Source organism: Muscardinus avellanarius, assembly GCF_963383645.1.
Source record: "Muscardinus avellanarius genome assembly, chromosome: 10".
In the NCBI taxonomy this organism is placed as follows: Eukaryota; Metazoa; Chordata; class Mammalia; order Rodentia; family Gliridae; genus Muscardinus; species Muscardinus avellanarius.
Genome location: NC_137796.1, coordinates 76,207,889 through 76,496,246, shown reverse-complemented (window position 1 = coordinate 76,496,246; position 288,358 = coordinate 76,207,889). Strand labels below are relative to the sequence as shown.

Below are 288,358 nucleotides of genomic sequence, written 5' to 3'. Positions count from 1 at the left end.
TGTGTGTTTGAGTGAATGTGTGTGTGTGTGTGTGTGTGTGTGTGTGTGTGTGTATGTATACTTTATCTCCCTGTTCTATGTGCTGAGAGAAGTGCTAATATCCCACTAGCTCCAGCATGGTGGCGCACGCTTGTAATCCCCACGTTTGGGAGGCTGAGACAGGAGGATCGCACAGGTTGGAAGCCAGCCTCAGCTACTTAGTGAGGCTCTCAGCAATTTAGTGACACCCTGTTTCCAAATAAAATATAAAAAATAGGTCTGGGAGTATAGCTCAGAGGTAGAAAGCCTCTGGGTTCCACCCTCAGTACCCCCCCACACACACACACACACATACACACACACATCCCACTAGCAATACACATATCTATTGCCCAGAACTTGGCTTTTAAACACTCTTCTCCACCAAAAGAAACCAGAGTTCTTTGGAGAAATGTCTGGCTCCAGAATGAGACAAGGAAAATACAAGATAAGCCTGGACTATCATGTACCAAAAGGTAAAGAAAAACAATAGTAAAGAAATGTTTAAAGAATCATGAGAACATGTTAAAAGGACACAGTAGCCAGCATGAAGATATTACTATTGGCAAAATGTGGGACAGTTTGAGCATCAAGTAATAATAGTAAAGGATTATAACCTATCGCATTATAACCTATGCATGGATGTGATCATAAATCTACATTGATATGCTTAGAGAAGTAAAAATGGGAAGAGAAAGTTCTTCCTCTTTGTATATTTGATTTCTTTTTCTTTTCTATTTTCTATCTTGTACCAGGGATTGAACCCAGGGGCATTGTACCTCCAGGCTGCATCCCTGACTTTTTTTTTTTTTAAATTTGGAAATAGAGTCTTGCTAAGTTGCTGACAGCTTCACTAAGTTGTTGAGGCTAGCCACAATCCTGCGATCCTCCCGTCTCAGCTTCCCAAGTACTGGGATTACAGGTGTGTACCACCACACCTAGCTCTGTATATTTGATTTCTTGGCCTTTCTTTCTTCTTTCTTTCTTTCTTTCTTTCTTTCTTTCTTTCTTTCTTTTTTTTTTTTTTGTGGTACTGGGGGTGGAACCTCTGGGCTATACTCCCAGACCTATTTTATACTTTATTTGGAAACAGGGTCTCACTAAGTTGCTGAGAGCCTTACTAAGTAGCTGAGGCTGATTTCAAACCTGTGCAATCCTCCTGTCTCAGCCTCCCAAGAGTGGGGATTACGAGCATGCGCCACCACGCCCAGCTGGCATTTGTTTCTTCTTAAGCAACTTCATTAAGATATAATTCATATGCCACATAATTAACCCATTTTAAGTGCTCAATTCAATAGTTTTAGTATACTTAGAGATTTGTGTATTAATCGTATCTAATTTTTGAACATTTTTATCACCCAGAAAGAAATGCTATACCATTAATAATCCTTCCCGAATTCCTTCAAAACTTAGGCAGCCACTAATATATTTTCTCACTCTATAGATTCATCTACCTTGAACATACCATGTCAGTGGATTCATACAATTTGTGTCATTTGGCATTGGCTTCTCTCATTTAGTGTTTTCAAAGTTCATCTGTGTTGTCACATGTATCACAACTTCATACCTTATTATTGACAAATCATATTCCACTGTATGGATATACCACACATTCAGTTATCCATTCATTGGTTGACGGATATATGAATTGTTTTCCACTAACTATATAGCTATTATGAATAATGCTGCTATGAACATACATGTATGCATTTTATATGTATATGTGTTTTAATTCCTCTTGGGTGGATTTCTCTAGGTTTGGAGTTTAGGGTCATATGAAAAACAATAATAGTTTGAGAATTTTTATTTATTTATTTATTTATTTTTGTGAGTCTGGGGATGGAACCCAGGGACATTTGACCTTTGAGCTACACCCCCTGCCCTATTTTTTATTCTTTAATTTGAAACAGGGTCTCACTGAGTTGCAAAGTGCTTCACTAAGTAGCTGAGGCTGTCCGCAAACCGCCATCCTTTGGTCTCAGCCTCCGAATGCTGAGATTACAAGCGTGCACCACCACGCCCAACTGAGAAATTTTATTTTATTGAAAAATTGCTAAACTGTTTCTCTTAGCCACTTTACCATTTTTACATTTTGCATTTTACATTCCTATCAGCAATATATTACTGTTTCAGTTTCTTCTCATCTTGTTCTTCTCTGTCTTATGGAGTGTGAAATGGTATCTCATTGTGATATTGATTTGCATGTCACTAATACTAATGACATTGAGCATTTTTTCATTACTTTGTTGGCAATTTCTATGTCTTCTTTACAAAAAAATTGTTTGCCATATATTCTTTCCCTGTTTTTATTGAGTTATTTATCTTTTTACTATTGAGTTATAGGCATTCTTTATGTATTCTGGATACAAACCCCCCTTATCAGATATTAGATATATGATTTGCAAATAATTTTCCCAATTCTGCAGGTTGCCCTCCCCCTCTTGTGATGGCATAATTTGAAGCACAAAATACTTTAATATTGATAAAGTCCAATTATGAATAACTTCTTTTTTACTTGTGCTTTTGGTATTTACATCTAAGAAACCATTGCCTAACCCAAGGACATGGAGATTTACCTTTTTTTTCTTAATATCTTTATAGTTTTAGTTTTGATTAACTTTGTTTTATATGTGGTATGATATAGGGATCCAGCTTCATTCTTGTGCATATGAATATCCAGTTGTTCTAGCACCATTTATTGAAAATATTGTCTTTTCCTCCATTGAACTGTCTTTATAAATTGACCAAAATCAAGTGTCAATAAATGTAATAATGATGATGGTGATGATGATGATGATGATGATGAAGAATTTGTTTTGGGGCTCTTAATTCTCTTCCATTGATCCATACTTTTGTTCTTATGCCAGAACCACACTATACTGATTGATGTAGCTTCTAAGTAAGTTTTAAGTAAAAAAGTATGAGTTATTCAACTTTGTTCTTTTTCAAGATTGTGTTTGGCTTCTCTGTGTCCCTTGCATTTCCATATCAATTTTAGAGTCATCTTAATTTCTGCAAAAGAGTCAGTTTGGGAATCTGATAGAGAAAACACTGAATCTGTAGCTAGATTTGGAGAGTATTATCAATAGTATTAAGGCTTATGGTGCATAAACATTATTATCTTTTCATTTTTTAGATTTTCTTTAGTTCCATAAAGCTAGCTAGCTTTTATCCTTCCTTCTTTCCTTCCTTTTCACTTACACCAAAATCCTTTAATAGAAAGACTATTGTTAGCTCCATTTATTAAATGAGGTAATTGTGGCTTATAGGGACAAAATGATTTGCACAAGTTTACACATGATAGAAAACTGATGGGTTTTTCTGACTGAAGCCTGTGTTCCTAAGCAATGTTATACAGAACATTTTATTCCTGACAAGTCTATTGAGTCAATAATTTATTTAAGAGGGGAGATGTCAGCATTCTGAATAAAAATCTCTTGGATCAATAGAAGTCGCATATAACGGCTCTTTATGCAGATGTCCTCCTTGGATTCTTTGCCAGGAAAGAACATCTCAAGAAGTTTGTCTACATTGTTTTATTAGACAATGGGAATTATCCAAATTTTGCCCTTTTTTTCCTTCCAGGAACTTTAATCCAAAATAAATGCTCAAATGAACTAACACATTGGGGTGCCAGGCAAAGTCTATTTTTACTTGGGAGAGCTGTATTGTTTTTATTAGTTGTTCTGTCTACTTTGGTAAGCAATCTCAAATACTACTCAGAAGTCAGGAAGACATAGGGCCGGGCGTGGTGGCACACTCTTGTAATTCCTGCACTTGGGAGGCGGAGACAGGAGGATCACGCAGGTTCGAAGCCAGCCACGCTGGCTTAGGAGACCCTGTTTCCAAATCAAAAGTATAAAATAGGTCTGGGAGTGTAGCCTGGAGGTAGAAGGGTTTCCAGGAACCCTAGTACCACCAAAAAAAAAAAAAAGTCAGGAAGACATAAAGAATAAATGTCCTAAACATCCACTGAATGGAACATCACATTCAGTGGGTAAATTGTATGGTCCATAGATCTTAACAAAGCTATCTTTTAAAAGAGTAAATTGTTTGTGAAGTTTAAAGCAACAGAGGAAGGGAATGAGTGGGTTGTGGAGCTGTTGAAGAAGCTCTTCTGCATGGGTGGAGCAGGCTGCAGCCCTTGAAAATCAGGGCAGGTTGAGTGATTAGAGGTGATGCGTAGGTCGTAGCACGCAGGGGATCTGTCACTGGGTATGAAGACTGAACACTGTGCATCATTGCCTAGAAGGACACTTATCTGGTCTGCAGGCTTGAGAAAAAAAAGCGGGATGTTGTTATGAATTGTGCCTCACCTATTAGTCTGGGAGGTAGGAGGAACTGATCCTCCAAACCAAGGTATGCAAACTTTCAGCTGTCATGACACATCCAGATTGTTTTCTTTGGTCCACATAGTGGGTTGACAAATTTCCTAATTAGTTCCCATTAGACACTGGGAGATATATGCAAAAATTCATCTTCACCAGTTTACTTGGAGAAAAAAATTTGGAAAACCGTCTTCATGGTCCATCTTCTCTCTTGAGAAAGAAGATACTTGAGAAGTGTCACCTGGAGTTGAGAAGCAATTGCTTATGATAAACAAGCATATATAAACTCACAGATAATCTGTTTCTCACACCTACCTGTTCATGTAGTGCTGCTTCTGACTAAGAGTTTGTGACTATAGCCTAGGCAGGGGATAGCTGTTACATTTTGTGAGGAATTGAGGGATAGATAGGTCCTTTATGCCTTATGATGCTGATACTTTGGAGAGTTTGAAGAGGAGAGATGGATTGGAAACACAGAGACAAGTAGGAGTCCAAACGAGGAGTTAAAATGAGGTGGGAAGAAAGCATTTGGGGGGAATGGTTAGGCAGAATTCCAGATGATTGAAATCTGGTGATGGAAATTTTCCCATGCAGGAAGCAGCCTCAGAGTTGCTGGGAGAAAACATTTTGGTTCTTTTGCTGGACACTTAGAGAAGGGACCATATGCCAGCTGCCTTCCATTGTGCAAAAGTCAACACTTGCCGACCCCCTTCCTTCTGGAGCCAGGGGACCAGGCTCCTGCCATTCCTCACCTCCGATGGACTACACCTGTGTGGCTGAGATACAGGCTTAGCCCCAGTGCATCATTCTGCCTTTGTCTTAATGATTGCAGCATCCATTAACTGCCAGTTGATTCAAGCCTTTCTGTGTCTAGTGCTTTAGCAAACACTTGTCATTTTTGTCCTAGAATGCCATATCCTGTGTCTGCTGAAGAATGGAGCCCTTGGGTACATCCTGTTTCTCTTTTCCTCGTCTGAATTCACGGTAGGTCCTTCTCTATTTCCCTCGATTCTTTCTTTTCAATCTAGACAGACAAGAGGTCTGTTTTTGCCTGGAATGTAGAAAGCAGAAAGTTTACTCCTACCCTAACAACAAGAAAATCCTAACTTTTCTTGAGCACATCAGAAAGCTGAAGTTACACATAGACTTGGAGGAGGGGAGGGGCTGCAGGTATAGGAGAGACACACAATTTACTGACACTCTCATCCTCTTTGGAAGAAAGGCCTTAAACTGCTGCTGGAAGGACAGACAACTTGATTACACCCAGGACACAGACAAAGACTTATTGTCAGTTATGGTGGTGGTGGCGGCGGGGGGGAGGGGGGTGTAACAGACTACAAATATAACCCAAAAGAAGAGCACAAAAATCATCCTGGGCTGAGAATCTTATTCTAATCCTATTATATGTTTCCTTATGTTGGTGGAAATACAGGAAAATTTCTTCCTCACCAGACCCACCAGAGATGCAAGACAGAGTTTAGCTGCCATAGGAAAGAAGGCAGGTTCACTTGTTAAGTCTCATGGCCAAGACTTAGGAACACAGGACCTAAGACTGAGGCTGACCTAGGAAAACAGAACATCTTTATCTACCACTATCTTAGTCTGTTCTCCATTGCTATAACAAAGTACCTGATGCTGGATAATGTATAAAGAAAATAGATTAATTTAGCTCACAGTTTTGAAAGTACAAAGGCATAGCACCAACATCTTCCTGACCCTGGTGAGGAACCATTTGGCTATATTACATGGTGGCAGGATCACATGTGAAGGGAGAAATCAGGATCAAGGGAGAGAAGCAAGACAGGAAACTAAGAACAAGGAGGGGTGAATCTTGCCCTTTTATAACAACCTTTCTTGCAGGAACTAGCTGGGATTCCAGAAGCTATGTTAATCCTTCTGAGGGAACACCCCAGTGACCTAACAAGCTCCCACTAGCCTCATCTCTTCAGAGTTCCACTACCTCTTAATATTGCCATATTAGGGACCAAGCTTCTAACACTTGAACCCTTGAGGTATACGTTTAAGCCACATCTAAACCATTGCAACCATTACAAGGTTAGCAAGCACCAAGTGACAGCCATAGTAGTCTACTGCAGCAAGAAGGGCAAGAACATAGTCTCTTGCACCCCAGCCACCACCTAAGCACATAATACCTCTAGAAAAAAATTGTTATAATAAATATAACAGAAACAAAATCTTAACCCAATTTCATTTCTGAGTAGATTGACTCCAACCTCACAGTCACGGCTTAGCAAAAGACTTGTCATTTGCAAACATAAATATTTATTTATGCTTCTATTATTCTATATATAACACCTGGCACTCAGTCAAAATTTACAATACATGTCAAAAAAACAAGTGAAAACACCACCAAGAGGTAAGTCAATCAAAAGAACTAGACTCAGAAATGACTCAGTTGTTAGAATTATGAGATAGGTATTTCAAAGAAACTATGATTAATATGTTAAACGCTCTAGTGAACAACATTTATGGACAGATTAGAAACTTTAGATGAGAGGCAGAAACTGTAAGAGTCAACTATAAATTTTAGGAATTATAAAAAATAATATACAGAGATAAAGAATGTCTTCAAAGGAATTATCAGAATACTCAACCCTTCTGAAAAAAAAAAAACAAGTGAATTTTAAGGGAGATCTATGGGAATTATCCAAATTAAATACAAAGAAAAAAAGATTTAAAAAATCAGGATACAGTCTCCAATAGCTGTGAGACAGACAATAACCAGTAGTTTAATATAAGTAATTATACTCCCAGAAGGTGAAGAGAAAAACAATGAGGCAGAATAAATAGGTGTGGCGATAATAAGCAATAATTTTCTAAAAGTAAAATAATGTTAAATTATAGATCCAAAAAGATCAGAGGTCCACAGTAGAATAAATTTCCATCAACATAAGAACAAAATAAAATTCAGAAAACTCAGACACATCCTATTCAAACTACTAAAGACCAGTTGTAAACAGAATATTCTAAAGGCATCAAGAGGATTAGACACATTATATACAGAGGCACAAACATAAGAGTAGAAGGCTAATCACCAGAAAGCATGTAGGCCACAAGATTCTGAAGTGACATCTTCCAAGTATTGAAAGAAGAAAACTGTCACCCCAGAATTCTATCTCACAAAATATCCATGAAATAAAGCTTCCAGACCCCACCAAAAAAAGCCATGAGAATTCATGATCTGCAGCTATTATACAAGAAATGCTAAGGAAATTTTTCAGTCAGAAGAACATGATACTAGACAAAAATTTGAATCTACACACAAAAAATTAAGGTTTCCAAAATAGTTTAAAAGAAGATAAATATCTTTAAATGATTTTTAAAATTTCAAATTAGTCTAAAATTATCGATTGTATAAAGCAAAAATAGTTGCAGCATGTTGTGATTAAGGACCTGTATGTAGAAGATATGAAGAACTCTAAAACAGTCAAGAAAACAAACATCAAATTTTTTGAAGTGGGCGAAAGATCTAAACAAACATCCTGCCAAGGAAAATATACACATGGCTGATAAGTACATTAAAAGATGGTCAACCTTATTAGTCATTAGGGAAATGCAAGTTTAAGTTATAATGAGATCCATTACATACCTGTTAAATGGCGTAAAACAAACACTAACCCAACAACACCAAATATCTGTGAAGATGGGAACTAAAACTCTTATGCATTGTTGATGGGAATGCCAAATGGCACAGCCACTTTGGGAAACAGTTTAGCAGTTTCTTATAAAGTTAAACATACACTTACCATATAACCAGCAAATTCAACTCCTAAATATTTTCCTGAAACTTAAATGTGGATATTTATGTCTGCTTAATTCATAATTGCACACAAAGAAATTGTAATCACCCAATGTCCCTTGCGTGAGGAAGGGCTAAACAAACTGTGGTATGTGCATATTATGGGATACTACTAGGCCATAACAAGGAGTGAATTATTGAGATACAAAAAAACTGATCCATCTCAAGTGCACTACTAATTGAAAGAAGTCAGCTGGATATGTTGGCCCACACCAGTAATCCCCATACTTGGGAGGCTGAGACAGGAGAATTGCAAGTTTTTTCAAGGCCAGCCTCAGAAATTTGCCCAGGTCTTCAGCAACTTAGCTTGAACCTGTTTCAAAATAAAAAATAAAATAGGGCTGAGGGTGTAGCTCAGAGGTAGAATAAGTTCAATCTGAGTATGAGAGAGAGAGAGAAGGAAGGAAGGAAGGAAGGAAGGAAGGAAGGAAGGAAGGAAGGAAGGAAGGAAGGAGTCATCAGATTCCAGACTTAAAAGCTCTATAATTCCTATAATATTATGAAATTATAGAGACACAAAATGGACCCAGGATGCCAGAGGCAGAATATAGGTAGGAGAGTTGACTATTTGGGTGTCACAAGGGAACTTTGAGGGTGAAGATATGGTTATACAGCTCCATGCCCTTATTGAAAATGCACAGAGCCATATATGGCTTTTATTCCATATAAATCAGATCTTGGTTAGAAAAAGACAAATTTGGCACCCTTCTCTTTTTGTCTGGCTCTCCCACTGGATAGACATGGGTGACACTAGAGTGACAATACATATCTTTCCCCCCTACTTTTATCATGCAGAATGTCTTGTTGACAAAAACAAAAACAAAAAAACACCAAGCTTCATTGTTTAGTGGGATCCAGCCTCTCCTTAGCCATAGCTGAGGACAGGCAAAGAGGCTCCGTTGCCCAGCTTACAGCCTGACCCACCAAGGAGCACGGCAAAGGGACCCCAGACTTCTTTCCTCATTGTGTGGTCACAGATAGGCCTTGTTAACGTGTCAGCCCTGGGGACAGGCCCTGGTTTAGTGTGTCTGTCACCTCTTGCCCAGGACCCTCCCAGCCAGAGGAGGTGATCAGGAAATGCCCATTTTCTCACAACAGACTTACCTCTAGATCAGCTGGACATCCTGAGGCCAGGCAAGGGCCTTGGTACTCAGAGGAATCCGACTTCTCTTTTACATACCACCGTGAGGCCAACCTTGCTCAGAAATTAAAAGATGTATGTTTAAAGATGTATGCTCAAGTCACATGCACCAGCACACTGTTGGCTAAAGCAAGCCGAGCCAAGGCAAAGGCAGGGAAGGAAGAATTGTGTACAAACAATGCAACTTGCCCTCCACGGTCAGCCTAGCAAGTGCTCTGTGCCATGGGGATGTCCCTGACATCCGGATGGAAGCTGAGTGCTAGGTCTTCCAGGCAGGGCTGGGGCAGGTGAAGGAGGGGTCCTACCGATGACTTTCTCTCCCCTCCACAGAATCTTTCTTTATATAAGGTACACATTAAATCCAATTATAGTCCTGCTAACTGGAGGCCTCTCTTTAAGGTGACTTTGCCTACTCTGCTCCAGTGCAGGAGGTCTAGAGTCTATTATTTAACTCTCCAAGGTGAGCCTCCTCCCCTTATTTCCTTGTTTTTTCTCAGATGCCTCATGACAGCTACCCCTCCTGGTAGTTCTCCATGAGCAAGCCACTCCTCAGGGACAAGGCCATGTATTATTCATCTTGGAATTTTTCCAGCTATCTAACACATCTGTATAACATTGAGTATCGGCTCCCAAGTACTTCAGATAAACTGATGTGACAGCACAAATTTTCACTGTGTCCTCGCTAAGCATAAGCTTCACGAGAAGGATGGTGACTTGATTGTACAGAGCAATGCTTGTCACAGAGATTAGTTCCATGAGGAAGAAGGGAAGGAAGGAAGGAATGAATTAATTCTTGGTCCTCTCTTCCAAGTGTCAGCTGCCAGTAATTCTTTTTTGCCACTTAGCTAGACAGGCTGAGGGTTTTCAAGGACATCCCCTATATGTTGTTCCTGCCACAACTCTGCCAAACAGGTGCTTCTCAGCTGAGGACAGAACAGAGCGTTCCTTTCCCCACACCTTTTCCCATTGGCTTTCTTGTCTGCCTCTCTCAGCCCTCACAATAGCTGATTCAAGGCCGTGAGTCACTCTGGCTCTGAGGATGAATTAATGGGGTTGTTGGGCAGATGACACAACACATCCACTAACAAGATGCTGCTCGCTTAGGGGCCAGAATCCGGGCCATCCCTTACCCTGACCACATGCACCAGGGCTCCTGCTTGTGCGTGGTGTGCAGCTCAGATCAAGCACTCTAAATGAAGCTACTGTGTTCCATATCTCAGAGAGCTGTGTCTGCAAGCAGGCTCTGTGCCTGCCACCCAGGCGCCATGCAGAAGCAAGCCCTTGAGTCGCCACTGGCTGCTAGGTTCAGCTGCTACTCATTTTTTGCTACACATTCAACATGCAAGAAACAGCCCCCTCCCCATCCTCCAAAGCACTAATGAGCAGGGCAGCAGGACCATCCAGCCTGCTGCTGTGGGGATCCTTCTCTTTGTCTTGCTCCTAAGATTCACTGGTGCATGTTAATAGTATTTTAGCAAGTTGCTGGAATTTATTGATTATTAGAAATCAGGTAGAAACGAGGGGGAAATTTTTCTCTTTGGGTGTATTGATGGCCCAGCCACTCCTCCAGCCAGATGACTAAAGGGACCTTACTATGGCCACTCATCAGTTGAGTGGTTGAGGGCAGTGACCCTGGTTCCTGCCATGGAGTTAGTTGTTCATGGTCATTGGTTGCAAGCAGGATAAGGATGTTTACACAATTACACAATTACTGCCCCTGAGTAGTAAGCATGATGAGGGAGCCCCAGAGGGAGCAAGGAGGTACTTTTGCATTTTAGCCTTGCTTTCTCAGAAAGGTAGAAGAGCCCTAATTCAGGTAAAAAAAAAAAAAAAAAAACGGCTGGCAAAGCACCTCAGGGCCACTAGTGATTGAGATGGGAGAGAGTATGGTGTTGGGTATATCAGAAAGTAGCATTCCCCTTGGACTTTCCCCATTCCTTTCCCTTTTCCAAAAGTGCCAAGAACAATATTGAGGCTATGAAGAACATATTACAGCTTTTGTTTTCTTTCTTTCTTTTCTTTTCTTTTTTTTTTTTTTTTTTTTTTTGGTGGTACTGGGGTTCCTGGAAGCCCTTCTACCTCCGGGCTACACTCCCAGACCTATTTTTACATTTTTATTTGGAAACAGGGTCTCCTAAGCCAGCACGCATGGCTGGCTTCGAACCTGCGCGATCCTCCTGTCTCTGTTTCCCAAGCGCAGGGATTACAAGCGTGCGCCACCAGCCCGGCACAGCTTTTGTTTTCACATGCATTATCTTATTTAAGATTCACTGACTTTTTACTTGTGTGTCATCATTGTGCCCATTTTATAGATGAGAACCCCAAAGCTGATTGAGGCTAAAGGATTTGGGAAGGCTGACCAGCCAGCGAGCAGAGAAGCTGAGACCCAGTTTTGGCCTGACTCGGCCCATCTGATGTGGATCGTTTCAATTGTGCCCTCTATGGAAGAAGATGCGGTGATCCTGGAACTGTGCCCCATCCATGGTCACAAGGAGTGACAGGGGCTTTGAACAGAGAGGTGCACACACTACCAGTGCAGCCATCATCTGGAAGGAGTAAACCATGATAAAGGCCACTTGGGAGACAGGAGGCAGCTTCTCAGGCCCTGCCAAGGGCCCCTGCTAGGACTCTACTCTGGCAGCTAATTAAGGTACCTGTGCTACCTGGGAACCATGCTCCTAGCCTCTCACCAGAGATATTCTTTCCACCTCACTTCAAGTTTTTTCCTCATTTCCAAATTAATCCACCTCCTGTCTACCACTGCCATAATTAGGAGCAAAGACTTCAAAACCTCATGTTGCATGAAGATGGAACTTTTTCTAAAAAGATTGTTTCCTGCATCAACATGGAATTCTCTCCCTCCTCCTTCTAGATGTGGCTTCCAGACACGGCTTAGCTTCCTTTGTCCAAGAGGAGGTTTATTCCTATTGAGAGTGAGTCGGCTCTAACACCTAGCCCACTTTTGGGGGTGGAGAGAGGAAGTTGGAGAGAAATAAAGACATCTAGGTCCCTTTTGTTCTGCATAGACAGTTGCCTGAGAATCTTCCAGTGCCAATAAAAGAAGAGTCTCTATGGTCACAAGACTCATCTGCTCATTCATGGAAACCTACAAAGCAAGTTCTTTATGCAATTGTTTGTTAGGATAATTGCTTCACTGTCTGGGTTAGACAGAAAGGGACAACAGCTCAGCATCCAATGTCATAATGACACAGGGACAGCAGCCTTCATGGAGCAAAAGACAAATGTCAATTAGAGCAGGATTTTGAAGACAAGCTGGAAATGTCTTTAAGCAAAGGTCAGTTGCTGTGGATCCAAGTTTTCCCACAATGCACACATATTTTTCTTTCTCTCAAATTAACTAATCTTAAAATAAGTTTACATTTAAATAGAAACCAAGACACCTCTATCTCCATCAATTAGTGGTTCCTTTGGAACACAGGAACCAAAAACCGTAACATTCTTGAAGCAAGCATAACCTCCAAACATCACAAAGTTGGTACATGATACCTAGATGAGATTAGCCAGACCTCCAGTTTCCAGTTCCTGCCCTGAACTGCCCAGAATGTATAGGGATTATACATGAGCAGGCATGCCACAGTGGGTTCCCCTGCAAATTTCCTGGCCTCAGTTTTCCAATATTCAGAATCATGGTGGAAGGAGTGCTTTTGAACACCACTCTATTAAAGTACCTCAGTAATCCTAGCCTGACTGCAGAAGCTACTGCCCTCAATTTCCCTTCCTGACACCCTGCCTCTTCTCTCTCCCCCCAGGCCACATGTAGAGATGCTTCTTTGCCTGGGGCAGATGGGACTCACCCTACTGGTTGTCATGGAAACGAAGGTTAATTATCCTACCTAGATTTCAACTCTGATGTTGGTGGCATATCTCAGTAGGTACCCTTGGCAATAGCTGTCCCTGGATACATGATTTCCTCATATGAAAACTGCTGATAGTATGGACCATGCTGCCAAGAACTTCCTTCCTCGTGCACTGTCTTGGGGCTTTCTCTTGGTACAAATCTTCTAGGAGTAAGGAATAGCTCCCTCTCCCTATAAGGCTCAATTTAATACACCCAGTGAAATGGAAGTTTCTGCTATTATCTGTGACAGAAAGTCTATTTGGGGGGCCAAAATTTCCCCCAAACACTGTGGCAGTGTTTCTGCCAAGGGAACTGGACTGAAATACAGAAACGCAAAGTTGTTCATAAGGAAACTAGGAAACCCTGAGGCCTCACCCTAGTATCAATGTAAGGACAGACAGAAACTCACAATATGTAATTGACTCCACCACTTTTGATGAAGACCAGACGAAATGAATACGAATGCTTTGTTCATTACATCACAGCAAGGAGGCATGAAGACTCTCCCTGATGATTTGAGAACATAACATTTACCCATCTACTCCTCCATCCACCCATCCACCCACTTACTCACCCACCCACCCAACCACCTATCTAGCCATCCATCTGCCCATCTGTCTGTCCATTCATCCATCTACCTACCCATCTGTTCATCTATACACACACATACAAGGAACATGTATTGGGTACCTGTCTTGTCTAGATCCTTTCTTAATCTGTTTCCACTATCCTAGAATATAATACCTGAGACTGGGTAATTTATAATAAATAAAAATTTTGGTTCATAGTTCTGGAGGCTCAGAATCCAAGATCAAAGTACAGCACATGGCGAGGGCCTTCTTGCTGTCATCCCATGGCAGAAGGGCAAGAAAAGGGTGAGGAAAAGAGCAAAAGAGAACGTACAGCCCTAAGTTACCTTTTGATAGTCATTGATCCATTCATGAGGGTGCATCCTCAAGACCTAAGACCTCCTGTTAGGCCCCATCTCTCAACATTGTTGCAAAAGGGAGTCAGTTTCCACACTTATTTCTTGGGGGACACATTCAAGCCATAGTAGCCCCTAATGAAATAAGCTTACTGTTGACTACACAACAGGAGGTTAATTTTACTGCTAAATGAGGAAATTGCCAAGTATTCTGTGGACTTCCTGATTGCTGGGGTCTCTTATATCCTCAAATGCATTTCTCTTCTTCGGTTGGCATTATTAAAATTATACAACTAAGCCTCCTCTTTAGTATTCTTCTGATGAGATATCAGAGAAACTATATGAAATAGAACTGATAGGAACAAACCAGATGTAACTGAATCTTTCATTGGAATAATTCCTCTTATTCTACCCACTGATCCCAAATTCATCCCTTGAATTTTGGATCATCTTCTGGGAACAGTCCTTGAAGGCTGACTGAGGCTGGAGGTAAACAGATGACAGATTCTTGCTCTTTGGACACACAGAGGCCATGAAGTAGGAACCTCAGAACCTGAAGAACCTCGGCCTGAGTTCCATTGCCCTGTGGGAAGGGCAGGGCCTTCATTATTCATCTGTGTTCATTATTTCCACTGAAACCACAGTCTTCAGAGTAAATTTGGATCAGCTGTTCTCCTGGGCCCCACATATGCATTTCATTGTCTAAAACCAAAACACAGTGCAGAAAAATAGGAAACCATCTGAATGTCTAAGCAGGGCTTGTCATCCACGAGAGTCAGGCAGCTGCTCCCTGCATTTGAAGCACTAAGGCATTGGGGTGTTGGTATCCTGAGTGTTTCATCTACTCTGCTATTGCTGCCTCCAAACTCTCTTTCAGAAACAATCCTCTGAAAACCAGTGCTATTGTATGAATTAATTACATTATGTAAACCACCTGACCCTGTGTCCAGTGGTGCTGCCCCTACAGCAAAAAAAAAAAAAAAAAAAAAAAAAAAAAAAAAAGGAAGGGAAGGGAAGGGAAGGAGATGGTCACATGAGGTGATATTATTTTCTGTGTGCTTTGGGGATGAAGCAGCTTGGCCATGTCTCTCAGAGAGATAACAATGACATGGTAAAAATGGATTCCCCCCAAAGCAGCATTGTACCCTCAGAGGACAGCAAAAGCATTGCTTCTCTACGTTTCTACAGAGGCAGTCTTCTGGGACCATTACTGGTCTGGAGGTTTGGGAGGAGGGATGGTGTAGGAAGGATTGTACTTGAGGTCATGGCCATTCTAAACATGTACATTTCATAACAATGGCTGCTATTGTGTCCAGCTCCTGTATCGTGTGCCTGGCATGAAGCTGAGCTCATCCTCTCAGTCAGTGTTCAAGACAGCCCTACAGGGGAAGTAATGTTGCACCTGTATCACAAAAGGAAACAAAGGGGCTTAGTAAGGTGATTCATCATGTCGCTGGTGAGGGTTGAGCTGTCCATGCCTAGGGTGGTATGGCTGCCCCTCACAAGAACAGAGACTGGAAGGAAATGTGCAAAATAAAATAGTGGTGGTGCCAACTCCTGCACCCATCTCTGTTAGCATCTGTGCTCCAGCCTTTGGTCCAGGTGCTCTGTGGACACTCTCTGGACATCCCATTGGCATCTCAACACTGAATCTCTGTCCCCTCCATCTAAGCCCATCCCCTCACCTGTGTCCTCTATCTGAATCTTCTAACTCAGGTGCACATACCTTGAGGAGAACCTTGGTTCTTGCCACTACCACATCCAGGGAGTTAGACCTCTCCTGGGCCTTCTCTTGGGCCCAGCTTTGACTCTTTACCTGCCACTCCTCACCTGTCACCTGTACTGCCTTTTCGATATATCACCCTCCACAACTTGATAGATGCATTTAGTCTCAGAAACCCATCAGCCTCCTAGCTTGGCATGGCTCTTCACTTCCCGTACTGTTAAGAAGTATCTACTGTTCAGCTTCAGTTTACCCCCTGCTATAGTTTGGGTTTGGGATGTTCCCTCAAAAGCTCATGTGTTGAAAACATGATCCTGGATGCAGGAAGGTTGAGAGGTGGGGCATGACTGGAGGAGGTGTTTCACTCGTGCATGGCCTTAGGACTAGTAGTCCCTGGTCTTTTCCTCTTCTCTCTCTGCGTCTAGCCACCATGAATGGAGAACAGTTTTCTTCTACCATGCTGTCGCTGTATTTCTGCCTTGGAGCCAGCCAACTATAGACTGAACCTCTAAAATCTCTGAAACTGTGAGCTCTAAAGAACTTTTCCTTCTCCAAGTTGTTCTTGTCAGGTATTTCAGTCACAGTAATAAGAAAATCTAGCACACCTTTATAGACTCACTTTCTACCATCTCTACCCTGCAAAAACCTTGTCCCTGTAACCACCCCAACTGGACACCCACTTCCAAAACATGCCAAGACCCTTCACAGCCCAGTACCTACCCACACAGTCAGTGTTTCTGAAGCTCGAGCTCCTCCCCACAGCAGGCGGCCAGTTGTGCAGCAGCCCACCCTCACTTCCCCATTCGACCTTCCACACTCCTGCACAGGGCCAGGCACCTGGGCCCAGCTTAGAGAATGACTGCTGGATAAATAAATGAACACTGCAATCAAGAGGAACCTGTGGTCCCCGAGCCGGGACCTTGGTGAACTTGATCCAGTTCCAGACAGTAACCAAGAAAACGTACAGAACAGCCTGCGGCTCAGAATTAACTAACAGACTCCTCTTTGTGTGCAACTGATGAAAGTGGAATTGATGTGCCCTCTGGGCTGGGGGAGGCTGAGTGCCAAGTTAAGCACCTCGTCAAAGAATTCTGGCTAAATTCTCAGCCCTCCGATGCCCACCTGGTCAAGCCATTCTGCACCCTTGCCCACCGGGCTTGGCGCTGTGGGCAAGAGCACTCAGAGCAGCCCACCTTCCTGTCCTCCCACCAGCCAGAGGCCCCTTGTGGCTGAATTAATTAGGCAATTACAGACCCTGATGTGGGCTCCATTTCCCGACTGTGCACAGGTCTCTGCTGGGATTGTGAAGAATATCCTCCAGGAACTAGTGAGCACACTGGGTCCTTTGAGAGCCTCTTCATCTGGTTCTTTCTCTTCTTGAAAGGCCAGAAATTCATCTATGCATCCAATCAGAGCCTCTGCTACTTCAATGAATACACAAAACTGATTGTTCAGTCCTTCAAACATGGAGTATAGGGCGAGTTCTGTTGGCTGCCTGCCAGCACCCTTCGCTCAGGCACACCACAGCATCCACACTCCCAGAAAGCAACTGGTTTCAGAAAGCTGCTCACCTGCTCACACAGTGGTCTCTGGCCACCTGGACAGTTAGAGCAGTAATTGTTCCAGGCGACCCAAGGCTCAGAGTATTCCTGATACTGTATTAGGTATAGACATGTTCAGTGACACCTAAGAAAAATGTTCTGGGAGCTTCCTGGAAAAAAATATTCCCTTGTTTGTCTGAAAGAGTCTCAGGAGGAGCTATGGCAGCAGTTACAAGGGATGGAACTCTGGAGGCCTTTATGTCACCATGAGGAAAACTGTTTAAGGACAAAACTGTCATTCTGGAAGGAAGAGGTTGAAGGAAAACAGGTACTTTGTTGAGCTGCAAACCAACCCCATTGAATAAAACTGAGCTGAAAATCCATCTTACCTGGGAACCTTCCTGCTATCTGAGCCAGTCGATCTCCTTTAGTGATAGAACCAGTCTGAGCCAGAATTCCTTTTCTGACAACCCTGATTCAAATCCACTTTGGAAAATGGCTTCCTGCAGAGATGAGAGCTCTGCACCAGGAAGCAAAAATCTGTGTCCTCTTGAGGCTCAGTCTTCCTATCAATAAAAGGGGTAATTTATGGACACTGAAGTAGGGTCAAGAAAGTAAAACATGGTAATTGGACACAATGTCATAAGGACACAAACTCCATGTATTACTGAGGGCAGAGGCTGATCCTGGGGAACTGATTCTGAGAATATCAAGACCACTGCCACCCCCTCTGGCACCTTTGGGCAAATATTGGTCAGTGGGAGTGTGGTCCTTGGCTGAACTGTCAAGGTCACTTTGGCTCTTTTGCCATATCCCATGGGTATTTTTTCATTATGCTCTGTTGACCAGTCATTCCTTTTTAATATCCCTCACCACATCTTAGTTCCTCCCAAACTTCTCTCCTGTTCCCCCTCACCTCTCCACATCCCCACCCATCTAAAATGCTACAGTCTGGGGAGCCCACCTGGGGGCTTGAATCCTGCCCAGACTCCCCTCCCTGCTCTCACTCCTGCATTCTCCATGCATCAGCTTCTGCCTGTCCCAGTGCTGGTTAATTTTTTCCCTTGGAATAGAAACCATTCAGCCAGGAATAGCTCTAAAGTCCTGTTCTCAAGGCTTAGCAGCCCAAAGATGCTCCAGTCAAACCATTTTCAAAATTCCAGGGAATCACTCTGATTGGCCTGGCTTACGTGCCCACCTCCTGGGCCAATCCCTGAGCTATGTTGCTGTGATTGACAGTCCCACTAGAATGGCCTCATGGGCGTGATTTAGTCAGCCAGGAAAGTGGGGAGGGCTCTGAACAGATAATCAAGTTTATCGCACAGCAGAAGCAGGAGCTCAGCTTCACTCCTTTCACATATCAGGATATAGAGCCTGAAAAGGCATCTTTCTCTCTAGGTGTCTCCTTCCTTCACTTCATGCATGGCACACAGTGGACCTCCACAGACAAGATGGCACCTCTTCACCTGGGACCATATCATGGCCCAGCCCTCCCCTTGTGGTATAGTTTGCCCTCTGCCCAGCCATTCTGAATCCTTCCAGCCCAGCCTTTGGGGATATGGAGAGGCTGTACAGCCCCTCTCTGCCTTCAAGAAACTCCTCTCTTAACCTCCAAAGAACAAGCTACATGCAGAGAGATGGGAACAGAAAATTGAAGGCAGAGGGAGAGCTAATCGAGACACAGGAAAGCCTGAAGGCCTAAGGGCCTCAGTAAATTACACTTCTTCTTCCTGTGGCCAGGTTCCTGACAACCAGGCTACGGGGAACTGTTGCAAAAATTCTACCCAGAACATCTCCTCCAGTGTCCACTGTGGTACCCCAGTTACTACTCTTCATCAGTAGTAAAAATCCATATACAAATGTATGCAGATCATCCTTACTTTCAAGGGCCCAATTTATGCTTTTTCTACCTTATACTGGTATGAAAGCAATAGACATTCAGTACTTTGAATTTTGGTCTTTCCTGGGCTAACTTATACTACAGGGTGCTCTCTTGTGTTGCCAGGCAGCAGCATGGAGCTGCAGCTCCAAACCAACCACATGATCAGGATGGGAAGCAACCAACATTCGACGGCATACTGTCTTGCTAGGCCATGGTGTTCCATAAGCTAGGCATATTGTATGCATTTGCAATTTGGGACACTTTCAATTTATCATGGGTTTATCAAGATGTAATCTCATCCTAAATCAAGAAGCATCTGTATTTCCTAGGGAGGTCAAAGCACTGCACCAATTATCAGTGGCTAAAAACTTAGCATGAAGTAATTCCCAGATTAGATGGTAGGAGAGCACAGCCCCAGAGGCACACAATTCAGGACACTGTTGGGTGTAAAGAAAAAAGGCTCCTGACAAAGAGTTTGCCATTCACAGCAGAGGATTCGGAGTGGCCTGGAAGCACCACGAGGACCCCAGGAGCTGTGCAGAAAAAGATGCCAGGGAGAAATTTCAGGTTACTTCTATATGCTCTAAAGGAAAAGATGACTTTGCTTTAAAAAAAAAAAAAAAAAGAAGAAGAAGAAGAAGAAAAAGAAGAAGAAAGTGAAAAGCACCAGGCGCAGTGGTGCATACCTGCAATCCCAGTAACTGAGAAGGCTGAGCTGAGAGTATCCCAAATTCAAGACAACCTGGGAAGCTTACTGAGATTCTATCTCAAAACAAAAAGGGCTAGGGATATAGCTCAGTGGTAGAGCACCCTGGGTTAAATCCTCAGTACCAAAAAATAAGTCAATACAAAGGTGGAAAGCGACCTGTGTCTGTGTGTTCGGGTCAGAGGCTGACTTTGCACTTTTCCAGGAAGTTTGCATAATGAAGGTACTAAAGCAATCCCATGTCTCTCTATTTGCTACTACTTGCTACAGTCTTGCTAGACCATGGTGTATGCTAGGCCATGGTGTTCCAGGCTTCTGATGATGGGTCCTGGAGCCATATAAATGGGACCCTTCCTGCTAGGAAAGGTCTCTGTGTCACCAATGCTCCAAGAGCCAAAGTGGCTGGGAATCAAGGCCATCATGGGCTACAGATGGCAAGAAACTATTCATGGTCAGTTCCTGCTGAGATAGGAAGTGGGGAACGAATGCAAGTAAGATAACACAGAGCAGCAGCTAGACAGCAGCTTGATTTCTTAAGCCCAAGGTCATGCCCAAATGGTTACTCTTCTCTAAATTTTCCTGACCATGTTGCTCCTTTGGATGTATTGTGCTAATATTAGCAACCAGTGATTATCATTATCATTCTCGTTAAGGTGATGAAAAGCCATATTTCCTGCAAAATAGGTACAAATGGCTGGAATCCAAGGTTAATCAATGCTTTTAGCCAGAAAGCCAAACCACATGTGCTTAGCCTACAGATGACCAGTTGCCTGGAAAGAGACACTTAAGTAGGGAGAAAATTCTCTGAAAGGTGAGGGTGGGTTTTTTGTTAGTTTTGTTGTTGTTGTTGTTGTTGTTGTTGTTGTTTTGTTTTGTTTTGTTTTGTTTTTACCTTCTGCAGCCAAGGAATCACCCTCATCTTCCAGGGGCAGGTAAATTCAGCCAGATAGTTGATTTTCCTCCTTGGAATATTCTACCCCCACCAAAAAAAAAAAAAAAAAAAAAAAAGAGTGAAAGAGAAAAAAAAAAGAAGGAAGGAAGCAAGGCAGGTAGGCCTGAGACTGGCAAGGTGTGTTCTAGAACACTTCCCTGAGCTGGCACTAAATATTTTCCTCTGGTTCATCATCTGTCCTGCTGCTACCATTAGGTACAATCACCAGGTTCCTTGCCATTTGCAGTCATGACCTAAGGACCACACTTCCAAGAAGCCAGAGAAGGCTCTGCGCCCCACCCCCACCTCCACCTGGAATTTCATTTGACTCCAGCGCCAAGTCCATCTAGCTGGGGAAAGATGGCATGTCTGGGCGCTTAAGCCATTTGTGGTAAAAGGATCCAGATGAGCAAATGGCTGAGTTCCCTGTTATCAGATAGTTCTTCCACTCAATGAAAAACATTTTTTTTTTCCAACTGGCTGCAGCTCCATTCAAATAATAACAAAAAGAGCTTGTTGTGGTACATTATATACATGGGGAGCCTTTAAAAGAGAAAGGCTTGCTTTCTGTGAGACCAGAGTGTTGGGTAAGGGGTGGAGGACATTTTTCCAGTAGTTCCTGAGCCCCTTTTTGTGTGTAGCACTGTGGAGGCAACAAGATAGGAAATGCAGGCAGATGGAAGACTGCAGGGCAAGGCGGGGTCTGGGCATGCAGGCTGAGGACCTGATTCTTGCCTCTGATATCCTTGCCCAGGGATCTGAAAGGGAGTCTGGTTGGTTAGGGCAGGTGCAAAATCCACTGATCAGGATGAGGGGCTCCTTTGTGGGGGGTGGAGGCACTCAAAGTAGAGACCAAAGTAAACATCCTTTACCTTCACTGGTCACCAGAGGGATACTCTCTATCATGATTCAAGTAAGCAGGTAAAAGAATGAGGACAAAGCCAGGCATGGTGGCCCACACCTGTAATCCCAGTTGGGAGGCTAAGATGAGGAATCACAGGTTCAAGGCCAGCCTCGGCAACTTAGCAAAGATCTCAGCAACTTACTGAGACTCTGCTTCAAAATAAACATTAGCTGGGCAGGGTGGCACACACTTCTAATCCCCGTTCTTGAGAGGCTGAAACAGGAGGATTGCAGGTTTGTGGCCAGTTTCAGCTACTTAGTGAGACCCTGTTTCAAAATAAAGAATAAAAATAGGACTGTGGTGTGACCCACTGGGTTCAATCCCCAGTTCCATAAATAAATAAATTAATAGAGAAAGAGATGAATAAAGTTGGTGTATATCAGAGGTAGAATGTCTTAGGTTCAATCCTCAGTACCACAAAGGAAAGAAATGAAGGGAGGGAGAAAAGAATGAAAGAAAGGAGAGAGAGAGAGAGAGAGAGAGAGAGAGAGAGAGAGAGAGAGAGAGAGAGAGAGAGAGAGAAAGACAGGAACAGGGAGCCAGTTAAAAGATTTTCTTGTACATTAAGCAAAAATTGATCACACTCCTGTGGTGTACCGGCTGGGTCTGAGATAATAGAAACCAGCTCCCTACCTACCCAGAGCTTCCATTCTTGGATGACACTCAGGCACACAGATGCCATGATACATCACAAAGAAAATAAACAAAGAGGGGAAGAAGCAGGAGCTGGGCCAGCAAACAAGCATGGGGCAAGCGGGTTTTATTTCAGTGAGCCATGAAATCAGAGCGTGATGAAGACATTCAAATGGATTTAGAGGGAAGAGTTAAACCATGCTGTCCCCTCCCAGAGTGCGCACAGGCTCTCGGAGTACAGAACACTCCAGAAACACTCCTCACCCTCTCCTCTCTTGCTTCCCACCACTCTGTGCCTTGCTAATGAAAAGGAAGAAGAAAAGGAAGAACAAATTCACTTTTTCTTCCAATGAACTTCCTGTGCTGCAGAGCCCATTTGAGCCTTTGTTGCTCTTCTTATTGTGTTTTGGGCTTTTTCTTTCTTCTGCTTTTTTGGATGATCACACCCCTCATAGGAAACCTGGTGCACAGGAACGCCCCACGAGGGCAGAGGTGTTTTAAATGCTGTGTAGACAGAGTACCACTGAGCCATGTCTGGATGCTGTATTTATTTCTAGCCCCATAAAAAGAGCAGGTCTTTGTTGGTGCTGTGGGTGATTAAGTCTCAAATCTCTGTGAGAGATGAGATCTCAGCAGCTGCCAAAGCAAATCACACAGCTAAATGGCAACTCTACAAATGTCTCCTGCCAGGAACTCCGCCTGCCAGTGCGGCTGCACTAGGACTTCAGCTACATGGGTGGAGCCTCATTCCCCTACAGCCTGTGCATGAGGGGTACATCGCATCATCACCCCAAGACACCATGGAGAGCCAGGAAGCTCCCTCAGTGCTCCTCTGTCTTGTTGGAAAAGGAATTTTGGCATGTGCCTGGAGGCACCATTTTTATGTTGACTTATGCTTTGGGTTTCTGGTTGGCTTTGTGGTTTTGGAGTTCCTATCTCAGGACACAAGAGGAGGAGGATGAATCTTTTCCAGTTATACAGAAGAGTTCCCACCAAAGGCCACTTGTCCCTAGTGTGAGAGTTGACTGCACAAAGGAAACTCTTCTGGCTGTATCGGCTTCCAACAGCAGAGAGAGGGATCCAGAAACATTAATTCCTTTTAGAAATGTGTCCAGAAATATTTTCTCTGGGGAATGGAAAGTGGACACCAACAGTTTAATCCTGGCCCAGCCTTCTCAGAGCACAGACCTTACAAGTGAAGAACTCTCCAAGTTCAAGTCTGATGTGGTGTCCCCACATCAGACACCAGCCACACTTTGGGGGTCCCCAGCCCACTTGTACTTTTGGCTGATGGGCTACAAATTCAGGGTTCCTACAACCTTTTCTGTTTGATAGTTCACTGAAGTAACTTACAGAGCTCAGGAAAATGCTGTACTGACAACTATAGTTTTATTATAAAAGTTAAATACCAGAACAAGTTTGAAAAAAGACCTCATAGCACAAGGTCTGGGTGGATGCCAAACATGGAGCTTCTGTGCCCTGTCTCCACGGGCTCAGGAATGTCAGGCTCCCAGCACATGCGCATCTTCAACAACCGTCTTCAAGCTTGCCTGGCCTTGGTGTCCAGAGTTTTCGTTGGTATTTTATTACGTAGATATGATTGGTTGCCTCAGCCATATGATGGAATGTGATCTCTGGCCCCTCCACTCCCTGGAAGTCAGGCTGATATCTAGTGGCCCAAAGCCCCAACCCTCTTCTCCATTGTTGGTCTTTCTAGGGTGGCCTGAGCCATCTTTTTGCATAAACTCAGGTGGGAACCGTGGAACTCCTGAGTGACAAAGACACTACTGCTTCTTGAGAAATCCCAAGGGCTTTAGAAGCTCCTTACCAAGAACCAGGGACAAAACGATATTATATAACAATGTCCATTATGGCCCAGGGTCACAGTGAAGCACTCAGCTCACAAAACTCTGCAGTGTTTTGGCAGAAGAGCTCTAATTTTATAGCCTGTTATGGTTAGATAAAGACTGGCCCCATGAAGAGCTCATATAGTGGTGTTTGGAGTTCATGTAATTGAGTCATGAGGGTTGTCATCTCATCAGTAGATAAAGTCGATTGTAATGGATTTATCTGGGTGGGAACCTAAGCAGGTAAAGTGTAGCTGGAGAAGGTGAGTCCCTGAGGTGTGGCCTTGGGGATTATATATGATATCTGATCCCCTTGCTTGCTTTTTCCTTCCGGCCTCTATGATGTGAGAACAAAGCCTCTCTCTCTCTCCCTCTCTCTGCTTCCCATCACCATGCCTTGAGCTTCAGACCCTGGCCTCACATGGACTGAACCCAAAAATCTACAAAAACTGTGAGCAAACAGATCTTCCTTCCTCTAAGTTGTGTGGTCAGGTTTCCTGGGATACAACACTGAGAATGCTGACTGAGACACAAAGGAACAAACCAGGGCAGAAGACAGTATTCCCGCTACTCATTAATTCACACAGTCATATGATGATTTCCAGAGCCCTCCTCTGTAGGAAACACCATGGAGTTTGCAGTCCTCCACATCTGTTATTTTATGAGAGCCAGATCCTGAGCCACAGATGGAATTAAGTCCAAACTCTTGTGAACCCTGCTCTGCTCTCTGGGCCAGCTGGCTAATGCTTTTTTTGGAGTTGAGTTTAATCACAGGTTTCAGGGAGTCCTTCCATGAGGGAGGACTGACCAGAATGTGTGGCCTCTCTCAAGAACGTTGATGGAGTGACTCAGGACCATTTTCTCCCTTGAGTTTCGCATCAAGTTGAGAAACTGGCCTGAGAGAACAAATTAGAAGAAAGCTAAGGAGAACAACATAATAATCTAGCATTTATGAAGACCCTTCTTGTGACCCCCCTTCTGAGGGATGGAAAAATATGGCATTCATTCCTGAATACTTAGCATCATGCTAGAAAAATAAGGATGAAGGAGACCGACCCCTCTCCAGCAGTGAAGGTCAGAGAGCTGTGCTTTGAGACCTGGGTTGAGGTGTCAGCTTTGCCCAGCTTCTGCTTGGAAGTGGGAAAGGTGTTGGCAGCAATAATACTATATAAATTATTATAATAATGTGATACATAGTAATGGGCCTTGTCTTGCCCTGTTCTAATACTACCTCTTCCGTAGGCTTCTGTAGATCCCCCACCCCCAAGGAGAGCCTTTCTCCTCCTCCTGGTCCCTGTGGGATGCCCAGCAAGTAATCCTTTATGGTGTCAACAACATCAGTCACCTTGTATTGAGGACCATTGACTGATTACCTGTTCTGAGTGTCTTATCTACCCAGCTGAACTGCACGTTGTCCAAAGCCCTGAGCAGCTTCTGAGCATTATTGCATGGTCCCTCTACTGAAACCACAGCAAAGAGGTGTTGTGACTGTTCCCATGTTACACAGAGAAATTACGCTATAGAAACAAGATCGTGTGTAGAAAATATTTAGTCAAAAGTCTAACACATTGTGTGCATGTGTGTATACATATATGTACTCTGTGCATGTGTGTGTGTATGTGTGTGTGTGTGTGTGTACCTGTTTTTAGGAAATAACTTTCCTGAGGTCACAAAGCTATGAAGAGGTAGAACTAGGGTTTAAATACAAATACACAGAATTCCAAAGTCTGTGTGTTCTCTTAAAGATTCATTAATACCTGCTAGGTATAAGGTTTATCCATGTACTTGCCTCAAGAATTTTAAACCTGAGCTGCACATGGTGGTGTACACCTATAATCCCAACAACTGGGAGGCTGAATCAGGAGTATCACAAGTTCAAGGCCAGCAAGACTTAGTAAGACCCTGACTAAAAATAAAATGAAAAGGACTAGGGATGTAGCTCAATGGTAGAATGCTTGCCTAGCATGCACAAGCCCCTAGGCTCTATCATCAGTACTTAAGACAGAGAGAAGGAAGAAGAAGAAGGAGAAGGAAAAGGAGAAGGAGAAGGAGAAGGAGGAGGAGAAGAAGAAGAAGAAGAAGAAGAAGAAGAAGAAGAAGAAGAAAAGAAGGAGGAGGAGGAGGAGGAGGAGGAGGAGGAGGAGGAGGAGGAGGAGGAGGAGGAGGAGGAAGAAAAAGAAGGAGGAGGAGAAGGAGGAGGAGAAGGAGGAGGAGGAAGGGAGGGAGGGAGGGAGGGAGGGAGGGAGAGAAAGAAGGAATTCTAAACCAAGCACTAAGCACTAAATGCTCGGCACAGGCATAGGTTAAATGTGAAGCAGACTATGTTAGGAGGCAGGAGGTATACAGATACACAGAAATGGAGAGCACAGAGAGGGGAGCAATTGGGGGACTATGAGATGGCAGGAGAGGTGGCCTTGAAGAATGGATAGGATTTTGACAGAGATCATGGGACAGGACACTGGAGCATCCAAAACAGCCTATGCAAAGACACTGAGACTGGGAGACACAACCTGTGAACCAGGGCATGTGATGCATCCATTGCAGTAGGTATAAGGCCAGTGGTGCTACAGAGACAAGCCACAGGGCAGGTGCATCTGGATCATCAGGACTTTGACTACAGGTAGAGGCATCTGTACTCCATCTTGGGTGCTCTTGAGAAGCAGCTCCTCTTCCCCAAACACAGCACATTTTTGATCAGGCTATTGATGCACTCAGAATTTTATCATTAAGAAAACCCCAGCCTAAAGCACAGTGGGCATCAGGGCCTGCTATGGGGAGCCAAGGCCCACCAGCTCCAGTACTAACGGGGCCGTTCTGGTGGACCTGTGCCAAGACAGGCAAGTGTAATTTGAGCAAGAAGACTGGGATTTCATGGTAGAGGACTGGAAACAGCATTCGGCCCCTGCAGAGCCACTCTGTCATTGAAGGATGGCAAGGACCTTCTCTCCACCTCCTTGGCCCCTGGCCTTACCTCAGTTCTTATGCTTGCTCTCTAAATAAAAACCACAAGCACAGAAAATCTAGTTATTGAACAAAAAACGTAGGTAGGTTGGTCATCAGCAGGACTGTGGGTATGAGTCCACATTCAGCAATATTATTGGACAACTCATCTGAAAGAACGAGAAAAGAATCTTTAACATTCACGGAGGAGGCATGGTCAAGGGGAAATCTGTGCTCACTCCTCAGGGATCGGAGCTTTTTACTCTGTGATTGTATGTACCTGGCTCCTGTAGCTACAGCATAAACATGCTCTTCGGCTTGTCCAAAAAATGGCTTCTCTCTCCTGATGAGACCAGGACTCATGCGTGCCTTGAGATTCTGAAGCATCTGCATTCTGCCCAGAGTCTCGAGCACTTGTAGGATTTGATGCAGAGATTTCCCCACATTTTATACGATCAAGGAAAAAGATGGTCCCCAGGCTTGCATTTAATTCTGCTACCCTGGGTCTTGCGCTATTAAAACTTTATAGAATTCTTTCGCAGCCTCCTCCTGGGAACTTCCCGCACTGGCGGGTGCCACGCTTCGGAATTTATGCTCTTTCCTTTCCCAAATTGAAGATTTCATGTCTTTCCTTGCTGCATCTCACTTGGGCCAGAGCAGAACAAATTACCTTGGCAGAATAAGTTCTTACCGACTGGTAACACTGCAGGAAAGAAAGTAAATCCACACTTGAGATAAATCGGAGCTGCATATTTTGAAGATCAGCCAGAAATAACGGTCCACTGGCTAAATCCACTGTACAGAGGCATCTGTGTGAATGCACCCTCTTCCTTCAGCAGACAGTCACCTTGGGGTAAAGACTCACCTTACAGAGTTCCTGGGAACTGGCCGGGGAAACTGAGGCTGCGTGAGGAGACTACCAAAAGCACCAGAGAGATAGAATGGAAGATGGAGGGCTTGCCTGTCCAGAGGGGAAAGGACTGGATCGCTTCACTCCTACTACTGGTCATTCAGCACAATAAATTGGAATTAACGTAAACCACTGGTCACTGACTCTAAAATTTGCCCACCCATAAGCCAAGAAATTTTTTCTGTTTTTTCTTTTCAGATGGATTTTGTCAATAGATGCAACCTCAGACTTTGAAATCAATCTCTTTTATGCAGAGGCAGAATAGAAAGCAGAAAGAGGGACCCAGAAGAAGCCACTGGCAGATAGGTATCCTGGCTACCCCTGTCTCATAGGGCAGTCACCTCTAGTGACATTAATGTTAAGAGTGTCTTTTCCTCTGCTTACGCTGAAATCCCAATCAGAGAGGCTAAGAGGTATATTAGAAAGATGAGGAAACCAGGGCCAGGCAATGTAAGAAGCTTCTCAAAGTTCCAGAGTCTCCCTTAACTTTGAGCTCTGTCTTCTGGAAGCTCCAGGGTAGCTAGAGGCACCTGTCCTTACTGCCAGGCCCGTCTCAGAGCCCCTACAACCTCTTCCTCCCCCAGTCCAAGATCCAAAGCCTTGCCTTCCAGAACGGGCATCTTGACTGCATCTCCTTGCCTCCTGCTATCACAGGAACTTGGAATGCTATCCTGCCTTCAGAATAGTGCAGAAGGTGCATGTGGCTTTCAAATATTTGAAAGTCTTCAAATATTTCCTGGGCATCTCTCTCCAGTACTTCCTATAAGCCCATTTGTCCTGGCTGAACTTTTTTCAATCCACTCCTGGAAATGAAATGGCAGAATAATGAAAGAAACTTACTGGAGCTTGGGGGATAATGAATCTGCTGCACAGAAGGGAAAGCGCGCAAGCCCAGGCTCTCCCTGAACCCTGGCCTTCTCTTGGGTATCCTGAGGACACAGTACCGTGACTTAGTCATTTGGAGCAAAGATGTGCTTGGCAGAAAGAGGCAACAACTCTCAATTTTCTCCCTCCAAAAGCACACCTTCAACTCTTGAAAATACTGAAATAAGAAGAGCCATAATCCTTGCTTAGAACTAGAAGAGGAAAAAAATTTTTGGTGGGTGTAACAGCTCTATCACGAATCATACTAATTCTACTCTAAAATTACACTTGACCCCACAAAATTGATCCAATTGAATGCCCCAGGAGCATGATTCAGCCCTTCTCAATGCTAAAAGTGTCATTTTTCTCCCCAACAACCTAAAACAAATTGATATATTTATATCCTTCCCAATCTGTAAATTCTCAGGGTGTGAATGGGTTGTTTACTTTAAAGACCAGACAGAAGTAAGAACCATAATCATGGTTGTTCGTCTCCAGGGATTGAACACTAAGAGCAGATGGAACCTTCTGTGTCCATGTTTGGTAGCCTACTTTTGAGCATCTCACAAGAGAAGAAGGCTGCCCTACTGGGGGGATGATTCAAGGAGGGTAAAGGTCCACCCCCTACCACTGATAATTTCATACTAGTTCACTTCTCTGTGTATTTATCCAAGGGTGAACAATAGTGGCTGACATTCAGTTAGTGTTCATACTGTGTTTGGGAAGTGTCCCCCAAACACTCATGTGTTGGAACCTTGATTCCCAGCACAGCAGCATTGGTAGGTGGGGCCTGAGGTAAGTTGTTTAGGGCGTGAAGGCTTCAACCTGAGTGGATGAATGTCTTCCCAGGAGGGAGTTAGTTCTCCAGGGATTGGATGTGTTCTCTTGAGAATGTGTCATTCATTATGAAAGTAACTTTTGGCCTCCTGGGCTCTCTCTTGCTGTGTGACCACTTCCGCATTTCCACCACATTATCTGACATAGATGCCGGTGCCATGCTCTTGGACTTCCCAGCCTCCTGAACCAAGTCAGGTTCTATTCTTTATAAATAACTTAATCTCAGGTACAGTTCTTCTTTGATTAATAATGGAGATATTTTCTGAGAAATGTGTCATTAGGCAATTTCATCACTGTGCAAACATTATAGAGTATACTTACACAAAACCAGATGGTGCAGGCCAGTTGCTCCACGTGGCCTACCAATGCGATCAAGACATGTAGTAAACACAATGTGTATGAAACTGCTAGGATAATGCAGCATACAGGTTTACATTAAACACTTAAGGATTTTTTGTGTGTGATACTGGGGATTGAACCGAAGGGCATTCTACCTCCAAGCTATACCCCCAGCCTGATTTTTTATTCTTTATTTTTGAAATAGGGTCTCACTAAGTTGCAGAGGGCCTCACTAAGTGGCTGAGGCTGGCCTCTAACCCGGATCCTCCTGTCTCAGCCTCCCAAGTACTGGGATTACAAGCGTGTGCCACCATGCCTCGCTTACAGTAAACTTTTTAAATAAGTAGTAGTATACTGTAAAATAATTATCTGAATACAGAAGCCAGGTGTGGTGGTGTATGTAATTATATGTGCTATGCTTTTATATAACTGTAAGCACAGTAGGTTTGATTTTTCATTGCCCACAAACATGTGGGTAATGCACTGAGCTGTGATGTTACTAAGAAAGGGGAATTTTTCAGGTCCATGATACTATTATGGGACCACTATTGTACAAGTGGTCCATCACTGACCAAAAACATCTTCATGTGGCATGTGACTATATTTTTGTAGCAACAAAAAATGGGCTCCATGGCATCTGGCCGGTGGTATCAAAATGCACAGCCTGCAGGGACAAGAAAGCTCACCGAAGAGCAGAGAAACAGCCCTTGGGAGCAACCAGTCCTTTAATCAACAGCAGCAACTAACCAACCATGTGGCCTGGAGTGAGCTCAGCATGGATTAGTGAATGCAGCCAGATTCCATGTCATATGTGCCCCATTCTACTATGACCATTTAGCCTCAGGAAAGCGGCTGGCTGGGCTAGGCTGGGCTGGGATCCCTGCGCACCTCTTAGAACACAGCTCCTCCAGGGACACCCACAGCATCTCCCAGGTGTGCAGGCTCCAGATCTGCCATCACAACCAGAGGGTACGGTGGGGCAAAGTGGGAATGATTCCCCAGTGAGAGGCCCAAGCACGGTGGTGGGGAAGGCAAACCGATGGATTACAGGTGCCAACAACCAGCACCTGCCCTACACCTGGGGTCATCTCCAAAATGGTAGCAGAAAAGTGTGCCCTGCCACATCCTGTGATGAGCCTGGCCATGGCCTACTCGCTCCAAGCACCTCTGTGTCTGCAGCCTCCTCTGCCACCACACACTTCTGAAGATGGTGTTACTTCAGGGCATCTAGTTCCTGGGAGATGCAGTGTCATTAGAAGGACAGAGCTTGCTGACCTCATGCCTGGTTTGGCCCTGTTTGGGCCCAGCTGCTTCATGAAATAGGTCAGGAAGGGACCGCAGGACAAAGTCTTGGCTAAGGGTCAGTGATAGCGACCATTTGAACAGACTCCAACAAGCCCACACCCATCATCTCAGAGCACCTGAGAGATGGGAGGTCGCTGAGGGGAACAGGGAGACTGAGAAGGGCAGTGTGAGGGCTTGCCCAGTTCTGTATCCCCCAGACCCCCAGCCAGATCAGCCAGGGTATTCTGACGGTTTAATACCAACTCCCAAAGCTCCCTACAGCTGCTACCATGGGCTGAAGAGTGTTGTTAAAATGTAATTCAGCAAGAGCACAGGACATACTTAAATTCAAGAAGGCTGATAAGAAGGGCTCACAGCATCTATTTATTTACCAAACACCTGCTACCTGGTGGCATATGCTATGCTCAGTGCTGGGAATGTAAAGGAACTGTCTGCCCAAGGCTGCAGGTGCAACAAAGGTGGAGAACTGGATGCATTCCCACCCACGTGCAAGGCCTAGCACAGGCTCTGAGCAGAGTACATGCTCAATAAACCTTCCTCAAATGAATGGAATGAATGAACAAGTGAGTCTAAGAGAGGAAAAGATGTAAATTCTCAAAGTAATCAGGATGGAAAGAGAAGAAAGCAGTCAATTTAATCTTAGAACCACTCAGTAGGGCCACCTAGAGGAGGTAACGAATGGTCCAAGCCTAAAAGATTGAAGAGAGCTTTGAGAACTGGAGGAGGCCACAAATCAAAGAAATGTATACATTTTCCCAGAAGCAGGCACAGTATTTCTGAGGAACCTGCACAAGGCCACAAATAATCATATTTTAGAACACTGGGGTATTTTTATAAACAGCAGAAAGGGTCAAAATAAGACCTCCCAAGGAAAACAAGAAGACCTAGAGTTTGGCTACAACATCCAAGGGGAAGGTCAGGTTTCCTTCTTTTCTGATGGGAAGTGGGACAGAGCTCACAGTGGCCCCTAAGGAAGAAGCCCATTCCAGGGCCAGCTCTGGGTCAGCAGGGAAGAGAGCTTGAGTCTGTGGATCTGAGAAAGAATAAGGGGTGGGACAGAGAGACAAGCAGTGGCACTACTAGACACTGTCCTGAGCCTACCACTTAGTTTTCATGATTTCTAATCCACAAAGCACTCAGAGAGGCAGGCTTCTTCCTTGCTTGTTTTTCAAAAAAGAAATGTGAGTCTTAGAGACATTATATATATAAAAGTGTGAACTTTTCCTTCCAAGGTTCAGTATTTGATTTTTTATTTATTTTTTGCAATACTGGGGATGGAATTCAGGGGCATTCTACCTCTGAGCTACACCCCCAACCCTATTTTTTATTCTTTATTTTGAAACAGGGTCTTACTGAGTTGCAAAGGGCCTCACTAAGTAGCTGAGGCTGGTTGTGAACCTGGATCCTCCTGTTTCAGCCTCCCAAATGCTGGGATTACAAGCGTGCACCACCACACCTGGCCCAACGTTCAGTATTTGCGTCTGCTACAATAAACTGGCAATAGACAAACTGACAGGAGAAAACTTGGAACAAATGCATTGTAACATAGTTCTACTTGACACGGAAGCTGCTGTAGTTTAGCTGTGGTGTGTGTGGCCCCCAAAGACCCATGTACTGGAAGCCTGGTCCCCAACATAGTAAGAGGTGGAGCCCAGTGGAGGTCACTGGGTATGCTAAGATTGAGCTGTTCAGCAATCATGGTTAGTTCTCCTAAGTGGGTTGTTATAAAAGAGTAAACCGGCTCTGGCTACCTCTCTCACAGTGTGATCTCTTCCTCTCACATGTACTCCCACCATGATGCCATCTGCTATGACATGACCCAGCCAAAGGGTCCTCCCCAGGGACTGAACTGATAAAGCCACCCAAGTCTTGAACTTTCAGCTTCCAAAGCTGTGAGCTAAGTAAAACCTCTTTTCTTTTTTTCCATACTAGGGATTGAACCCAGGAACATTCTACTCCTGGACTATTTTATTTTTTATTTTGAAGCAGGTTCTCACTAAGTTACTAAGGCTGGCCTCGAACCTGCAATCCTCCTCTTTCAAACTCCCAAGTACTGGGATTTATAGATGTGTGCCACTGTACCTAGCTAACCTTTTTCATAAAGTGTCCAGCCTTGGGTATTTGGTTATAGTAACAGAATATGGATTAATACAGGAACCTTCAGATAGAAGGCCCAAAGACCCAAAGTAAACTATTGATTTTTATACTTAGGTTCAATGAAGTGTGGGTAGGTGTGTAGAAATATGATTGGACAAAAAGGATACGAGCTAACAGAAAAACTGGATGGGGAAACCAATAAGGTCTATCTGCTAAGATTTGTCTTGGCCTCTCTGTGCAGCATTACTTCCTACTGGGCTTGGGACAGGACCCCTTCTGCAACAGTGATCTTATTACTTACAATCAAAGTAGGTCAGGGGATTTCTTTGTGTGTGTGTGTGTGTGTGTGTGTGTGTGTGTGTGTGTTACTAGGGATTCGACCCAGGGGCATTCTACTTCTAAACTATAAACACGGCCCTTTCTATTTTTTTATTTTGACATAGGGTCTTCCTAAGTTGCTGAGGCTTGTCTATGGCTCCTGCCTCAGCCTCTGGGATTAAAAGTGTGTGTAACCACATCTAGCCAGGTAACTTTTTATGGCCAGCTCCAGAAAGGCAGGGAAAAGTTAGTTATATTTTTAGGTTGTGGTTGGCTTTGGGCATGGGGAATATAGTGTCTAGGACTCTTCTCAGAGAAGAGGAATTCTGGTGTCTCTGTTGATTCAGTGAGAGACAGGAGGGCAGGGGAAGGCGGGAGGGAGACTTTGCATTTGAGGCTGCTTACAAGGCCTTCACTTTGGGGCACTATTTTCTGAACCCAACAACAGAAAACCACTCTGCCAAGAAAACCACTCTGCCACCCAGTAGAGGAATGGAGGTTAGACCATCATTATGACATCTTGAACTTTCCACAACTGGGAAGTTGATGGGGGTTACCCATAGAAAGTGGAGGGATGTGGCCTAGGGCACAGTGTCCAGTGGCCCACCCTTGGGAAGAAGCTGTTACTGGTATCCTAGGCCGTGACTCTGGGGGTCACAACTAATCAGATCTGACCAGTTGCCCCCAAACCAAGCAGAAAAGTATTGGTGGAAAGCAAGCAAGAAAACCTTAAGCAATATGGCCACATGGGAGGCAAAGTGAGATCCAGCATCTCAGCCCTGTCTTTGAGGCATTGACAGGAGCTTTGGGCTTAAAGAGAGGATGGATTGGGGATTGGGGCGGGGGACAGCATAATTAAGCAGTCCTGGTCAAGCTGTGGTCTGGTTGATCATTATTTCAGTTCTGAAAAGTTTTTCTGTTCCTGAGAAGTTCTTATCACCTGTAGGGGCAAAGTGCATTTGCTGCCCAGGATGTTTATCTGTGAGACCTGTGATCCTGGAAGGGGGCAGTTCAGTTCCCTTGAGATAATGCTCCTCCTTTGCGGGGAGGTCTCATCATCCAGTGATTTCTTGGAAGGTTTAGATCAACACTGGAGACTTCTAGGCATTGCTGCAGGGGTCTGTCCAAGACAGAATGTTGAAGATTTTGCCTCTGTCTTCAAGGTGGATGAGATAGGTTTAAGTAAAATTAGGATGAGTAAACCTTGTATTACTCATTTTTAGATGAACACTCCTTAAATGATTAACATGCTTCCATGAAGAGCTGAGCAGTGTCATAAAACTGACGGTAATAAAGGAGACAGATACAAAATGAAGGCAGAGATGCCAAGCTTTATCCTGCTTTTAATTACTCATGGGACATCTGCAGCCCCAAGTAAAGAGGCACAGCTTTTGGCAAAGGCAGCTTCTCTAAGTTCTCACTGTAGAGCAAGTGCGGTGGGTTAGATCCTGCCCTTGCCTCCCCCTCCATGGCTCTCCTTCCAGATGTAGAGGCAGATGTGGGTACCAGGCTATCTTGGGTGTGCACAGGCACAGAAAGAGGGTCCCACCCAGGATGGAGCTGAAGTCTTGGGAAGGAAGCAGGTTTGGGGGCCAAATTTAGCTGCTTTTTTGTCTTTGAGCAGTCTAGGCCCCTCAAGTCTCTCCTCTCAGAACCAAACCGGGAGAGTTGGTTTCACCTTAAGGCAGGTGGTTCTGTTACCAGAAACCTGACTGCGGGAGGTCCCAACAAATCAGGTCCGGTCACTTTCCACACACACACACACAAAAGAAAAGTAATGAAACTTTCTCCAATATGACTATTTTGGGAAGACACAGGGGACCAACATTTCTAATCCTGTCTTGTGAGTTACTGACATGAACTTCTGGACTATATAGTCAGGGAGACCAGAATATGCATAGTCAAGCAGTCTTGGTCAAACTACAGTCTGTCACTTAGGGATGGGGGTGTTTCTAGAATCCATAATGACTCAGAGCAAAGGAAACAGATGAAAATGGAGGCAAAGATGCCACTTTTTACTTGCACAAGCCCAAGTAAAGAGTTCATATTTTTTAGCCAAAGCAGACTCTTAAGTTCTTTGACCCCTCATTCACCTACTGGGATGGGCCACCCTACAGTCAATAAATCAACCTGGGCATTTCTGGCTTTCATGGGGGCAAAGAAAAAACACACCAGTAGGACTTGAGGGTGAAAATGGCAATAAGACTACAACGTGGCTAGAGTATGAAGGGAACCCCCAACCCACACAAGCCCAAGGGGGCTTCATACCTGGGAAGGCTTGGCCAGCACTTGGCCAGGATTCAGCTCACAGTACCCCTGCATCATGCCTTTCGGTGGCCTTGTCTCCCTTCCTGAAGGCAGCACTTCCCAGAAGGACCTGCTTCTGCTCAGATCCCCAGTATCAAGGGAAATTGCATCCATCAGGAGAGAACATCCAGGAAGCTCGCAGACTCAGGACAGTGTGCAATGACTTAACAAGACTCTGTTTCAAAATAAAAAAAGAAAAGGGCTTGGGGTGTAGTTCAGAAGTAGAGCAACTCTGGGTTCAATTCCTGGAAATGTACACACAAAAATAAAAAAAATAAGCTGGGCGTGGTGGCGCACGCTTTAATCCCCGTGCTTGGGAGGCTGAGACAGGAGGATCGCGCAGGTTCGAAGCCAGCCACGCTGACTTAAGAGACCCTGCTTCCAAATTTTAAAAAGTATAAAAATAGGTCTGAGAGTGTAGCCCAGAGGTAGAAGGGTTTCCGGGAACCCCAGTTCCACCATAAATAAATAAATAAATAAATAAATAAATAAATGGAAAGAGAGAATATGTAAAGATGCTGACCATCTACCAGCATCTCATTAAGAATCTTTTTTTTTAAAGAAGTGAAATAATGATTCTCATACAAATATAAAAGGAACATGTGTTAAAGATCTTATTTAGCTCCTTCATTAAAAGAGGTAACCAACACCAGGCATGGTGGTGCAAGCTTGTAATCCCAGTATTTGGGAGGCTGAGACAGGAGAATCGCAATTCACGGACAGCCTCAGCTACTTAGTGAGGCCCTTTGCAACTCAGTGAGAACCTGTTTCAAAATAAAGAACAAAAAGTAGGGCTGGGGCTGTAGCTTGGAGATAGAATACCCCTGGGTTCCTTCCCCAATACTGCAAAAATAAATAAATAAATAAACAAAAAAAAAAAACAAACAAACCAGCAAGGTGTTACAAGTGGTTTAAAGGAGAATGAAAAACTGGGCGTGGCGTGGTGTGGCACCTGCCTGTAATCCCAGTACTTGGGAGGCTGAGTCAGGAGGATTGCAGATTCTAGGACAGAGGACAGCAGGTTCAAGGACAGCTTCAGCAACATAGCAAGACTCTAAGCAACCTACAGAGAAACAATTTCGAAACAAAAAATAAAAAGAACTGGGGGTTTAGCTTGGAGGTAGAATGTCTCTGGGTTCAATCCCAGTACCCCCTCCCATCCCCACCCCTACCACACACACAGGAGAAAGAAAAGCATCACAGGAAAGGATACGGGAACAAACCTGCAAATAGATGCAGAACTGGGCTAGGTGCGGACTTAATAAATTGCTTTCCGGGTAGACACACTTCATTTGCATTTCCATGACCGAGAATCATTTGCATCATTATCAGTTTTCCACAACTTACAAAGTTGTAAAAGAGCTCAAAGACAATGAAAAGCAGAGGTAACAGACAGCCCGCACCAGACAGGAGATGGTAGTCTTCCTGCCTGGCAGACAGCACCCACACACCCTCCCTTCCGCCCTCCCCTCCCAGGGACCCTGCCTAGATCCTCAGGACACCAGACCCCTCCCTTCCCACCAGCACTCTGCCCAGCCCAACAGCCAGCCATTCTCCTGCATCATCATTACTTGATGAGTCCTTCTGGATCATTCCTGGCAGCATGGAAAAAAAAAAACAAAAAAAAAACCCTGTTATTTCTCCATGTACAAAGAGAAAAAATATATTTTAAAGAAAAGAAAAGCAAAAATCCCTTGATCCCCTTTCCTCTGCCAGCTACTCCTTGTGTCTTTGCTCTTCTTTGTAGTGAATCTCTCTGGAGAGTGTTCCGTATTCTCCTGTCCCCCTTCCCCTCTTCCCGCGTGCTCTCAAGCCCATCGATTTGCCCGCCACCCTCCAAAGGTGTCTGTAGCAGTTTGCTCACACTGCCGTAACAAGGCTCCACAGAATGGGGAGCTTAAAAGACAGAAATGTATTTTCTGTCAATTCCAGAGACTGGAAGTCTGAGATCAGGGCATCATCGGGTTGGTTCCTTCTGAGACCTCTCTCCTCAGCCTGCAGATGGCCATCTTCTCCTTGTGTCCTCATATGGTTTTACCCTGTGCACATTTGCATCCTAATCCCTTTATACCAGGTCCCTATCCTGTGGGATTAGGGACCACCCAATCACCTCGTTTTACTGTTGACGGGTCCAGCCCATCAGCGGTGGGGCTGAGAAGGAAAATGAGTGCTGAAGGCCGGAACAGAAACACACCAGCCCAGAGTCGAGTCAAGCAGGATCTCATTTATTTTTCTCAGGCAACCCAATTTAAAGCAAAAAACCACAAGGGGGATTTCCAACAGGAAACTATTTTAACCTATCAAGCTAAAGGTCACTCTTGCATGTGCAAAGCACATAACTTGCAGCCAATCATTATCCAATGCATGAGGGGTTCACGAGCACGGAAGCATTATATGAGCCAATAAGGCTCAACATTACCAAATTGGGCTAGCGGGGGCAAGGGGAGTAGTTACGCCCTCCATATCCGCTCGGCGCTACATGTTGCCGATTCATCAGAAGTTCTGTCAGGCAGTTGTGCAGACCCCAACATACTGTAATCACTACCGAGACCCTGACTCCCAATAGAGTTACATTCTGGGGTACTGAGAGTTAAGACTTCAACATGCGAGTTCAGTGTTCCCAGTTTCTCCAGTCCCCCCCCCAAAAAAAACCCCTATAAACCAGACAGAATAAGACAAGGCAATGGAGAGAAGTATATGAATTTAAGGCAGGCTTACTTATTTTTGCTTTTATTAATGCATTGCAATTATATATTATAATGAGGTTCGGTGTGGTACAAGCACACATGCACACAGCTCTTGATGTTCCTCCCTCCTCATCCCACCCGCTGCTCCCATCTCCTACCTCCCCGAACACATTAGCAAAATTGGTAGTAATGCCTGCATATATTGCCATAGTACTCTCTGGACTGTCTCCTTCCTCAACTCAGGAAACTCTAAACGGAACCACCGTATGACCCAGATATACCACTCTTCAGTATTTTTCCAGAAGAATTAAAGTTCGAATATTATAATACTACATGCATAGCCATATTTACAGCAGCACAATTCCCAATAGCTGAATTATGAAACCAACCCAGGTGTCCTGTCAACAGATGAATGGATAAAGAAAATGTATATAGATACAAAAGATTCTACTAAGGCAGGTTTATTGTAAGGTGAGGGAAAGGCAAAGAGAGTGGATTACACCCAGGAGAGAGACGGGAGGGCAATTAATTGGCAAGGGGCCCAAATGCCCTGATGTGTTCGAGCTTGTTCCTTTTGTTAGGATCAGAAGAGGTGGGAGTCAGTGACGGGAATCTGCAAGTGGCAGATGGCTGAGCCTGTTTGGGCCCAGTGCTTTGTGTAGCTGGTGCCTGTTTGGGGACTGTCCTGTGCCTGAGCTGTGTTAAACTTGAAGGCATGCCCCTGTGTACTTGGGTCATTTTGCCCTTTCTGGCCTTGCACACTGGAAGAAGGTCATATAACTGCTAACTGACCCTTGAAGCAGCTTGTGGGCACAGGTGTGACCTTGGGAACATGACGCATGCCCAGAAAGCTACGGGAGAGAATGTTGAGCCTCTTTATGAAATGTGGAAAGAGACTGGTACCTCTGGGTCAATTTCTGACTAGGAGCCTTTTATAGTTGCTCTTTTCTCCCGCCCCCTTTCTCCCATTCCTGTTCATCTCTAGCTAAACTACCTACGATATCAGCACCATGTGACCCATGAGACAGGGGACTACAGACATTGCCTAGCCTGGAGAGGAAGGGTTTGCTGGCGATGGCCAGGGACCCCAACATTTTACCCATACCCCAGACTTGGCTGACATTTCCTAACGGAGTGAAGAGAAAAGGGAAAGGGGGTGAGGCAAACTCATTACAACTGGCTTAATCCATCTCAACTCAGCAGCAACCCAGCACAGTTTGTCATGGTGTGGCTTTAACCCTGAACAGCGGGAATTTGGGCCTCATGGGAGCTGAGAGACCCGTGTAGCTTGAGCACTGAGCATGTGCTGGGTGCTCTGAACACCTACTCTGATTCCATCTGCACCTGGGCCCCAGCTCCTGAAAGGGATCCTTCAAGCTCCCGCAGGTGACACAAAGCACCCACAGTCACCCAGCCAAGCAGGGCAAGAAGCAACGATTCCAAGCCAGGACTTTCTCACCCAAGCTCTGAGTCTTTCCCCCAAGAGAGGACAGGCCCAAGGAGCAGTGTGTGTGCCACTTTACCGTCCTTATCCCAGCAGGCTCAACAGCAGAGATCTGACGAGCCCATGGGATCTGAGGGCAGCGACTCTGACAGAGCTCATATTTTACCAGGAAAGACAGGGCCCTGTCTCCATGGGAGAATTTAATCTCAAAGCAGCGTGCCCTTGTCTAAGATGCCATCCGAGCAGCTTGCAACCCAATAAGGCTTTGATTGAATTAGACTTTCAGGGCTGTAGTCCTGGCATGAGGCTTCGAGTTGGGCTGGCAACAGCAGCATGATCCCAGCCAGAAAAAGGAAAAAACAAGAAAGAACAAACAGCCTACTACAGCCAATTCCCATAGAAGCATAGAAGGGCCTCCAGTGGTGGTGGTAGGGGTGTGTCGACTCATTTTCAGGGTTCCGTGTCACTAGGTGACAAAAAAAAAAAAAGCCATCCAGGGACACACCAGGAGAAGCTAGTTAAAAAAAACTTTCACACTACCTGGGTGACAATGTTTGTCCCCTGAGACCCAGAAGACATGTGTTGGAAAGTGGCTCTCAGATGCGGCTGGACAGAGTGGCCCTGCGCACCCTTGAATCTCTGTCCAAGCCAACCACAGGCTCTTAGCATCCCCTGCCAAGTCCCTGCCCCAGGTAAAGGACCAAGGGTATTTGGAGGAAAACTCTCTCAAGCTTATTTCTAGTTATTCTGGGGATCGGTGGTGAGGCCAGCGAACTGTATGGAGCTGGAGAGAGAGGGATGGCAGAGGAGGGGATGTGGGTGAGTCTGACCTTGACTTCACCCAGCCCTACTGAACTCTGCTCCCACTCGTGACTTTGATGCACGATGCTTCCCCCTGGTGGCCACTGGGAGCAAATACTCCCCAGGGTGTGGCAGAGAACCCTGGTTTCTTTTAGTCAACCCAAGAAGGCTCCCCATATCATAAGACTTTACCAGGTGAGACAGAAAAGCTGGGAAGAAGTAGGTCAGACCATAAACAGCTGCACTTGTGAGCCAAGCTAAGGGCCCTGCAATGACTGCAGCCAGCCCCTCATAGCCAACTCTACCTTCTGGCACTTGCCTGACCCTGGCCAGGAGGCCCCCACTGCCCTCTTGCTCCTGGGCTCAAGGCTCCACCTGGTGGTCCATGGCTGGAGCCAGGAACCGCAGGGCCTCAGGGGCTGGCTGGGAGATGACTTGGGGGCACGTGGGCATGGTCTGCATCTCAGGCAGAGGCTGCAGGCCTCAAACGGTGACTCCAGTGAAACGTGAGAGATGCTGGCGGCAAAACCAGCCACAATCCAGGATACGATGAGCAAAACCCAGCAGTGGGGACTGCAGGACAGATGGCCTAGTTTCTTCTATAAATTAAAAGTTAAAAACATATGAGACCTTGTCAATTAAAAGAAAGTTAAGAGATTTCCTAAGACCAGGTTTCTGGAAGCAAAGCCTGAATTTGGGGACTAGGATACACGGGATTTATCAGGGGAGAAGCACAGGGCAGGGGAGTGAGCTCAGCAAAGATAGAACCCGGGTTGCTCCCAGCCTTGGGCTGATTGAGAGGTGTCTCTAGTGAGTAAATTTATGTCTTTTTTTTTTATAGAAAAGATATATGTGTATAGCTATAAGATATATATCTTTTATATAAAGTATGTCTTTTCTATAACAAATATAGTTTTATATATATATAAAGATATACCTTATATCTCTGGTAAGATATATATTTTATTATATATTTTATATATCATTTTTTTTATTATGGAAAATCAGCAATTACGAACTTGAGGAAACCACAGGACTCTCACCTCCAGAGCAGATAGGTGAGGCCCCAGCATGGTCAGCTGAAGACATGATTGGCCCCCAAGGGTCTGTGCTGGTACTGGGCATTGATGGCCTCTACTTGAGGTCTCTAGAGCTTTGGTTCCCTTGAGAAGTCCCCCAAACTTCAGACAGCATCCCACCCAGCCCTCAGGTCCCCTGAATCCTCCTGTCCACATCCCCTCAGTCACAGGACCACCGTGGAAATGAGTTGTCTATGTTCTTTGCAGCCACAGTTTGCTGGGACGTGAGGTTCAGGGCTGGGAGCGTGTCTGTTGCTCTGATCACAGCTGGGCCTCCTCCCGTCTGAGGAGATAATTTCCTCCCTTTCAAAGCCACCCTTGTTTCTAGCCCACTCAGAGAACATTAAGAATCCTTCCCTGGGGCTCATCTCAGACCCCACGCTCTAGGTGACATCACTAGCATCCAGTGGGCAGGATGGGATGGATGCCTTTGGCCCCAGCCCCAGAGCTTACCAGGTATCAGACAACACAGGATCTCTGAGGGAGGTCAGTGATGGGAGAGGCCCCGACACAAACTTAAAGGACCTGAGAGCAGGGTTAGACCCATAACCTGGGGGCCCCAGGACAAGATGAAAACCACAGGCCCTTGGTCAAACGCCAGGTGTTTCAGGAAAACCCAATCCTAGTGTAGGAGAATGAGTAGCCAGAGGTGGAAGGTTCTGTGAGACCAAAGAAAGGAGCAGACAGACCCAGGATTGCACAAAGTGCGATTTACTGGGGACTTATGGACAGAAGCTTCTCTTGGGTGGCAGCAAGGCAGGAGGGTTCCTGCACCCCTAGGCAGGAGGAAGGGGCTGATATGCTATGACAAAGGCAGGCTGTGGCCAACCAGAAAGTACCTGGCCTTTATCAACATCAATTAACACATCCAATGTTGGTTATGAAACTGCCAGGTGTCAGTGGCCGGCACAGCATGCTCAGATGACATCTTAATGCCTTTGTTTGTCCTTTAGGGCCTGGGATGCTTGCCAGGGTCAATTGATGGGCGAAATGCTGGTCATGACCAAGATGTCAGTAGTCATGTCAAGCTAGATTCCTATAGCAGGAAAAGATTTTGCCTTTTTCCCTTTCTCCCTTTCCTTTCTCCACATTACTTTCTTAATTTGTCACCTGTTTTTTTTTTTTTTTTTTACTTGCTATTTGATGTTGAAAACCTCCATCATAGCCAGATACACCTGTAATCTCAGTACTTAAGGAGGCTGAGACAGGACAATCAAAGGTTAGAGGCCAGATGCAGAAATGAAGTGAGACCCTCAGCAAAACCTTGCTTCAGAAAGATTTTTTTAAAAAAGGAAAAAGATGCCGGGCGTGGTGGCGCACGCTTGTAATCCCCGCGCTTGGGAGGCTGAGACAGGAGGATCGCGCAGGTTCGAAGCCAGCCGCGCGCGCTGGCTTAGGAGACTCTGTTTCCAAATAAAAATGTAAAAATAGGTCTGGGAGTGTAGCCCGGAGGTAGAAGGGCTTCCAGGAACCCCAGTACCACCAAACCAAAAAAAAAAAAAAAAGGAAAAAGAAAGAAAGGAAAGAAAGAAAGGGGGTCTGCAGGTGTAGCTCAGAGGTAGAATGCCACTGAGTTCAAAACCCAGTACCAAAAAAAAATCCACAAAAAAACAAAGGAAAACCTCCCGCCTCGTGGGAGGCTGGTGGGAGGAGCCTGGTGGGACAGGTACATACCCTCATACGCTCAGGAGGCACAGACACCCAGCCCTGGCCCCTGTGCCCAGGCCCTCACCAGGAGCAGAGGGCAGCAACGCATGCCAGACGTGGCCAGGGAGTGTGCAGCCCTGTCCCGGGGACACTGGGCAGCAGCAGGAGGCAGGACACCAGGCCCCAGCACATGTCCCGTAGTCACATAAGACTTTAATTACAAAACACAAATTCAAAAATTGTGGAGGATTTCATGACAGTGACCACAGAACGTTAAATCCCAAAGTGGGGCAGTTCCAAGTACAGGGCCTATAAAGCTATGCTGTTCACACACCCAACTGAGCCCAGAAAAGAGACTTGGGACCATCTATACAAATGTAAAGGATGGTCTGGTTCCGGCACACTCTGGTCACTTCAGAGGAAAGGACCAGGGCCAGGGTGGGACAAGATCATGGTGGGAGGGGCAGTCTTTGAAGACAGTCAGCTGCTATAGGTTCAGAGACCTTGTCCCTCTGGAGAGACCCTGTTTCCTGAGCCCATCATCCCCTTGCCTGCCCTGACAGCAGGCCCCCAAGCCACGCCGCAGAGTACTGGCAAAGTCCCCATACAGGCAGATGGCCCTCAAGAACTCTTCCCAGATCCTGCGGCGAGGGGGGGGGGAGGGGCTAGCCCCTCCCCACCAAGAGGCACACCTCCTCCCCTGCCCTCCAAGGCCTTCCTCTCTTCCTGGGATACCCAGCACCTTCTCCTCCATGACAACAGACTTGCCTCCCCCTCCCCCCCAGGCTCGTCACTTGGTGACCATCTTCTCTGATCTTCTCAGTCTCTTCACATTGTCTTTTCAATATTGCATGTCTCTGTGTCCTGTCCAGATTTCCTTTTTATAAGCAGACCAGTTATACTGAATGAGGACCCACCCTCATAACCTCACTTTAACTCATCACCTCTGTAAAAACCCTATCTTCAAATAAGGTCACATTCTGAGGAACTAGAGGTTAAGGCTTTAACATATGAATCTGGGGGGTGGGTGTCACAACTAAGTTCTTAACAGAGAGGTGGGTATGGTGAGTGCAGGCCTATACTCTCAGTTCTTCAGAGGCTAAGACAAGAGGATTGCAGGTTCAAGGCCAGCCTCAGCAACTTAGCAAGACCTTGTTTCAAAATAAAAATAAAATAGGTCTGGGGGTATAGCTCAAATATAGAATGCCTTAGGTTTAATCCCCAATAACACATTAACACACACACACACACACACACACACACACACACACACACACACACACACACATTCTCTCTCTTAACAGAACCCAAAGGAAAGAAAAAACACAGGGTGAAATGCACCTACAAATTAGTATTCCAATAAGTGATCTACTGTCATTGAGACCCTCACCCCCAATTTAGACAAGGACAAAGACATGCTGGTGGTTCTACCTGCTCAGAGGGTAACCCTCACAAGAATGGAGACCTGTCCTCCAAGTCAATATTGCAGAGAACAGGGAAGAAACAATACTCGTGGATTACCACCCGTTTTGCCCCTAATGAGATAATTTGCATGGTTAATTTGCTCATTAGACTCCAGGTGTAAACCGTAGGCATTAGTGACCTCAGATATCCTGAGATGCCAGAACTTGACTTAGGTAATTCTGCTACCTCTCTGGAGAAGTAACAGAAAACGATTGAGCTGGTTATACAAGGAGATAAAATATCCCTTTCAGTTTGTTCCTTATATTACCTAATAATTGTGTTCCTGGAAAAGTTGTGTGCCCATTGATTTTTAAAAAGGGAATCATTTAAGATGCGCCAGGGGAGTCTGTGACTTAAAGGGAACCACGTTGGGTTATTTGGGAAACTGGGGTGTTAGCCTCTCTTTTGTCTTGGCGTAAATCTAGGCTTCTACTAACCGGTTTTGCTTTGTGACAAAAGCATACAGGGGTGGACGTGTTCAGAGTGTGTGAGGCATGGAAAAGACAATCCACCCCCAGCCCCAAAGGTAGCTGGAGCTGCTCTGTGAACTCTGAGCACAGTGCCTCACCCACAGGATGTGCCCAGAGATGGTCAACAGTCACCGCTGTAATAGGTCTTCCTTTTCTGGCTACCTAACAGCTCTCCATCCCTCTCTATGGAGTGAATATTTGTGTCCTCCAAAACTGATGCAGTGAAGCCCTTCGCTCCCCTGTGGTAGTACTTGGAGATGAGGCCTTTGAGAGGTGACTGGGCTTAGAGGAAACCATGAGGGTGGGTCTGTGGTGGGATTAGCATCCTTTGGAGAAGAGATACCAGGAAGCTCACTTTCCTGGCTCTGTGAGGGCCCAGTGAGAAGATGGCCATTTGCAGGAAGAGGCCTCATCAGAACCAGCTGTGCTGCACCCTCATCTCAGATTTCCAGCCTCCAGAGAGATCAGTGCCTATTGTTCAAGCCACACAGACTATGGTGATTGGTTGCGGCAGCCTCAGCTGCACCCCTGCCCCACTGGGTGACCTTCAGCTTTCTAGACAGAGTTGACTGCCTGAAAAGGGAGAGTTTGGGACTATAGAAGGAATTTCATCTTTCATTAAAAAGCAAAAGGATCATTCTTGTGTGTTGGGAGCCATTAAGGCCTTCCCCTAGATTGGTGTCTCTGACTCAGCTGACTGTCCTTCGCCCAGAATCAACAAGGTTTGGGGTTATGGAAAGTTCAAAGAGGTCTGAGAGAGGATCAGGTGGTGATGACACGAGGGTACTGATAGGCCCATCTGTAATATGTGTTTTGTATTGGTCTGTATTGTATTCTGGTGGTGGTAGCACGAGAATGTTGATTGACCTGTAGCTGTGTATAAATACCTCTGGAAAAACAAACCCGGGGTCGGCGTCGGCACAATAAAGACGAGATTGACCCAGAAGCTGCGTTGGCCAGGAGTGTCCGCGCGATAGAGAATACTGACCCAGGCATAGTCGTCGACCCATAGGAAATATTGACCCACAAACTGGGGCCGACCAGTAGAGATAGTAGGCTGGCGGCTCCCCCACGTTAGGGTTAAAAACTCTTCATCCTCACGCCTCACTTCAGAACCCCTACTCTTGCCGGCTGGCTCCGGTAGGTGGTGGCCCGTACGGGGACAAATTCTGAAACTGAGGATCCCATGAAGGACACCGCTGAATAAAAAAGGAGTGCACTCAAAAGATTTTTGGTAGCGGTGAAATATGGGAATTTTGTAATATATAATCGGTCACTAAAGTAAAGCTCTGAGCAAAAAGAAACTAAGCCGGCAAATGAAGAAAGAAACTAAGATAGAAAATGAAGAAAGAAACTAAAATAGAAAGTGAAGAAACTAAGATAGAAAATGAAGGTGCCTAATGTGTAAATAGTAATAGACAAAAGGTCAGAAGATTAGTTCCTAACTTAAGAGTTGTAAAAATTCAATGGGTCAAAAAATATACAATGGGTCAAAAAAAAGTTTGTTTTTTGCATATAGGTTAGAAGATATGCTTTGTGTTAAGCTTCCTAAGGAAGAATCTGTTGTTCAGTACCATAGAGATGAGTTGTTTTCTTTAATTTCACCACTTCAAGCAGCGATAAATTGGGCTGCAAAAAACGGAGAAGATACTAGGAGATTTAGAGTTTTCCCAGATACTGAAGACCCTGATGGTTAAGGAAGCATTATTAGATTTCTTAGATGCCGACAAACTGGGTCAAGGAGGTGTTATTACAGGACATAGACCCTTTCTTTTCAAACAATCCAGTTACTGAAAATCCTGATGGTCAAGGAGGTGTTATTAGAGGACATAGGCCTTTTCCTTTCAAACAATCAAAAGAATTAAAAACGGCTTATGCTCAATATGGACCAACAGCACCTTTTACTCAAGCCATGTTAGAATCTCTCTCTATGGAAGCTTTGTGTCCTTCTGATTGGAAACAGCCCAAGCTTGTTTATTAGGGGGTGATTTTTTATTGTGGAAGTCTGAATTTGCGGAACAATGCCAATCCACAGCAGAGTTAAACATAGCTCAGGGAATACCCATAAATTTTGATATGTTAGCAGGAGAAGGACAATTTAGGGAGACTGCTCAGCAATTAGAATTTAGTCTAGCTTCTTATGCTCAGACCAATGCTGCTGCACGTCGAGCAAGGAACAAGTTGCCTTCTTCAGGAAAACAAACAGAAGATCTTTCAAAAATAAGACAAGGACCAGATGAGCCATATCAGGAGTTTGTAGCCAGGTTATTACAAACTGCTAGTCGATTGATTGGTGACAGTGAAGCAGGGCTGTTGCTCGTAAAGCAATTAGCCTTTGAGGATGCTAATACTGTTTGTCAAGCTGCCTTACGCCCTTTTAGAAAGAAAGGAGACCTGTCTGATTATATTCGACTATGTTCCGAAATAGGACCTGCATATACACAGGGACTAGCTATGGCTGCAGCATTACAAGGGAAAACTGTACAAGAAATCCTTTTCCAACAACATAAATTGGGAACTAAGAATAATATGGTTAAAAGCTATGGGTACAGACAAAATGGTCATTTAGTTAACTGTCCACAAAGGCAGAATGCTAGTAATAGATGAGAGCCAGGCTTATGCCCTCGATGTAAAAGAGGGAAGCATTGGGCTAAGGAATGTAAATCAAGGACTGATGAGCAAGGGAATCAGTTCCTGTCGGGAAACGGAAGGAGGGGCCCGCCTCAGACCCGGCAGCAACAATGTTATGGGGCACTTCAGACAGCTGTACCTCAGCAGGACAACTCTCAACAAAACAAACCATTCAGGACTTATTCAGAGCAACCCCAGGCAGCGCAGGATTGGACCTCTGTGCCTCCACCTATACAGTATTAACTCCCGAAATGGGAATGCAAGCCCTTCCTACTGGTGTTTATGGTCCGTTACCTAAAGGGACAGTAGGATTGTTGTTAGGACGGAGTAGCGTCACCATGAAGGGAATTGTAGTGTACGTTTCAGATCATCCCATACTTCATCCAGCTATTTAGGAGCAGCGGGAGATCGCTGTCTTCAGTAACAACTCACGATTGCTGGGACTTCTTGCTTTGAATTTTGTGCCCGTTGCAGAAACTTTTGTTTATGCTGGACAAAGAACTGTTAAAAATGTCGGGAAGATGGGATGTCTACAGTTGACACCTGTAGATACTGCAGAACAAGTACAGAGACTGATATTTGGGACAGAGAATTGATAGTACAAAGACTGATAGTATTATTTTGGACAAAGAATTGGTACTTTTGATTATTTTGGACAAAGACTGATAAGTAATTGTGCTATTGAAGATTTGGTCTTGTGGGGCCCTGGTTACCCAGGGAAAGGAGATAAAAATGTTAGCCCACTAATAACTTGTTTACTCTGTAACTCTGATTCAACATGTAAAAAGCATTGTGTTAACTGGAAAAAATGTCTTGCTGAAATACGTATGTTACATGATACTCCCAATACCTTGTTTATTAGAGACTCGGGACAAAGTGTGGCCTCAGCACAAAGTGAGAACAGTTTTTCAGCAGAAGTGCATAATTTACCTTTGAAGGGTACCCCCATTTAAGAGGCTGGTAGTCACTGATGGGTACGATTTCCTTGGGACAAGGAAACCTAAGACGATATACAGCTTAGCTCTGTATTATCCAAAGACGGGTAATTCTTGATACAAAAAGGAAACAACCTAAGACAGACACAGTCTTCTTAGAATATAGTAAAAAAGGGGGAATTGTTGGGAGCCATTAAGGCCTTCCCCTAGATTGGTGTCTCTGACTCAGCTGACTGTCCTTCACCCAGAGTCAACAAGGTTTGGGGTTATGGAAAGTTCAAAGAGGTCTGAGAGAAGATCAGGTGGTGATGACACAAGGGTACTGATTGACCTCTCTGTAATATGTGTTTTGTATTGGTCTTTATTGTATAAATACTTCTGGAAAAACAAACTCAAGGTCGGCGTCGGCACAATAAAGATGAGATTGACCCAGAAGCTGTGTTAGCCAGGAGTGTCCACGCGATAGAGAATATTGACCCAGGCATAGTCGTCGACCCGTAGGAAATATTGACCCACGAACAGGGGCTGACCAGTAGAGATAGTAGGCCGGCAGCTCCCCCACATTGGGGTTAAAAATTCTTCATCCTCATGCCTCACTTCAGAACCCCTACTCTTGCCAGCTGGCTCCAGCACTTGTGAGCCTGTGCAGGTCAAGGGCCATCTTAGAATGCACACTGAAGTCATCACCTTGGACTGGCTCAGTATGAATACATGGTATTTGGCTGGGTGCGATTTGTCCACAAGGGAACACAATCCAGAGAACCTGGTGTAGTCTCTGAGGTGCGGTCTTTGATGTCATCTCCACCCAGTAACATCCAATCCCTCCTGCATGGGGCCTCCCAAGAGGGCAGACTGATACCCTCTTGGGAGGCCCCATGCAGGACCCTCAGGGTGTCTTGCAGGACCTGGCTGGCTCCTCGCTCTTTCCTCTTTGAAAAAGACTCTCCTCCCTGCACATCCCCACCCCGGTACTGGGGATAGAGCCCAGCGGCATTCTATCTCTGAACCACACCTCCAGCCCTATTTTTTATTCTTTATTTTGAAGTAGGATCTCACTGAGTTGCAAAGTACCTCACTACGTAGCTGAGGCTGTCTGCAAATTGCCATCCTCCTGTCTCAGCCTCCCAAATGCTGGGATTACAAGCATGCACCACTGCACCCGGCTTGGAAAAGACTCTCCTTTACAGTTGCATGAATGTGACATCAGTGTCCCCTCCCATAAGCAGACATAAGCACCATGCCACCTGGTGCCTCTTTCTTCCCGCTGTCTCCCACACCCCTGAGAAGAACGGCATGGTAGCATCTGTGTCTCTGTGGGGTTTTGTTCCCAGGTTCTCTAAGGACCCATCAGAGTCTTTCCAGAAGCCTCACAAACCAGGAGAGTGGACACATGAAACTGAGTGGAGCGGAAGGGCAAGGATGGCCGGCAGCATCCACGGAGGACTTACAAACGTTGCTCCCTTTTGGAACCAAAGGCAAAGGCAAACGCTGTACGTATGGCGGGCTCTAGCGGACGCTGCCTGTTCCGTGGTTCCACCGTAGCAGGTCGCTGCCTCGTGCAGTTCCCTCATAATTGTTCCTTGGTTCCTGCCATGGAAAGTCGCTGCTCCCTGCAGCTTCCTGGAAGTCATTCTGCAGTTCCTACCACGGAATTCGCTGCTCTAGGGCGACTCCCTGACACGAGTCTGTCTCGAATGACAACGACATGAAGTCTGATAGAATCATTTTGAGAGAACTAAAAAATGGGAGGGGGGAATCAGGGAGGAGATAGAGGACAATTTCCTGGTCTTCTGTAGTCAGGGCCTTATTTTTATAGAAACTTTAGACGAGGCATCATAAAAGTTAATCAAACGCAGAAGCTAACAATTGTGAGGCAGGCATGTGATGAGCTTGGAGGAAGGAGGGATTAGACGTTACTGGGTGGAGATGACATCAAAGACTGCACCTCAGAGACCACACCAGGATCCCTGGAATGTGTCCCCTTGCAGACAAATTGCACCCAGCCAAATACCATGTGTTCAAACTGAGCCGGTCCAAGGTGATGATTTCAGTGTGCATTCTAAGACGGCCCTTGACGTGCACAGGCTCACAAGAGTGATCCTTTTGCTTTTTAATGAAAGACAAAATCCCTTCTATAGTCCCAAACTCTCCCTTTTCAGGTACTCAACTCTGTCTAGAAAGCTGAAGGTCACCCAGTGGGACAGGGGTGCAGCTGAGGCCAGAATGGTCTCATAATGTCTGTGGCATCAAATTCCCCAAATCTGCCAGTATGGTTTAGTGTTCCTACTGAGGCAGGAGAGAAGAGGGCCCTCCCTGGGGTCACAGTGAGCCACTCCCATGCACAAATTGACTATGACTACCAGGAACCGAGGAATCACAGGACAAGGAACTTGTCCACCTCACGCAGCCAGAGAGCTACAGAGCTGGGTTTTACTCCCAAGGTGTCAGAAGGACCACACCTTCTCCCAGAGCCCCACTTTGTTCTTCAGCCATCCAACCACTGCAGACAGGTCCAGAACTGCCCTGCCCATCCCCAGCAGCCTGGCCATCCCTCCTCCCAAAGCTTGGCCTGTCTCCTTCAGAACACAGCCCATCCACAGCTCAGGCCCAGCCTTTTTTTTTTTTTTTTTTTTTTTTTTTCCTAGCACTGGGGACTGAACTCAGGAATATTCTACCACCGAGCTACACCCCCAGCCCTCTTTATTTTGAAACAGGATCTCACTAAGTTACTGAGGGTCTTGCTATGAACCTGCAATCCTCCTGTCTCAGCCTCCTTAGTACGGAGATTGCAGGCATGTGCCACCACGCCCAGCTCATCCCACTTTGCTCTTGAGATATCTCAGCCCTCCCAGCCCACATTTTCAGTTTGGATACAGTTCCTTTTTGTTGTTTCCAATTCTGTCCCAGGATATACTTTGTCCTTTTATTTGTGTGTGTGTGTGTGTGTGTGTGTGTGTGTGTGTGTGTGTGTTAAAGTCGTAATTGAAACTCCAGAAAAAAAAATATAACAATAGGCCCATGCCAGTGAGGCTTCGCAGTTTTGTTGGTGCATTATCCAAGAATCCAGCTTGTTGCAGAGGCACCAACACCTTCGAATAGCTGGCAGCAGCCTGCCCGGGGGCAGCTGGGCTCCTGTGAGCTGTCAATCACGAGAGCTGCTGAGGCCTGGCAGCATTCTGAGTAATAGATTTAGTCCACAAAGACTGACAATGGGAAATGAGTGATGTTGTCAGGGGACCCATGAATTGGTGTGGGGCCCACTGGGGACAGCTTGGAGGTTTTTCCCAATGGCAGAGCCAGACCTGGCCAGAAACCCAATTCCAACACTGAGGTGGGTCCCCCCTGCACCCACACTGGTCTGCTTTGGGAAGTGAATTAACACCAACCTCATGGGACGTCTCAGGTTCCTGTATGGAGAGTGCTCACAGAGATTTTCTGAACTGTTTACAACTTTCACTTGACTTCAAAAGATCTGGTTTCCCCTAAGTGACCAGACTGGTAGAAATCAGTCCTCTTCTGGGCAAAGAGACCATCAACACCGAAGAAGATGTGAAAGGTGGATTTGAGCCAATAGCCGCCTCCTCTGCACCATTTTAAAGATGACTCAATACTCCCCGAATTGCCCCAGGTTGAGTAATTGTTTTAAACCTGTGAGGAAGTTCAGGATGGAACGAGTCATTTGGAACATCTATAAAGGGAACCCAGAAAGGCCCAGGCAGCCCATCAGTGGACCAGCATGCCCGGGCAGTCTTTGCACACTGACTGCCCAGGGCAGCTCTGGCCGCCAGGCACAAGCCTCTGTTTTGTATCTGGAGACCTGTTTAAAAAAAGGCCAATATAGTTTTTCCCTCAAAGTTGCAGACCACAGAAAGGATAGAAGTAAAGATAAAACATATATACCATATACCCAAAAGGAAGGGTGACCAGTGAGTAAGGAGCTTCAGCTGGTCTCTAGGAGACGAGAAAGGGATGGAGCACGCCAACAGTGAAGCCATGACTCCAGTGCAGTGGAGTGGGGCATCTGTGGGAGGACCCTGGGCACCTGCCAGGTGGGCTGAGGAGGGTAAAGAGTGGGCTGATTACAAGAAGACGGCTCCCATTCCTACTTCACTAGATCCCTCCTCCACCCCTGTGCTGACAGCTCAGGGAGCCAAAGGTTCAACCGCAGACAGACCACTGGGCCACCATGACACAGGAAATCAGTACCCAGAATGGACTTCCACCACCCGGGGCTGGGGACAGCAGGGAAACCTATTCACCCACCCTCAGACCCTACTCAGGGAACTCATGCAGAAAAGGAAAAGAATATACAGTTACACTTGGGGAGAGGAGCAAAGAGGGGGAAGAGATTGGGGTAAATCCGTTCAATCCTCACTCTCTCAGCAGGCACCAGTAGTTGTTTTAGCATTCTACCTCTGAGCTATATCCCCAGCCCTTTTTAGCTTTTATTTTGAAACAAGGTCTCACTAAGTTGCCGAGGGTCTTGCTAAATTGCTGAGGTCGATCTCAAACCTGCAATTCTCCTTTCCCAACCTCTCAAGCACTGGGATTACAGGTGTGTGCCTCCATGCCTGGCTGCTCCAATAGTTACTTTTAACTTGACAGTTGAAGAAACAGAAGAAGAGGCCTGTTTTCCAAGGTTCTAGCAGCTAACACCCAAGAGCCACTGACGGAGACTTCAGCGAGGTTGTCCAGCAGGAGCAGGGTGTGGGTGGGAGGGATGGTCGGGAACTGCCAATTTCCCTCTTAAGCTCTTCCACTTGGTTTGATCGGTAGCTGAGCCCTTATGTTTTTGGAGATCGTTTTTTTAAAAAAATTAAGATATTTTAACTAGAACATTTTCATAAGATTCGTGGGGCTCAGGCTCTGATCACAGTGGAGAACCCTACTGGTTCCCCACTTCAGAGCTCTGCTTTGTGCAAACATCTGTTCAAAAGACTTTGGGCATGATGGTGTGTGCCTATAATCCCAGTACTCAGAAGGCTAAGACAGGAGGTTCACAGGTTCAAGTGCTATGTGCAGTAATTTAGTGAGACCGTCTCAAGATAAATAAAAAGAACTGGGGGTGTAGCTCAGAGGTAGAATGCCCCTAGGTTCAACCTCATATACATACATATGTGTGTGCATATATTATATGTATGTACACTGTGTACACACACACACATACACACACAAACACAATACACACACCTTAGCTTTCTGCTCTCTAGTTATCTGATGCAAGCCAGTTATTTTACCAATTTAAATAGAAAAGAGGGAGAAAAGGGATAACTAAGGGAAGGCTGGAAGGAAATTTCTAAGAGCTCAGAATAACCACCTAACAGTAGGTCAGTACTAGCTAGGGAAACAAGAAAGGAAGGACAGTGGCAAATTCACAAGTCAAAAATCTGCTCTCTGATTCTATTCTAAAGGGGAAATTTTTTTTTAACTAGGGATTGAACTTAGGGGCATTCTACCTCTGAGCTAGATCCCCAGCCCTATTTGATTTTTTTATTTTGAATCAGGGTCATACTAAGTTGCTGAGGCTGGTCCCAAATCCACAATCCTCCTGTCTGAGCCTCCCAAGTACTAGGTTACAGATGTGTACCACCACAGATGTTGTTGTTGTTGTTGTTGTTGATCTGAATTAAGAATTTTGGTTGCTAATACAAGTGGGAGAAGCATCCAAGGTCTTGTCTGGCAGCTGAGCCAATACCATGTCTGTGTGTGGCTGTCTGTACTGTAGGCAGAGAGTCTGATTTAATTAGATAATGATTAGATAAGTGAGATCTGAAGGTGGAAGAAATATCAGTGCTAATTGCCTTTCCTGCTCAGGCCTGTATTCTGCCACCTGACATTCACACTGGTCACAAGATAACCCCAGCTTCAGGAATGTGAGACCGCAGAGGCATGACAGGTTGCTTTTCTTATCATCTGACCTGCATTCATGGGGTAGAGTTCCCTCCCAGCAGAGGAAGCCTGTCCAACCCAGCCCTGTTTAAATGCAGTGTGTCCAGAAGGCTACTCTGACCATGCTCCTAGCTTCACCAAGCTTTTGAAAATACTTCTCTGCATCCCAGTCCAAAGCCTACCCCAGCCCCCTTCCCGCTGTGTCCCTCTTCATGTCTCTCTCCAACCACCCCTGCCCACACCACCTTCCTCCTCTCTCTCTCTCTCAGCCCAACAAGCAAAGCCTTGGTTCTGATCACCCCCTGAAAACAAGTGAGTTATAATTGGGCAGAGGGGCTGGGCACATTTGCACCACATCTCACTCTTCCAAACAAGGAAATGTTGAAAATGTATCAAACCGTCCCAGGTGCACAAAGCCAGTAAATTTTGGTTCACGTAAGTTATGATGGGGTGTGCTTTGTGACGAGGTATAAATTGCTGTTTTCATCAAGATAGAAATGACCAAGGAGTGTGATTACAAGCAGTGTGTGCATTCCCCATTCTCCATAGTCAAGCCCAGGAACCATGAACTTGCCGCAGGGCTCATGCAGGAAAACAGAAGCGCCACGCGGACCCAGGGATGACACGCGTGTTACAAACAGGAGTGTGTCACGGGGACCCAGGAATGACACGCATGTTACAAACAGCAGTGCTCCAAGTTACAGAAACAGCCCACAGGATCAGACTCGTTTCTGATGCCAGCTACAGTTTCAGGGAATCGCCAAGTCCACGTTCAGCTTGTATAATTCACTAGGAGCACAGAACTCAGGAAGCCGTTGCACAGTTCACAGTTTATTACAGTGAAAGGACACATATTAAAATCAGTCTAGGGGATGGGCATGATGGCACACGCTTGGAATCCCAGCATTCAGGAGGCTGAGACAGGAGGATCATGGTTCATGGCCAGCCTCAGCTACTTAGTAAGGTCCTTTGCAACTTAGTGAGACCCTGTTTCAAAATAAAGAATAAAAAATAGGGTTGGGGGTATAGCTCAGAGGTAGAATGCCCCTGGTTTCATCCTCAGTACTGGAAAAAAAATCAGTCTAGGGGCCAGGTCTAGGGGTGGTAGTGCATGCCTGTAATCCCAGTACTTGGGAGGCTAAGACAGGAGGATCACAAGTTTGAGTCCAATCTCAACAACTTAAGCAAGACCCTCAGGAACTTAGCAAGACTCTGATTCAAAATACATAATAAAACAGGGCTGGGTGTGTAACTCAGAGGTAGAATGTCCCTGGATTAAAAAAAAAAATCAGCCTAGGGAAGAGTCACATGGACCCAGGAGGGTCCCACACACGGAGTTTCCCGTTGTTTCTCCCAGTGTAGTCATGGTCATCGTAAACACTGCTCCCCAACAATGCATGACAACACACCATGAGTATTGCCAACCAGAGAAACCCACCCAAGCCTTGGTGTCCAGAATTTTGTCATTTTGTTTTGGTTTGGTTTGGTGCTGGGAATTGAACCCAGGGGCATTCTACCATTGTGCCATGTTTTTAGCCCTTTTTATTTTTTTCTATTTTGAGAAAGGGTCTTGCCCAGGCTTGGCAAGGGTCTTGGCAAGAGTCTTGCCTGGGGTCTTGCCTCAAATTTGCTATCCTCCTGCCTCAGCCTCCCTAGTAGCTGAAATTACTGGTGTATGCCACCACGTCTGACATTTCTGGAGCTTTTATTTGGGGCTCCAAGGTTGACTGCCCCTGTGACTGACTTTCACCTGTAGGCCCTGGGAAGATAGAGCAGATACCCCATGGCCCAAAGTCCTCATCATAAATAAGATTGTGCTGGGCACGGTAGCACATGTCTGTAATCCAGGATTTGAGAGGCTGAAACAGAAAGATTAGAGGTTTAAGGCCAGCTTGCAGAAACTTAGCAAGACCCTGTTTCAAAATAAAAGATAAAATAAGGCTGAGGATGTGACTCAGCGCTGGAATGCCCATGGGTTCAATCTTTAGTACTACCAAAATAATAATATTATTAATTAAGAATTATAATTATTGCTCATTATAATAATTAGTAAATATTATAATTATTATTATTAATGAATAATTACAATTATTAGACTGTCCAGTAGCCAAGGCTCCTAAGTAAATACTCTTTTGTCAGGCAGGACATTCCAAAGGCCAGAGAGCAGCTCTCACAGCAGGTCCAATAGTCAGACATCTCTTTGGATATAGTTAACTTTACTACAGGAAGAGGAGACGGAGAAATGAGGGTCTAGACTGGGATGCCCGAACTTCAGAGGGACAATAACTATTCCCCTGAAGCACAGGGGTGGGTGGAGAAGTCGGAGCTTGTGGTGGACCCTGCAGCCAGGGATCTGGCAGGGGCTCTGGGGCCATGGCAGGTCAGCAGAGCCAGCAGCAGGAGGATGAGGCAGACACAGAGCTGGTACCCACAGTCAGTATCTGTCATGTCAGGCTGCAGCAAGCTTCTGAGAGCCATGGCTGCTGTTTGACTTCTGCTTCCAAACCTTATGAAGTTCCTCTTTCAACCAGCTTTCACCTGCCACCACTCAGGAAAGGAGATTCTAGCAAATGGGTTGTCTGAGCTGGGGCTGCTTTACTAAAGCACCAGAGACTTGGTGGCTTATGAACACCAGAAATTTACTGCTCACAGTTTTAGAGGCTAAGTCCAGGATGAAGGCTTTAGTAGATTTAGTATCTGGTTCAGAGATAGAGCCTTCACACTGTGTCCGTCCATGACAGAAGGGGCGAGCTAGCTCTCTGGGGTCCCTTCTATAAAAGTGTTCATCTCAGCTGGGTGCGGTGGCACACGTTTGTAACCCCAGTAGTAATTGAGAGGCTGAAACAGGAAGATTGCAGGTCCACGACCAGCCTCGGCAACTTAGTGAGGCCCTCTGCAACTTAGTGAGATCCTGTTTCAAATTAAAATTTTAAAAATATGGCTGGGGGTGCGTGTGACTCAGAGGTAGAATTACCCATTGTTCAATCCCCACTACCACATACACACACACAAAAGCATTAATCTGAATGAAACCTAAGGGCTCTGCTCTCATGACCTAATCACCCCCCCCCAAAGGCTTCTCCTCCTAACACCATCATGTTGGGAGATAGTATTGCAACATATGAATTTGGGGCAGGGGTGCAAACATCCAGTCCATAGCATAGGGTCCCCAGCCTCAGCCAAGCTGACAGCACAGTCCAGCGTGCCGGCATAGTCTACTCTGTGGGAGCTAGTTCTGGGCCCCAGTATGAATCCCCCTGATGCCCTACACAGGGGCCGCCGTCCTGGCCCCTCTGCACGTCCTGCTCCTGCAGGCGGGTGTGGTATGAGGAGCAGAGGTCTGCCAAGCCTCTTCATCAGCTTCCAGAAGGGGAATGAGTCCCACGGAATCCAGCACAACTCAAGGACTTTGTCTCATTGGCTCTGGGCTGCAGGAACCTCACACCAGCCAGGCGACTTCCCACCCTCTCCATTGAGACACCAGGGGTATGTGGTGGTGGCAAGAAGGGCCGCCCACGGGCTGAGTTCTGCTTGCCTGCTCTGACCTCGGTTCCTTTCTCCAGCAGACAGCCAACCACATGCTGCTCTCGCCACCCCAGAGGCCTCCTGAGCTTGCTTCTCCTGAGCTCTGTGCATCCTCCTTAGGCCGCCTCGCCTCTACTGTGCCATCCAGATGTGGCACTAGGAAAAGCTCGTGTGGGTGGGGTTGGCACCTGAGCACATGGCAGCCAGGCCCAAGAGAGGAGCAGGTGCCCCAGGTACAGGTGGCTCTGCACCCGCACAAAGCACACGGGGGCTTCAAGGAAAAGCCAGGAGCCACTGATGTCTCCTTTACCTGTCATCCAGGTCTCCCCACAGCCTCCAGAAATAATATTGTCTTCCTCCAACCACATTCTCTAGTTCCCTTTAAAAACAACATTTAAACTTTGTTTTTCAAAGAAAATTCAGATAGTCCCTAATGTATCTAGTATTCAAAATAGTATTCAAAATAGTCCCTAATGTATCTAGTCCCTAGATAATTCTGGACTTTTTAAATTTTTTCTTTTGTTTTTGTCTTGTTTTTTTGGTACTGGGGATGGAACCCAGGGACATTCTACCTCTGAGCCACATCCCCAGCCCTATTTTATTTTTATTTGGAAACGGGGTCTAAGTTGTGGAGGGCCTCACTAAGTATCTGAGGCTGGCCATGAACCTGTGATCCTCCTGTCTCAGCCTCCCAAGTACTGGAATTATAAGCATATGCCACCATCCCTGGCTAGTTCTGGACATTTTTAAATAATAAAAGTAAAAATATATAAATATATACGGGTGTAGATACACACACACATACAATATATATATTTAGAAAAAGACCTAAAATGTTTGGAGAGATGCTGTATTAGTCACCTGACATGGCAATAATGCTTTGTAACAAGTGATTCCCAAATTTTAGTGGGTTACGGTAAAAACATATGTTTATTTTAGGCTGCACGTTGGCTGGAACATCTCTGCTTCCATCTGTGGGTCTCTGCCTCTTATCCCAACCCAGATCAGAGATGACTCAGAGCATGTTCTTCTGAAGCCAATAGGAGAAGGACAAGAGGCCAGGTTAAAACACAAAAGTACATTTAAAGTTCCTGCGCAGAGCTCACTCACATTCTATTGCTTAAAGCAAATCATATGACTGAACCCAAGCAGAGATGTCTACTCCTCCCACAAGGAGAACAGGAAGGAGAGTAAATATTTGCAATAGTTCAGTCTACCACAGGTAAAAAGTTAATAAATTAAGTAAAAGCTTCCCTCCTCACTCCCATACAGAAATATACACGTATACACAGGTTTAGTGAAATGAATATACATATTAGTAAATAAAAATTAGTCCTATGGTATGTATACTGTTCCTCTGGGGGTGGGGAGCTTTGCACAAATAATTTCCCTATTGATTTATTTAGTAAACACTTACATAGGACTTGTTATGTACCAAGAACTTTATAAATATAACTAAGAGCTTTACAAATATGACTCACTTATTGGTGCAAAAAAAAAAATCCTGGGGCATGTATCTTGAGAAACTCTTGAGAGTATATTTTTAGGATAACTTTATAGCAAAGAAGTAGCTGGGAATGTTTTTAATTTTCATAATTATTTCTAATTGCCTTCCGGGGAAAGTGCACTGATTTACACTCCACCAACATTGTAGGAAAGTATTTACTCTCCCCTCCTTACCAGCCCTGGGCATCACATTTTCCATTTTTGTTAATACAATAAATGAACAAAAAAAATCACTGTTATTTGTTTTCACATTTCTTTCACTAAGGCATCTATCCCATATTTATTGAACACTATTTATTTTGCTATAAGTTTCCCATTCATACCATTAGCCCATATTTTGAGTGGGTTATTATTATTATTATTATTAGTAGTAGTAGTAGTAGTAGTAGTTTATATGAACTCTTTGTAGAACAAGGAAATTGGTCCATCACATTTGTCTGCCAAAGATGTTACATATATGTTTTTCATCTTTTTCTTGGCTTTAGGTTATAGTCTACTCTACAAGACAGAAATTTTAGATTTTTATGTAGTCAAACTTATACCTTTTCTCCCTTTTTGAGTTGGGGGCATTGTGTTTTATTTCATTTATACTCTCTTCTGGAAGTTTTGTGCCTTTATATTTTTAACTTATTTAAAACAATTATAGAGCCGGATGTGATGGCGCACACTTGTAATCCCCGTGCTTAGCAGGCAGAGACAGGAGGATCACACAGGCACAGGTTCGAAGCCAGCTGCACTGCTTAAGAGACCCTGTTTCCAAAATAAAAAGTATAAAAATAGCTTTGGGAGTGTAGCCCGGAGGTAAAAGAGTTTCCAGGAACCCCAGTACCACCAAATAATAATAATAATAATAATAATAATAATAATAATAATAATAAAAATAAAAATAAACAAATAAAACAATTATAGACACAGAAAGTGGCAAAGACAGTACATGGAGTCTTGTTCACCCCTCATTTGGGTTTTCCCAATAGTTACCACTTACATAGCTGATGTTGACACTATGTATCTGTCATTTTATCAGACTAATGGTATGTGGATCTGTGTAACAATCACCACAGCCAAGACACAGGTCTATTGCATCACCACAAGAAACCCTCATATCTATAGAATAAACACCCAAGAGAGCAATTACTGAATCATATGTTAAGTATATGTTTAATTTTTTAAGAAAATAAAATATTATATTCCAGAGTGGTTGCTTTCTAATTCTCTTTGCCAGTCTCTGTCTTTTAATTGACATGTCTAGGCCACTTTCATTTAGTGTGGTTTATGCACTTTTGCTAGGGTTTAAGTCTGCCATTTTATTTTTAAGCAGGGCAAAGGAAGGATTCCACTCTGTTACTCTCAGATAGGGATGGAAATTCAGACTTCTGTCTAGATCTCTGCTGATACCAACCTGGCCTGAAGAGGCAGGGGATCCTCATTACAGCTCCCCACATAGTCTCCCCTTCACTACAAGGGAGAGGGTGGGACCAGAAGAAGCCTAATGGAAAGTCAGGATTTTCACTATTGCCCAACAAAGAGGAGAATGGGGTGCCTTGTTAGCCCTGGGTGGAGGAGAAATAAGTGTAGGCTCTACACCCGGTCTCCATCACCCTGCAGAGCAGAGAGGAGGAGCTCACTGCCACCCAGCAGGGGTGAAAGTCCCATCCCATACAAGCAAAGGGAGTGGATTCAGATGCCTTCTTCCAACTAACAAGCATGAGAGTCTAGAATCCTCATTCAACCATAGGGCAGGGGCAGCACAGCATTCTCAGCAGTGTTTGGCAAAAATACAGCAGTGCAGCCGGGTATGGTAGCACACGCTTGTGATCCCCATGCTTGGGAGGCTGAGACAGGAGGATCGCGCAGATTCGAAGCCAGCCTCAGCTGACTTAAGAGACCCTGTTTCTAAAAATATATATATTAAAAAAATAGGTCTGGGAGTGTAGCCCAGAGGTAGAAGGCCCTTGGGTTCCATCCCAGTACCACCACCACAAAAAATAAAAATAAAAAAAATACAGCAGCGCTATGGACTGAATGTTTTTCTCTCCCCAGATTCAAACATCTGATGCCCAGTGTGATGGCATTAGAAGATGGGGCCTTTGGGAGGTGATGGGGTCATGGGGTGGGGCTCTCACAAATAGGATTAGCATCCTAATAAGGTAGAGAAGAGGCCAGAGTTCTCCCCTTCCATCAGGTGAGGACACAGCTAGCCAGGAAGCGGGGCCTCACCAGGTCAGGCACCCTTCCAGCCTCCAGAGTGTGAGAAAAGAGTTTCTACTGCTTAAAACCCCCCACATCTATGGCAATGTGTCACAGCGGCCCAAGTGGACAATGGTAAGTGGTTCGTGGCAGAATCCTCTGCTCTGTGAGCTGCTCCTGGCCCTTCCCTCTCATCCTTTGGATAGCGAGAGCAGGCTTTTCTCACAGCTTTTTCTTTTACCTACTCCTATTGGCATTTCTAGCTTGCCAGCTTCTCTCACATCCAGTCTGGAATCTATGAAGCAGAAGGAAACCCAGGGAACTCACCACCAGCTGGTCCTGTCTGGCTTCTTACCACCTTCAGTCTTCTGTGTGTGCTTGACATGTAAGGCCCAAGAGTGTTAGCTGCACTTAGCAGGAGGAACAGGGCAGAGTATGTCTACTCCACCATTCTGGAAGCAACAGCTTTATTGTTTCATAATATGCTTAAATCTCCGGTCCATCTAGAATTTATTTTCATCTAAGGAATGGGGGTAGGGACTCCAGCTTCAGTCCCCCCCCAGGGAAGTTACCTCAGTAGCACATGTTGGGATAGCCCATCTTCCCCCACTGATTTGACACGTCATCCATATTTCCATGCACGCGTGCAACTGCTTCTCAGTGTTTTCTGCTCACCCGCCTGTGTACTTCTCAGTGTCATTTCATTTTTTATTGTGGCGCCAACTGTATGCACTGTTTGCTAGAGCTCTCCCCCTCCTTGCTCTTCTGCCTGAGGAGCAGAAGATAGCTGTGGGGAGCTCTCTTCAAAGGTTGGGGAAGAGATAGAGCTCTTCCCTACACCTCTGAAGGTCCCCATCACTCTTTCCTGTGGCTGCCATAACAAACTACCACTAACTAGGTGGCTTAGGACAACCGAAATTTATTCTCACTGGGTGTGGTGACAGTAACCCCAGTACTTGGGAGACTAAAACAGGAGGATCCCAGGTTTGAGGCCAGCTCAGCAACTTAGCAAAACCTACAGTATCTTAGTGGGTTCTGGTTTCAAAATAAAAATAGTGCCAGGCATGGTGGCGCATGCTTGTAATCCCAGCATTTGGTAGGCTGAGACTGGAGGATTGTGGTTCACAGACAATCTCAGCTACTTAGCGAGGCCCTTTGCAACTCAGTGAGACCCTGTTTCAGAAACGAAAAGACTAAAAAAATAGGGCTGGGGGTGTAGATCAGAGGTAGAATGCCCCTGGGTTCCATCCCTGGTACCACAATAAATAAATAAATAAATAAATAAATAAATAAATAAGATAGCTTTTAAAAAGGAGATCGGGGTATAGCTCAGAGAAAGAATGCCCCTGGGTTCAATTCCCAGCATATAAATAAATGAAAGGAAGGAAAGAAAGAAGGAGTAAACATATTCTTTCTGATTACCAGAAGCCAGAAATCCAAAATCGAGGTGTGGCAAGGCTGCTTTCTTCTTGGGGCTCTGAGTGGGAATCTGCTCCAGACCTCTCTCCTAGCATTGGCTTATGGACACATCAGTCCGTTTCTGCCCCGTCATCCAGAACCATCTCTCTCTCTGCATCTCCGTCTCTTCTCATGATAAGAACAGCAGTCATTATTGGATTAAGCTAGTGCACTGACATCTTTTTGCTTTAACTTAATACATCCACCATCACTCTACTTCCAAACAAATTCCCATCGTAAGTTTTCAGAAAGGACATGAATTTTGAAAGACACTATTCAACCCTGTACAGCCCTCAATAGGCTGCATCTGTCAAGACCATCCTCCCAGCCAGGTGTGGTGGCACACGCCTGTAATCCCAATACTTGAGAATCTGAAACAGGAGGCTCACAAATTTGTGGCTAGCCTCAGCAACTTAAGTGATAGCCTCAGCAGCTTAGCAAGATCCTGTTTCAAAATAAAAATTGAAAAGGGCTGGGGGAAATCGGGCGTGGTGGTGCACGCTTGTAATCCCCACGCTTGGGAGGCGGAGACAGGAGGATTGCGCAGGTTCGTAGCCAGCCTCGTTGGCTTAAGAGACCCTGTTTCTAAATAAAAATACAAAAATGGGTCTGGGAGTATAGCCCAGAGGTAGAAGGGTTTCCAGGAACCCCAGTACCACCAAAAGGGGGGGGGGGCTGGGGTTTAGCTGGGAGGTAGAAAGCCCCTGGTGTTCAATCCCCAGTACCAACAAACAAAAACAAAAGACCCCCTTCAACAAAAGACCCCCTTCATCCATGCCCCTGACTTCCACTCTGCTTCCCCAGCTCTTCAGTGTGTAAGCTCCAGTGCTGAGCTGGACCCAGGACCTCCCTTCCCCACCAGGCAGTGATCACTCTGCTTCCCACCAACCCAGCACGCTACACCATCTCCCTTTAGTGAGGCCCTCTTAGATATGCAAGAGATGTAGCCCCCTGGGAGGTCACTTCTGGTGGGAATTCCCTGGTCTGTGCACAGGGCACACCCCCTAGGAGAGCAGGATGCTAAACAACTAGATACCAGCAGGGGGAGCAATCAGGCCTGCTCTGCCAGGGCAGAGGGCTCCAGGAATGTCAGAGGTTCTGCATTGGAAGGAGCTTTCATGAGAATATTTTTCCACTTGACCCTTTGTTCAAAACTCAGAGAATCTTAATAGAGTCACTTATCTGTTGGAAGCCAGTTCAGCGTCAGACACAGGAGAAATAGATTTCACGAGGAATCTATTCCTCATGAAAACCCTGCATGGGATACCTTGCAGATATCTCATTGTACAGATAAGAAAACAGAGGCTCAGAGGGGGCAAAGTGGCCTTCCCTGGTCACGCGTGAGGACGCTGAAGATAGAGACCCGCTCTGAATAGCTCCTCCATCCTCCCTCACAATGCCCCTAGGCCCTCCGAGGCTGGAGGCTGGCTGTGCCACTGGGCCCTCCTTGTATTGTTTCTTGCACACAAGGCCACCTGGCTCAGCCTCAATAAAGAAATTCCTGGCAACGATTCTTCAGCCGGCGGGGCCCAAAAGTATTTAATGCAATTTGTCCCATCAGCCTCAGGGAGAAAGAGACTCTTACACAGTGATATTTGATTATTTAATGTTCCCTCCTGAATTGAAAGAGTCCGTATTTCACCTACTCTCTGCCCCTGTGTGGCTGCAGTATCATTAGCACTAGACGAAGGCCCTCCTGGGAACTTTCCAGCCACCAGCCATGGATAACAGTGACTTGTGTCTTCACTCTCAGATGAGGAGTTCTTCCCAACACTGTATGGAGGAGATTCCCTGGACTAGGGTTCTGCCCCTCCTCTGTGGCTAACTCACACCAGCCCCATCCTGACCTCCACATTCCCCACCATTGGTGCATTAAGAGGAACCGCGCTCAGCTGGGCCGCCATTTGTAAATTTTAGGAGCAGATTCCCATCAACTCCACTCTTCAGCAAGGCTAGCGGGCGAGGCCCTCCGTTTCGATCAGAACCCTGGCTAATGGAGCATTCATCCGCACCTCACACAGGTCTCCAGTGCTCAGAGAATGATAAAGCAAGAAAATGTACCTGGTACTAAAACCTTAGCCCCCATAACTTAATCTGGCTCTAATAATCACAAAGGCTCGCCAGGACTTTTTGTTCCTGGAGGGTCATAATTTTGAGGATCAGTTGCTATTTGCACCCTGGATATGCAGATCTGCCAGGGGATGAAGATTTCTGGTGGAGAAAATGCTGTATTGACCATCTATTATGATTTACACTCTTTGCCCATCTTGAGAAGCAGCCCCTAAGGATGGAGACAGTTTATCAGGCCCCACAAATATCTGTCTTAATGAAGACATACCTTGCCCTATTTACTTGCCGTCATTCTCTCCAACGCTTGCCACTACATTTTCTTTTCTTTTTTCTTTTTTGGTACTGGTAATTGAACCTAAGAGTGCTCTACCTCTGAGCTACACCCCCAAACCCATTTTATTTTTGTCATGAAACAGGGTCTCACTGGGTTGCTGAGAGGCTCCCTATATTGTTGAGGCTGTCATTGAACCTGCAATCCTCCTGTCTCAGCCTCCAAGTACTGGAATTATAGGTGTGCCCCCACGGTTCCTGGTCCTACGTTTTCAATGTACAGCTGGCCTCTGCAGTACTTCCAAATGTCTTTACCCTCAGCTCAAGCAAGATCTTTAAGCACACATTCTTCCTCCAGGAAGCCGTGTGATGCCCCAGGAAGGCAGCGCTAGGCTCCCAAACCAATTCTGCTCTTGCCAATCAATCAAGTAACCCAAATCTCCTCCCTCCGGCCCTTGCCATTGGACCATTGGGCTGATACTTCAGATGAGTATAAAAAGTTTGAAATAAGCCCGAATTAATCTCACAGAGAAAAGAACATGATGCGATCCAAGACGATTTTAATGTCAGGAAGATACAGTAAATTTTATTTTTATTATTCCATGCAGATTTATGTTCTCATTACCTACCATACTCGCACAGGGTAAAAAAGCAAGTTTAAGGGCCCCTGTTTTCCATACAAGGAATCTCATAAACTGGATTAAGGATGTGATCATTATACTTACACATTTTATAGTAATGTTTTCTTAACAGCCAAAAGCACTTTCATTTAATATTAATAAAACAGATGTTTGGCTGAAAGTGTCTGGAAACCACGTGGCTTTTATGTGTGCGTGAATGATGGCGCCTCCTGCTGCAATGTTCTCTAAGTGGCCAGCATCTCCCCAGCCCAGGGGGCAGCCTGTGGCAGAAACCGAGGCGGGCCGCGCTATCCTAGTCCTGCTCATGTCTCCTCACAATGTTAAATGAGGGGAACCGGGCACGGTGGCACACGCTTGGAATCCCAGGATTTGGGAGGCTGGGCCTGGAGGATTGCAGTTTGCAGACAGCCTCAGCTACTTAGTGAGGCCCTCTGCAACTCAGTGAGACCCTGTTTCAAAATCAAGACTAAAAAATAGGGCTGGGAGTGCAGCTTGGAGGTAGAATGCCCCTGGGTTCCATCCCCAATACCACAAAACACACACACACACACACACACACACACACACACACAAATGAGGGTAAATCAGGGAGGGTAGAAATCCTAATCCATAGAGAGCAGTTAATGCGTGAGTTCTGGAGTGTTACTGCACAGTAGGGTGACTCTAGAGAACAGTTATGTACTGGAGTGCTTGCCTGACATACACAAAGCCCTGGGTTCAATCACCAGCACTACTATATACATAGAATTTCTTTTAATATTATAGACATATAATGCCATATATATAGTATGGTTTAATATATGATTCTATAATATACAGTATTATATATCATATATTATGTAAAAATATACTATAAATCTCAAAAAGTTGGAAGAAAGCATTACTATAAATGTTCAAAATGGCCGGGCGTGGTGGTGCACGCTTGTAATCCCTGCACTTGGGAGGCTGAGACAGGAGGATAACACAGGTTTGAAGCCAGCCTCAGCTACTGAGTGAGGCTCTCAGCAACTTAGTGAGACCCTGTTTCCAAATAAAATATAAAATAGGTCTGGGAGTATAGCCCGGAGGTAGGAAGCCTATGGGTTCCACCCCCAGTACCACCAAAAAATAAAATAAAAATAAATAAATAAATAAATGCTCAAAATGATAGATCTGCTTAATGTGATTTAAACATTATGCAATGTATAAATTTATCAGAACATCACATGGTACCCTGAGAATATGTATATTTTTATGTTTTTATGTATAAGTAAAAAATTGAATTTAAATTCACAATGAAAAAATATTAAAATTCTTTTTTTTTTTTTTGCCTTACTGGGGATGGATCCCAGGGGCATTCTACCTCCAAGCTATACCCCCAGCCCTATTTTCTTATTCTTTATTTTTGAAAAAGGGTCTCACTGAGTTTCAAAGAGCCTCACTAAGTAGCGAAGACTGTCCACAAACCGTGATCCTCCTGTCTCAACCTACCAAATGCTGGGATTACAAGCGTGTGCCACCATGCCCGGCCATTAAAATTCTTAAGGTATAAGGCATGGTATATTACATGATTACACTTTTTAAAGATGGGAATGAGCCAGGCATGGAGACACACATCTGTAATCCCAGTACTTGGGAAGCTGAGACAGAGGACCAGAGGTTCAAGGCCAGCCTCTGCAATGTAGTGAGACCCTCAACAACTTAGCAAGAACCTCTATCCCGCTGGGCATGGTGGCGCACGCTGGTAATCCCCACACTTGGGAGGCGGAGACAGGAGGATCACACAGGTTTAAAGCCAGCCATGCTGGCTTAAGAGACCCTGTTTCCAAATAAAAAGTATAAAATAGGTCTGGGAGTGTAGCCCCGAGGCAGATGGGCTTCCAGGAACCCCAGTACCACCAAAAAAAAAAAAAGAAAGAAAGAAAGAAAGAAAAGAAAAAGGAACCTCTATCCAAATAAAAAATAAAATATGGCTGGGAACATAGCTCAGAGAGAGAAGGTCCCTGAATTCAATCTCCAGTATACGTGTGTGTGTGTGTGTGTGTGTGTGTGTGTGTGTGTATTTAAAGATGAGAATGGTAATTCTTTTCAATTATATTTAATCACAATTACTGATGCAACAATATTAGTAAAAATATATGTCTTTAAAAAAAAAAAACAATTCTAATTAGCCAAGGCCCTAAAGATAAGGAAGTGTGGGAAGGACACATTTCTCTCTTAATGGCCCTGCCACTGGAACCAACTTTAATTATGAGATGGGATTTAGAAATAGCCTTGGAGCATATGACTTTACCTCACAAGGAGGTCATAGTAAAATCTGTAGGGTGGTGGGGAGGGATGGAGGTGCTCCACTGGGCCAGCACTAGGAACAATTTGTTTTACAAACTCTATTTCTGTGGCCACGAGTCAGCATTCCAATCCAACAATCAGCCAGGGCACTTTCTCTCTCATCACAATATATATTTTAAAAAAGCAGCTGCTTGGCTAAATTTCCCCTCAGCAACCTCTTGTTCAGACAGATAGAAGGCTTTTGAAATGTGTGAGCATATTTGTTCCATAATACCCCCAGAAGATTCAATACTTGGCTTGTCCCAGATAGACACTATAAATAAAAATGAAAACCCATACAGGCAATGCAGAGGTGGGGCTGGCTTCCTGGCCTTCCAGGCCGGTGAACGTCTTATCAGGAATGCGTCTCGGTGCTGGTCAGGAAGGGGGCGGGAGAGCGGAGCCGGGAAGGTCAGGACGTGGAACCTGATGACTGTATTTGTTGGCAGGGCAGCCTTGCTGGCAACATAAAAACCCGGGGAGCGAGGTGAGGTTAAAGGGTTGGACTCAGTCTGGCTTTGAGGATTAGACGCTGGTAGCACTGATCAAAAGGAGGTCCCCGGGCACCCGTCTTTTTGCCTCAGCCGAGGAAATATTCTGAAGACCTGGAGGCCCCCCTCCGGAAGCGATTCAGGGGGTGTGCGGAATTGATGGATGGTGTACCGTGTTCACAAGAAGCTGTGCTGAAAGCTCATTTTAGCCAGCCACCAACCCATCCAAATATGTCACTCTGCAGAAGGCCCTCTAAGCCACAGGCGTTCAAAAGCCTCCAGTCAATTACCCTGATGAGCTGGCGTTGGGTGGACAAATGACTGGGGGGGTTGATCGTTTTATGTGGCACTCAGCAGCGTGCCAGGTGTTCCGTGGGCGTCAGCCATGCTCTTAATGAATGGCAGGATGAGCAAGTGACCCAACCCCAGGACACCTCCGCTTCTTCGGGGGTGGTAAGTCCATGTTCGAAGCAAAGCATGTGTGTCATCAAGCTGCCTTGGAGAAACTCTAAGGTGAGGCAGGACAGATGTCCTGGGCCAGAGGGAACCCGGACAAATGTCGCCCTGGCAGGAGTCTCCCGCAGCCACGTTTGGAAGCAAGCCTTGTCCACAGGCTTTGAGTCACGGCTTAAAAGGGGTGTTTCACAGATTCAGATTTAGCTGCTATAACAAAATGTGGTGAACCAGGTGGTTTTAACATCAGAAATCTATTTTCTACCTGTCTGGAGGCTGCAAGTTCACGATCCAGTTGTCAGCATGGTTGGGTTCTGGTGGGGGCTCTCCACCTGGCCTGCAGACAGCCACCTTCCTAACTGTGTCCTCCTACGGCCTAGAGACAGCTCTCCCTAGTGTCTCTTCAGGGCACTAATCCCATTCCTGAGGGCTCCTTCATCATGACCTGGTCGCAAGGCCCCACCTCTTAATACCATGGCTCTGGACATTAAAGCTCTAACACCTGAATTTTGAGAGGACACAAACATTCAGTTCCGAGCAAGCCAGCTTACCACCCACAGTAGGACAGCCCAGTTTCTCTGTACCCAGACAGATGGAGTAATGGGTTGGCTCACATTCGCAACCCGGCTGCACCAAGCAATCAGCTTAAACGCTGAATCCACTCTGCTTCGCCAAGGGCACAGACGCTCCCCACCTCCAGCTGGACCTGAGGCCATGTGTGTTCACATTAACATCTTCCTATCTCCCTACTCACCCTCTCCTTGTTTTTATGCCACGCTTTGATTAAATTCCCCGAGTTTAAACTATATTATGAGAAGATTGCAAGATAGAGCTATTTGAAATCCGACAGCTCTAAGTTTCCTTAACCCCAGGAACACATTGCTACTCCAGGCCCAGGGCACTGGGCACCGGTCCACACTGGCCACAGAGCCTGCCGAGCGCAGAATGCCTCTCCCAGCTCCTAGAGAAGAGGCCAACAGGTAGTGCCAGAAGCCCAGAACATTTCAGGGGAATGATGGGAAATTAAGCTTGCTTTCAAAAGGTAAAAATGTCCCACCAGATGAATAATGGAATGGTCTTCAATAATCCATTGGCTTATGTTAAAATTTTCAAAAATGATATAAAATATGAGAGTGCAGAAAATACTTATGCCATGTTTTGGGGAAATAGAAACAGGCCAAAGGAATCCTCTCACCCTGCAGACCACACCACCTCAGCCACACACACTAGCAGCTTCTCCCACAATACCCAAACCCCAGCTTGACCCCACTTCCTTCCCCGGCCACCACTCCATTTCTTTGCTCCAGTTCTTTCCTTAAACTAGTCAGGCTCAAACCTTCACTACAGTCTTATCTACAGAAAATATGTTCCAAGACCACCAAAGGAAACCTGAAACTGTGGGTAAGCCTATATATATATGGAAGCCTATATGTACTGTTTTTCCCCCATAAATATCTGCCTATGATAAAGCTTAATATATAATTTATGCACAGTATTGGCAATAACTAAAAATAAAGTAGAACAATTGCTGGGCACAGTAATATCAGTACTTAGGAGGCCGAGACAGGAGAAAAACAGGTTCAAGGCTAGCCTCGGCAACTTAGCAAGATCTTTTTTTCTTCTCTTCCTCCACCTCCTTCTTGTGTTATGTTTTTTTGTCTTGTTACAGAGGATTGAACCTGGGGTGGGGGCGGGCATTTTACCTCTGAGCTGTACTCCCAGGTCTATTTTTTTCATCCTTTATTTTGAAACAGGGTCTCACTAAGTTGTGAAGGACTACGCAGCCGAGGCTGGCTGTGAACCTGTGATCTCCCTGTCTCGGCCTCCCAAGTACTGGGATTACAAGCCTGAGCCACCATGCCCAGCTCTTTTTATTTTAAACTTTTAAAAAGTCTTGCTAAATTGCTGAGGCTGGGCTCAAATCTGTGCTCCTTCTGTCTCAGTCTCCCTGAGATTATAGGCCTGAGCCGTCAAGCTTGCCTGAGAGTCTATTTCAAAATTTAAAATTTTCCAAAAAGGGCTGGGGTCTGTCCCTTAGAGGTGAAATGTCCCTGGGCTCAATCCCTGGTACCAAAAATAAAAATAAAATGGAGCAATTATAACTATATCATATTAAAAAGTTATATTTCTCATTCACAATATCTTAGTGTACTGTACCCACCCTTGTTGTGATGATGTAAGACAACACAATGCCAGTGTGATGAGATGACATGCAGTGATTGACACGTAGGCATTGTGACACCTCAACAGTCAGCCTGACAACCAGCCAGTGACTAACGGGAGGGTAGTGTATACAATATGGATACACTGGACAAGGAGATGGTTCTCACCTCCGGAGGCATGAAGTGGGACATCAACTTTAAACTAATAATATGGTTTATTTCTAGAATTTTTCCATTTAATATTTTCAGACCATGGTGGGATGCTATGGTAGTTCTCCAGATATATCTCGTCCAGCCCATAAGCAGCAACCCTCTTCTTGGTCCCTTTCTCTTCTCTTCTTGGTCCCTTTCTCGTCTCTTCTTGGTCCCTTTCTCTCAGCCTCTGGGACCCTACTCTCCAGAGTAGGACTTGGTACTCTCTAAAATAGGGTTTGAATGTTTGTTGAATAAACAAAGTGAGAAATAAGTGCCAGGAAAAAAAACAAAGTGGTTTCATAGTAATATATATAGTATACCAAAAGGTATATATGACCCTTACAGCCAGTTTACAGAATAATATACACTCAAGCACCCACTACTGAGCTGAAAATAAGAACGTGGCCTGTTCATTTAACATCTTCTCTGTGGCCCCCTCCCTTATCACAGGACTCACTTCCCCCCAAAGTTAACCACTGTCCTTAGTTTGTGTTAACCATTTTTCTGCTTTTAACATTTTCCACATCTGAATGTATCCCAAAATATATACATTATACGCATAAATAATGCACATGCATACCCATGCATAATGCATATGATAAATGTTTCTTCATTCACATCCTTTAAAAATATATTTATGTACATAGAAGTACTGACAGTAGTCAGCCCCAAATTATGGGTGACTTTTGACCTCCTCTTCATTTTTTTCCATGTTTTCCAAAGCTTTCCTGGTGAGCATGCATCACTTTTGCGATAGGAAATAATGAAAAACACACCCAGAGATATTGGAACAGCCTCACGACGAAGCAGGAGGCACGCTCGTTCACGAGGCAAATAAATATCGCTTCTGCCCTCGTGTCCCTCTGTGACTTATTCTCAAAAGAAGGTTCAGATTTGTTTAACGTGGCAGAGAAGCACATATTGCCTAAATGAATCTCAAAAACGATGAGCCTGGAGGGGCTGGCCGGGGGAGCAGCGATAGAGCTGTCAAAATCCTGCTCCCCGTGCCAAGGCCCCCCAGGGTGCCGCTGCTGTCCCCACCATGATTTGTAAAACTCATCTAAGTGCTGGGTGGTCTCTGGTCTTATTGAGGGGATTTATCTCTTCTATTATTAAAGACAGTGACAGCCTATTTTTCACCTTTTACTACTGTCAGGGACACTGGCCTGCGCAGGCTGGGGGTGTGGGGGCAGGTAGCGTGGAGGCCGCACAGGACTCTGTCCCCATGCACCCTACATGCCCCTGTGCTGTCCAAGCCCCTTCTCTTTGTCACACACCTTTTCTCTACTTCTTTCTTCTTTTTGCCTAATGGATGACAATAATCTGGGAATCATCACCAACCCAGACTGCCTGGACCCCATCCTGGCTCTGTGTGCCAAGCTGGTGATTCAAGGCAGGCTCCCTTACCTCCTGGCCTCCTCTGTGCATTGGAGAAAAATAAGCTGGGCTGGGGTGTGGCCGAGAGCTAGAGTGCTTGCCTAGCAAGCATGAGAGCCCCCAGTTCAATCCCTAGCATCACAAGAATTATTTATTCATAATAATAATAATAATAATAATAATAAGCCAGGCATGATGCACTTGCAAGGCTAAAACAGGAGAATCACAGGTTTGAGGCTGAAAAAGGGCTGGGGCATAGCTCAGAGTTAGCATGCCCCTCTGGGTTCAATCCTCAGTACCACAAAAAATAAAAGTAAAATTATAACATAATAATAATCACCATCACCATCTACCTAACAGAAGAACATTGGAACACTGCTGGTGCACAAGGAACTCTAGCCTTTGTTCCTTCTTCTCCAAGGCTGCCATTTTGGAGTTAATACATCCTATTTCTAGTATTTTAGTGGTTAGTCATGTGTGTGCATGTGTGTGCACGCGCGTGTGTGTGTGTGTTTGTGTGTGTTAGTTACTGGGGACTGAACCCAGAGGCATTCTGCCTCTGAGCTACACTCCCAACCCTTTTTAAAAATTATTCTTTGTTTTGAGCCGGGCGTGGTGACGCACACTTGTAATCCCCACGCTTGGGAAGCAGAGACATGAGGATCACGCAGGTTCAAAGCCAGCCTCGCTGACTTAAGAGACCCTGTTTCCAAATAAAATATAAAATAGGTCTGGGAGTATATTCCAGAGGTAGAAGGGTTCCATCCCCAGTACCACCAAAAAAAAATATATATTTTTTGTTTTGAAACAGAGTCTGGCTAGGTTGCTGAGAGCTTAGCTACATTGCTGAGGCTGTCTTCAAACCCGCAACCCTCCTGCTCAGCCTCCCAAGTACTAGTTTTACAGATGTGCAGACATGTACCACCATGGCTAGCTGCCCTTATATTTCATCATGGATACTTAACAAACCTGGAGTTTATGTCTCCAGTGTCATGAAAGGGAATCTTGAACACTCAGGATTCGGGATGCTCCAGTCCCATCTTACAGCCCCTGTGTGCCTCTTCTGCTTATCCCAGTATTTGACAGGTCCTATATACTTGTGTACTTATATAATATATATAAATATGGCTGCATGGTGTTTTTGTGTTACATTGTGTTTTTTTTTATTGGTGCATTGTAGTCATACATCTTAATGGGATGCAAGATGGTGGAGACATACATGCACAATCACCCAATTAGCCCTTACCCAGTTCCTACCCCTTTCCCTCCCCTACCTCCTTCTCATGTTTGGCTTAGTGATTAATATTTTTTTTTTTGGTGGTACTGGGGTTCCTGGAAGCCCTTCTACCTCCGGGATACACTCCCACGGGCTACACTCCCAGACCTATTTTTTAACTTTAACATGTACTTACTAATGCTCATATGAACAGAGATCTACATATGTGGCATGCCTACAATCACATACCCACAGCTACACATGTGTGCAACAGATATATATGTCTGCACACATGTGCCCGCATATGTACACGGATACACTTGCATGTATCCACAAATATGCACACACATGTACAAAGATATGCACATACAGCTACACACACACTCACGTACACCATGGAGGCTGGCTCCTCATCTCGCCTGAATCTTCTCTTTCTCTCTCTCCTCATCAGCACTTACCCATCCCAGGTCCCCGTTTCTTGGCATCTTGCCATCTCCCAGAATAAATAAGGACCAGTGTCTCTCAGGGTAAAGTCTTTGATCCTCTGTATCAGAATCACCTAGGGATTTCAGACTGCACAAGAAACAAAGATAAATGCGGTGTGCCCTGGATAGGATCCTGGAGCAGAAAAAGGACATTAGTCCAGATCATGGAGTCCCACGGTACCGTCTGTGGCATAGCTCATGCTGTTGCAACCCCGTTCATTTCCCGAGCTTGGTCATTGCACCGCGGTGGCACAAGATGTCTACTGGAGGGGAAGCTAGCTGAGGAGCATACGGGAAGTCTGTACTGTTTTTGCAGCTTTTCTTTAAACTTCCAGTGAAGAACTCAAAAAGGTTTTTTAAATAACAGTGGGAATTTTAAAAAATATATGTATCCCTGGGCCCGTTGCAGGCTTTTGGAATGGGCTTTGGGTTGTAACTTTGGGGTGGGCTCTGGGTTGCTCCATTTTTTTAAGACCCTGTCTCTAAATTCAGATATCTTCTGAGGTGCTGGGGGTCAGGACAACAATAAGTAAATTTAGAGAGAGCTCAATTCAGCCAGTCACACTCAAATACACAGACTCCGTGGCCATCTCCTGAGGCACGTCCCAGGGCTACATCACCTGGATCTGCAGAGGGGAGACCATGTGTAACCCCACCACGCCTCCCTGCCCCCATCTCCTTGGATGGGGCTGAAGAGTGGCTGGCAGATTCATCCTGGGGCTCACCTAAGCTTGGGAGCCCAGGAAGGGCCAGCCTGGGGCTGCGACAGAGCAGAGGAGGTCGAGTGGCTGCTCTGCCTAGGTCACTGCATCTTTCTATGCATCCAGACACTCTCCCATTTCTTTCAGATGCTCACTCTCCAGGGTCCATCAGGGACCCATGCACAAGCACAGCACTGTAGAAGGCAGACAGAACCTTCTACAGTGCTGAGAGCATGCTCTCACACGCCGTACGGTAGCCGCCAGTTACCCATGGCTGCTGAGCCCTTGAAACATGGCCAGCGTGACTGAGGGGCTGCGTTTTTAATTTTATCTCATTTTAGCCAGGCGTGGTGGGGCACACCTGTAATCCCAGTACCTGAGAGGCTGAGACCGGTGCATCACAGCTTCATGGCCAACCTCCGCAATTTAGTGAGGCTCTCAGCAACTTAGTGAGACCCTGTTTCAAAGTAAAAAATAACAAAAGGCTGGGGGTATAGCTCGGAGATAGAACACCCCTGTGTTCAATCCCTAGCACCATAAAAACGAGAATAAAAATTTTCATTTCATTTTAATTTAAATAGTCACACATGGCCCAATGGCTGGCAGATGGACAGGACCATCAGGCTGCACGCTTTTCTATCCCTTCTGTGTGCTGTGCACAAACAGCAGGCTAGCACTTTTCCTTCAAAACAAACTATGTGTGTCCAGGCAGGTGACAGGGCTGGGGTGTGGGTGATGGAGGGAGAGGCGCTGCAGGCATCTGGAGACATGGGTATCCCCCACAACCCTAGGTTTCCCTGGATGGCAACAAGGAATCCTCTCCTAGGAGTGAATCTAAGTAAAAGAGGGCACAGATACATTGTAAGGTGTGTGTGTGTGTGTGTGTGTGTGTGTGTGTGTGTTACTAGGAATGGAACCCAGGGCCATTCTACCTCCAAGCTATACTCTCAGACCTATTTATTCTTTATTTTGAAACAGGGTCTCACTAAGTTGCAGAGGGCCTCACAAGTTGCTGAGGCTGGCCTTGAACCTGCAATCCTCCTGTCTCAGCCTCCCAAGTACTAGGATTATAAGCCACCACACCATGCTAGATACATAGTAATTTGAAGCTCCGGAATCCAAAAATTCATTCCCTTTTGGGTCAGGTAGGAGGGTACTGCTCCCCCCCAGTTCAGCCTCACTCCAGGCATCCACAGCTCACGTGGGCGTGCGTGTCCTTGCTGCTCCGAAACCAGATTGGAATTTACATACAGAGCAGATCTGCTCAAAAGAAAGCCGCCAAGGGCTGCATCAATAATAAATAAGCAGCTGCTCCTGCTCAAAGAGGCTTCTTGCCCTTCTAAGCAAATATGGTGTCCAGGATCCTAGAGAGAGATGCACACCCTCTTTTCTCAGCAAGGCCAAGTCGGGACTGACAGGGGCCACCAGGGCAGGCTTTGTCCCAGCCTCAGCATGAACCAATGGGCAGGCAGCAGTATGGCCTCCCTCGCTCCCCATTGGCTGCAGCTGGCCCCAGAAGCAAGGTCCAGATAGCAAAATCCCAGGGCTGGCCCCTGGCTGGCTTCCCACCCACCAGGGGTCGCAGGCCACCTGGAACTGTCTCACCTCTCTGCGGAGGAAACCAAGAGTTTGGAAATGCTGCTGGGGAGCCCCAGGCTGTGACCCCTCGGCGGGAGCCGGGACACACCCCATCAGCCTGTCCCCTGCACCAGGAGCATTTTGGGGAGGACACTTGTGCCATCTTTTGCTAGACAGCCTGCAGTCTAGACGAGACGATCTGAAAAGCACCAGGAACTTTCTTAGAGCAGACCTGACATCAGAGCTCAGGGACTGGAAGTCATTTCCTGGGAGGGATCCCAAGAAGTATGTCAGGGACTGGAGACATGAGATAGGGGATGTGTTTGGGACTAAATTGAGCCCTGCCCCCCAAATTCATACGTTGAAGCCCTAACCCTCAGCATGACTGTATCTGGAGACAGGATCCTTATGGCGGTGACTAAAGGTAAATGAAGCTGTGTGGGTAGAACTCTAATCCCATAGGACTGGCATTTTTATAAGAGACATCACAGCTATCTTCCCCTCTGCTCCCCACTCTCTCCATGCGCATGTACAAAGGACGGGCCACATGAGAACCCAGCACAAAGGTGGCCTTCTTCACACTGGGAAGGGAGCCCTCACCAAGAACCAACCCTGGCTGCACCTGACCCACACTTCCAACCTCTAAAACAGTGAGACAGTAGAATTATGTTGCTTAAGCCTCACAGTCTGTGGTACTGTGCTGTAGAAGCATTAGCAAAGCTATACAGGAAGAAACAGCTGGGAGTTACTGTTCCAGAATGTGGGACCTACCTGAGGGGCCAGGGGAAGCTCAGCCATTTATCCATCAATTCCTGGTTGGCTGGCGCTGACTCTCAGGAAGCAAGAAGGCCCTAGCTGTAGAACAGCTTTGAGAAAGCCCTGGGGCAAGGAGCGGCAGCGGCTGGCAGCTGGATATCAGGCCGGTGTGTAGGGAGAAGGTAAGTTCTGAGCAGGCACCAGCAACATCTGCAACGTGGGACCCTGGTGAGAGCCACGCTGCACACTCCAAGGGCCCAGCCAAAGAGAACTTAGTGAGGGAGCCACGTGCAGCCCGCACAAGCAGAGTTAACGGTGGCGAAGCACCCAGGGTCTACAGTAGTTAAAAAAAAACACTGCCATCAGGCCAGGCCATAGGACTGAGCTGCCAGTCAAGAGGAGAACGGCAGACCATGGCCAGGCTAGGGGAGGCTGAGACGGAGGGATCGCGGTTTGCGGACAGCCTCAGCTACTTAGTGAGACCCTGTTTCAAAATAAAGAATAAAAAATAAGGCAGGGGATATAGCTCAGAGGCAGAGTGCCCCTGGGTTCCATCCCCAGACCCAAGAGAGAGAGAGACAGAGACAGAGACAGAGACAGAGAGCGCGAGCGAGCGAGCGAGCGCGAAAGAGAGATATATCTAAGGAAGCAGAAGAGAAGCCAAAGGGTGGAAAAATGCTGTTGTGTGCTCTCTGAGATTGTGTCTGGCACCCATTCATCATAGGCCTGAATCAACAGTCAAAGCCACTTTCATCTCCCCAGCCATTCAGTTTTTTTTTCTTTCTTTCTTTCTTTTTTTTTTTTTTTTGGTGGTGGTACTGGGGGTGGAACCCAGAGGCTTTCTATCTCCAAGCTATACTCCCAGACCTACTTTATATTTTATTTGGAAACAGAGTCTAAGTTGCTGAGAGCCTCACTCAGTAGCTGAGGCTGGCTTCGAACCTGCGCGATCCTCCTGTCTCAGCCTCCCAAGTGCTGGGATTACAAGCGTGCGCCACCACGCCCGGCAGCCATTCAGCTTTTGCCTGCACATGAAAAGCAGGATACAGACTGATATTGTGAAAAGAAGAAGAAATGATATTGGGTCTTTGCCCCTGGTGCCTGGCACAGAGTTCCTAAACCGCTTGTGATTTCCCGAGTAATAAGCGTGAAATCGTCTTTTGTTCTCATGGCGGTCTTTGACTCCTGATCCCTTGAAACTCCCTGGGTGACTGGAGTGCCTTTTTTCCTGGTGACACTGTTCTTGGAAGCCAAGAGAGGCTAGAGATGGAGCTGATACCCAACAGGCCTATGTGATGAGGCCCCTGTGGAATCCCCCTACGGATTGATTGTATGGACTGAAAAGCACGTGGCCCTGCCTGGGTGTGATCCTCTCGCTTCCAGGGCAACTGTGAGTGACATTACGCTTTCTTTCACCAGCATCACCTGCTCTGTGCCATCACTGCATCACCTTTATAAATAAAGACCCTGGCACAGATTCCAAACCCAGGGGAAGACAAGGTCACAGACCGAGAAAGAACAGGAGCCCTGGCCCGTGGTGCATGTCTATAATCCCAGTACTTGGGAGGGCAAGTTAGGAAGATCACAGGTTCGAGACCACTCAGCAACTTAGTGGGACCCTCAGCAACTTACCTATTTTTTATTTTTTGTTTCAAAACAAAAAAATAAAAAGGGCTAGGGGTACAACTTAAAATTGGGCTCATTTCCCACTACCAAATAAAATAACGAGGTACTAGCCAAAGATCCTGGGTGTTACCAAGAGCCACATGACTTTTCCAGAAGTGCCTATTGGATCTGGCAGCCCAACGCTCAGTGGTGACTTCGCGGGGAGCAGTTTGTCGGGACCGGGGATGGGGTATAGGAGCCAGTGAGTATGGAGAGGACCTGAGTGCACAGGAGCAGGCAGCTGATTGAGAAACTGCTGGAAGGAGAGCCCAGCAGGGAGGAGAACAGAGGTCAAGGTCCAGGTATTTGAAACAGGAGATGCTGGCACTCATTTGCAGGCTGCAGAGAAGGACAGGGAGGGAGGGAGGGAGGTTGTAAGATGCCCCCTTTGGCCCCTTCTCAGACAGGCTGTGCCAGTGCTTCCCAGAAGACCATGAATTAATTATAGGTTGGCATCAACCCACAGGCCTGAGGCCTCTTTTATTTCTGATTCATGTCTTTTCCAGAGGTTGCTCAAATGGAAGTAGAGGAAGCAACCCCTAGACCCCAAAATAAGAGCAGCTCCCTCTGCTTGCGGAGCTCATTAGACCAATTTCCAGCACGCTTGTCCAGCCCTGAGCGCCACTCGCCCTTGAAATGGGATCATGGGCTCCGCTCTGGTTGGTAGGGAAGGGAGTTAGAAAATCCCCTTTCCAGAGGGTGGGCAATAGCCCTTCCTACAGCTGCCCTGATCCTGGCTGGCAGAGCTTGATGGAGCTGGCTGGAGAAAAGTGTAGGTTACAGCCACAAATCCTTTGTCTTGCAGAAGCAGACACTCTTTTCTTTTCTTTCTTTTCTCTTTTTCTTTCTTTCTTTCCTTTTTTTTTTTTTTGTACTGGGGATTAAACCAAGGATACTCTACCTCCAAGGTCTCGCTAAGTTGCTGAGGCCAGCCTCAAACCCGTGATCCTCTTGTCTCAGCAGCCTCCCAAGTCCTGCCCCTCCACACCCAGCCTGGACACTCTTTTTTTAAAAAATTTATTTATATTGGTGCATTGTAATCACACATCACATTGGAATACAAGATGTGAGAGGATATACAAGCCCACATCATCCAATTAGCCCGCATCCAGCCCCCATCCTATTCCCTCCCCCTCCCTCGATCCCATGCTTGTTTGGTGATTAACTTTGACACATTTATTTATGTACCTCCTGCTCTTTAAAGAGGCTCCATCCTCCCCTTTTCCATACCCTCTGATTGGTCACCTTAAGACACTCTTTTTGACTAGAGACTCTTCCAAAGAGCGTCTCTCTGAGCAAGTTTCTCTTCAAAAGATCACAGCACACCTGAGACACTTTCCCCAGGCACTCCAAGGCCATAAATTTTCCAGTCCTCTTTCCCGCTCCGTGAGTTCCGACAGTGTCCCAGTCATTTATTATTCATCATTATTACAGTGACATATCCAGCCATCTAATTCATTGTCTCCAAGTGCTGACTTCATCGTGCTCCTTAAATGCTCACCCGGCTGGAATTTCTTGTGACAAACTCCTGGCCCCCACTCCGACACTATCTCTCCCCAAACAGGCATGATCCATTTAGAACTTTATTGGAGTTCTCGTAAAAGAGCCCTTCAGAAACAATCAGGGCCTCAATGTATCACTGATCATTTACACTCAGGGAGAACAAATGAGCACTAAATGGAGCTGCCTGTTCTCACCACGGAGAAGATTCAAGGCGCCAACCCCGCCGTCTCCCTGCATCCCTGAAGACTCCAGACACATCCCCGACTCGTAGGCAATGCCCTTAGCCCAGGTGTCTTCAGGAAGCCTGGGGAAAGGTGGAGGGGGACATCCTAGATGGCCACGGGCAAGCCGGGGAGGTACAGCCAGCTAGGAAGGGGCTGAGTGCTCTCAGACCCTCTGCCTCCCCATTTCTCCTGCCTCGCCCACTGCCAGGGCTCCCGCGGGACGCCTCCTACTCAGTGCTCAGAGTCACCCCTGCCCTGGACTTTGACCCTCATCTCATCAAAACCACCTTCGCCATTGATCCGAGCAGACACTTAGAGAAGAGAGACAAAGGGCCAGCAAGCACAAGAAAATACACCCCACATCACTCAGCATTGGGGAAATGGAAATTAAAAATTACAGTGAAGCTAGGTGTGGTGACACCTATAATCCCAGCCCTTGGGAGGCTGAGATAGGATCATGGGTTCAAGGTCGGCCTCAACAATATAGTGATATCCTCAGCAATTTAGTGAGAACCTGTTTCAAAATAAAAATTAAAATGGCCTGGGGGTGTGGCACAGAGGTAGAACACCCCTGGGTGTTTCAATCCCCAGTAAGACACACACACACACACACACACACACACACACACACACACACACACACTGAGAAAGCAACTCACCCCAGTTAGAACTGTTATTATAAAAAAAAAAAAAGACAAAATATTAACCAGGCATGGTGGCGCATGCCTATAAGCCCAGCTACTTGGGAGGCTGAGGCAGGAGGATCGCAGGTTAGAGGCTTGCCTGGGCAACTTCACAGGAACCTGTCTCACAATAAAAAAGAGAGGGTATAGCTCAATGAAAGAGCACCCCTAGTTCCACCCCTGGTACCTAAAAAAGATTAAAAAATAACAAATGCTCATGAGGATGCAAGGAAAGGGGAACTTTCATATGCCGTTGGTGGGGATGTCAGGACGGTCATTGTGGGGGAAAGTGTGGAAGTTCCTCCAAAGACTAGAAATATAACTACCTCTCTGACTGGTGCCAGCTACATGTAGTTATTTACATTTAAATTTATTAAAATTAAATAAGATTAAACATGCACCAGTTGTACCAGCTACACGTGGCTGTCAGCCAGCATACTGGATGACAGAGAGAAAATTTCCATCTTTGCAGAATGTTCTATTATCGGGCACAAGCAGGTCCCTAAGAAACAGAGCAGGCAGGTTTTCTTTTTTCATTCTGAGATATTTTCTATTTTAACCGACACATCATAATTGTATGTATTTATGAGGTACAGTGTGATATTTCAACCTATGCATACAATTATAATGATCAGATTAGAGTCATTGGCAGATCAGCGACTTCAAGCACTTATTCTTTTGTGTTGGGAACATTGAAATGTTCTGTACTTGCTATTTTTAAAAATACAATTGAGCTTGTCATCCCCACGCTTGGGAGGCTGAGACAGGAGGATCGCACAGGTTCGAAGCCAGCCTCAGCTACTTAGTGAGGCTCTCAGCAACCTAGTGAGACCCTGTTTCCAAATTTAAAAAAATATATAAAATAGGTCTGGGAGTATAGCCCGGAGGTAGAAAGCCTCTGGGTTCCACCCCCAGTACCACCACCACCCCCCAAAAAATTATATATATATATATATTTTTTTGAATGTTGTGAACCATAGTTACCCTCCCGGGCTATAGAACATTAGAACTTTTTCCTCCTGTTCAGCTGCACCCATTTACCATCCTCTCTACCCTGCCCTCCCACATTCCCTAGCCTCATCAGCTATAATCACAATTTCTATCCTCTACCACTGTAAGATCATATGAGCTTCCACATATAAGTGAAAACATGATGTTTGTCTCTCTGTGCCTGCTATCCCAGCCAACGCCTCCCAGTCACATTTAGGTTGCTGCAGGTGGCAGGATTTCACTTGATTCGTGGCTGAGTAATATGCCATCATGTACATGTGCCACATACTCTGTCATTCTTCTGTGGGCCGTTTAGTTTGCCTCCGTATCTGGGCTATTATGATTAGTGCTGCAAGGAACCTGAGCGGGCCAATGTGCCTCTGACATGCTGACTTCTTTCTCCTCTGATATGTGCCCAGTCGTAGAACTGCTGGATCCTCTTGTTCTTCCATTTCTAGTCTTTTGAGGAACTTCCACACTTTCCCCCACAATGACCGTCCTAACAGACATCCCCACCAACGGCGTATGAAAGTTCTCCTTTCCTTGCATCCTCATGAGCATTTGTTATTTTTTTAATCTTTTTTAGGTACCGGGGTGGAACTAGGGGTGCTCTTTCATTGAGCTATACCCTCTCTTTTTTATTGTGAGACAGGTTCCTGCGAAGTTGCCCAGGCAAGCCTCTAACCTGTGATCCTCCTGCCTCAGCCTCCCAAGTAACTGGGCTTATAGGCATGTGCCACCATGCCTGGTTAATATTTTGTCTTTTTTTATAATAGCAGTTCTAACTGGGGTGAGATACTCTAAAATGTTACCTCTCCAAGAAAATAGTAACAGTTAATGTTTACCAAATTTGGGGAACAAGCAAGGCACTGTGCTAAGGGGGCTCTATGCATTATCTCACTTAATTTTTATAACAACCAGGTGAGGAGGCAAGGGCCATTTTTATCCCATTTTACATATGACAAGAGCAAAGCTCGAGGAAGGTCTAGTTACTAAGGAGGAATCCATATCCTCATAGGCCAGAAGAGAACAGCCAGGCTTTCTCCTTCCCGCCCCGGTCAGCACGATGGGGGAGCTCCACCAGGTCATATATCACTGGTTTGTTGAGAAGGATGTCCCACAGCTGTCCCCTGTGTGTGCTCTTAAGAGGAGCAATGCCCTTCCTCCATGCCTGCGTGGCCAGGAATATTACTATCCTTTCTCTGGTTAGCCAAAGTTTGATGCTGCCCCCAAGACAGGATGGCCACCCCCGGTTGGGAGTCCAAATTTTTCCTCTCTTCCTCCTCCTCCTCTTCCTCTTCCTCCTCCTCCAACTCCTCTTCCTTCCTCCTCCTCCTATTCCTCCTCCTCCTCCTCCTTCTTTTCCTTCTTTTCCTCTCTCTTTCTCTTTCTCCCACTCCCTCTCCCTCTCCCTCTCCATCTCCCTCTCCCTCTCCCCCTTCCTCTCCCTCTCTCTGATTTCTGGACAAACACAAGAAAATGTTGCAGTCAGAATTTAAGTTAGACACACAGAGGACCTTCCAGAGCACAAGAATAATCTTCAGGGGAGACTGTGGGATCTGCACCTTTGATGAACCTTAAACGCAGCATAGATTTCTGCCTGGGATCATCATGAGGTGGCTCTGGGAAGGGTTGGGTGATCTCCAGTGATCCCATGGAGCCTGTTGCTTTTTCTATTTAAAACTGCTATTCTAGAGACTTCCGGGAAGATGGCGACGGAGCAAAGCGGGGCTTATAAGCCCCGCTAACAACCAATCTCTATTACCACAAAATCAGCGTCTTTCATAGCCAGAAACACCATCAGCAGAGAAACCAAAAATGTAATTTTAAGGGACAGAGAAAACAGGGCTGGAAAAATGAGACACCAAAAACCAGACCGCAGTGCTGCAGCCGGAGACGCGGCGTGAAGCGGCAGGTGCCATTTTGCCTTGCAGCACCAGGCTCCAGAGAGGAAGGGAACTCATAATGGAGCCCAGAAACCAGAGAGGAGATATGCCGGCCTCACACCCGAGAACACGGCAGCAGCGCCTTACTGCTGGCGGCAGCAGCAAGTTCACCAGACGGCACCAGACCAACGCACTCAACAGCCTACCAAGCTCCAGAGAGGAGCGGCAGACAGCGAGCCGAGGTGAGCCGCTGCAGAACAGATTTCTTGGCGCAGGGAGCAGCTAAAGCTCGCAGGGGCTGGGCTCAGCGCACCCTGCAGGGACTCAGAGTGGAGTTCAAAAACAGAAAAGAAATATGCCAGCCTCACGGAAGAGGGCGTGGCAGCGGCGCCATATTGCTACCGGCGGCAGCAGCAGCGAATTCACCGAGTCCACAACAGCTCCATCTGCGCACTCAACAGTGAGTCAAATTGTGGCCCCTAGAGGAGAAATCCCAGTACTGTACTCCCAGGGACTTGACCCAGTGGGGGAGTGGTGGTGGCAGAGATATTACACCATAGGAGAACGCCCAACCTGGCACCCCCCATGGTCTAAAGCAGCCTTGATTGACTCCCTGGGTCTGAGACTCTGCAATACAACCCAGTAAAGGAGTAGTGGGGTCTGAGATACTACTGACTCGAGATCCAGAACACCTTAAGTGAAGTCATAGTGACCCAAGGGAAGAACCCAGAGAAGGCACAAACATCGGAAATCATGGGAAAGAGGAATAATACTGGAGCAATAAATGCCCACAACCCCACAACATCAGAACCCGATAAAACAGAAAATCAGAGATTTCTAGAAGATCAAATCAGGAAAATAACTGTAGAAATAATAGAGGTGCTTCGAAAAGAACTCAGAGAGAGCCAAAAAGAGATAAAGGATGCAATTAATGAAGTAAAGGCCTCAATTCAAAGCACAAACAACCGATTAGAACACATGGAGAACAGAATCTCGCTCTTAGAAGATGAGCAATCCAAAAATGAACTCATAGTTTCTAATCTAGAAAAAAATATCCGACAACAGGAATCTGATATTGAAGAAATATGGGCCCATTTTAAGAGAGCTAACCTAAGAATAATTGTAATAGAGGAGGGAAAAGAAAGTGAAACCAAAGGGATCAACAATCTCTTCAAAGAAGTAATAGCAGAAAATTTTCCAAACATAGAGCAAGAGGTTGATACAAAGGTCCAGGAAACTTATAGAACTAACTATAGACAGGATCGGAGAAGAGGATCCCCACGCCACATAATTGTCAAAATGACCAATGTGGAAGCCAAGCAGAGAATCTTAAAGGCAACAAAAGCAAAGGGCCAACTGACATTCAGGGGCAAACCAATTAGAATCACTCCAGACTTCCCAAACCAAGTCATGTAAGCCAGAAGGGCTTGGAGTAACATATTCCAAACTCTGAAAGAAAACAACTTCCAGCCAAAAATTTCCTACCCAGCAAAACTTTCTATCAAATTAGATGGAGAAATAAGAAGCTTCCATGACAAACAGAAACTGAAGGAATTTATGTCTTCAAAACCAGCACTAGAGAAAATACTCAAAGAGATTAACTACAAAGAAGAAATAGGTAACACACACCAGAACCAGAGAAACAAGAGTTTCCATCCAACAGACAATTAAGATTGGTTATAAAATGGCGACCAAGAAAAGCGGGGCTTAAGAGCCCCGCTAACAACAAATCTCCATTACCACAAAATCAGCGCCTTTCATAGCCAGAAAACACCATCATCAGTGAAACAAAAAATCACCAGGCTCCAGAGAGAAAGCGAACTGAGAACAGAGCCACAGAGGAGATAACCGGCCTCACGCCCGAGGACGCCGCAGACGCGGCAGCAGCGCCATACTGCCGGCGGCACCAGCGAATTCATGGGACGGCTACAGCAAGCCGAGGTGAGCCACTGCGGAACAGCCAGGCAGGATTTCTCCGCGCAGAGAGCATCTAAAGCTCCCAGTGGCCGAGCTCAGCACACGCTGCAGGGATTCAGAGTGAAAATCAAAACCAAGAAGAAAAACACCAGCCCCACAGCCGAGGGCATAGCAGTGGCGCCATATTGCCACCGGCGGCAGCAGCACCGAATTCAGCGAGGCCAGTACAGCTACATCTGCGTACTCAAGAACAGTGAGTCAAATTGCGGGCCACAGAGGAGAAATCCCAGTACTGTACTCCCTGGGACTTGACCCAGTGGGGGAGGGGCGGTGGCAGAGATATCACACCATAGGAGAACGTGCAACCTGGCACCCCCCATGGTCTAAAGCAGCCTCTATCGACTCTCTGGGTCGGAGACTCTGTGATAAAACCCAGTAAAGGAGTAGTGGGGTCTGAGATACTACTGACTCGAGATCCAGAACACCTTAAGTGAAGTCATAGTGACCCAAGGGAAGAACCCAGAGAAGGCACAAACATCGGAAATCATGGGAAAGAGGAATAATACTGGAGCAATAAATGCCCACAACCCCACAACATCAGAACCCGATAAAACAGAAAATCAGAGATTTCTAGAAGATCAAATCAGGAAAATAACTGTAGAAATAATAGAGGTGCTTCGAAAAGAACTCAGAGAGAGCCAAAAAGAGATAAAGGATGCAATTAATGAAGTAAAGGCCTCAATTCAAAGCACAAACAACCGATTAGAACACATGGAGAACAGAATCTCGCTCTTAGAAGATGAGCAATCCAAAAATGAACTCATAGTTTCTAATCTAGAAAAAAATATCCGACAGCAGGAATCTGATATTGAAGAAATAGGGGCCCATTTTAAGAGAGCTAACCTAAGAATAATTGTAATAGAGGAGGGAAAAGAAAGTGAAACCAAAGGGATCCACAATCTCTTCAAGGAAGTAATAGCAGAAAATTTCCAGACATAGAGCAAGAGGTCGATACACAGGTCCAGGAGACGTATAGAACTCCCTTTAGACAGGATCGGAGAAGAGGATCCCCACGCCACATAATTGTCAAAATGACCAATGTGGAAGCCAAGCAGAGAATCTTAAAGGCAACAAAAGCAAAGGGCCAACTGACATTCAGAGGCAAACCAATTAGAATCACTCCAGATTTCCCAAACCAAGTTATGAGAGCCAGGAGGGCTTGGAGTAACATATTCCCAATTTCGAAAGAAAACAACTTCCAGCCAAAAAATTCCTACCCAGCAAAACTTTCTATCAAATTAGATGGAGAAATAAGAAGCTTCCATGACAAACAGAAACTGAATGAATTTATGTCTTCAAAACCAGCACTAGAGAAAATACTCAAAGAGATTAACTACAAAGAAGAAATAGGTAACACACTCCAGAACTAGAGAAACAAGATTTTCCATCCAACAGACAACTAAGATTGGTTATCTGTGGAGATTCATTATTTATGTTAGTCTTTTACCTATCTCTAAAGGGTATTGTTTGCCTTTATTGTTGTTAATTTCTAGAATTTCTAGTTGGAATATTAATATACCTTCAGATATAGCATTTGGAAATATTTTATCCAATTCTATTAGTAACTGTTAACTCTGTTTACATTGTCTTTGGATATACAATTTTTTTTTTTATTTTTTAGGGAGTCCTCCGTTGCCTGTGCCATTGAAATCATAACCAAGAAATCACTGCCAATTTCAATGTTGTGAGGTTTTATGACCCAGATTTTCTCCTAAAAGTTTATAGTCTTAAGATTTATATTTAGGTCTATTATCTATTTTGAGTTAATATTTGTATATGGGATTAGGTAAGGGTCCAATTTTATTCTTTTCCATGTAATTATTATTTTTTAACAATATTTAGTTAAAAGATTAATATTTCCACCACCAAATGTTTGTGGAAACCTTGTCAAAAATAACTTGACAATATATGGAAGAATTTAGCTCTAGGCTTTTATTTAACTCCAATGGTTTATATATCTGCCTTTAGAATAGTACTACACTGTTTCAATTATTGTAGCTTTATATGGTTTGAAATCAGAAAATATTTATCTTCTAGCTTTGTTCTTTTTCAAGATCGTTTTGGGTACCTAGAGTCCATATTCCATATTAGGATAGATTTTTTTCTGAAAAATAAATATATAAATATATGATAGTTTCACCTAAAAAATAGAAAAAAAATATTCTCTGGTAAGAAAGAAAGCAAAAAGAAATATTAAAATGTTATCTTTAAGTCATCAAAAGCTTGGTATCAGACAAATGAAACTGTTATGTGAGATTATCATTTTTAATTTTAGATAAATTGCCATAATACTAGATGTCAACTACTAAGCCAAGCATGGGAGGGAGGGATAGGGAGAGAATGGGGTGGGGATTGGGTGGGGGCTGACTGGGAAAAGTGTGCATGTATGTCTACAAAAGTATGTATCCTACTATGATGTATGAATACAGTGCACCAATAAAAAAATAAATAATAATAATAATAAAAGAAAAGAAAAGCTATGAAAAATTTCATAATCCATAAAATACAAATGGCTAATATCTATAATTTTCAAGGAGTTATTGTGCATTAAAACATCATAGAGGTGTCAACAATTAAAATAACAAGTATGTAAATAAAAATTTTCACCTAAAGAAAATAAAAAAAAAAGATTGGTTATCTGTGGAGATTCATTATTTATGTTAGTCTTTTACCTATCTCTAAATGGTATTGTTTGCCTTTATTGTTGTTAATTTTTAGGATTTCTAGTTGGAATATTAATATACCTTCAGATATAGCAATTGGAAATATTTTATCCCATTCTATTAGTAACTGTTAACTCTGTTTACATTGTCTTTGGATATACAATTTTTTTTTTATTTTTTAGGGAGTCCTCCGTTGCCTGTGCCATTGAAATCATAACCAAGAAAACACTGCCAATTTCAATGTTGTGAGGTTTTATGACCCAGATTTTCTCCTAAAAGTTTATAGTCTTAAGATTTATATTTAAGTCTATTATCTATTTTGAGTTAATATTTGTATATGGGATTAGGTAAGGGTCCAATTTTATTCTTTTCCATGTAATTATTATTTTTTAACAATATTTAGTTAAAAGATTAATATTTCCACCACCAAATGTTTGTGGAAACCTTGTCAAAAATAACTTGACAATATAGGGAAGAATTTAGCTCTAGGCTTTTATTTAACTCCAATGGTTTATATATCTGCCTTTAGAATAGTACTACACTGTTTCAATTATTGTAGCTTTATATGGTTTGAAATCAGAAAATATATATCTTCTAGCTTTGTTCTTTTTCAAGATCGTTTTGGGTACCTAGACTCCATATTCTATATTAGGATAGATTTTTTTCTGAAAAATAAATATATAAATATATGATAGTTTCACCTAAAAAATAGAAAAAAATATTCTCTGGTAAGAAAGAAAGCAAAAAGAAATATTAAAATGTTATCTTTAAGTCATCAAAAGCTTGGTATCAGACAAATGAAACTGTTATGTGAGATTATCATTTTTAATTTTAGATAAATTGCCATAATACTAGATGTCAACTACTAAGCCAAGCATGGGAGGGAGGGAAAGGGAGAGAATGGGGTGGGGATTGGGTGGGGGCTGACTGGGAAAAGTGTGCATGTATGTCTACAAAAGTATGTATCCTACTATGATGTATGAATACAGTGCACCAATAAAAAAAAAAAGAAAAAAAAAAGCTTGGTATCAGACAAATGAAACTGTTTTGTGAGATTATCATCGTTAATATTGGATAAATTGCTATAAAACTAGATGTCAACCACTAAGCCAAGCATGGGAAGGAGGGATAGGGAGGGAACGGGGTGGGGATCGGGTAGGGGCTAACTGGGCGATGTGTGCATGTATGTCTACAAAAGTATTATCTTTATACCATTATGATGTATGAATACATTGCACCAATAAAAAAAAATAAAAATAAAAAACTGCTATTCTTCCCTGAGGTGACGTCTAACTTACTTAAGGAAAGGAAATATAACATGCAGCGAGACTTAAGGAAATAGGCACCTGGGGCCAACGGGCGGCTTCTCGCTGGGTCTGTCCTCCAGGCTGTTGGCTCTTTGCTAAGCCGGCTTGCCCGTCCTCCTCCCCTGAAGGTCGCTCCTTTCTCACACCGCAGCTGCTGCGGGCTCTCAGGCTTAGACCAGAAGCCTTTCCAACAGCGGGAACTTTCCTGTCACTGGCTGAAACTTTCTCCAGTCCTTCATCCTGGACTAACCTCTGAGGGGTTTCACGGGGCTCGCTTTCTCCATCGGGTAGGTGCTCCACTCCCCAAACAATACAACTATGGAGATCAGTATGGAGGCTCCTCAAAAGACTAGGAATAGAGCCACCATATGACCCAGCCATACCTCTCCTCGGTACCTCTCCCAAAGAATTAAAGATAGAACGCTCTAGGGATGCAGGCGTGCGCATGTTTAGAGCAGCACAACTCTCAATAGCCAAATTATGGAGCCAATTTAGCCGTCAGTCGACAGATGGATAAAGAAGATCTGGTGTGTGCCCACAGCAGAATTCTACTCAGCCACAAAGAAGAACAAAAGTGTATCACGTGCAGAAAAGAAATGGAGGGAGCTAGAGATTATACTAAGGCCAGCTAGAAAGCCAAGGGCCACATGTTTTGGCTCCTATGTAGAAGCCGGAGAGAAAATAGGAAACTAAAGGGACTTCAGATAAATGAGAAGAGCGGTCAGTAAAGCAGAGGGAGGGGATCGGGAGATGGAGACGGGAGAGGCGAGAGGGGAGCTCATGAGAAACACAGGACGTGTCAAATAGTGCATCCAGATATGAAGATAGCACCGCCAGTCTCACCCACAGGAGCAGGGAGGAGGAACAGGGCGGGCCAGGAGGAAAGCGCACCAAGGGCTGTGTGTGAGCCTGTTTCTCTCACTCTGAGCCTCAGTCGGATGTATAAGAAAAGTGTCGATACTTCCAAAGGACTTTAAAGTCACCTTCATCCTGTATTCCAACTTACAAGGTTAGGAGTGTCACTAGACAACCAACTGGCATCCCGCTCTCCTTTGCCCAGGCCACCAGCGCTTAACTCAGAAGCATCTTTACTTTTTGAATTTACCTTATTTTGCCTTTTTTTTTTTTTTCTGTACTAAGGATGGAACCCAGGGGCATTCTACCTCCGAGCTACACTCCCAGCCCTATTTTTTATTCTTTATTTTGAAACAGGGTCTTACTGAGCTGCAAAGGGCCTCACTAAATAGCTAAGGGTGGCCTCGAACCATGATATTCCTTGTCTCAGACTCCCAAATGCTGGGATTACAAGTGTGCGCCACCACGCCCAGCCTTTGCTTTTATTTTTAACCACTGCTACTTTTCTCTATGATGGGGCTTTCACTGCTTTTTCTTCAATCCTTTTTTTTTTTTAAGCGCTGGGGGGTAGAACCTAGCGCTTTGCACATGCTAAGCAAGCGCCCTGCCAGCCCCAGCCCTTCAACTGAAGATTTTCTTCTATCTTGCTAACTGGATAAAAAGCAGAGAAATATATGCGCTCGTTTGTAGCAGGATCACATGGATTCATTCACAATGCATATAAATGTGCAAAGTGTAACTTCTTTACTCCTCTATAAATAATGTCTTGAAATAATATGGTCTTCCTCCAAGGTCCCCATCCCCTTAGTAGCTAGAGGAGGAGCAGGCAGACAAAATTTAGTCCAGTCCAGTAACACAAGATATAAACGGTCTCTTCAGACAAGCAAGTGGTCTCTTCAGGGTTCCTCGGTCCTCGGCTCTGGGTCAGTCCCTCAGCCCCACCGGGATGCTGCCTGAACCTATGTGAACGGTGGTTGTTTTATGGTCTCGTGGCACTAGGGCAGAGGGGCCAGGCTTCTGTCTCATCCTTGATGAACACGTGGCTGGTGTCTCCGAGCAGCACCAGCTACAAATTTTGTGGGAAGATGCAACTTCTTCAAATAGCACTTAAGGAAGCCAGGTACTTGTTGTCCCAGTACTTGGGAGACTGAACAGGAGAATCACAGGTTCAAGGACAGCCTCAGCAACTTGAGACCTTCAGAAACTTAGTGAGACTCTGTTTCAAAAAAAGGGGGGGGGCGGGCATGGTGGCACAAGCTTATAATCTCCACGCTTGGGAAGTGGAGGCAGGAGGATCGCGCAGGTGTGTGCGGAGGCAGGAGGATCGCGCAGGTTTGAAGCCAGCCAAGTTGGCTTAAGAGACCCTGTTTTGCAGGGCATGGTGGCACACACTTGTAATCCCCGTGCTTGGGAGGCTGAGACAGGAGGATCATGCAGGTTCGAAGCCAGCCTCAGCTGGTTTAAGAGACCCTGTATTTTGTTTGTTTGTTTGTTTGTTTTAATTTTTTTATTGGTGCATTATATTCATACAACTTATCAGGGTAAAAAACTTGTGTGTACAAACATGTACTCATCGCTGATTTAACCCCTACCCAATTCCCACCCCATTCCCTCCCCGTCCCTCCCTCCCTTGCTTGGCTTAGTGATTGACCTCGATATGTTTAAATACATTGTGTGTTTTAGAGATTTTCCTCTTCTCCCCTCCTTTCTCCTCCTTTAGGTTGTCTTGTTTGCTCCTCTATAAGATTTTCTCTTTCAAGAGTTCCTCCTATGACCCATTTCTCCCTAACTCTCACATATTAGGGAAAGCATCTGATTTCTTATTTTTTGTGACTGACTAATCTCACTTAGCGAAATGTCCTCCAGATCCATCCATTTCCCTGAAAATGATGTAATTGAGTTTTTTTATGGCTGAGTAAAATTCTATTGTGTACATATCCCACAGTTTTGTAATCCATTCATCTGTTGATGGACATCTTGGCTGGTTCCATAGTTTGGCTATGGTGAATTGTGCATCTATGAACATAGATACACATGCATTAGTTTGGTAGTTTGGTTTCCTATCTTTTGGGTAGATACCCAGAAGTGGTACTGCTGGATCAAATAGTAGATTTGTTCCCATTCTTCTGAGGATTCTCCATACTGTTTTCCAAAGTGGTTGCACTAATTTGCAATCCCACCAACAATGTCTTAGAGTTCCCACTTCTCCACATCCTCGCCAGCATCTGTTGTTTGTGTTTTGAATGATTGCCATTCAAGTTGGAGTTAGGTGAAATCTCAGGGTAGTTTTGATTTGCATCTCTCTGATTGCCAATGATGTTGAGCATTTTTTCATGCATTTATTGGCCATTTGAATTTCTTCTTTTGTGAAGTGTCTATTTAGTTCATTTGCCCATTTTGTTATTGGATGCTTTGTTTTCTTAGTGTTGAGTTTCTTGAGTTCTCTGTATATTCTAGATATTAGTCCTCTATCGGTGGTGTAGGTGGCAAAAATCTTCTCCCATTCTGTTGGTTCTCAATTGAGGTTCTTGATAGTTTCCTTTGCTGAACAGAAGCTCTTCAGTTTCATGCAATCCCATGTATTGATTCTCCTTTTAATTTGTTGTGCCTTTGGGGTCTTGTTGAGGAAATGTTTGTCTGTGCTTATGTGTTGTAGAGTTGGACCTATGCCCTCAAGAGACCCTGTTTTTAAATATATAAAAAATAGGTCTGGGAGTGTAGCCTGGAGGTATAAGGCCCCTGGGTTCCATTCCCAGTACCACCAAAAAAAAAAAAAAAAAAAAGAGAGAGAGAGAGAGAGAGTGTCGAAGGCCAGCTAGTCCAATGGGGCGCGAGTCCACTCGCGATCCAGAACCTCAGTAAAGATGGGGAAGGATAAAGTGAAATACTGCAGCCTCTTATCTGCAGTGATTCTTTCCCTTTTAGGGACTGAATTTCTTTAGGTCCCTAAATGACAGCGCTTTTTGGGAAGAATCTGATATGGATAAGAGCCTTTTGAGCTAATGACACTTTATTACAAGAACCCCGAAAAATTTATACCCTTCACCAGTAAAGTTAATAGTAAGAGAAAAGGAAGTGAATGCAATCACTGTGAAACAATAGTGAATGACATGTAAACAAAGGTAAAAAAAACTAGTCCGGCTTTCAGCTGGCTTTTGGCTTTCAAGAGATTAACTCCGGATCCTCTCCCAGATCTTGCAGACAAGCAGTTCCAAAGGGCAATCTTCCAGAAGAAACGGGTACGCCCAAGGCTTGGAGGCTTCTCGGGGAATCTCTTTGACTTTCTTGGAACTTTCCATCTTTTGGGCTCAGTCCATATGGCAGGCATGGGGGGATGTGGCGATTCAGGTGGATGTGATAAAAGGTTCTTCCAGGTATTGCCGCCTTGCCCTCTAAAATCTGAAATCTTAAGCAAACTCACAACACAGTTTGGCAGACAAACACCAGAAATACCATGTAGTATTTAGATTTAGTTGTCAGATATACTTCCTTAGCTGTGAAACACTTTTCCCCAAATGATAGTCTTACTAGAAACCTATTCATCCTATAAATAATCCATATTTCTGTCCCAGACCCTTTGCAATATCCTTTCCTGGGCCACGTGGCGCCCCTCCCATTTCGGGCAGGGCTCATACTGGGTGTAAAGGTCAAGAATCTTCCTAGCCTTCAGCTCCATTGTATTGGGCAGTATTAGTTGCTCATAAACTGGGTTGCTTTGATGTTACACCCAACATTTGTCTTCCCGTATCTGGGCAGGATCACAAAGAGAGGTAAATGGAGGCCTCTAGGTTAGTTATTGATTAGGTTGAAGGTCAGAGATTGAGAGGAAATCTGCATTTGTCATTACTGACATGCTACTATTACATCTAATCTTTAACTAAGTTCTTTTCTGAACAAAGCCAAAGGCATTTAGAGGTTTGGACAAGTTACTAGAAATTTTATTCTCCACGGACTCAGTTTCTCTCACAGTCCTGATCTTACACCACCGGAGCAATTCATGTGGGGAGTTAAAAGAATACTAGAAGAATAATAGTTATGAAAGAATATCTAAAAGTGGAGAGTACTTTTGGCCAGCGATCACACCTTCTCTCGGGGCTGTTTCTCACTTTGAGATTCTGCCTATGGACTGCATGAATAATAATAATGCAGATGCCGAGAGGGCGTGGCTGTTGCTGGTATCTGCAAGAGAGACCCTGTTTCCAAATAAAAAAAGTATAAAATAGGTGTCTGGGAGTGTAGCCCAGACGTAGAAGGACTTCCAGGAACCCCAGCACCACAAATAAATAAATAAAATAAAATAAAAATAAATAAAAAGGGTTGGAGCTGTAGCTTAGTGGTAGTATGCTGCTAGGTTCAATCCTTGGTGCCACCAAAAAAATAAAAAAAAGTACTAAAGATTTCAAGAGAGTGACGGTGGAGGACGCAGGGCCCCCCCTCAAAAGTGGAATGTAAAAACCACAAGCCCATGAAGTCCTTCCTGCTCCCAGAATGTGCACGCAGACTGCCCTCAAGGTCTGTCACCAGGCAAAGGCTGCCGTGGTCTGTCCTTCTGGGCCTGGGTCAGAACCACCTGGGGCCTTTCTTGCCTTTGGAAGGGGAACTGTACCCACCCCCACCAGGACACAGGATCTGTCCTGCCCTCGGCGGCAGAGCCCCCACACTCCTGCATCCTGGCCCAGATGGATGCCAGACCCTCTACCCCACCCCACGGAGCCATTGAACAGCCAACCTCCTTGTCCCCCATCCAGGAACATAGGTGCCCTCCTCCCATATCACATGTGAGCGCGGGCACTTACAGGGCTTGTCCAGCCCGGGAGGCTACCCAGAGTCCTAAAACCCAATGCCCACCTCCAGCCTAGAGAGAGGCATTTATCTCACAGGCTCGGCATCCTGTCCCCGGGTCTCTTCTTCCTGCATAAACCTCTGGGCTCCAGGGGGCCAGTCCCCTCTCATTCAGCCCATCAGGCTCGATTGACTAGAGGAGGAGCTGAAAGTCATTTCAAGAATTCTTTACTCTCTTGACCACACCTGGCTCCCTACTCTATAATCTTGCTGCAGTTTTAAAAACTCTATTTTGTGTGTCAAAAGCTGATATTTACTCGTTCTTTGCCTTGGCAGGGCTGCTGTAACCACCTTCACCCCCAACCCTGCCTCCCAGGAAACTAGGCTGAGTATCCACACGCCTTGGGAGGGCAACGTGCGCGCCACAGTGTCAAGCCTGGCAGAGACAGAGGACGCAGCCCAGACCCGCGTGTGCAGGATCCCGGTGCTGGAGGGGGGAGTGTGGGAGGTTCCGAGGTGGTCCCCTTTTCAGGTTTCCTTGGAAAGAGATAAACTTAGCAAAAATGGGTGGAGATGGGGAGCAGACACATGAAAACAGAAGGAAAGGAGTGGAGGAGGGGCAGGGATAAAGAGACAGGGCAAGCACCACCCTCTCTTTGGTTTTTGGTACTGGGGATGGAATCCAGGGCATTTGACCTCTGAACTATACTACCCACTCCCTTTTGGTTTTTTATTTGTTCAAAAAACTTTTTTGTGGTATGACAGAAAGAACTCAGGGATGTTCTACCACTGAGCAACACTCCAGACCTATTTTATTTCATTTTATTTATTTATTTATTTATTTATTTATTTATTTATTTTGCGGTACTGGGAATGAAACCCAGGGGCATTCTACCTCCAAGCTACAGCTACAGCCCTATTTTTTGTCTTTTTATTTTTGAAACAGGGTCTCACTGAGTTGCAAAGGACCTCACTAAGTAGCTGAGGCTATCAGCAAACCACGATCCTCTGGTCTCAGCCACCCAAATGCTGGGATTACAAGCATGTGCCACCATGCCCGGCCCCTATTTTATTTGTTTTGTTCAAACAAAGTCTCACTAAATTGCTGAGGGTCCAAGCTTCTGAGGCTGGTCTTGAATCAGCGAACCTCCTATCTCAGCCTCCTCATACTGTGATTACAGGTGTGCACCATCCCACCTGGCATTTGTTCAAGTTTGGGTTTTTGTTTGTTTGTTTGTTTGTTTGTTTGTGGTACTGGAGTTCCTGGAAACCCTTCTACCTCCAGCCTACACTCCCAGACCTATTTTTTTATACTTTTTTTAATTTGGAAACAGGGTCTCTTAAGCCAGCGCAGCTGGCTTCAAACCTGCGCGATCCTCCTGTCTCCGCCTCCCAAGTGCGGGGATTACAAGTGTGCGCCACCACACCCGGCTCAAGTTTTTAAAAAATAATAACACAGCATGGTGTCATACCCTAGAAGAACTAAGCCAAGCATGTTTTCTGGCTGAATCCAGTCCCTGAAAGAACAGGAGACGGTCATGGGGCCAGACACTGGGAGCTGGGAGAGGAGCCGAGGCCAGCAGGGGCAGATCTTGCATGGTTATCACTGTATTATGAAAGAAGTGGACTCCTGTGACTGGGACGCCATGACATGCGACCTGGGCACAAAGCAAAGGCACAGATCCGTGTCCCCACGAGTCCCCACTGGCTGGTGCTCAGCACACACCTGGGTTGAAGGAGAGGAAGGAGGCACCAGAACACAGTGAGGACGCAAGAGCTGGTGGCGGGGTTGGTGGCGATAAGGAGAGACATTGCGAGGTGACCTGCACGACTGGAGACCGGCGATCACTAAAGAGGCCCAAGCTGCACGGGACAATGGACTCAGGAACTGATGAGGACGTGCGGCAACGGCGGCTCCTATCCACCATTGGAGGTAGCAGGAAATAGTGCACCCCCTTAGAAAACAGCCTGGCAGTTTGGGGTGTTTGGTTTGGGGGGTGTTCTTTTGTTTGCCTGTTTGTCTTGACATTGGGGGTTGCACCCGGGGGCAGTCTATCTCTGAGCTATACTTCCAGCCCTTCTGATTTTTTTGTTTTGAAACAGGGTCTTCCTAGGTTGCTGAGAATCTCATTCTGTGTGTGTGTGTGTGTGTGTGTGTGTGAGTGTGTGTGTATAACTATACATATTTATAACATTCAGTATGTATATATACTATATATTAACTTGTTGAGGCTGTCCTTGAGCCTAAGATCCTCCTGTCTCAGCCTCCCATGTACTAGGATTATAGGCATGTGCCACCATACTCCGCTCTGACAATTTCCTTAACAAGTTGAACAGGGGGGTGGGAGTGCATCTATCTCAGCCGTAAAGCATCTGCCTAGCATGTGCGAGGCCCTGGGTTCATCCTTAGCACTCCAGTGGGGGAGGGGAAGGTGGCTATATACCTCTCATAAGACCCAGTCTTTTCACTCCTAAGCTTTTACCCAAAAGAAATGAAAGCACATGTTCATAATTCATACACGTGTTTCCAGAGCAGCTTTATCCATGATATCCCAAAAACTGGAGACGACAACTAAATGTCCATCGGTGGGTGAGTGAATAAGGAAATTGTGATCTGTCCAGACAGTGGAATACTATTCAGCCACAAAAAGGAACCAATTCTTGATTAATAACAATGTGAATGAATCTCAGAAATCACTAGGGCGGAGCCAGGCGGGGTGGCACACCCTGGTAATCGCAACACTTGGGAGGCTGAGACAGAAGAATCACAGGTTCGTGGCCAGCCTCATCTACTTAGTGAGGCCCTCTACAGCTTAATAAAATTCTGTTTTGAAATAAAAAAAAAAAAAAAACAGTGCTGGGAGTGTAGCTCAGAGGTAGAATGTCCCTGGGTTCCATCTCTGGTACCGGGAAAAAAAAAAAATCACTAAGGCTGGAGGTGTGAAGCATGCATGGGGCCCTGGGTTCAATCTCCAGGACCACAAAAGGAAAAATATCCTTATACTGACTGAAAGAGGCGAAGCAAAGAAGAATCTTCTATGACTGTATGTATATACGATTCCAGGAGATGCAAACTAGCCCAAAAGTGGATCAGTGCTTGCCTGCCAAGGGGAGGTAGAGAGAAGAGCAAATTATAAAGACACTTGGGGGGCGATGAAAATCTTGTCTTCAGTGTAGTTTGAATGTGGCAATGATGTCATATAACATTTAGTATGTAGATTTATATATTAAAACTACTTATAGTATCAACATATACAGTTTTGGGATGAAACCCACGATTGTATTTTTCATTTTGAAACAGGGTCTCACTAAGTTGCAGGGACCTTACTAAGTTGCTGGGGCTGGCCTCAAACTTGTGATCCTCCTGTCTCAGCCTCCCAAGTACTACGAGGTATTACAGGCATGTGCCACCCATGCCCAGCTAGCATATACAGTCTAACATACTAATTACATTTCCATAAAATTACAAAAATAAAAAATAGAAAAATCAACTCAAGGAACTAGAGTAAAACATTTTACAAAGATTCCTGCATTCCCATATCTTTTAACCCAACTTCTAATTCTAGATAGAAAAGAAAAAGATACCAAGGGAGGCATCACTTTAGAAAGGTGTTGAAAATACATTAAACACTAAAATGCTACTGTAATAAACTAAATGTATAATTTTAGATCTGTCTTGTTAAATATTAAAAATATTTAAAATTAACAAGTACAGAGAAAATTAACACAGAGTAAATAATTTTAATAAATATCCTATAAGGATCTCATGAAGGACTTTTTTTAAAATTTGATTTGATTTTTTACAGCAGAAGCTTTTATTTCCAAGTCTCCTTAAAAGGACTTTTCTATTACATATGTTGAAAGCACAATTTGAAAAGAACAAATCAGTTTTAAACAGTTATATAAGGCCGGGCGTGGTGGCGCACGCTTGTAATCCCCGCGCTTGGGAGGCAGAGACAGGAGGATCGCGCAGGTTCGAAGCCAGCCGCGCTGGCGTAAGAGACCCTGTTTCAAAAATATAAAATAGGTCTGGGAGTGTAGCCCGGAGGTAGAAGGGCTTCCAGGAACCCCAGTACCACCTAAATAAATAAATAAATAAATTTAAAAAAAAACAATTATATAACTAGGTTCCAATGGAACACAAACTTGGCGGCTAGCCAGGTCTTACCTCAATCCCAAATTCTGGGTGGAGGGGGTATTGGAATTTTGTTTGTTTGTTTGTTTGTATTTTGTTGTGTTTTAGCCCTTGAACAAGTTACAGTTCTTCTCAGAGCTTCAGTTTCTCCATTTATAATAGAGAAATAAACCAGGCATGGCGACGTATACCTGTGATCCCAGTACTTAGGAAGTTGAGACAGGAAGATTCCAGGTTCGAGGACAGCCTCAGCAATGCAGCAAGCCGCTCAGCAACCTAGTGAGACCCTGTTTCAAAAACAAATAAATAAAGAGGGCTGGAGGTGTAGCTTGGAGGTAGAATGCCCCTGGGTTTAATCCCTAGTACCACAAAATACTAGTAGTAGTAGCAGTAATAATAATGAGGTAATGATGCCTGGCTCCCCAGTAGCTGGATGCATAGTATATCCTGTAGAGTGAACATGGATTTCCTTCCTGTCCCCGAGTAGCTGGTAATTGTTAGATGTGACCATCAGCTACAAAACTCTTTGTGGTCTCTGGAAAGGATTTCTGAAGGAAAAAAACACTGTAACGTTCATTTCCTTCATTCAAGTCTAAATGTTGTTTATCCAATAAACCTGATCCTTCTGAAGCGCCATAAAACGTTCTTGAAATAATCCCACTTTCCGTTCTTCACCTGCCAGGCAGCTGATCCGCCGCTTTATGAAATATGAAGCCAGTGCTCTTTTATAGCCGGGCATTCATCTTCAGACTTCTTGGCATACGAGTCCCTCCGAGTTATTTTATTATTTCCAAGAAACTGTAACTGAGCCTTTTTATATACCTTCTGTTGTCATAAGAGTGATCACACATAAAGCATGTCAACCAAATGTGAGAAAGGCATCCTTCATCGAGTTTACTGTTTCCTGGAGACAGCCGCTCTCTGGGCCTGGCCGGCTGGCAGCTTTGATTGGGTTATTGAACATGGCTCTTCAAATAAAGGAACCCTGGAGAGAGGGTCCTCTCTCTCGCTCGGTTCAGCCAGCACTGGGGTGCCCAGGAAGCGCCTCTCAGCAGACAGAGTCTTGAGGGTCCCACCCCAACTCAGCAGCTGCTCCTGGGCACAGACAAGGCGCAGGGCCTGGTCCAGCCACTGAGAGAGCGGCAAGGACCTCAGCCACCCTGCTCTGTGTCCACACCTGCTACGGTTCCGATGTCAAATGGCTCCCAATGGTGGCACTTTGGCGAGGTGTAGTGGGTCTACAGGAGGGGAGGCCTGGTGGAAGGCGTGTCCTCTGCAGGGTTCGGGGATCCCCGGTCTCTTCCTCTTCCTGTTTCTTTTCTCTGCTTCTTTGTTCATAAGGTGAGCACTTGGGGCCACCTTGCCCCCCACCCCAATGTGCAATGGGGACACCTGATCTTAGACTAGACCCTCCAAAAGCATGGGCCAAAATAAACCTTTTCTCTTTACAAGTTAATTGCCTTAGGCATTTGGTTATAGTGACAGCAAGCTGATTAACAGACCCCCCTTTCTAAGGTTCTAGTCCAGGCCCCTAACTCCTCAGTCGACATCAAGGCTACCTGGCCCCTGTCCTTTCTCATCTTCTCCCAGTGAGGCAGGTTTGTTTCCAGCCTTCCTAGCTGCGCCTCCGTTTCTCAGTCTTTAAAATGGGGACATAAAAAAAAAAATGCCAGGGAGCATTTTTTGTTTTGTTTTGTTTCAGAAAGGATCAAATCAGATGGTAGGGATGAACACGTTTTGTAAACAGCCCCACTGTGAGCTGTCACTGTCATTTTTAAACCCCCTTTGCAGGGGGCAGCTGAAGACACACTCTCCTTCCTCCCAGGCTTCAAAGCCCCAGGCTTGCAGATAAAATGAATGAGTGTCCAGTGCCATTCCCTGCAGAGGCCTCCTCCAACCAGCCCGATAGCTCTAAAGAGCTTCCTGAGGCGCCTCCTGCTTTCTAAAGGGATGGCTCTAGGTACGCCCAAAGTTCTCAAAAATAATTTCAGTCTCATTAATTTTGGAAACAAATGCATAAGGAGAAGGAAGATGAAGACCTGAATCAAAGGAGGAGGCAGAGGAGGATGCCAGGTCCCCAACGGCAGGGCGGGGGGGGATGCTGGGGGTGCGGGCTGAGGGGTAGGAAAAGAGGCCACGGGTGGGAAACTGGAGAGAGAAAGGAGCCACTGGTCAGGCTGGGCTGCTCCTCCAGTTATGGGGAAGAAAGGCGGGCGAGGCTTCGTGGGCAGGGCCAGCCGGGCAGGTGGCAGCCGCGGGTTTCTGGCTCTGCAGGCTTGGGGTGCGGGAAAAGGAGCCAGGGTGGGCGCCTGGGCCATGAGGAGCAGCGAGCTCTGTCCTCCTGTGGGTTGTGCTGAGGTGGACACAAAGGCCTTCAGGAAGTCCATGGGCTTCTGTCCTTCACTTTGGCAAAGGGAGGCTGGGATTCTACCTCGGAGCTACACCCCAGCCCTTCTTTTCTTTTGTGTGTGTGTGTGTGTGTGTGTGTGTGTGTGTGTGTGTGTGTGTTTTATTTTGAAACAGGGTATTATTAGGTTGCTGAATCTTGTTATGTTGCTGAGGCTGGCCTCAAAACTGCCATCCTTTCTCTTATGTTCATGATTACATTAACAAACATATCAAAGTCAATCACTAAGCCAAACCTGAGAAGGAGGGAGGGAGGAGAGAATGGGGTGGAAATTGGGAACAGGCTAATTGGGTGATGTGTGCATGTGTGCCTCCACCATCTTGTACTCCATTAAGATGTATGACTACAGTGCACCAATAAAAATTTTTTAAAATAATAATAACACACAGTGAGCTGTGTGCATTGTATATTTGTATCACATTGCACCTCACTATAATGTATAATTGCAAAATCCTAATAATAAACCAGATCCTTTTTCTTTCTAAAAACAAACAAACAAAAAACCTACCATCCTCCTGTCTCAGTCTCCCAAGTGCTGGGTTTACAGGCATGCGCCACCACACCTGGCTCTTGGCCTCTTAAGATCGTGTTCCCTCCTACAATGTAGACTTGTGTTGCCCAACCAGGGAGGACAACTCCCAACCTCCCCATGGGTGGGTGGGTGTGGCTTTGCCGGCATCATGAGTTCTAGCCAATGGAATGAGAGCACCTGGCCTCTGCCAGCCTCACCCTCCAGCTTCCCCTCTCCCTCTGTCCCCTGATAGGCTGCGTGTCTGCCATGCCCATGGTGACCTTGGAGCCACCAAGTGGACTTGGCCTGAACTACCTACCTACCCACATTCTGATTTCAACTTGATGCTATGTAAGAAGGAAACTTCTATCGTGTTTGGCCACAGAGACTTAGAGATTCATCTGTCAGAGTGGCTAGTGTTAACCTAACTCGCTCTCAGTGGCTTGGCCCAGGGCTGAGCTCCTGTCCTCCCCTCAAGAGGGTTGCTGGTCTAGCAAGAATGGAGCCTGTTCCTTCCAGAAGTTATCTGGCCAGTGGGAGGGGGAGGGAGGAAAGGGGGGGGAGAGTCAGGCATGGTGGTGCACGCCTGGAATCCCAGTACTTGAGAGGCTGAAACCAGAGGATCACAGGTTTGAGGACAGCCTCAGAAATTTAGCAAGGCTTCAGGGACTTAGCAAGACTCTGTTTAAAAATAAAAATAAAGCCGGGTGTGGTGGCGCATGCTTGTAATCCCCGCGCTTGGGAGGCAGAGACAGGAGGATCGCGCAGGTTCGAAGCCAGCTGCGCGCGCTGGCTTAGGAGACCCTGTTTCCAAATTTAAAAAATGTAAAAAATAGGTCTGGGAGTGTAGCCCAGAGGTAGAAGGGCTTCCAGGAACCCCAGTACCGCAAAAAATAAATAAATAAATAAATAAATAAATAAAAATAAAAAAAATAGGCATGGTGGCGCATGCTTGTAATCCCAGCACTTGGGAGGTGGAGACAGGAGGATAGCACAGGCCCAAAGCCAGCTGCCCTGGCTTAAGAGACCCTGTTTCCAAATAAAAAAAAATAAAATAGGTCTGGGAGTGTATCCCAGAGGTAGAAGGGCTTCCAGGAACCCCAGTGCCACCAAAAAATAATAAATAAATAAATAAATAAAAATTAAAAGGTCTAGGGGTATAGTTCAGAGATAAAATGCTCCCTTAGTCCAATCCCCAGCACCAGAAGAAGAAGAAGAAGAAGAAGAAGAAGAAGAAGAAGAAGAAGGAGGAGGAGGAGGAGGAGGAGGAGGAGGAGGAGGAGCATGCCAGATGAAGGGAACAGCACGAAGCACACACCAAATATTGCAGGTTAAATTGTGTCTCTGTAAATTTCATATATTGAAGTCTTAACCTTCAGTACCTCAAAATAAGACCTTATATGGAAATTGGCTACTGCTGGTGTCGTTAGTTGAGATGAGGTCATGATAGGGGGGAGTAGTGCATCCTTATAAAAGGGGAAATTCGGACACAGAGAAAGGCACACAGCAGACAGCTCGGTGAAGGGAGAAGCCGGCCACCCATGAGCAAGGAGAGGGGCCCGGAGTGGAGTCCTTGGCCCTCAAGAGGAAGCATTCTGCGGATGCCTTGCTCCTGGCAGGTCCCCCAGCTCCCTGGCTTCCTTCTGTGTCCTGACTGAGAATCACAGAGAGCTTTGCACGCTCTGTGACCCGGCCAGCTGCGGGCTTGAGCCCAGCTCAATGAGCTAAACATCCCCAGGTGCTGATAAGGCTGCTGCCCACAACACTCAAACAAACTGACCCGAGCCCTGAGCCAAGAGTCCATAAAACCCTGGTATAAGCTCCGCCCCAGTGCCCTCGGGGCATACCTGTGGACATACCTAGGTAAAACATCTTTCTCTCAAGGTTCATTATTAAAAAAAAAAAAAAAAAAAAAACCTGCAAACCTCTATAAGCCTCCCCCAACTCATGTTTTGGATGGATTGCCCCGGCATTTGGCACTCTTTTCTGGAAACTCCCCTGATGCCACTTTCGAGTGATTCCAGCCATGGGTTCAACAGGAAGAAACACTCTTGGACTTTTGGTCTCTTGAAGTGGGAGAGAATCCATTTCTGTTGTTTGAACTACCTCACTGTTGATCCACCCTATTTGTTAGGGCAGCAATAGCAAACTAATACACTATGACATAGAGATCTGTCCTGGGGCTGATGGCGGAAGGAGGGTACTGAAAATGTGTAGCAATGTAGGAGAGGAGTGTGGTGGCAAATGAATTGGTGTTTGGTCAAGGGGAAGCAGGGAGGCCTTCCAGCTGGACAGGAAGGCTTAGTTTGAGCTTTAGAAAACCCACTGGGCTGCAGAGCAGAGGGGACTGCTATGGCCATCTGGGTGAGAGATGGCCTTCAAGGGTGAGGGATAAAGAGAAGAAGGCAGCTCCTGGGTGTTTAGGCAGTCACCCCCAGGGGGCTCCAGTGCAGTCAGCAGAGAGCGCAAGAGGATGCCCACCCATGCCTTTGTGGCAGTTCACACTCCAAGCCGTGGCTCACCATGATACATTGGAGAAAATGCAGGTCAGGCCAGTCACTCCCCCAGCCTGGCCCAAACAAGGTAACCATTTCCTTGGAATTTGCAACTGCCTGGACTGTTACAGTTTGGATCTGGAATATTCCCCCAAAGCTTAAGCTGGGCATGGTGGCACATGCTTATAATTCCAGTACTTGGGAGGCTGAGACAGAATTGCAGGTTCTAGGACAGCCTCAGCAACATAACAAGACTCTCAGCAACCTAGTAAGACCCTGTTTTAAAACCAAAATAGGGCTGGGGGTGTAGCTCAGAGGTAGAGTGCCCCTGGGCTTAATCCCTAGTACCAAAATTGTGTGTGTATGTGTGTGTGTGTGTGTGTGTGTGTGTGAGCACGTGTGCATGTGTGTATGTTGGACAATGCAGCAATTTTTAGAGATAAAAAAGATTAGATCATGAAGGTTCTGACTTCATCAGTGGATTATCCATTTGATGGATTAGTGAGTTGAACGAACTACTAGGAGGCATTGAAAACTATGGATGGGTGGGACGTGGCTGGAGGTCACTGGAGGCGTAGCCTTGGGGACTATATCTGTCCCCGGCCCCTTCCTTTCTCTCTCCCTCTCTGCATCCTGGGTACCGTGAGCTGAGCGACTTTCCTCCACCACGATGCTCTGCCTCACCTCAGGCCCAGAGCCCTGGAGCCGGCCCATGGTGGGCTCCAACCCCTGAAAACGTGACCCCCAACAAATCTCTCCTCCTCCAGGGTGTTCTTGTCAGGTATTTAGGTCACGACAGTGAAAAGCTGACAAATACACCCTCCCCACCACACTCAGAAATCTAATTTTCATTCATCCAGGTGGTATTTATCAAGCACTGGCCCTGTACCAGATGTTGATTTTCTGGGCACAGAGAACCGGTTCCATCTCTCTTGGAGGTGACCTGGCACCAACAGAGTTCAAAGAAACTGATGAGTAAAAGCCACAATGCTAATTTGCCGACTTTGCCCTGAGAGATCCAGCCATCGGGGTGCAAGGTGACGGGCCTCTCTTCCTGAGGCAGGGTCCAGGAGAGCTAGATGGCCATCAGCTGGCCACTGTGGGTGGACGGATCTTCTTGCAGGCTGACTGCACTTTCTGGCCTGGCAGGCAGGCCTGAAGAATGACCTCCATAGCCCAACGCTCCCCCTTTTAGCCTGAAATCAGAACAAGGAAAACAGACAGACTTGGACAGAGGCTCTGGGCTCAGGCTGACCGAGGAACTCCCTCTTGTGCCAAAGATCAGCTCTGGCAAAACACTTGTATGCCTCTTCCAAGATGCCTCTTGCTGAGCTCCGGCTGTCTCCGGGCCCCGGGCTTACCAGCCTGTTTCTCACAAACATGGGCTTTCTCCAAACGGGATGATCCAGTTGGCCAGATTTCTATTAACTGAAATTACAAACCAGGCCAAGCTGCCTCCCAGAGACCGCCCCCAGGTCCCTGAGCAAGGGCTTTCTGAGTTGTTTCCAAATCCTCCAACTTCTCACTGGCAGACCTGGATCCCACTGAAGGTAGACCACAGCCAGGACAGAGATATGCCCATTCTGGGGAGCCTCGTATCCAGGGTCAGATTTTTTTGGTAAAGCTAAAAGCACCCAACACCAGGACTTCTCACTTGCTTGGGCCCATGAAAAAGCAAAGATAGTGGGAATCCTGGAGCATTCTTTGTTGGAAGAGAAGCCAGGATGGAATCAGTAAACTGTCTAATAAACTGCTTAAAGGGATCACAGAAGAAGGGACCTCAATGTCCAAGGCTTTTATACTTTGTGAAGATTTCTTGCCTCGTTTTAAATAATCATTCACTTTCAGACCTATATTTATGTTGTATTTATATCTCCTTTTCCTCAAAGGGGATCGCTCAGGCCTGGAGATCCCTGATCCACGCCAGCTTACCTCTGAATCTTCTTTCAAGTAGGGGGCTAGGAGTAAGGGGCTCAGCCTTGGAAGAGAGTTTGCACAGTGGGCTGGAGAGATAGCTTGGGGCTTTCAGCATCTGAGACTTCAGCCTGTAAGAAAATTCTGGATCTGAGCTCCCCTCCTGCAGTGAAGACCCCCCACTGTTCCTCTGGCCCTCCCCAAGGAGACCACCACTATCGGGGACATCCACTCGGCTGAGGTAGTCATGTCTTTCCTTCACTCCATTGAAGACAGAGGCTTTCATCTTTTAATAACACATGTCTTCATGTTCTTTTTCAGGGACATTTTTAAACTTAAAAAAAAAATCCAACTTTGAAAATTGCTTTAAAAGTTGAATCACGAATTTTTGTGCCTCCCCCTCAAAATCAAAATACTGGTTTTTTTTCCCCAAGCGACAGAAATATCGGATGTCTTCCCTCCGTCATCTGTCCATCTGACTGACACATTTTAGGGACAGACAGTCATAGCACTTAATTTATGCCTTTGTGTTTTTTAATGAGCTTCGTGCAATCATTGTGATCTGGGAGTTGCCTTTAGCCATGAAGGCATCTCTCATGAGACTGGGTGTTGGTGGGATCCTTACCTGTGAAGGTCCCCTCTCGTCCTGTGTGTTGTTTTTTGTCTGTTGGTTTCCTTCCCACCCCACCCCCGTGTAAGCCGGGCTCCATATGGGACTGCTTCAGGTGCCAAGTCTATCATTCAAGATAAAGTCCACCATGTATGGACATGCATGGTGGGGGCTATAGCCAGGGCCTCGTTGCCATGTGAATGGGTGGCAGGGCTCTGGACAATGCAAGCGTCATTTCCAGGAGCCCACCTGCAACTCTGTCTCCTAGGGCCTGCTGCTTCTGCCCGCTCCCCGGGGGAGTCCCTGACCCTTTCCCTCCTGCAGTATGCAGTGCCTCCTCTTCCCTTTCAGGAGCTGCTGCCTCTGTGAGCAGAGATCGCAGGAACTAATGCATGATTCATAGGATGCTCTTGGCCTGGGAGTGGGCGCCGAGGGAGCGGATCATGAGGCCCACAGAAGCACTTTGGTTCAGGGAACGTTCTTTCACTGATGCACATCTGTGCTGCCTGGAAGTGCATTAAAGAGAATCTGATGGGCTGCTACTTCTAAAATAGCTTTTGAACGTGTAAAGTGCCCAAGGAAGGTGGAGAATGGAGTTTGTGCTGATGAGGCTCTGGGCTGTGAGGGCTCAATTCCAGCTTTGTCCTTGGAGCACAAGGCACCATGTGCCCTCCAGCAGCCCTTCCAGGTGCTTGGGGAGGCGATAAGTCTGTCTCAGCTGAGGCAGGGCCACTGAGGCTTCTGAGCCCCAGCACTCCATCCATCACCAAGCAAGAAGATTCTTCCAGCTCCGTGGCGGGTTCAGGAACAAGAACAGCCCTGTCATCATCCTGACCCAATAGGGACATCCCTCCAATCTCCACTAGACATCCATGTGCCCACAGAGCAGCCACATGGATTCGTGTCCTGGCTCTGTCTCAACTCTGCCCCCTCTTAGGCCTGAGGGTCTTGGGCAAGTCCCAAAGGCTGGAGACTGGGAAAGTGTGTCCCACTGATTCCAAAACTCCAAGATGGTATCCCACCAACTCTGATCTGTGTGTCTTTGCAAATTCAGTACTGTGGGGTTAGTCAGAAGGATTGGTCATCTGGAAGGCTGGATCTATCCAGCTGCCACCCAGAAACACTGAATGGAGAGGCATACAAAGGCCAGGAATTAAACCCAAGTTATATGCCTCAGTTTTCACTCTAAGTGGTAAGTGACAGAAATCCCAGCACAATTTGGCTTTGCAAAAAGAAGGAACTTGCCAGGCATGTTGACACATACCTGCAATCCTTGGGAGGCTGAAACAGGAGAATCACAGATCCAAGGCCAGCCTCAGCAACTTAGTAACCCCTCAGGAACTTAAAGAGACCTTGTTTCAAAATACAAAATAGAAAGGGCCTAAGGGTATAACCTAGCGGTAGAATGCCTCTGGGTTCAACCCCTAGCACCCTGGGTGTGGGGGTGGGGAGACTTACTAACATTCATAGACACGGCTATGTTTAGGAGTAGAAATGATGTCATCAAGACTGTCAGCTTCTGCAGCCCTTGACCCTGCCTGTTGACTTCATTCAACAGTGTTGGTGAAGATGTGGAGAAATCAGGACCCTTATACATCCTTGCTGGAAATTTAACATGATACAACTCCTATGGAAAACATTATGTGGTTCCTCAAAAAAATTACAGAGTCACCGCTTGATCCACTTTCCAGTTCTGGGCACTTAGCAAAAAGAATCGAAAGCAAAGTCTCAAAGAGACATTTGTACACGTACAGCAGATAAAGCAAAACACAGTCTATCCATACAGTAGAACATTTTTCAGCCTCGCATGGCCCACCTGTAATCCCAGCTACTCAACTACTCAGCCACTCAGGAGTTTGAGGTCAGTGGGGGTAAATCAGCAAGACCTTTTTTTTTCTTCTTTTTTTTTGTGGTAAACCCAGGGGCATTCTACCTCCGAGCTACACCCCCAGCCCTATTTTTTCTTCTTTATTTTGAAACAGGGTCTAACTGAGTTGTGAAAGCCCTCATTAAGTAACTGAGGCTGTCTGCGAACTGCCATCCTCTGGTCTCCACTTCCCAGATACAACAAGCATGTGCCACTACGCCCCGTCTACTAGACCTTTTCTTTCTTTCTTTCTTTCTTTCTTTATTTATTTATTTATTTTTTATTTATTTTTTTTTTTTTTTTTTTTTTTTGGCACTGGGGTTCCTGGAAGCCCTTCTACCTCCGGCTACACTCCCAGACCTATTTTTACATTTTTTAAATTTGGAAACAGGGTCTCCTAAGCCAGCGCGCGCGGCTGGCTTCGAACCTGCGCGATCCTCCTGTCTCTGCCTCCCAAGCACAGGGATTACAAGTGTGCGCCACCACGCCCGGCAAGACCTTTTCTTTAAAAAAAAAAAAAAATGGCTGAGGGTATAGCTCTGCTGTAGAGCACCCCTGAGTTTAACCTTGAGGATAGGCTGGGGTGCAGCTCAGTAGTACTGCCCTTGCCTAACATATACAAGGCCTTTGTTCAATTCCCAGGTCCTGGGAGAAGGGAGGAAAGCCATTCTGACACATGGTACAGCATGGACAAGCCTAAAACATTGTGCTAAGTGACATACGCCAGTTATAAGAAGATAGATACCAGCCAGGTGCAGTGGTTCATGCCTGTAATCCCAGCTTCCATAGGGGCTGAGGCAAGAGGCTCTCAAGCCCAAGGCCAGTTTTGACAGCTTAGAGAAACCCGTCTCAAAATAAAAGAAATAAAGAGGGCTGCGGATGTAGCTCACTGGGAATTAAACCCAGGGGCATTCTACCTCCAAGCTACACTCTCAGCCCTATTTTTTATTCTTTATTTTGAAACAAGATCTCACTAAGTTGTGGAGGGCCTCACTAAGTAGCTGAGGCTGTCTGCGAACCATGAGCCTCCTGTCTCAGCTTCCCCAAGCACTGGGATTACAAGTGTGCTCCATCATGGCCAGCTATTTTGTAACTTTTGAAACAGGGTCTTGCTAAGTTGCTAAGGGTCTCACTGTCTCACTAAGTTTCCAAGGCTGGCTTCAAACCTGTGATCCTCCTGTCTCAGCCTCCCAAGTAACTGGGATTACAGGTGTACACCACTGTGCCCAGCAAAAACAGTTTGTGTTATATTTAACCATAGCTTTTCATATGTGTAAGTGTGGAGTACCAGATATTGAAACCAGGGGTGTCCTACCTCTGAGCTACACCCCCAGATCTATTTTATTTTGAAATAGGGCCTCACTAAATTGCTGAGGCCAACCACAAACCTGTAATCTTCCTGTCTCAGCCTCTCAAGTACTGGGATTACAGGCATGCATTACAACGCCCAGCTAACCATGAAATTTTTTTTAAATATTAAAGAATGATATGAAAGCAGAAACCAGACTATGCCCTGCTCCATCCTGGGCAGAATCTCCAGCCGTGGCTCCTCCGTGGCCCCCATCCCTATGCACAGTCCTCCTGACAGTCAAACCTGGCAAGGGCTCCACCTTCTACCAAATGGCTCAAATCTTTGACTCTATTAAAACCACTTCCTCCTACCCAAGCACAAGGAATGGGCCTATAATCCCAGTACTTGGGAAACTGAGATAGAAGTATCCCAAGTTTGAGGCCAGCCTCAATAACTTAGCAAAAGCAGGGTCTCAAAGAGATATTTGTACAGTCTCTAATAAAAAGGACTGAGATATAGCTCAGAGGTAGAATACCCCTGAGTTCAATCCCCAGTAACACACACACACACGCACACGCACACACACACGCGCGCGCACACGCGTGCACACACACGCGCACGCCCTTCTCCCTCGTTCTTGCAAACCCCAAGGCTAGCTGCAGCTCCCAGCATTGTAAATCTCCAGGGAGCTTCATTTCACCCTTTTGGCTTCTCCCCTCTCTACCTAGGAACCCCCAAATCCACTCTGTTCTAAATACCCACAGCGCTCTCTGTGCCCAATGGGGCCTCGTTGGTGACGCACCTTCACACGTGGCTCTCCTGCCCTAGGCCCCCTGGCTGGTGTAGGCAAGGGCTTCCCCACAGCAACCCCCAGCATTCCCACTGTGGCCAAGGAGCACAGGGGGCCAAGCAGAAGCCTGGATGTGTGGCTGCTTAAACAAGAAGCAAGCCGTCATCCCGACCCCCACTGAAAACAGCCCCCTCGGCAGCTCAGCTTACCCCCAGGTGGGAAGGCACACAGCAACCCACCACAGGTGCAAAGGAGAAATCAAAGAGAATGCACAAACACCCGCCAACGGTGCGGTTCTATAAGTAGCTGCAGCGTTCATTATTTATACGTGCCCGCAGTAGCCGCTCCCCAAGCTGGGCTGTGCCCTGGGCTGGCCTTGGGGACTCCCTGGGAGGCTGTCCCTTCTTGGCTCCTCACATCCTACTTTTCCATGGGTGGCCCCTGGTTGAAGATCCGCCATTCTGAGCTCATCTCCCTCCTGCCTTCAGAATCCCTGGAAAGTAGGGGGGAAAAATGAGGACACACACCCCCACTCCCCAAGGGGGCCAAGGCCTGGTCTGCATCCTGACGCTCTCTGTGCACAGCCTCCAGCTGGCCTGCGGACACGGGCAGCCAGCATGGAGAGCCAGCGGGTCGTGGTACCAAACTCAGACACAGAGGCAAAGGCGACGGGGCCTCGCAGGTCACCACAGCAGCTGCTGTGCCCAAGAGAAAGGAGGCACAGAGAGGGGGCGATAGTCTGCAGACGCCTAGGCAGTGGAGGGCAGGGCAGGAAGGGTGATCCTTGAGGGGCCGGCCTGGAGAGCCCGCTGCCCCCTACCCTCAGGCGCTCACCACCCAGGCCCAGGCCCAGGGCACAACCGCCCCCCTCCCCCGGCCCTGGCGGTCCTTTCCTGGAGCGCCTGGCCTGCTCCCTGACCCCATCCACTCCCCAGGCCCAGGGCACAAACCCCCCCCCCACCCTGGCTGTCCTTTCCTGGAGCGCCTGGCCTGCTCCCTGACCCCATCCACTCCCCAGCAGCCTGAGTCTGGCCATGCTCCATTCCTTCTCAGAGCAGCCAGCTTCTGAGCCACAAGCCACAGAAATCAATAGCCGCTGGTTAATTCAGAGGAGGGAATGGGTTGGAAGGGCGTTGGGACGTTCCTGCACTTGTGTCTGGGGAGACAGGGCTACCTCTGAAGTGAGGCAGTCCGGGCAGCCGCTGCCACCGCCTACCACCCCTAGGGGAGCCTCCCCAACCCCACCTAGAGCCACAACTCCGATTGGCTGAGTTTGGGTCACGCCCTCAGGCCGCTGGAAAAAGAGGCCCTGGTGGTTTCAGGTGTTGGAGTGGGAGGTGGCCCTGCTGCCCGCCAAGACACGTAAGGAGGGGCTCTTATTTGGGAGGTGGGAGGGACTGGGTATTGAAACCAGGGATATTCTACCTCTGAGCTACACACCCAGCCATTTTTAATTTTTATTTTGGAACAAAGTCTCACAAAGTTGCTGAGGTTGGCCTCAAACCTGTGATCCCCCTGCATGGTCTCTCAAGTGCTGGGATTACTTGTCCCACCAAGCCCTGCTAGGAGAGGCTTATGAATACATTGGACAGGGCTTGAGAGGGCTCTCCTTTCAGTTTCCAGACGCTGAGTCTCACCTGGAGAATTCAGGGGCCACTCCATTGTGTAATGTTCCGCAGTTCTTGGCTGTAGGGTGTTCTTAGACGCCCCCGGTCAGTGACCCCCAGTGGGTGGCCCTGTGAAGCCCCCGGTCAGTGACCCCCAGTGGGTGGCCCTGTGAAGCATTCCCCTCTATTGAAATACTTTTTAACAAATGAAGCCCAGTTTCCTCTCAGCCCCTGAGAGGCTATCTAGCTCAGACACAGAGCAGGCAAGGAGCCCCAGTGTAGGATCTTGCAGACTCGCCATGGGCCTGTCCATTTTCCCAGGACTCAGGACCACCTCCAGCCTTCCTCCCGCTCTCGGTAGACTATGCCCTTTGTCCCTTTTCAAGTTCACAGTAGTCTAGAAGCTTCCTCTATGTGAATTCACCACACTGCCACTTCCCAAAGAGGCTTAAAGACTGAAAGAAGCCGGGTGTGATGGAACATACCTGTAATCCCATACTTGGAGGTTGAGACAGGAGGCTCACAGGTCCAAGAACAGCCTCAGCAAGTATCAAAACAAAAACAAAACTTTAAAAAAGGGAGGGGGCTGGGAGTGTAACTCTGAGATAGAATGACCCTGGGCTCAATCCCTAGTAGTAACACACACACACACACACACACACACACACACACACATACACACACACACACACACACACACACACACACAGAGGACAGGGTGGCAGTGTCTGCCACGAGCATCCTCTCTCCATCCAGGAATGTCTCCAAGTTTTTAAGAAACAAGGCACCTCTCAAGCTAATGCTAAAAAATCACTTCCCAGCCATTAGCTTCATGAAGCTTGTAGACTTCCTTGAAGTTACCTGAAAATCTGGTTCTCCAAATCTGTGTATCCTCCGCCAAAATACTGCTTCCAATCTCAGTGTGTCTCTCACAACGTATCCCGTTGACACAGGTGGTATTCTAAGCTCGTGGATTCTTTTAGTAACATGACATTCAACAGTTAGTTGTGACACCCACCCCAAGCTTGGCAAGAAACAAGCAATGGAGAGATATTTCTTAGTTGAAAAATGAAATAAGACACGGTGTCCTCTTGGTTCTGAAACTGCCACGATGAAACTCTGACACTAACCACCTGCCATTAGCATCAGACTCCACAGGTGTAAGGTACCGTTCCCAGCAAGACTGTCCCCACCTCAGATGCCAGTGGCAAGTTCAAGGGTCTATGGCCTCCTGTGCTGCTCACCAGATGGCCGCAAATTTGGCCCAAAAATTTGCCAGAGTGACTTACAGAAGTCCAGTACATGAAAATTCTATACCTACCATTGTTTTTATGATGGATACAAACCAAGACCAGCCAAACCAAGAAAGACATCGGGCAAGGCCGGGGAATGGTTCAAATGCAGGCCTTCCGTGCTCCCCCATGGAAACTGTTACACCTCAGTATTCGCCAACCAGGAAGCCCTGCTGGACCTCAGTGTCCAGAGTTTTCATCACAGGCATGATTAATAGAATCACTGGCCACATGATTAAACTCAATCTCCAGGCCACCCTGCCCCACCCCTCCAGTTGGGCCAATCTCAGTGACTCAAGGTGCCCACCCTCTAGTCTGGTCTAGCATGGCCAGTCTCCATTCTGAGTCATCTCATTAGCATAACTCAGGTGTGGTCCTAGGATCACACTCCCATCACTCAGAAATACTAAGGGTTTCTAGGTGTGGCAACATGCACTTGTATCCCAGTACTTAGGAGGCAGAGACAGGAAGATCACAGGTTCAAGACCAGCCTCAGCAACCTAGTGAGATTCTGTTTCAAAACCAAAATTAGCCAGGCGTGGTGGCGCACGCTTGTAATCCCCGCGCTTGGGAGGCTGAGACAGGAGGATCGCACAGGTTCAAAGCCAGCCTCAGCTGGTTTAAGAGACCCTGTTTCCAAATAAAATATAAAATAGGTCTGGGAGTATAGCCCGGAGATAGAAGGGCTCTGGGTTCCATCCCCAGTACCACCAAAAAAAAAAAAAAAAAAAAAAATTAAATTAAAAAGGGCTGGGAAAGCCGGGCATGGTGGTGCACACTTGTAATCCCAGCATTCGGGAGGCTGAGACTGGAGGATAGTGGTTCATGGACAGTCTCAGCTACTTAGTGAGGCCCTCTGCAGCTCAGTGAGACCTGGTTTCAAAATAAAGAATAAAATATAGGGCAGGGGCTATATAGTGCAGAAAGAAATACAAAGGGTTTAGAAGCTCATTTCCAAGAACCAGGAAAATAATTATACAACAAATTCTTATCTAACATCTCAGATCTTGGGCAATTTGGTGCCACTAAACACAAACCCTGAGTCTCAAAACCCTAATGATTCCTCCTAAATGCAACCAAATTAACCTCGGGGCACCATGAGGCCCACTCCCAATGTAGCATCATCTTCCAAGGAGCATACCCACTTGGTAAAAACTATCAAATGATGCAATTGGTGCCATGGCCCTCAGATATATTAATGCCTCCTAGTACATCTTTCCCCATCCTTGGATTTAAAATCCCTCATTCCTGACAGCTGCCCTGACTCCTCTCTTTACCACCTTCCTCCTAAGTCTACCAAGAACTCTTCCCTAGCCAGGCATAGTGGTGCACACTTGTAATCCCAGCATTTGGAGGCTAAGACAGGAGGATTGTGGTTCGTGGCCAGCCTCAGCTACTTGGTGAAGCCCTTCGCAACTCAGTGAGACCCTGTTTCAAAGTAAAAGAATAAAAAAAAAAATAGGGCTGGGGATGTAGCTCAGAGGTAGAATGCCTCAAGGAAAATATGTGTGTGTGTGTGTGTGTGTGTGTGTGTGTGTGTGTGTGTGTGTGTGTGTGAACTCTTCCCTACTGGGGCCTCTGTAGCTCTCTATTCTTCCTCCTGTTTCACCAAGAAACCAAAGTTGCTACTTCCAAGTCACGAATGAAAAGAAGAATTTTCCACCTGGATTTTTTTATTTTTAAGACAGGGGTCTCACTATGTTGCCCAAGGTGGCATTTTACTTCTGGGTTAAAGGAATCCTCCTAGCTCAGCCTTCCAAGGAGCTAAGGCTACAGGTATACACTACCGTGTCCAGCTTCTACCCTGGATTTAAAAAGACATTTGATCCTGTCTCCTCCAACACACAACCTTCTGGCTGATTACAGCAATTCATGTCAAAGTGAGAAGACAGATTATCTCATTTAACATGAGCTTCACGACACTTCTGAATGACCCATTCGGCGAATGCTCCTCTCTCCCCCATCACAGAGGAAGGAATTGTCCTTGGTTCATAGCGACTTGCCTGCAGTCACCAGCCAGCCGCCTAACGGCAGCCTGGATCCCATGACCCTGAGACCAGAGCATTTCCCGAAGACTGTGTTGAGAGTTCACAGGTAAAACCCGGGTTCAGAAAGGCTCCTCAATTATTCAAGTAAAGATTCAAGCACACTTATTCTACTCCACTGACCAAAGATGGACATTTGGGATCTTTTTTCAGCATGAATCTGTAAGGCTGAACCAAAGGAGCTTCAGCTGAGTGCTTAGCAAATGAGAACCAGACACTCCCTATCCTCCTATCCATTTCTCGGACCCTCTGGAATTGAGGAGTAATGAGTTTGAATTTCAGTTTCAAACCTATTGTGTTTTCTGAATTTCTAACCATTCCAGGCACCTACGGTTTGGAACAAAGTCTAGCTTCCTAGCGTATGTGCCCACTTGGCTGATCACAAAGTGCAGGCCTCGGTCAGAAGCTCTTTATAGACAATCTGTGCTATTCTCCTCTGCAACTGAACCCATAAGCAAATGTTTTCCTACCTAGGGGCCCCTCACAGACGCTCCAATACACATTTTTATAACTTTAACCCCCTTGCTTCTGGAAGGAATTAACATACCAGGCATGGTGGTCCAGGCCGGTAATCCCTGGACTTGGGAAGCTGAGACAGGATAATCACAGGTTCAAGGTCAGTCTCAGCAATTTAGCAAGATCCTGTTTCTAAATAAATAAATAAATAGTGCTGGGGGCATAGCTTGGAGGTAGAATGTTCCTGGGTTCAGTCTTCAGTACCCCCCCCCCAAAAAAAAGAGGGGGAAAGAAAAGAAAGAGGCCAACATACAGCTGTCTGAGAAGCCCTGGTGTAGGAAAAGAATAGCAAGTTCAAATCCAATCTCCACCAATCACGGAATATAGTCATCGATGCATTATTCTATTTGTTGAGCTGCTTCTCTGTCCCCAGATTTGGGTCAAAGAGAACTCCCATCCTCCAGGCTGCATTCAAAATCCAGTGCAGCAGCCGAGACCCCTGTGGCACATCTGTAATCCCAGTACCTGGGGGGGCCGAAACAAAAAGATCACGGTTTCAAAGCCAGCCTCAGCAATTTAATCAGACCCTGTTCCAAAATAAAAATTGAAAAGGGCTATGGATGTGACTCTGAGGTAGAACACGCCTGGATTCAATCCCCAGGACCAAAAAAAAAAAAAAGAAAAAGAATCCCTTGCAGTGAAACATAGATATTAGGCCACTGTGCTACAAGGGCCGCACTTCTGGGTCCCCTTCCCTCCTGCTACATTTTCTCCAGCGGTCTCCTTTGGGGAAGACTTCAAGGCCACCAAGATGGCTGCTTGTAATGGCCCTGAGAGCCTGGGAAGCCCTTTCTGGAGAGGGCAAGGCTGAGCCACACCTACCAGCCACAGAGCTGGCAGCCCTCGCCCCTACCGCCAGCTAGGGCAGAGAAAAAAGCCCCCACCCGGACTCCCCCTTCTGTGGTGGTGACGTGTGAAAGATCCCCCATCGACACTCCATCTCCCACGAGGGGATGAGGAATAGCGGTGTGCAGCCTCATTCTCGGCTCCCCCGCCCCGGGCTGGGGATTCTGGGCGCAGGCCGGCCCCTTCGATGCCCAGCTGGGATCAATTTGGCAGAGTCACGCAGAGTGTGAGAAATTACTAAGACCCATTGGACTGGAAAGCTCATGGTACACGATTGTGTCCATTTCTTCCCTCAAGAAATTTCACACCTTGACACGAATCAAGAGATTGTAGCAAAGAGGAATTTAATGTTAATTAGCCTTTCCAGCCGTGAAGGAGTTTGTGAAAATGTCCCTTCTTCTCCATGGCTCGGATAGGACAGGGGCGCTGAGAGAGACACGAAAGGAAGTCTCCCCAGAAAGGCGTCCCCCTCAAAATGGCAGAACAAAAATGGCGCATCTCAGGGGGAGCTCGCAGGCGGGTCAACGAGGACGCCACCTCCAGCTATAATTTAGCTGGCGTCACCTGGGGTGCAGAGGGTGCTCCGTCAACGTGTGATGGATGGGCAGAGGAATACGTAAGCAAGCCATTCAGTGGTCCCATCCCCAATGACACCCCTTAAAGTCATTCTAGGGGAGAAGCGTTGTTGATGGAAAACACGAGAACCCAATCCACTAACCCCCCTGTCGGCTTCCCAATAATTCATGCTCATCTGCGTCTAATAAAATATGGAAGCAATTTTACAGGAAGATTTTGTGCTTTAGTGATTCATTTAACTATTTCCTCCAGGGGGCAAGGCATATATTCTCATCCAGATGTGTAGGGATTTCCATGAATAAATCTGCAAATATCAAGATGAGATTCCCCACCCCCAGCCACACTCTGGCTCATGAAAGTGGAGATCAGCGGAAATCAGCCCGGCCTCCTGGCCTCGTCATTTGGAGGCCCAGCGCACCCTTGTGTCTATCTACCCTGCTGCTGAGGTGACCAGAGGAGGTGAATGCTACGTCACTTTTCTCAGAGAATTTTCCAGAACCACCCAGTTCACGCCCTCGCTTGTCAAAGCCCCAGATTGACGAGCAGTTCTCCACCTCATCATCCCTCATGAGAGCCTCAAGGAAGGACAGTCAGCGCCACCGCTTCTGCCCCCTGCCCCTCAGACACCACACACAGCCCCTTCTCTGGGCTGCGGCGCCAGTGTGAGCTGCCCTGAAACTCCTCGCACATTTAACTAATGAATACAAATGAAGACCGCCTGCCCCGAGCGGCCTCTGTCCCATGCACATCCTGATTTTCTGGGTCACCAATTTTTTTAATTAAACTTTTCATTTTGAGATGATTGCAGATTCACCCGCAGTTGAGAGAAATAACTCAGAGATATCTCATGGACCTGGTTCCCCACAATGGCAGAACTATAGTACAATATTGAGTCACTGATTTTCTTTTCCTGCGGTACTGGGAATTGAACCCAGAGGCCTTATACCTCTGAGCCGTACCCCTCACCCCAACCAAGCCCTATTTTTTGTTGTTTTGGTTTTTGAAGCAAGGTCTTGCTAGATTGCTGACAGCCTCGCTAAGTTGCTGAGGCTGGCCTTGAGCCTACAATCCTTCTCTCTCAGCCTCCTGAGTACTAGGATTACCAGTACACACCACCACACCTGGCTCCAAATTTTAAAAATGTAACATTCCATATCTATCATGATGTTTGATAGAAAGAATGTTTTCTTTTTTTTTTCTTTCTTTTTTTTTTTTTTCTTTTTGTTTTGTTTTGTTTTGTGGTACTGGGGATGGAACCCTTCTACGTCCGGGCTACACTCCCAGACTTATTTTATATTTGTACTTGGAAACAGCGTCTCTTAAGCCAGCGAGGCTGACTTCGAACCTGCGCGATCCTCCTGTCTCCGCCTCCCAAGTGCGGGGATTACAAGCGTGCGCCACACGCCCGGCAGAAAGAATATTTTCACCAGCTGAGACTGTGGGAGGAGGAAATGCTGGGTATTGAACCTCTGAGCTACACGCCCCAAACCCTTTTACTTTTTCATTTCTTATTATTTTTGGTACTGGAGATTGATCCCAGGGGCACACTACCTGCAAGGTATACCCCAAGCCCTTTTCATTTTTTTTTAAACAAGGTTTAGCTAAGTTGCTGAGTCTCCTCTCAGACCTGCCATCCTCCTGCCATCCAACTGGGATTACAGGCTTGTGCCACTCAGCCCAGCCCTTTTTATTTTATTTTTATTTATTTGTGTGGGAGGGGAATTGGGGATTGAACCCAGGGGTGTTTTACCTCTGAACTACATCACCAGACTTTTTTTGTTTTGTTTTGAAACAATGTCTCCACTTAGTTGCGGAGAGTCTTGCTACATTGCTGAGGCTGGCCTTAGGCCTGCAATCCTCCTATCTCTGCCTCCTGAGTACTGGGTTTTCAGGTATGCACCACCATGCCTAGCTCCTTTTAATAATAATAATAATAATAATAATAATAATAATAATAATAATTTTAACAATAATAACAATTATTATTATTGTCATTTATTTTGAAATGGGGTCTTTATATGTTACCGTACGCTGGCCCCATGATCTTCCTGTCTTGGCCTTCTCAAACTAAGACTCTTGACTCCTACACACCCACTCCAAAATTTGCTCGATGCCTCCTGCCCAGTGTTTCCCATCTTGATACAGGGCACTCCCCACTCCAGTACACAGCCCCATTTTCAGAAGAGATCCTTCTCTTCCCTGCCTTCTCCCACACACTCCGCAGATCTCAACCCCAAAGTCCTGAACGTGCTGCTTTTTCCTTCTTTCACGATGCCTCTAGCATTGGTCACTGTAATGTCTTCAGCAAATCAGACTCGGAAAAAATGAACATAGGAGCCCTGGCTCAAACATGATTAAGAACTTGAATGTGGCAACAGCAGAACCTACACCAAGTGCGGGGCACACTAAACCTAGGACTCGGCGACCACAGGGATCCCACCCCGGCAAAGATGGCAATACCCGGCAAGGCCACCAGGGGCGCTCTTGTAGTTGAACAAAGTTATTAATTTGATGCATTAAGAATAAACTCAGGCTGGGTGTGTTGACGCACGCAAGTAATCCCAGTACTTGAGAGGCTGAGACAGGAGGATTGCAGGTTCAAGGCCAGCCTCAGCAACATATTAAGCCCCTGTTTTAAAATAAAAATAAGCAAATAAAATAGGACTTGGGGTGTAGCTCGGAAGTAGAATGCCCCAGAGTTCAATCCTCAGTCCCCCCACAAACACACACACAAGGGTGAACTCAGGTCACGGGGAGCACTAGGGTATTTCAGTACTTATTTAGGATTCAGGCTTGATCACACGTGTTGGGAGAAGAGTCAAGGAAGCAAGACGCGGCTGTGGACTGGTTGCTGGAAAGGAGCGGGTAATTCTGTACTTAGGTATCTTCATCACGCTGGTCTAGAAGACAAACAGAGTAAGGTTAGAACCACTGCTGATTGTTTGGTTTTCCTTTTCATTCAAAGGAGCGCTTGCGCGTGTCAGCAGGGCAGAAGACGTTTGGTCAATGCTGAGGTTTGGGTGATGTCCACATTTTGTCTGTGTTCACATTTTACTCTTATGCTGTCTTGATCCATCACGGTCACCAAGTAGCCTTGGAAACTAGTGGTCTGTGAAATTGTTCCCGTCCAACAGGAGGACGCCCGGGCCCAGCTGCTGCGAGTGTCCATGATGGCTCTCCTATTTCTCACTGGCGTCTCTGGCCCAGCTTCCTGCCTCCCCCCCAACTTGCCTCCCCCTCCCAGTCTGCTCAGCATATGGCGGCCAGCACGGCCCCCTAAATCACACTCAACTAGTTCTCTGCTCAAACTGCAGTGTCCCGTGTTGTAGGTTAGTGTGTATCCTCAAAATATTTCCGAGTTCTAACCTCTGGTATCTGTAAATGTACCCTTATTTGCAAAAAGGAACTGGGCTTAGTCATGCATGCCTATAACCCCCGTACTTGGGAGGCTGAGGCAGGAGAATCGCAGCAACTTAGAAAGACCCTATTTCAAAAAATAAATAAACAAACTGGGCGTTGTGGTGCACACTTGCAATCCCAGTACTTGGGAGACTGAAATAAGAGGATCATAGGTTCATGGCTAGCCTCAGCAACTTAGCGAGGCTGTCTACAACTTAGTGAGACCCTGTTTCAAAATAAAAGTAGTGCTGGGGGGGTGGAGCTCAGAGTTAGAATGCTCCTAGGTTCAAATCCTAGTACCACAAAATTAATTAAATTAGTTAAAAATAGAAAATAAAAGGGAGCCGGGCATGGTGGTGCATGATTGTAATCTCAGCGTTTGGGAGGCTGAGACAGGAGGATCGCGGTTGGAGACCAGCATCAGCTACTTAGTGAGGCCCTGTTTCAAAATAAAGAATAAAAAAGAGGGCTGGGGGTATAGCTCAGAGGTAGAATACCCTTGGGTTCCATCCCCAGTACTGCCAAAAAAAAGAAAGAAGGAAAGAAAGAAAAGAAAAGAAAAGAAAAGAAAAGAAAAGAAAAGAAAAGGGGCTGGGGATATAGCTCAGAGGTAGAGGCCCCTGGGTTCAATCCCCAGGAACAACAACAAAAAAATAGGATCTTTGCAGCCATCATTAAATCAAGGCTCCCCAGATGGTATCATATTGGGTTTAGAAACTAAATCTGATGACTAGTGTCTTTTTTAAAAAAATGAAAGAGAGACAGGCGTGGTGGCACAAGCTTGTAATTCCAGCTTTCGGGAGGTGGAGACTGGAGGGTGGCGGTTCACGGACAGCCTCAGCTACTTAGGCCCTTCACAACTCGGTGAGACCCTGTTTCAAACAATTTTAAAAGACTAGAAAATAGGGCTGGGATGTAGTTCAGAGATACAATGCCCCTGAGTTCCATTCCCAGTACTGCAAAAAAAAAAAGAAGAAAAAGAAAGAAAGAAAGAGAAGCCGGTCGTGGTGGTGCACACTTGTAATCCCGGCATTTGGAAGGCTGAGACAGGAGGATCGCAGTTCACAGACAGCCTTAGCTACTTAGTGAGGCCCTTCGGAACTCAGTGAGACCCTGTTTCGAAAGGAATAAAATATAGGGCTGGGGTATAGCTCGGAGGTAGAATGCCCCTGGGTTCCATCCCCAGTAACGAAAAAAAAAAAAAAAAAAAAGGAAAAGAAAAGAAAGAGAAGACACAGGTATTAGAGTGGTGTAGCTACGAGCCAAGGAATGCCTAGAGCCACTAGAAACTGGAAGAGAAGCATACAGAGCCCCCACCCCCACCCCCAGGGCCTTCACAAGGCCACAGCCCTGCCAACATCATTTCTAACTGCCAGTCTCCAGAACAATGAGAGAACTCGTTTCTGTTGCTTTAAACCACTGAGTTTGGGGTTGGTCATTGTAGCCCCAAGAAACTAACACAGTCTTCTACTGTAATGAAAAAAGAATTCCAATTTTTTTATACTTTGGAGGGTTGAACCCCAGGGCATTCTACCTTCAAGCTATAGCCCTAGCTATTTTTATTTTTTATTTTGAAACAAGGTCTCACTAGCAGGTCTCACTAACCTGTGATCTTCCTGCCTCAGCCTCCGGAGTACTGGGGTTACGGGTGTGCGCCAAATTACACCTGGCCAAATTATTTATTATTTATCTTATTTTTTTATTCTTTTTTTTTTTTTTTTTTTTTGGTGGTACTGGGGTTCCTGGAAGCCCTTCTACCTCCGGGCTACACTCCCAGACCTATTTTTATATTTTTTTTATTTGGAAACAGGGTCTCGTAAGCCAGCGAAGCTGGCTTCGAACCTGCGCGATCCTCCTGTCTCCGTCTCCCAAGCGTGGGGATTACAAGCGTGCGCCACCACGCCCGGCTTATTCTTTATTTTTGAAGCAGAGTTTCACTGAGTTGCAAAGGGCATTACTAAGTAGCTGATGCTGGCCTCAAACCGCGATCCTCCTGTCTTTGCCCCCCAAATGCTGGGATTACAAGTGTGCACCACCACGCCCGACTCCCTTTTATTTTCTATTTTTAACTAACTTAATTACACCTGGACAAATCGAATATTTCTATGACTATCCTGAGCCATACAGGAAAGCAAGGCAGAGTTTGGGTAACTTGCCCCAAGACATACAGCTTGGAAGTGGATTTGAATCCGGGCAGTTCAGCAGCGGATTCAATACTGCCTGGCACACACAAGCGGGACAAAAAAATGCCTGCTGAGCAAGTAGGCGTCCCTGGAATGTAAGCACTAGCCCTCCAGGAATCCTGTCAGTGGGAGGGAAAGGGCGCCTTACCCACTGAGCCACCCCACCGCATCCCAAGGGTTGGGGGATGAGTGAGGGGGGAGAAAGATGGAGGACTGAAGGCTGAGCTGTGGACGGTTCTAGAATAGCTCCAAGGGCCCTGGTATGGGTCGCCTACAAGGTTCCACCCCCCCAGGTCCCACGCCCCTGTCACATTCCTCCCTGCAAAGGACAACCAACCACTTCTGCCCCCCTGTCTCCTGCCAAGGTCCTCCCTGAGCTCCCGGGAGGGGCTGATGTCCCTGGAGGCCGGTTCTCTGATTCCTGCTGTGTGGACCGTTTTTTGCCTTCCACCCAGACAGCCCACCACGGCCTGAGCCTCCTGGACTGTACCCACCTCCCTCCAGCCACAGGTCCTGGGCTGCCCAGCTTGGGGGCGAGAGGGCTTCTTCTCCGTTTCCTGGCACTCTCTGGCACATTGGATAATTGGTTTGCAGTGGTGGAGAGTCCCAGGAAGCAGAAATGGAGTAGATCAAGAGACTCATTTATTAGCCGGGCGTGGTGGCGTACGCTTGTAATCCCAGCATTTGGGAGGCTGAGACCGGAGGATCGCGCGGTTTGCGGACAGCCTCAGCTACTTAGTGGAGCCCTCTGCAACTTAGTGAGACCCTGTTTCAATATAAAGAATAAAAAATAGGAGCCGGGCGTGGTGGCGCACGCTTGTCATCCCCGCGCTTGGGAGGCTGAGACAGGAGGATCACACAGGTTCGAAGCCAGCCGCAGCTACTTAGTGAGGCTCTCGGCAACTTAGTGAGACCCTGTTTCCAAATAAAATATTAAAAAAATAGGTCTGGGAGTATAGCCCAGAGGTAGAAAAGACCCTGGGTTCAACCCCAGTACCACCAAAAAAAAAAAAAGAATAAAAAATAGGACAGGTTGTATAACTCGGAGGTCGAATGCCCCCGGGTTCCATCTCCAGACCCCCCCCCCAAAAAAAAGAGAGAGATAATTCATTTATTAAAAAGAAAAGGGAGAGCCAGGTGTGGTGACGCACATCTGTAGCTTCAGTTCTTGGGAGGCTGAGACAGGAAGATCGCAGGTTTAAGACCAGCCTCAGCAATTTAGCAAGACCCTTTTTCAAAGCAAAAAAAAAAAATTATAAAGGTCTAGGGGTTGGAACTCAGGGGTAGAATGTCCCTGGGTTCAATCCCCCAGCACCATACACAGATGAAGAAGAAAAAGGAGACTAAGGAGGAGGAGGAGGAGGAGGAGGGAGGGAGGGAGGGAGGGAGGGAGGGAGGGGGGAAGAAGAAAGGAAAACAGAAGGGCCAGGCACGGTGTCATGCATCTATAATTCCAGGACTTTGGGAGGCTGATACAGGATCTCAGATTTGAGGCCAGCCTTGGCAACTTAGCAAGACCCTGTTTCAAAATAAAAGTAAAAGGGCTTAGAGTGTAGCTCAGAGGTAGAATGCTCCTGGGTTCAATCCGAAGGAAGGAAGGAAGGTAGAGAGGAGGGAGGGGAGCCTCATAGAGAACCTCCACTAGAAATGAGAATGTGAGTGATGATGCCCAGAAAGAAATTAGAAGTGAATAAGGTTGGAAAATGAGTGAGAAAAGGAAACTTGAGAGAAGAAAATAAAGTCTCATGCACAGTGAGCCGGAGTCGAAGCTGGAAGAGAATCTGCTCTTGAGGGCCTGGCCGGCTACCTCCTGCCTCTCAGCTCTCCTTCCGAACCAAAGCCCCCACCATGCATACATCGACGCTGATTTTTTATTTTCAGGTTAAAAAAAAAAAACAAACAGAATAACTCTTGGTTTCTTTGGCAACCTCCTTTTCCCCGGCGCTTCTCTCGGCCCCTAGAATGCTGTAAACAGAGTTTATGGCTGCAGCTGGGCTTCCGTGAGAAGTCTTAGGAGACTGCGATTCCTGCTTGTTGCTAGGTAGCGTCGGAGGTGAGCTCTTGAGCCACAAGCCCAGCTCCCTCTCCAGAGGCATTGGATAGAGCCGATTCCATGCTAATGGCAGGAACTTTTAGATAAACGATTTCATCTGCCAGGCTGCAGAAATAACGTCCTGGAAAAAAAATCTCCCAGCTCATTTCAGATGCGAACAGAGGGCTCCCCCATATTTCATAATTAGCACCTCCCTGAGAAATCAGTATCCGGGAAAGAAAGTTCTGATTGAAGAAGCCTCCCCAGTGTTAGAATTAGTTTTCCTCCTGTCTTTTTTAAAACTATATTTATTAGCTGGGCATGGAGGCTGGGGTACATCTGTGTAATCCCCATACTTGGGAGGCTGAGAAAGGAGGCTCCCAGATTTGCATCTGGTCTCAGCAACTCAGTGAGGCCCTCTGAAACTTAGTGAGACCCTGTTTCAAAATAAAATAGGAGCCCGGTGTGGTGGCACACTCTTTTAATCCCAGCATTCGGGTGAGACAGGAGGATCGTGGTTAGTCCACAGCCTCATCTACTTAGTGAGGCCCTTTGCAACTCAGTGAGACCTTGTTTCAAAAATAAAGAATAAAAATAAGGCTGGGGGTGTAGCTCAAAGGTAGAATGTCCTTGGGTTCCACCCCTAGTACCACACACACACACACACACACACACACACACACACACAAAATAGGCTAGGGGTGTAGTTCAGAGGTAGCATGCCCGAGTTCAACCCCCAGTAGTACACACACATACACACACACACACACACACACACACACACACACAACCATATCCATCAGCCAGGTGTGATAGTGATGGTTCATACTTATAATCCCAGGACTTGGGAGGCTGAATCAGGAGCATCACAGATTTAAGGGCAGCCTTAGCAATGTAGCAAGATTCTCAGAAGCCTAGTGAGATCCTATTTTAAAACAAAAAGGGGGACTGGGGGCTTAGTTTGGAGGTAGAATCTGCTCCTGAGGTCCTGGCCAGCTTGGAGGTAAAATACCCCTGGGCATGTGTGCCCCCCCACACACACACACATTTTTTTTAAACCCTATACCTATCATGTGTGTTAAGCTTTATGATTTGGGAAGCAGAGCTGCAAATGTGACTTTGCTCAGCTTCTACTGAAGCCTTTGAGGGTAAAAACTTGAGGAGCTTCCCTAACGTGTCCCCCCATCCGTGCTCCAGGGACAAGGCTTGGCCAGAGCACGTTTGGAACCGTTTGGCTAGTGGGTTGGACACTGCACCTATCTCTCCATTGACATAAATTCCTACTGAACTTAAGCAGTAGACGGGGCAACCTAGGGAACGGTAAATCGCAGGCCTGGCCAACCCTCCACATGGGCCTGTCCCTTCATGCTGCTACAACAGGGAGATGCTAGGTCAACCCTCCTTGCTGCTCTTCCTTTTCACCAGGGACAGTTGACCTGCAGCCCAGTGGGGTCGCAGGCACTGGAGGCCAGACGCTCTGCCCCTGGGCCTGAGGAAAGATGGGGCTCTGCGGGTTCCAGCCCAGGTCATGAAGTGTCAGCACTATGGTTTGAGATCCAAGTCCAGAGACACTTTCTCACTTAGGGACTATATCAGGCAGATGACAAGGCCAGATGAGGATATTGCTAGGTTTTCTGACATAGCCGTTGGGAAAGATTAGGTTATGCTACAGTAACAAATAAACCAAAAAATCTTAGTGGAAAAGGAAAGAGGAGGAAAGGAGGGAGAGAAGAAGAGAGAGAGAGGAACAGAAGTTGGCTTCTTGTTTCCTTTGTTGTCAACTAAAGGCTGGCAGTGGTTTTTCCTCCCTGTCTTCTTCATCTAGGAACAAGGCAAAAAGCTGCTAGTCTCATAGCAGAGGGAAAAGGGTCATGTCAGAAAGAGAGAAAATCTCTCTTTTGAGAAAAATCAATCTCTCTCTCTCTCTCTGTCTCTCTCTGTCTCTGTCTGTCTGTCTGTCTGTCTGTCTCTCTCTCTCTCATAATGGGGATTGAACCCAGTTACACCTCCAGCCGTGTGTGTGTGTGTGTGTGTGTGTGTGTGTGTGTGTGTGTGTGTGTTTGAAACAGAGTCTTGCAAAGTTGCTGAGACTCTCACTAAGTTGCTAAGGCTGGCCTGGAACCTGCGATCCTCCTGTCTCAGCCTCCTAAGTACTGGAATTACAGGCACACCACTGTGCCTGGCAAGAAAATAGCTCTAACACAGCATGAGTCACCTCTGCTCGATTTCAGTCTCCTGGCCAAGCCCCAGGTCAGTGGGCAAAAAGTATAATACTCCCTCAGGGCTTAGGACACTGGGAGGGGCCGCCAACACTGTGACAATCCAATAGCCTGCCACACCACCACAATACCAGCCCATGCCTGTGCCCAGCACTGAAGGCCTCCATCTTCTGGGCACATGTGATGCTGAGATGAAGTCCTCGATGTGGCCTCCCATGTGGGATGTCCCTGGGATGTGGGGCATCTCTGTGCACTAGGCCCTCTGAAGGTGTCATCTCAGGGACTCTTCAATGGACATGGGACGGTCCTTTCCCTCCCCTACCAGGAGGGCGAGGCTTGCATCAGAAGATGTCGACTGGGATGGGGCCACGAGAGCTTCGAGGTGCTGTTATGTGTAAGAGATCATGAACTCCAGGGTGGTACCCAGATGGGCCCATGACAAGGGTTCACCTGAAAGGCCCTCTACCAACAGTAGGGACCCCGGGCTCCAACCCTAGCCAAGTTCACTGCTAGATAAAACTTCCTCCTATAGAAAACTGGATGACACTTGTGTTCTGAACTAAAGAAGCGACATCTGCCCTGGAGTGAGACGTTCCAGGGACAGCGGAAGCTGGAGCGCGCAGGGAGGACCAAGAACCTGCGCTCGGGTGGGCAGCTGGCTCCTCAGAGCTCTGCCGCCGGCTTGGGAATGGATTAAGACACAGATGGTGGTACCTGACGAGAGGGCTTGCCATGGCGGCTTCTAGTGGCGTCTGTGAAGCTAAGAGACTTCAGCTGAGCAGAGGGATGATGGGAAAGAAGCACAGAAGGCTGCGGGAAGGGGTCGTTACTGCAGAGAGCAGGGAGCCGGCCCCCAGGGAGAAGTAGCAGGGTGCCAGCAGCACTGGGCGTTCAGTTGAGGTCTCTGTTCATGAATTAAAGGGAAAGTTAGGGTGATTGTGCTCTTTTTAAGATGACTGTGCACTTTTTCTGGTGATTTTTGGCTGCCCCGGTGTAGGCACAAAAGAGCTAACCAGTTTCTGTCAACTATGCCGGGGGGACAGTGTCACGGGAGAGAGAGGCAAGGGACTTGATTTCTTTTTCTTTCTTTCTTTTTTTTTTTTTTTCGGTACTGGAGATGGAACCCAGCAGCATTCTACCTCCGAGCTACACTCCCAGCCCTATTTCTTATTCTTTTTTTTTCTTTTCTTTTCTTTTTTTTTGGGGGGGGAGGGGTGGTACTGGGGATGGAACTCTTCTACCTCCAGGCTACACTCCCAGACCTAATTTTTATATTTTATTTGGAAACAAGGTCTCTTAAGCCAGAGAGGCTGGCTTCGAACCTGCGCCATCCTCCTGTCTCTGCCTTCCAAGCGCGGTGATTACAAGCGTGCGCCACCATGCCCGGCCTTATTCTTTATTTTGAAACAAGGTCTCACTGAGTTGCAAAGGGCCTCACTGAGTAGGCAAGGCCATCTGCAAACGGGGAATCTCCTGTCTCAGCCTCCCAAATGCTGGGATTACAAGCATGCACGACCATGCCCAGCTGGGGCTTGATTTTAATAATGAACCATGAGCCAGGTGTGGTGGTACACACCTGTAATCCCAGTCTGTCTTCCCATTTTGACTGTCACTCCTTCCTTACTCATGACTCATTATTCTTATTTTATCATTATTGTTATTATTATTGTTATCATTATTTTGAAACAGGGTCTCACTAAATTGCTGAGAGTCTAAGTTTCAGGGGCTGCCTATGAGCCTTGCAATCCTCCTGTCTCAGCCTCCCAAGTACTGGGGTTACAGGCACGCATCACCTTGCCCCAGCTATGGCTGGGTCTTGAATAGGAAACAAACAAAAATGAGCAACCAGGTTCTCTTAGAAGATACTCAGCTCCACTGCACATCCTGCAGAATTTGGGTATAGACAAAAAAAGCAAGGTGAAAGTAGGGGGAACCTCCCCAAAAGAAGCTGAATTCACTGGCTTCAGAGCCAATGATGCCGTCCCACGAGTTTGAGAAGGATGGAGGGTCAGATGGGAGGCAACCCGAGGGCCGTGGTGCGCACCTGTAATCCCATTACTGGGGAGGCTGAGACAGGAGCACCGCAGGTTTGAAACCAGCACACAGTAATTTAGCAAGGCCTTTTTCCAAATAAAAAATAAAATGGGACTGAGAGTATAGCTCAAAGGTAGAATGCCCCTGGGTTCAATTCTAAGTAACACAACACACACACACACACACACACACACACACACACACCCTGTTTCAAAATTTTATATATATATAATATATAAATATGTAAAAATATAAATATAGGTACATATATACATATAAGACTTGGAGTGTATCTCAGAGATAAAATGCCCTTGGGTTGAATCCCCAAAACCAAAAAAAGGAAGGAAGGAAGGAAGGGAGGGAGGGAGGGAAAGAGGAAGGAAGGAAGGAAAAAAGAAATAGAAAAGAATAGAATAAAAAGAAAAAGTTTGGAGACAAACTACACTTTGAGGCTGACTACATTGTAGAACTGCATGCTGAGTCATACTGGGAATGGAAGGAAGGCCTGTTACAGAGATGTGATCCTTTGGGGGTGCCTGGACTAACAAGGGGAAGCGAAGCATGCTAGGAATAGCCAAAGATGACCCTCCGGGGGACGCAGATGACCATCATTGTAAGCTGTGGGTTTGCACAGCGCGGGAGCCGTGGGTAACTGTGGGGTGGCTGCACCACCTGGTGGCCCAGATGTGTCATGGCAAGTGGAAGTTCTGCCCAGGTGATCCCGGGAACCACCGCTGGGGGCAGCCCCAGCAGGTGCAGCCCAGGTGCCGCCTGGCTGTGGCTCAACCGCAATGACCCCACCAGCAAAGCCCAGATGCACAGCCCAGGCCGTCCCCACGAGTGTGACCTGTAGAGACTGTCCAACCCAATACATCTTTGGTGTTTGTTTCTTTGTTTGTTTGTTTGTTTTCTGGTGGTACCGGGGTTCCTGAAAACCCTTCTACCTCCGGGCTACACTCCCAGACCTATCTTATATTTTTTATTTGGAAACAGGGTCTCTTAAGCCAGCGCGGCTGGCTTCGAACCAACACGGTCCTCTTGTCTCCGCCTCCCAAGCGCTGGGATTACAAGCGTGCGCCACCACGCCCGGCTTCAATACATCTTTGATCAAGATTTAAAAAAAACAATCCTGCAACTGTCACTTGTTTCCAGAATACTTGTATGTGAATGGCTTAAAATTTTTACCCCTGGCCGGGCGTGGTGGCGCAGGTTTGTAATCCCCGCGCTTGGGAGGCGGAGACAGGAGGATCGCGCAGGTTAGAAGCCAGCCTCGCTGGCTTAACAGACCCTGTTTCCAAATAAAAATATAAAATAGGTCTGGGAGCGTATCCTGGAGGTAGAAGGGTTTCCAGGAACACCAATACCACCAAAAAAAAAAAAAAAAAAAAAAAAAAAAAAAAAAAAAATTACCCCTAGCCGGTCCTGGTGGCGCACACTTGTAATCTCAGCACTTGGGAGGCTGAGACAGGAGGATCCCATAGGTTCAAAGCCAGCCTCAGCTACTTAGTGAGGCTCTTAGCAACTTAGTGAGACCCTGTTCCCAAATAAAATGTAAAATAGGTCTGGGAGTATAGCCCGGAGATCGAAAAGCCCCTGGGTTCTACCCCCAGTACCACCAAAAAAAAATTACCCCTGACAAAGAAATATATCTCTCTTCACTGGTAAATTAATTCAGGAAAGACTCCATTAATAGAGGTGGGTCATCATCAGAATTCCCCTTTGATATTTTCTTATTAAAAGGTTCAAATTTGTCAGGCATGGTGGCGCACCCCTGTAATCCCAGTATTTGAGAAACTGGAACAAAAGGATCAGGGGTTCTAGGCCAGCCTCAGCTACTTAGTGAGGCCCTCTGCAACTTAATGAGACCTTGTTTCAAAATAAGAATAAAAAATAGGGCTGGTGATGTAGCTCAGAGGTAGAATGCCCCTGGGTTCAATCCCTAGTAGTGAAAAAAAAAGGTTCAAATTTGCCAGACACGGTGGCACACACCTGTAATCCCAGCTAGTTATGAGATCAAAGCAGAAGGACAGCTAGTTTGAGGCCAGCCTCTACAGTGTAGTCAGACCTGTCTCAAAATAAAAAATAAAAATGACTGGGGATGTAACTCAGTGGTAGAGCACCCTTGGGTCCAAAAAAAAAAAAAAGAAGTTCAACGCCGGGCGTGGTGGCGCACGCTTGTAATCCCTGTGCTTGGGAGGCGGAGACAGGAGGATCGCGCAGGTTCAAAGCCAGCTGCGCTGGCTTAAGAGACCCTGTTTCCAAATAAAAAATATAAAATGGGTCTGGGAGTGTAGCCCAGAGGTAGAAGGGCTTCCAGGAACCCCAGTACCACCAAAAAAAAAAAAGTTCAATCTTAATGAAAGTTAAAGTTTTGCATTGAACAACTACACACGACTTAGATTCCACAATTAGCATTTGATTTTACCATTTGTCACATAGCTGTATATACACTCCTCTATCCAAACCAGACTATTTTTCTTTTCTTTTTCTATCTTTCTTCCATGTGTGTGTGTGTGTGTGTGTGTGTGTGTGTGTGTGTGTGTGTTTTGGAGGAGGGTGCACTGAGGATTAAACCCAAGAACATTCTACCTCTGAGCTACACCCACCGGCCCTATTTATTTATTTATTTATTTATTTTGTTTTTGTTTTTGAAACGGTCTCACTAGGTTTCTGAGAGCCTTGTTATATTGCTGAAGCTGGTCTCGAGCCTGTGATCCTCCTATTCAGCCTCCCAAGCGCTGCGTTTACAGGCGTGCACCACCATACCCGGCAAAGCCAGCCAACCTATTTTTTGATGCATTTCAAAATGAGTTGTGACATTAGTATGTTTCCCTCCTACACTCTTATTATGAATTAGACTGCAACATTCATTTATGGTCCCTTTTTCTTTTAAGAAAATATATGCATGGCATAAAATACCCAAATCTCACATGCCTCATCCAATAAATCCCAAGAAATGCATTTACGCATATAACCTATATTCAAGATAGAACATTTTTCCAGAAATTTCCCTCACCCCCTTCCAGGCACCACCCGCCCTGCCCATCAGGCAACTAATTTTCTGATCATTCCCATCATTGGCTGCTTGGGGCCCATGCTAGGGCTTAATATAGATGGAGTCATAGAGTACAAGTACGCTCTGCCCTCATGCAGCAGCGTCGGAAACGCTGTCCAAGCAATCCCAGTGCTCCAGCCGGGCTGTGCGTCTCCACTCTGACCCAGGCCTTGGCTTCCAGATGAAGAAGCTGAGCGTCAGGGTAATTTAGACTTTGCTTGAGATCCCAGCCGTTAGGCTACAGATCCACACCCAGAACTCAAGAAGTCTCCGCACCGTCGGCCCTCCGTAGAGCAGGCAGCATCTCTTCTAGAAGAGCAGTTCTCAAACCTTAGCATCTGGCAGAATCTCTTGAGGGCCGGGATTCGGTCGGTCTGGGCTTTGGCCCAAGAACTTGCATTTCTACCAAATACTGATGCTGCAGGACCGGGGCCTGCAGCTGAGAACCACCCAGTGGAGACGAGCTAGACACTAACGGGGACCGCACCGCAGCGATGTGCTTCCACCCGAGCTGGCTAGGTTGGTTTATTGTTTTGTTTTGTCGATTTTTCCTAAGATGCTGGGCCTGGTGGTACACACCTGTAATCCCAGTGCCTGGGAGGCTGAGACAGGAGGATCTCAAGTTCAAGGCCAACCTCAGCAATTTAGCAAGGCCCTGTTTCAAAATAAATTGAAAAATGAAATAGGAGGCAGGTGTGGTGGCGCACGCTTATAAGCCCAGCATTTGGGAGGCTGAGACAGGAGGCCAGCCTCAGCTATTTAATGAGGCTCTTTTCAATTCAGTGAGACTTTGTTTCAAAACAAAGAATGAAAAATAGGGCTGGGGGTATAGCTTGGAGGTAGAATGACCCTGGCATTCCATCCCAAGTACTGCAGAAAGAAAGAGAAAAAGAAAGAAAGAAAGAAAGAAAGAAAGAAAGAAAGAAAGAAAGAAAGAAAGAAAGAAAGAAAGAAAGAAAGAAAGAAGAAAAAAGACATAGGACTGCAGGTGTAGCTCAGAGGTAGAATGCCCCTTGGTTCAATCTTCAGTACCCCAAGTAATTTTTTTTCCTTTAAGACCCTCCCATTCAGCAATCATTTGTCAGGACTTCCTTTTGTGTGTCTCAGCAAAAGCACCCCACTTGGCCTCATTTGTGTGTGTGTGTGTGTGTGTGTGTGTGTGTGTGTGTGTGTGTGTGTCTGTGTCTGTGTGTGTATGTGGTACTGGGGGCTGAACCCAGGAGCATTCTACCTCTGAGGTACATACACTCCCAGCCCCTTTATATTTTTTATATTGAAACAGGGTCTCACCAAGTTGCTGAGACTGGCTGGCCTCAAACCTGTGATCCTCCCGTCTCAGCCTCCCAAGGACTGGAATACAGGCCTACACCAGCAGGTTGGGGAGGGGTCCTCCTCCCCTGGTGACTCACTCTCATGAGCACCACGCTGCTTGATACCTGGACCCTTCTCCCTGCAGCCCAGTTACTCTAGATGGTCTTTAAGACCCACCAGCTGCCTCCAAGGGCTGGGAGCCCTGCACAGTCACCCTCCAGGACAGAACCCACCTCCCCCGCCATGCTGCATGGTCAGCGTGGGGAGGGGCGAAAGAGATCGTTTTAGGGAAACGCACAATATACTGCTTTTTATTTTAATGCTTCCAGATTGATTTTAATGTGCATTGGGAAGGAAATAACAAAGCCATAAATTTAAATAAACTATATATTATTTAAACTACATTCCTCTTTAAATCAATTTAAGTTTAAACAAGAAATTGATTTGAACAACCAATATTGACAGATTAATAAAGCAGGAGCCTAGAGAAACGTGGCAAAGCCAAGATGCGTGAGGCTTGGGAAGGCCTGAGAGACCCCGCGCTGAAGGGTCCAGGGAGAGGGGAGCCACGGAGACTCCTGAGTGGCAGGTCCAGGTCCAGGTTGGAAAACTCATATTCTTTTTTTCCTGCGAGCTTTAAATTGTTGCATTGGGACATAAAAACAAATCTACATAGTTATTTTGCATTTGTCTTATTCTCAGTATCTTATGATGGTATGCTTATTCCCTTTAAAATGTGTGAATTTATATACATGCTGCAATTTTAAAGTGACTTTTTTTAATATTTCAGGACTAGAATTCTTTTTCCCTGAGGGACCCGTCTTCAGTTTTATAATAAAAGTCAGATGGAATATAAGACTGAATAATAGAAAATTACTTTAGAGACACCTTTTCGGTATCTTTTTATTTACAAACGAGTTGAATTGTTATTAAAAAGTAACTTTGTTCAATTATGCTTATTTCTTTTTTTTTTTTTTTACTTTATACTCTGCCTCATTCCATATAGATTTAATACACATTTGTGGCCGGGCGTGGTGGCGCACGCTTGTAATCCCCGCGCTTGGGAGGCGGAGACAGGAGGATCGTGCAGGTTCGAAGCCAGCCGCTCTGGCTTAAGAGGCCCTGTTTCCAAATAAAAGTATAAAATAGGTCTGGGAGTGTAGCCTGTAGGTGGAAAGGCTTCCAGGAACCCCAGCACCACCAAAAAAAAAAAAAAAAAAAACCACACATTTGTGGGGGTGCAGCAGTGCTGGGGATCCAAGCCAGGGGTGCTCTACCTCTGAGCTATACCACTAGGCCCTATTTTATTTTTAATTTTATAAGAGGATCTCAATAAATTACTGCACTCTGCCGGCCTCAAACCTGCTACATTACTTCAGGCTTCCAAGCACTGGGATTGCAGGCGTGCACCGCTGCACCGGGCAGACTTGAGACACGTACAAGAACACATTCCCAGCCACTCAGAAGGCTGAGGCAAGAGGGCTGCTTGAGTACAAGAATTCCAAGCCAGCCTGGGCGAGTTTCTTTTTCTTTGTTATAAAGGAATATATATAGCCGGGCTTGGTGGCACACGCTTGTAATCCCCGCTCTTGGGAGGCAGAGATAGAAGGATCGTGCAGGTTCGAAGCCAGCCGTGCTGGCTTAAGAGACCCTGTTTCCAAATTTTAAAAAAGTATAAAATAGGTGTCTGGGAGTGTAGCCCGGAAGTAGAAGGGTTTCCAGGAACCCCAGTACCACAAAAAAATAATAAATAAATAAATAAATATGAATGATACTAAAATTGAAAGTTAAAAGTAGGAAGTTGGGCTGGTGTGGTGGCACACACCTGTAACCCCAGTACTTGGGAGGCTGAGACAGGAGGATCACAGGTTCAAGGTCAGCCTCAGTAACTTAGCAAGACCCTCAGCCACTTAGCAAGACCTTATTTTAAAATTTACAATATTAAAAAAAAAAAAAGGCTGGGGGTTGGCTCAGAGGTAGAATGTTCCTGAGTTCCTGAGGAAGAAGAGGAGAAAGAGGAGAAGGAGGAGGAAGTTAGAATGAAGAAAAATAAAAGCAGATATGCAAATTCTGAGAGTCAAACGTTAATATGTTATAGCTGAGTTTCCAATTTGGCTCTGAGCTCCTTGACCTCTGACTTAAAAAAAAAAAAAGACACTAATGGTTTCATAGTTTTCATAATCAGGAAACAGGAAGCTTGTCAGTTCCTCAGGGAAAACAGAGTCTTTCCAGGGATTTAGCTTAAAAATATAACTTACTGAGAACAGAAGGATCGTGTGTGATGTGAAGGACAAGGTCCTTCGCTTTCTGAAAGGACACAGAACAGCCTCCCTGACACCAACAGCGACGCCAGGCTAATCACGTCACTCTCCATAATATCTGTCCAAAGCCCTTAGAATCTGCCCTATGCATAATGCTACGCTTGACAGTTTTTTCTTTAAAACCATCAGTGTTTTAAGACATCAAGTTTGTTGGGGGGTTTTGTTGTTGTTGTTTGGGGTTTTTTGTTTTTTGGGGGTTTTTTTCGTACTGGGGTTGGAACCCAAGGGCATTCTACCTCTGAGCTATGCTCCATCCCTATTTTTTTTTTTAATTCTTTATATTGAAACCAGGTCTCACTGAGTTGCAAAGGACCTCACTAAGTAGCTGAGGCTGTCCATGAACCGTGATCCTCCTATCTCAGCCTCCCAAATGCTGGGATTACAAGTGTGTGCCACCACGGCCAGCAACATCAAACTTTTAATGCCATCTTTTCATTAATGATTTCCAATTTTTTTTTTTTTTTTTGTCTGTGTGTGGTGCTGGGGATCAAACTCAGAGTCATTCACCCTCCAAACTACATCCTCAATTTGTTTTGTTTTGTTTTGTTTAGAAACAGGGTCTCACTAGGTTGCTGAGAGTCTCATTAAGTTGCTGAGGCTGGCCTCAAACCTGCAATCCTGTCTCAGCCTCCCAAGTATTGGGATTATAGATGCACACCACCATGCCTGTCTGATTCACCTCTGCTGCCACCCAGCACAGCAACTGTAACCTGAAATGGGCAGGCACCCCTTAGGGTCTTCCCTTCCATCCTGCCCCTCCCCATCCGCACACATGTCTAGTCTGGACAGCATGCCACAGTGACCCTTCAAAAATATACATCATAAGCTGGGCACGGTGGCGCACGCTTGTAATCCCAGCATTCGGGAGGCTGAGACAGGAGGATCGCGGTTCACGGACAGCCTTAGCTACTTAGTGAGGCCCTTTGCAACTCAGTGAGACCCTGTTTCAAAATAAAGAATAAAAAATAGGGCAGGGGGTGTAGCTTGGAGGTAGAATGCCCCTGGCTGGGTTCCATCCCCAGGCCCGCAAAAAAAAAAAATGTACATTATATCTTGTTTGCGCTCAAATCCCTACCATGGCTCCCCATGTCACTCAGAGAATACAACAAAGTGCTTATGTGGCCACAAGGCTGCACATGAAGTGGCCTCTGTTATTTCCCTGACCTCACCCCTTACTCTGCTCCAGCCACACCACCCTCTATGCTGTTTCTTGGAGAAATCAGACACATCCAGCCTTTGCCCTGGCTGCTCCCCTGCCTGGGACATTCTTTGCCCAGATATTTGCATAGTTCATTTTCTTTTCAGATATCACTTCCTCAAAGAAACAACCTTGATTGCTCTGTTGAAAGTTTCATTTTTCCCCTCCACCTACTTCCTCACTTTTCCAATACTACTTATTCTCTTCAACTTTCTCTTTTTCTGTTGCTCTGCTCTCCTTCAAAGAGCTTTTAAAATTATGTTGTATTATTTACTTACTATTTTGTCAGAACAGGCCAAGTTATGCTGCAGTAACAAATATCCCCCAAATTTCAGTGACCTTAAAAATGTTTATAAATGGTCCCCAACTTAGGATGGTTTGCCTTACAATTTCATGACTTTATGATAATGCAGAAGTGATATGCCAGCCGGGCATGGTGGTGCATGCTTGTAATCCTGGCATTCAGGAAGCTGAAACAGGAGGATCGTGATTTGCGGACAGCCTCAGCTACTTAGTGAGGTCCTTTGTAACTCAGTGAGACCCTGTTTCAAAAATAAAGAATAAAATATAGGGTTGGGGGTGTAGCTCAGAGGTAGAATGCCCCTGGGTTCCATCCCCAGTACCAAAAAAAAAAAAAAAGTGATATGCCTTCAGTAGAAATTGTACTTTGAATTTTGATCTTTTCCCGGGTTAATGACGTGATCTGATACTCTTTTATGATGCTGGGCAGTGACAGTGAGCCACAGCTCCCAGTCAGCATGCAATCGCATGGGAAAACAACTGATACTGCTTGTTGTCAAGCTGTGGTGTTTGTAGGTTGGATGGATTAAATGCATTTTCAGTGTTCAGTGCTTTCAGTTTATGATAGTTTTATCAGGACAGGCCCCTTCAACCTCTTCACTCATGTGAGGTCTCAGAGGCACAGGATGATTAAACCGTTTGCATCTTAAATGTTTCCAGTTTCCAAGTCGGGAGTGGGGAGCGAGGGGTGAGGGAAGGCTCTGGAGGGCCTCCCACCAGCAAGTAAATGCTCATGCCCAAGTAACACATTGGCCCTCAAAAGTCATTGGCCAGAACTGGTCACATGGTTTCACCCAACTATAAGAGGACCAGGAAGTAAAATTCTACCTTGTACCACAAATGGAGAACTAGAAATATTTAGAGAATGGCATTAATGAGTACTGAAATTTTTCCAATTTTTATTACTTGTCTTCTCCCTCCAGAAACTATCTCTAGACAAATATCTCTGTCTCTAGCATGCCTAGCATGAAGTAAGTGCTGAATAAGTTTTTTTGTTTTGTTTTTTGTGTGTGTTATTTTGTTTTGGTTTCTTTTTTTTTTTTTTTGGTGGTGGTACTTGGGGGTGAAACCCAGGGGCTTTTCTACCTCTGGCTATACTTCCAGACCTATTTGATACTTTTATTTGAAAACAGGAACTCACTAAATTGCTGAGAGCCTCTCTAAGTAGCTGAGGCTGGTTTCGAACCTGCGCAATCGATCCTCCTGTCTCAGCCTCCCAAGCGCGGGGATTACAAGCATGCGCCACCATACCCGCCCTTTTTTTTGTGGGGGGGGGGGGTCTGGGGATGGAACCCAGAGGCATTTGATCTCCGAGCTATACCCCCTACCTTATTTTTTATTCTTTATTTTGAAACAGGGTCTCACTGAGTTGCGAAGGACCTCACTAAGTAGCTGAGGGTGTCCGAGAACCGCGATCCTCCAGTCTTATTTTTATTTTGAAACAGAGTCTCACTAGGTTAATGAGTCTCACTATTTGCTGAGGCTGTCCTTGAACCTGTGATCCTCCTATCTCAGCCTTCCAAGTATTGAGATTATAGGCTTGTGCACCACACCTGGCTATTTTTATTTTTTGAGTGAGTAAGTAGATTACATGATTAGACTTATATCTAAAACAGAAAGTTAACTGGGTGTGGTGGTGCACACTTGTAATACCAGCATTTGGGAGGCTGAGACAGGAGGATCACGGTTCGTGGACAACGTCAGCTACTACTTAGGCCCTTTGCAACTCAGTGAGACCATGTTTCAAAATAAAGAATTAAAAAATAGGGCTGGGGGGGCAGCAAGATGGCGTCTGCCAGCCGGGTCGTCCAGGTAGTCAAGCCACATACTCCATTAATAAGGTTCCCTGACAGAAGAGACAATCCAAAACTCAGTGTTTCAGAAGCTTTGAGATCCTCAGGGCTACCATCTCATTCTTCTGTGATTTCACAGCACTCTAAAGGAAGTAAACCACCAGATTTGCTGATGCATCAAGGCCCGCCAGACACTGCAGAAATAATAAAGTCATTACCTCAGAAATATCGAAGGAAACCTGTATCTCAAGAAGAAATTGAATTCATCCAACGTGGAGGTCCAGAATAGTCATGTGGCTGCTCTTTGTCATCAGACAAAAGAACTGTCTTTATAATAAAGGATTTCCAAAATGCAAATGAAAAATTGTATATTAAAAAACCTTAATAAATATTCATCAGAAAAGAAAAAAAAAATAGGGCTGGGGGTGTAGCTTGGAGGTAGACCTGGGTTCTATCACCAATACTGCAAAAAATTAATTACAATAGAAAGTCAAGAGCCGGGCATGGTGGCCCACGCTTGTAATCATAGCATTTGGGAGGCTGAGACCGGAGGATCACGGTTCACGGACAGCCTCAGCTAATTAGTGAGGCCCTCCACAACTTAGTGAGACCCTGTTTCAAAATAAAGAATAAAAAATAGGGCAGAGGGTGTAGCTCGGAGGTCAACTGCCTTTGGGTTCCATCCCCAGACCTGCAAAATAAATAAATAAATAGTCATGAAATATAAAGCCAAATTTTTTTGTTGTTGTTTATACGTTTTGTAGTACTGGGAATTGAATACAGGGAGGTTGAACCACTTAGCTACATCCCCAGCCCTTTATTTTTTATTTTGAACCAGGATCTCACTAAGTTACCTAAATTACTGGTCTCAAACCTTAGATCCTCCTATCTCAGCCTCCCAGCCGGGATCATAGATGTACATACCACGCCCAGCTTCCTGAGGGTATTCTTGAAGCTCATGGGGAAAAAGAAAACAAACGATTTTCCAAGGAGAGGTATTATAACTTTCACCAGGCTTTCAAAAGTACTTCTAAAAACAGAGAACAAAAGATCTAAGAAAGGTTTGGATGTATCAGGTATAACACCAGAACCCACAGCCAATACCAATTAAGTACTAAAGAATATCAGGTATGTCACTTCACCTCTCCTCTTCTGTTCAGTTCATCCGGGGCGGGATAAACTAAGAACCGATAAGGGACTCGTAAATTGGCAAATGAGCCAGGCGTGGTGGCGCACGCTTGTAATCCCCGCGCTTGGGAGGCTGAGACAGGAGGATCGCACAGGTTCAAAGCCAGCCTCACCTACTTAGTGAGGCTCTAAGCAAATTAGTGAGACCCTGTCTTCAAATAAAATAGAAAATAGGCCTGGGAGTATAGCCGGGAGGTAGAAAGCCTCTGGGTTCCACCCCCAGTACCACCCCCCCCCAAAAAAAAAAAAAAAACTGGGATGGCCGGGGGAGGGAGGTGTGCCCTGCCGGCACTGCAGCCAGCGCGCCATCTAGTGGATGCCGTGAGCAGTTCATGCAGCTCGGCACACCTGGCTCTGCTGGGACTCCCTCCGCAGCAGGGGCTCCAGAAGGTTTTAAGGGTTTAAGTTCAAGTCTATGCAAATCGTATAGCAAAGCAGGCCTTTTGGGCTTCCCCACAGGTAGAACTCCAGGGCAGCCGCCTGGTGCCATCTTCTTCCGTCCATCCACAAGTCGGCTACACTCAAGGCAACTAGACCACACTCAGGAAGAACCAAACTGGACAAGCATGTGAGGGGCGAGTGACTCAGCACGCAGCGTAAGAGGGAGCCGAACAGCTCAGCGACCCAGGGGGCGAATGCGGTGCTTTGGGTTTTTGTTTTAATCAGAAGTAAGCTGGGCACAGTGGCACATGCCTGTGGTCCAGGTATTTGGGAGGCTGAGACAGGAGGACAGGAGGCAGGTTGGAGACTAGCTTCAGCGACTCGATGAGACCCTGTTTCAAAATAAAAATGGCTGAGCCAGGCGTGGTGGCGCACGCTTGTAATCCCCGCGCTTGGGAGGCTGAGACAGGAGGATCGCGTAGGTTTGAAGGCAGCCTCAGCTACTTAGTGAGGCTCTCGGCAACTTAGTGAGCCCCTGTTTCAAAATAAAGAATAAAAAATAGGGCAGGAGGTGTAGCTCGGAGGTTGAATGTCCCTGGGTTTCATCCCCAGACTGGCAATATATATATGTCTGGGAGTATAGCCTGGAGGTAGAAAACCCCCTAGTGTTAAGTTGGGTCCTGCACTCATGTGACTTTGTGTCACATGACCTCTGCAGGGCAAGGGAGGGGCTGAAACCCCCACGAGAACTGGGCATTCCCGCGAGTAAACCCCCATCTCGCGAGATGCATGCCTTTAAAAGGAGAGCCCGCGTCCTCTAGCTTCGGACAGGCGCGAGGGCCCCACGGTGCCTCGCCCTGATCCCCGGGAGAGCCGTGCCATTAAAACTTTACATGCCACGTGTACCGGACCTCTCTCGTGTTTTTCACACTCCGCCGTACGCACATTATTTTTATTTTACTCGCATTTAATTTTTTATTTTACTTATCATTTGGTGCCGAACCGGGAGAACTCTTGGGTCCCTCCCCATTTTTTCTTTTTTTTTTTGTTTTTTTCCTTTTTTCTCTTTTTATTTTTACTCTCTTTTTGAGCCCCGGACTCTCCGACCCGCCAGCAGCTCGACTGCGAGGTCCCACACCAGCGTTCCGCTTGCAGGCGTTGCTCCCACCACTGCCGCCGCTGCCGCCCCGTGCCTGCCCGGACCCGTAAGCCTTCTTCCCCAGCCCCGCGCTCTCCGGGAGAGCCGGCGGCCTTCTTCCCGCCCCGGGCTCTGCTGAGAGTCCGCGGCCATCTTTCCAGCCCCGAGCTCTGCTGAGAGCTCACGGCCATCTTTCCAGCCCCGTGCTCTGCTGAGAGCTCACGGCCGTCTTTCCAGCCCCGCGCTCTCCGGGAGAGCCGGCGGCCTTCTTCCCATCCCGGGCTCTGCTGAGAGCTTGCGGCCATTTTTTCAGCCACGAGCTCTGCTGAGAGCTCGCGGCCATCTTTTCGGCCCCGAGCTCTACTGAGAGCCGGTGGCCATCTTTCGGCCCCGAGCTCTGCTGAGAGCCGGTGGCCATCTTTCCAGCCCCGAGCTCTGCTGAGAGCCCGCGGCCATCTTTTCGGCCCCGCACTCTGCTGAGAGTCTGCGGCCATCATTCCAGCCCTGCGCTCTGCTGAGAGCCAGTGGCCATCTTTTCCTGCCCACGTGCTCTCTTCCGGAGCACCGGCGGCCATCTTCCGCGGCCACCACTGCCGGAGCGTGCAGGCTCCACCAGCCGCCAGGCTGCTAGTTCCACCCGCCCAGAGCCAGGCTCCTTGGGTGATGCTGGCACCTGTTCTACTTGCTGACCTCCTGCACGGGCCAGGACCTCTGCCTGCTGCTTGGACCTCCTAAAACCGCCGTTCCCGCCTGCCCACGCCGCCCGCCGCTGGAATGGGACCGCGCCGCCCGCAGACTGCGCCACACTGCGCGCCTATGTCTTCTCCGCGCCTGGCGTTGCTTAGACCCGCCTGCCGGGGCCACCTGCCTCCTCCATCTAGGCGGCCGCCACTCTGCTAAACAGCCCCCAGCCCGCCAAGTCCAGCCCGCGCTCCAGCTGGTTCCTCCACTCGGACTCGCGCCCTGGCGCCCTTCACCCTGTGCCTGCCCACCCCTGCTGCCTGGGCCTGGCCATTCCGGTAAGCAGCCACATGGAATTACTGGTGGGGGGGTCGCCAGCTTTGGCCCGCCATCTTGCACACGTGGAATCACTGGGGGGCCGCCATCTTGGCCCCACCATCTTTAACCCCTCCCACCTCATGGCCTCACTGGAGGCCTCACCATCCTTAACCCCTCCCACCTCATAGCCTCACTGGAGGCCTCGCCATCCTTAACCCCTCCCACCTCATGGCCTCACTGGAGGCCTCGCCATCCTTAACCCCTCCCACCTCATGGCCTCACTGGAGGCCTCGCCATCCTTAACCCCTCCCACCTCATGGCCTCACTGGAGGCCTCGCCATCCTTAACCCCTCCCACCTCATGGCCTCACTGGAGGCCTCGCCATCTTTAACCCCTCCCACCTCATGGCCTCACTAGAGGCCTCACAATCTTTAATCCCTCCCACTTTCCACTCCTAACCAATCCTAGGAGTCGGCGGCCATCTTTCTGGCCCGAGCCAGGTAGCTTGGCACTTGCTCTGCCTGCCAACCGCCTGCGCGGGCCAGGACCTCTGCCTGCCGCTTGTACCTCCTAAAGCACCGTTCCAGCTTGGTTCTCCGGTCACCGCCGGGACCTCTGGCCGGTTTGCCCCACCCGCCCCGAGCCAGGCTCACTGGCGGTGCTCCTCGGGGCCCAGCCTCAGTGTCTGGCGTGTGCCTGGAAGCCATTTTGTCTCCACGCCGCGGGCCCGGCAAGCCATGCCGCCTGCGCACCCCCACTGATCCCACCTGCGCCAGCCGCCAGTGCCGTCCACACCAGCCACCGGCATCCGCGCGCCCTGGCTCCACCGCGCCCCCAGCAGCTTCTCAGCGCTTCTGTCACAGCCAGCGCTGGCTGACATCACTATACTCCGGTAAACTGCCTCCTTCCCTTGGTTAGCGGGTTCCGGACTTGGGTCTTCTGGTCCACTGGGACCTAAAAATCCAAGCGCTTGGTGACCCATTGTCCCCCGGTCCACTGGGACCACGCTGCGGATGACCAGGTCATCCTCCGGTTTTGAGAAGGAATGAAGACGTTCTTCCCTATCTCTTAACCTCTGTTTCCGAACGATTGAGCAGGGAAATCGGGGACGCCCATTTCCTGTTCTTCGTTTCCGCCCGCGAACCAATTATGGGGAGTCGAACCTTTATACTAGCAGATGCCCTGAGAGCCTGTCTGCCTTGATACGAGTTGGGAAATAGGTTGCGGTGGCCCAGGAATAGTTAGGAACTTTTATAAGCGGTCTGGTATCCTTCCAAATGCTCTCCCCCATCAGCTTCCATTTATTTTCCCGCCAGCTGCCATTTTGTGATGGCGCGTAGTCACTGCCTGGTGATGTCACAGTCGCCATCTTGGCCCGCGCCAGACTGCAATTTTGCTGGGCGGCCCGCGTGGGCGCGCCCTAGGTGCTGTGGGAAACGCCGGGGCTGGGGCGACACCCTCTGCCCGTGGGGAGTCTGCGTTGCCATTCTTGCCGGACACCAGCCCCGGGACGCGCTCTTTGTGAGTATAGGTCCGTCACAACTGACAGAACCTTAACATAGCATCTAAGTTTTAATTCCAGAGAGAAACAGGCGGAAATGGAGCATACACTCCGACTTTGCTAAAAAGCAGATCCCTGGTAGCTCCCCTTTGGCTGGCGGTGGCGGCTCAGCCCCCTGGAGCGCCACCTAGGTGTGGAGGACTGCAACAACAACTACCTCCAGGAGCCTGCCTCAAGTGGGGCAAAGCCACGCCTACCAATCAGACTGTGCCCGGCGTGTGGCCAGGAGGGCCACTGGAACAGTGCCCTTGGAAAAGGGTGAGCCCCAGGTGCCTCAACACAGGGGGAGCACCTTTCCAGACCAGGCCCCGCCGCTGGCCCTACTCAGCCTGGCTGAAGACTGATGGCTCCTGGATCCCTCAACCTCCATCCTCTTTGCCAGCTCAGGGTAGCTCTCCAGGTACTGAGTAAGCCAGTCTCCTTTTTGGTCGCCTGCTCAATCTCATGATTTGTTTTTTTCTTTAATAGCCCTTGCCTGTTCAAGCCTCCTCAAGCGCACATCACTAAGCTGTCCAGGGTAACCTCCAATTCGCACTAAAGCTATGCACCCACCTGCACCCCCTTCTGGGGGACTGGACTCCCTACTCCTCCCGGCCTGGGGCCCCTGACGACGCCCCTTGACAGCAGGAAGAAGCTAGAGGGTCCAACGTCATCCATTATCCCTACCATCAAAAGGCCGGAATGTTAAGTTGGGTCCTGCACTCATGTGACTTTGTGTCACATGACCTCTGCAGGGCAAGGGAGGGGCTGAAACCCCCACGAGAACTGGGCATTCCCGCGAGTAAACCCCCATCTCGCGAGATGCATGCCTTTAAAAGGAGAGCCCGCGTCCTCTAGCTTCGGACAGGCGCGAGGGCCCCACGGTGCCTCGCCCTGATCCCCGGGAGAACCGTGCCATTAAAACTTTACATGCCACGTGTACCGGACCTCTCTCGTGTTTTTCACACTCCGCCGTACGCACATTATTTTTATTTTACTCGCATTTAATTTTTTATTTTACTTATCACCTAGGTTCCACACCCAGTACCACAAAAAATTAAAATAAAAACGGCTAAGGGTATAGCCCTAGGTAGACTGCCCCTGGGTTCAATGCCCAGCACCCCCCCCAAAAGAAAAATTAATCTCAGAAATCCCCACAGTTATTATTAAAATGGCTTTTTTTTTTTTTTTTTTTTTTTTTTGCAGTCCTGGAGATTGAACTCAGGGATCATTCAACCTCCGAGCTCCACTCCCAGCCCTATTTTTTATTCTTTATTTTGAAACAGGGTCTCACTAAGTTGTAAAGGGCCTCACTAAGTAGCTGAGGCTGGCCGCAAACCCGGATCCTCCTGTCTCCGCTTTCCAAATGCTGGGATTACAAGTGTGCACCATCACACCCAGCTTAATAGCAACATATTAAATACAGACGGGATCCAGGCATGGTGGCATACACAGTAATTCCAGAACTTGGGAAGCTGAAGAAAGGAGGATCGCAGATTCGTGGCCAGCCTCAGTTACTTAGGCCCTCTGCAACTTAGTGAGATCCTGTTTCAAAATAAATAATAAAATTGGGCTGGGGTTGTAGCTCAGAGGTAGAATGCCCCTGGGTTCAATCCTTAGTACAAAAGGAAAGAAAGAAAGAAAGAAAGAAGGAAGGAGAGAGGGAGGGAGGGAGGAAAGGAAGGGTCCATATCCCTCACCTTTCCCCGTTCCCCAGGCTGCAGCAGGCTCACAGGGCATGTCACTGATCCTGTGCCTCACCAGCCTGGCCCTAGAGGGACAAAGAGGCACCTGCCACAGCAGCCAGGGTAGCCAGGCTGGACCAAGCCCACCCAGCATACCATACCAGCTGGTACCTATGAGGAGGTAGAAAGGAAATAGGCAGATAGGGAAAAGGCCTCAGTAGAAAAAAGTTAATTTCCTGAGTTTCCTGAGGGGCGACAAATGCCTGAAACTCCAAAGGCTCAGAGATAAGAAGAATCAGAGCTTCACAAAGCCATCTGTTTACTAATCAACAAACCCAGGAGCCAGCACAGAGCAAGTCGGACACTCCTACTGAATGAAAGGAGATGAGACCCTCCAAAGGACTTGCAAATACCCTATGCAAATTCTCCTTGGAATCCCAAAAGTCACCCTAACCAAAAACGGACTTGCAAGCAGTCAGGCTTTGGCCAGTCAGATGGCAAAGGGGGTACTTTCCCGCTCGGGACCCCCTCCTCTTTTGGGGAGCTGTTCTCTCTCTCTTGCGGGTCGTGTTGGCCCTGAGAGAAGGCAGAGTGCATCTGAGGACATGTGGCTCAGGCAACTCTCGAGTAGTGACCTGAAGGCCTCTGCTAGACATCATGGCTGACCAAGCCCCTAGGGGTGACCTGCACCTCTTTTCTGGCAGATCACGTGGACTCTGGGAGAAAGTAGTTTGCAGCTGATGGGTACTTGGCTGGTGTCATTCTTTGCTCACCGTAGACAAGAACTCGCCAGGTTTTCTCTCAAGAAACACCCGTTTCACCTAGAAGGCCCAGGCCCTCAGACCAGCTCACCGTGTGGAGCTCACGAGGGCCTGTTGGTGTTGCCCACAGAAAGGGACCTTTGCTGATACCACGTGCCCCTGATTTGTCTGTTGTTGTTGTTTGTTTGTTCATTGTTTGTTTTTGAAATTGAGATGAGATTCACATAACATAAAATGAACCATCTGAAAGTGACAGATTCGGTAGAATCTACTACATTCCCAGTGGGTGCCACCATCACCTCTAGTTAAAAACCTCTTCATTGAGCCAGGTGTGGTGGTGCGCGTTTGCAATCCCAGCATCTGGGAGGCTGAGACAAGAGGATTGCGGTTTGCAGACAGCCTCAGCTACTTAGTGAGGCCCTTTGCAACTCAGTGAGACCCTGTTTCAAAATAAAGAACAAAAAGTAGGGCTGGGGGTATAGCTCAGAGGTAGAATGTCCCTGGGGTCCATCTCCAGTACTACAAAAATAAAAATTAAAAAACCTTTCATCATCCCCCCAAAAGGAAACCACATACCCTTCTCTGATATAACCAAGAATTCAACAAACAACCCTGAAGAAAATGGCAAAAGCCAGTCCCAGTGGGGACCCCTGGTTTGTGGTGGGGGGGGGAGAAGAATGATTCAAGCTCTACACAGTGATGGAGACGGGCCCAAAGCTGGGGGCCGAGAAGCCCCTGAGCTAAGCAGTCACCCTGACTTCAAGGGGCCCCCCTTCTTGTGGCTGAGCCGAGCCAGATAAGAGGCAGCAAATAGGAGAATCTTTGTTTGGACTTTGAAGAACAGCAACCCAGGAGAGATAAGGCCGACTGCTCAGAATAAACACCCAGCCAGTGGGAACAGCTGCCACAGTCGCCAAGGACACACCTTCCCCTCAGTTACTATGGCAGCTTTGCAGGCTGATCCCTGCGACCATTTCCCACCCTGAGAGTCCCTGGCCCCTTCTCAGACACGTGATTGTCATACAAAGTTAACAAACACCCATGGGCCTGGTGTCCTCACTCTCCACCAAAGACCCAGCCAGGGTGGTGACACTTACCTCCAAGACAAACAGAGCTGTCCCCAAATAGATGACTAGCTGTGTTTGCTGATGATGTCACATCCGTCCTGGGCTTCCTGATCCGCGTGGCTGGCCAAGGTGAGTCAGGCCTTTATCCACCAGGAATCAGCTCTAGAAGTGTCCCAGCCCCTGGAGAACTTAGCTGGGTGAAGCCACATGTGGCTCCTGACCTAGAGCTGCCAGCACAAGGGGCATCTTGGCAACACCCCCAACCTTCACTCAGCGCTTGTCAGCAGCAGCCTCGGTCATCGATGCCACGTGGGCAAAGCTCACAGTATCTCACTCCCATTTTGCCAAGTGAGGGAGGAAAAGAAGAAATAGCATAGGAAAGTATCTTGCCAAGGACATAAGCAAGCATGACAGGAGGGGTTGCTTACTGCCCAGTGACAGAGGCCGCAAAATCAGTCCAGGCAGAGAGGGGCCAGACGCGGTGATAGACACTTGTCATCCCATTACTTGGGGGCTCAAGGTCAGCAACTTAGACCCTCAGAAACTTAGACTCTGTTTCCAAATAAGAAAAATATTTTAAAAAGGACTGAGGTGTACCTCAGAGGTAGAATGTCCCCTGATTCAACCCTCAGTACCAAAAATTTTTTTAAAAGGCACAGGGAGGCTGGGTATGATGGCACATACCCATAATCTCAAGTACCTGGGAGGCTGAGACTAGAAGGTCACAGGTTTGAGGCCAACCTCAGCAATTTAGGGAGTCCTTGTTTCAAAATAAAAAATAAAGCTGGGCCTGGTGGTGCACACTTATAATCCTGGTTCTTTGGAGGCTGAGACTGGAGGATGGCAGGTTGGCAGCCAGCCTCAGCTACTTAGTGAGGCCCTCCACAACTTAGTGAGACCCTGTATCAAAATAAAGAATTTAAAAAAAAAAAATAGGCACTGGGTGTGGTGGTGCATGCTTGTAATCCCAGTATTTGGGAGGCTGAGACAGGAGGATTGCATAGGTTCGAAGCCAGCCTCGCCTACTTACTGAGGCTCTCAGGAATTCACTGAGACCCTGTTTCCAAATAAAGTATATAAAAAAAATAGGACTGGGGGTGTAGCTTGGAGGTAGAAAGCCCCTGGATTCCATTCCCAGTACCCCATAAAAATAAAAAAAAAATAGGCTGGCAGGGAGTATAGCTCAGAGGTAGAATGCCCCCTGTGTTCAATCCACAGTACTGCAAAAAAAATTAAAAAATAAAATAGGGCTGGGAGTGTAGCTCGAAGGTAGAATGCTCCTGTCTAGGTTCAATTCTTAGTACCAAAACAAAAAAACAACAAAAAACAAAACAAAACAGAAGGTAAGAGGTATGCTATGGGAGATGTGAAATGTAAACTCTCAGGTAACTGAGGCCTCTTAACCTGTTAATTGTGGGCTCACATTCCAGCAGCCTGATCCCAGGCTTGCTCTAGAGGGAGGGATGATGTCCTGGGGCCACTGACCGGCCAGAGGCTGTTTCTTTCAATCTTTGCTGGTCACTTGGCCCATCTAGGGCCTATGCCCTTTTCTGCTATCAATACGACTCTGTCTTGGCGAGCACAAATTAACCAAGAATGTCCACTTTGTTTAAAAATAGTGATAATGAATTCAACTGGAAATGCACCTGCGCAATAGTTGCTCAACCTGTGTGTGGCGTGGAAATTACATGGGACTTGACTTGCCAGACTGGGCGCCTGGAGGTGGGGGGAGGGGGCTGGCTGCCAGATCTCCTTGTGAGCCGCAGTCTCTGTTGACAGAGGAGATCAAAGGCAGCCTGAGAGGGGACAGGAGGGGCAGCAGCTTCAGGGCCCAGGGCTGGCCCTCAGAATCTACTGAGGCCCCCTCCCCCCACCCCCTGCCCCAGGGCCTCCTCCAAGATACAGCCCTGGAGCCTCCCGGCTTCTCCCATTCATTCCAAGGGGGAGTCTATTGTGAAGTCTTACATCTAGTGGCCTGACAGCCACATCCTTGGGGAGGTGCCCCAAGGGAAAGCATGGCCTCTCACCAACCCCCAGGCTCAGCGGGAATCCTGCCCACTCCCACTCCTAGTAACCAGGAAACAGGCCCTGGACCTGCAGTGACCAGCTCTGAGTCACAGTGTTTGAGAGTTTCAGATGGAAAATGAATTTGCCAACCTACTGTCTTTCTACCATATCCAGCACTGTCCTTATACCTTATCTCATTCCAACAACAGTGGGAATCCTCAGGCACCAAGTCAAAAAAAGGACAAGTACCGCCAGCCCACAGCCACTCGCATGGTGGAAGGTGGTTTCTCATTGTAGCTGATGTCAGACTGATGATGGGGCTGGAGGTGACTCTGGGCAGACATGTTGCCCCTTGGTCCCACTACCGTCCGTGTGGGGGAAGGAGCCATTGATCCTAGACTTCTAGAATCTACTCATTAAGCAAATGGGTAACGTAGTCTGGGTGGAGGAAAGGGCAGACACTCAAGTGTTTCACCAGTTTAGTGTCAAATGTCTAGATGTTGCCAAACATGGTAGCACATGCTTGTAATCCCAGTACTTGGGAGGCTGAGGCAGGAGGATTGCAGGTTTGAGACCAGCCTCAGCAACTTAGCCAGACTCAACAAGATCCTGTTTCAAAAAAAAAAAAAAAAAAAAAAAAACATTTTTTTTTTTTTTTAAAGAGCTGGAGGTGTAGCTTGGAAGTAGAATGCACCTGCATTCAGTCCTTAGGGAAAGGTCTGAGTCCCCTGCCAGAGCAGGGGGGCGGGGCCAGAAGCCAGGAGGCAGAGCTCCATGATTCCACAGAGGAGACCACTCCCCTCGATTTAAGGTAGACGCTGCTACCTCAGACACAGAGACACCCACAGACAGAGACAGACAGGCGCTCTCTCGGCCCGAGGGGGCAGGCAGCTGACTCTGTACGAATAAAGGTATCCATATCACCTATATCGCACTCGCGCGTGTATCTGTGCGCCGCCGCATCTTTATTTCAATCACTTAGCACCACAAAAAGTTTCAAGACCTTTTGTGTTCAGAGAAAGCCGCTGCAATCATGAGAAGTCTCCCAAGAATTATGAAATCATGTGAGGCCAGAGACATAATATCATCATTTTAGCTAATAATAATGCAGGAGTACTTTCTTATTTGGTTACTTCTTTTTTTTTTTTTTTTTTGGTGGTACTGGGGTTCCTGGAAGCCCTTCTACCTCAGGGCTACACTCCCAGACCTATTTTTATATTTTCATTTTGGAAACAGGGTCTCCTAAGCCAGCGCGCGCGGCTGGCTTCGAACCTGCGCGATCCTCCTGTCTCCGCCTCCCAAGCCCGGGGATTACAAGCGTGTGCCACCACGCCCGGCTTATTTGGTTACTTCTAAGGATATTGTTAATATTGTTGCTACTTTGTGGAAATTGTGGGAAGTCTTGCCGTAACAATGACTGACTCAAAAGCAAAGTTTCCTAGCCGGGCGTGGTGGCCCAGGTTTGTAATCCCAGCATTTGAGAGGCTGAGACAGAAGGATCACGGTTCACAACAGCCTCAGTTACTTAGTGAGGCCCTCTGCAACTTAGTGAGACCCTGTTTCAAAATAAAGAATAAAAAATAGGGCAGGGGGTGTAGCTCAGAGGTCCAATGCCTCTGGGTTCCATCCCTAGACCCACAAAAAAAAAAAAGTTTCTCAATTTTCAATTTTGAAAAATGACTCTGAAATTTCTTTCTTGGAAAAGTGGGTGTTAATGATGATGTTCCTTGATTAAAGTAAAATGAAGCCGGGAGTGGTGTCGTACGCTTGTAATCCCAGCACTTGGGAGGCTGAGACAGGAGGATCACACAGGTTCAAAGCCAGCCTCAGCTACTTAGTGAGGCTCTCAGCAACTTAGTGAGACCCTGTTTCCAAAGGAAATAAAAAATAGGTCTGGGAGTATAGCCTGGAAAAAAAGGAAAATGAAAGAATTTTCCCAATATATTTTTATTTAACTTTTTTCTTTTTTCTTATTTTTTGAGACAGGGTCTTACTGAGTTGCAGAGAGCCTCACTAAGTAGCTGAGACTGTCCTCAAACCGCAATCCTCCTGTCTCAGCCTCCCAAATGCTGGGATTACAAGTGTGCACTGTAAAGTCTGTGCGCAGGTGTGCAGTGTAAAACACGAGAGAAGTCCAGTATCCGTGGTATCAGTTTTAATGTTACGGTTCTCCCGGGGATGGGGATGGGCAGTTTCCGGACCCACGCGCCCATCTGAGGCTAGAAAGGGAGGGCCCTTCTTTTAAGGTATGCATGGGGCCCGGTGGAGGGTGGGGGTGTTACTCTCAAGATACTATTGTGAGGCAGACTTTCTGCCTCCAGGGTCCGCCCCCTGACCAAGCAGAGGTCATGTGGGTGAGGAGGTCACATGAGGGAGGGACCCCGACTTATCGTGCACCACCACGCCCGCCTTTCAATATTTTTATTTTTATTTTTTTTTGGTGGAACAGGGGATTGAACCAAGGGGCATTTTACCTTTAAGGTACACCTCCAGCTCTTTTTATTTTTTGAGACAGGGTCTTGCTAAGTTGCTGAAGCTGGCTTTGAACCTGTGATACTCCTGTCTCAGCCTCCCAAATACTGGGATTGCAAGCAATGTGTGTGGAATTCCAAGTAACGTGTGTGCCACCACACCTGGCTTAAGTACTTTTAACCTTTTTTTTTTTTCCTTTTTTTGGCCTGTTGTTTTCATTTTTGGTACTTGTGATCAAACCCAAGGGTTGTACAATCAAGCGCTTTACCACAGAGCTACATCCCAGCCCTTAATAGTACTTTTTGAGAGTGACCTAAGAATATAAACTCACAGACAATCCAGAATTTTTCAGGAGAGTCTTGATTTTAGTAACATCCCCCATTATTTTTGGTTTCCATAATCACATTCAAATTTGGCTGTTCTCGGGTCTTTTAATTTCAAAATACAATAATCCCCCACATAAAAATTTAAATATATGAAAAGTTTCAAGAAACCGTTCCTTACTATTTGGAACTTTTACTTGAAGACTCTCAATATATGTATCTGTCACATCCAACACAATCTCAAATTCTCCCAAATCTTATGAACAACACAGTCGGCCCTCTGAATCCTCAGATTCCAAATTCTCAGGCTCAACCATCCATGGATCGAAAATATTCAAATAAAAAAACTGTATCTGCGTGGAACATGTGTATACTTCTTTTCTTGCCATTGTTCACCTAACAATACAATAGAGCAACTATTTACTTACCCCGTTGCATTATGGGTTAAAAATCATGGAGAGCTGATTTAAAGTATTGGGAGGATGTACGCTGAGTTATATGCAAGTATTGCATCATTTTTATGTGCATCTTTATAAATTAGTACTTGAGCATCTGTAGTTTTGGTATCCCTGGGGATCAAGAACCAATTCCTCACAGATGCCCAGGGACAGGAGTATCTGTCACTTAGGAATGCTTCGGCTGCCAAGAACAGAGAGCTCAGAACTCACTAATGGAGTGGGAGTTCTGGGCTCTAGCTCTCTACCCAGCCAATCTCTACCTGTCCTTGCAGTCACCTTGCTTACTGCAGCTTTGGGCTTGCCGATGGTGGCTACTGCTTGCTGGATCACCTCTGCTTTCTAGGAAAAACAGAACCTTGTTTACTCTGTGTCTTTGGCCAAGATGTGTCTTTTTTCTACTCTAACTGCAAGGAGACTAGAACATCACCTATAGCAGAAAAGAGAAATTGAACATGTGGCCCTACATACCTGCTTATGGCCTTCCCGATGCCGCAGCAAACACAGATTTTAAATTCTCCATGCACAACAAATAATGCATGGAATGCATCCTTTTTATTGGCCAGTGCATCTCAGTGATGAGTACGAAAATAGTGAAGCTCTTTCCACCATGAATTTATGACTCCTATTTCTAGGCCCACGGTACTTCCTGACATCATGGCCAAACTCCTGATAAAACTTTTATAGTGATCAGATAGATGCTGATGGGACTTTAATTGGCGAAGTCCACTGTTCGTACTCAGCAGAGTTTCTATTGACTCTTAAGAATTCTTGCGCTTCTCGGTCAATGTCAATATGTTGGGGACATTTTTAAAGAAACACATAAATTACCACTCAAGGTTTTGCTTAATTATTTATCATTGCATGCATTTGCCCTAATGGAAAAGTTCATTTTATGCTGAATTTCAAGATCCATGGGAATGATACATCCCCCTTTAGCAAAACAGTTGCATTCTCTCCTTTATTGCACTCATAGATCTGCAAATTTTAAAGTGAGAACTAAGGCACTGTGATGCTCAGAGTGATAGGTCCCAGACGGTTAGAGTTATTCTGGAACAGGAAATGCCAGGGCCCAAGTAGAAAGGGCCAGGGTGGCAGGGTGGCACCTGGTATATGGACACAAATATGCACATGTAACTGGGTGGGCAAAGACAGAAAGGATCACCAAAGACATCCTGTGTAACCTGTTCTTCCCAAAAGAGAATTAAAGTATTAAAAGGCAAATCATGCTGGTCATGGTGGCACAGGCCTGTAATCCCAGTACTTGGGAGGCCCAGACAGGAGGATTACAAGTTCAAGGTCAGCCTGGGCAATTTAGCAAGACTGAGTTTCAAAAATAAATAAATAAATAAGCCATGCATGGTGCTGCGCACCTGTAATCCCAGGATTGGGGCGGCTAAGACAGGAGAATCATAGGTTCAAGGACAGTCTTGGCAGGATAGTGAGACTCTCAGCAACCTAGAAAGACCCTGTTTCAAAACAAAAACAACCTAAAATGGCGTAGTTCAGAGGTAGAATGCCCCTTAGTTCAACCCCCAGTACCACAACAAATAAATAAGTGAATAAGGCTGGGGGTGTGCAAATCATCCCAGTGGAAGAGAATATCCTATTACATTCTCCCTCCTTAGCATCTCTGGGTATCCTCTTTAGAGAAGTCCTTCAAAATCCAGGGTTTTCCCTTCTGGTTTCCCTGCTGTGATCTTAGCAGTACAGATAGAAATTAGGAAGTCTGAGCCGGGCATGGTGGCGCACACTTGTAATCCCAGCATTTGAGAGGCTGAGACTGGAGGATTGCGGTTCCCGGACAGCCTCAGCTACTTAGTGAGGCCCTCTGCAATTCAGTGAGACCCTGTTTCAAAAATAAAGAATAAAGGCCAGGCGTGGTGGCGCATGCTTGTAATCCCAGCTCTTGGGAGGCTGAGACAGGAGGATCACACAGGTTCGAAGCCAGCCTCAGCTACTTAGTGAGGCTCCCGGCAACTTAGTGAGACCCTGTTTCCAAATTAAATATAAAATAGGTCTGGGAGTGTAGCCCGGAGATAGAAGGTCCCTGGGTTCCACCCCCAGTATCACCAAGAAAGAAAGAGAAAGAATAAATAAATAAATAAATAAATAAATAAATAAATAAATAAATTTTGGGCAGGGGGTGTAGCTTGGAGGTCGAATGCCTCTGGGTTCCATCCCCAGACCCACAAAAAAAAGAAAGAAAGAAAGAAGAAAGCAAGCAAGCAAGCAAGCAAGCAAGCAGTGTGTGCCTCTGGTCCCAGCTACTCTGGAGGTTGAAGAGAGAGGATGAATTGATCCCAGGAGTTTGAAGCCAACCTGGGCAAACTAAAAAATAAAAATAAAAAATAGTTAAGAGGAGAAGAAGGAAGAAGAAGAGGAAGGGAGAATTATTTATCTGGCTCAATAGTTTTCTGCTAAAGTACTCCAGAGCATCGCCTTCCAAGTTTTCCTTTTCATAAAAAATCCCAATAGAAGGTCAAATCGTTCCAGAACTGACTGCACTCTTTTATTAAGGAAAAATACTGAATGCGCATGCAAGGATTTAAGTCCTACCAAAAGGAAATTTGCAGGTGCCATAAATCTTCTGAGTTTGGTAAATACAGGAAACAAATTTGGTTAGAGAAGAAAAGTCTAGAACTTTCTCTTCTGATGCTTTCCCGTGGGGGTGGGGGGATCAAGACAGGAGAAATGAGGCTAGGCCAGGCAGACTGACTTCCACAAGCCCAGCAGGGCCATTTCCCCATGAAGACAACTCAGTCCAAGGAGTTTTCAAGACAACAGACCAGTTTGTCTCATCTCTGCCCTTGGAAAAGCAAAGGACATTCAGGTTATCTTGGCCTTGGGCAAATAACCCCTCCTCACAGAGGTCAGCCTGTACCAGGAGGAAAAGATTTCACAATCAAAGCTATGCACAGAAGCTTAAAGGAGAGAGAGAGAACTTCAGAACTAAAAGTAACTTGAAGATCAACTGCTCTATTCCAGAGGCGAAAAAAACTGAGACCAAGAAGTGAAAAATGCCTTCCCTGATAGTGAACACTGATAGACACAAACCGAAACCAGATCCCTGGCCCCCTGTCTGGGACTTACAATCTGCACACAGTCTCAGATAGAAACAACAAAGGCCCTTTCAGGTTTCTGGCAGGTGGGACAACCTAAAATTCCTCCAGTGGCAAGAATTTAAAAATGACAGATAAAAATGTATCAGAAATGTTTCATACATAGTTGAGTTTGCAAGGGAAAAAAAGGGAGAAGAAGAAGAACTGAGAGCAGATACCAAAAAGACAAAGGGAAGAGAGCCAAGCACTTGGAGAACATGCCCCCTGGGGAGGGTGGATAGGAGCGTCAGAGCTAGAAATGGGCCCAAAGTTCCAGTACCTCCAAAGTCCTGATTCACCTGCTTGAGGACTTCTCTGCACAAGATGGAAAGAGTCAGGCGTGGTGGCACACACTTGTCATCCCAGTACTTGGGAGACTGAGACAGGAGGATCACAGGTTTGCAAACAGCCTCGGCAACTCAGTGAGACCCTATTTCTTTTTTTTCTTTCTTTCTTTTTTTTTTTTTTTTTTTTTTTTTGCACTTTTGGGGATGGAACCCAGGGACATTCAACTTCTGAGCTATACCCCCCACCCTATTTTTTATTCTTTATTTTGAAATCGGGTCTCACTGAGTTGCAGAGGGCCTAAGTAGCTGAGGCTGTCCACGAACCGTCATCCTCCGGTCTCAGCCTCCCAAAAGTTGGGATTACAAGCGTGCGCCACCACGCCCGGCTGAGACCCTACTTCAAAATAAAAAATAAAATCAGGCTGGGGGTATAGCTCAGAGCTAGAACAGCCCTGAGTTCAATCTCCAGTACCCCTCCCTCCCCAAACACAAACCATTGAAAGTGGTCACAAGGACTCATTCATACAGGTCGGGACCCCTGAAGGCTGCATGTTCTAGAAAATATTTAATGGACCAGAGAGCTGGCTTAATGGTGTTTTATTGTATTGGTTGTTGTTTGCTTAGGTGTTGAGGATTGAACCCAGGGTCATTTTACCTCCAAGCTACACCCCTAGCCCTTTTTATTTTTTGAATAAAAATTGCTAAGTTGCTGAGACTAGCCTAAAACCGTCAATCCTCTTGCCTCAGCCTCCCAAGTCCTAGGCTTACAGAGGTGTACCACTATGCCCAGCTGTTTTACTATATTAAGGAATAATAAGAAGAAAAATGTCTATACATGTTCAATACAAACTCGTCAGGCATGGTGGCACACTCCTGTAACCCCAGAACCTGGGAGGCTGAGACCGGAGGACCAAGGTTTCTAGATCTTGGTAGTCTTAGCAACTTAGCAAGGCCCTCAGCAACTTAGTGAGACCCTCTTTCTTTCTTTCTCTCTTTCATTCTTTCTTCCTTTCTTTTTTGTGGTACTGAGTGTGGAACCCAGGGGCTTTTCTACCTCCGGGCTATACTCCCAGACCTTTTTTATACTTTATTTGGAAATAGGGTCTCACTAAGTTGCTGATAGCCTCACTAAGTAGCTGAGGCTGGCTTCAAACCTGTGTGATCCTCCTGTCTCAGCCTCCCAAATGCTGGAATTACAAGCGTGCGCCACCACGCCCAGCTGTGAGACCCTATTTCAAAAATTAAAGATAAAATAAGAGCCAGGCCGGGCGTGGTGGCGCACGCTTGTAATCCCCGCGCTTGGGAGGCAGAGACAGGAGGATCGCGCAGGTTCAAAGCCAGACGACGTGCTGGCTTAAGATACCCTGTTTCCAAATTTAAAATATATAAAATAGGTCTGGGAGTGTAGCCCGGAGGTAGAAGAGTTTCCAGGAACCCCAGTACCACCAAAAAATAAAAAATAAAATAAGAGCCAGGCATGGTGGTACATGCTTGTAATCCCGGCATTTGGGAGGCTGAGACAGGAGAATCACGGTTCATGGACAGCCTCAGCTACTACTTAGTGAGGCCCTTTGCAACTCAGTGAGACCCTGCTTCAAAATAAAGAATAATAAGCCAGGTGTGGTGGCGCACATTTGTCATCCCAACGTTCGGGAGGCTGAAACCAGAAGATCTAGGTTCACGGACAGCCTCAGCTACTTAGTGAGGCCCTCCACAACTCAGTGAGACCCTGTTTCAAAGTAAAGAACAAAAAATAGGGCTGGGGGTGTAGCTTGGAGGTTGAAATGCCCCTGGGTTCCATCCCCAGCCCCGCCAAAAAAAAAAAAAAAAAAAAAATTAAAATAAGATGCTCTGATGGGGAAGGCCTAAAATACAACTGTAGGTTGAGTGGTCAAGGAAGGCTTCTCTGGGACTGAACCCAGTTGAAATCCAATAGACAGGAAAAGGCTGGGGGTAGAGGAAGGGCGGAGACTGTTCCAGGAAGAAGGAAAAACTAGTGAAAAACTCTACACCGGCCAGGAGCTGGGTGTGTTGGAGAAGCGATTGTACGAGTTTTCCACTTGGAATGGTTCCTCCAGAGTAAGAAAACCGTAAGCCCCATCTTGTTCCCTGGCAATTTGTGTTAATTTTCTCCACACTACCATTCTCAACATGCACCTCTTTCCTCAAAAAAAAAAAAAAACAAAAAACAAAAAAAAAAACACCTTAGATGAGACAGCTCCAGAGCACATGTAGGAGGCAGAGAGACCCTCCAGCTACAAAGTAGGGCAAAAACAAAAAGAGCTATCTTGGTGTCATAGCACATGCTTGTAATCCCAATACTTGGGACGCTGAGAAAGGAGGATCATAGATTCAGGGATAGCCTCCTCAACTTAGAGAACCCCTGTTTCAAAATAAAAGAATAAAGTAGGACTGAGGATGCAGCTCGGAGGTAGAATGCCCCTAGGTTCAATCCCTAGTACCACACACACACACACACACACACACACACACACACACACGAGCTTGTTTTGATTGTGGCTACCCAGCTCATATTGACATCGTCACTTGGAAATGTATCTTACAAACTGTGTTGACATAAACGGCTCTCTGGTGGTTTCCACCGAAGCAGGAGCTAAAAGGGGAGGGGGTGGTTGGGTGCCCCTTGACAGGTGTTCTGCTGAGATGCAGGGAGGTCAGCCCAGCTCTTCTTCCTGGGCAGATGTTCTCAGCACAGGCTGAGCTGTTGAACAACACAGTCGCAGTTGCTCCCCACCTTCGCCTGGGTCATCCCTTCCTTGCAGACTCACTTTCCTCCACTCTGAGCATCAGTAAGTCCAAGAACAACTAAGACTACGGGTTCTCCAGTTTACATGCAAGCAACAAACACACCCAGAGAATCTAATGCAAATGGCCATTTAAGAGGATTCCCATCTTTTTATGACTGAGCAGATAAACTATACCTCTACTTTAGCTTTCATTTCCATCCTCCTTAATCTGCCTTCTGCACATACATTAAAGGGTGAGTCAAGCCCAGTTAATTCTGAACCCGACAGTCCCCAACAGCATCTGGAACAGAGCAAATGAGAAATACTTGTTCTTTTGTTCAACAAAGAATTTCCAGGCAACTATGTATTGAGCCCTCAGCTGCATGCTGGAATGGACTAAACTTAATGCCAGGACAGATTAAAAACTGGCCATTTAAGTTGGGCATGGTGGCATACGCTTGTAATCCCAGTATTTGGGAGGCTGAGACAGGAGAATCACAGGTTCAAGAACAGCCTCAGCAAGTTGTGAGACCCTCATCAGCTTAGCAAGATCCTGTTTCAAAATAAAGATAACATAGGACTCTGAGGTAGAAGATCCCTGAGTTCAATCCTCAGTACCACACACACAACACACTCGCACACACAGGCCATTCTCAGCTTTCTGAAGGAGCAAGATGATCATAACCAGGAAATTATTTCCATAAAGGAGAATTAAATATGACCAAACATCTGTTTTGAGGTTTGAGCACTATTAATAACCTGGTTCTTCGATCAAATTCCAACTTGGCAATCAAATTGGGCCATCTGAGATTTTCCCTGGCTTTGTGATGGCTTGTCAATCTCTGTCTCCTCTGGCTCTGACCCAATGCCAGACTGTTAAAGGTTAAGCCTCTGCTCTCGCTCTAGCTCCTCAGATGACTGCCTGGCAGCGGAGGGTGGAATGACCTTATTCGTCAGAAGGAAGGTGCAGAGGGAAGTCTAAAACAAAAGGTGATCTGCAAAGTCTAAGTGGTGACTTTCAACTTTAAATTAAAACCAGCAGACAAACTGGAAGAGCCTAATATGTAGTGGTGGTAATTATAGTATCATGAATGTATCCCACACATGGCCAATGAAACCCAGTTGGCAAATCTTACGAGCCAAATATTAAAAATCTATTCAGGAAGGAGGTAGCTGGCTGGGCATGGTGGCACACGCTTGTAATCCCAGCATTCCGGAAGCTGAGACTTGAGGATCGGGGTTTGCAGACAGCCTCAGCTACTTAGTGAGGCCCTCCGCAACTTAGTGAGACCCTGACTCAAAATAAAGAATAAAAAAAATAGGGCAGGGGGTGTAGCTCGGAAGTCGAATGCCCCTGGGTTCCATTCCCAGACCTGCAAAAAAAAAAAAAAAAAAAAAAAAAAAAAAAAAAGGAAGGAGGTAGCTGTTCCCATTGCCTGAAGCCTACAGCCAATGTTTTATTTCCTCAAACATTCAAGAACCCATAACCATTTGCTTCCCAAGCATGATATGTTTTATAGCTTGCAAAATCTGATAAGACTTCCCCAAAGTCCAAGTGGTGGTTGTGTCCTAAGTCCAGAGACATCTCATACTTTCGGTCTTCCCATCTGGGCTACACAATGCCTCCTTTGTGTGTGTTTCCTTGTGAACTTTATCCTAGGAACGTTTAGGGTGTGCGTGTGTGTGTGTGTGTGTGTGTGTGTGTGTGTGTGTGCTGGGAACCTGAACCCAGGACTTTGTGCAAAATAGGCAAGTGCTCTTCCCTGATCTGTACCCCCAGGCCTCAGAAGCAGTTTAGCAGCCTCCTATCCTAACAGTCATAAGCAATGTAATTATACTTAGATAGACGTTTTTAAAAAACAGAGTAAAGACTTCTTGCCCTGGCTGGGTGGAAGAGATGCTAAGCCATGGTTCCTGCGAGGAGAAGACTGTCTGGGCCCTCAGGCTTTGGGTCACTGCAGGCTGAGGTGCACACTCTGGGAGAGTTCCAGAGATGGCAGCTGTCTTGCCTCTGGGCAGGGCTAAGCTGTGGGTGGAGACAGAACAGCAATCCCCGGAAGCCACACACCTGCACCGGCTTTGGGCGATGAAAGGAAGAGTCTTCCCAACATCTCACCTCATGGTGGCTTTCTAAATCTTATAATGATCTTGTTAAAATGCATTGAGTTAAAGGTTGTTCTCAACATAAAGGTTAAAAATGCACTGCCATTTCAACTCCAAGATCTTATTATTTATTTGTTGATATATTAGGAGCTTCCAGAACTGCAGGTGGCCGCTCCCTTCCCCAGACCTTTGAGGTCAGCGAGGGGTTAGGCATCAATCAAGGAAATCAATACAACTAGATGTGAACACCCCCTTCCCGCCATCGCCAAAAGGCAGCGCTGGGCGGAAGCGGCCGCGGAGGGCGTGGGTCTCAGACGGCCAGCACCAGCACCGTGCAGGACTCACAAAGGCTCTAGAACCACAGAGATCGGAACGCCCTAGAGCATCAGTGGCCGACTCTCCCCAAGGTCTGGTCGCGGAGTCCTCGGGAGCTCGGGCCCGAAGCTAGAGGGCGCGCCGGAGCAGCCCCGCCCGCCTCAGGTAAGATGGTCCCGCCCACCTGGCTCCGCTCGCCGCTGCCCCGCCCACCCCAAGCGCGGGTCCAGGCCACCTCTACCCGGGGCTGCCCCACTCACTCCGCCCCATCCTCCGTCAGCCCCGCCCATCCAGGGGCTTGGCCACGCCCACCAGGCGCGACCGTTCTCCTCCCCGCCACCTCAGCGGCCTCAGCTGCGACCGACTCCAACCCTCTCGCTTAGGCCCCGCCCACCGGCGGAGAGGCCCCGCCCACCCGCGCTTTAGATGGCGCGCCCCGCTCGCCAGTCCGAGCCGCGGCCCCGCCCACCCGCGCGCCTCATCGGGGCCGCCCCGCCCACTCCCACCCTCTCGCGTAGGCCCCGCCCACCAGCGACGAGGCCCCGCCCATCCACGCCTCAGGTGGGGGCCCCGCCCACCGCGCGCCTCAGGTGGGGCCGCCCGGCCGCGTCAGGCCGCTCGCCGCTCCCCAGCCTTGCGCCGGCCGCCGCGCCGAGAAAACTTTTGACATTTTGGAGGTGGAGGCGCGCGCGAGCGCTCGGCCGACGGCTGCGGCGGCAGCCCACCCTCGAGGACCTCTGAGTCGCGCCTCGCCGTCCAGGGTCGGCGGCCACGAGGCCCCGCCGCGTCCCCGTGCCCGCCCGTCCTGCGGCTGCAGCCATGTCGCGGGGGCCGGAGGAGGTGAACCGGCTCACCGAGAGCACCTACCGGGTAAGCCCGGGGCCGGGGCGCGCGGGCGGCCGCGGGGGCCCGGGGCCTGCGCGGCGGGGTTCGGGGTTCGGGGTCCGGGGTCGGGAGGGGCGCCCCGCGGCAGCTGTCGCGGGCAGAGGTCGGGCTTTTCACCGTGGAGTGAGAGGGGTCTCCACGGGGGAGACCCACCTCGCCCCCGCCCCGCCGCGGACCCGGGGCCCGGACCGCGCTGGCCCGGCTGCGGGGCTGAAGCCCTGCGAGACCAAAGGACGAGCTCGGGTTTCCTCGGAGAAAGAAAGCAAAGCGCACCGGAACGTGGGGGAGAGGCTCCCGGGTGGTTAGGGGCCGCCCGGTGAGCCGAGCTCCGCGCCCACCCTCGCTTGCAGGCTCCTCGGCTGGCTGGCCTCGAGCCGGCTCGCAGGAAGCCTTGAAACGCCCTCCCCTGTGGGCCTTTCCTGCGCAGCTTTAAGTTGAACTTAGCTTTTATACGTCGATGATCTTTAGAGGTTCTTGGAGCCCAAGAGCGCTGAGATTTTAATAGAAACCGTCCTGACCTCATGGAACGCTTGCTGGCCGGTCTCTTTAACTTGCATGTTTCGTGAGAGAATTTCCCCAGAACCATACATAGGATTAGTGGCTAGTTCAGTAAGTTTAAGTACTTATAAATGAATTCCAGTTGAAATAAGATACGCGTTTAATCATCTTCTATTAATAGAATACAAAACAACTTTTGTTTTAATTCTTCTTAGGCTCACTGAACCCCTGAGACTTCCAAGTTCTGTAAATTCACTGTGGCCGTGGTGAGGGCCCACTGTTTGGACAGTGTGTGTGTGTGTGTGTGTGTGTGTGTGTGTGTGTGTGTGTGTGTGTGTGTGTTGGGATGGAACCCAGGGGCATTCTACCTCTGAGTGACACCCCAGCCCAATTTTTTTGAAACATGGTTTCACTGAGTTGCAAAGGGCCTCACTAAGTAGCTGAAGCTGTCTGGGAACCTCAGTCCGATCCTCCTGTCTCAGCCTCCCACATGCTGGGATTACAAACGTGTGCCACCACGCCCAGCTTTGTTTGGACATTTGTACAGATGTTTTTAACCCAAAAATCGAGTTTCTGAATTTGCAAGATCTGAGTTCCTGAAATCAGAGTTTTATTGACTTCTGCTGAGTAAAAATTTAAAAACCTCATAAAAGTATTTTCATAATCTATCTGTTGAGGTTCAAAAATTATCAATTCCCTTCATCTGATACATATAGTGTATACTGTAACTTATGTATTACACTTTATAGGTAGATTGTTGATAGCATTTGGGGGGTCAGCAACTGTGATGGAAAACTGTTCTTATTGGCGTATTACTTTTAATAGAAGGCAGGTTTTAGAAATGCCAGTTATTTGAATGTTTAAATCCTTGCATTTGTATTGAGATTGTTAATATTTAAATGGCCCTGAGCATGGTGGGGCAGGAAGTGTGGGGTGCAGACAGAGTGTAAATAAAAATTCTGACTCTTAGACTTGGAGAGTAGTAGTTACTCTGGTAATAGTTAAAGAAAAACTGTGTGTAACTGAAATGCAGATCATTGCAAATTGTATGTAGAGTCTAAGTATCCCTTGAAGTACAAAAACACATGAACGGAAATTTCTCTAATACAGGTTTATTTATCATCCTGGTCTAAAAGAATATCAGGCAATCAGATGCTCAGCCTAAACTCTGCACTTTCTCTCACTTCTGACTGAGGGAGTCTTCGGAGGAGCTCTACTCAAGAGAAGTACAGTGGCACAAATGTCAGCCACTTTGGCAGGTCATATTACCACACAACTGGTACAGAAGGAAAGTTTGGATTTTATTGTTTGATTATCTCTATTCGTAGACATAAAACTGCAAGTCCTTTTAGTTTTTGAAAGGTTGTAATGCACTGAGGGTCAGAGTTCAGTACCTTATTGCTTTCCATTCTCAGGAGTCTGAAAGCATACCAAAAGCTCACTAATTATTGATTGATTGATTTTAAATCACCTTTTCTTTGTTATTGTTTTGGGATGAGGCTTTTTTTTTCTGCAGTACTAGAGATATGGAACCCAAGGGCATTCTACCTCCGAGCTATACCTTCAGCCCTATTTTTTATTCTTTATTTTGAAACAGGGTCTCTCTGAGTTGTAAAGAGCCTTACTAAGTAGTAGCTGAGGCTGGCTAGAACAGTGATCCTCCAGTCTCAGCCTCCCAAGTGCTGGGATTATTACAAGCATGCACCCCTGAGGATCAGACTTTTTATGTTGAGGTGGGATAAGAATTTATAAAACTGGATGACAGGTTTATATAATCTATGAAATAGAGGCTGCTGGCCCATAGTTTGTCTATGATGAAAATGCACAGTGAAATTTTACATTCACCAGTCTGATTGGAACCCTGAAAAGGCTTTCACCACCTCCTTAATGGGTTCTTCCTCCCCAAGCCTTCCCGCAGTAATCAAGGCTAAAAACAATTTAAGCGTAGTATGGGAAAATTCTTCTAACAATATTGGTGAGTCTAGTTTTTTATTTTTTCCAAAAGAAAAAAAAAAGATTTCCTTTGTTACTTAGCAATCTGCAATATTTTACTAATAGAAACACAACCTAATCAGGTGCAATTACAAAAGCTATCTGCAAATGAGATTTTATGACTTGATACTATGGGTTTTAGACATTTAAAAAAAATACTCAAATTTCTTTGAAATAAAGGAATACATTCTTTTGCGAAAAGGGAGATTTATGAAGTAGTGTGATCCTCTGTATGCAATATCAAATGTCGTTAAATATATATTTGTGCATTTGTTGAGTCTTCTAAAATATGTACTTAAACAAATGATTACTGGCGAGCCATGCTAACGCCCAGGAGGATGTGCGTTTTACTACCTCACAAACAAATGGTATGATAATAAGCCCCAAAATATCAAGTAATGTTGCTCTTGCTAATTAGAGTTTAGGCAGTGATCCCTCCCCTTCCCACACTTTAGTCTATAGTATGACCATAATTTGCCCTCAAAAGCTTGCTTGTGATTTTACATGGTTTTCTGATGAGTACATGCTTTAGTGGGAGAGGAAGAAGTAAAGTTCAAACAAACCTTTAATTAAGAGTAGCCACAGCCTTCCTAGAAGTTAGAACTGTTAAAGTCATAGGAAGTCGACAGAGGCTGAGTGTGGCATCATCCAGGGACGTCCTACCTACATCAGTCTTACTAAGCAGTGAGAAGGAAAATGACACTAAGAAAACGAAGGGAGGAAGCCGGGTGTGGTGGCGCACGCTTGTAATCCCAGGAGGATCACGGTTCGCTACAGCCTTAGCTACTTAGTGAGGCCTTTTGCAACTCAGACCCTGTTTCAAAAAAATAAAGAATAAAAAAATAGGGCTGGGGGGCGTAGTTCGGAGGTAGAATGTCCCTGGGTTCAATCCCCATTACCAAAAAAACAAACCAACAACAAGGAATGTCACCTTCTCAAGGAGGCCTGCTCAAACAGCTGTTTAAATTGCTGACAAATATCTCCCAACCCCACCTTAAGCTACTTTATCTTTTCTCCCATAAAACTTCTGACTTTATAATCTACTGTGCAATACATTTATTTGTTCTTCTCTTTCCTCCCCAACTGGAATGTGAACCCCACAAGGTTTTGTTCTTCTCTAAGCACCTAGACCAGTTCCCAACATGTAGTAAGTATACATACTTGTTAAATGAATGTATGTCTAATTTATTTAAGCACCTAACTTATACCATGCTCTCTTTTGATAGTTTTCTCTCATTCTAAGAATATATGTTCCCATGACACAAAGGTAAATTTCTGTGCTTATTTGCCATTTTTTGATTGAGAAAGTGAGACATAAAATCTGTGATAGCTTCCACATGCCATTTACCACATTGGTCTCTGAATAGTAATTTAGTTTCTAATGACCAATAAATGTACAAATCAAATATATTTTCATAATTTGACAGTCTAAGATGTCACTGAAATTTTTCTGCTTCTTGGTAATTCAGTATCAATGACATGTATCCAACAAACCTTTTAATTAGAAACTGAAATGCTTTTGTTCTTTTATTAGGTAAAGTAAGTAGTCTAATCTGGGTGTGGTGGTGCAAGCCTATAATCCTAGTATTTGGGAGGCTGAGACTGGAGGATTGTAGGTTTGAGGCCATCCTCAGATACTTAATGAGACCATTTCAAAATAAATAAAAAGGACTGGGGGAATAGCTTAGAGGTAGATTGCCCCTTGGTTCAATCCCTAGTACCAAAAAAAAAAAAAAGAGTAAGCAATCTAGGTATGTTTTTTCCATGTCAGTTTAATGTTTTATTTTCTCAATCTCAACTTGAGTTTAATGGGGGATGTTTTAGAAAGAGTGCCTGCCTGATTGGTTTTCAGTCTGGACAACATACAAGCTTTAAAATGCCCTTTTAAGAACCCTCTCTGAGGTACATTTATTGTTGTCACTCTATACTCTGTCTAGTATCAACCTTATCCTCTAGCTCCTACCATCTTCAAGTGTGCGGAAGATAAAATGGGTTTCATAGGCCAGACAACTTGCTCTTGGCTCCATGAAGACTTAAAAAGGGGTTAGTAGGTGCCAGGGAACAGCAGAAAGGATTGCCAGGTATTGAATATGAATCTGAACCACCCACTATTTTAGCTTTTTGTTTGTTGAAATGAAATATAAAGCAAACAATGAGTTTATTCTGTAAAAACATTATCTTGATGGGAAAGAGGTTTTAGAACTGTGATAACACTACTCTGCAATATCCTTTATCATGAAACCTGGGAGGCTGGGACCTCTTTGACAAATGGCAATCTCTACAAGTTTCAGGTAGTTTTTGAGTTTACATTTGTGACCTTGTTTCAGTATTTTGACACATTCTTCAGCAGACCTGCAAGGGAAACCCAATGTGCCTGGAATTGCAACAACTGAAGGGTTGTTTTGTTTTGTTTTGTTTTGTTTGTGGTACTGGGGATGGAACCCAGGGGCTTTTCTACCTCAGTGCTATACTCTTAGACCTATTTCATACTTTATTTGGAAACAGGGTTTTACTAAGTTACTGAGAGCGTCACTAAGTAGCTGAGGCTGGCTTTGAACCTGTGTGACCCTCCTGTCTCAGCCTCCCAAGTGCTGGGATTACAAGCTTGTGCTACCATGCTTTGCTTTGTTTGTGTGTGTTTTTTTCCAGCATTCCACATGGCTGTTTATTCTGGAGTTAAAAAATAAAGCTAGCTGTGGTGTTTCAGGCCTGTAATCTCAGTATTTGGGAGGCTGAGACAGAAGGTTTGCAGGTTCTAAGCCAGCCTCAGCAACTTAATGTAGTGAGGCTCTCAGCAACTCGGTGAGACCCTATTTCCAAATAAAAAGCAAAAATAGGGCAGGGGGTATAGCTTGAATATAGAATGCCCCTGGGTTCAAACCTCAGCATCACAAAAATAAAAATTATAAAAGCTGTACAAACATTAGTCCAACTAACCTGTTGACACATGCAATTGTGTTTTTATTTTTCAAACTTTTTTGGTATTGGGGATTAAACCCAGGGGCATTCAATCTCTGAGCTACAACCCCAGGCCCTCCTTTTTAAAATTTCAAAACAGAGTCTCACTTAATTGCTGAGACTGTCCTCAAACCTCCGATCCTCCTCTTTGAGCCTCCCAAATACTGGGATTACAGGCATGTGCCACCATGCCTTGCTCTGTCTTTTCTGACTTTTTATTAAACTACAGTATGCATAGAGAAAGGTATGCTTAAGTGTCTATAGCTCACTAAATTGTCACAAGCAGGACACACCTGTGTAACCAGCACCAGGTTCAAGAAGCAAATGATGAGAAACACTGCTGGTTTGCGTGGCCACTTCTCTAATCTCTAATGGCATCCATTATTTTGTCTACTTGTACCCAAGTGCTTGTCAGATTCATCCTTGTTGCTGGAATACTTGTAGTTCATTCTTGTTGCTGGGTGGTATTCTACTGTGTGAACATACCACAATTGATCCTCTTGAGCATTTGGATTGTTCCCAGATTACAGGATGAGTAGTGTCTTAAAAACATTCCTAGTGCATATTTGGTGGGCATAGGCCCTTATATCTCTTGGGTATACACACAGGAGTAGATTTGGTAAGCATAAAGCATTTTAATGTTTAGCTATAGTTGAAAGTGCCAGGCAGTTTTTCAGAGTGGTTGTAGCTGTTGACATTCCCACCAGCAGCATATGAGAGTTTTGGTTTCTCTACATCTCTACAGCTGGCAGTTGATAATTGTAGGTCTTTCTAATTTTTGCCATCCTGATACGTATATGCAAATAAAATTTTAAAATTCAAAGCCAAACTATTTGCTTCTGGCCTGCTGATGATCTGTTTCTGTGTAGAATGCCCACAAGCTCAACAGGAGCCCTGAAGGGGGACATTTAGTGTCAGCAACAGAACCTCAGGGGTCTGAGAGAGCCATACAGTTACGGTGATATTCACTAGTATAAAACTTAAATTTCAATTTATTTAACTCTAAAAAAGTATCAAGCTGAACATATCAAAGGGTTTTATCAAAGGATGTTGAGGGCATAAACAGGTCACCCTGTTCAGACAAACTGGCATGCTTGGGGTAGAGTATGGAGTTGTTGGTTAATTCAGTGTGTGTGTGTGTGTGTGTATGTGTGTGTGTGTGTGTGTGTGTGTGTGTGTGTGTGGACTGGGGAACCCAGGGGCATGTGTGCACGGGTGTGAATGTGGATGTGTTAGTTAACTGGGGAACCCAGAGGCATTCTACCTCCAAGCTACACCACAAGCCCTTTTTAGTTTTTGTTTTGAAAGTGTCTTGCTCGGTTGCTGAGAGTCTCTCTACATTGCTGAGGTTGTCCTCAAACCTGTGATCCTCCTGTCTCAGCCTCCCAAGTACTTGGATCACGGGCATGCACCACCACGAGCAGCCTAGAAATCTTATTTTTAGTCTTCCCACTTACACTATAATTGGACATGCTGGAGAATAAGTCTCCAAAATTACTCCTTTCAGCATCTCCCATATCATTCATGTTATGTATTTGTGTCAATATTTAATCTTGGAGGCTTTTTGTTTATGTTTTGCAGTACTAGGGGTTGAACCCAAGACCTCACACATGCTAGGCTAGTGTTCTATTACTGAGCTTTAGTACCCTAGTCCTCATTCTGATATTTTTCAGTATACATTTCCATGTCAGTATTTGGTGCTTCATCATTTCGATGACTCCACAGTACTCGGTTCTTCATCATAATTTATTGATTCACTTCCTGTTGTTGGACATAGGTCTTGCCAATACTTTGCTATTAAAGCACTACATTGGGTATCACTGCAGGTAAAGCTTTGCCCAAATCCAAGATGTTTTTTGAAAGCTAACTCCCCAGAAGTGAGCTGAGGTCAGAGGGTATAGGTGCATTTTAAAGCTTATTTGCTCTTCACTGCAAGATGCTTTCCAGAAAATATGCACCAAATTATGCTGTGATCTGCATTATGGGAAAGTGCACCTTTCTCCAAACACCAGTCCAGTGGGTCTTTTAAAGCTACTCCCTCTTTTATAACCTTACAGGATATGTGTGTGTTTATAGTAGTAAAGCATACATAAATATATATATATATATATATATATATATATATATATATATATATATATATATATATACATACATATAATGTATGAAATGTAGGCATTGTCCAGAAAATGTGAGATTTTATGATTACACTATTGGGCATAATTTTCCCCATAAATTTAGAACTTCTGGATATATATACCTCTTTGACCCTTCAGACCTATATCCTTCTGTCATTTTTCTCAGCTTTGATTTTATACTTTCACTTATGTTTTCCTGACCTTGAGTCTCTTTCGGGTTTGTCATCATTTGAGATTGTGAAGATTCTGGTTGTAACAGTTACCATAAGTCTTTGTGGATAAAGGTAAGGCACACGTAAATGAGATGAAACACTGCTATTTTCTTTCTCCTTTAAAAATAATGAAAATATCAGAATGTGTTTCCAAACCAGTGAGAAAAATATATGCACACAGTTTTGAGATCTAAAGTATTGTTCCCAGCCTGCTAAAGCTGTGCATTTTAGAGAGGACAGAGGGTTAAGATACCCTTCAGTTTGTTGCTTAAACTGTTTTGATATGGTGCTTTGATGGTTAAGAAGTCCCTAAGCAGCTTAATAGCAATTCTTTTACTAAAAATTTCAATGGCCAGTGGCAGTTAACTGGAGGATGGAGACTTGGACTTTCCACTTCACCTCTATACTCTGGAATGTTAATTTTTAAAAGAAATATGAAATGGTTACTTTTATAATGCTTAACCAACAAGTATCAGAAATGAATATATAGATTCAATTTTAATGGAATATATGGGAAGCTTAAAATTTACCATTTTCTATCTCTGTTTTGCAAGTTAACCTTTTAAAGATAAACTTATTAAAGTTTTATTCGTTTTTCTCCTCATTTACACATATGGGAATACATTTTTACTATTACTAACCTGAGTCTGCAAGTGAACAAAAAGTAATGCACCAAAATTGAAAACATTGGTTTTTTTTTTATGTTTGTTTTGTTTTGTTATCCTGGGAATTGAAGCCAGGGTCATTCTACCTCTGAGCTATACCCCTAACCCTTTTTATTCTTATTTTTTGCAGTACTGGGGATGGGATCCAGGGGCATTCTAACTCCGAGCTATACCCCCAGCCCTATTTTTTATTCTTTATTTTGAAACAGGATCTCACTGATTTGCAAAGGGCCTCACTAAGTAGCTGAGACTGACCACGAACTGCAATCCTCCTATCTCAGCCTCCCAAATGCTGGGATTACAAGTGTTATGCCATCACACCCAGCTCCTTTTTTATTTTTTGAAACAGGATCTTACTAAGTTGTTGAGGGTCTTGCTAAATTGCTGAGTCTGGCCTTGAGTCTGTGGTCTTCCTGTCTCATCTAACTACTGGGATTACAGACAGATATGTCCAATATGCTCAGCATCAAATTTTAATTTTTAAAACTATTTTTCAAAAATCTTATTCCTAGGCTGGGTGTGATGGCACACGTTTGTAATCCCTGCACTTGGGAGGCTGAGACAGGAGGATCTCACAGATTCGAAGCCAGCCTCAGCTACTTAGTGAGGTTCTCAGCAACTTAGTGAGACCCTATTCCCAAATAAAGTATAAAATAGGTCTCAGAGCCGGGCGTGGTGGCACGCGCTTATAATCCCCGCGCTTGAGAGGCAGAGACAGGAGGATCACACAGGTTCGAAGCCAGCCTTGCTGGCTTAAGAGACCCTGTGTCCAAGTAAAAATATAAAATAAGCCTGGGAATATACCCTGGAGGTAGAAGGGTTCCATCTCCAGTACCACCAAAAAAAAAATTTATTCCTGTATTGTAAGCAGCTGATTGCTTTCAAGGTGCACCTGTATCCAGGAAAGATATAAGACTGGTAATAACAACCTGCCAAAAAAAGGGGGAAGTTCATCTGATTAGAACACTGCCTAAAACAGACACACAGTGGATGGGGGTTGGATTCCGGACAGATGACAAGCCCAACTACCAGTCATCCTGACCATGCAGAGCCGATCATGTAATTTAGAATGAGAGGCAAGAGGAGTACAAGAGACTGCCTTGTCACCTTCATATACCTGTCAGATATAGATGGCTAGGACCAATCCATTTCTGCCCACAAAATTTCATGTGAAAAATCAGGAAAATCACAACAATTGTTTATACTTAAGTGCTGTGTTGATGGTTACATAAAACCTTAATGATTAATTTGGGGGTGTGGCTTAGTAGTAAAGTACTTGCTTAACATGCATGAACACCTAGATTCTATCCCCACCACCACCAAAAAATAATAATTTTTAATTGACTATACTATGTTGTTATAGCATGGGCTTCATTTTGTACTTTGAGCAGCTTGATGTGTAGGACATGGACCATGTCTGATACTACTGTGTGTGTGTGTGTGTGTGTGTGTGTGTGTGTGTGTGCGCGCGCGCGCGCATTGCTAAGGATGAAATCCAGGGGCCTTCTACCTTCAGTTTATACTCCCAGACCTATTTTTTATATTTTATTTGGAAGCAGAATCTCACTAGGTTGCTGAGAGCCTCACTAAGCTGAGGCTAGCTTCAAACTTGTGTGATCCTCCTGTCTCAGCCTCTCAAGTACTGGGATTACAAGTGTGCCCCACCATGTCCGGCTCTGATACTGTACTCTCTAAGTGTGTAAACATGTAAGACATTGTTCCTATTACAGATTCAGTCTGTTACATTCTTTGAGAAGATTCCTTCAGTTAACCAGTCCAGTCCTTGTGTTATCCCAAATGTATGTTTATATTTGATAAAGTCTTATTCCTCCATTCAACCTTGAGTTTGTTTTCTCAGCCTTAAATAAGAATGATAATCGTACCTCCTTCCTGAGGTCACCTGGAGGAGTAAGCATGGTAGTACATGAAAGTTCTTAAAACAGAGTCTGGTGTCGGGTGTGGTGGTGGATGCTTGTAATCCCAGCATTTGGGAGGCTGAGACAGGAGGATCACGGTTTGCAGCCAGCCTCAGCTACTTAGAGAGGTCCTTTGCAATTTAGTGAGACCCTGTTTCAAAATAAAGAATAAAAAAATAGGACTGGGAGTGTAGCTCGGAGGTAGAATGTCCCTGTGTTCCATCCCCAGTACCGCAACATGAATAAATAAATAAATAAATAAGCCGGGCGTGGTGGCGCACGCTTGTAATCCCCACGCTTGGGAGGCGGAGACAGGAGGATCACGCTGGTTCGGAGCCAGCCCCGCTGGCTTAAGAGACCCTGTTTCCAAATAAAAAATATAAAATAGGTCTGGGAGTGTAGCCCGTGGGAGTGTATCCCGGAGGTAGAAGGGCTTCCAGGAACCCCAGTACCACCAAAAAAAATAAAAAATAAAAAATAAATAAATAAAATGCCTGGCACATAGTGGATGTTCAGTTAGTGTTCACTGTGGTTGAAAGTAGCTTCTGTTTACTGGACTGCAGCCATTGCACAAACACTGATTTTCATATCTTGTTTACTGCTATCCCCAGTATCTAGGAGACTGACTGGCACATAGGTGGAGTTGGATAAATATTTGATGAAAAAATAGTGTTGAAATTATTGGCACACATTTTTCTCTCAGTGAGCTATATGGTTCTTCATGGCTTTGTAAAATTCCTCATTGGGCTAAATACTGAATATTTGTCCTTATCACACAGCTGTGACTAAAGTTGTCACCTATGCCTTAGCCTGTGTGATTGAGATGGTAATAACAGCTACTGTAGAGCTTACCACTGACATTTATGCATTTTGCAACTATTTTCTCAAACATCACAACTGTTTCTGCTATTGTGGTCCCTGGTCTCCCAGAACCACACCACTGGAGAGTAGACCAACTCAGTCTGCCCTTCTGGAGTTCATTACTATTGACAGCACAGCTGCCAGGGTTTCCTATCTCTAACCTTTGCCCTCCACCTCTGCCTGACCAGGTATCAATTGTGTTTCCTTGACCTTGTCCAAGGGTTATCCTGCCTTTGCCAGTCCACCCCACTCCCTGCTGCATTGTGTGTGTGTGTGTGTGTGTGTGTGTGTGTGTGTGTTGTCGTCTCAGTATTAGAAGGAGGAAAGGAAGGTTAGCTGGGCATGGTGGCACATACCTGAAATCCCAGTACTTGGGAGGCTGATACAGGAGAATAGCAGGTTCAAGGCCAGCCTCAGCAAATAGTGACACTTTCAATCTAGGAAGACTCTGTTTCAAAATAAAAATAAAAATAGGGCTGGGGGTGTAGTTCAGAAGTAGAATGCTCCTGGGTTCATTTCCCAGTAATTAAAAAAAAAATGGCACTTGTTGTATGAAGTCAGTGTACTTTTGTTTGTTTTTTGTGTTACTGGAGTTGGAACCCAGGGGCATCCTACCTCTAAGCCACATCCTCAGCCCTGTATGTTATTCTTTCTTTTGAAGCAGGGTCTCACTGAGTTGCAAAGGGCCTCAAGTGTGATGGCACACTCCTGTAAGAGGCTGAGTCAGGAGGATTGCAGGTTTGAGAGCAGCCTCAGCAATTTAGCAAGACCCTGATTCAAAACAAAAAATAGCTGGGTGTGGTGGTGCACGCTTGTAATCCTAGCATTTGGGAGGCTGAGACAGAAGGATCGCAGTTCACGGCCTGTTTCAAATAAAGAATAAAAAATAGGGCTGTGGGTGTAGTTCAGAGGTAGAATGCCCCTAGAAAACAAAACACATATACCTCTACAGACTAACCAAAAATATCATGGTTGGTCATTCTTTTACGAACTAACCAAAAATGTATGGTTGGAATTTTAAGAAGTAGTTTTTATTTCATGCTCATAGATACTCTCCTCTGATGTTCATGCTTGAATTCTAGCACAGGGCTCCAAAAACCCCTTGCCTGATGGAGGCCAGGGTGGGCCAGACGATAGTCTAGTGTCTGATAGCATTCTAGGAATGCCTGCTTTCAAACAAAGGTTTTCTTGGCACTGCCACAAAATTCATATATATGTATGTGTATGTATATATATATATATATATATCTCCCAGTATAATCATCTGTACTTCTTGCGGTACCAGAGTTTGAACCCAGGGGTGTTCCACCTCCAAGTTATACCTCCAACCCTATTTTTTTAGTCTTTTTTTTTTTTTTTTTTTTTTTTGCAGTACTGAGGATGGAACCCAGGGGCATTTTACCTCTGAGCTACATCCCCTGTCCTATTTTTTAGTCATTTTTAAAAACATTTTTAAAACAGGGTCTCACTGAGTTGCAAAGAGCCTTGCTAAGTAGCTGAGGCTATCCGTGAACCACAATCCTCCGGTGTCCACCTCCCGAATGCTGAGATTACAAGTGTACCACCACACCCAGCCTTTATTCTTTATTTTGAAACCGAGTCTCACTAAGTTGCAGAGGGCCTCACTAAGTAGCTGAGACTGGCTGAGAACTTATGATCCTCCTGTTTCAGCCCAAGTACTGGGATTACAAGTGAGTGCCACCATGCCTGGCTAATCATCTATACTTTTTTTTTTTTTTTTTGGTGGTGGTACTGGGGGTGGAACCCAGGGGCTTTCTACATCCAGGCTATACTCCCAGACCTTATTTATACTTTATTTGGAAACAGGGTCTCACTAAGTTGCTGAGAGCCTCACTAAGTAGCTTAGGCTGGCTTCGAACCTGTGCGATCCTCCTGTCTCAGCCTCCCAAGTGCTGGCATTACAAGTGTGTGCCACCATGCCCAGCGTGCATCATCTATACGTTAACTATGAGATAATTGGTTTATGAAATTCCACCAGTAGACAAATATAAAACCTTTTTTGTGTGGTACTAGGGATGGAATACAGGGGCATTCTACCTCTGAGCTATATCCTTGGCCCTGTTTTGTTTTGAAACATGGTCTCACTAAGTTGTGGCTGTCTGCGAACTGCAATCTTGTCTTGGCCTCCCCAGTACTGGGATTACAAGTGTGGGCCACCACGTCCAGCTGTTGAGCCTTTTTGTTTGGTTTTATTGTTGTACATTAGCTTCAAGAACAGTTATGTGTGTATGTACTGGGGATTGAACCTAGGGCCTCACATGTGGTAGTCAAGCAGCCTACCAGTGAGCTATAGCCCCAACACTGAAGGACCACTTTTGCACAAAAATTCTGTTTAAACCAAAACCTGGAGTATATGAAGAATGGAGAGGAAGAATGAAAGCAAAACAGAATGTTTAATTCATAGTGAATATTCAGTGGAGAGTTTTCTCTGTGGGCTGAAGATTTTCTATGAAACTTATCTTTTTATTTATTTTTATTTTTGCGGTACTGGGGATTGAACTCAGGGGGATTCTACCTCCAATTTACACCCCCAGCCCTATTTTTTTCTATATTTTGAAACTGGGTCTCACTAAGTTGCAGAGGGTATCACTAAGTAGCTGAGGTTGGTTGTGAACCTGCGATCCTTCTGTTTCAGCCTCCCGAATGTTGAGTTTACAAGCGTATGCCACCGTGCCCCGCTGAAACTCCTCTTTTTAGAAGGACATAGTAAGGATTTTTGTCTGGAAAAACATTTGCCAAACTCCTTCCCAATCATAGCAGGAAATACAACTGCTAATCCAGCAGATTTGTCTCAAAATGGATGGTTTATCATTTTCTACTAATGGGTCAAATCGATTTTTGCCTTGTGAGGGGATTGCTACAAACAGTTGCATGGGCATAAAAAGCTTTACAGACCAATGGTACTTTCCACTGGTCTTCAAAGAGTTCACAGAGGTCAGTGGATGACCTGTCTCAAGACCTGGGTTTTTTTCAATGCATGGGCTAGTTGGCTACAAGCAGGAAACAAGCCAACACATGCAGCTCTGTCACCAACCCACAGTATGAAGGATGTGGAGTCCCTGATTTCTTAGCAGTCAGTGGGTTTTGTTGTTCTTTTAAGCATTCTGGAGTTGTAATTTACATAACTATAAAATTCACTCCTTCCTGATGTACACATCCTTCCTGACCATTTGCTGTCATTTCCTCTTTCTTACTCCCAGTCCTAGGCCTCCACTGATAATATTCTCTCTATAGATTTGTCTTTTCTGGATATTTTATATAAATAGTCTCATAAAATATGTTATCTTTTGTGATTGGTTACTGAGCATAATAGGATCACTCATGTTTCATTGTGTATCAGTACTTTATTCCTTTTATAGTCAAATAATATTCTATTGTATGGATATTCCACACTTTGTCCACTCACCAACTGATGGACATTGGGTTGTTTCCAATAAGGTATTTTTAAGTTTATATTTATTTATATTTATGATACTGGGGATTAAGCTCAGGGCTGCTATATCCTTAGCCTTATTTGATGTTTTATTTTGAGACAGGGTCAGGGTCTCACTAACTTGTTTAGGCTGGCCTTGAGTTTGCAATCGTCCTGCTCAGCCTCCTGAGTAGCTAGGATTACAGGTGTGTGCCACTGCACCTGGCCCAATTTAGTATTCTCTTTAAGAGCCATATTATTGCCTTTTATATAAAAGGTAATTTAAATGACAACTTGGAAAAACACAGGGTTTGAAAGCAAAATTCATAAGGAAAGCCCTGGCATTTTCAGATTTCATAAGCTTGTTAAGCCTTAGTAGGTAGAGGGCAGAGCCTTGCAGCTTTTATGATTCTCCGATGGACCTATTACTTTGAGTTAATGAAGTTGTAAGCAGTGGCCCCATTACCTCACGCTTGATTTTTATGGCTAATTGGCCCACTGGGCCATCATGTCTGTAGTGTGTGTTCAGGTGAGTCTGGAGTTGAGGAGAGGCTGCAGCTGATCCACCTAGGAGTGTATACATCTCTACATAATACAGACTTCCAGAACTGTTGCTGCTACTGTGGGGCCAGTGGTGGTTAGATTATTTCCCAGCACTTTACTGGTGGCTGGGAATGCAGTGGTGGCTAAATTAATGTCCTTGGGCCTTCATTTACTTGTCATTTCTGCTAAGGAAATGGAGAATAAACAGGCAATGTCATGTGAGGTAGTGATAAGCACTTTGAAGAAAGAAAAGCCAGGAACCTGGGGAGCTCAAGAGAGGGAGGGAGGAAAGGAGGCTGAAGTTGCTACGTTCTGTGGGAGGAGGCGCAGGAGTTTTAAGCTGATGTTGGGTTGGCTGAGTATCCATAACCAGAGCCTGCAGATAGGAAGGAGGAGCAAGGAAAACTTCTGGGAATCAGTTTGGCCTGTTCAAAGGACAGTGGAGCTCATTGTGCCTGGAGTACAGTGACTGGGTGGAGTGTACATCCAGGCACAGGGGTATCCAGGCTTTGAGTGCCTCTTCCTCCTACCTTGCTGTTAAAAGAACAGAAGTTGAGAACTAAAGATAAATCCATTAAATTGGCCGGGCGTGGTGGCACACGCTTGTAATCCCTGCGCTTGGGAGGCAGAGACAGGAGGATCGCGCAGGTTCGAAGCCAGCTGCGCGCGCTGGCTTAGGAGACCCTGTTTCCAAACAAAATGTAAAAGTAGGTCTGGGAGTGTAGCCCGGAGGTAGAAGGGCTTCCAGGAACCCCAGTACCACCACCAAAAAAAAAAAAAAAAAAAAAAAAAAAAAAAAATCCATTAAATTGTACCAGGAAACCACCTTTCATTGTTTCTCTTTATCTACCTAGATACTTTCAGACACATATATATACTTTCTTTAAGGCTGACAGGGGAAATAGTTGATGGTACTTTCACATACTCTGTGTCCTAGCATTTCTGTTTCTGGGTAAATTCTTACCTGTGTGCCCAAAGAGATATGTACCATTTCTTGCTTGATAGTTGGTATTGGCAAAAGCTTATAAGCCATTTACATGCCACTCAGTGGAGAAGTAAATGGGTAAAACACTGTGTGTGTGTGTGTGTGTGTGTGTGTGTGTGTGTGTGTGTATAAAATAAAAAACAGATTCATTTCAGGAAATTAGCTTACACAATTCTGGGGGCTAACAAGTGTGAAATCTATAGGGCAGGTGAGAGATGACTCTGTAGCCCCTAAGTAAAATTTTTTCTTCCTTGTTTATATATTGAGGCTCCTCAGGAAACCCTCAGTTTTGTTTGTTAGACCTTTTGACTCATTAGGTGATCCCCAGATTATTGGGATAATTTCTTTTACTTAAATAAGTCATCTGTTTATAGATATCAACCCTATCTGCAAAATACCTCCTCAGTAATATCTACTGCTGACTGGGTGCTATAGCCTAGCCACAGGAACACCTAAAACTAATCATGACAGTGAGACACCATAGAAAATTTAAATAGGGAGCCAGGTGGTGATCACTTGTAATCTCAGCTTGGGAGGCTGAGACAGGAGCATCGCAGGTTTGTGGCTAGCCTCAGCTACTTAGGTCGTCTGCAACTTAGACCCTGTTTCAAAATAAGGAATAAAAAATGGGCTGTTGGGTGTAGCTCAGAGGTAGAATGCCCCTGGATTCAATCTCCATTACTGAAAAAAAAAATTAGGAATAACTTCACTATATCCAGTTGGATAAAGAAAAAGTAAGATATGAGTGAAATGCATTATATGATATCTCTTATATGTTTTAAGTATCTTTTCAATGTACAAAGCAAAATTATACAGCAATCATGACTGAATACATATGTGTATAAAAGTGTAACAGATGGGTTAGAAAGGTAACAGCAGTCTCAATCAGCAGGTCCCTTGGTGGGTGGGATCTAAGACTTGAATGGGGTGGTTGAGGCCCCTATAGTTTTGTCTAGTATCTTAGTACCTGTCAGCAAAAGGAGCCAATGACAGTATAGAATTTTCATAATTCCTCTTAAGTGTCTGTGGGTTATGGATGCTCTTTCCCTCTCCCCATCTCTTTTCTTTTAGTGGGAGAAAGAGCTTGTCAGAAATACTCATTTGTCATGGTAGAATGGATTCATGTTGTATGCTATTAGAAGGTTAATTATATTTACCCAAAACGGGGAGTGAGATGAAGCTAAAAAGAAAATGAAAATGCTATACTGATTCCCATAATCACTCACAATGGAGGTACTCTGACATCATAAAAATGGTTTCTTCTCACTTATTCTACAATTCATTGGAGGGAACTATTGAGGCCTCAGGTGAGCACAAAGGTTATTAGGGAAACTGCCTAGGTCTGACCACCTCTGGATGCCTGCAGGCCTTAGCAAGACTTGAAAATAGAATAACTCAAAACTTCACTATTTCATCTCTAAAATGGGAAGACTAATAGCCGGGATGATAGGACCAAATACAGCCAGTAACATAGCACTTCATAAACGTTAAAATGTATCTCAAAATGAAATGCTCTCAACTGGCATCATTCTTTAGATGTTTGTATTCATGATCTCTCTCATCCTTATAATGACAGTTTGAGGTGGGAAAACTAGTACCTTATTTCCATGTTACAGAGAGAAAGTCGAGGCCTGCCTCTAACATAGTCTGTGTAAATGGGACTTCCCATTTGTTTGAAGATTGACTAATATTTTAGAGCTTTTTCTCCTTTAATAATTATTATAGTTCGTTGGTTCTTTTTGTGCTAAGTGTCAGAGCTTTGAAGAGCATGCAAGTGTCCGTTAAGGCTGGGCATGGTGGCACACACTTGTAATCTCACTACTGGGTGTGGGGGACTGAACAGGAGGATCGCAGGTTCATGGCCAGCTTCATCAACCTGTGAGTCCCTCTGCAATTTAGTGAAACTCTGTTTCAAAATAAAGAATAAAGCCAGGTGTGGTAGCACATGCTTGTAATCCCAGCATTTGGAAGGCTGAGACTAGAGGATCACGGTTCAAGGACAGCCTCAACTATGTAGTGAGGCCCTCCACAGGAAGCATTTTTGTGTTCATTTGAGTATTTCTGATGTAGCTTAATACTCCAAAACAAGAAAACATCTCGGTTGTCTACTCTTCCTCTACTTGGCTTGTTCTCCATATCTATGATAGGTATAAACAATGCGACTCTTGTGACCATCTGTTATCCCTCAAAAAGCTGTCTCTTTGCCAAATTTGTTTACTGATACTGTTCCTCTAGGCAAAGGAGGTAATCTAAGTGTTGGTGAGATTAGGCCAGGGACAGCAGTTCAACAACACTCAAAGAAGTAAGATTTTCTTCAAATAAAACCTGTCTAGAAGTATCCCTAGTTAGCCCTTGTTACAGGTATTCTTGTCACATGACACTAAAATATGCCTTGATTTGGTTGAGCGTTTGACATAAATTAATTTGAATGAAATTGTGTAGAGTAAAATATAGAAATTTCAAGTCAGGCGTGGTGGCACACGCTTGTAATCCCAGCATTCAGGAGGCTGAGACTGGAGGATCACGGTTCGAGGACAGCCTCAGCTACCTAGTGAGGCCCTCTGCAACTCAGTGAGACCCTGTTTCAAAATAAAGAATAAAAAATAGGGCAGGGGGTGTAGCTCAGAGGTAGAATGCCCCTGGGTTCAATCCCCAGATCTGCAAAAAATATATATATATTTTTCAAGGATATATGCTCTACCTTAGTCAAGTTATAGAACACATTTACTCAGATACATATGTCAGTTATTTGCATGCATAAATATGCCACAATGAAACCCATTACTCTGTATAATTAAAATATATAAGAGAGCCGGGCGTGGTGGCGCACGCTTGTAATCCCCGCGCTTGGGAGGCAGAGACAGGAGGATCGCGCAGGTTCGAAGCCAGCAGCGCATGCTGGCTTAGGAGACCCTGTTTCCAAATAAAAATGTAAAAATAGGTCTGGGAGTGTAGCCCGTAGGTAGAAGGGCTTCCAGGAATCCCAGTACCACCAATATATATATATGTGTATGTGTATGTGTGTATGTGTATATATATATGAGAAAAAGATCAATAAATCACTTTTTTTTTTTTTTTTTTTTTTTGCGGGTCTGGGGATGGAACCCAGGGGCATTCGACCTCCGAGCTACACTCCCTGCCCTATTTTTTTAATTTTTTATTTTGAAACAGGGTCTCACTGAGTTGCAGAGGGCCTCACTAAGTAGCTGAGGCTGTCCACAAACTGCAATCCTCCGGTCTCAGCCTCCCAAATGCTGGGATTACAAGCACGCGCCACCACGCCCGGCTAATAAATCACTTTTAAAGCTTACCCAGGGTCAGTATTACACACACACACACACACACACACACACACACACACACACACATTTTTGGTACTAGGGATTGGACCCAGGGGTATTCCACCTCCGAGCTATACCCCCAGCACTACAGCCTTATTTTATTTTGAAATAGGTCTTACTGGGTGATGAGAATCTCACTACTTGCTCAGCCTAGCCTCGAATTTGTGATCCTTCTGTTTCAGGCTCCCAAGTACTTGGATTATTGGCATGTGCCTAAAAGTAATTTTTCAAAAATGAAAAAAAAAAAAGCCGGGCATGATGGAACACCCCTGTAATTCCTGAACTTGAGAGACTGAGAGAGTATCAAATGTTTGAACCTGTGATCACAGGTTCCTTCCCCAACACCACAAATGTCAAAATAAAAGAAAATTTAAAAATCCAAATACTAAGGAAGTAAAAGCCATTGTAAGATTGTATAATTTGTTTTAAAATTATGATCTTTAACTACTGGAGGCAGGGGAAATGCCTAAGATAAACAGACCAACTAGAAATCAGATGGGAACTGTCTGCAGACCTGTTCTCTAATATTTTATTTAAAATAGCTGACTTCTGAGTGCTGTGGACCACATAAGCAATTGGGTAGCATGAGACAGAAGATCACGAGTTCTAGGCCAATGCTTGGCAACTTAGTGAGATGTTGTCTTAAAGCATAAAGAGGGATGGTGATTGGTGGAAGAGCATACCTGGATTCAATCCCTAGTACTGCAAACAAACAAACAAAAAAACCCCCTTATTTCCCTCTTCATGTGAGAGTGAGCAGAACTGTGGTATTGCCAGTCCATTAGCCTAGAATTTATTTTGTAATCATGTCTAACCATATTCTTCTCTGAATGGAAATGTAAATTTTTTTTTTTTTTGGGCGAACTGGGGATGGGGATGGAACACAGGGGCCATTCTACCTCTGAGCTACTGAGCTACACCCACAGCCCTATTTTTTATTCTTTATTTTGAAATAGAGTCTCACTATGTTGCAGAGGGCCTCACTAAAGTAGCTGAGGCTGGCCAGAACATGCTATCCTCCTGTCTCAACCTCGCAAGTACTGTAATAACAAGTGTGTGCTGCTGTGCCCCGCAGAAATGAACTTTTTTTGTGTGTGTGTGGTACTAAGGATGGAACCCAGGGGCATTCTATCTTTGAGCTACACCACCATCCCTATTTTTTTTTTTAATTCTTTATTTTGAAACAGCGTCTCACTAAGTTGCAAAGGGCCTAAGTAGCTGAGGCTGTCTGCGAACCACAAAACTCCTGTCTCAGCCTCCCAAATGCTGGGATTACAAGCGTGCGCCACCATGCCTGGCTAGAAATGAAATATTCTGATTACAAATGGTTTGGCAAATTATCCTCTTTGCCAGGCAGTAATTGGTGAATACAAACTAAGTTTTTTACTTCTTTTTTGGGGGGAGGGCAGGTTTTGGGGATGGAACCCAGAGGCATTTGACCTCTGAGCTACACCTTCTGCCCTATTTTTTATTCTTTATTTTGAAACAAGGTCTCACTGAGTTGCAGAGGGCCTCACTAAGTAGCTGAGGCTGTCTGCGAACTGCGATCCTCTGGTCTCAGCCTCCTGAATGCTGGGATTACAAGTGTGCACCACCATGCCCCACTTTACTTTTTCTTAACTGACTCATTTCTGTTCAAATACCTTTGGTGTCTTGAGCTATTTATTCTTCATGCCAAATTTAAAATTGACTTGGTCTTTATTGCTGATTATTCTCTCATTGTAAGCTACACAACACTTCAAGCCTTACCAAGCCTGACCATAGCACTGTTTTCCTTTTCTACAACATTGGACCTGATGAACTCCCAATTGTATCTGCTGCTACTACTAACATTTTACAGATTTTTGAATACAAAGGCAGTATTGCTTTTTTTGTTCATAGGTTTAAAAATAACATGCACTTCAGCTAATAAAACTAGAGTATAGGAATGGATTTTCCACTCTTCAAAGGGGCCAAAATTTCTGGGGGGAGATTCTCTGTAGAAATGACCTAAATGACAGAAATTTAACTATACATATTGGACATTGCAAACTTAAAACCTCTAGTATTGTTTTCTCTGAAGTTTAATCGTAGCCTTAAATCTTGAACTTTGCTTTTCAGTAGAATCATTTGGATCGTGATTTGTGTTTGGTATTCATAGTTTTTGGTATTTTAAGATGTTAGGGTAACCTATGAACATTTCAAGAATTATATCAAGAAATCAAGTTATGCTTTCTCCTTGTTTGGATATGAGGCATGTTTAAGAAAGAACAGATCTGGGCTTCCTGTGACTGCTTATATTGCAGGAGGAGGTTTAACTTTGTGTTGTTGTTGTTCTTTTATTTTTACCACCTAGACTCAGCCTCATAAGGATATTGTGAAAGCCAGATGCAGTGGCACACACCTGTATTCCCAGTACTTGGAAGGCTAAGATCAAAGGATCCCAGGGTTGAGTCCAGTGTGCTACAATTTAGACTGTTTCAATATGAAAAAACAAAAAACACTGGGGATGTAGCTTAGTGGTGGAACATTCCTGGGTTCAACCCCTAATACCACGCCAAAGTAATTTTTTAACTAGTAAATTATCTTTAAAATAGTTTTATCTTAAAATTAGAAAGTGATTGTTTTTAGGCTGGGAATGTAGCTCAGTGGCAGAGCCCTTTCCTAGCACGTATAAAGCCTTGTGTTCAATCCTTAGTACCTTAAAAAAAGTATTTTCTAATAAAATTATTAGATTTTAAAAAATTATTGAGCTCTCCTAGATTGCTGATGATGGTACAGCTACTCTGGGAACATTTTTGGCAGTTTCTTATAAAGTTAAACATACATTTGCCTTATGACGCAGCAGCTGAACTCCTGGGTATTTATCCTAGAGATATGAAAACTTATGGTCATACAAAAACCTGTACATGTTTACTTATATCAGGTTTATTTGAAACAGCTAATAACTGGAAGCAACCCAAATGTTTTTCAGTGTGTAAATTGATAAGCAAACTTGTGATACATCCATATCATGGAATACTACTAGCAGGAAAAAAAAAAAAAAAAGGAGTAAACTATTGATACACCCAACAGCTTAGATGCATCTCAAGGGCATTGTGCTGAATAAAAAAGCCACTCTCTAAAAGTCATATGCTGTGATACTATTTACATAATACCCTCACAATGACCAAATTATACATGGAGCTCATTGGTTGCCAGAGGTTAGGAGGCTGGGGAGGGTATGACCAGAAAGGGGTTACACAAAGAAGATATTTGTGTTGATGGAACATTCTTTTATTGTGAGGTGATAGGTTTATAAATCCATGCATGTGATAAAGCTTCATAGAAATAATCGACTACCCTCCCAAAAAAGAGTGATACAAGAATTAATCTATCACCCTTCCAAAAAAGTGATAAACCCCAGATAAGGTCTGTAGTTAAGACTTTTGTTCCACTGTTCATTTCCTGGGTTTGAAAATGAACTGCAGGTATAGAAGATATTGGATATCCTGGGGTTGAAACATACCTTGGAACTAACTGTATTACTTTTACAACTCCTTGTGAGTTTTAAGCTATTTTAAAATAAAGACTTAAAAAGAGAGGAGGATTGAAAAGAAATTACAGACATAACCGTGTTTACTGCCCAATACTATTCAGTGGGTATTCGGTAATTAGATACTGAGGCTTTGCCATTGTACTGGGGGTGGTGGTGTCAGTTGGCTTTGGGGCTTCATGGCTACTGGGTTCTACACAGGCCCAGGTCAGCTGCCTGTCCCAGTAACATAAGATGAGTGGACTTCCAGTTAAGCAGAGAAGAGTTACCTCATGTTTTTTTTTTTTCAGGTCTGGGGATAGAACCAAGGGCCATTTGACCTCCGAGCTACACCCCCCTTCCCTATTTTTTATTCTTAATTTTGAAACCGGGTCTCACTGAGTTGTAGAGGGCTTCACTAAGTAGCTGAGGCTGTCCACAAACCGCCATCCTCTGGTCTTAGCCTCCCGAATGCTGGAATTACAAGCGTGCACCACCACACCCGGCTACCTCCCTCATGTGTTTTTAATTTCCTTTTTTCAGAACACATTAAAATGATGGGAAAAATTAACAAGAAGAAAGAAAATTATAAGTTCATAGTGCAAAGAGACCAGTAAAAGAAATACCTATTGAGAAAAGGCCTAAAAAATGTTGGGTAATAGAAAGTGGACAAAAGAGTGGTGGCTCTTCTAAGAGCCTAAGAGCTGACAGAGAAAATTACTGGGGACATTCATACCCAGAGCCCCAGTGGCTGAGGACCGAAATCACAGAAAATGGGAGCGGGGAACTCACAGATCTAGGATAGGAATCTGATATGCAGGGTGGTTGGATTCCATGATTCTCTTTCCAACCCTGGCCGCCACTACCGCCACTACCGCCAGTTAGTTCCCTCTGACTGGCAGGCCAGACATTGAATCTCAGGATAAGTTGAATCACAGGAGCCCTGGTCTTGGAAACACCAGGGATGAAATTTGGACCTGAAAACAAAGGAAGTCAGTGAAAATCCTCTCAGTACATTGTGTAGTTCCCAGTCCCCTTCCTGACTGGGAAGGCTGACCACCTGATGGTTGCCCGTCTCTCCCACCAGTGGGAGGACATTAGGAACTTCTCTGGAGAAACAACTTATAATTATTCAAATAAGAGAAGATAACGGTATTAATCTGGGCACACACCTGTAATCTTAGTGACTGCAGTGATACTGAAACAGGATTGCAAGTTTGGGCCTAGCCTCAGCAACTGTTTAGAAATAAAAAGGGCTGGGAATGTAATTCAGAGGTAGAGTTCAGAGGTAGACTATATCCCTGGTTCAAATCTCAGAACAAGGCCAGAGAAAGAGAGAAGATACTGTATTCAGTATCTTTGAATAATAGGAGAATGCTTTAAAAAAATAAATAGTAATAAACATAGGCCAGCATAATTAAATAATAGAGTGCTTATTTATTTATTTATTTATTTATTCATTTGGTGGTACTGGGGGTAGAACCCAGGGGCTTTTCTACCTCCGGGCTATACTCCAAGATCTATTTTATACTTTATTTGGAAACAGGGTCCCACTAAGTTGCTGAGAGCCTCACTAAGTAGCTGAGGCTGGCTCTGAACCTGTGAGATCCTTCTGTCTCAGCCTCCCAAGTGCTGGAATTACAAGCATGTACAACTGTGCGCCACCACGCCTGGCTTATTTATTTTGCTGTACCAGAGATTGGATCCATGGCATTCTACCTCTGAGCTACACCTTCAGCCCTATTTTTTATTCTTTATTTTGAAACAGAGTCTCACTAAGTTTCAGAGTGCCTCACTAAGTAGCTGAGGCTGGCCTCAAACCTGCTATCCTCCTGTCTCAGCCTCCCAAATGCTGGGATTACAAGTGTGAGACACCATGCCCAGTTTAGGAGAGTGCTTTAAAAAAGTCAAGAAACTTTAAAGCACTCTTAAAAATAATTAAAAATATGTCAGAAACTCAAAAATAATGTAAGAGGTGAATATAAAGTTGAATAAGTATATCTGTCAGAGATTCTAAAGTCAAAAAGTAGAAAATTGCAGAAAAAATGAAATGATTAAAGAATAAATCCTACATGCATAAAATCCTCATCAGAGTTTCAGAAAGAATAAAGACAGGAACGAACATTTTCCAGACTTGAAGGATCTAGTTTTCCACATGGCTAGAATCCACCAAGTGTCCAGTAAAATAACTGGAAAAAATACCCACACAGAAGCAGATCCTGTTCAATTTTACAATACAGGGACAGAGAGATGGCTTCTAGAAATAAACTTTAAAAAGGAGAAAAAGTCACATACAAAGGAAATGACAGCTGACTTCTTAGCAGAAGACAGTGGAGCATAAAGCCAGGCATGGTGGCGCACGCTTGTAATCTCAGCATTTGGGAGGCTGACACAGGGTTTAATGGACAGCCTCAGCTACTTAGTAAGGCCCTTTGCAACTCAGTGAGACCCTGTTTTAAACAAAGAATAAAACATTGACCTGGGAGTGTAGCTTGGAGGTAGAATGCCCCTGGGTTCCATTCCCAGTACCGCAAAAAAACAAAACAAAACAACCAAGCAAACAAACAAAAAAACAGTGGAGCAGAATCTTAAGATTCTACAGTACTTGGAGGGCTGAGACAAGAGGATCTGCATTCACAGTCAGCCTCAGCTACTTAGGCCCTCCACAATTTAGATTCTGTTTCAAAATAAAGAATAAAAATTAGGGCTGGAGGTGTAGCTTGGAGGTAGAATGCCCCTGAGTTCAATCCCCAGTACCACACACACACAAAAATTCTAAAGAAAATATTTCATTCTCTTTATTATGCTCTACCCAGCAAATTATCAAACAAGTCAAGATAAAGGTAATTTTAGATGCACGAGACACAGATTTACTTCTCACATGTAACTTCTTAGATTTTGGAGAATGATCTCCAGCAGAAAGGAAGGAGAAGCAAGCTATAGATCCAGCTAATGAGAGCTCTTAACATAGGCCACAGAGAAGGACATGCAAGGACAGCAGCAGACGGTCAGCCAGGCCAGCCTGAGCCAGAGGACGGGGAGTCCTTGGAGGAGGTAATGGGTGGAGAAGTGGAATGGAAGATTAGTTGGCAACTTTATATACTTGAGAGCTAATATTGATACTTCTCTTCTGGACTTGACAAAGTATGTGGATGACTTTAAGGTAGATATGTAGAACACTAGGCATGTAATATCCAGTGGAGGATGAGACAATAATTCCAGGAAAAACAAAAAGGCTTTACCAGGAAAGGAAATATAATTTTTAGTATATTTCTCACAGAATAGTCACCCGTATTTATAAAGTCATAAGTACTATTGATTTACCAGAAATTTTTCACTTATTTATATAGGAAGGACTGAGGGAGGGGAAGTGAGGTGTGGTGTAGAGAATTGAGGTCCTCACGTATTATAGTAAGAAGCCAGTAGCTACTGTCCAAAATTGAGAAGTCAAGAATATTCTAAACTGTGGCAATAAGGAGAATAACAGTTTAGTTGAAAGCATTCTTGGGAGTAACTGAAGGGGTGGGGAAAGGTTAAGGAATGGGTTGTTTTTCACCATGTGTCCTTATCACTTCTGGATATAAGTCATCATGTCCTGCCTACTCCCAGTAGTTAATGGAGTGAACCTTTTGCTTCTGAAGAGTACGTTGTAAAGTGTCTGCCCCTTTGAATGTTGGATAGTTTTTCATTTCTGCCTCCTGGTTATTTACAAACTGTACACATTTGGGGAGGGGTACAGCCAGACTGGCCCATCTGGGATGACTAATATGTATGTATGTAATATGTATGGAATGACAGTAGCTAGTTGCTCATAGATGGCATGAATATATACTGTCACCATGTGCGCTCTCAAGGCCAGCACTATAGGAATTACTTCTTGGTGATTTAGATTTAGGAAAAGTGAAGGCAAAATGTCTTGGAAGGTTCTATTTGCCAAAATATCACCCTTAATTATAAGTTAAGTTCAGGTAGCTGGTGAGGCACGCTTGTTTCTTCACACTAGGATGACAACTATTAACAATCTTACACCCAGGAGACCCTCGCCTCTGGGCCTATAGTCCCTGTGGGGCATGGCAGGGATGTGTCTGCTACATGCTCCATTTATAGTAGATTCTAGGCAGCCCTTGGGCAACCGAGGACTGCCAGGATTACACATACTTTTCCACCTGTTCTGTCAGGTAAGGAAATATGTGCTTCTTAACAATTGTTAGGTCAGCATCCATGACTTCATAGAATGTATGCTAAATATGTATAAGTATCCTGGGCCACACAGTTAGAAAACCTAATGATTGCGTAATTTCTGTTTATTAATTTGTTTTGTGTATTTTTTTTTGTCAGAATGTTATGGAACAGTTCAATCCGGGACTACGAAATTTAATAAACCTAGGAAAAATTTATGAAAAAGCTGTTAGTGGTAAGTCTTTCTATTTTTTTAAATTGATCAATATAAAATACACATAAAAAGCCATTCGGTAAACATTTTACTTATTTCTGAATGCTTAACTTTGAATTTTTAAAATATCTTTAAATGGCAGAAATTACTTAAATTAATCTATAGAATTTAATTAATCATAGATTATTCTACTTAATCTATAGTGTATTTGAAATGAGTGAATTGAACAATAGTGAGGCAGCTATACATAATGTATTTTAATTATCAAATCATGCTTTCTGATATGGTTGTCTTTTATGTCATTGCCATAAACATGTCTTCTACATTTTAAACCAATTATATACTTAAAGTGTTTACCTAAAACACTTGTGTGGCTGGGTGTGTGGGTATATGCCTTATAACCCCACTTAGGAGGCTGAGTCAAGAGGATTGCAGGTTCAAGCCAGCCTCGGCAACTTAGTGAGACCCTGTTTCAAAATAAAAAATAAAAAGATTTGGAGCTGTAGCTCAGAGTTAGAATGCCCCTAGGTTCAATCCCTAGAACCTAAACAAACAACAACAAAAATCAATTGTACTTTAGTGTCCCCCACACAGAAATGTTTCTGCTTTTAGATATATTTCTTGCTTTTAGATATATCACTTTGGAAAATAACAAGAGGTCAAGTGTGATGGTGCATGCTTGTAATCACAGTACTTGTGAGGCTGAGACAGGACAATTGCAGATATGTTGCTAGCCTCGGCTATTTAGTGAGACCCTCTGCAACTTAGTTAAACTCTGGTTCAAAATAAAGACTACAAAATAGGGCTGGAGGAATAATTCTGGGGTAGAACACCCCTGGGTTCCATCCACAGTAGGAAAAAATAAGAAAATAAAAAATAAAGTAACATGAGCAATAGTGTTTTTAGCCCGAATGGAAACACATCTAAATTAAGCTCAGACATAGATTCTTATTTCAAAACAAATATACTTCATTTAAAATTAATGTGGGTGTTGGTATTCACCTTTCTTTGTGAATCAGAATTGTTCACACTTCAGTTTTCATTGAGGAAGTTTATATGCAGGTACACATGTAATTCCCTACTAAAAGGTGAATTTTTTTATAATGCATCAGTAATCACTTTAAACAGCTAACCATCAGCATGATGTGGAGGCACATGCTTGTAATCTGAGTACTTGGGAGGCTGAGACAGGAGGATCACAGGTTCTCAGCCAGACTCAGCTACTTAATGTGTCCCTCTTGCAACTTAAAGAGACCTTCCTTCAAAATTAAGAATAAAAAGAATTGGGGGTAGAATGCCCCTGGGTTCTATCCCCAGTACAGAAATAAAACCAAAACAGTAAAAAAGGCTAATCATTACCAGATTCTGACACAGTCAAGATTATTCTCTCTATAGCATATGTAGCCTCCAAATATTCAGACTCCACGTTCACCCTCCTCCCTGGCTTACTAAGATGATCAAGATTCTACATACATAGAAAATTTAACTTCCACCGTTTAAAATCTGAAGAAGTCTTCAGATCAAGTTTTTCCACCACATCTTTCTCTTCTTTTTTTTACCTCCTACACAAGCCACCTTTGCTTGCTCCCTGTTGGTATTTTGCAAATAAGCCTGTGGCCTCCTGTTCATCAGCATGATTGTGGCCCAGGACCAGGGTGTGCTGGCTGAACTGTGTGATCGGGAGTGTTGCCACTGTAGTCACCAGAAAAGCAAACTTTTACTTTCTTTTGCATCACTGTACTTTTTTGTCTGCAGCTTTCAGTGTCAGGAAATGAAGCAGGCCTGGGATTTTCCTCCCTTCCCAGCCCCGTGGCATCAGTACCTTCTTGCAGGCACCTTCCCTCCTCTGGAGAACAAGAGCCCCTCTGGCATTGCTGACTTTTCCTTGGCAGTTGTTTAATCACAAGGCCACAAAGTCATAGCTGTAGACATCCTTGTGAAAGAAATCATTATGACCTGCAGTATTCTGCGTGTGTGTGTGTGTGTGTGTGTGTGTGTGTGTGTGTGTGTGTGTGTTATTGGCCATTCTGCCTCTTAGCTGGAGATGTAGGTTATTGAGGCGGAGGTCCTTACTAAGTTGCTGGGGCTGTCCATGAAACTGCGATCCTCCTGTCTCAGTCTCCCAAGTATTAGGATTACAGGTGTGTACCACCACACCTGGCTTAGTATTCTCCCACCCGCCAACCCCTTTGTAGCATGAGGTGCCTCTCTGAGGCAGGGTTTTAAGGTGAACAGTGAGCTAACCACAGCTTAGATGCTTGCTAACAAGACTTTGACCCAAAAGGCTCATATTTCTTTAATACCTCCTGGAGATTGTTCTGCATTTCATAAGTATTACCAGAATTTCTTTTGGCCATCTGGTTATGGGTTTGCTGAATCCACTGAGAAATTTGGATATTTATATTTATAAAGTCCCTGGTAAGAATCTGAAGTGGAGTGGAGGGTGCCAGCCAGATGTGCAGTCAAGAGATTATAAGGCTGGACAACAAGTGAATGGCTAAAAGCCTTGTATAAACCAGTGTCATAGGAGTCTGATTAGTAGGTGCTGGTGTGAACTGCAGCAGGCAGGAGGCTTTGCAGGAGTTTTCCTAGATGACACATGTTGAGTTTCAGCAGGCAGACACTGCTTTGCACAGAAAAGACTTCATCCAACCCATGCCCTGGGATCCACACTTGTCTGGGTGAGATGCTGATGAGGAATACGTGGAATTGAATTTAAATGTGCTTTATTGCTATACATCACCATCACATTGCCCTCAAACTTAGCAGTTTAGGATAACAGTTTTCTTCTGTAAAGGTGGGACAGTTCCTTCAGCTATAATCAGCTGGGCCTGGACCCAAGGCTGAGAGCTGAGAAAAAGGGATTTTTCTCCTTCAATGAAGTCACACTGGGTTCTTAAACTACAGTAATGGTGTCCCAAAAATACTAGCATTTATGAAGCCCCCATGGGAGTCATGCTTGCTGATGCCACATTGTCCAAATCTAGTCACATGGCCAATCCACAGTGTAGCAGGAGACCACAAAGACTGGGAATTCCGTAAGCGCAATTCATTGAAGGCCATTACTGTAAAACCTACCACGAGCTCTGTAGCATAGGTGTCCTCGATGGGAAGTGGGAGATCATTGAAGGCCTTTGAGCAAGCAGAAGAGTATAGTCCAAATGGAACTGTATTTTAAAGGAAAACTATCTAATAGAAGTATGTATGCAATTTGGATGAGGTTGTGGCACATCCCTGTAAATCTAGTATTTGGGGAGCTGAGACAAGAGGATTATAGGTTTGTGGCCAACCTGAGCAATTTAGCTAGATCCTCTGCAACTTAGCAAGACTCTGTTTCAAATACAGATGAGGGTGTAGCATAGACAGAGAATGCCCCTGGGTTCATTCCCAGTACATGCACACACACAAATAAGTAGTATATTAATATAGATTAGTATATTATATTAATATAGATTAAGTAGATTAATATAGAATGATAAAGAAATAGAACTAATATGCTTCATTCCTGAAAACAATACCTAGTAAAAACTCTTAATATGTTCAAGAGGAGGCAAGTTACTAAAATACTTTAGCCAGAGACAGTGATACATACCTATAATCATAGTAATTGAAAGTCTAAGACAGGAGGATTTCAGGTTCAAGGCCAGTAGCATACAATAACTTAGCGGGTCCCTGTTTCAAAATAAAAAACTAGGGCTGGGGGTATTATCTCAGAGGTAGAATGCCTCTAGCTGTGATTTCCAGTACCACCCAAAATTTATTATTCTTTTTTTTTTTTTTTTTGGTGGTACTGGGGTTCCTGGAAGCCCTTCTACCTCCGGGCTACACTCCCAGACCTATTTTATATTTTTGAAACAGGGTCTCTTACGCCAGCGCGGCTGGCTTCGAACCTGCGCGATCCTCCTGTCTCCGCCTCCCAAGCGCGGGGATTACAAGCGTGCGCCACCATGCCCGGCCAAAAATTATTATTCTTTATTCTGAATATGTTAAACAATTTTTTTTTTTTCAGTATTGGGGATGGAACCCAGGGCATCCTATCTCCAGGCTACACCCCCAGCCTTTTTTTTTTTTTTTTTTTTGCGGGTCTGGGGATGGAACCCAGGGGCATTTGACCTCTGAGCTACACCCCCTGTCCTATTTTTTATTCTTTATTTTGAAACAGGGTCTTACTGAGTTGCAGAGGGCTTCACTAAGTCGTAGCTGCGGCTGTCCACGAACCTGTGATCCTCCTGGCTCAGCCTCCCAAATGCTGGGATTACAAGCATGCACTACTATGCCCGGCTCTTTAATAATTTTAAACTAATTCAACTTTATCATAAAAGCAAATATAATTTTGAAGACTGGGGTGGGTCACCTGGTTTTAAAAATAACCCAGTAGCTAAAGAAAATTTTCAATTTAATATGTGGCTGCAAACCAGAAATTTTATTTAATATTGTGTAATTCTCTGTGCCATTCTCCAACTAATTTACTTTTTGGCTTATCAGAACTTTACCACTTAAAATCTTCATTGTAAAATACATATATTAACTTGACAGTTTACTGGCTACACATACTTTGTTTTTAGGTGGTTACTTTTTCTTTAGTTCCAGCTGAGACCAAAGAGTCAAAAAGCACTATAATTTTGAACAGAGGAAGTGAAGTACTTTTGCTGGAGTTATGTACACTGCTGCTGACTCACCGTTGACCTTGGGGAGGATCCAGAATATCTCCACTCCATTCCCATTAGAGAAAGAGGCTGATAACATAACACTGTTAGGTAGATAAACCAAGAAATGACTTCGTGTATATAAACACTAATTGATAACTGTCAAGATTTTTTGTTTGTTCGTTTTTTTGTTTTTGCGATACTGGGAATGGAACCCAGGGACATTCTGCCTCTGAGCTACACCCCCAGCCCTCTTTTTTATTCTTTATTTTGAAACAGGGTCTTACTGAGTTGCAAAGAGCCTCACTAAGTAGTTGAGGCTGTCTGAGAACCCCAGTCCTTCTGTCTCACCTCCTGAATGCTGGGATTACAAGTATGTGCCACCATGCACAGTTGATAACTGTTCTTTTCATAATTATACTTTAAGGTTACCCCTGGTCTTAAAAAGTACAGCAGAGCACTACATTTCCTAATTTTTTATGCAAGCTTAATAAATACCATAACTTAAAATTTTTAGATCTCTATAATAAATGCTGAAATAGATAAATTTGTGTTAAAATACTACTTTTTGGTCTATAGCAGTTTCAGCTGGACCTGTACATATCTTAATTCTGTCTCCCTTCTACCTTTTTTATGCTTCCCTTTAAAATACACTTTTGCCAGGCATGATGAGGCATGCTTTTAATCCTAGTACTTGTGAGGCTGAGGTTGGAGGGTCACAGGTTTGAAGGCAGCCTCAGCAAGTAGTGAGACTCTTATCAACCTCGAAAGACTCTGTTTCAGAATAAAAATACAAACAGGGCTGGGGTTTACTTTGGAAATACAGTGCTCCTGGATTTAAACCCCAGTGCCACAAAATTAATTAAGTATACTTTTTAGGAATATTCTCATTATAAATTAGGACCAATGGCCTCAGGTTTTCCTGTCAGCAAAAGAAGTGACTGGACAGGGACCCTTAGGTTCTAAAACCTTGCCATCTCTAAAGCTACGTGGAACAGCAGTTTCTATATATGAAACCAATCTTGGGGTAAAGTAAATTTTCTCCAAAATTCACACTAACTGAGCTGGGATTTATTGAAAGCCTTGCTTGTCATGTGCCTTCATTCTCAAGCTGAGCTTGTAAAATGAAAGAAGCAGCTGCTACCAACAGCTACTTCTTTTTTTAAAAATATTAGGGATTGAATTTAGGGGTGCTCTACCAGTAAGCTATTCTATTTCTTATATTTTATTTAATTTTGTGTGTGTGAGAGAGAGGCAGACAGACACCGGAGATGAAAGTCAGGGACACTCTACCTGTAACGCACATTCCCAGCCCTATTTTATTTTTATTTTGGAGATAGGATCTTGCTAGGTTCATGAGAGTCTCACTACTTGCTGAGGTTGTCTTTGAACCTGTGATCCTCCTGTATCAGCCTCCCAAAAACTGAGATTACAGACGTGTGCCACCACACCTTGCTTTTGTCTTTTATTTTGAGATGGGGTTTTGCTAAGCTTCCCAGGCTGGCCTTAAACTTTGGATACTCTTGTCTCAGCCTTCCCAGTGGCTGGGATTACAGGGGTGCTCCACTATGCCCAGCTAGCAACAACCATTTATTTGTCTGACGCTCACATTATTAGGGCATTTTATAGATGAGTAACCTTTGTTTCACAAAGTATATGCAACTAGTCTAAGGAGGTCATGGAATAATATTTAGTCTTCAGAATCGGTTTGTAGTGAGGAGGGCATGATTTTTAAGATAGAACTGGGTACATGTCTAGTAATCCCAGCCACTCAGGAGGCTAAGGCAAGAAAATTGCAAGTTCAAGGCCAGGTTGGGCAACTTAGTGAGACCTTGTCTCAAAATAAAAAAGAATGGAATGTAAGAGGAGGGATGCAGCTCAATGTTTGAGCAGCCCTGGGTTCAATCCCCAGTATAACAAGACAAATAGAAAATCAATAATTGGAACCCAGCTTGTATTGTAATAAAGTTTTTCCTGCCCAAAAAATGGGGAGGGGGAGGACCATTCATTAGTTAGTTAGTTAGTTAGTTAGTTAATTCTGTTGCTTTTTTGGAATGTTCTGTGTTTCATCAAATTTCATAGACTTTTCCCTTAAAACAGTTACACTGATCAGGTTCCTGGGCCACCTCACCCAAGTATTCCTAACTAATAATAATGAAGACCTGTACTGCTGTTGAATAAACATCTCAGAAAAGGTTTTTTTTGAGCCGGGTCTTGTGGTGCACAATTGTAATCCCAATACTTGAGAGGCTGAGACAGGATGATCACACAGATTCGAAGCCAGCCTCAGCTATTTAGGTTCTCAGCAGCTTAGTGAGACCCTGTTTCAAAATAAAATATAAAATAGGTCTGGAGGTGTAGCTTGGAGGTAGAAAGCCCCTAGGTTTCATTCCCATCACCACCAAAAACAAACAAAACAAAACAAAAAACAGGAGTGGATGTGTTCCTAGCCCTAATTGGATGCCAGGGACACATTCAGTCTGGAACTGGTATTGGGAATGGCCAGGGCCTTCTGGATTTCTGGACATGCCATTGAGGGTTCCAGGGCTGAGCCCAGGTGAGGTTTCTATGGGCTCTTCTATGAGTTAGGCAGTCTCCACTCAGCACAGCCATTGGACAGGAGCCCTGCTTCTGAGTTGCAGTTGCTGCAGCCCAAGCCTTCTTGCAGCCAGAGGGGACCAAGGAATGTTTGAAAGAAAACCTGCCTTGATTCCTTGTCTAAGTGATGATTTTGTGTGTTATCTTTCTTGTCTAGCTATGATACTGGCAGGAAAAGCCTACTACGATGGAGTGGCAAAAATTGGGGAGATGGCTGCCGGGTCCCCTGTATCAACTGAACTGGGTGAGCTGACTGACCATTATACAAAATCCTAACTTGTCATCCTAGGCACCCTGATAAGAACATGCACAGTGATCCATTGGAGAATAGGAAGGAGAGCTAGCCGGGTGCTAGCCAAGTTTGAGTTCCAAAATCTAGTCTGTGAAAGTAGAGGCTCAGTTGGAGAGCCAAGCCAGGCTTGGTGCCCAAGGCCCAGGTAGAAGGATTTCCTGACTCTCCTGGGCACTCCGCTTCCTGCCTTGGTCTCTCACCTGTGATCCCTGAAGCTCCCAGCCAGGGAGCTTTGACCTACATTCTGAACCCAAGTTGGTGGGCCAGCCAGGCCTCTGACTGGGCAGGAGCATTTCCTGTGACTCACTTCACAGAAAACCCAGCTCCTTGGCTCTTGCTGCTTCCACAGTTACTTTCAGCTGTGATTTTTCCGGTTTTGCTGGTATGAATCGATCTCCTGTGCAGGCGCAGAGGGTGGCCACACCCTAGGCAGCACCCACTGTGGAGAAAAGCTGGGTTTCTATTTGCAGAGCCATTTCACTGTTACCATCTCCTGTAGGCTATTTTTTTTTAAAAATAGCCCCTTGCACCATCCTTATTTTTAAAACTTGTTGAATATGTTTTATTATATGAAGGGCAAGATTTCGGAATGTTTATTGTAATTTGAAATGCTCAGAAAACCAGTTGAAAATAGGAGAATGTGTGTGGGTTTAAAGTAAAGTGTCTCTCTAGTTAAAAAGTAGGGAGGGAAAGCAGAATGAGCAGAGTACCACTGATCATGCACACCGCTCAGTGTCAAGTCATCTTGAGGATTTTCAAGGTTGTGCCCACCAGAAGCCAGGAACAAGGCAGAAGCTGGATGACAGCTGGGGAGTGGGGTTGGGGGAGGGAGCTAGGCTGCTGGGCGCAAGGTTGCTCTGGGTTTACTGTTTATAGCCGCTGTTTACTTGAAGAGTTTATAAAGCTGGCAACAAAAGGTAGACTGTATGCCTGAAGTGATGCTGTTTGGTTAATATGTAATAGAAGTGATTACACCCAGGTTTTCTGAAATCCCGACTTGTGCACTGTGGGTGCTATAACTTCCACGTGTTCTGGCAAGGACTGAACTGTAAAAACTGTTCTAAGCACCATCATTTTAATAACATGTAGACACAAGCAGATAGCAAAACTTAGGACATTCTAGGGAGTAGTTGAGATGATTATAGGATCCCAAAAATAGGACAAAATTAACACGAAACAACCAATTTGTGTAAGGCATCAGGAAAAAAAAAAGTATGACCCTTATATTAAAACATATGGCGCTCTGACTCATGGTATTCATTTTGCCTTTTTAAATGTTTTATGGGTCTTGCCACTGTTTAAATAAAACTTGTGTTCCACACCTTACTTTATTCAGCTGTGAATTCATAATGTTGAATCAACTATTTCCACAGCAACAATGTTGTTATAAACACTGGCTAGAAACTCCAGTTACAGTAAGGAAACTATGTTTCAATGGTGAAGTTTCTTTCATGTGGATATGTATTTTATTCAGAGGGAATGGAAATAACTTTTGCTTCAAGTTTTATTTTGTTTCAAGATGTCCTTTTGCTTGTGTTCATGATCTTGTAGTTATGAGTTTTCTACTGATTTACAGTAATTCCATGATAAAATACTACCTCAAGAGTTGTTTTGGGGGGGCCTAATAATTTCTTTTGACTTGTGTAGTTTTTATTTTCTTGATATTCAAGTTTAGACTAAAATACCTTATATCTGTTTAAATTTTTTATATGAGTAGTAGTGGACAATTTATTTTTAAAAATGTTCAGTCAGCTGTGGTGGCTTAGCCTGTAATCACATACTTGGGAGGCTGAGAGAAGAGAATCACAGGTTTGAGGCCAGTGCACAGTAAAGGCCCTGTTTCAAAATATAAAGGCTGGGAGTGTAGCTCAGTGTTGTAACACCCCTGGGCTCAACATCTCTCCCCTCCCTCCCTCCCTCCCTGTTTCTTTCTCTCTCTCTCTCTCTCTCTCTCTCTCTCTCTCTCTCTCTCTCTCGCTCGCGCACGCACGCACACACAGAGTGACCAAAGATACATTGTATTTTTTTTATTTTCCAAGAAGATTTTATTGTTAACTACTACCTTTTGGTATTGGTACTCATAGATTGAGTTTGATTATGAAACTTATGTTATAAATTTCATATAAGAATGAAGAAGTAGCCGGGCATGGTGGCACATGCTTGTAATCCCAGCATTTATTTGGGAGGCTGAGACAGGAGGATCGCGGTTCCCGGACAGCCTCAGCTACTTAGTGAGGCCCTTTGCAACTCATTGAGACCCTGTTTCAAAAAAATAAAGAATAAACATAGGGCTGAGGGTATAGCTCAGAGGTAGAGTGCCCTGGGTTCCATCCCCAGTACCGCGCGCGCGCGCGTACACACACACACACACACACACACACACACACACACACACACACACACACACACAAAAGAATGAAGAGGTATTATCACACCTGTGAGATCATGAGTAATTTCAAACTTTCATTGAGTATGTCTTTTGGATTGAACTCCATTAGTAACAGACAGAACTGCAGCAGTACCATTGCTCATTTCTAGCTGTGGATATTTCCATTCAGACATCCTGTCTGGCATCAGCTCACCCATTGCTATGTGAATAATTTCAGGTACTTTTGCTAAGAAATAAACTACCTAATAGTGATTTAAGCAATAACATACTTATTATTCCAAAAGGTCAGGCCTACCAAATTCCCAGTTAATTCTAAGAACCTGGGTTCCTTATCTCTTTCATTTATTTTTCTTTTTTCTTTTATGGTACTGATGATTGAACTGAGGGACATTTTACTGCCAAGCTACACTCCCAGCCCTTTTTGTTTTTTGTTTTTAAAACAGGGTCTTGCTAGGTTGCTCAGAGTCTCACCACTTGGTGAGGTTGTTCTAGAACCTGCGATTCTTCTCCCAGCCTCCCAAGTACTGGGATTACAGAATTGTAAACCATGCCTAGCCTTCTTTCATCCTCTGACCTGTTTCCTCATGATATCAGGATGACTTCCAGTCTGCCAATCACTTCTTCCCATAGTCTCCAAAGGTAGAAAGGTGATCTTTTTCTTGGGTATACTCTTACAAAAGAGGAAACCTTTGCCCCGAAGTCCTAGCACACTGCCCCTTAGCATCCATAGCCCAACTTAGACCACATTCTCATGCCCAGCTGTCAGACAGGCTTCCTTGGCATGGTCAGCTAAGGAATGCAGAGGAGGAAGGGGCACAGCTGTTAGGAGATGGTCTGATGATGGCCCACATCAGGCATCTCTGGTATGAAAAGTCTGGTTTTGACTTTTTTTTTTTTTTTTTTTTTTTATGGTACTGGGGTTCCTGGAAACCCTACCTCCGGGCTACACTCACAGACACTGTTTTTTATATTTTTATTTGGAAACAGGGTCTCTTAAACCAGCATGGCTCACTTCAAACCCGCGAGGTCTTCCTGTCTCCGCCTACCAAGCGCAGGGATTACAAGTGTGCGCCACCACGCCTGGCTGGTTTTGACAGCTTTTGATGAAAGAAAAGGAATTATATGAATGTTTGCATTCTAGTGTTCCGTGGGTGTGTGTAGGACTCGTGTGTTTGGCATATGTCTGTGACTGGAAGGGCATTTTTCTTCCACATGGGCTGGTGAGTGGTCTGATGCCTGTGTAGACTTGAGACTGTGTCACTTTTTTTTTTTTTTTGGCACCTTTTCACTTTTTTCTCTAGAAAGTCGTGTCTGTCCCTAACCAGTCTGTTTGGAAGCAGGACTCTAAGCGTGGAAGGAGTAGGACACTGGGCTGGTTTTGGTTTTCTCTACCCATAGGCTTTCCCCCCATGCTTTGGATGTTGTCATGGTGAACTCTCATGTTTCCCCCTCCTCTGCCTCTGTTCTTTCTCTCCTCCTCAGGGCTTTCTCTGCCGTGTATCTGCTTAGCAGTTGCTTCTTCTTGTGATCCCCGTAGCCTCAAGACTGAAAGATGGGGGAATAGAGAAAATAAAAATGTTACCCACAAGGCTGTCTACTCCAGTCACTTGCCATTGCTGCATATTGTTCCAATCTCGTCTTTGAAAAAATTTGTTCTTAACTCAGTATGCCTAAACTGCTTGTTCCATGAGTGGTCTAAGGCGCCCACATTCACATAAGGACAGTAGGAGCCGCAAACACTTGGGCTCACTCTGTGCCAGGCCCAGGGCCCAGCACTTTCTCTGTTTTTTGTTGGCATTTAGACCCACAGCAGCTCTGTGTAATGAGTGTAGGTACTTCCACCATCTCCCTCGCACAGGAAAGGCCCAGAGGTGAAGTGACTTGCTGGGTGCACTCAGTCTGAATTCTTCACCTCTGCATCTAGTGCACTTCACTGAGGCGAGGGAAAAGCAAAGAAGCAGCTGAGAAGGGGACACTGAAGAGGAAGAACATGGGCCCACAGTGGGGATCCTTTCAAGAAGGGGATGAGAGCTTGTTATTAGTAGCAGGGTAGGGCCAGCAGATATAGTGGTTAGCAGTGACCCATGTCCTTGGAAATGGCTTCGTTAGGATCCTGACCAGAGTCCAGGTGTCAGGAGATTAGGATAATGGAAATTCCAGAGAACTAACACACACACACACACACACACACACACACACACACACACTCTCTCTCTCTCTCTCTCTCTCTCTCACACACACACACACACACACACACACACACACACACACATACCCTTCTTAGAAGCATTGGTTAACTTTTGTGTGGTGGGACTTCTGGATGAAGACTCAGGTCTTACTAAGTGTCCACTGTGTGTTGGACCCTTCATCCATCACCATTCACCTCCAGTAGCCACTGGGTGAATTTTTCCTGACTGATCTGTAGGGTGCAGTGTTCCCTGTTGGGGCGGGGAGGGGGTGATAAGCCCTAAGGGTAAACTTGGCTGTCACCTCCTCCTACAGGGGGTGGGAGATAACCTCCATGAGCACCCACCTTGGGTCATTTGTCCCCAGCAGTGTGCTTTGCAGCATAGTAAGGTGGAGCAGGACTTGTGAGGTGGTTACCCCCTAGGGTGGTCAGGGCCAACCACCTGAGCCATCTGGGTCATAGAGCACACCCTGCCCAGCTGGGGCCCAAGAAAGATGCAGGAGTGAGGCCAGGCCACATTTTACTGTCTCCTGAGACTGCCAGGTAGGAGGGTGCCCACGACCTGAGAGAGGCTCCACTAAGGTCATGACCCTACAGTGCTGCTATCAGCTGTGTTGTGACCTTGGGCAGCAATTCACTTTCATGAGTGGGTTAGTGGTACCTAAGGGAGATGCTGGCCACAACTTACAGGATGTTTGAAGATGAAATGAGATAATGTGCCCTGTGGTTTCTAGAGAATCAAAGTCTGAAGATGCCCTAGTTGCCACTTGACATAATTAAAAATAATTGAGAATTCAAAAAAAAGTACAGTACTAATCTTCATTGACTTATCTTTAAAAGCAGCCAGTGTGTTTGTAAGAGTATTTCCTTGATTATTCATTAGAACAGTTGTTCAGTTCTCTTCATTGTTTCTTTGTTTTTGTTTCATTAATTTCTTTTATGTATACATATAATTTTTATAAGTGCATTATAATCATACATCATAATGAGGTTCAGAGCAAGAGACATGTAGCCAGGCATGGCAGTGCATACTTGCAATTCTAGTATAGTTGGGAGGCTGAGAGAGGAGAATCTCAGGTTCCCAACCCAGCCTCAGCTGATTAATGAAGGCCCTCCACAACTGAATTAGACCCTGTTTTAAAATAAATAATAAAAAATAGGGCTGAGGGTGTATCTTGGAGGTACACGATACCAAAATTAGCACTGTTAATTTTGTATATGTACATATTGTAAAGCCCTAACAAAAGCTAAGCCAAAATTGTTTAATGCTCCTCCCTAGTTTTTCAGGAAGTTAAAGTAACATCCTGCCTACCCTATGGTAAATGTAGCAAGCATAGACCAACATCCTGCTTACTCTATAGTGAACATCCTATAAGAAGGAGCCCCACTCCAGACAAAGCTGCAGTCTTGTCAGACAATAACAGTGGGCCTCCCCCCTACCCTCAGTCACTTGTTTGTGGCTTTGCCTTTAAAAACCCCTTGTAAAATGGATGGAACTGGAGGACATTATGTTAAGTGAGATTAGTCAGTCACAAAAAATAAGAAATCAGATGCTTTCCCTAATATGTGAGAGCTAGGGAGAGATGGGTCATAGGAGGAACTCTAGATGAAAAAGGAAATCCTATATTGGAGCAAACAAGACAACCTAAATGAGGGGATGGGAGGGGGGAAGAAGGAAATTCTCCAAAACATACAATGTACTTAAACATATCGAAGGCAACCACTAAGCCAAGCAAGGGAAGGAGGGACGGGAAGGGAATAGGGTGAGAATTGGGTAGGGGTTAAATTGGTGATGTGTACATGTATGTACACACAAGTTTTTTTTACCCCAATATGATATATGAATATAATGCACCAATAAAAATTTTAAAAATTGATCACATAACAACAACAACAAAAAAGTAAAATAAAATAACCCCTTGTAGGTTCAGCTCTGGGACGCAGATCTGGACTGAGTGCCAGACTGCGTCCCTAACCTTGCTAGTCTGTTGTCCCTAGCCTGGCTAGTCTGTTTTTTTGTTTTCTTTTGTTTTTTGCAGTTAAATAAACTGATCTTCCAAGTTCACTTGGTGCTCTCTTTCTCCTTTCCTGTGACATCGGCCTGGGCACAACACATATAGTGTCAGTTGAAGTGTTTCCTTTATCAAGTCTTCCCCCCCCCCATTCACCTCTCTTTCCTCGACCCCTCTATCATTTCACTGGGATTTCTCTTTTATCTGGAGTCCCTCTTATATCCCAGTTTCTTCCAAGCTTCCACATATAAGCGAAAACATGACCTTCATTTTTTATGACTGGATAATCTCACTTAGCATAATATTCTTTAGTTCTATCCATTTTCCTGCAAATGACATAATTTTGTTCTTTATAGCTGAGTTAGAATTCCACTGTGTGCATGTCCTATAATTTCATAACCTAGTCACCTATTGATGGACCCCTAGACTGGTTCCATAATTTGGCCATTGGGAATTGTACTGCTATAAACATGGGTATGTGTGTATCACAAGAGTATTCTGGCTTCAGTTTGAAAAGATATCCATGAGTGGTATATCATGTGGTGGATTCATTCCCAGTCTTCTGAGGAACTTTCACACTGACCTCCAAAGCCCCTGCACTAATTTGCAATCTCACCAAAGTATATAAAAGTTTGCTTCAAAGCCGGGCGTGGTGGCGCACGCTTGTAATCCCCGCGCTTGGGAGGCTGAGACAGGAGGATCACGCAGGTTCGAAGCCAGCTTCAGCTAACTTAGTGAGGCTCTCGGCAACTTAGTGAGACCCTGTTTCCAAATAAAATATGAAATAGGTCTGGGAGTATATCCTGGAGTAAAGCCTCTGGGTTCCATCCCCAGTACCACCAAAAAAAAAAAAAAAAAAAAGTTTGCTTCACCATATCAATGCCAGAATTTATTATTGTTTGTATTCTTTTTTTTTTTTTTTTTTGGTGGTGGTGTTACTGGGGTTCCTGGAAGCCCTTCTACCTCCGGGATACACTCCCACAGGCTATATTCCCAGACCTATTTTATACTTTTTTATGTGGAAACAGGGTCTCTTAAGCCAGCGAGGCTGGCTCCAAACCAGCACGATCCTCCTGTCTCCGCCTCCCAAGCACTGGGATTACAAGCGTGCGCCACCACGCCCGGTGTTTGTATTCTTGATTACCATTTTAATTGTGGTTAGGTGAAATCTCAGTGGTAGTAGTTTTGATTTGTATTTCTCAGGTTGCTAATGATAATGTGTATTTTACAAATATTTATTGGCCATTTGCATTTCCTTTATTTGTTTAGTTTGTTTATTGTTCTATTTGTTTAGTTTGCTTGCTCATTTATTTTTAGTGTAAAGTTTCTCTCCCCCACCCCCCTCTGTCAAGGATTATTCTTTTTCTCATTTCTTGTGTTGGGGAATGTACTGGGATTGAACCCAGGGGTGTTCTACCACTGAGCTACACTCCCAGCTCTTTTATTTTTGCCAAAGATGACCTTGAATGTTGCAATCCTTCCATCTCAGCCTTCCAAGTACGGGATTATAGGCATTGCCACTGTGCCTCACCTTTTTCTATTGTTTGAAATGGCATATTTAACTCATGAATTTTAATACAGGCAGTCCTTGCTTTTCATGGGAATAGGACTAGAAAAATAACTGCAAGCTAAAAGCATGTTGTGATCTTAATATTCAATAGAGAAAGTTAGGATTATTTTTGTGACATTTAAAAATGTTTGTCAAGCTGGGCACAGTGGTGCAGGCCTGTAATCCCTACTTGCGAGGCCAATTTAGGAAGGTTTGAACCCAGGCCCAGCAACTTAGTGAGACACCTCAGTAACTTGGTGAACCCCTTTTTCAAAGTTAAAAAAACAAATTAGGGCTGGGGGTGTAGTTCAGAGATAGAAATCCCAATCCCCAGTTCAATCTTCATTACCACAATAAATAAATAAATTAATTAATTAAAATTTAAAAAACTGGAGGTGTAGCTCAGTGGTAGAATACTCTGGGATTCAATATCCAGTACTGGGAGAAAAAAAGATTTGTCAAAAATATTTAAAATACTCTTGTCAGGCCTGGTATGGTGGTACATGCTTGTAATACTAGTAATTGGGAGGCCGAGACAGCAGAATCTCAGCTTCAAGGACAGTCTTAGCAAGTAGTGAAACTCTCATCAATCTAATGAGACCATGTTTCAAAGTAAAAATAAAAATAGGCCTAAGAGTGTAACTCAGAGGTAGAATATCCCTGGGCTCAATCCATAGTACCACAAAATAAAATCCTCTTATCAGTCATGAATGTATAGGGAATTGAAAAATAAAACTAATATTAGTACACTAATTTACATAGGTAAGTTGAGAATTAGCATACTTTTATTTATAAAATTTTATTGGAGCATTTTAACTGTACTGCCTTCTTGTATAACTTAGAATATGGGTAAACATTTTTCTTTGCTTTAGTAAAGTGCCATACTGCTTTCTAAGTTTGGATCTGTCTAAATACATAAGAAAAACTCAATTTCTTCTACTATATTCTTACAACAGAGAACACTGTGAACAAATGTGTGGAAGGTTTTCCCATCCACTCAGCAAGCAGCTCTGCAGTGAACACCAGCTGGGTGTCCAATTCGATTCTGTCATGCTCTACATGAAGACAGGTCAAATTCCACTGGTTCAGGGCTCAGTCCCGCTATATCAGTCTTAAGCAATCAGTTATCACTATACTTCTGACCAGTTGACTATAAATTGAAGTTCCCACTTTGTCCTCTTGGGATTTGACAAATTTGCTAAAGCGGTTTCCAGACTCAGGGAAGCATATATTACCCATTTGTCGTAAAGGATGCCCTCCCTGGATAGGCCTCCCTCCAGGAACTCCGTGTGTTCAGCCATCTATAAACTCGTGGATTTTCAGAGCTTTGTTCAGTAGTTATGACTAAGTCGCTGGCCATTGCCCTGGCAACCAGCCTTCATCTTAAAGCTCTTCAGGAGCCCCCAGTCATCAGTCAGTCATTAGCATACAAAAAGACATAATTTCAGAGTCTGAGATTCCAAGAATTTTAGGAGCTGAATGTTAGGAAACTAGATAAAGACCAAATGTGTTATTACTTCCCAATATCACAATCAGCTTCCAACATTTTATCTTTGTGTGTGTGTGTGTGTGTGTGTGTGTGTGTGTGTGTGTGTGTGTTTTGCTAGGGATTGAACCCAGGGGCATTCTACCTCTGAGCTACACCCTCAGTCCTTTTTTATTTTTGTTTTGTTACAGGTTCTTGATAGGTGGCTGAGGCTGTCCTCCAACCTGATCTTCCAATCTCAGCGTCCTAAGTACTGAGACTACAGGCATGCCCTGCCCTCAGTCTTTTGTGATTTTAATGTTGTGACATATCTTCAAGAATTTCTTTAATATGAAGGGTTTTGTTGATTTTTTTCTCTGAAACATATTTATCCTTTCCATCACAATCATTTTCTTCAATTAGGTTGATAAATTTGGGTTTCCCTCAGTTTCTGTGGCTGTAAATTCAGGGTCTCTCGAGAAAAGCAGCAGTGTCAACATTCCCAGTCAGTGATGTATTGTATAATCCCATGGGCATTTGGATAAGCATTATCATTTCTTATTTCTTTGCTACACTTTCATCTTTTCTGACAATTCTTTTTTGTGGCATGTCACCTAGATTATAACTGACATTTTGAGGTGTCTGTGTACTCTCTTTGCTATCTTAATTACTGCGCCTTCATAGTAAATCTTGATATTCAGTAGTGTAAGGTCCTCTAGCTTTGTTCTTAGAACAGGCAGGGCCACCATGCCTGGCCTTCTGCTAATTTCTGAAATGGCACACTTAACTCATCAATTTTAAATACAGGCAGTCCTTGCTTTTCAAGGGACTAGGACTAGAAAAATGACTGTCATTTTACATTTGCACCAGCAGTGAGTGAAAGTTCTAGTTTTTCCATATGGTTGCTAACACCAGTTATTGTCTATTAGTTTGTTTTTTGTTTTTTATTATGGCTTTCCTAGTGAGTATGAAGTCTTATCTCCTCTTGGTTTTCATTCTCATTTCCCTGGTAAACTAATGATGTTGAACATCTTTCCCTCCTTTTCTTTTCTTTCTTTCTTTTTTTTTTTTTTTCTTGCAGTACTGGAGATTGAACTCGGGGGTGTTCTATATTTTTTATTTTAAAACAGAGTTTCACTAGGTTATGGAGGGTGTCACTAAGTTGCAGAGACTGGCCACAAACCTGCAATCCTTCTGTTTCAGCCTCCCAGGTACTGGGATTACAGGTGTACACCATCATGCCCAGCTCAATGTTGAACAACCTTTCATGTTTTACTGGGCATTTGCATATTTTTGGAGCATGTCTGTTCAAATCCTTTGCTGGTTTATTATTTATTTATTTATTTATTTATTCATTCAATTATTCTTTCAGTACTGGGGATGGAACCCAGGAGCATTCTACCTCCAAGCTATAACCCCAGCCCTATTTTTTATTCTTTATTTTGAAACAGGTCTCACCAAGTAACTGAGGCTGTCCTCGAACCAATATCCTTCCATCTCGGCCTCCCAAATAAGTGTATGCCACCACACTCGACTCTTTGCTGATTTTTAATTCAGGGGTGGGTGTGTGTGTGTGTGTGTGTGTGTGTGTGTGTGTGTAAGTAACTGGGGATTGAACCCAGGAAGATTATACTTCCGAGCTATACCTCCAGCCCCATGTTTGATTCTTTATTTTGAAATAGGTTCTCACTAAGTTGCAGAGGGCCTCACTAAATAGCTGAGGCCAGCTGCAAACCTGTGATTCTTCCTGTCTCAGCCTCCCAAGTACTGGGATTGCAAGCATGTGCCACCACACCCAGCTATTTCAGCTATCTTTTTATTATTGAGTTTATAAGATTTAGTAAAATTTGGTTTTATGCTTTATTTGATCTCTTATGCAGGTAATCCTATTGTATGAATTGGGCCTCTTGATTCTCATTCCTGAAGGATTCTTTCTGTAATGGTTTTGTTAGGTCATCTTTTTATTCTCTTCCATCCATGGAGGGTGTATAGAAGTTTTGCCATTGAAAGACATCAAAAAATGAAAAGGAGAAAGGACAAGAAGTGGGGAACCTTCTTTCCCAAATAGCATAGTTTCTTTCTTACAAAGAAGTACTATAACATAAATATGGAAAGATTGCAAGTTCCTCTAATTATCTAAATTTAAGAAACAATGACAGATTAAATTTATCTATTAATCTGATAGACATATGTTTCATCTTCCTAAGATCTTCTTGATAATTGTTCTTGAAAATAAAAGGTCTGTTATGGATAGTCTGTATTACAGAGAATATTCAGAAGATGTGATTGCTTTTTTCTCCTATGTTTAAATGTAATAGAAAAATATTGATGATTTAAGAAAAATACCAAACTCATCATTTTTTTGCTGAGTGCCCTCAATTACTGAAAGACAATAATTAATCTATACTTTTAAGCCTCACCCTCTTTCAAATTCATTTAATCAAAGCATCACCTTTTATCAGTTGTACCTTAACTGAAGGAATAAGCAAACTACAGCCAGGGACTGTACAGCTCCTGTTTCTAAAATTTTACTGAAACACGACCACACCCATCTGTTTAGGAATTGTCTGTGGCTGATTTCAGGCTGTAGTAGCAGAGTTGCCTGGTTGCAAGGGAGAAATCTGGTGCTCAAGGCCGAAAATTTTTATTATCTTTTAGTCCCTTATGGGCCCTTACCATGATGGTGGAAGACTTTAGTATCATACAGTTGTTTAAACCTGAGTGATCATGTGAAGTATTCCACATCCTTTTCTCCAAAGAAAAAACAGTTTCTAAATATCTAGGGTTATCAAACATTAACAACCACAGTAGAATAATAAGCTCAAGTCTACAAGTACTCAGCCTTGTTGGGAGGAGTGAACTAACAAGCCCAAACCCAGAGCTGTGTAAACAGGCTTTTGTAGGTAAAATAATTTTGCCTACTGTGTTTAATTATTAAATAACAAATCAGAGTTAAATTCAAATGACTCTATTTGTTGTCAGGGTTTGTATCTGTAGCCACACACATAACCCTGTTTTGTTTTGCTTTAGTAGCACTATGGATTGAACCAGGCTTTGTATGTGCTATGGTGCTCAGTCACTGAGCTACACACCAGCCCCACACATAAATCTGTATCAGCGCATATACTCAGTTCAGCTTGGGGCAGCATACTGACCTAGCACTCATTTAACAGAGGAAACTGAAATTTGAGTAAACTTCCAGTTTTGTCTCTAAATCCAACAATGTTTATTTTTAAAACTTAGAAAATATTGAAAAAGCCAAAAGGAAAAATATAAATGGTTAGAGGAAAATGTTTTGGTGAAATGTTTAAAAGAACCTTTGAGTCAGTTTTTTCGTCTTTAAAGCAGAGAAAAATAAAGGTTCTCATTTATTTCTCAAAAAATAACAGACTTTCTTTGGGAAATTTATAAATTTGCTTTGAGCTCCTTACAGCTCACCAGTACATGTATTTAGGCTATGTTATTTTGTTCCAGTTTAGTCAGCTATTCCATTATTTTGAATCACTCATTTAATTGTTGGGTCAATTTCTTAAGTTAGGCACAAAACAGATTTTATCTTCTTACCATCAGGGAACTTAGAGTATCATAGGTTTTCTTTATTATAGACAAGATGTTTGTAAGTCATGCAGCTTAAAAAATATATAGTTACTACAGTTTTACCTTGTTGATACTCAAAATCTAAAAACCTCACAGTCTTTGATCTTGAGAATAAGAGAAAAATATTTTGGAACTATTTTTAAAGAAATGTCACTAATTTGTAAATACATTCCTAAGGTCTAAATAAAAATGAAGGAATTCATACCAGACCCCATGAGAGTGGTGCTGAGCCAAAGCCATTAGGATTGACCAAAATCACGTGACCTTTTAGTTATAGGTTAGGCTCATTTGGAAGAGATTAGAATCAGTCCTTTCCACAAAAGTAAGAAAGAAGCAACACAAGCATTTATTTTATTTAACAGTGCCTACTGTATGCCAGGTGCTATTCTAAGCACCTCACAAAGAGTAACTCCTATAATCATCATGACAGCCCTATGAGATACCCGCCATTATTATCATTTCCGTGTTACAGATGTGGAAACGAGTTCAAAGAGAATAATTGCTGAGGTCACCCAGCTGTTAATGACTGGTTAATTTGATCCCAGCCAGTCTGCCAGCTACATGGCCTATTGTGCCAGTTTAATTTCCTTTATATCAAAAGAGACTTTTCTGACATGATTTATTTTGTCAGATTATTCTTATGGCTCAGCAAAGTAAAATATTTCATTAAATAGTGAACCATCAAATAGTCTGAAACAGACTCAGGATGTGAATGTAAGTTTTTTGGTGTGTGTTTTCCTCAGATAAAGTCAAGATTGCATAGTTTTTTGTAGGAGCATTTATAGCATGACCATTTGTTCCATTTTTTTATGCTGTAATTCTGTTTTGGGATTGGGGGGGGCGGCTCATTTTTCCTAGAACCATGCACATGCTAAATGCCTTTAGACTTTGCAGGTGGATTTCATATTTCAGTTTTTAGGTGGCTCTTGCTCACCCAACACATCTTTGTTTCCGTTCGGAGCAGGGAAGATCTTAGGTTAACTGTAGAGAAAGAAAAGCTTATAATTTATAAATGTATATCTTATAAAGTCTATATTCTGCATATATTACATAAATCCATATATCAAATAGGCATGTTGTTGTGAGTATGTACAAATTCCTAAGATTTTAAGATGTTCTGAATTATAAATTGCACTTCTTTACTAAAGTTGTCATAAGGAAAGCAGTCCTCTCAGCTTTGAAGTAACTGTGTGCACTTGTACTGTAATTAGTAAAGACCCCATACCTAAATGCTAAATGGTCGGACCAGGATTAGTCAATTTAACATTTAATCCTTCCAGATTGCCTGGTGGGCAGATCTTAAATATAAATTTGAAACCTCATTGCCTGCTTTTCATTCTACCTTATTATACCTGCCCATCATGTGAATCTTTGAATTTTGAGGTACATAAACAAAATTATCTTGTTTAAATGATCAGTTTTAGCCAGGCACAGTGGCATATGCCTGTTATTCCTGTAATTCCTCCAGAGACAGGAGGATTGCAAGTTCAAGGATAGCCTCAGCAACTTAGTGAGACCCTGCTTCAAAGTAAAAAATTAAATAGGGCTGGGGATAGAGCTCAGAGATAGAACATGATTGGGTTTAACCTCCAGGATCCAAATGTATATGTATATGTATATGTATATGTACATGTACACACACACACACACACACACACACACACACCAGTTTTCACAATTAGTGAAATTGGTCTCTTTTTTTCTTTAAAGAATATTTTATGTCCTAACAACTCAAGATGGGGAGAATGCAGGTACCCTGTTTTCGTGCTGTCAGCCACAGCCAAAGAATAATTGGTCAGGGGCCACGGCACTGGATGGGATGGCTGGCCTATCATGGAGGGGATGCAGAGGGCCTATGGGACTCTACCCCAGCCACTGACACCATCTTTGGTCACAAGACCTTCTTACATCCTCTTAAAATGAGTGTAGATTTCTTATTAAATTCACAGCATTGAGCGAGGCCTAGATTAAGAATCAGAAATGTATGTATGGGAGTATGCCAAGAACAAGTGACTTGGTTAGGTAGACAGAAAACAAAGGGGTATAGTCCTTCCCTTGGTTGAAGGACAGCTGGGTACAGACAGTCACATTCCTCAGCATGCAGTGGTGCCTTCTAGGGGATGAATACTTTTGGTAGGGGACTAGGTGGATTATTTGTTAATACAGGTGGGTAATGTTTTTGGACTTGAACCTTTTGGGAGTATCTTTCCAGTTCCAGATGACTTAACAAAATTGTTAAAAGCAAATATGCCAACAAGCACATGAAAAGACAGCATCATTAGCCAGCAGGGAAATGTAAATCGATACAACAAAATAAACTACTTCACACCAATGGAGCAGCTATAATTAAGAAGTCAGACAATAACAAGTGTTGGCAAAGATAAAGAGAAATTGGAAGCCTCAAACATTACTGGTGGGAATGTAAAATGGAGCAGCATCAATGAGAAGCAGCCTTTTAGTTCCTTCAAGTTTAATCATAAAGTTAATACATCACCCAGCAATTCCGCTCCATAGATACCTACTCAAGAGAAATGAAACGTAGGCCCATACACAGTCTTAACATAAATGTCGATGTCATTTCTATCTATGATAGCCAAGAGGTGGAAACAACTCACAACCCAGCAGTTAATGATTGGAAAAGCAAAATGTATAACGGACTATTATTTAGCCTCAAAAAGAGTGAAATGTTGGTACATGCTGCAACATGGATATGATCCTTGAAAACATAGAGAAGCCAGATAAAAAGCCATATATTATATTATTCTGTTTCCAGGAAACATCTAGAGTCAGCAAAGTCATAGAGATAGAAAACAAATTTTGAGGCTTCAAGGGGGAAATGAATGGCTGCCTAATGGGTATAGATTTTCTTTTTTTTTTTTTCTTTTTTAATTGGTACACTGTATTCATATATCATAATGGGATTAAAAAAAAACTTTTGTAGACATACATGCACACATCGTCCAGTTAGCCCCTATCCAATCCCCACCCCGTTCCCTCCCCATCCCTCCTTCCCATGCTTGGCTTAGTGGTTGACATCTAGTATTATAGCAATTTATCCAGAATTAACAATGATAATCTCACATAACAGTTTCATGTGTCTGATACCAAGCTTTTGATGCCTTAAAGATAACATTTCAATATTTATTTTTGCTTTCTTTCTTACCAGAGAATATTTTTTTCTTTTTTTTTTTAGGTGAAACTATCATACATTTATTTATTTATTTTTCAGAAAAAAATCGATATAGGTTTTCTTTAGGTGGTGGAAATGTGTTTTGACTGGACAGTGGTAGTAAACATCATGAGTGTACTAAATGTTATTATTGATCCTTGTATGTATTTTATCATCAAATAAGTGTGCCACTTTGGAAAAGTTCCCAATATGGAGTGTCCTAATTAATTCATACTAAAAACAGTATAGACATTGTAGTAATTGAGGAAGCTAGCTGTATCTGCCCTACCTTGAACCTGAAGGACCAGCAGTTTGCAAATGTTTACCAGCCCTTTAGAAAGTTCAAGAAGCCCAGCAGCAATCCTGTTAACACCTAACTTTATTCTCTTCAACTTTTCACATGAGAAGAAAACTGGAAACCTAAATTAGTGTCCTGGTTGGTCAGAGATGTTTTAGAAGGCATGCTATGTGCTTTATATTCCTTCCCACACACACTCCTCATAACTCATTAGGGCCCAGCACAGGGTTTTCATTGGCCCTGACTCAGGGCTGCTCCCAACACAACAAGCGAGTTTTGTTCCCACTCATGAAAATACAAAATTTAGGAGTCTTGTTTAATTCTCACAGCAGTCCTCTGAGGTAGAGGATGTTTCTTGTCCCATTTTATGGACAAGAAAATGGAAACTTAGGTTAAGTAACTTGTCTAACTTCATATAGCTTGTAAGGAGTGAAGCTGGGGTTTGAATTCAACCCATTGATTCTGTGTTAAGTGGAAGATTGGCGGTGACACTCACAGAGCTCAAGATTTGGGTCTGTCAGGCTCTTGTACCCACTTCTTCTAAAACCTTGCTTTATTGAACTCAGAGTGCTCTATCACTGAGCTACATCTCCAGCCCTTTTTACTGTTGATTTTGAGACAGGGTCTCTCTAATTGTCCAGGCTGGCCTGCAACTTGAGATCTTGCTGACTCTCAGCCCCCTGGGTAGCCATGACTACAGGCCTACATCACTGTGACCAGCTCCTAAAACCTTCTTAATTTTGAATTTGTAATTTTGTGTTCTTTTTCTTAAAAAGAACCTCCCACAAAAGTTGGGTGTCTATGTAGAGAGCAGATCACAAAAAGTAATCTTTAAAACTGAAAGATTGAGCTATGATGTTGTACGCTTATGATTTCAGTACTTGGAAGCTGAAATAGGAGGATTGAAGGGTCAAAGCCAGCCTCAGCAGCCTAGTGAGACCTTGTTTAAAAAAAAAAAAAAAAAAGGCCGACCGTGGTGGCACATGCTTGTAATCCCAGAATTTGGGGGGCTGAGACTGGAGGATCACAGATCACAGACAGCCTTAGCTACTTAGTGAGCCCACATACACACAAACTAGACCCTGTTTCAAAATAAAAAATAAAATATATGATAGGGCAAGGGTGTAGCTTAGATATCAAATCAATACTTGGGATTGCATGAAATTGAAGAGCTTCTAAGGAAACTGTCAAGAACCTCAATCAAGAGCCAACAGAAATGAGAGATTTTTGCCACCTACTCCTCCAATAGAGGACTAATATCTAGAATATACAGAGAACTCAAGAAACTCAACACTAAAAAAAATAATAATAATAATCAAAAAATGGGCAAGCGAACTAAATAGACACTTTATGAAAGAAGAAATTCAAATGGCCAATAAATATGAAAAATGCTCAACATCATTGGCAATCAGAGAGATGCAAATCAAAACTACCCTGAGAGCCAGGCGTTGTGGCGCACGCTTGTAATACTGCGCTTGGGAGGTGGATACAGGAGGATTACGCAAGTTCAAAGCCAGCCGTGCTGGCTTAAGAGACCCTGTTTCCAAATAAAAATATAAAAATAGGTCTAGGAGTGTATCCTGGAGGTAGAAGGGTTTCCAGGAACCCCAGTACCAACAACAACAACAACAACAAAAAAGACTTACCCTGAGATTTCACCTTATTGCCAACTAGAATGGCAATCATTCAAAACACAATAACAAATGCTGGTGAGGATGTGGAGAAGTGGGAACTCTAAAACATTGCTGGTGGGATTGCAAATTAGTGCAACCACTTTAGAAAACAGTATGGAGTATCCTCAGAAGTATGGGAACAAATTTACCATTCAATCCAATAATACCACTTCTGGGTATCTACCCAAAAGAAAGGAAACCAAACTACCAAACTAATGCATGTGTATCTATGTTCATAGCTGCACAATTCACCATAGCCAAACTGGAACCAGCCAAGATGTCCATCAACAGATGAATGGATTACAAAACTGTGGGATATGTACACAATGGAATTTTACTCAGCCATAAAAAAAACACAATTACATAATTTACAGGGAAATGGATGGAACGGGAGGACATTATGCTAAGTGAGATTAGTCAATCACACAAAAAAAGAAAGCAGATGCTTTCTTTAATATGCAAAAGCTAAGGAGAAATGGGTCATAGGAGGAACTCTAGATGAAAAAGGAAATCCTATAGAGGAACAAATAAGACAACCTAACTGTGGGGACGTGAGGGGGGAAGAAGGAAACTAAAACACACAATGTACTTATTCATATCATAGTCAACCACTAAGCCAAGCATGGGAGGGAGGGATGAGGAGGGAGTGGGGTGGACACTGGGTGGGGGTTAACTGGGTGATGTGTGCATGGATGTCTACACAAGATTTTTACCCCATTATAATGTATGAATACAATGCACCAATAAATTTTTTAATATGATAAACAATACACAAACACACACACATAGAGGGAGAGAGCTGGAGGTGTAGCTTGGAAATAGAATGCCCCTAAGTTTAATCCCCAGTACCACAAAGAAAGATTGGGCATATTAGAGAAGGATTTAAACCTTCTGCATACTGTTCCTTAAATCTAGTGGAAGGAAAAAGCAGGAAACCAGTTTTTGGTTCACTATGAAAAATGAAAACTGACCTTGAGATGCAGCTTACTGTAAACCCTGAACAAGAGCTTTGGTCCACCCTGCTTTTGAAGACAGTGATTCAGGAATGGTTTTGAGGCTGGGAAAAGGTCTCCTAATAGAGGGAAGGACCAGAGGGGAGGTGGCAGCAGTTACCAAAGAAATGTGCCATCCTTACCTGACTCAGTGATAAGCTTTTGGTGAGGCACCAGTGTGAGAATTAGTTAAGGGTAAACTTAGGCTGGGTATGGTGGTACGCACCTGTTATCCCAGTACTTGGGAGGCTGAGGTGGGAGGATCGAAAGTTTGAGGACAGCCTCAGTAAGTAATGAGACTCTCATCACCTAGCAAGACCCTGTTTCAAAATTGAAAACTTCTGGGGTTGTAGCTTGGAGGTAAAAATGCCCCTAGGTTCAGTCCTCAGCGCCACACAAAAAAGGAAGGGAATGAGCTTAAGCAGGGCCTAGTGACACATGCCTGTAATCCCAGTAATTGGGAGGTTGAGACTGGAGGATCTCAGATTCAAGGGCAGCTTCAACAAGACTCTTAGCAACCCAGCAAGATCCTATTTCAAAATAGAAAGGGCTGGGGGTGAAGCTTAGAAGTAGAAATGCTCCTGGGACCAATCCCCAGTATCACATACACACAAAAAAGGATGAGTTTAGATATGTTTATTGATTGACAAGATGAGCATATCAGATAACAATACTGGGTTCTAATCCTAGGAATCGATTTTCTCTAGGCATTTTGTTTTTCAAACATGGCCATCATTTACAGCATTCGGAAGACCTGATCCTCGCCTTCAAGATAACTACAACATAGGGGATTATGAAAATGTAGACATAATTGTAAGATTGAATGAGCGTGTGTCGCATAGAGACACGCAGAGATCCATAGTAGATATATGAATGCCTTTATTCGTGGGAGATCGGCCTCCAGCCCCCGCGGTCGCGGGGGCTGGTGGCGGGGGAGAGCGTGCGTCCCTCCCTCTCGGGCTCCTCTCTGAACTCTGCACTCTCTTCTTCCGGACCTGGGAGGCCTGGTTCCCTCCCGGAATCGCAGAGCTCCACCTCCTAGCTTCTGGCCCTGCCCCCTGTGGGCCAGGGGCGACTCAGACCTTACAATAATGGTTTTAATACAGGACTGACACAAGAGTAAAAGTGTAAGAAGGCCATGGAATTTCACAGGAAGAGCTGACCCTGCCCACCATGGGGGGGCCACGGTGGGGGGGAAACTGCAGCAGGGCCTGATGGCCATAGGGGACTTGGAAAGGGCAGTTGGTTTCTGGCCGAAGGAACAGTGGCTATCTCTGCTTGCCTGGATTTAGGGTTTATAGAGGATTGTGGAAGATAATGAGTAAAAGAAAAATTAAAACCTCATTACATTGTGTGAGGTTGTAGTTTCTGTGTTTGTATGTTTTACTTCAAATTGAAGTAAGAATTTATCTTATTGGGACTAGAAAATTTTGAGTTATTAAAAGCTGACCTATAGTTTAGGAGCATGGCTTTGAAGTAAAAGACAAATTATGAGGTGACTAAAGAGGCACTAAGTGGCAGGCTCTTTACAGAAAGGAGCTGGATTTCAGAGGCCGGCATGTCCATTGCTCTATCTCTCCAGTGCCCTGAAGCTGGTATGACTGACTCAGGGCATGGCCGTTAGTGACTTTCCTCTTTGTAATAACAGAACTAGTAAGCCAGGCATGGTGGTACATGCTTGTAATCCCCATACTTGGGAGGCTGAGACAAGATTACAGGTTTGCAGACAGCCTTAGCTACTTCATGAGACCATACACAATTTAGAACCTGACCTGTTTCAAAATAAAGTATAAAAAATAGGGATGAGGAGCCAGGTGTGGTGGTGCATGCTTGCAATCCCAGCATTTGGGAGGCTGAAACAGGAGGGTCGTGGTTTGCAGCCAGCCTCAGCTACTTAGTGAGACCCTTTGCAATTCAGTTAGACTCTGTTTCAAAATAAAGAATATAGGGCTAGGATATAGCTCAGAGATCCCACTACCCTAAAAAAAAAAAAAAGTAAATAATAGAACTAGTGACATACTAATATCTCTCTCATTTTACATTAATGTATGAGATTAAATATTTTAATCTAGCCAGATGGTGAACTCATGCTTGTAATCTCAGTACTTGGAAGGCTGAGACAGGAGGATCACAGGTTTGTAGCCAGCCTCAGCTACTTAGTGAGGCCCTTGCAACTTATTGAGACCCTGCTTCAAAATAAAGAATAAAATAGGACTGAGGATATAGCTTAGAGGTAGAATACCCTGGGTTCAATCCCCAGTACCTCAAAAAAAAATTTTAATCTTATATTTCTTTTATTCTCTATTCAAATTCTGCCCAAGTTCTCATTTATATTAATATTAATATATTATAACTTATGAGTCTGCTAGGAAGTTGAGACAATAATAAAAAATAAAATGAACTTTATAGTTTTTTTAAAAAAGTTTACCTTTACTGAAAAATGAACCTAATATTAAATGTGTTTATTACCTTAAAATTTTTACTTTCAAGTCTAAAGCTGTTTTGTGCTTTTTTTTTTTTTTTTAATGCGATACTGGGGATGGAACCCAGGAGCATTCTACCTTCCAGCTACACCCCCAGCCCTTTTTTTATTCTTTATTTTGAAACAGGTTCTCACTGAGTTGCAAAGGTCCTCACTAAGTAGCTGAGGCTATTGTCTCAGCCTCCCACATGCTGGGATTACAAGCATGCGCCACCATGGCCCAGTTGCTTTTTTTTTGTAGTACTGAGAATGAAACCCAGGGCATTTTATTCTTTAATTTGATATGATTGATATGAGGTCTCACTAAGTAGTTGAGCCTGGCCAACAGCCTTCAATCCTCCTATCTTGGTCTCCCAGGTACTGGGATTACAAGTGTGTACCATCACGCCTGACTTACACTGTTTTTATTTATTTATTTTTGGTACTGAGGGTGGAACCCAGGGGCATTCTACCTTTGCACTTTATACTCCCAGTCATTCTTTTTTTCTTTATTTTAAAGTAAGGTCGTACTAAGTTGCAGAGGGCCTTACTAAGTAGCTGAGGCTGTCCATGAACTAATAATCTTCTGTCTTAGCCTCCCAAGTACTAGTACTACAAGTATGCACCACCACACCCGGCTTGCACTGTTTGTTTGTTTGTTTTGTGGTACTAGGGGTGGAACCCAGGGAAATTCTACCTCTGAGCAACACCCCCAACCTATTTTTTATTCGTGTGTGTGTGTGTGTGTGTGTGTGTGTGTGTGTGTGTGGTGTGTGGTACTGGGGGTGGAACCCAGGGACCTTCTACCTCTGGGCTACACTCCCAGATTTATTTTATATTTTGTTTGGAAACAGGGTCTCACTAAGTTGCTGAGAGCCTCACTAAGTAGCTGAGGCTGGCTTTGAACTTGTGCGATCCAACTGTCTCAGCCTCTCAAGCGCTGGGATTACAAGTATGCGCCACCACACCGGGCTCTTGCACTGTTCGGGCTCCACTCCCAGACCTATTTTTATTTGGAAACAGGGTCTCTTAAGCCAGAGAGGCTGGCTTTGAACCTGCGCGATCCTCCTGTCTCCACCTCCCAAGCACAGGGATTACAAGGGTGTGCCATCACCCCAGGCTTGCACTGTTTTTCCGTGCACCACCAAGGAAGGCTTGCACTGTTTTTTATTTTTTTATTTTTATTTATTATTTTTTATTTGTACCAGATTCATTTTATTTTATTTTTTTAACAATTTTTATTGAACATAAGTAGTATACATTTATACTATATTTGGTGCCCTCTCCCCCCCGCCCCCTTCCCCCCCACCACCAATGGTTGTCCAGGTTAACCATGTCTTATTCATAATTTTACACATGTTCAGGTGTAGACCCTCATTAATCCAGATCGGCCTTTCTCCTCTCCTATCTTTCCATTAAAACTTAGCTAGTATTTCCCCTCTAATATCTGGGGTCCTACTGGTATCCTTTGTGTTTTCTAGTTTGGGCATATTAGAGGAAACATGTGTATCTTCTCCTTCTGTGCTTGGCTGATCTCACTTAACATGATGCTCTCCAGGGCTTTCCATCTTCTTGCAAATGATATAATTTTGTTCTTCTTTATGGCTGAATAGAATTCCATTGTGTGTATTTCCCACAGTTTTGCTATTCATTCATCTGTTGATGGTGATCTGGGTTGGTTCCATATTTTGGCTATTACAAATTGTGCTGCTATGAACATAGGTATGCATATGTTGCTGTATTTCTCTGAATTCAACCCCTTTGGAAAGATACCTAGGAGTGGTATAGCTGGATCATATGGTGGATCTATTCCCAACTTTCTCAGGAATCTCCACACAGATCTCCATAGTGGCTGAACTAGTTTGCACTCCCACCAACAGTGTAAAAGAGTTCCTCTTTCCCCACATCCTCGCCAGCATTTGTTGTTGTTTGATTTCTTTATGCTTGCTACTCTGACTGGGGTTAGATGGAATCTCAGTGTAGTTTTAATTTGCATCTCCCTGATGGCCAGTGATGAAGAACATCTTTTCATGTATCTATTAGCCCTTTGTATCTCTTCTTTTGTGAAGTGTCTGTTTAGTTCATTTGCCCATTTCTTGATTGGGTTGTTTGTTTTGCTAGTGTAGAGCCTTTTGAGCTCTTTGTATACTCTGGATATTAGCCCCCTATCAGAATGGTGGCTGGTAAAGATCCTTTCCCATTCTGTAGGCTTCCTCTTTAGGTTATTGATAGTTTCCTTTGATGAGAAGAAACTTTTTAGTTTGATGTTGTCCCACTTGTTTATTCTTGCTTTAATTTCCTGAGCTTTGGAGGTTTTGTTGAGAAAGTTACTGCCTGTGCCAATATGTTGTAGTGTTGAACCTATGTTCTCCTCTACTAACTTCACCGTCTCAGGTCTAATTTCTAAGTCTTTAATCCATCTTGAGTTGATTCCTGTGTTAGGTGAGATAGAGGGGTTTAGGTTCATCTTTTTACAAATGGTTAGCCAGTTCTCCCAGCACCACTTGTTGAAAAGGCTGTCTTTTCTCCAGCGTATGTGTTTGGCCCCTTTGTCAAAGATTAATTGACTAAAGATGTGTGGGTTTGTTTCTATATCTTCTATTCTAATCCACTGGTCAGTATATCTGTTTTTGTGCCAGTACCATGCTGTTTTTACTACTATTGCTCTATAGTATAGTTTGAAGTCTGGGATTGTAATGCCTCCTGCGTGTTTCTTGTTATTGAGAATTGCTTTGGCTATTCTAGGTCTTTTCCTTCTCCATATGAAGTTCATGATTGATTTTTCTAGGTCTCTGAAGAATGTCACTGGTATTTTAATGGGAATTGCATTGAACCTATAGATCAGTTTTGGCAGAATGGCCATTTTGATGATATTTATTCTGCCTATCCATGAGCACGGGAGATCTTTCCATCTTCCAAGATCTTCTTCTATTTCTTTCTTTAATGTTTTATAGTTTTTGTTGTAGAGGTCTTTTACATCTTGGGTTAGGTTTATTCCTAGGTATTTTATAGGTTTTGAGGTTATAGTGAATGGAATTGTTGTTTTTGTTTCTTTCATTGTGGATTCGTTGTTGGCGTAAAGAAAGGCCACTGATTTCTTTAGGTTGATTTTGTAACCTGCGACTTTGCTGAATTTGTCGATCAGCTCCAGAAGTCTTTTGGTTGAGTTCTTTGGGTCTTCCAGATAAAGGATCATGTCATCTGAATTGGTACAGGAATCCGTGGGAGTCTCTATGCAGTTGTGATCTGGTCGCTGGTGGGCAAACAGAATTCTGGTGGCTGCTGCTCACTGCTTAAGATGCGGTTCTAAGTCCGTTTTTAGTCCCGAATTATCTTTCCGTGGTAATATCGGGCAGGCAGCTCCTTGGGCAGCTGCAAAGGCAGCCCGCTGTCAGCGTTCCGATCTTGCACTGTTTTTTAAATGTAACATTCCAGCCTGGTGTGGTGGCACACACTTGTAATCCCCACACTTGAGAAGCAGAAACAGGAGGATTGCGCAGGTTCGAAGCCCCTCACTGGTTTAAGAAACCCTGTTTCCAAATTAAAAAATATACAAAATAGGCCTGGGAGTGTAGCCCAGAGGTAGAAGGGTTCCATTCCCAGTACCACCAAATAAACAAACAAATAAATAAATAAATAAATAAATAATAGGGTTGGGGTGTAGCTCAGAGGTCAAATGTCCCTGGGTTCCATCCCCAAGCCTGCAAAAAAAAAAAAGAATAAATAAATAAATGTAACATTCCATACATATTTTTTGGATTGTTAAATAGTCTATTTACTAGGGTTTTTTTCTTCTTCTTCTTTTTTTTTTTTTTTTTTTTGTGTGTGTGTGTGTGTGTGTGTGTGTGTGTGTGTGTGTGTGTGGTACTGGGGATTGAACCCAGGGGCACTTTACCTCCAAGGTACATTTCCTAGCCTTTTTTACTTTTTGTTTTGAAACAAGATCTTGTTGCTGGGACTGTCCTTGAACTTTTGATCCTCCTATCTTAGCCTCCCAAATACTAGGATCATAGGCATGTGCCACCACCAGACTACCATCGGTTTTAATGGCTATCTATGTTTCACTGTAAATTTTCCCCTTGTGAGTACTGACAGTCTTTTGCTAGGGAGGAAGCTAAGCACCTGGGTAGTGTACAGAGTTGAGGTGCTTTATTTTTGTTTTTTGTTTGTTTTGTTTTTAAGGTATGTTGGAGGAGGGGAACCCTTCTGTAGTATTCTAAAAAAAAAACACACACACATGAAACTGAAAGCCAGTAGTTAAGAGATTACAGTAGTTTTTCTTTCCTAGTTCAAGCACATTTAAGTGAGCATCTACTACTTGGTAGGCATTGTTTTAGTTGCTAGGGATACATCAAATGAAATAGAAATCCCTGTTCTCAGGAAACTGACTTTCTAGTAGGTGGTGAATGGATGAGTCTGAGGTGCCGGGTAATGATAAGGTGAGGGCCTCTGGGCGATGGAGGACGAGTGGTGAGGAGCTGATTTCAACAGGGTGCTCTGGAACACCTACTGCAGGTGGAGGCCTCTCAGGCAAACATCCAGGAGGAGCATTCCTTTGGTAGTGAATAAGTTCAAAGGCCCTGAGGCCTCACTAGGCCTGGGACACTGCCTCTGGAATACAGTCTGGTTGGGGTGGTTAAGGATAAGGAAGCGGGAGGGAGATCAGGTCCGGAGGCAGAGAACCTTGCCTTTCAACCTGAGGTGGAGGCAGTGCCTCTGAAGGTTTTGAACTCCTGAGAGATAGGATCAACTTACATTTTAAAAGGCTTTTCCTGGCTTCCCCATGAAGAAGAAGATGGGAGCAGAGAGGGTGGTTGAGGAGCTGCCCCACAGTCCAGGTGAGAAAGGATGATGCTTGGACTAGGATTGGAGGGAGAGACTCAAGTTTGCTGGTTCTCTGGCTGTCAAGGAAAAAGTTTCAGATGCCTGTTGCCCCAGCTGGAAATGTCCAGCTGCCTGCTGGAAATATGAGTCTGGGGAGCATTGTGTAGATGTGTAGTCCTATATCCCTGTGAACAAGAGTGGCCCTCTTTCACCTCCCAAAGACACTGACACTTAACACCCAGCTCCCCGTGACGTCCCTCAGTTGGAATCATGAGCATTCCTAAGGAACACTGCCTGCCAGACTCTTCACTTGGTTTTTTCATTTGATTTTCACTAGCTCCGGGGAGGGGGCATTTGAGTCCACCTCAGAACTGGAGCCTGGAGAAGCCTCCTCTGCCCAGGTTCCCCACGGCTCTGCAAAGCCCTGTAGCTGCAGGCCTTGGCTGGTGGGCACTTCTGTGCATGGGGCTGCAGCCCGGTCCTTTTCTGAGGGCCTCCTCTCCAGCCCAGGTTACACAGCAGCAGGCATATGAATTCCCTCCCTTACCTAAAGCCTATTTGGTCTGTTTCAAAAGTTCCAACAAATGGAGCTGGTAAGCCATCGACCACTCTGTGTTATGCCTCTGTGTATATGGGCTGTGAGTTAGATGAAGAAGGCCGGCTTGGGGAATGAGTCCCTTTGCTTTGGTTTTACCTCCTGCCCATGCACTCTGAGCTAAAATCACTTCAAAGACAAGCCTGGACCTAGCCTGTGGGTGTGTGCCTCTACAGTGCTGCCCAGCCCTCCAGAAGTAGCCAGCTCCTTTTTTTTTTTTTTTTTTTTGGTACTAGGGATTGAACCCCAGGGGTATTCTACCTCTACATTACACCCTCAGCCCTATTTTTTATCCTTCATTTTGAAGCAGAGTCTCACTAAGTTCTAGAGGGCCTCACTAAGTATCCGAGGCTTTCTACAAACCTGTGCTCCTCCCATCTCAGCCTCCCAAGTACTGGGATTAAAAGTGTGCACTATGCCGGGCGTGGTGGCGCACACTTGTAATCCCCGAGCTTGGGAGGCGGAGACAGGAGGATCGCGCAGGTTCGAAGCCAGTCGCACTGGCATAAGAGACCCTGTTTTCAAAAATATAAAATAGGTCTGGGAGTGTAGCCCGGAGGTAGAAGGGCTTCCAGGAACCCCAATACCACCAAAAAAAAAAAAAGTGTGCACCATCACGCCTGGCTAGCCAGCTCCAATTTTAAACAACACTAATAATTAAAATGTTCTAGCAGGTGTTGAGATATTTGTTTCCTGTATCCTGGGCATATTTCCACCCTTGAGTACCCAGTAGAACAAATCTAATTCTTCTGTGTGACTTCTCTTCACATAGTTGAGCAAGGATACAGAGTAGTTCAGAGTGGGGAAGCTCGGGATCAGACATGGGTACCAGTCACCGCTCCCCCACCTTTAGGACTTAACCTTGGGAAATCCATCTAACCTCGCAGAGCCTCGATGCCCTTCTCAGAGTGGGGGTGATAGATGGTATCCCCCTCAGAAGGCCATGGGGATTGTGTTAGGTTGGAGCGGGGACACTGGCCAGGCTCCACCTTTGGACCAGTGAACGTCGCCTGATGCAGAGTAAAGCACCTCTTGCTTTTTCACGTGGCCTGCTTGCAGCTTCTTCCTCTACGTTGCAGCCTTACAGACAGAATGTGCCGTCTCCACAAGGCAGCCAGCATGGTGTCTGCCAGAAGAAAGGACCTAACCTCAAGCTACTGCCCTCTTTGAGAATCAAACTTCTCTGTGGCGTTTGTCATCCTTACCCTTCAGGAAGAGGGAAGTGGGTCGACATTGGCGCTCTAAAAGCATGGATTTACCCTGCTCTTTTTCTCTTCCAGTTCTCACTGTGGATTAAGTATTAAAAACAGCAAAATGAGAGTCTAGATTGTGGGGGGGTCTCCCTTAAATCCACACCACAGTGAGACTACTCAAATTCTACCTGGGTTCCGGGAGGGTTAAGCTACTTATTTGATACTGGAGATTGAACCCAGGGGCATTCTACCTCTGAGCTACATACCCAGCACATTTATTTATTTGTTTGTTTGCTTGCTTGCTTATTTATTTTTGTGGTTCTGGGAATGGAATCCGGGGGCATTCTACCTCCAAGCGACACCCTCAGCCCTATTTTTATTCTTTATTTTTAAATAGGGTCTCACTTAGTTGCAAAGGGTCTCATTAAGTAACTGAGGCTATCCGTGAACCGCAACCCTGTCTCAGCCTCCCAAATGCTAGGATTACAAGCATGTGCCACCATGCCCCGGCTTATTTATATTTTGAAACAGGATATCTCAGAGTTGCTGAGGCTGGCTTCAAATCTGCAATCCTCCTGTCTCAGCCTCCCAAGTACTGGGATTTACAGGCATGTGCCACCATGGCCAGCTGGGTTTTAGATGAATAAATGGCTTATCTGAAACTTGGGAGCAGTAGCCTTGTTTTGTTTTTTGTATTGTTTTGTTTTTGGTTTACGGTTTTTTCTTTTCTTTTCTTTTCTTTTTTTTTTTTTTTTTTGTGGTACTGGGGTTCCTGGAAACCCTTTTACCTCTGGGCTACACTCCCAGACCTATTTTTTATATATTTTTTTATTTGGAAACAGGGTTTCTTAAGCCAGCAAGGCTTTGAAGCAGCACGATCCTACTGTCTCCACCTCCCAAGCACGGGGATTACAAGCGTGCGCTACCAGGCCCGGCTGTTTTTTGTATCTTTAATCTTTTCCAACTAGAACTAGTGGGTTTAAAACAACAATAACAAAGAAATCTTAGTTTTTTGGAAAATAATTCTTCGCTCAAAATTTTAAGATACTTGCACTGAAAATGATGTTTGAACTAAAACTATCTTTTAGTACACTTCTGGATGATAGGCAAACACTCACCACTGAGCTGTGTCCTCAGCCTATCCTTTTTAATATTTTTAAAGAACTGTTTACAATTTCAGACATATTTTTTAAGCCTTGAATGAAAATGTCTGCAGTTAATTAGCTACATCATAGGGAGGAAATAGTTGTCAGCTTCATTCATTATTGATAGTACACCTGTCTTCACTTTTGTTAGCATCACAATGGTTGTATTTTAGCCATAATCTTCTAATCAATGAAGAAGGGTGATGAATAATTAATGGTAATTACCTCAGTTGATTAAAAAACTTGTAGAGAACTCTTAATCTTTTAATGTTGCATTTTTCATTCAGATATAAAGAAAACAAGTGCCTATAATCTTTAATGGATATAAAACTGATATTTTTGTGACATGTAGTTGATACTCTTTTTTTTTTTTTTTTTTCAGTACTGGGTATTGAACCAGGGGGCATTTTACCTTTGAACTATACCCTAGCCCTATTTTTTATTCTTTATTTTGAAACAGGTCTCACTAATTTGTGGAGGGCCTCACTAAGTAGCTGAGACTAGCTAAGAACCCGCAATCCTCCTTTCTCAGCCTCCCAAGAATGCCCCTGGGTTCAATCCTCAGCACCACAGAAAAAAAAAATTAAAAGAAAATTTTACTTTTGTGGGTGTGATGGAATACTCTTGTAATCCCAGTACTTGGAAGGCTGAGACAGAAGGATCCCAGGTTTGCAGCCAGCCTCAGCAACTTAAGCAAGGCCCTCTTGCAACTTAATGAGACCTGTTTCAAAATAAAATAGGGCGGGAGTATAGCTTGGAGGTGGAGGTAGAGTGCCTCTGGGTTCAGTCCCCCTTAGCCCCCAAACAAAAAAATATAAATAATAAAATTTTCTTTCTTTTTCCTTCCTTTATATCACATTCCTATTTATTTTATTTCTTCTACCTCAATTAGGGCCAATAAATCTATTCTGAAAGAAATTAAATGTTTAATTCCCACCTGAGTTTTAATTGCAACTAAACCAATCAGCCTATCTTCTATGCACAAATGGCATCAAGCTAAGCATAGGACTGCAATAAAAAATATTTCCCAAGTTGAATTTTTTTTGTAGTGCTATGTAAGGATTGAAATAATAAATGTGTGTGTGTGTGTGTGTGTGTGTGTGTGTGTGTTTAATTTAATTTATTTATTTGGAAACGGTCTCACTAAGATGATGCACGCCTTACTGAGTTGCTGAGCCTGGCTTCAAACCTGTGATCCTCCTGTCTCAGCCTCCCAAGTACTGGGGATTATAGGTGAGCACCACCATGCTTGGCTGGAATAAAAGTTTTATTCAGAAGTTCTGCATACTTTTCCAGGTCTGTCATTCCCTCAGCCAGTCTCCTCCCACATGCCTCACTCCCAAATTTCTGGGAAATCTGTGAATCTTAAAGTTAACCAGAAATCCACTCACTTCTGATAATTGCCTTGTACACTATTAAACCCCCAATGAACAGTTTAAGCAAAGAGATATGTTTTGAGAAACTTCTAATTTAGGGGACTTTCAAGCATTATCTGTTGATGAGATAATGGAGACCAGGTCTGCTTAAGATTCAGAATGACTAGACCACCATAAACTGTCTGGAGATCACCAGACTAAAGGCATCCTCACATACCTTCCCATACTCACCCTTCAAGTTTCTTTTAAAAGAGGATCCAGGAACCTCTAAAATATGTCTCTCTTTCTCTTAAGATAGCCAGCATTCTCCCTTGAGTTTCCTAAGGATATTTCCTCCCTTGCATTGACCGTACTACCTGGGTCAGGTGTGGAACACCAAACCCAGAAATAAATTTCTGTCTATGCTTCTGACTGGTGTACTAAATTAATTGCATGCTGAAATTCCTTCCCATCATGTAAGTTAGCAAACCTGCTGGTCCTGGGTTGAGTCAGTCTCCCCCGCCCCCCACCTTTTTCAAATAATGGAACTTCTAATTTCCAGAAAAGACATCTCTGAAGTGTCATCACTGAATCACTAGCAGTCTTCTCATTTCCTGCTATTCTGTCCTGTTCCCCTAGAATTCTGTTGCATTTGTTCTATACCTCACTGGAAAGACTGGATTTCAAAGTATCTGAGATCTTTTCTTTTCTTTTTTTTGTGTGGCACCAGGGCTTGAACCCAGGGGCATTCTACTTCTAAGCCCACAGCCCTATATTTTTTATTCTTTATTTTGAAGCAGAGTCTTCCTAAGTTGCAGAGGGCCTCACTAAGTAGCTGAGGCTGTCCACGAACCTGTGATCCTCAGGCCAAGTGCTGGGATTACAGGCATTACTACCATGCCCAGCTAGCTGGGATTTTTTGTTTGTTTGTTTTGTTTGCTTTGTTTTTGTAGTACTGGGGATGGAACCTCGGGGCATTCTACCTCTTGAGCTACACCCCCAGCCCTATATTTTATTCTTTATTTTGGAACAGGGTCTCACTGAGTTGCAAAGAGCCTAAGTAGCTGAGGCTGCCTGTAAATCGTGATCTTACTCTCTCAGCCTCCCAAATGCTGGGATTACAAGCATGAGCCACACAACTGGCTTTTTTTTCTTTTTTTCTTTTGTTTTTTTGTACTACTGGGGATGGAACCTAGGGGCTTTCTACCTCCAGGATACTCCTAGACCTATTTTATATTTTATTTGGAGACAGAGTTTCACTGAGTTGCTGAAAGCCTCATTAAATAGCTGAGGCTGGCTGAACCTGCCTGATCCTCCTGTCTCAGCCTCCCAGGTACTGGGATTACACACATGTGCCACCAGGCCCAGCAGCTGGGCTGTTGTCTAATGGTAGCTCCCAATGAAATTTGAGTTCATGCAAGGATAAGAGTAAAGTTTTTTTTAAATATTTTCTTACATGAGAGTTTAAAATTCAGTATTCCTGTAATGTAGAGTTTGTCGGCTTTCATTTATTCTTCAAACCCTATTATAAGTCATCTCTTAAAGAAAAAATTATCTAATGTTGCTCTCTAGCTATTTATTATTCTCCTTCTTATTATGTTGCCAGTCTCCCCAAATGAGTTATTCATCGCAGCTTCCTTCTTTCTCCCTCATCTCTTTGTTTTCCCACTCTTACCAGGAAGTTGCAAGGAATGTAACACCAAGTGTGTGCCTTGAGCTTAGCACTTGGCACTTGCTAGGACACTAATCCCTACAACCTGGTTAGGTGGCTGGCGCCAAACCCAGAAAGTCTGGCACTGTAGCTCCTTGCTTGGGAAAATGAAAGTTTTGTAAACAAAACTGTCCCTCTTTTAAAATGTCTTATGGACTTCCGGGAAGATGGCGACGGAGCAAAAAGGGGCTTACGAGCCCCGCTAACAACCAATCTCTATTACCACAAAATCAGTGCCTTTCGTAACCAGAAAACACCATCAGCAGAGAAACAAAAAATGTAATTTTAAGGGACAGAGAAAAAGAGGGGTGGAAAAACGAGACACCAGAAACCAGACCGCAGTGCTGCAGCTGGAGTCGTGGCGTGAAGCGGCGGGCGCCATTTTGCCTTGCAGCACCAGGCTCCAGAGAGGAAGGGAACTCATAATGGAGCCCAGAAACCAGAGAGGAGATACGCCGGCCTCACGCCCGAGAACGTGGCAGCAGCACCTTACTGCTGGCGGCATTGGCGAGTTCACCGGACGGCACCAGACCAACTCACTCAACCGCCCACCAAGCTCCAGAGAGGAGCGGCGGACAGCGAGCCTAGGTGAGCCGCTGCAGAACAGATTTCTCGGCGCAGGGAGCAGCTAAAGCTCCCAGGGGCTGGGCTCAGCGCACCCTGCAGGGACTCAGAGTGGAGTTCAAAAACAGAAAAGAAATACACCAGCCTCACGGCCGAGGGCGCGGCACTGGCGCCATATTGCTACCGGTGGCGGCAGTAGCAGCGAATTCACCGAGTCCACGACAGCTCCATCTGTGCACTCAACAGTGAGTCAAATTGGGCTCCCTAGAGGAAAAATCCCAGTACTATACTTTCAGGGACTTGACCCAGTGGGGGAGTGGTGGTGGCAGAGATATCACACCATAGGAGAACGCCCAACCTGGCACCCCCCAATGTCTAAAGCAGCCTCGATTGACTCCCAGGGTCTGAGACTCTGTGATACAACCCAGTAAAGGAGTAGTGGGAACTGAGATACCATAGACTCGAGATCCACAGCACCTTAAGTGAAGTCGTAGTGACCCAGGGAAGAACCCAGAGAAGGCACAAACTTCCGAAATCATGGGAAAGAGGAATAACAATGGATCAATGAATGCCCACAACCCCACAATATCAGAACCTGATAAAACAGAAATTCAGAGATTTCTAGAAGATCAAATCAGGAAAATAACTGTAGAAATAATAGAGGTGTTTCGAAAAGAATTCAGAGAGAGCCAAAGAGAGATAAAGGATGCAATTAATGAAGTAAAGGCCTCAGTTCAAAGTACAAACAACCGATTAGACCACATGGAGAATAGAATCTCGCTCCTAGAAGATGATCATTCAAAAAATGAACGCATAGTTTCTAATTTGGAAAAAAAAAATCCGACAGCAGGAATCTGACATTGAAGAAATATGGGCCCATTTTAAGAGAGCTAACCTAAGAATAATTGGAATAGAGGAGAGAAAAGAAGGTGAAACCAAAGGGATTAACAATCTTTTCAAGGAAATAATAGCAGAAAATTTTCCAAACATAGAGCAAGAGGTTGATACACAGGTCCAGTAAACTTATAGAACTTCCGTTAGAGAGGATCAGAGAAAAGGATCCCCACGCCACATAATTGTCAAAATGACCAATGTGGAAGCCAAGCAGAGAATCTTAAAGGCAACAAAAACCAAGGGCCAAGTGACATTCAGAGGCAAACCAATTAGAATCACTCCAGACTTCCCAAACCAAGTTATGAGAGTCAGAAGGGCTTGGAGTAACATATTCCAAACTCTGAAAGAAAACAACTTCCAGCCAAAAATTTCCTACCCAGCAAAACTTTCTATCAAATTAGATGGGGAAATAAGAAGCTTCCACGACAAACAGAAACTGAAGGAATTTATGTCTTCAAAACCAGCGCTAGAGAAAATACTCAAAGAGATTAACTACAAAGAAGAAATAGGTAACACTCACCAGAACCAGAGAAACAAGATTTTCCATCCAACAGACAACTAAGATTGGTTATCTGTGGAGATTCATTATTTATGTTAGTCTTTTACCTATCTCTAAATTGTATTGTTTGCTTTTATTGTTGCTAATTTTTAGGATTTCTAGTTGAAATATTAATATACCTTCAGATATAGCATTTGGAAATATTTTATCCCATTCTATCAGTAACTTTCAACTCTGTTTACATTGTCTTTGGATATACAATATTTTTTTTTATTTTTTAGGGAGCTTATTTATCCTTTTCTTGCCTGTGCCATTGAAATCATATCCAAGAAATCACTGCCAATTTCAATGTTGTGAGGTTTTATGACCCAGATTTTCTTCTAAAAGTTTATAGTATTAAGATTTATACTTAGGTCTTTTATCTCTTTTGAGTTAATATTTGTATATGTGTTAGGTAAGGGTCCAATTTTATTCTTTTTTATGTAATTATTATTTTTCAACAATATTTAGTTAAAAGATTAGTATTTCCTCCACCAAATGTTCGTGGAAACCTTGTCAAAAATAACTTGACAATATATGGAAGAATTTATCTCTAGGCTTTTATTTAACTCCAATGGTTTATATATCTGCCTCTAGAACAGTACTACACTGTTTCAATTATTGTAGCTTTATATGGTTTGAAATCAGAAAATATACATCTTCTAGCTTTGTTCTTCTTCAAGATTGTTTTGGGTATCTAGAGTCCATATTCCATATCAGGATAAATTTTTTCTGAAAAATAAATAAATAAATGTATGATAGCTTCACCTAAAAAAGAAAAGAAAAGAAAAAAAATATTCTCTGGTAAGAAAGAAAGCAAAAAGAAATATTGAACTGTTATCTTTTAGTCATCAAAAGCTTGGTATCAGACAAATGAAACTGTTTTGTGAGATTATCATCGTTAATATTGGATAAATTGCTATAAAACTAGATGTCAACCACTAAGCCAAGCATGGGAAGGAAGGATGAGGAGGGAATGGGGTGGGGATCAGGTAGGGGCTAACTGGGCGATGTGTGCATGTATGTCTACAAAAGTATTATCTTTATACCATTATGATGTATGAATACATTGCACCAATAAAAAAAAATGTCTTATTTGTGGCCCCAAATCTTCTGAGACTAGACCCCTTGGTATTACTAAATCTTGGTGACAGGAAATGAGAGCTACCAGCGATGTGTTCCTGGTAGCTCTGCAGATGGAGACAGAGCTCTGCTTGGGGGCTGGGTCCTACAGCTGCACGTGGGGCTCACTCTCCACGCACAAGCCTCTCTGTATCCAAAACCAGTTGCTTCAGTGAGGACTAGGGATTCGGGTCCAACAAAAGTCATTTTTCTCATAGGAGTTCATGTAGAAAATATGTGTAGAGCAATAAAATCAAGTTCTTTTTTTTTTTTTTTTTGGTGGTACTGGGGTTCCTGGAAGCCCTTCTACCTCCGGGCTACACTCCCAGACCTATTTTTACATTTTTATTTGGAAACAGGGTCTCCTAAGCCAGCGCACGCAGCTGGCTTCGAACCTGCGCGATCCTCCTGTCTCTGCCTCCCAAGCATGGGGATTACAAGCGTGCACCACCACGCCCGGCTAAAATCAAGTTCTAAATGCCAGCTTTTGACTGATTCAAGCTTTTAATAGGATTCTCTTTTATCACCATTCATGGTATTTCTTTCCATTCACTGCAGATGCTCTCTCATTAATAAATTGTTCCTCTGTAGGTAAGGTACTTTCTTGTGTGTGTGTGGTACTGGAGATGGAACCCACAGACTTTCTACCCACGGGCTACACTCCCAGATCTACTTTATATTTTATTTGGAAACAGGGTCTCACTAAGTTGCTAAGAGCCTCACTAAGTAGCTTAGGCTGGCTTCGAACCTGCGGGATCCTCCTGTCTCAGCCTCTCAAGTGCTGAGGTTACAAGTGTGCGCCACCACACCCGGCTCAAGTGAGGTACTTTCTTCCCCTTGGTTATTTTCAAGATTTTCTTTTTTTCTTTGGTATTCTGAAATTTGAATAAATACAATATACTGAGTTGTCAGTATCTTAGTATTTATCCCATCTTGTGTTATCTTAAGTCTTTTGGATCAATGGTTTAGTTTCTGTCATTAATTATGGAAAATTCTTAGAAAGTATTACTTCAAATATTTTTTCCTATTTGATTTTCTCTTGTTCTTTTGGTTTCCCCATGTGGGTATGTAACACCTTTGTAACTATCCCGCCCTTTTTGAATATTCTGTGGTTTTTTTGTCCTCATTTCATTTTGGTAATAGTCTATTAACATATCTTCAAGCTCATTCTTTCATCTACCAACTATGTCTAGTCTACTGGAACACCAGCTGATTAAAGGCATTCTTCATTTCTATCACACTCTTAGACTTCTAGAATTTCCTGTTAGTTTTACCTTAGTGTTTATATCTTTGCCTGCACTGCCTACATTCCCCATCTGTTCTTATGTGTTACCTGCTTTTTCCAGTAGAGCCCTTAGCATATTAATCATTGTTCTTTAAGTTATCAGTCTTATTTTTCCAAATTTACTGCCATATCTGAATATAATCCTTCATGCTTGTTTTGTCTCTTCAGATTATGTTTTTTTCTTAGCATGCTTGTGATTTTGTGGTTGCTGAAAGTTGGACATGATCATATTAGGTCATTAGGAAGTAGAGTAAGTCAGGCCTTCAGTGTAGGGATTTATGTTTGTCTGGCTAGGAGTCAAAGGTATATTTAATGTTGAATGTAGTTGTAGCTTTATGTCAGAGGCTTCAGTTTTCCTCTGCTGCCTATTTTTGTCTTTCTTGTTGTCTCAGGTTTCTCTAGAAAATTATTTTCAGTGGAGTCTGGCTTGCAGCTCTCCCATTTGTAGTCTGCTGTTACTATCCTGGAGCACTGTCATGGTTGATATGGTGGTAAAGTGTTGGGAAAGGGAAGCATCATTTTACTGTCTCATGTTTAAATCAGTGGTGGGCCAAGGTACATGGGGTGTAACCTTTGGGAGAATTTTTTAGCCTTTTTTTGTATTTCCCCACTTAGAGACAAAAAACCTTGAGGGGGCTGCCGTTAGCTCGTCCCCCTTCAGCTCAGGCTTCCTCAAAACAGTATTCCCTGAGGGCTGGCCTTCACAGAGCACAGCTCTGGGCTGATTGCACAGTGTGAACTTCCCCTTCCCTTGCCAGAAGCCAGAGAGGGATTTTTCCCTTTGTAATAAGAACTTGATTGGGATCCTAGAGTTAAACTCATCAGAATAGGGATTCTCTAAGACCAAGCCCTTTTTAACTTAGGTTCCTCCATACTGAGCTTCCAGCAATTCATATATGCCAGAAGAACACCCCTAAGTTCAATCCCCAGTGCCAAAACTCAAAACAAAACAAAAAAGGAATACTAAGCCATGTGTGGTGGTACACACCTGTAATCCCAGTACTTGAGAGGTCGAGACAGGAGGATCACAGGTTTGAAGCCAGCCTCAGCAATTTAGTGAGGCCTTCAGCAACTTAGACCCTATGTCAACAGGGCTTGAAGAAATGAAATAGGGCTGAGGATATATCTCAGAGTAGAATACTCTGGGTTCAATCCCTAGTACTGCTCAGATGCGCGCACATACATATATTTTCTACCAGTTGTGTTCCCCCTATGTCAAACGCCTCTGCCCTACCCCACTGCTACTGAGGATTGAACCCAGGGTCATTGTACCACTGAACTAAATCCCCAGCCCTTTTTGAGACAGGACCTCGCTAAGATACCCTGGCTATCCTCAAACTTAAAATCTTCCTGCCTCCGCCTCTTGAGTAGTTGGAATTACAGGCATACTGCCACAATGCCTGGCTTCCCACACTGGTTTCTCCTCCCAGGAAACAAATTATCTTTATAAGCTTTTCTCTCCACATTTCTGGGCTCATTAAAACCCTATTAGCTTAATTCTCTGATGCCTCTAAGAATTGTTTCTCAATTTTTGTTTCTTATTGGAATTTGGGTTTAAATCTTTATTTAATTATTCATTCATTCATTCATTCATTTTTGTGGTACTGGGGATGGAATTCAAGCATTCTACCTCCAAGCTACACCTCCCGCCCTGTTTTTTATTCTTTATTTTGAAACAGGGTCTCACTGAGTTGCAAAGGGCCTCACTAAGTAGCTGGGGCTGTCCTTGAACCAGGATTCTCCGGTCTCAGCCTCCCAAATGCTGGGATTACACGCATGTGCCACCACTGCCCATCTGGGTTTAAATTTTTTTGTGTTTAGTTTTTATTTTTATTTTGAGACAAGGTCTCACTAAGTTGCACAGGCTAGCCTCGAAATCGTGATCTTCTTGCTTCAGCTTCCTGGCTAGCTGAGACTTAGGCATGTGCTGCTATGCCCAACCCTTAGCTAAAATCTTGTTTAGCTTGTTTCAGTTTGTGAGTAGGAAATGATAACCTTTAAGCCCTTTACCAGAAATGCCTATGCAGTAACCAGTAGCCAGATATGTATGTTCTTTGGTGGATCTATCCTGAGAAGTACAGTTTACAATTTAGGAGAAAGGTCAGGATTTAAGACTGAGATTTTAAGTGTTCTGTTCAATATTATAGAAGGCATGAGTTAGAGAAAAGAGTGTGTTCTCTTACATTGCCACACTGGAGATAGCCAGTAGGACCTGAGAGTGAGTAGTGAGCTGACTTTAAGAGAGAGAGGTATCTTATTTTTTCTTTATTCTGTAATTTTATGTATAAGGTATTAAAAAAAAAAACATGGTGACTAGTTACAAATTGGACAAACTGATGTGTGGACTTTCTTTCTAGAAAGTAAATACCCAGGCTCTTTCTATTGGTGTATATCTTGCATTATTGGACAAATTTGCTCATTGTATCTGGGTCCATACACGTTAGCGGTCATTGTTTGTCTGCAGAACATTGGAAAACACTGTATTAACCAAAGCTGGTGAAACAGGTCCTATACAGATGAGAAAATCAAGGTTCTGCAGAGTTACATGGAAAGGCATAGTATAATACCTTTCCAATGTACATCTGGCTGGCACCCTTGCATCCTTTTGTAGGTGCTTTGACCTTTGCCTAGTGTTCTGATCCCTTGAGTTCTCTGTAGGTTGAGATGGTGCAGATAATGTCCCAAGATATGTCTATTTAGTCTTTCCATTTCTTACAGTGCCCAGCTCTTCTTCAGTCTCTTCATGTAGCCCCTCCTGTCATGTTTTATTTGTTGTCCAAAAGGGATGCTAATATCCAAAGGAGAGAATGTTTGGATTTGTAGCTACAAATTTTGTTTGGCAAAAGTTTTGTCTCAGAGGACCCCCCGCCCCCTTTGGTGGTTCTGGGGATGGAACCCTTCTACCTCCAGGCTACACTCCCAGACCTATTTTTTTTTGTATTTTATTTAGAAACAGGGTTTCTTAAGCCAGTGAGACTGGCTTCGAAATTGCACGATCTTCCTGTCTCTGCCCCAAGTGTGGGGATTACTAACGTGCTCCACCACGCCCGGCTCTCAGAGGACTTTTCACTTTTGGATCTTTGACCATGTTGGTTTTTTTCCCCCCAGTGCTACAGTTTGAACCCAGAGTCTTATGTATGCTAGGCAAGCACTCTACCACTGTGCTACACCCTCAGCCCCAAGTCTTAGTATTAAATAAGTAGAACATTGGAATTATTTCTCCCAACAATACATGTCTCATCGCTCCCTTACCTCCATCAACGAGCACTGGATTCCCCACCAGACTGGAATGAAATGATTTTATTTTTAAAAAATATTTATCATTTATTTATTTATTTATTTATTTATTATTACTAGGGATTGAACCCAGAAGCATTCTACCTTCAAATTATACTCCCAGCCTGGCCGGGCGTGGTGGCACATGCTTGTAATCCCCCCACTTGGGAGGTGGAGACAGGAGGATAGTGCAGGTTCGAAGTCATCCTCCGCTTAAGAGACCCTGTTTCCAAATAAAAAATATAATAAAATAATAATAATAATTTAAAAATAATATAAAATAGGTCTAGGAGTGTAGCCTGGAGGTAGCAGGGTTTCCAGGAACACCAGTACTACCAAATTTTACTCCCAGCCCAAATTTTTATTTCTTATTTGGAAACAGGGTCTCACTGAGTTGCAGAGGGCCTCACTAAGTTGTCAAGGCTATCTTCGAACCTGTGGTCATTATGTCTCATTCTCCTAAGGGTCACAAGTGTATGCCACCATATACAACAAACATAAATTTAATACTGTAGTAAAAAAAAATTGGTATGAGGATAAACCTGTATCAAAAATGCTGAGCCCAGCCTGGTGGCACATGCCCGTAATCCCAGTGTATGGGAGGTTGAATCAGGGGGATTGCAGGTTTGAGATCAGCCTCAGTAATCTCGTGAGACTCAGCAACCTAGGGAGTCCTGTTTTTAGATTGATTAATTAATGTGGTACTGGGGATGGAACCTTGGGGACATTCTTCCTCCAAGCTACACCTTCACCTCCATCCCCAGCCTTATTTTATTCTTTTTTTTTTTTTTTTAATTTAAAAACAGGGTCTCACTAGGTTCTAGAGGGCCTTACTAAATTACTGAGGCTGGCCTTGAACTTGTGATCCTTCTATCTCAGCCTCCCAGATGTGATGTGCGCCACCACATCTGGCAAAATAATCTTAAAATGGGCTGGGGCTCTAGCTTATCTGTTTCATATAATATCCGTGTACTTGGCTTTTACTTCCATTATATTTTCTCCTCATTTGATATTTGGAAAATGGTCAAAAAAACTTTGTCCTTTCCAGTGACATTTTTGTTGAGTGAGTTTCACTTTATTCTGCACAGGTATATCTTTAGGTCAGTAGTAGGTTAGCTTCTACCCTCTTGTTTTATTGTCTGCTCCACTTGTAGTAACATGTAGGAAATGGCGTATGACTCAGTCTTTACTGTGTGCTCTCTGGCAGTAATAAGTGTGTTCTGATGATCCATGATCAGCTCTAAATGGAAAGAATCTTTCATTATGCCTGCATGTTCAGCATGTGTTCTGTTTTGGCTCTGGTCCTTTGGCAGTCTCCATCTTGCTCTCAATTTTTACTGGGAATATAATTGAAATATATTATAAGGCAGATATGGAGGCACATGCTTGTAATACTAGTGCTTGGGAGGCTGAGACAGGAGTATTGTGGGTTTAAAGACCACCTCAGCAACATAGTGAGATTCTGTTCCAAAACAAAAAATTAAAAAAAGAAAAGGGGGAGAGACTGGGGGTGTAGCTCAGAGATAGAATAGCCCTGGGTTCAATCCACAGTTCCAGAGAAAGGGAGGGAGGGAAAAGGAAAGGATGTTACTAGTTCACTGAGGAATGGGGGTGCAGGTCAGTGGAGAGTACTTGTCAGATATATGCCATTTTCTGCATTCAATCCCCAGCACCTTAATAAACAAAAAATACAGCCAGGCATGGTGGTGCATGCTTGTAATCCCAGCACTTGGGAGGCTGAGACAGGAGGATCGCACAGGTTGGAAGCCAGCCTCAGCTACTTAGTGAGGCTCTCAGCAACTTAGAGAAACACAGTTTCCAAATAAAATATAAAATAGGTCTGGGAGTATAGCCTGGAGGTAGAAAGCCTCTGGGTTCCACCCCCAGTACCACCAAAAAAACACCAAAACACTGGCTGGGCTTAGTGGTTGCATGCTTCCAATTCTAGTACTTGGAAGGGTGAGACAGGAGGAACTCAAATTTGAGGACAGTCTCAGCAATCTAGAAAGACCATTAAAACACATACACACAGAATGCAAAACCACTGGGGGTATAGCTCAGAGGTAGAATATCTCTGGGTTTAATCCTCAGTCACACACACACACACACACACACACACACACACACACACACACACACACACGATAATTTATTAAGACCGAGTCACATAACTAATTACTATGAGTTTCTTCCCAAAATGTTGGCTCCAAACCTGGAAGGGGAGAAAGAAAAGGATTGATGCAGAGCACACAGCTGTGTGGCATCCTGTTGGGGCACATACTTAGTTCTGCTCCATTTGAATCTAGGCTATGCTTTCTCCACTCCACCCTCAAATGTTTTCAGGGCTCTTCCCCCCCCCCCTTCTCAAATGTAATTTATGAAAAAGTAGGTTACAGGACTCAGAGAAAGACAACAGTGTAACATAACATTTCAGAGTAACACTTGCTCAATTTGAGATTAAACATCTGCAGATTGAATATAAATGCAGTTTTCATCTTCTGTTTCAAGATATGCTTTGGCAGCTTGGGAACCGCAGCCAAGGTGTGTTTTGATCTTTTTATGACTAAGGACTCAGTAGCTGCTGCTGTGGGGCCAGCCTTGGAATTCCTCCAACAGTGAAGGACAAGAATAACAAGGTCAGGGGTTCCCTTCCTACCTGCAGTGAATGGGCTACTTCACTGAGCCTCTGCACTGAGCCTCTGCCTGCGGTGGCAGAAGCCAGGGCAGCTGCACTCCCTGTGAGGGGCAGGGATAGGCCTGCTGGCCAGCAAGACCAGGGTACCGGGCTCAACAGTGTCAAGTGTCCCTACCAGCACACAGCACACTTCTCAGAGATCCACACTCTGTGGAGTTGTGGAAACAAAGTTCATCAGAGAGAACAGGATGAGAAAAAAATGTGACCGCCTTGCTTCTAGCCTAAATCTCTGCGACAATTTAAGCCAAATTATTTTTAGACATTTCTTCTAAGCACATCTGACTTGCCAAGAATAAAGCACTTGATTTTGAAATAATTGAGCAGATTTTGATTATTTTAATCTCTAACAAAGAATTGTTTAGTGGGTTAAAATAGATATGAAAGTTAAATAAAAAATGTCAATATCTGAAATGACAAAATGATAGCAAATATGAGTGTAATAGTATTTTTGGCCATGTGAAGGCCTCTTTTGTGAAGAATTCCACTGTGTTTGTTTCTTCAAATTCAGTCTTGGAAGCCTTAAATAATATTAAGGCTGTAAAGTGGAAAGCTTGCTGGGGGCAACCCTGCGGGCTCTCTTGTTTATCTAAAGTCTGTCCTGTAAGAGCTTTCTAGAATCACACAGAGCTTAGGGCATAGAGTATTTCCTGTGACCTCACTAGGTTATGTACATATAGATGATTCTTTGTCCCACCACTCACAGGGTTTAGGTGTGCTGTTTGTGGAGGGCTTGAGATTGTTGTCCAGTAGCCAGTTTATCTGGTGCACCATGAGAAGAACTTGGGAGTGAACTATTCTATTTGCATTTTAGAAAGATCCCTGGTACCTGTGTAAAAGATACAGAAGAGAGTATGCTGAAAGTGAAAGGCTCAGTGAAGCAGCCCATTCACTGCAGGCAGGAAGAGACAGTAAGAACTTGATCCAGGCATGGGGTGGAGGGAAGGTGGAGAAAGAGGGACTCCTAAGAGTTCCAGACAGCAGGATTTCTGTGTGCACAGGAGAGTCCTCTCCCCTATCTCTGGTTGAAGGAATTGGGTGAGAATGTGTCCAATTCACGTCATTCCCACACACAGCTTTCCCCTGGGCAGGGAAGGGATCCAGAGCCTGGGAATGGCCATTTCTTAGTCAGCATTCTCACTACTATGACCTCAAATACTTGATAACCACACTTAAAGGAAGGAAGATTTGTTCACATTTGTGGAGGTTTCAGAGGCTTCAGTCCATGTTAGGCCAGGTCACATCCAGGGAGCTCAGGGCAGGGCAGAGGGAAGCAGGAAGAGAGAGGGCGGGGAGTAAGGGATATATATATATATAATCCCCAAGGCTACACTCCCAGTGACCTATCTCCTCTAGCCACACCCTACCTGCCTGTGTTACCACCAAATAAGTCAAACCATCAGTGGATTTATCTACTGACGACATTAGAACCCTCATGATTCAATTATATCACCTCTGAACATTTTTACCAATACATGAGCTCTTCCAGGGAGCATTCTATATCCAAACCATAGCAGGCCAGCATTATTGTTGCCCCTGGAAGCATAATGAATAAAGGACATGTCCTGTCTTAGAAGAGGCCTACATGAAGGCACCTTCTGCACAGTAAGTGAGTCTTTGTCATGAGTAGGGCACACGGGCAAGCGGCTGCTCCCTATGACTGGCTGGCTGGCTGGCTGGTGGGCAGCCAAGAGCTGGGATTAGGGGATATGGGGCAGCCAATGAGTATACTTTTACACATGTCTAATATGAGGTGCCTAATTGGGTATTCAGGTGGATGCGTTCAGGAGAGGGCTGGATTTCTGAGTCTGCAGAAAAGGAAAAAGATATCAATTTGAGAGTCTGCTGTCTTAAAACATTCCCAGAAAAGGACATGCTAGAGCCACTTGTACAGAGGTGACAGCCGAGGCATCTGGTCCATGCTCATTTTCTCTGTCTCTGTATTCCACCACAGATTTATTTTAATCCTTTTTCATCTACAGCCTGTTAGGCCACCACAGGAATTTCATTTTTGTGGTGGTGGTGGTGGTGGTACTGGCAATTGAACCCAGGGCACTCTACCACTGAGCTACACCTACCTTCCTTTTTATGTTTTTGTTGTTGTTGTTGTTTGGTTTTGGTTTTGGTTTTGGTTTGGTTTGGTTTTGGTGGTACTGGGAGTGGAACCCAGGGTCTATTTACCTCTGGGATATACTCCCAGACCTATTTTATACTTTATTTGGAAGCAGGGTCTCACTAAGTTGCTGGAAGCCTCACTCAGCTGAGAGGCTATCTTTGAACCTGTGCAATCCTCCTGTCTCAGCCTCCCAAACATGGGGATTACAAGCGTGCACCACCACACCCGGCCTTTTCTATGTTTTGAAACAGGGTCTGTCTAAGTTGCTGAGGCTGACCTCAAACTCATAATCAATTCTCCTGCCTTCATCGCCTAAGTACAGGGATTGCAGGCATGCGCTACCACACCTGGCTAGGAATTCCTTTTTATCTGGCTTCTGAACCGTAGGGTGATCTATCAGCACATTTTATTGTTTGGTATGATATGGTGGTGATTCCAAATGATTCTGTATGTTTCCACCATTTGTTGGGCATTAGATCCATTTGGTTCCTGGAGATAATGTTGACAAAGAGAGGCTCTCGTTCACTTTTGTCAGAGAAAAGTGGCAGGGCATTAGCATGCTGCCACCACCTGTAAAAGAGATGAGCTCTGCAAACCAAGTGGTCAGTGTGCTATGTCTGGAGTTCCGGGATGCCTTTATCCGGAGCGTTTTCCTCTGTCTTATGACTATCCTTATTTCGGAGAAATGGTGTCGTCCCAAGAGACCCAAGGCTGAGCAGTGTCCCTGATGCATTTTCCCCTGGCATTAATATTTTCCAGAACAATACAAGAACTAAAATAAGAAAAAGAAAACAGCCACTCTCTCTTATGACTGGTCAATAATAAGATTACTCTAGAGATTAGATAAAAATAAACAGTTTGTTCTATAGTTAGTTACTGTGATGACCGAGGTAATCTTTTGTTAAGAGAATTTCAAAATGAAATTAGATACACAGAATCTGGGTTAGGAATGAGTAAAAGAAAAAAGAACAGTGTAAATTTGAAGACAGAGTATGCAGGCATTCTGAATGCTGTAAAGTAAGTTTTATCTCTGCAGTTCCCTCTGGAACCTGCCACAGGGACCCAGTCATGCTGCTGATGTGTCTCAGGCCAGTGATGCACTGTTTCTTTCTGCTAGTTTGCTTCTCTTTGTGTCTTTCCAAACTGTACACTATGGCTTCCCCTAACATGTCGGATTTTATTCACAGGCCATGTCCTCATAGAGATTTCAAGCACCCACAAGAAACTCAACGAGACTTTTGATGAGAATGTACGTGGACTATTTTTATATTTGCAAAATGTGTTTCTTTTTTATTTATTTTGCCTACGGCCCCAACTCTGCTGTGAATTTTTTATTTCCTTTTGTTAACAGTTCAAGAAATTTCATAAGGAGATTATCCATGAGCTGGAGAAGAAGACAGAACTTGATGTAAAATACATGAACGTGAGTGCAGACTTTTCCTTCTTCCCCAGCCCAGGGGTCTCACCACAGTGGGAGGAGAACTTTCCCCACTCTTTAATCAACAACAGCAAATGGAGTTGGAGGTTGGTGTTAACACAGGCTTAGAACTGACAAGGTCCCTTTTGTTGGCCCATTGTTGCCATCACTTGGGATTTGTATTAACAGGCATAGAAAAAATACTGCAAGAAATCATCTTGCTTCTGGAGAGCACTGTTTTCCAAGGATGTACCTCGGTGACAAGCCATTTGCATCTTTATCCTACAGCTGGCACTCTCACAAGCAAGCAATTCAGGACATGAGTTCTGCGCTAGAGAACACCAGAGACTGTCCTGTGTAGTGTCTCTTGCCCATCACCCAGTGTCATCATATTAGCAGTTTGCTAGGTCTCCTTTCATCTGGCCCTCCGACCATGGTGCACAGGGCTTTCTCTAGCTTCTCTTTCTGCTGCAATATCCTTATTTTTCGCTGCCCAGTCTCCTTTTTTCTTACCAAGACCTGATGTGGCAGTAAGTAGTATAGGATACCCCCAAATCACCCCTCGCCTTGTCCTCACAAGGCCTGTGTCCTGCACATGCATGTGCACTGTGTATCCTGGCAGAGGCCGAAGGACCACATATAACTGCTAAGGTGTATTTAAAGCTGAGCCTTTTCTGTACATTATTCCTACAGAAACTGTAGCACGGTTACATTTACTCAGTGTCTAAAACCTTTGAGGAAAGAAGGAATAAAAGAAAGACATTGTTATCCAGATGCAGTGACACATGCCTGTAATTCCAGTACTTGGGAGGTTGAGACAGGAGGATCACAGGTTTGAGGGCAGCCATAGCAACTTACCAAGACCCTGTTTGAAAATAAAAAATAAAGCAGCGCGAGGGGTGTCACTCAGAGGTAGAACACACCTGGGTCCAGTCTCTGGTACAAAGGGTCCCTCATACAAACAGAGAACTTTAGAACTGACAAAAGTTTTGAGATGAATGGAGGGGGGAATGTGAAGTGTTGGCCAAACAGCATCAGGGCCACTGGGAGCCCACACAGTGAAAGTGTCTGTGTGATAGGCTGTATGGTGCCACAGTAAATAAGTGTGATACTTAACTTGCAGGCAACTCTAAAAAGATACCAAACAGAACACAGGAATAAATTAGATTCTTTGGAGAAATCTCAAGCTGAGTTGAAGAAGATCAGAAGGAAAAGTCAAGGTGGACGAAATGCATTAAAATATGAACACAAAGAAATTGAGGTGAACTTTTTGGCAGTGATTTCTTTTGTTATCATTATTTGTACAGTTTAAGGTAAGGTTTACTTGGCCCGCATTTCATCTAATCACCTTTATACTACAGCTGAAGTTAAAAGTAAGTGTTTCGATTTACTAAGACCCTGTCTTGAAATAAAAAATAGGCTGGGGAGGTACCTCAATGAGAGTGTTTGCCTAGCATGTGCTAGGCCCTGAGTTTAATCACCATTAGCACCAAAAAAGAGCTGGGCGTGGTGGCACATGTAATCCCAGTACTTGGGAGGCTGAGACAGGAGGATCACATGTTTGAAGCCAGCCTCGGCAATTTAGCAAGACCTAGTTTCCAAATAAAAAATAAATTCGATTGCCGGGCATGGTGGCGCACACTTGTAATCCCAGCATTTGGGAGGCTGAAACAGAAGGATCATGGTTCACAGAGAGTCTCAGCTACTTAGGCCTTTTGCAACTCAGTGAGAACCTGTTTCAAAATAAAGAATAAAATTTAGGACTGGAGGTGTAGCTTGGAGGTAGAATGCCCCTGGGTTCTATCCCCAGTACCACAAAAATAAATAAATAAACAAATAAATAAAGCTGGGCATGGTGGCACACACTTGTAATCCCTGTGCTTGGGAGGTGGAGACAGGAGGATCGCACAGGTTTGAAGCCAGCCTCGCTGGCTTAAGAGACCCTGTTTCTAAATAAAATATAAAAATGGGTTTCCAGGAACCCTAGTACCACCAAAAAATAATAAATAAATAAATAAATTTTTAAAAATTGATCTTGGGTGTATCTTAGAGGTAGAATGCCCCTGGGTTCAATCCCCAGCACCACAAAAAAAGAAAGAACAATTAATCTGTAGGCTTCTGAAAACATTGGTATTTCTCCCTGACTTGAGAGAGGAAGGGACCCTCCCTGTTAGCATAACCATCCCCATTTTACGATGGGGGGAAAATGAGGCTTAGGTGAAGTCCTGTGGTTGGCATTTGGATCTGGGGTTCGAACCCAGAACTTTCTGGTTCCAGAATCCACAGTGCTTTTCATAGAGTACAACCAACAGGATCACATCCCTGGGGTACAAAGTTCTGTTTTGTACTAGTTGCCCAATGGGAGTATAAAGCCTTTGGTGCTGTCTTTCCACGCATGAGTCAGAAATCTTAATGGTACTGATGATATCTGCTTAGGTCCAGTTACAACTTTGCTTTTTCTAATGTTATCTATATTAAATGTTTACGCCATTATCAAAGTAAGCGAGGTATAAAGATGCAGAAGATAAATGCAGCAGGCTATGTAGCTCCCTGGTACCTCATGTCATACTTGTGTCATTGTTGTTTATTTTCCTAGTATATAGAGACCGTTACTTCTCGCCAGAGTGAAATCCAGAAATTCATAGCAGATGGTTGCAGAGAAGCTCTACTTGAAGAGAAAAGGCGCTTCTGCTTTCTGGTTGACAAACACTGTAGCTTTGCAAATCACATACACTATTATCATGTTCAGGTGAGTGCACTGGCAGAGTGCAGTGAGTGTATTAATGACTACTTCATATTAAATGCCCTTGAGATGCTTACCCTGGCAGACATGCCCAGTGTTAAGCAACAGAGCTATTTTGCCAAGGAGAAGACTACCCCAAAAAAGTGTTTTTGGTCAACTTGAATATGGGAATGTATAGAAAAACAGTTAAAGTGGTCAAGTGTCTGCTTATAATGTTTAATTAATTTAGTCATATATCTATATTTAAAATTCCTTATAAAGTAACAAGAAATGGCACTTTTTTTTTTCCTGACCTAAAAGTTGGCTCTTCATAGATTGATGATCCTAAGCATCAGTGTTTGTTTTGTTTTGGTTTGGTTTTTTGTTGGTGGTAGTGGTACTGGGGGTAGAGCTCAGAGGTTTTCTATATCTGGGCTATACTCCCAGACCTATTTTATATTTTATTTGGAAACAGGGTCTCACTAAGTTTCTGAGAGCCTCTCTAAGTAGCTGAGGCTGGCTTCAAACCTATGCAACCTTCCTGTCTCAGCCTCCCAAGCTTGGGGATTACAAGCATGTGCCACCACAAAAAAAAAAAAAAAAAAAATTTTTTTTTTTGCAGTATAGGGAATAGAAAACAGGGTATTCTACCATTGAGTTACATCCCCATCTCTGTTGTTTGTTTGTTTTAACTAGGAATTGAACCCAAAGGTGTTCTACCACTGAGCTAAACACCCAGCCCAGTTCTTTTTATTTTATTTTATTTGTGTGCGTGGGGGGGGTTGCTGGGGATTGAACCCAGGGAAATTCTACCTCCAAGCTACACCCCTAGCCCAATTTTATTTTTTATTTTAAAATAAGATCTCACTAAGTTGCCCAGAACCTTGCTAAGCTGCTGAGGCTGGCTTTGAACCTGTGATCCTGCTGTCTCAGCCTTCCAAGTATGGGGATTATAGTCACACCCCCACCATACCTGGCTTCTCAAACTAGCCTTTTTATACTTTGCTTTGAAACAAGGTCTCACTAGGTAAACTTAGTGCTGGCCTTGAACCTGTGATCTTCTTGTCTCAGCCAAATATTGGGGGCCACCATGCCCACCTCCTTTATATTTTTCATTTTGAAACAGGGTCTCACTAGGTTACCATGTGTTGGACTCAAACCTAAGGTCCTCCTGCCTCAGCCTCCCAAGTAATGGGGATTCCATGCATATACCACCTTGCCCAGCTGCCTCAGTATCTTTACCAAGGCTGTTCTGGTCTAAAAGGTGCCCCTCATGGATCTGTGGGGGTAGGGATTACTGGTAGCTCCATGCCAGACACCTGTTGGGACAATTGGTCATGTTACATTTCATTCTTTTTCGTGATCCCACAACCAAATGACTGAGTTTCCTCCTTCCAACACATGAAGCTGTGAGGTTAGAGCCCAGGAACTGTTACAGAACATGTGCTAAATTTCCCTTCCTCTTTATTTTTTAATTATGAATTCTCTAGGGCCTATGTGAGCATCTAAAACCAGGACTAATTGAGGTCAGATATTCACTATTGTTCATTATAAAGTAATTTAAAGTGCTCTGCAATACGAGAAGCTTTGCAAGAGCTTGAACATAAATCAGCTTACTCTTATTTTCAAGGAGAAAAAACCTTGGCATTATGTGTATGCGTGCATATGTTATATATTCTACTTAGTGTTTGTACCTTTAAGGAATATTCATCTAAGTAGTCTAAATACCTAAGGTCTAAAATTGTTACAGCAAAGGAAAGAATTATTGTATAGGTTCTCACTGTTATCCACATGTGTCTATACTAGAGCAATGTAGAGGTAGCTTTAGAAACTTGTTTCCATGGTGAGGGCCTTGCGCTGCAGCAGGGTCTCAGCTGCAGAGGAATGGAAGCGACCTGGAAATTCCTTTCCTATGATGATGTCCTGCTGTGTCATAAGTCAACCAGAGCTACTATCAGAGAGCTCCAGTATTTCACAAAGTCTGTCTTAGACTTAACCTTGGGTCCCACTTATACGCTGTAGAGCAGCACAAACCAAGTCTCCTTCCTTCCTTCCTTCCTTCCTTCCTTCCTTCCTTCCTTCCTTCCTTCCTTCCTTCCTTCCTTCCTTCCTTCCTTTTGCAGTACTAGGGATGAAACTTGGGCATTCTACCTCCAAGCTACACCCCCAGCCCTATTTTTTTTAATTCTTTATTTTGAAACAGGGTCTCACTGAGTTGCAAAGGGCCTCACTAAAATAGTTGAGGCTATCCACAAACCACTGTCCTGCTCTTGTAGCCTCCCAAATGCTGGGATTATAAGGGTGCACCACCACACCCAGCTCCCAAGTCTGCTTCTTTCTGTACCAGAAGGTTCTCAGACTATCAAAAACCACTGTTTTGGTTTTTTGTTTTGTTTTCCTTGTTGTATGTAGTACTGGGAATCAAACCTAGAGGCATACTACCTCTGAGCTACATCCCCAGCCCTTTTTATTTTTTCTTTGGAAACAGAGACACGCTAGGTTGTTGAAAGTCTCACTAAGTTGCTAAAGCTCCTACCTGTGATCCTTCTGTCTCATCCTCCGAGGTACTAGGATTATAGGCATGTGGCCACCACACCCAACTCTTTCCATGGACCTTAAATGAAGCAGGCTGAAGCAATTGGTCCACTGCTACTTGCTGAATCAACTACCCCATTTTGTCAGGGAAACAGTTGGGGTTGGTGTGGTGTCAGAGAATTCTTTCCCAGGGTTTATTTTAATGCCCTCAGTCACTCCTGAAAAACCTGAAATCAGTATAAAAGCATTGTTCTTATACTCTACTTCCCTTTCCCAACCAGACTACTGCTAGAGAAGGGGTTCACTGAAAGTCTTTGGGAGCCCCTGGGAGTCCTTTTGCCAGAAGCAGAGCCAGGAGGGCCATCTTGGCCTCAGCCTCCAGGCTCTCAGCTATGCTCATTTGTATGTCTCTCCTGCCCACCTGCTCTACAAAGCCTCAGCCTGGAAGAGTGACATCCCTCAGTACCTCTGCCACACTCTACCTGTAGTTCCTGTCCCATAGATGGCCTTCCCAGGACAAAATCTGACTCACTTGTCTAATGCATGAATCACTGTTCCCGAGGCCAAAGAATCAGCACCTAGGCCACTTGCCAATAATAGAGGTGCTGCTTTTAGAAGGAGTGCTTCTAAAGCTGGACGTGGTGGTACATGCTTGTAATCCCGGTATTTGGAAGGCTGAGACAGGAGGATCATGGTTCGCAGACAGCCTCAGCAATTTAGGCCCTTTGCAACTCAGTGAGAAAGAATTTGTTTCAAAATAAAGGAGAAAAAATAGGGCTGGGGGTGTAGCTCCAGGGAGAATGCCCCTGGGTTCCATCCCTAGTACTGCAAAAAGAGTGCTTTTAGAAGGAGTGGTGTGTCTGGGGCCACAGATTGTCCAACTCTTCCATTTTAGCATTTGAACTGGTTGTAGGTGTTTTGTGGTACTGGGGATTTGAACCCAGAGGCCTTCTACCTCCAAACTACCCCCCACTATTCTTTTTTAAAAATTATTTTTTGTTTCGAAATAGAGTCTCACTAGGTTGCTAAGAGTCCCACTAAGTTGCTGTAGCTGTCCTCAAACCTGTGATACTCCTGTCTCAACCTCCCAATTACTGGGATTACAGGCATGTGCCACTACTCCCAGCTTTTGTTCTTGACTTTTGTTTTTTGTTTTGGTGCTTGGGGATTGAACCTGGCACCTTGTATATGCTGAGTATATGTTCTTCCACTGAGCTATACCCCATAGCCCCTGAACTGATTCTTAATCTTTTATGAGTCCCATATTAGTTGTAAGCCCTGTGTTCACAATGAGGGAGCAGGTAAGTTTCTTTAGTGCCTCAACCTGTCTGCTTCTCAATAAATGAGAACCCAGGCTGGGTGTGGTGGCACATGCTTGTAATCCCAGCATTTGGGAGACAGAGACTGAAGGATCAGGGTTTGCGAACAGCCTTGGCTACTTAGCAAGGCCCTTCGCAACTCAGTGAGACCCTATTTCAAAAATAAAGGACTAAAAATACAGGGCTAGGGGTGTAGCTCAGAAGTAGAATTCCCCTGGGTTCCATCCCCAGTACCGCAAAAAAAAAAAAAAAAAAAAAAAAGAGAGAGAGAACCCAGTAGATGGTTCACAGATATGTGAACTGCTCAAACTTGGAGTTCTTCAGACATGTATTTTTGTACCTAACTTTGTTTCTTTTGCATTTATAGTCTGCAGAATTACTTAATTCCAAATTGCCCCGGTGGCAGGAAACCTGTTGTGATGCCACCAAAGTGCCAGAGAAAATCATAAACATGATAGAAGAAATAAAGACTCCGATCTCTACCCCAGTGTCTGGGACACCTCAGCCATCACCCATGATTGAGAGAAGCGACATGGTAGGAATTCGTTATCTCTTCCCAGTTTTACTCACATGTTTACTAATGTGAATTGGGCCACACTGACCCAAAGGACCAAGGCTGCGCTCATTGGTAGAAGTCATGAGCCCTCCTTTCTTACTTCTAGGCCTATTTTTCTCACCTTCATCCCTTTAGCTTCAGATTTGGAACTAGCTGTACAAATGTTTTATACTATGCTTAACACTATTTTGTTTTGAAATTTTTTTACTGTTTTAAATTATAAGCTTTACTCTCGATGAATGTAAGTATCTTAGAGACTAGACTAGAAAACTGATGTCATCCCTACAATGTTAATCACCTCAGACAAAAAGTATTCATGATAATGAGTCAGGCATTGTGGGATGCTGTCATTTGAACCTGGGCTTTACTTCTTTGTTAGTTTTCACATTCATGGAGATTTGGATCCAGCAGATAGTTTAGATACATGGGTCTATCTAAATCCCCCTAAAATGACATCAAAGTCTTTAAAAACCAGCAGCCTCACCCCTGAATAGAATCCTAATGCATAAGAAAGTAAGAGAAGGAGCCATCAAGGATCAGAAACACTGACAGAGTCCCAGAGAGAAATACAGAGGAGGGTATGGTGACCACATTTGCAATTCCAGTACTTAGGAAGCTGAGACATGAGGATGGCAGGTTCGAGGGTAGCTTTAGTAAGTAGTGAGACTCACATCAACCTAGTGAGACCCTGCTTCAAAATTAAAATGAAGTATGGTTGGGGATGTAGCTTGGAGGTAGGATGTCCCTGGGTTCAATCCCCAGTACCACAAAATAAAAAATAGAGGTATAGAATCAGTATATGGAGAATCACAATGTGTGGAGAAGATGGGTATGGTGGCACATGCAGACCAGAGAATGGCATGTGTGAGGGCAGCCTCAGCAACTTAGCAGGGCCCTCTGCAACTTAGTGAGATCCTGTTTCAAAAGATAAAAAAAGGGGCAGGGTATAGCTCAGATGTAGAGTGCCCTGAATTCAATCCCCAGTTAACCCCCCATGTTAGACATTAATGGAACAGTGCATTAAAAATTATGTGGAAAAATTATTGTGAATGTAGAATCCTATTGGCAAGTATTGTTTAAGAGGAAGCCTAAGATCTGTAGAAACAGGGAAGTCTACAGGAATGGTAGGGAATGGAGAGTAGATGCCTTTTTTTAAGATAGTGAAAACAAAACAGTGAGAAAAGGAAGTATGGTATTCTTGAAATCATTCAAGCCAGGCGTGGGTGGCGCATGCTTGTAATCCCCGCGCTTAGGAGGCTGAGACAGGAGGATCGTGCAGGTTTGAAGCCAGCCTCAGCTACTTAGTGAGGCTCTCAGCAACTTAGTGAGACCCTGTTTCCAAATAAAATATAAAATAGGGCTGGGAGTATAGCCCAGAAGTAGAAAGCCTCTACTCCACCAAAAAAAAAAAAAAGAAAGAAAGAAATCATTCAAAATGGGGCATTGCCCTACAACTAAGAATTTGAGGAAGAAGGTGGGAATTAAAACATGTGATACAAAGCCAGGTGTGGTGGCCCATATTTGTAATCCCAGCATTTGGGAGGCTGAGACAGAAGGATCGCGGTTTACGGACAGCTACTTAGTGAGGCCTTGTGCCACTCAGTGAGACCCTGTTTCAAAATGAAAAAAGAAGTGATACAGCCAGATGTGGTGGTACATGCTTGTAAACCCAGTACTTGGAATGCTGAAACAAGAGGATCATGGATTCGTAGACAGCCTCAGCTACTTAGTAAGGCCCTCTGCAACTTTGTGAAACCCTCTTAGAAAATAAATAATAAAAAATAGGGCTGGAGGTGTAACTCGGAGGTAGAATGCCCCTGGGGTTCTGTCTCCATACCGCAAAAAAAAAAAAAAAAAAAAAAGTGTGATACAAAACAGCCCAGGGGATCTGCATCATTCCATTGTTGCCTTATTCTGTTATTATACTAATGAAGAATCTTTTACAGGTTGGGAAAAATTATGACACCCTTTCTAGATATTCTCCAAAGATGCCCCCAGTTCCTTCAGCCAAAGCATACACCAGCCCTCTGATAGATATGTTCAACAACCCAGCAACTACTGCACAGAATTCAGAAAGGATAAGTAATCCAACAGGTGAGGCACTTGATTACTTTTAAGGTACTTTTAACTTTTTTTTTTTTTAATAATTTGTAAGCCAGACACAGTGGCATGTCAATGTAATCCCAGTACTTGGAGGCTGAGACAGGAGGATTGCAGCTTTGAGGCCAACACATGGTATCTTGGGACCCTATTTCAAAATAAAGAAAGTAGGACTGGGGATAGAGGTTGATGGTAGGGTAATCCTGGGTTCAGCTTGTATTACTACAGACATGTACACATACAGTTATTTGTAAAATAAATATTTTGGATAAATGTATTATGAGGGAGAGGTAAATAGTTGGAGTTGATACATCAGGCCCCAGCTTTGAATAGCTTATACCTCAAAAGAAATTAAGGTCTATGCCGTGAAACATTGATAAGGGACACATTTCTGTGACACTAATTCTATACCTTAGTGAATGTTTACATAGAGCAAACATACTACTGAGAGGTGTTATATTTTTTAAAAATGAGCTAGGTGTGGTAGCATGCATGCCTGTAATCCCAGTACTTGAGAGGCTGAAACAGGAGGATTGCAGGTTTGAAGACAGCCTCAGCAACTTAGTGAGACCCTGTTTCAAAATAAATAAAAGAGCCGGGCGTGGTGGCGCACGCTTGTAATCCCCGCGCTTGGGAGGCGGAGACAGAAGGATCGTGCAGGTTCGAAGCCAGCCGCGCTGGCTTAAGAGACCCTGTTTCCAAATAAAAAAGTATACAAAATAGGTCTGGGAGTGTAGCCTGGAAGTAGAATGACTTCCAGGAACCCCAGTACCACCAAAAATAAATAAATAAATAAATAAATTAATTAATTAATTAAATAAAAAACAAAATAAATAAAACAGGGCTAGGAGTGTAGCTCAGACATAGAATGCCCCTAGTTTCCATCCCCAGTACCACAAAAATAAATAATATAAAAAATAAGATTGATTGTACATAGCCTCACACTGTTCCATATTTGGTGGATATAATAGTAAAATTTATTTTTCAGTGAAACAAACTATAAAAGTTCCTTTGACTAAATTGTGGTTATTAATCTTACCAGTAGGTAAGATTAATTTGAAATTTTCATCAGCATTTTTCATTTCTGATAAGGTAGTATCTCATTCTTTCTGGAGACTTATGTTTCACTCCTTAAATTTCTTACCTGTTAACTAATTCAACAGTTAGAACCACTGACTATTTGTAGCTATTTCAGGCAGCTTCTGTGGTTAGGCAGCATGTAGCCAGTGTACCCAGGACTCCCAAGAAAGACCTGTGTTGTAGTGCCCAACTCTACCCATACCGAAGGCCCTTCAGTATGAATGCAGCACAGTCAAGTTGTGTGCTGGAAAGAGTCTGAAAATTATGGTGCTTAAAGCTGTTAGGCAAAAGATGAGAGATTTCCATGATGACAACAAGAATTGCTTAGCAGGGGGGAAATGATAAGCTGGAATCAATTGCTTTCAAAGGAAATACTGAGCTGTATAAGATCTTATAGCCAGGCACAGGGGCACATGCCTGCATCCCAGCTACTCTGGAGGCTAAGGCAGGAAGATTTAAGTTTGAAGACATCCTGGTAACTTAGACACTGTCTCAAAATTAAAAAAAAAAAAAAGTCCAGAATGTAGTACAGGGGTAGAACGCTTGCCTAGCACACCTGAGGGAGGCCCTATCTTCATTCCCCAGTACTGCAAAAAGAAATTTTTTTTTCCAAGAATAGCTGGACACAGTGGTACACACCTGTTATCCTAGTTCTTGGGAGACTGAGATGGGAGAATTGCAGGTTCGGGATCAGCCTGAACAACTTGGTGAGACCTGTTTTAATAAAAAGGGAACCAGGGGCCAGGCATAGTGGGTCATGCTCATAATCTCAGCATTTGGGGAGACTGAAACAGTAGGATCAAGGTTTGCAGACAGCTACTTAGGGAGGCCCTTTGCACTCAGTGAGACACTGTTTCAAAATAAAGAATAAAGCCAGGTGTGGTGGCACTTGCTTGTAATCCCAGCATTTGGGAGGCTGAGACAAGAGGATCACAGTTTACAGACAGCCTCAGCTACTTAGGTTCTTTGCAACTCAGTGAGACACTGTTTAAAAATAAAGAATTAAGAGCCGGACATGGTGGCACAGCTACTTAGTGAGGCTTTCAGCAACTTAGTGAGATCCTGTTTCCAAATAAAATATAAAAAAGGTCTGGGAGTATAGCCCAGAGGTAGAAAGCCTCTGGGTTCCATCCCCACTACCACCAAAATATGTGTGTGTGTGTGTGTGTGTGTGTGTGTGTGTGTGTATAATTCATAAAAATAAAGAATTAAAAATAGGGTTGGGAGTGTAGCTCAGAGGTAGAATGCCCCTGGATTCCATCCCCAGTACCGCAAAAAATAAATAAAAAATAAGTAAAAATGGAACCAGGTGTGGTGACACACATCTGTAATCCCAGTACTTGGGAGGCTGAGACAGGAGGATCACAGGTTCAAGGCCAGCCTCAGCAACTTAGTGAGGCCCTCTATAACTTACACCCTGTTTCAAAGTTAAATAATAAAATAGTGCTGTGGGTGTAGCTCAGAGGTAAAATGCCCCTGGGTTCAATTTCCAGTACCAAAAAATAAAAAGTATAGGGACGTAGCTCAGAGGTAGAATATCTCCTGGGTATGATTTCCAGTACTCCCCTCCCCTAAAAAAAAAAAAAAAAAAAAAAAAAAAAAACCACAAAAATAAAGCAGAACGAGATCTTGCATTACTTTAAATTGTCTCCATTCCAGTGATTTGTTTTTGGAGTGTCACACATTAGCCCACATTTGGGTTGAGACATCACCTATACAGCACAGGATGGGGCTGTGGGCTCCGCTGCCCGTGGATAGTCTGTCTGGCTCCACCACTTGCTAGCTATACCATCCTGGCCAGTCTCAGAGCTCTTTCACATTTGTCCCCTCAACTGTCATTATCTAATGACATTGTCTTCAGAAAGAGCCAGAGGGAGCTGCTGATGGCACCTAGTGAGGGCTCCATACAGGGCACTTGTCACCTCATCCTTACATACCCACGGTGAGCAGCTAGAATGTCCACATTTCCAATTTGCCCCTTTTCCTTATGGCACAGGACATTAGAAGTAGATCTGAGAGATGGCATGGGGGCGCGTGTAATCCCAGCATTTGGGAGGTTGAAACTGGAGAATCGTGGTTCGCGGACAGCCTCAGCTACTTAGTGAAGCCCTTCACAACTCAGTGAGACCCTGTTTCAAAAATAAAGAGACTAAAAAATAGGGCTGGGGGTGTAGCTCAGAGGTACAATGCCCCTGGGTTCCATCCCTAGTACTGCAAAAAAAAAAAAAAAAAAAAAAAAAGTAGAAGATTTGAGCTGTTGCCTCAGCTGCTTCTGTTTTTCAAACTGAGCAATTGGGTGTTGAGGCAGTTCACCTCTCTGAGAATCAGCCTGGCTGTGCAGAGGACGCTAGCATGATGGCTCATCCTTTTCTCTTAAAAGGGTCTGTAGCTACAGGGCTCCTCTAACCACTGTGAAAACTGCCAGGCCAAAGCTTGTTTCCTCAAAGGTGGGTCCCACCTGGGCACCTGAAAGGCCTAGAAAGATGGCCGCTTAGAGTCTCCATGGAAGGATCCTGTGCGTGTAGAGAGCGTTCTGGGGTTGCTTGTTTGCACTTGTCTGCTGATCATTCCTTGAAAAGCCGTCATTGCCACTCTTGCTTCAACAGACACTTCAGAAGATCCTAGTTTGCAGCGTTCAGTTTCAGTTGCAACTGGATTGAACTTGATGAAAAAACAGAAAGTGAAGACCATCTTCCCACACACGGCTGGCACCAACAAGACCTTACTCAGCTTTGCGCAGGGAGATGTCATCACATTGCTCATCCCGGAGGAGAAGGACGGCTGGCTCTATGGGGAGCACGACACCACCAAAGCGTAAGTTAACTTGAACCCATCTGCATGGAGCTCTGACTTCAGAAAGCTGCTGTCTCTCCATTTAAGTTGTAAAGTAGCTATGTGAACATAATGAGCACTTCAGCCGAAGTCTAGTGTATACTTTAGTTAGCTGAAGTCATTCCATCATAGGCTATTTTTGGTACAGCTGTGCATATATAGATATAGATAAATTTGGCACATGAATATATTATTAGGTCCTATGAAGTCACATCTGACAGAAAGCTTAAGTATTCTTTGTAGTTTTAAAAACTGTGATTTTGTTCTTGCTCTGACATTTCCCCCCTCTTAAGTTGGCTTGCCTTTCTTCTCAAATCCCTCACTTTCCTAAATCAAACTTCTTTCTTTTCTCTAAAGAAAAAAAAAAAAAAAAATGTGGCCAGGTGTGGTGCCGCACACTTGTAATCCCAGTACTTGGGAGGCTGAGACAGGAGGATCCTGGTTCATGGACAGCCTCAGCTACTTAGTGAGGCCCTTTTAAACTCAGAGATCCTGTTTCAAAATAAAGAATTAAAAAAAATAGGGCTGAAGGTATAGCTTGCAGGTAGAATGCCCCTGGGTTTCATCCCCAGTATCACAAAAAAAGAAAGAAAAAAATGTGATTTTAGCTGGATGTAGTGATGCATGTCTATAATCCTAGTACTTCTGAGGCTGAGACAAGATTGTAGGTTTGAGACCAGCATGTAGTAACTTAACAAGAAAGACCCTGTTTCAAAATAAAAAATAAAATAGGGCCAGAGGCATAATTCAGAGGTAGATCACTCCTGGGTTCAATCCTCAGAACTACCATATACATACATACATACATACATACATACATACATACATATATATATATATATATATATATATATATATATGAGACTTTGGATTCTTCATAGATTATCTGCCTATCAGATACACCTTAAAATTGGAGACACAGCCAGGTGTCTAATGGCACATGCCTGTAATCCCAGCTACTCAGAAGGTTGAAACAAAAGGATGGCAAATTCAAGGCCAGCCTGGGCAACTTAGACCATGTCTCAAAATTTAAAAATTGAAAGGACTGGAGATATAGCTCTGTGGTAAAGTGCTTCTGGAGTTTAATCTCCAGTAACAAAAAAAAAAAAAAAAGATTTAAGACATAGTTTCAATATCATCCTCATCATTTCAACCACCAGTATGTACATAAGTTTCACTAGCCCTAAGATGTTGGTTTGTTGTGTAGATCATTCAGGTATATGAAATAAAGCCAATATAAAAAGTAAATGTAAAGGGAATTCAGATAACATATGTAAATTACACATTGTTTGATAAAAGCCTCAGTTTTATTCAGTCCACTAGTAAGCCTTTGTGGCTAACTTGGGCAGCCCACCCCGAGCTCTCCTCATACCCCTTAGTGTATGTACTGCTTACCTGTCCACCTCTGATAACACAAACAGATCTTTTTCTCACTCTTCACCCGCAGGAGGGGTTGGTTCCCATCATCATACACAAAGTTGTTGGAAGAAAATGCAAAGGAATCGGTGACTATGCCCATGCCAAGGTAGTGAATATGATCCAGCTCCCCCAGCAACAGAAAACTTACCTTGATTCTTTATGTCTCCAAGAACATCAGAATTATAAACTAGAGGGCTGGGGATATAGTTTCTGGTAGAGGACTTAACCTAGCATGCACAAGACCCTGGGTTCCATCCCTACTACCGTAAAACAAAAATAACAACAAAAACAGAATCATAACCTAGATATTTGGCAGAAATCTTGGCCCTTGTGGATAGATTAATGGCTCCACAGTGGTTTCTATGACCCACAGGCTTTCCTAACCATCTGCTGTGACCCAGACCACCTGCTTCTCACCCCCCCCAGCCCTCTGAACCCACTCTCACTGTCCCCATGACCCACTGGAGCTAAATGCACTGTGCACCTTCTCATCTTTATCTTACTCAGCAGACCTTACCACTGTTGGGCACTTCTCTGAAATGTTCTCTGGCCTTGATTTCCTGACCTTGAGCCATTTCTTTTCAAATTTGTGATTCAGTCTAGATTATAACAATGATAACAGGTCTCGCTTTGAGACTATCCAAAGTGCTTTACTGAATGATTAGCTCATCCAGTTCTCACATAACCCAAAGAAATGGGCACTCAGTTTAAAACTGAGGGAACTAAGGCACAGAAAGGTTTAAGAACATGCTTAAGGACACACAAGTTCAGAACCAAAATCATAACCCAGGAAGAGTTCTTCCAGGCCTAGAAGTGGATATTTGTACTAGGCATTCTGGATGACTGTCTTCTGGGCCCTCTGAAATGACAAATCCAAATTGAACAGGCCATCTTTATTCTAAACTTTCTTATCTTCAGTGCTCCCTGTCTCAGAGAAACTCCCAACACACCCAGCTTTCCCTGTAGACCTTCACACACCACCTTCAGCGTCTCCCAGGTCCTTCCTGTGTTCTGTGCTTTCTGCCACCATCTCCATATGATCATCCCTAGAAGAATAGCTAAAATACCATTGTGCCAAGAAGTAAAAACTGAGTATTATTTTCAGGATGTTAAAATGCAAAGTCTAGCCGGGCGTGGTGGCGCACGCTTGTAATCCTCGCGCTTGGGAGGCGAAGACAGGAGGATCGCGCAGGTTCGAAGCCAGCCGCGCTGGTGTAAGAGACCCTGTTTCAAAAATATAAAATAGGTCTGGAAGTGTAGCCCGGAGGTAGAAGGGCTTCCAGGAACCCCAGTACCACTAAAAAAAAAAAAAAAAAAAAAAATGCAAAGTCTAGCTGGCCGTGGTTGCACACACTTGTAATCCTAGGTTTTGTGAGACTGAGACAGGAGAATTGCGGGTTCCAGGACAGCCTCAGCAAGTAGTTAGACTCTCATCAACCTAGTGAGATGCTGTTTCAAAATAAAAATAAAATAGCCGGGCGTGGTGGCGCACGCTTTTAATCCCTGCACTTGGGAGGCTGAGACAGGAGGATCCCACAGGTTCGAAGCCAGCCTCAGCTATTTAGTGAGGCTCTCAGCAACTTAGTGAGACCCTGTTTCCAAATAAAGTATAAAATAGGTCTGGGAGTATAGCCCGGAGGTAGAAAGCCTCTGGGTTCCACCTCCAGTACCACCAAAATAAATAAATAAATAAATAATAAATAAATAAAGCTGGGGTTGTAGCTCAGAGGTAGAATTTCCCTGAGTTCAATCCCCAACATCACACACACACACACAATTCTGAGTCTAATATTGTTTAATCTTGAGCACTCAGTATTTGCTAAGGTTTATTGTATAGTCTTCATTTTCTTATTTGATACCGCTTTAAATTACTTAAGAGCCAAGTTCTAATTAAATTCATTCTCTCCTCATGTCATATCTTTTTAAAAATTTCTTTTAAGTACATATTTATAATCCAATGAAAAAGCACGAGTGTTTTATATGGCTGTGTAGTTTGTCACGTTCCCTTCCTGCTCCATTTTTGATAGTAACCTACTGTTACTCTAGTCCTTGGTTTTGGGGAATCTGGGGTCCAGGTGGCGGGACCTTATCTGACTTTGCTCCGTAATTTCTGGTCTGGAGCCCTGCACCAGTGAGAAGCATCAGTACCGTGGACCTGACCGAGAAGAGCAACGTCGTCATCCCCCCTCCTGACTACCTGGAGTGTCTGTCCATGGGAGCTGCTGCTGATAAGAGAACCGATGTTGCCAAGAACACTTCTACCTTCAAAGCCCCAGTGCCCAAACCAGAAACCACATCTCCTGTAAGTGTACTTCACTCTTGGCCCCGATGTCTGAGGCAGGAGCTGTTCCTGCCTTGGCCACTGTGTCCTGGGTGGAAATCCCCGGTAGGGTAGGCTGGGGGCATTTGCTCCTTTCATCTCGATCACCTTCATTCTCACATGCCTCTTAACCTCTCTGACTTCAAGCCTTCTTTCACGTTTATCTCTTAAGTGAAGGTTTACACACAGGTAGTTTGTGAGATCTTTGTGTGTGTATGTCGCACTGGGGATTGAAACAGGGATGTTCTACCTCCAAGCTATACCCCAGCCCAGTTTTTATTTTTGAAACAGTCTCACTAGGTTGAAGACAGTATCACTACTTGCTGAGATTGACCTCGAACCTGTGATCCTCCCGCCTTAGCCTCCCAAATTCTGGGATTACAGGAGTGCACCACCATGCTCGGTTTTGTGAAATCTTGTTAGGGTTTTATATCCTTCCTTGCCTTTGGTGGTGCTGTTCCTTTTAGTAATTTAATCTTCCTTTGCATTTTCTTCCATTTCCTATTGTTTTCTGAATGGGGCCTAGGTTTAAAAGCTCTAGGGAGCATTGTGTTGTGGCTGGGAGCACCTTTGCAATTGTCTGGAATTGTCTGGGGGAGCCTGGCCACAGGTTGCTGGGAGGGGAGAGCCTTGAGCAGAGCAGTTCCTGAGGAGCAAGGGGAGTGGGAGCAGCACAGGGCAGCATCTCTAGCCATAACGAATTAAGTTGTTTGTCCTGGAGGGTTGTTGTCTTTTTACTGTGTTTTATCTATGGCTAACAGTTGCTCTTTAGTGATATTATTAGCTCTTGATGTTCACTGAACTCCACTGCTGTATTAAGATTGTTTAATAACTTTTTTTTTCTTTTCGCGGTACCATGGATTGAACCCAGGAGCATTCTATCTTCGCTATACTCCCCAGCCCTGTTTTGTTGTTTTTTGGGGTTTGGGGGGGGGGTATTGTTTTTTGTTTGTTTATTTGTTTGTTTGTGGGGTTTTTTTGTTTGTTTGTTTTTTGCAGTAGTGGAGATGGAACCCAGGGCATTCTACCTCCAAGTGACACTCCCAGCCCTATTTTGTTATTCTTTATTTTGAAACAGGTCTCACTGAGTTGCAAAGAGAATCACGAAGTAGCTGAGGCTGGCCACGAACTTGTGATCCTCCTATCTCAGCCTCCCCAGTATTGGGATTACAAGTGTATCCCACCACACTCAGCTAGGATTATTTAATAGTTTTTAAGGCAAAAGAATTTTGCCGCCGGGCGTGGTGGCGCACGCTTGTAATCAATCCCAGCATTCGGGAGGCTGAGACCAGAGGATCACGGTTCGCAGACAGCCTCAGCTACTTAGTGAGGCCCTCTGCAACTCAGTGAGACCTGGTTTCAAAATAAATAATAAAAAAAAACAGGGCAGGGGGTGTAGCTTGGAGGTCAAATGCCCCTGGGTTCCATCCCCAGTACTGGAAAAAATTTTAAAAAGATGAGACTTTCATGTTAGCATTCACCTGTGTAACAACTGCTGACCAGCATATGGTCTAGTCCTATGCTGGGCCCTGAAGACACAATAAGAGTCCCACCTGAGAGGTGGAGTGCAGATCGCAATGCAAGAGAGCGGAGGAGAGGCCGGGGTCCTGGAAACATGGGGTACTTCTTGGAGGAGAGATCCTAAGTCTAGTTCTGAGGCTGGCCTGCAAACACATGGCCTAGTATGGTGGCAGCTGGCTGCAGCTCTTGGAGTAGCAGGCAGGCCAGCAGGAGCATGGTAGGGAAGACAGTCCAGGACCCAAGCCTGATGAGCTGTTCTACATGGGACAAGCCACTGTCTAGGGGCCAGTCATGGTTTACTCATACTGACATATTTTGGAGGCATTCTCCAGTAATTTTATGTATTTTGAGCTCTTGATCTTTTTTTTTTTTTTTTTTTTTTTTTTTGGTGGTACTGGGGTTCCTGGAAGCCCTTCTACCTCCAGGCTACACTCCCAGACCTATTTTATATGTTTTTATTTGGAAACAGGGTCTCTTAAGCCAGCAAGGCCGGCTCCGAACCAGCGCGATCCTCCTGTCTCCGCCTCCCAAGCACAGGGATTACAAGCGTGCACCACTACACCCAGTTTGAGCTCTTGATCTTTAACATGCCCACATATAAAGAGGAAAAACATTCTTTAAATACTAGGGAATTCTGGAGAGTCTGAATACTTAATAATCAGAGCCCTTTAGGTATGATTATATACATTAACAAGGAAGTTCAAGCTTTGTAAAGCACTTACCAGCTGGATGTGGTGGAGCATGCTTATTTTCCCAGCATTCAGAAGGCTGAGACAGGAGAATTGCAGTTCGAAGCCAGCCTCAGCTACTTAGTGAAGCACTTTGTAACTCAGTGAGACTCAGTGTTTCAAAATAAAGAATAAAAAATAGGGCTGGGGTGTTGCTTGGAGATAGAATGCCCCTGGGTTCCATCTCCAGTACCACAAAAAATAAAAATAAAAATAAATAAATAAAGCACTTATCAGCGAGGTGCTTGGCACATGCCAAGTACTTGGGAGGCTGAGACAGAAGGATCACAGGTTTGTGGCCAGCCTCAACTACTTAGGCCCTTCCAACTTATTGAGACCGTTTTAAATTTTTTTTAAAAAGGGGGCGGGCCAAGAGTATAGCTTGGAGGTACAGTATCCCTGGGTTCAATCCCCAGTATCACAAAAAAAATTTTTTTAATAAAAGAACTTGCCTTTTGAGATATGACCATCTTCCTTCTTTTGATTTAACTAGATTAACAGAAAACATAAAAGTTTGTTGGCATGGTCCATGCCTGTAATCCTAACCTGAGACAGAAGGATCACAGGATTGTGGCCAACCTCTGCACCTTAGACCCTACTTCAAAATCACACATAAAATCAGGCTGTGGTATAGCTCAGGGGTAGAATGCCTTTGGGTTAAATTTCCAGTACAAAAAAAAAAAAAAAAAACCAAGGACCTAGACTTAGTGGTGCATACCTGTAATCTCAGTATGTAGGAGACTAAATCAGGAAAATTTCAAGTTTGAGGCCAATTTTCTCAATTTATGAGATGGAGTTTCAAAATAAAAAAAGAAAAGAAAAGTACTGGGGGCGTAGTTCAGTAGAGGCCCCTGGTTTCAATCCCCCATACCAGGAAAAAATAAAAACTGTTGCAGGGGATAGGTTGGGGGGGGGAAGGCGTGTGGTGTGAAATAATCCCCCCACCACCCCCAGACACACAGAGACAAACAGAAAAACCGTGGATTCTTGTCCTAAGCTAAGAATAAGTATTCATCGCTTGGACAGCTGCTGCAGATTTAAAGAAGTTTATTAAAAGATAGAGATATAGAGATAGTCACAGCCCTGTGCCGGAGCAGACACAGGGGGGCAATTCGAACGAAAATGCCAACGAACTCCAGTTTCCTGAATTTTTATATTGTCTAAGTCCAGCAGGTCCCTTTGATTTTTGGAGATCATGTTACACCTTATCGCCAGCCCCGGCTCTGCTTCTGTTATCTCTCCAGCTGGGTTTATGGCCTGAAAGGGGGAGACATCTCTGTCTCCAAACACAGGCCCAGATTTATGGCCTGAGAGGGAGGCATCTCTGTCTCCAGACACAGGCTTTTACCTTTCGTCTTCTCCCCCAAAATGTGTTAAATTGTTCTTAGGAATGCAAGGACATGTTAGCTTAACCCTGGCTTTCTTAGTAAAGAAGACATATTTCAAGATTGGACGTCTTTCCCAGTATTGACACATTAATACATTTTTAAACTCTCTTCCCAATACCAGTACAAAAACCTAGAAATTTTTTTGGCAAAGATTTTGGGAAAGCTAGAAAAATATTAGAGACTCTTTTTCTTTTTTTTCTTTTTTTTCCATTTTTTTGTGGCACTGAGGATTGAACCAAGGGGCATTCTACCTCCGAGCTACACCCCAGCCCTATTTTTTATTCTTTATTTTTGAAACAGGGTCTCACTAAATTGCGGAGGGCCTCATTAAGTAGCTGAGGCCAGCCACAAACATGGGATCCTCCTGTCTCAGCCTCCCAAGTACTGAGATTACAAGTGTGTGCCACCACACCCAGCTAGAGAGTCTTCATTATATTTTTACTTCCAGGATAACTACTTTTAACATTTAATTATATTTCCATTGAGATAGATATATTAAATACACATACATGCATACATACATACATATCTTAATCTCCAGACCCACACAACCACCTACCTGGTGGGAACAAAGCACTTTCTCTCATCACATCTAAAGCATTTCTAGCCAGGCAAGCTGCTACCCTGGGCGAGCTGCCCTATGGGTCTGCCTAGCTTTCTGGCACCCTACAGGTGAAATGAGTTGCTGGGCCACAAAATGGAGAAAAGAGCAGAAAAAATACAGGCAGCTCTAAGATCATGCAGCTGACTGGGAAATACACTTGTACAATCTCAAGGAGCACTTAGCAGTGTTTCCACAACAGAATACTCTTACTGATAAGAGGTCAGTATACTGATAAGTCAGTAGGCTATTTATTGAGTCCTGATAAGTTGCTAAATTGTGTCTCTGATTAGAGGATGATGGAAAATACCAACTAGTAAGTCACAAGAAGATAGTAATTGACTTTTTCCCCCCCATACTAGGAATTGAACAGAGGGATGACTTACCATTGAGCTACTCTCCTGGTCCTTTTTAAATTTTACTTTGACTCTGTCTTGCTAGGTTACTGTGGCCTCAAACCTGTGATCCAAGTACTGAGATTACAGGCATGCACCACCCCTCAAATTTACTTTTAAAAAGCAAAGAAGCTGGGCATGGTGGCACACACTTGTAACTGATTTGGGAGGCTAAGGCAGGAGGATTGCAGTTTTGAGGCCAGTCTCAGCAATTTTGCAAGAACCTGTTTCCAAATAAAAAATAGAATAGAGAGCCGGGTGTGGTGGTGCATGCTTGTAATCCCAGCATTTGGGAGGCTGAAACCTGGAGGATCGTGGTTCACGGACAGCCTCAGCTACTTAGTGAGGCCCTCTGCAATTTAGTGAGACCCTGTTTCAAAAATAAAGAATAAAAAATTGGGCAGGGGATGTAGCTCAGAGGTCAAATGCCTCTGGGTTCCATCCCCAGACCCGCAAAAAAAAAAAGAATAGAACTGGGGGTAACTTAGAGGTAGAATGCCTTGGGTTCAACCCCCAATACCAAAATTAAAAATAAAAAAGCAGGGTTTGAGACCTTCCTACACAGGGGCTGTTGGCCACTGCCACATGCTGCTTGAGGACACTTACTTTTTCTTTAAAACGAAGGAAGAAGGCAATGGCCCTAAAACAAGTACAGGGTGCTTTACAAATGCAAAGCAAAATTAAATGGTTATCTCATATTTTGTTCCATTTTTCGAAATATTTCATGATCCTGTGCAAACTACAAAAATGAAGAACTGCTACTCGTTTACACCTTATACACCCTCTGCTGACATTGTTCTCTGAGTTGGACAGGCCTCCACATTTCATTGCTGCCAAGTCAAATCAGGTGTCCTAAGAAAGCAGCTGTAGGAGATGAGTGAGCTGACATCTTGACACAGGGAAGAGTCCCCGGCCTCAGAGCAGTTGGCCTTTCCCTGCTTGGGCCCGTGTCCCCATTCTGAGAATAAAGGGTTGAACTGGATCAGAGATGCGAGCTGGGAGTCAGGTGCAGCCCGGGGACAGGATGAGTCGCTAGCACTGAAGACGAGTGTCAACTAGGGCAGCCTTGTGAGCAGCTGGCCTCCAGTTAGGAAGGAAGGGGTGTCCTGGGTGGATAACCAGGGAGGCCAGGTCCAAGGCTGCCCCCACTGTCTCTCCTTTGCCTAGCCTTGCTGGCTCGCCCTGAGTGGGCCTCGAGTCTCCTTGCTCCTCTGTATCTGCTGGTGGCTTGAGGACACTGTTCTGAGTGAACAGGGACCACTGCGTCCATTGGGATCAGAAGGTCCCCTCAAGGCACCTGGCTCTGTGGTGGCCCCCACAAAAGCCTGTACAGTAATGACAGAGAAAGTGGACCTCAGGTGCCTGGCAGTCAGCGAATGTATACACAAGGCACTTTGGGTTTCTGGGTTCTCTAGGGGGTATCACAAGATGTGCCCCACCCTGCCCTGTTCCTGCATGCCCTAGAGTTGCCTGTTGGTTTTCTTGCTCTCTAGCTTCAAGGCCATCACTGCCCTCATCACTTGTAGGCAGCCAGTTCCAATCCCATAATCTCCCTGGCCTCTTTAGGACACCTGTGTTCTGCCTGGACTGTGTCATGTCTGGGGCAGTGTGCTGGGGAACCAGCCTACACTGGGTGTCAGGAGGACGGGTGCAGAGGAGAACTTATAGCAGGCCCCCTGCCTCCCAGGTTGCACTACACCAGAAGTGACTTATTCAGGGTGGGCTGGAGGGTGCTGGTTGAGATGGGCAGGGGTGCCCTGGGAGAGATGAGATACTTGGAGGTCATCCTGGTGAACAGCACTGCAAATGTGAAGTTCCAACATCACTGGCCTAGAAATTAAGAGTGCTGTGGGAGAGGTGAGGCAGGCTCTGATCGCTGAAGAAAGTCAGATGTTACAAGGGAGAAATCTGCCTGAAAATGACAATGCAGATACTCCTTAATGTACAATGGTTTGTGTCCTGATAAATCTACAGTATGTTGAAATACAGCAAATTGAAAATGCACTTAACCCAGCTCCCCTATCAGACTACCCTAGTTGAGCAGCACAGTGCACAGTGGACTGTTGATGTTCCCCTCATGACCATGAGGCTGACTGGGAGCTGTGGCTAGTGCTACCTGGGATTACTAAAAAGAACTGTGCCACAGACTGCCAGCCCAGAAAGAGATCTGCCACCCCAGTCCAACTCAGAAACCAAACACTACTTTCACATTCTGCAAAACTCAAAAAAATCATCAGTCGTAAGTCAGGGACCTGCAAGTGCTTGTTTTTAAACATTTTATTAAAGAATACCACATATAGAAAAGTGCTCCTGAATTTTGTGTGGCATGACTGTATAACCAACAGCAGCTGGAGGAACGGAACACTCTCCGTTACCCCAGGAGTCTTCTCTGCAGCTGCAAACCCTCCTTGAAGGCCTGAACCCATGCATCGTGATGCTAAGGTGACCTGCAAAGGACAGAACTGTCCATTGCTTGGTGGTCTTCTGGGCATTTCCGGTTTGGGCTGCTCAGGAGAGGGCTGCCTAGAGCATCCTAATGTCTTGGTGGCCATGTGCATGTGCCTGCTTGTTCACACTGGTCCAAGTAAGCACGGGGGCATGAGGACCAGGGCTGCCCGACCCTTGGGCGGCCTCACATCATCTTCCTGGGAGTTATTCTTTGGCTCCCTCCTCACAGCAGCCATTGCTTCTTGCCCTGTAGCTTCAGGGATTTGGGCGATTGTTTCTCTCAGAGCAGGTTGAGCACCCTGATGCCAGGGCTCATTAAAATGCTGCTAAACTTGTATTATTGGCTCAGCTTAAAGCAAGCTCCAGGGCTCTGCTGGAGGATGGCAGGTGGAGAAGGCATCTAATTTCTTTAGGCATCTAATTTCTTTTCAAGAGGGCAGAGACTTGCTTCCCCCATGGCTACCCAGGAAGGGGACTGTTTCACTCCAAGGAGAGAAGGTGGTATTCAGTGGGAGAGTGTGCCCAGGGCTGGAACTGCTGGGTGAATAGTGCTGGGCATGTGGGATGTGACTCGGGCCAGACTTGGAGCCCTTCCTTGAAGACATCTGGGCCGAAGGAGGCTCATTCCCCACACCCCTCATGCCCTGCTGTCACCCTGGGCTTCCTGCTCAAGCAGTACAGGTAGGCCAGCACGTTGAGGAGGCAATCAACAGGCCTTCTGGTGTATTTTTTAAGTAATAAGTTAGCCCTTGATCATGGCATGAGAATTACACTAGAAAGCCAGGTGATGTGGTGCACGCTTGTAATCCCAGCATTCAGGAGGCTGAGACCTTAGGATCAAAGTTTGTGGACAGCCTCAGTTACTTAGCAAGGCCCTTTGCAACTCAGTGAGACCCTGTTTCAAAAATAAAAAGACTAGCCAGGCGTGGTGGTGCATGCTTGTAATCCCAGCATTTGAGAGGCTGAGACCTGGAGGATCACGGTTCATGGACAGCCTCAGCTACTTAGTGAGGCCCTCTGCAACTCAGTGAGACCCGGTTTCAAAATAAAGAATAAAAAAAAAAAATAGGGCAGGGGGTGTAGCTTGGAGGTCAAATGCCCCTGGGTTCCATCCCCAGACCCGCAAAAAAATAAAATTAAAAATTAAAAATAAATAAAAAGACTAAAAACTAGGGCTGGGGGTGTAGCTTGGTGGTAGAATGCCCCTGGGTTCCATCCCTGGCACCGCAAAACAATAAAAATTGTAAAAAGACTAAAAAATAGAACTGGGGGAGTATCTCAGAGGTGCAATCCCCCTGGGTTCCATCCCCGGTACTTGGGGGGCGGGGGGGGGGGCTGCTCTAAGGAAGTTCAGCATGCCCTGTAGGAAGAAGTTGCTTTTGCAGCCACTTCAAGCCCTGTTGTCCACAGGATAGTAGTTGCTTTGTGCTTCAATGATGGAAAGCAGACACCAAGTAGCAAGCCAGGCTGCCCTTCAACCATGCAGGCTTGGGGCTTCTGGGGAAGATGAATCTGCGGTCACAGAGCCCTGGCCTGCCTTTGGCTTTGACAGTCTGTATAAGCAGTACTTGGTGGACGCTAGCCTGTAGGAATTCAAGACCTGAACTTCACCCTCAATGCTGGCATTAGAAAGTAAAACAGCCTGGCTTGGTCAGCATGTAAAGCCTGTGTGTGCCCAAGACCACTCACTGGGAGGCCCAGGAAGCCCCCTGGGGCCTGGCTCTTCAGAATCAGACGGCATTACACTGCCCTCTGCTGGTTGGCCGCCTGAATTAGCATCTACATACTCTGGCAGTGATTACTTAAGGAAATGGAGCGAGGTGTTTTTTTGGTTTTGTTGGTGTTTTTTTGTTTTTTTATTTTTTGTTTTGTTTTGTTTTGGTTTTTTCCTGGTGGTACTGGGGATAGAACCCAGGGGGAATTCTACCTCTGAACCATACCCCCAGCCCTAAGTTGCAGAGGGCCTGAGGATGTCCTGAACCATGATCCTCCTGTCTCAACCTCCCAAGTACAGGGATTACAAGTGTGTACTACCTGCCCAGCATGAGGTGAGATTTTTAAAGACAGGAAGTTTCTTGGAATGAGGGAAAGAAGGTCCACACATGTACACACCTGGCCCCAGGCTGGCCTTGTGCAGCAGTACGCACAGACCTGCAGTGACCTTGCCCCAGGGTCCTGGGAGGCAGGAGCCCTGGCAGAGTTCTGGGAGGTTGTGGCTCCTGTAGGGCATGGGCAGGTCTTGAACTTAGGAGGCATTTGTACTTAGTTCTATTATATCTTCCTTACAGTTTGGAATGTTCTACAAGACTACTGGCTCTAGCTATCAGTATCAGTCTCCAAAACCAACAATGTTTTATTTTTTTTCTCCATGCCATCATTCAGGATTTAGCACCCAAAAAGCAAACCACCATCACAGCAGCTCTACAAGAGCCACAAAATCTGCCTGTCCCATGTCTGATACTCGATTCCCAAGTGTTTTCTTCTGTAACATGGCTCAGTTTAATTTGCCAAGATCTGAACTTTTGCATTTAGGAGATGGGCTTATTGGTGTATGAGCTCCAAGTGTGGGCTGACCCATGCATGGGCACCTCGGCCACACGCTAGGGGGCCTCCGCGGTTCTAGAATGTCTGTCTTGTCTCTTATTCTTTCAAATGAATTTAGATAAGACCCTTAGGCAGTCACAAATAATGTGAGACCAAACATGACTAACTTTGAACTATACGTTCCCAAAGTTCTTAATACTGCCCACAGAGTGGGGGCAGGACACTGGACTAACTTTGAACTCTAGATTCCTGAAGTTGGTAATACTGCCCGCCCAGGGATGGGGGAAGACAGTGGACCAACCCAAGGGCCTCAGGTACAGTGTACCTGTAGCGGCCTCAGGTACAGTGGGGGCATTAAGTAAAAATAAGGGGGGCAGTAGAGGTGCCTGGTGGAGGGAAGTTTTTTTCTGAAAACTGAGCATGCATGGTGGCACATGCCTGCAGTTCCAATATTTGGGAAACTGAGGCAGGAAGCTCACCGGTTCAAGGTCAGCCTTGGCAACTTAGACCCAGTTTCAAATAAAATTTTAAAAAGTCTGGGGGTCAGCTGGACGTGGTGGCACACACTAGTAATCCCAGCATTTGTGAGGCTGAGACAAGAGGATCATGGTTTGTGGCCAGCCTCAACTACTTAGTGATTCCCTTTGCAACCCAATGAGACCCTGTTTCAAAATAAAGATTATACTTGGGGTATAGCTTGGAGGTAGAGTGTCCCTGGGTTCCATCCTCGGTACTGCAAAAATCAATCAATAAATAAATAAATAAATAGGGCTGGGGGTTGACGTCAACTCAGAGGTTAGATCCCCCTGGGTTCATACACACGAAAGTCTGGGAGTATGATGGAGTATTAGAATGCCCCCAGGTTCAATCTCCAGTATTGGGGAGGGAGGGAAGTTAAGTTTAGGAATCTACCAGTCTTTATGATTTCAAGGGTTTTACTTATGGGTCTAATAAAAAATATCCCAATTTCATGAGCCTTTCATAAACTTATCTTTCCCACAGAATGATGCAAATGGAACTGCAAAGCCTCCTTTCCTCAGGTATGTGAAACTTTTATGAGCATATCTTCAAATTGTGGTGTTGCCCTCTCCTTTGGCATGCATAGTGTACCCCAGATCACTCAGCCTCGCAACCTTGGTCCAGCAAGCTGGCAGAGGCTATGGCCCCCTTCCTCTTCATTTCAGGCATTCCTGGGAGTCAGGCCTAGACCCTGGATCCAGCCTTGTCTTGTGAAAGGGTGACTATCCCACCTATCCCCCTTCCCAGGACAGGAGATACATAGGCTCAGCCAATGTTTAAGCTCTGAATTGTTCCCAAATGAGTGGCAGGGAGAGAAATGCCACAGAGTTTCGAGGTTAGAAAAGTGTCCAAGATTTGTATACAGTGGGTGTTGAGTGACATAACTTCACAGAGCAAGAACAGTGGTTATCCGCACTTTTATTTTTTATTTTTTGGTGGTGCTGGGGTTCCTGGAAACCCTTCTATCTCCGGGTTACACTCCCAGACCTATTTTATATTTTTAATTGGAAACAGGTCTCTTAAGCCAGTGAGGCTGGCCTCGAACCTTCATGATCCTCCTGTCTCCACCTCCCAAGCGCAGGGATTATAAGCGTGCGCCACCATGCCCGGTGTTATCCACACTTTTTAAAAAATGGGATTCCTAGCTGGGCATGGTGGCACACACTTGTAATCCCAGTATTCGGGAGGCTGAGACCAGAGGATCGTGGTTCACAGATAGCTTCAGCTACTTGGTGAGGCCCTATGCAACCCAATGAGACCCTGTTTCAAAATAAAGAAAAAATAGGACAGGGGGTGTAGCTCAGAGGTCGAATGCCCCTGGGTTCCATCCCCAGACCCGCCCCCCCCCCAAAAAAAATGGGGATTCCTGCTGGGCTAGGTGGTGCACACTTGTAATCCCAGCATTTGGGAGGCTGAGACGGGAGGATGGAGGTCCGAGGACAGCCTCAGCTACTACTTAAGTGAGGCGTTTCAAAATAAAAGAAAAAATAGGGCTGGGGTTGTATCTCAGAGGTAGAATGCCCCAGAGTTCCATCCCTAGTATCGCAAAAGAAAAAAAAAAATGGGATTCCTGGCTTGGATCAGTATTTCTATATAGGCTTTTTTCCCCCTGTAGTGGAGAAAATCCCTTTGCTACTGTGAAACTTCGACCGACGGTGACAAATGATCGATCAGCACCAGTCATTCGATGAAAATGCCAAGGATTCTCCTGGTTCAGTTCCACTGTTCATTTCTCACCTGAAAAATGATGGGTATATACTGTTTGACAAGTGCTGGACTATCAGAAGCTTCACCAGAGGGTGCCTGATTTTCATGTATCCTATTTGAGCAAATCAATGCATTTTTCTCAATTTAGAATAGTTGGGTTTACACATTTCTGCCTTTAAGATGAGTAATTAATAGTTTAGTGATCAAGCACAATCATTTAAAACATTTTCTTCCTATTCTGTTTTAAAAAAAAGTAAATTTGGTTCCAATCTTTGTCTTTTTAAAATATTCTTATGACTTTTTTTTTTAGTAACAGCCAGAATGATAGTCTATGCATTCATGACTGGCTTTCTGCACCTGAATGCGAATGAGACGCTTTTATTTTATAAAGCATGTGCTCTTAAGTAGCATTATGATGTATCTAAAGAAAATATTATGTAAAGTTTGCATCTTCACATGCATATCATAATCTTAAGCAATATAAATTATGAAAACAATATTAAATGTAATAATTTTTAACTTACAAATTTTTAATTTCTGATGATTAAACAGAGCTCCCCCAAACTGAGAAACCCTGACTTCCTTCAAATTTAGACATAGGACAGAGTGCTAAGACAGTACTCTGCATTTCATGAAATTGCCTATAAGGTGTACTTAGCATTTAATGAAATTGTAAGATATGCTGCATATGTATTACTGGCATGTGGTGTTCTCCTAAAGCTAGGTGACCAAAGCTGCATCCGTTAGTACATTACTGGGAAACCACTTGAGCGCCAACATTTGTTTGAGTCAGGTACTAGCCCACAAGTGGCATTTATGAAGGCAGGCTGACTGGTGCTCAGGAAGGGCAAGCCTGTATTTCAGCCTAGCAGTCATGTACTTGGAATCAAGGCTTCTGGTACCAACATCTGGTCAGGCCTCTGCATGCAGCCATAGCCAGAGGCTGTAATTTGTTTCTGGCTTCAGAAGATTTGGATCTCTTTTGTTTTTGAGGGGAATTGGGGTTTTGTTTTTGTCTGGTACTAGGGATTGAAACCCAGGGGCATTCTACCACTGAGCTAGATCACTAACCCTGTTTTTGAGTCAGGGTCTTGCTGAGTTGCCCAGGCTGATCTCAAATTTGAAATCCTCCTGCCTCAGCTTCCCAAACCACTGGGATTACAGATGTGCATCACTGGCTGGACCTGTTTTAGAGTGGTGACTTGCAATTAAAATTCACTGATGCTGTTGGGCGTAGTGGCGCATACTTGTAATCCCCGCGCTTGGGAGGCGGAGACAGGAGGATCACGCGGGTTTGAAGCCAGCCATGCTGGCTTAAGAGACCCTGTTTCCAAATAAAAAAGTATAAAAATAGGTCTGGGAGCGTAGCCCGGAGGTAGAAGGGCTTCCAGGAACCCCAGTACCACCAAAAAAAAAAAAAAAAATTCACTGATGCCACTCACTGTGTGAGGCAGGAGGTTATTATGTATCACACAGCTCCTTTAATCTCACCATATATAAATCACTTTTCTACAAGTTAGAAATTGGTCAAAATCAAATAAAGGTAAACAAGTCTCCTTCTACTGGGTTGAGGATTGCCCCAGACTCCTAGGAGAAGAGAAAGGTGCCCCCATGAAGGGCTGTGTTAACACCCTCGTGGGACCACAGGTCTGGGTGGCACCATGTACAGCTGTCTTGCAGCACTATGTTGAGGTGTCCTAGCTGGGAAAGAAAATGGCCACATTTCAGATCTAGTGAAGTAGCTCACCATTCCTCCCACCATTTCAGAAAAGTTACAGCAGTGTTAATGGAAGTCCACTGTTCAGAGCAGTGGAAATCAATAGGTCTGAGTTTTGGAGGAGAATGTGGGTGAGGGGTCATACCCTGGCCTTCTGGGCTCCCCTTTTGGAGGTTTTCCAGCTTTATTATTAGCTACAGCCCTTTTGTGCCTCTCCTCTCAGATCTGGGTTCCCCTCCTGGGCTGAAACCATGGTGGTCATTCCTGGCTCTCTCAGAAGGGAAGATGCTTGAGGGCCCTGGCCTCAAGGGACATTCTCTGCAAGTGTCAGGGCATTGTGTTTAAAGTTAATAAAGAATTTGAAACACAAGTTCTTGAACTGTCCATGCCAACTGAGAAGACTGCCACAACTGGCCTTTGTGTGTGTGAAATTTTCCATTGCCAAGACAGGTTGCAGTGTGTAAAAGTCCAACAAGCAGACCAACTAAACAATGGTATGAATTTCATTTATTCAAAACAGTATTTCTCACCTTTCTCAAATTGAAGACTGCAAAAAATAAAAGCAGTGCATTCTTGAGTTGTCGTTAACCTTGGGAGCAGGGTCACTGCCTTCCACACTCTGCAAAACCTCAGCTGGCACATGCCAAATCTATCCCGCCTCACTTTACAAAACAGTCCTGAAGCTTAATCAAATAAACTATTGTACAAGACATTTACATTAGAAAAGAGCTGGGTGTAGGAAAGCCAAGTGTGTTGTTCCCTTTAAGTAAAGGTTGCTCCACAGTTGGGGCATCTCCGCTTCCTTAAGGCAAAACAGCAGATGAACCCAAAGGGAAACAGGATGATGGCCAAGAAGATGCCCAGGAAGGTGAAGCAGTCCTCCAGAACCCCGACTCTGTGGAGAGAGGAGGCAGAGGGTTAGGACCAGCACTGCAGGCCCCTCCGCGCCCACCCGCTTCCTGAACAGGCCACAGCTCACACTTGCACAGGACGCCTGGAAAGGCAGCTGCGCTCACCACTGCTAGGAAGGCCATGGAAATGCAAAGGAAAATGGGAGAAAGACTTGCCTGGAAGGTACTGCTACTAAACATTTAGGAACAGACAACCCACTGCCACATGCTCTCATAAAAGGAGCAAATGCTAGTTTCTATAAAAATCTCTACAATCTGAGTAAGACATACCCCTGCCCCAAAACATTTTTTCCATCCCCTAGATGAAAATTCCTCCCCCTAGAAGTCATAGGGTGGGGTGTTTTCGGTGGTTTTTGTTTTGTTTTTCTTTTGGTGGTGGTGAGGTAAAGGCTCATCAGCCACTTTTACACACTAGTCTAGAAGGCTGCTTATCTAGAGATTTAATCTAGAAAGCTGCTTATCTAGAGAGATTTAATCTCAAAGATTGCTTTTAAAAGTCAAACTGGCCTTCAAGGTACAAAACAGAGGGTACCAAGACTCTGGGGCCATCGCCCAAGTCCTGCACCAGCGAGCCCAGGTTCAGTAACCTGAAGTCATCACTTGAATCAAGTCCTCACAGGAGAGCTGTGCACTGAGCTCCTTAGGCTACTTCTGAATCAGGGCTGAACTTAAAGAGAGAACCAGAGGAGCCCCCACTCCTCCCAGACCTTGGCACCTGCGCCCTAGTGCTGAGCTGTGCACACAGGCACTTCAGCCAGGATAGGCTGCAGTGCTGACTGCTCAGGCCAGGACAAAGTGGGGGGTTGGAGAGGCCTCTTTAGGATGTGACAACAGCTGGTCCAAAAGGAAAGGGCTCAGTGGGGAAGATCACTGGGCAGAGGAAGAGAAACACAGGTATGGCAACCTGCAGTCAGGACTCTGGCAGCACCTGCTGTCAACAAAGGTGGGCTTGCTTTGGCACTGCTGAGAGGAGGAAATGCCACACCCCTAACCCACGCAGCACCATGATGTTTCTAGAGCAGCTTCCTTCCAGCATCACTGCTTCACCTCCATGGTCTTAAATACTACTGTCCCCTATGCCCACAATGCCCCAGAAACAACTGCTGCTCCTTTTGCCACCTTGTGTACAGGAAGGTCAGAGTAAACAAAAGACAATGCAAAGGCATAAACGTGAGAGCCCAAAGCAGCAGCTGGTGGTGGCTTCTCACAAGGGCGGCTACTGCTGGCTCCCGGCTGGGCAAGGCTGGAGCTACACATGCTGCAGAGCCCAGGGACCCTGCTCCAGGGAGAGCCCACAACACCATGGGCCTCTCCTTCCCAGAAATGGGACCAGCACCTGCTCCCTACTTCTATAGGGGACATGAAAAATCACACAAGGATATATAGAAGTCTGGTTTTCAACTGCTGAGAGAACAAGTCAAACTCTAGACTGCCTGCCTTGCCTCCCTCCAATCCACTCAAGCCACCTGAAACAAACCTAAGTTCTAGCAACACTCCCCATGTGTGGCACATGCTTTTAATCCCGGCATGCGGGAGGCTGAGACAGGATGCCCTTTGCAACTCAGTGAGACCCTATTTCAAAATAATAAAAAATAGGGCTGGGGGTATAGCTCGGAGGTAGAATGCTCCTGGGTTCCATCCCAGTGTCTTATTTGTTCATAGGCTGAGAACCGGGTGAGGCCTCCTGAGCTCTGTTCCTGCGAGTGCTTCTCCCAGTCCCATGGGGTGGCTCTTTTGGCATCACCCCGATGGACTCAGCTGGAGCACAGGGCAGCCCTGCTGAGACAACACAGATCATGAGGCCTGAGTTTATGTTGGCAAGGTTGCCACTTCTTGTATGACTTCAACAGAAGTGTCCTAAGTACCACAAGGTCATCAGTTCACTAAACTTCCTCCCAGGCTGGCCAGGACACCACCCAGGCATGGAGTGGAGAGCAGGACCTGCCCCAGCCTCAGCACGCTGGCACCACCAGCCTTTCCAAGCACAGGCCCACAGAACAGGGCCCTGGGCTTAGGACTTCTGGAGTGACCGGAGGAGAACCAGGTGGCTCAAAACCACCAAGGAAGTTCCTGGCTTTGCTGCCCAGATCTCCCCACACCTGCAGGACTCTTCTGCCTGAGAACATTGGAGAAGCCTCCACAGAAGCCTGCCCTCTGATGTTGTCCAGGGTGTCTGGCTTGCGCACTGCCTTGCGCCACTGTGCAAGGAAACCAGGAGCCTCTGGGACCCATCGATGCCCAAAGACAGTGATGACTAAGCACCTGCCGTGCCCCCCCCCTCCACAAGGATCAAGGAGGCAGAGCAAGGAGTGGGGTCCAGTTTTTGCCCAGAGGCTTCAGGCTATACCAGGTCAGGCCTCGTCCCTGAGGACCACATAGTGTGATGGGGCTAGGGTGGGCTCCCTAACCTGTGTCTTGTCCATCCCAGCTGCAGGCCACTGCTGTCCTTTGGGTCCAGCATTCACAGGCAGCAACTCCTCACTTCCCTAATCTCTATCCAGACAGATCTCAAATCCTGTATATGCTAGAGAAACTGGGCTCCTCACCAGGCCAGGACACCAGCACCACTTGCTGCTATGACTCCCAGCAGCAGCCAGGCACGCCTCCCAAGACCTGGCACTGCCACCCAACATCCCTTCTCAGCCCTGCAGCTGTGTTTGCAACTTGCAGAGTAACACAGAGCTGCGGCCCAAACTGGCTGACCAGGTCCCCTCAGTCTCCAGGCACTAGGACAACTCACACTCATAGTCTTCAAATCTCTGGAGTTCCCTGTCCAAGTCCATTGCTTCCTCCAGCTGGAGCTCAGAACTGGACAGCTTGTGCCACCCTCTGCCGACTGGGCCATGAGTGCCCCCATCTCACCCTGCCCAGGTCCACACACCCCTTCACCCCACTGCTAGAGGAGGCCAATGGCACCAGCTCTCTAGGAAAAGTGAAGATCCTTCAGTCACACCTAAGAGGATCAGAACCTGCCAGCTACCAGTCTGCCCCAAGACCCAGGAATCCTTGCCCTATGAAAACTGGAACCCGTGTTCTGACTAGGTTTCCATGGCCCCAGGGATGGAAAGGCAATCTGACCACTACGGCTTCCAAAAGCTCCAGCTCTGGGCTTAGGTTCAGTCTGAAGGCCACACACCCACCACTCTGAGATCCACACCCTTACCCAGAGTTCCAAATGCCAAAAGGTTCAGAAAGTGAAATTTTTCCTAATTTGGCAGCAAACTCACATGGCAGCAGTGTGACCTGAGTGCCTGTGTGGCTCTTCCTAGTCTTAATTTATCCTACTTGATGTGAAGATTCACATCTTGCTCCAGAAATATTAATGTCCCAAACCTCAAGTGGAGTGTTGGCATAGTTTAGATTTTTAAACCCAACACCTTGCAATTCTCTAGGCCAATCTGGACTCAGTGGAACCCAGGTGGCTGCTGTGACAGCAGGGGGTGGAGACCCCTACCCCAAGGGAGCAGCAGCTGCCCTCCTGCCAGCCTGTCCCCAACAGCCTCATACTCTCTTCTCCAAACCCCAAAGAAGTCCAATTTTAACTATCGACTGACTCAGGATCCAAACCCCAACCATCCTGGCAGCTGGCCCACTGCCCCTCCCCCACCCTTGCAGGAAAAGTCACGTGGGGAGGGTTACAGGAGGATTATGGAGGCTGGAGAAATTAGGGAACTAACACTGAAAGCGCTTCCTTAACCGCTACTTGACCTGCTCAGAGCAAGTGACCACTCTGTCCTACTGACATCTGCTAAAGCTTGGCCTGGGGGTGGTTCCGGATGAGCGCTCACCTCATCAGGAACAGAGTGGACAAGAGTCGGAGGGAATGAGCAGTCTCTGAGCGTCCTAAGGCCAAGTACCCTGACACAGCCGTTCTTATGCCTCCTGTGCCCTCACAGCACCCACCCTCCACCATCCCCATGCCCTCGCAAAAGGCTGAGGCCCAGAGCCTCCTCAGGGGTCACACAGGCGGAGTGGTATGGCAGGGATCTGAATCCGGCGGGGCTTCCCAGGGGTGGCCCCGCAGCTCTGCAGGGAAGGACCCCACCCTGCAGTCTCCAGCGCCCCTCTGAGGAGGCCCTCACCAGGGCAGTCTGTGCCACCCAGCCTGGCCCTGGGCCAGAATCCTTCCCTTTTCCTCAAGCCCCCAGACCACCCAGCACTGGTGCAGCCGCCTCAGGAAAAGGAACCCAGAGGACTTTATTCCAGGGCTGCAAGCCTTAAGCCAGGGCAGGGTGAGCTGGTACCCAGTTGACCTCTATCTCAGAGAGGGGAGAAGGGTTAGGGACTATTTACTAGGACTTCCAAATAATAATACTCCCTTTGGCAGTTCTCGGTAAGCCCAATCTGCCAGCCCAGGGAAGCCAGTGGGCTTGGCCCACCACCACCAGCTTCATAGTGCCCACACTGCCTGGCTGAGCCAGAGACAGAGCCTGTCACCTGCGCGCCCCACCCGGCTGGCAGCCTGGCACAGTGCCTGTGGATCCCTACATGGCTTGCCACCAAGCCAGAGCCATCTTAGGCCAGGGAGAGCCCATCCCACCAGCCCAGGCCCAGCCAATTCCCCAGGGACTAACGCTGATCCCCCCCACCCCCAGTGCCGCATCGAGAGCCTGTGGGCAGCACTGACCACTGACGAGGAGCTGTACTTTCTCTTGGCTTCCAAAGCTCTACTCTGCTGGATTTCCTCCTGCCTCTCTGGTCACCCCCAATGCTAAGTACCCCATGAGAAGGACTTGGCAGGCCAGGCCCCCACTGGCTTTATGCACACTGTGGTTGTGACCAGTGCTCCTAGGGCACACCTTGGCCGGCCCAGCACCTGCAGCGTGTGATGGCCCTGCCAGGACCTGCTGCTGCTACCTCACCCCACATCTAGGGACTGCCATAGCCAAGGCAGGAGGGAACCCGGCTTCAGAGCCCAGACCCAGCATGGACACCCACTGGCCAAGGCAGTCCTGACAGGCCTCAGATGGGGCAGGGGTGCAGTGAAGATGGTTGGAAGGAGATTCCAACAAGACTCCCTCGTCTGCCCCGGGGATGGGGGTGGGGGCACTTCTTGTGGAACTAAAAAGGGAAGATGGAGTCAGGCTGCTTAACAGAGGCTCAGACAGGATGGCAAAGCGACACGGGCCTCTTTGCCAAGCCTCACTCAGAGGGAATCGCAGACGTGTGACTTGGGCAAATTCCTGCCAAGCCACCAGGGAGGGCAGGGACAGAGCTGGCAGGCTGGGTCTGGAAAGGGAGGAAGTGTGGTCACGTGAGAAGTGTCCCGTCTCCCAGCCTTAGATGCCAGACAGGGGCAGACTTGACTCTCTGCAGGGGAACATCTTCATTCTGTCCCCACAGAAAAGCAGCCCTAGAAGGACACACCCTTTCCCCAGACAGGGCCACCACCCCTGCAGCAGCCACTCCCCTGCCTGGAGCAGGCAGCCCCAACCCCAGCGTGGTCACAGCAGCTGAGATGGTGAACAGAGGGCCCTTCCCATCCCAGACAGAAGGGGCCCAGGAGGATCAAAAAGTGCTCTGGTCTCAACATTAGGGATCAGGCACCCCTAAATTTGCCTGCTCAATGTCGGCCACTGCTGCCCAGGGCACAGAGAAAACTGCCAGCTCCCAAATGAAGGTGGCACCTCACGAGGACTCAAGACCTTCCCCAGGGGGCAGAGGGTGCAGCCTGGCCTTGTTCCAGATTCTGTGTGACTGGGGAGCCCCATCAGCAAAAGCCACAGGCCTCCATGACACAATTCGCCTCCCAGGGAGAGGGAAGTAGCAGGGAAAGTGCAGCCAGCCCAGCTGCGGCCGGCCTCCAGTCACAGCTCCCAGCCTCCACCGCCACATGCCCACTGGTCTCCCTCCACCTTCAGGGACCTGAGCCCAGAGGGCCTCACAGACCATCTCCCCAGACACCTGTTTCCCTCACTGAGAAACAACCACTGGCACCTGGCAGGATTGGAACCCAGCTCCTCCTAAATCTGGGCCCTGGATGGGGGAATAAGGTAATTCCACCAGAGCCCTCAGCTCCAGACACCACTTTGTGTGCGCACACACACCTGCACTGGAGATTGAACCCAAGAGCTACTGAGCTACACCACCGCCCCTGTTTTAATTTTTATTTGAAAATAGGGTCTCACTAAGTTGATGCAAGCCTCACAGAGTTGCTGAGGTTGGTTTCAAACCTGCAATCCTCCTGTCTCAGCCTCCCAAGTACTGGGATTATGGGTGTGAACCCCCATGCCTGGCTACCATGCACCTTCCTGAGTCTCCCTCTGAACAGCCAGCCTGACACTTCTCCTTAAACTTGGGAGGTCCCTCAGCTGCCCCCTCAAAAAAAATGGGCCTTTGGAATTATCCAAGTGGGATAAGTGGGGACAGAAGGACTCTGCACGCCCCAGTTTAGCCCTGAAGCCACCTCTTCATGCAACTTTCTAGAGGGATTTCCCAATGGCTCGCTCTCAGCACCAGGTCCAGGCCCACATCTCCTCCCAAATGGCATGCACGCTCTTCATCACATCCCCTCCCCTGTCTGTGTGCCTCCTACCCAAAGAGCTCTGGAACCCTCAGGTGCAGCACCTGCAGAGAACAGTGACTGGGAGGCAGCCAGTTACAGGAAGCCCCTCCCTTTCCAGCCCTCCCTCCCTCAGCACAGTCTCCAAAGGCCAAAGTGTCAGCTGGGCAGGGCAATGATCACCAGCAGTGTGTCACTCACACTGGTGAGCCCCTGGGTGGATCTGCAGCCTCCTAGAGCCCGGGGGCCCACCACCCCCCTTTCCAGGCACATGGTCAGCTCCCATGATCCAGAGTCTTGCCCCCTCTCTGCTACACCCTCCCCGTACAGTTGCCCCCAGGGCTCTGAAATCATTAACTTCCCTGTGGCTCCACTCTGGGCTTTGCTGATACACTTTTGAAAATAAAGTCTAGGTCCAAACCAGGGTTTCTTAATTCCACCTCAGAGACTTCGACTTCCTTCTCCCAGGCACAGGCTGTGAAACTCTGCCTGCCAACTCTGCCCTGACTTCCTAAACTATCTGAACACCCCCGATTGCAGGAATTAAGGAATCAAGTCTTCCTGAAACTGAAATCCTCAAGACCTACACAAAACAAGAGTCCAGCTGTACTTTGGGCCCTGCAAAAAACAGCCCTCAGAAAGTTTCTGTGGGCTCCAGTTTGAGGATATGAGAAAACCACTCCTGTCCAGAACAAAGAACCACGGGGTTTCCTCCTGGGCCAGCCAGTGGCCAGGAGTTGTTGAGCCCTGCTCTGGATTAGATGGCCCGCACAGCTGTTGCTCCCCTGGCCACCTGGACCTGCAGCTCCCTAAACACAATGGCCACCTGACTCAGGTCTCGAGAGAACATCCCACCTGCTCAAAGAAATCAACTGCACCTTAAACTTTTGGAAACTGGAGGAGGGAAAAAAAAAAAAAAAAAAAAAAAAAAGAGCCCTGAACTCGTTGCAAAGCCCAAACCAAGGAGGAAAAGCTACCAGTCCCCATTGTTAACATCCCACTCACTCGGGGTGCCAATGCCCCCCGAAGGCACCCAACTCCCCAGCGCTGGGAGCCCCCTCCTCGGCCTCTCCCGGGGCCCCGCAGCGGGGGCCGCCCCCGGCTGGGCTGACCCCGCCCGCCCCGGCCCCGCGAGGTGCGGCACGTGCGCCGCGACTCACCTGCAGACCGGGCAGCCTCCGACGACGACGATGGAGTTGGCGGGGTAGCGGGTGACCGTCCGGCTCTGGATGCTGTAGACCCTGGGGTGGTGGGTGGGCAGCCCTGCGGGCGGGGCGCGCGTCAGCAGGGCGCGGCCGCCGCCCGCCCCGCCGCCCGCCCGCCCCGCCGCCGCCGCGCCCCCGCCGCCGCCCGCGGCCCACCTGTGACGAGGTAGGGGTAGGGCGGCGGCGGGGGCGCGGCGGGGATGGCGCCGTAGCCGTGCGGGCCGCACGCGAAGTCGCCCTGGCCGGCCTCCAGGCTGTAGGCGGGCGGCCGCTCCTGCAGCAGCGGCTTGTGGTCCATGGCGCCGGCCCGCGCCGCCGCTCCGCCGCTCGGCTCGCTCGGCCCGGCGGGGACGCGGACGGCGGGGCCGCGGCTGCCGGGAGGCGCCGGGCGGGGCCGGGTTTCCCCGCCTCCGCGTCACGGGGCGGTCACGTGGGCGGCGCGGGGCGGGGCCGCCGGCGTCTTAAAGGGGCCGCGGCGGCCCCCGAGGCCGCGACCCCGAGCGGGCCCGCCCTTTTCCTCCTCGGCCGCCCTCCCCCGGCTTTGCAGCCGCTGGGTCTGGACTCTGACCTGTTTTCGTGTGTGTGTGTGTGTGGTACTGGGGGTGGAACCCAGGAGTTTTTCTACCTCTGGGCTATACTCCCAGCCCTATTTTATACTTTATTTGGAAATAGGGTCTCACTAAGTCGCCGAGAGCCTCACTAAGTAGCTGAGGCTGGCTTCGAACCTGTGCGATCCTCCTGTCTCAGCCTCCCAAGAGCTGGGATTACAAGCTTGCGCCACCACCGAGCCAGGCTGGGACTCTGACCTTTCAGGCCTCCTGAGGACCTGGAGGGCGGGGCGACCACCCACAAGGCGGGATGGGCGAGGCCCCAGGTGCAGGGTCCAGGGCTGTCAGGTGCGAGGGCACGCCCGCCTGCCCGCCGAGGCCAGCTCTGCTAGGCGCAGGCCTCCCCCCTGCTTTTTGCACAAACTAGGTCATTTACAGGGGTTGTGGCCAGTGATTACAGTAATCCCCCGGTCTGGGACAGACCCTCAGTGCTGAGCACCTGCTCTGCGTCCTCTCTGCACGTTGGGTCCTGTGAGGTGCTGGTTTGTGCGCTGGAGTGAGGCTCCCTCCCCCGCGGGACCGAGCACTCTCAGCTGGCTACTCTCCAGGCCCCTCGCTGAGGGCTTTGTCAGTATGACTGTCCAAGGAAGACTGGGGCACTTAGGATCCGCCTGCGTGGTAGCTAGCGCCTCTGTGCCTCCCCAGGGCCCTGCTTCTGCAGCGCTTTTTTTTTTTTTTTTTTTTTTTTTTAATGTAACCTGCATTTGGGTTCAGCTCTGGAACAACTACAGCTTCTCTCAGACCCGGCTTGTTTTCAGTTTCTAATAAGAGACCATCGTCTTTCTTTAGAACAAGTTGAACTCTTCCAAGCTCATTCCCATCTGTCTTGTATCTCCTGGACTGGTCATCCTCCCAAATCCCTCGGTGAGAACTTGAGGAGGGGACCAGCTACAGGCCTATGGGACTACTAGAAAACACCATGATTGCCGGGGTGTTTGTAGTCCTCGCGCTTGGGAGGCGAGACAGGAGGATCGCGCAGTTTCAAAGCCAGCCTCGCTGGCTTAAGAGACCCTGTTTCCAAATAAAAATATTAAATAGGTCTGGGAGTGTAGAGTGTATCCCAGAGATAGAAGGGTTCCATCCCCAGTACCACCACCAAAAAACAAAAAAAAAAACAACAACAAAAAAAACACCATGATAGCCTTTCCTATCAAGCCCAAGAGCCAGCTGCTAGATTTTTCTTCCTCACAACCCTGTATGTGCTGACAAATTCATACCCTCCCTGATGTAGTGGCATATACCTGTAATCCCAGTACTTGGGAGGTTGAGACAAGAGGATCACAAGTTCAAGGCCAACCTCAGCAAGTAATGAGATCCTCAGTAACTTAGCAATTGTGCTCAGAATAAAATAGAGTTAGGAGTGTAGCTCAGAAGTAGAATCCCCCACCTGGCATGATGGCACAGGCTTGTAATCACAGTGCTTGGGAGGCTGAGAAAGGAGGATCATAGGTTCAAGGCCAGCCTCATCTATTTAGACCCTCTGCAACTTAGACCCTCTTTCAAAATAATGAATAAAAAAATAGGACTGAGGTTGTAGCTCAGAGGTAGAATGCCCCTTATGACCCTTGGTTAGTACCCAGTTACACACACACACACACACACACACACACACACACACACACACGGAATGTCCCTGGGTTCAACCTCCATTACCAAAAAAAAAAAAAAAAGTCATAGCCTCTGGCTCCCTTATCTTCCAATAATTGTGGTGCCCCTGGTTAGGAACTAAAAGGTCCCCAGCAGGGGAAACTGGGGGGGGGGGGGGGGGGATTGGAGTCAGGATAGCATCCCATAGGGGCTAGTTGGAGAACTGCGCAGAGTTGAAACAGGGTGCATATCAGATTTGCCTATTGGGAAAATG

General features: G+C 45.1%; 3 protein-coding genes across 4 annotated transcripts; 2 read left to right on the top strand and 1 right to left on the bottom strand.

The window, feature by feature from the left end:
• Positions 1–141,871: 141,871 nt before the first annotated feature.
• Positions 141,872–142,171, top strand: LOC308269121 (alpha-ketoglutarate dehydrogenase component 4-like; the record flags this gene model as incomplete). Its single annotated transcript, XM_080704285.1, has 1 exon — positions 141,872–142,171. The coding sequence occupies exon 1, from the start codon at positions 141,875–141,877 to the stop codon at positions 142,169–142,171; it is 297 nt and encodes a 98-aa protein (XP_080560411.1). The 5' UTR covers positions 141,872–141,874.
• A 23,099-nt stretch (positions 142,172–165,270) lies between these two features.
• On the top strand, positions 165,271–275,538 carry BAIAP2L1 (BAR/IMD domain containing adaptor protein 2 like 1; the record flags this gene model as incomplete). 2 transcript variants are annotated; one of them, XM_080702781.1, is made up of 14 exons in its annotated part: positions 165,271–165,321; positions 192,710–192,785; positions 200,166–200,252; positions 246,591–246,652; positions 246,755–246,826; positions 247,944–248,081; positions 249,417–249,569; positions 253,764–253,931; positions 255,899–256,046; positions 259,739–259,946; positions 261,412–261,489; positions 263,505–263,685; positions 274,331–274,368; positions 275,463–275,538. In XM_080702781.1, the coding sequence occupies 14 exons, from the start codon at positions 165,271–165,273 to the stop codon at positions 275,536–275,538; spliced, it is 1,536 nt and encodes a 511-aa protein (XP_080558907.1). The 2 variants fall into 2 exon arrangements, with proteins under 2 accessions (XP_080558907.1, XP_080558906.1); XM_080702780.1 differs by having other exon boundaries at positions 263,505–263,691.
• Positions 275,539–277,802: 2,264 nt separating this feature from the next.
• On the bottom strand, positions 277,803–286,274 carry BRI3 (brain protein I3). Its single transcript, XM_080702241.1, has 3 exons — positions 286,046–286,274; positions 285,845–285,947; positions 277,803–278,166 (listed from the first exon to the last, which is right to left on the bottom strand). Exons 1-3 carry the CDS (start codon positions 286,185–286,187, stop codon positions 278,034–278,036), a joined length of 378 nt encoding a protein of 125 aa, XP_080558367.1. The 5' UTR covers positions 286,188–286,274; the 3' UTR covers positions 277,803–278,033.
• Between the last annotated feature and the right edge of the window lie 2,084 nt (positions 286,275–288,358).

Bases quoted from the DNA above. Each gene is read 5' to 3' on its own strand.
- BRI3 (XM_080702241.1), bottom strand. From the start codon at position 286,187: ATGGACCACAAGCCGCTGCTGCAGGAGCGGCCGCCCGCCTACAGCCTG. The intron at 285,948-286,045 runs GTGGGCCGCGGG...CCCCGCCCGCAG, and splicing joins CTACCCCTACCTCGTCACAG to GGCTGCCCACCCACCACCCC. The intron at 278,167-285,844 runs GTGAGTCGCGGC...CTCTCTCCACAG, and splicing joins GGAGGCTGCCCGGTCTGCAG to AGTCGGGGTTCTGGAGGACT.